The sequence below is a fragment of the Grampus griseus genome (assembly GCF_964374135.1).
Source record: "Grampus griseus genome assembly, chromosome: 13".
Classification (NCBI taxonomy): Eukaryota; Metazoa; Chordata; class Mammalia; order Artiodactyla; family Delphinidae; genus Grampus; species Grampus griseus.
This window is the reverse complement of record NC_139007.1, coordinates 18,683,851-18,972,208: the sequence shown is the minus strand read 5'-3', so window position 1 is coordinate 18,972,208 and position 288,358 is coordinate 18,683,851. Positions and strand designations below refer to the sequence as shown.

At 39.9% G+C, this 288,358-nt stretch overlaps 1 protein-coding gene and 2 long non-coding RNA genes across 3 annotated transcripts; 1 reads left to right on the top strand and 2 right to left on the bottom strand.

The window, feature by feature from the left end:
• Positions 1-28,492: 28,492 nt before the first annotated feature.
• On the bottom strand, positions 28,493-32,913 carry LOC309831399. Its single transcript, XR_014297583.1, has 3 exons — positions 32,817-32,913; positions 31,691-31,727; positions 28,493-28,589 (listed from the first exon to the last, which is right to left on the bottom strand). It is a non-coding gene; the product is annotated as an uncharacterized lncRNA (long non-coding RNA).
• Positions 32,914-52,018: 19,105 nt separating this feature from the next.
• LOC309831398 lies at positions 52,019-167,149 on the bottom strand. Its single transcript, XR_014297582.1, has 5 exons — positions 167,019-167,149; positions 81,521-81,664; positions 74,978-75,043; positions 68,499-68,596; positions 52,019-54,446 (listed from the first exon to the last, which is right to left on the bottom strand). It is a non-coding gene; the product is annotated as an uncharacterized lncRNA (long non-coding RNA).
• Positions 167,150-185,691: 18,542 nt separating this feature from the next.
• Positions 185,692-213,346, top strand: TBX18 (T-box transcription factor 18; the record flags this gene model as incomplete). The annotated part of the gene is made up of 8 exons (XM_082669195.1): positions 185,692-185,998; positions 187,213-187,417; positions 189,598-189,699; positions 192,721-192,892; positions 201,396-201,563; positions 204,805-204,869; positions 210,458-210,552; positions 212,622-213,346. 8 exons carry the CDS (start codon positions 185,692-185,694, stop codon positions 213,344-213,346), a joined length of 1,839 nt encoding a protein of 612 aa, XP_082525321.1.
• Positions 213,347-288,358: the final 75,012 nt, after the last annotated feature.

The window sequence follows — 288,358 nt, the reverse complement described above, 5'->3', positions numbered from 1 at the left end:
CTCCTAAATTCTATCAGTTTGCATTTGGCTTACGTTAGGATTATATTATGTATGAGGTAAGCGGAGACTTATTTTAGTCTGGGCTTTCTATAGCTGATGGCTGGGCTACACTGCATGTTGGATCCTGGTGGGTGAGTTTGGAAACATCAAAGGCTCTTGTGTCTTAAAAAGGTCATACCGCGGGAGCATGATGGGAACTCTCCCAAAGAGTGGGAGCCGGAACAACTGTTAGCGTAGGTTGGGGCAACTGTTCTGCTGCGGTTGAGGTGAGACCTGGTGCCATGTCTGTTGACACCCCAGCATTCCTGCTTTTCATCTAACATGAGTTCAGAAAAGGGAAAACAAGCCCTGAATTGGAGGAAGTTTCAGAAGCTTCAGGGAATTCTGTTTCCCATGGGTTTAAATCGTCTACGTGCTGACAAGAATGTTTTATCAAGACAAGAGTTCTCTTTCAGTTCTGAGTGTCGATCCAACTTACAGAGATTCTGGAGTGGAATTGTTTTAGCATTGGCAAGGGAGAAAAGGCGAAGGAAAGGACTTCTAAAGCCTTCTTGGACATCAAATGGCTATTTCACAACAACTTTGTGATGAGTTAAGTGTAAATGAATCAGAAACATACGGACGAAATTTCCTTTGAAATTCACATGGGTGTAAGATTAAGGCAAAAAAGTTCTTGGCAAAGAGTATTTTGGGATTTGCCAAATTCAAGCCATTTGAGAAAGAGTCGGAGATGCTCTTCGCGGACCCCAGAATGCTGCCGGGCTCCATCTCTGTTTGTTTGTTTGTTTTTGGGTTTTTTTTGCGGTACGCGGGCCTCTTACTGCTGTGGCCTTTCCCGTTGCGGAGCACAGGCTCCGGACGCGCAGGCTCAGTGGCCATGGCTCACGGGCCCAGCCGCTCCGCGGCATGTGGGATCCTCCCGGACCGGGGCATGAACCCGTGTCCCCTGCATCGGCAGGCGGACTCCCAACCACTGCGCCACCAGGGAAGCCCTGGGCTCCATCTCTGTTCGTTCCTCTTCACCACCCATCAGTCGAGGTGTCCCGCAGCCTGGAAAGCTTCAGGTTGGCTGGAAGTCGGGCATACAGGAAGTCCTCTGGTGCTTTCGTGGTCTGCTAGGGAGTGTCAGCACCATGCTTTAGAGCCAGCAGTGGAGAGCAGTGCTTGACTTTGCAGTCAAAGGGTCCAGCAGTTCGGATCCTGTCCACGTGGGTGCTGCTTCGCATCAGGGCTGCATCCGAAAATTGCATAGTTGGCGAGAGATTTTTCAACTCTTTTAGGAAGGATTTGGCTACTCAGTGGGGAGTGTCTACTCTGGAGGCAGGTAGAAATGTTGGGCAGAAGAACTGACTTCTTTCTCTAGACTTGGTCTTGTTGCTTCTGCTAAAGAGGGAGCATCTCTAGGGCAGAGACCCAGGGGTGGTGTTATTTGTTTTTTGCACACAGACTTTCCTATGAGAGATGTCTGCAATGCTTGTTGTACCGAATTGAGAATGAATTACAGAGGAAGCGGTTTGCAAAACTGCAAAGCAAATTTTCAGTGAGAATCAGAAAATATCATCAGAGGAAAGGGTTATTTTAGCAATATTTGGGGATTTGGACATCACTTACTTGTTGTGAAGAGGTTTTCACTGCAGTGGAATGTGTTCAAATGGAATTTAACTTAGAAAGTGGGGAAAGGGACTGGAGAGTGGTGCTTTTTTGTAAGAGGAACGGCGTGTAGGTGTGTGATGATGTACAATATCCAGCAGGGGAGGGGCAGTTAAGGGGGGAACAACGAAGAGAGAAGCTGGAAGTCCATGATTCAGAAAGGTTAGAGGACCAAGCTGTCCTGTTCCTTGAACCACAGTGAGGGTCCCGTCTGCTTGCCAGCATCACTCACTATGCAAGGAGAGCTGATGCCCTCTTGGTGTCCCAGGCCCAGCACATTCTCCCAGAGGTGGTACCTGAATTCAGATGAGCCGATTCCCTCCTCAAAGCCATGAATGCGGTACCTGGCCCATCCTGGACACTCAATAAAATGTTATCAAATGAATGAAGGCTGTGTTTTGTGGATGGCTGTTAGCTAATGCTAAAGGAGGAAAAGGCAAAGAAGACTGAGGACGAATGAGCTCAGAGGGAGGCAACAGAACCCCAAAGAGTTAGAGACCCCTAAAACAATGTAGGAAGGCCATCGTGTAGATCCAAGAGACGCAAGAGGAGGACAGGAGATGAGAAGCTGTTCGGTTTAGCTGTCTGGGACTGTCTTCTAACTTTTCCAAGGGAGATTTCAGAAGAGAGAGAGAGAGAAATAAAAAACCCAGGAGGTGAGAGTTTATGGGGGGGGAGTAGAGGCAGTGGATGTAGATGTTGCTGTGAGCTTTCCACTTGTCTGTCATCCATTGACTCATCCGGCAGCCGTGTGATGAGCACCCCCTGGGAGCCAGGCCCCGGGGTAAGCACACACATGAATGCTGCCACCTCCAGGAGGTACGTGGTCTTTTAAGAGAGAAAGGACCACAAACAAAAGCTCACAAACAATGAACACAAGCTGATTAAGAGAAACTCTAGAAGGAAAGCACAAATTGCTCAAGTTTGAGAAAAAAGCAGTTTCCTCTGGCCAGCCCGCAGAAGAAGGTGATGTCCAAGGTACACTCCCTGTCCTGCCTCGTTACACTCTGGAGAGAGCTGTCAGCCTCCCAGCCTTTACATGCCTCAGCTTCCCAGCCCGGCTGTGCAGCACCTGCCAGAATTCAGCCTGCCTCAAAATTCAAAGAGTTTCCCTTCCAATCCCAAGGCAGATGCTAACTAAGTAAAGCCAAACTGAAACCTGGGGCCAGGACCACATGAGCCCTCGTCTAAGGGAGCACTGCTTCTCAGAGAAGAAAAAGGACTTGTGAGGTGGAGGGTCCCAGGCTGTGCGTGCCCACCTGCCTCTCGCCCCACCTTCCCTGATGCCATAGCAGCCCTCAGGGGTTTCTGGACATCTGTGTCTAACATGAACGTACGCAAGCTGTTTGCATTTCCTTAGAGAAGGCCATAAGATACCAGTTTTCATTAGTTCAGGTGTTTACCTCCTCCAACTGCTTATTTTTGAAGACAAAGACAATCTGCTGTATATTTTCTTGACTGCTTTGAGGTCATTGGTTTCCAAGGGTCCAGGGCTCTTTTTTTTTTCTTTTGTTTCTGTCCAGTACTAAGCGCTCTGAGATGGCCTCATCTCTCTCTGACCTCTCTCTGTTCCTTTCCTAGTTCTTTTCCACTCAACCGTCCATCCTCCATCCAATTCTAAAGGATTGGGGCATCAAGACCCATCCTAGGAGTTGAGGGAAGCCACAGAACAGGTATATGACAAACCTCCCCTCAAGAAACATCAGGGCTTCTCAGAATTCTGCTTAGTCTCCTTGACTTTTACTGACCCCTTGGACCCCTGCCATTCACGACTGCTTGCTTTTTCCATATGTGATGCTGTAGGAAAGAATAGAATTTCTGTAAAAAGAATTAAGCTGGGAAAGAAAAGACATTTTGGCAAAATCTGAAACATAGGCAATATTTATATTTTAGGAATGTTTTCCAGAGCTAAAGTCACTTTAGTACTTGGAGAACATTAAAATATGTGATGCAGTCAACAACTTGTTTTGCTCATAGAATGATTCTATTTGATATTCAGTATAAAATATAATTTATTCAGGAGTAATTGAAACTAGCTAGTTTGAACTTACTTCTAAATGTTTTACATTTTTTTACAAAATAAATTTTGAGTCCACGAGCTCTGTGGACTCTAACATCTCTACTTTTTGCCAGTGTATGAGCTGGCAAAAAAAGTGGAGGACGACACCCCAGACAGGCTAAACTTATTCTGGGGAATTGTAAAAACAACAACAACAAAAGCAAGCCTGCTTCTTCTTCCACGTTTTCTCTTGGGACCTTCTTTTCTCCGGTGCTTTCCTCGGGCGTTGGGGGATGTCTAATGAGTCTCTCTGAACTTCGTGTTGTGTCGGCCCCTGATGGGCAGGTAGTTCTCTGTCATCCTGGATCTGACTGCTGGCTTCGTAGTTCTTCCCCGACCCTTTGCTCTCTCTAGTTCTCTTTCCACATGGCTGATTTGAAGCATTTGAAGAAAGAAGTGTAGGCGTGCATTGTTTCCATTTTGCAGCTGTTCTCCGTGGTTTTTTGAGTTACTCCATGGTTGTCTTACTCTGCGTGTAGATGGACATCCATATGAGTAACTTGGGAAGTACAGCTGTGATCTGTTGGCAGGGAGGCCTCTCTGGGGTCAGCCTGTGGTCCTTCCTCTGTCGTGATTCCCACTGACTAAGGAAGGGTGTGGTTAAGGGGTCTTGATGGTTGGTTGTTAGGATTGGTCCTCCATGACTAGATGACGGAGCCCCTGAGCACAGATCTGTTTTTTTAAAAAAATATCTTTATTGGAGTATAATTTCTTCACAATGTTGTGTTAGTTTCTGCTGTACACCAAAGTGAATCAGCCATATGTATACATACATCCCCATATCCCCTCCCTCTTGAGCCTCCCTCCCACCCTCCCTATCCCACCCTCTAGGTGGTCACAAAGCATCAAGCTCAGAGGGCAGATCTGTTTTACTCACCTCTGTCTCTCAGTGTTTTAACTGTGTACCCAGCACCGTAGTTGGTGCACAATATTTAATGTTGCTTAAATGAATGAACAAAGAGTTTAAATCTAAAGTGCCTTTAGTAATAGAGTCCTTAAATGTATATGTATGTTATCTTGGATTTTTAAAATATTGCTATGAGGTACTTAAGCCAATTCTATAGTTATAAGCCCAGTAAAATGTTACCATTGTATCTAAAAAGAAATGATAGAAATAATGATAGAAAGTATTTAGTACCTGTTATAATTAAAAGTAATCTAAGAGGAGAACTTGAACTTTTTGGAGATTAATGTGGACATAAAACATGATCTTGAAGCTGTGCTTACTTAGCACAAGCTTAGTGTTGCCAAAAAGACTTTTAAATCAAGAAATTCCATGAGTTCAATTGTTTTTTACAAAATATTATGTTTTGTTCATCCAGGTCCTCTAAAAGGAAGGCATAAAAATAGAATTAAACATGCAAGGATTTTATTAAGGGAAGTGGTCTGTGTGAGAGAAAATAGAGAAAAGAGGGAGAGGGCTGGGAGACCGTGGTCAAGGCTGATCCCTGATCCCGAGTGAAGACAGGAGGAAGGTTGGGCGAAGCATCTTGGACTGCTCTGCCGTCTAAGAAGTTTCAGCAAAACTGTCCAGAGTCTTTGAGCCAAAATCAGCTGTCAGAGGTGCCCTGGGTATCTCAGGAATGAAACTGTCTTTGCAATTCTGCCCCAGCCCTCGTTGGCTGGGAGCAGCTGCGGAAGGTGTGGCATGTGGTCAATTTACAGAGGCTCCCCGTGATGGGAGGGCTGCAAGTGCATTCTCATGGTGGTCACATCTATATTGGCTTCATCTGAAACACCCAAGAATAGTGTTATGTGAGGAAACATCCTTCACTTTACACTTGAAGTCAGATTCATTGGAAATATCAGGAAACTGCCTTATGTTATAGAATAAGGTATACACTTCTACATATAATGTCTCAAGTGAACATTTTAGCAATGATGTTGACAGGACAGTATAGCAGCCTGGCACTGATTTCCAAATCCTATCCCCTCCTTTTCCCTTTTAATATAACTCCTGACTTGCAGCTAAGACCATGACATTCTAGAATAAATATCGATTTCCCAGTCTGCCTTTTAGTAGATGTGAATGTAACAAACTTCTGACCGACAAAAATAGAAGTGTTGTGCGCAACTCACAGGAAGTGTATGAATGGGAAGTGGTACACCCTTCTTCTTGTTGGCTGGAATACAGATGTGATGGTTGGAGTTTGAGCAACTATATTGAGCCCTGAGGTAGAAATCTCATGCTGAAAAATGACAGAGCAACAACGTAGAAGGAGCTTGGAGCCCTGATTCATGGGGTTACCCTGGATTGCCCACCTCCAGATGTCTTTTATGAGTAAAGGAAATAGACTTCTATTTTTTTAAAGTCACTCTTATTATTGGTTTCCTAGCACTCAGAACTAAACCTAATTTTACAAATATAGGCAGCTCTTTCTGAAATTGGGTCCAGAGAGACTGAAAGTAACATGCTTCTTATGACATAGCTAATAAGTGGTGAAGTTGGACTTTACCCAGTTCTCCTGACTTTTAGGTTGAATGCCCTTGGAATTAAATTTGAACTGTAACTAAATTAAATTTCACTGTGCTACCGTTATCTAGGCATTGCTGAACACATCAAGAGAGGTCTTCTCTCTCAGCCTGAGCTTCTTTATAAAATGGAGAGAAACATTTTTGTTACCAAGATTATAGGGTTTCTGAATTATTTTGATGAGATAATAATGACTATGTATCTATCTACTTTGTAAAACCCAAGTCCTCAGAATGAAGAGTCATTTTATCATCATCAATTTACTGACTTCAGGTTTGAACAATAGGAACAAAAAGCTTATGCTCCTTCGTACAAGCTGGGACTGACCCCAAGAAGCTTCAGGCAAAGTCCTAACCAGATTATTAAGCGTAGACCAGAGCATGAGGGAAAAGAAGAAGAATTTATCACTTCAGTAGATGATATATGATATTTTCCACTAATTGTTTCCCTGACTTATCATCCCTATGGCATCATAAACTTCTTAGAATCCAGAGCCATGTCTCACATTTCTGAGTGTCCTGTATTTACTGTGTGTGGTGAATATTTGTTGGTTAATTGGTTGGGTGCTTGATAGTTACTGTGAATATTATTCCTTGCAGCCAAAAACAACTGTGAGAATCTATGAATGCTACCATTTTTAAAAGATGATGTTCTTCTAAATTCTTGACCTCACTTTTATCTTTCCTGACTTAAAAAAAGCTAAATAGATACTGATTGCTTAAATTACCAAATTTTTTGTTCATTTCTTTAGGTTTTTTTGAGCCAAACTCCCCTCTTTTTTAACTCTTAATCTTGATTCTGCCTCTAAAACATGAGGAAAATGATAAAACATATTTTTCTGAAATTGATTCAGAATAAATTATGTAGCTTGTTTTTATAATTTTTAGCTCAGAACCATGTTTATGTGAATCCATTTGATGATAATGATAAAACATAATGAAGTAATGGCAATTTTGTTGTGGAATATTTGGTGGTATTACAACTCTAATGGAATGAATTAATAAGCAAGAATTCATAGGGTCACAATCTCCCTACGGCTTGAACAAATGATGCTGAATCTCAGATCGCTCTCTGAAGTAAGAGACTTACTTCAAAAGACGGGGGTTTAAGCTCTCCTCTTTATATATTTATATAAAGTAAAGATAACCCTGCCCTGCCTGTTGCAAATGAGATCATATTGCGTGAATTTGTTTGTTATATTACATTCCATTCCACAAGGTAATAGCAAATATAAAATTGTTCCAGAGACATAAAAAGAGAATCACATAGATGAGCTAATTCATGTGAAAGTCCCTTTAAATGTAGTAGCCACACGAGTTATCATTAAGTATTTGAACAATAAATCTCAGGAACTGTGTATAGGCAGGGATGATAGCTATGGTGCTAAGGTATTTAATAATGTAGAGAAACATTTTAGATTTCTGAAGCCTGCACTTTTTTAGATGTTTAGAAGGAAGCATTTAAGCATTTAAGCATTAAAAAGCCAAATTATTGACTTGGGCTGACACTATTTTGGGCAGCTCTAAAGATGTTCATAGTCACAAAGTGCCCTTGACTGCAACATCATAATGTAACCTAAATTTCCAGGTTCTGGAGGAAGAGGCAGCATGGAGTGGTGGCAGTAGCCGTAAGTCATGGGTTCAAGCCTCAGCTTAGCCACTAGCTAGGAATGGGACTCTGCACAGGTCTCTCAACTGTCTTGAACTGCACGTCAGTTTCATTCTTGGTAAAATTAAAGGTTTAGTTTTGCCTTTCCAAATCGACATTCGCCTTTCAACTGGAATAGTCTACATTCTGCTGCAGTGTATGCGCCACACAATTAACTGTAAGACGTAAGGCTCCAGTGCTCATGGAGCTGAAAATTTCCTGTATTTGTATTGAGGAAACACTACATGGGAAACATTGGAGAAGCTGATATCACATTTGGGCTGGGGGCTGACTTGTAAAACAGGAATGGTGGGTGCAGAGATTATGTTCCTTAACTGTGAAAGTTTGGAGTCACAAATTCTGTGTGCACATGATTCAGACGAAATCTGAAACAATTATTAGATATTTTCTAACTACCCAGGGGTTTGTAATTGTGTTTGATAGACCACATGGTTGACATCACATTTTTCAATTTTTATCCAGATGTTAGGCATCACATGAGCCCAGTCAAAGGCGGTCCATACTTCACAAAGGCAATTGCAAGTGATGAAAAAAATTAGTTCTTTTAGTTGCCACAGAGAACATTAAAAAGCCAGATTATTGACTTGGGCTTGACTTTAGCATGGTTGAGTTCAGCCAAACTGAACTAACTGGGTGATTATTGGTTAGGATCCTTCCCTTTGCTGTTTATGCTATCAGTCTGCTTTTTATTTTTTAAAAATATGCCCCACCCCCTTCACTTTCAGCAGACAGCTTCATTCTATGGTTTAGGACTCTTTTCAGCAAATGAGAGAAAACCCAGCTCAAGCTGGCCTAAGCAAAAGTGGAATTGACTGGTTAAACTAATTGAAAAGTCCAGGAAAAGATGTAGCTTCAAATGAAGCTCAGAGCAGAGCCTTGAGCTCTATCACCAAGACCTGATTTTTCTCACTCTCTCTCAGCTCCATTCCTTCTGGTTTAACTCTATTCTCAGAGCGTCTTTTCCCACCACAGAAACAAGGTAACTCAGATCATCTCTGCTTGAAGCCCTGTGGGAAAGTTTACCTGCCTCTTAACCAGAAGCCTCAGCCAATGTCCCATCACATCCTGTTAGCTCCAATTGTAACCCATGCCTAGACCAGTCACTATAGACAGAAAATGTGGTGCCCTGATTGGCTGAGGATGCGATCATGTGCTCCACTCCAGAGTTACAGGGTGGAGAATGGAAAGGGGTGGTTCTCCAAGAGAAGTCGGGCTTTGGTTACCAAAAGAAGGGGGCGTGGAGGCTGGGCAGCCAAACCGATGTGTCCTCTGCACTGGGAACCTACTTCATCAAGACAAGTGGACCCTTTTCAACTTCCCAGTTCACATCCTCTTTCTTGCCATGGTCTTAGAAGAATAGATTCCCCCTCCTCCTGTTCATGGCCAGCCTATCCACCAGTAGCCCTGACTCCTTCCATCTGGTCCAGGATCTGACTTTATCAGTCATGGTTACTATTTCATGTGTCTTCACCTTCTTCCTTTCTACTCGCTCCTGCCTTAGTGTATAAACCTGCTCAGGTCTATCTCATAACACACACACATACACACACACACACACACACACACACACACACACACACACACTCCAGTATTTTGCCCCATCTCCCCTTTCAGCTGCTGTCTAATATGTTGCCTCTCCTTCTCATAAGGGTTTTCCCCCTAAAAGTTTGTCTATGCTCCCTGTCTCTACTTTTTTCATGTATCACTCACTCTCAACCTGCTGTCATTACACCTCTATGACACCATACTTTCTATATTAATAAAGGTTTGTTTGTGAAGACAGACCCTATTGTATTTTAAGGAAGAGATTTTTTTTTCTTATGGTTTTTTTTTAACATCTTTATTGGAGTATAATTGCTTTACAATGGTGTGTGAGTTTCTGCTTTATAACAAAGTGAATCAGCTATTCGTATACATGTGTTCCCATATCTCCTCCCTCTTGCGTCTCCCTCCCTCCCACCCTCCCTATCCCACCCCTCTAGGTGGTCACAAAGCACCGAGCTGATCTCCCTATGCTATGCGGCTGCTTCCCACTAGCTATCTATTTCATGTTTGGTAGTGTATATATGTCCATGCCACAGCACTGTGTAAATTTAAGGTGTCCAGCATAATGATTTGATTTACATTCACCATGAAGTGATTATCACAATAATTTCAGTGAACATCCATCATCTCATATAGGAACAAAATTAAAGAAATAGAAAAAATTTTTTCCTGTGATGAGAACTCTTAGGGTTTACTCTCTTAACATTAACTTTCATATATAACCTACAGCAGTGTTATCCTTATCGTGTACATTACATCCTTAGTACTTAAAACTGGAAGTTTGTACCTTTTGACTGCTGTCATCCAATTCCCTTCCCTTCCTCCCCCACCCCCAGCCTCTGATAAACACAGATCTGACCTCTTTTTTCCATGAGTTTGTTTGAAATATAATTGACCTACAACATAGTTAGTTCCTGTTACACAACATAGCAATTGCATGTTTCTATGCGTTAAAATGATCACCATGGTATGTCTACTTATGATATGTCACCATACAAAGGTGCTACGTAGTCATGGACTGTATTCCCCACACTGTACATTTCATACCGTGACTCATTTATTTTGCAGCGGGAAATGTGTACCTCTTAATCTCCCTCACCTGTTTCTCTCCTCTCCCACACCCTCCCCTCTGGCAGTCACCAGTTTGTTTTCTGTATCTATGACTCTTTCTGTTTTGCTATGTTTGTTCACTTGTTGTTTTGGGTTTTGGTTTGTTTGCTGTTGTTTCAGAGGAAACACAGTGAGGATTTATTGAGTGGGAGTTTGCTCTCGGGAGGCAGTGGGCTGATGCAGGTGAGCAGCTGCCTTGTTTTGTTTTATAGGTTCCACATAGAAGGGAGCTCTTATGGTGTTTATCTTTCTCTGTGTGACTTGTTTCGTTTAGCAGAATACCCTCTAGGTCTATCCATGTTGTCACAAATGGCAACATTTCATATTTTTTATGGCTGAGTAGAATTCCATTCTGTGTGTGTGTGTGTGTGTGTGTCTGTGTGTGTGTGTGTATAGTATATATATCCCAGTGTGGTGTGTGAGTGTGTATGTGTGTGTGTGTGTATATATATATATATACACACACACACACACACCCCATTTTCTTTATCCATTCATCTACTGATGGGCACTTAGGTTGCTTACATATCTTGGCTATTGTAAATAATGCTGCAATGAACATAAGGGTGCATATATCTTTCCTAATTAGTGTTTTTGTTTTCTTCTGATAAATATCCAGGAGTGGTATTTCTAGATCATATGCCAGTGCTATTTTTAATTTTTTGAGGAACCTCTGTACTGTCTTCCATAGCGGCTTCACCAATTTACATTCTGACCAATAGTGCACGAGGGTTCTCTTTGCTCCACACTCTTGCCAACACTTGTTATGTGTTGTCTTTTTGATAACGGCCACTCTGACAGGCGTGAGGTGATATCTCATTGTGGTTTTGATTTGCATTTCTTTGATGATTAGTGATGTTGAGCATCTCTTCATGTGCCTGTTGGCCATCTGTATGTCTTCCTTGGAAAAATGTCTATTCAGATCCTCTGCCCATTTTTTAATTGGGTTGTTTGTTTTTTTGATGTTGAGCTGTATGTGGTCTTTGTATATTTTGGATATTAACTCCTTATCAGATATATCATTTGCAGATATCGTCTCCCATTCAGTAGGTGGCCTTTTTGTTTTGCTGATAGTTTCCTTTGCTGTGCAAAAGGCTTTTAGTTTGATGTAGTCCCATTTGTTTATTTTTGCTTTTGTTTCTCTTGCCTGAGGAGACATATCCAAAAAAATATTATGAAGACCAATGTCAAAGAGCATACTGTCTGTGTTTTCTTCAAGAAGTTTTATGGTTTCAGTTCTTACATTTAAGTCTTTAATAAATTTTGAATTTATTTTTATGCATGGTATGAGAGAGTAGTCAAGTTTGATTCTTTTGCATGTAGCTGTCCAGTTTTCCCAACACTGTTTGTTTGAAGAGACTTTCTTTTCCCCATTTATATTCTTGGCCCCTTTATTGTAGATTAATCACCCATATAACTGTGGGTAAGAAGAGATTGAAAATGGGAAATTAGAAGCTTTTGCTTCAGGGAGCAAAGTTTAAGGAAGCTGCTGTTACCTCCACAAAATCATAGTAAAATACAGCCCAAAACTCTGCTGCTTGCGGCACTGAAGTGGATGATTTCAGGAAGATGCCCAGAAGCTTCTGTTAAACATTCAAGGCCACCAAGCTGAAGCACAAGCCTTCAGAGAGTCACATCTTCTTCTCTCCTGCCTTCGAATTCTCAGGTAAGAACCTTCTATTTACAGAGTTGAATGGAAACATTCCTGTCAAGGGAGTCGGAGAGATATATTTTCTAGGCTTTCAGCCCCTGCCGTACAAGGAAGAGCTCAGAAGGGTGAGACTAGTCTTGAATGTGAATACACGGTCTTCAGCACATTATCAGGCATAGGCACTTTGTTCTCTTCCCGTTAAGTCTTTTTGCTAAGAGTTCTGTCCTTGCGCTAATACTTGCTTACACTGCAAACTCCCCTTGAGTTATCACAACTACTCTCATCATTCCAGTCACCTGCAGGCTGCTGATGCCTTAGTCTATAACTCCAGGGATTTCTCCATGAATTTCATGTTTGTATAGCTCTCTACTGGACCTTTTCATCTGATTCATACACAAGGACTGCAAACTCAACTTGTTTGAGAATGAAATGTTTATTTCTGCTCCCAAACCGGCTCTTCCTCCAAATTCCCTGTCTCTTTTAAGCACATATTCAACCACTCAATCTAATTTTTTAAATCTTTCCTGGCTTCCCCATCCCTACTTTACTGTCCTGGCTCAGTGACTCAACACCTTCTACCTGGGCCACCACAGCCTGTTAACTGGCCTTCCTGTTCCCAACCTTACCCACCTTGAATCTGTTCTTCAGAGCTGAAGAGATTGATCTCAAACACGAATCTGCAATGATTCGCTTTTGCCCAGAACCCTTGATTGGCTATAAGACTAGAAAAAGGAAGCAGTAATTCTTCAGATAGTTCTCAATAATTCATCAAAGAAAGTACAAGAATGCTACAAGTATTCATTCATGAAAGATCAAATGAAGATGAGAACTGGAACAAGGAAAGAAAAAATTGTATTCCACATGCTCTGATTCTTATTTCTCAGAATGAATGTGCCACTGTATCGGGTAAGCTTTCAGAAGGGGAAAATCTGATGAAGAATCCAATCTTTATGCTCTGGTTTTTAATATGGAGTTTATTGGACAGTCTGGTTGCGTTTGCAGGCTCTGTTGATTCCTCATGTATTCTTAGTTTATTTCTTATTTTCAGTGTGTGCACTACAACGTGTAGACTCTTTAGATACCAGATAGAATGTGATGCGTGGGAAGAAGATAGTCAGAAAAAGACAGAGAGATGAAGCGGAAATAGAACTCTGCTACATAAAACAGAATCAAGGGGAAGAATCCCCTGGGAAGCAATAACAGCCACCTGCCTGCTGCTACCCCAGAATGCATTTGATTCACCTGAATCACAGCTCTCGTTGATAGTGCTGCTCTGGGTGCTGCCTTCTTCTGAGTCAGCTTGGGTCTGTGAGGAGGAAAGGTACAAGCAATATTGTCTAAATTCCTCCTGGAGAAGGGCAGAGGGAAAAAATACCGGTAAAGTAACCTTCTCTCTTTTATTTTTTTAATTAATTAATTAATTAATTTTTATTTTTGGCTGTGTTGGGTGTTCGTTTCTGTGCAAGGGCTTTCTCTAGTTGCGGCAAGCAGGGGCCACTCTTCATCGCGGTGCACAGGCTTCTCACTGTCGCGGCCTCTCTTGTTGCGGAGCTCAGGCTCCAGACGCGCAGGCTCAGCGGCCATGGCTCACGGGCTTAGTTGCTCCGCGGCATGTGGGATCTTCCCAGACCAGGGCTTGAACCCGTGTCCCCTGCATTGGCAGGCAGATTCTCAAGCACTGCGCCACCAGGGAAGCTCTAACCTTCTCTCTTGAAAGTAGATGTACTTCCACAAAAATGTAACATCTGGATGCCAAAACTGGGCAGCGATTTCTGTGGCCATCAATCCTGCCTCGTTTCCTAGAGAGGAGACTTCCTTCAGTGTTGGAAGCTTGGCGTGGACCTCGAGCTGCTTCCCTACTCTATCTCTGTATGGCTTTCCACATCCTTGCTGTCTCCCTACCTTCTCTTTCTATCACATCAAAATTCAAAATTTATTAAAGACTTAAATGTAAGAACTGAAACCATAAAACTTCTTGAAGAAAACACAGACAGTATGCTCTTTGACATTGGTCTTCATAATATTTTTTTGGATATGTCTCCTCAGGCAAGAGAAACAAAAGCAAAAATAAACAAATGGGACTACATCAAACTAAAAGCCTTTTGCACAGCAAAGGAAACTATCAGCAAAACAAAAAGGCCACCTACTGAATGGGAGACGATATCTGCAAATGATATATCTGATAAGGAGTTAATATCCAAAATATACAAAGACCACATACAGCTCAACATCAAAAAAACAAACAACCCAATTAAAAAATGGGCAGAGGATCTGAATAGACATTTTTCCAAGGAAGACATACAGATGGCCAACAGGCACATGAAGAGATGCTCAACATCACTAATCATCAAAGAAATGCAAATCAAAACCACAATGAGATATCACCTCACGCCTGTCAGAGTGGCCGTTATCAAAAAGACAACACATAACAAGTGTTGGCAAGAGTGTGGAGCAAAGAGAACCCTCGTGCACTATTGGTCAGAATGTAAATTGGTGAAGCCGCTATGGAAGACAGTATAGAGGTTCCTCAAAAAATTAAAAATAGCACTGGCATATGATCTAGAAATACCACTCCTGGATATTTATCAGAAGAAAACAAAAACACTAATTAGGAAAGATATATGCACCCTTATGTTCATTGCAGCATTATTTACAATAGCCAAGATATGTAAGCAACCTAAGTGCCCATCAGTAGATGAATGGATAAAGAAGATGGGGTACCCAATTTTTTCCAATTCATGTTCCCAGTCTTGAATAAATGGTTGCAATTATATGTGCTCAAGTTTTTCCTTTCTTTCGTTCTTCCTTCCTTCCCTCCCTCCCTCCTTCCCTTTCTCCTTCCTTTCTTTCTTTTTTTTTTTTTTGGTTTGGCCTTCCTTCTTATTTTATCCCAAATGACTTACCTCTTCAAAATAATAATGATAATTTATGCACAGTTGGGTTTACAAGGTACTCAGGGGAGCATGATGCTACATGTTATATTCAAGGATTAACAATCAGGCCATAGGTTGGGGATTTAGACATACCCACACTCCCATTCTTGGCCACATAAATCCCTTTGGCTTCAGTGCTGTATAATCTGCAACTGGCCATAATTGACATGCTTGTATTTTGCCTTTCTTGCTCTGTACTCAGTAGGAAAGCTCCATATTCCTTTAGGCCTCTCATGGCTAAGTTGTTTCCCTCTTTTGCCACTAGTATCTGCTCCTCTGTGAGAGATAAAGTCTGTAAGTTTCAGGGAAAAGGGCTAAATCTGTCATTTATGGTGTGTTGACCCTATAGTAGGTGCTTTATATAAATTATCTTCGAATTCAGCTTTATTGTTTCTATCTCCCTTAATCATCTACCTTATATTTGACATAACGTTGAGGGGTGAAGTGGTGGCATGAGTTAGAGTTTTTTACAAGCTATTAAATAATTGGTGTCAAAGGGTCGTATGCTGGTGGGTCCAGGGTTTCCTTATTACATTCTCTCCATGTTAGCTTGACTATTGATGATGTTCATTTAATATGACTTTCAATTAACACGTTATTATTCTGACTATAGAATCAATATATTTTTTTGAAGAAAATTTGGAAAGTCACCCAAAGTAAAGAGAAGTAAATAATATCACTCATAATCTCATAGATAATACCCTTGAACATTTTGGTGTTTTTCCTTTGAACGTTTCTTTCATACACCCCACGCTCGCAACCAAATTGGAGTCTCTCACTTACGTATGGCTCTGTCTCCTGTTTTTGTTCAGTTAGCATTATACGGTGAGAATTTGGTGATATAAAATACTCGTCAAAGACACGATTTTTAAGGCTACACATGTCCTGCCTTCAGGTTTGCACTATCAACCCGCAGTGATTCCGAGTCTCACTCTAGGTGACAACTCTGGGATAAAATTCTGTCCTTGTCTGACCTTCTGCCTTAGCTTGGAAAGAAGCCGCTTGGATGGTCAAACAGAGTAAAAAGCAGTTCCAAAGCATGGTATGTGTTGGTGCTTCACACTGCTTTACCCCAAGGACCTTGCAGTCCGAACATGGAAGGATCCTGGTTTGTCCCAGTGATGAGGCTTCTGCTTCAATCTTTTGGTTCCAGGCTCCCAACGAATAAAATCGTACAAAGCCCGCATCCCGAGACTTCCCCAGCTGTCCCCGCGCATCTCCCTGCGGCTTCCCCCTGCATCGCTTTGCCTGCCCTCCCTGGCCTCACTCCTGCACTGTGTCCTCTTCATGACCTGCTCCCCTCCTTCCTCTTTTTTTCCCTTCTATTTATTCTTCAGGTTTCCAGATCTCTTCCTTAATGTTTCCCCCTGTTCTCCACACAATCAGTGGATACTTCCTCTGTCCTTGTAGACACTGGTTCTTCTCTCTTAGTAATTTGGGGAGTTATTTTATTTGTTCATATTTCTAGTTCCCTCACCATGAAAGTGAAGGTGCTTGATTCACCTTTGTAATTTCAGCATGGACTCCGTGCTCCACCCACTGTAGATATTCAATAAATGTTGAATGGTTGGAAGATGGATAAAAAAGATTAAATAAATACATGGTCCACTATAATGTTACAGGAACAGAATTATGCTATGTTTGCTCTGCAAAGTATTATAAAATTAGGATTTCTACTTTAATGGAAAAACCATTTTTTGTGTTTTTAAAAATCCACAATAAATATTTGAGGTAAGCTAAATACATCCACAAAGATATTCAGTACTGTCCACCTCTCCAGCCTCATTTTCCATCTTCTCAGTATTTCCGTGCCAGCTTGCTCTGGTTCTTCCTCCATGCCATGCTTCCGCCGAGCATGTGAACCTTCTGGTCCCCCATGTAGAAGTCTCATCCCTTTCTTCCTTACTATTTTAACTCCCACTAATCCTAAGAACCCCCAGCCAGGACTCATTTCCCCAGGGAAGGCTTTTCTGACCCCCTTTACTAATAGTAATGAAAATAACAGTGAGTGGCAATCATAATAGCTAGCATTTACTGAGAGCATCCTATAGGACAGGCACTGTTATCAATACTTACATTGATCATCTCATATAATCCCCCATAACAACCCTCTGAGACAGGGACCATCATTAACCTCGTTTAAAAATAAGAAAAAGTAACACAACATTGTAAATCAACTATACTTCAATTAAAAAAAATAAGTAAAAGATTCATCTGTCAATGGACACTTAATGTTGCTTCCATGTCTTCGCTGTTGCAGTTAGTGCTGCTATGATCATTGAGGTGCATGTATCTTCAAATTAGAGTTCTCCAGATATATGCCCAGGAGTGGGATTGCTGGATCATATGGTAACTCTATTTTTAGGTTTTAAAGGAACCTCCATACTGTTCTCCTAAATGTCCATCAACAGATGAATGGATAAAGAAGATGTGGTATGTATATATATGTACACAGTGTGTATATATATATATATACACACACATATATATATACACACACACACACACAATAGAATATTACTCAGCCATAAAAAAGAATGAAATAATGCCATTTGCAGCAATATGGATGGACCTAGAGATTATCATACTAAGTAAGTCAGACAAAGACAAATATCATTTGATATCACTTATATGTGGAACCTAAAAAAATGGTACAAATGAACTTATTTACAAAACAGAAATAGACTCACAGACATAGAAAATAAATTTATAATTACCAAAGGGGGAAGGGCAGGGAGGGATAAATTAGGAGTTTAGGATTAATAGATACACAGAACTGTATATAAAATATATAATCAACAAGGACTTACTGTATAGTACAGGGACCTATATTCAGCATCTTGTAAGAGCCTATAATGGAAAAGACTCTGAAAAATATATATATAACTGAATCACTTTGCTGTATACCTGAAACATTGTAAATCAACTATACTTCAATTAAAACATGGAAAAAAATAAGAAAAAGAAGCTCAGGGAAATTAGGCAGTGTATCCAAGCTAACACAGCTGAAGTACACTAAGTTATCAACCATGCATCCTCTTCAGACTTCTTATTTTCTTATCCCAGGTGCAGTTCGATGTTCATTTGCATGAGTTGTTGATTAATGTGCCTGTAATCCAGCAGATTGTAAACTCAGTAAGATCACTATATCTGTACTCCTGATACAGAGCCAGATGCAGTTTAGATAATCAGTAAGCACTTGTTGAATGAATGCATTGCTTTGTTTGATCCAATATTTCAGGCTGGTATTGGTCCAGGCAGTGTTACTATTTCTCTGTAACTGTCAGAAGGTAGCTTTAATAGCACGTGTTAGCTTGTACCCTTTTCATTCGAGTTCTATTTCTCACTGTACCCTCTACAACGATAGAGTTTATGTATGCTGATGTCCAGACAACTGATCTCAGAGACATCCCTGTTAACTACACACCCCCTCTGGCCACGAAGGATGTTATTTCAGTCCCAGCAGCCTGATATCTGGTTAGTGATATAGTGCCGTTTCTGCATATAATCCTGAAACAATATACTTTGTCATTTGAAAAAAAGTTCCACAGCACGTTTGCCTTTTGGCCCAGTGGCAATGTTATGTCAGTCTTCAGGAATGTGTCTTTTGTATCCAAAAGCAAATTTAGCTTAGAGAAATGTTATCGGCAGTTCACCAAGAGGTTTAATTGTATGCTTTGAATGGCAGAAGAGGGGAAACCCTAAAAATTCAGGTTAAATCTATTAAGCTGAACATCCTGGGTTTGGTTGGCTGCCAAAATACATCATGATAAGAGTTTCAAAAGCTAATAACGGAGGAGATTAAATTGGTGTCCATTACAGATTTGTGGAAAGCTATTTCTTTGCATTAAGACTTAACAGCTGAACTGAATAAAGTATTCACCCTTCAATTTTTGTGTTTCATTTAGCTATAATTGCTGTTTTGGCCCATGGACCCAATTTTCTTTATGGTGTTTTGGCACTCTTCCTTCATCAAAAATGTGAAAATTCCATGTAGCAGACCCTACGTGAGATCCTACCCTTCAATATGGGAGTTATGGACGGGGAAAATGGGACACCAAATAAACTGTGTTTGAAGTTATAAATTATTTGTGGGTGGTAATTTTAGTTGAAAGTGCGATGTTGTTGCTATTTCTCAAGTACTCATTGACAAATCTCTTTGGGGCTGTGTTTCTACCTATCTACTGGTCTAAGTTCTGTGGCCAACCAAGTGCATAGTGGTCTAGATATACACGTTTTCCTGCAATATACAATTAGTTCGATGAGTTTTGTCTCTCTTGGCACTTTACTATTTATCTTTAAACACCTAGAGTATAATACATGCTCATCTAATTGCAGAAGTGTTAGAAATTTAACCACATTCTCAGAACTTCAAATAATTTTCTAGAAAGCAGGCGTTCCACGCACACGTTGATTGAATTAGCGTGTCCTAGAAGTTATCATGGGCTTGGAATCAGAAGATCTGGGGTCTATTCCTTAGGCTGGCAACTATTTGAGGTAATCTTGAGTTAATCACTTTCATCTCCTGTTTTCAAAGTATGATGTATAATTTCTAAAATGCCTTCCTGTCAGTGTTGAGTTGAAGCAGTGGGTCAATAGTATTCAATTTTTTGCCACTGTAAAGTTATTTTATTAGCTCCTCCCTTGATATCACCAGTGCTATCGCCCCTACCCTATACACTATTTTATAAACTAATAGTTTTCCCATTTAAATGAGTTGAAAGCCTATTTCACCGTAATTTCAGTAAAAACACAAAGGACTTTGTTGCTTGAATTAGCCTGTGCCATATTTCTCAAGTAAAGGTATGATTTCCATTTAATCTGATTCAATACTTTATTTTATTTATTTTTATTTTTGGCCACACCGCAGGGCTTTCGGTATCTTAGTTCCCCAACCAGGAATCGAGCCCGTGTCCTCAGCAGTGAAAGTGCAGAGTTCTAACCACTGGACCACCAGGGAATTCCCCTGATTAAATATTTTAATAACTCTCAAAGAATAACATTCAGATAACTAAACAGCTTATAGATGCCCCTATTTTCAGGGGCTCCAAATTGAGAATGGCTGAGCTAGGTAGAAAAGTGTGAGCCTATGTCAATGAGTGCAGAGTTTCTTTAAAGTCTCAGTTCCGAAAATAAGTGCATTTTGAGTTACCTCTATCCTAGAGGTGAGGAGAAAATGTTACTTGGATGTAAGTTCCTCTCTGGGGGAGACCATTTACCATGGAAACCAAGGGCCCTGAAGAGTAGCTGGTGTGGAGTAGACTCTTTTGCAATATGAGAAATAAATGTTGAGGAGTAAGAGGGGTGGGATGCGGTGACAAGGTGGGCAGGACACTGGGTGGAATAGTCGGGGGATCGTCAGAAGCCTCAGTGCTCTCTGCTTTCCATTGACATCTGTTGTCACGACAGCAGCACCCTGGGGCCAGCCATGAAGTTATCAGGTCTTTCTGTCAAGAATATAGTGTCAGAGCCTTTTTTTCAGCATTCTGATATCATTCTGGCACAGGATTAAGTTCTGATCTCATCAGTTACCAGTTATGTGAATGTGAATGAGTTCTATAAGCTCTCTCTACCTCAGTCTCCCAGCTGTAAAATGGGACTAACTATCTGGTAGATTTAAAGTCAAATAATCCATGCTGAAAGTCTGTCACATCAGAGACACGTCACAAATATTGGGCCCTTCCCCCATTCTTAGCAATAAATTACATGGAACAGACCAGGCGATTGGTCACAAATCCTTCTTTCTAGGCTCTAAGCTAAGACCAATACCTTCAAAGGAGATGATGAAGGTTTTGCCATCCCACCTGGAGTAGCTGTAAATGACTAAGTCTCCAAAATAGTTAAAATAAGTTCATTGAATAATCAAGCTGATTTTTGCTTTTTTTTTAAAAAAACTCCTCGGACTACAGTTCAATCAAAACTTTGGCAAGTGTTCAGATGTTTTATACCTCAGAAGAGCCAATGACAATCACCATCTCTTGCACACTAGCAGTAAGCGACCATCTTCCACCAATGCTACATTTATTCTTCTTCAAGATAGAGAGAGAAGTTGGCCACATGCTGGGCTAAGCCAGGTCCAGTACCATTCTTAGAACAGTTCTCCACCGAGGGACCGAGGAATAGAGAGGAGGCCCCTCTTACACAAGTCTTCCATTCACAAAGCTAAGAGACAGACGTTTTACTACAATGCTGGTGAGATGCCAAAAACAAACAGAAACAAGAATAAACACAAGGGTTCTTAGGCAAACAAGCCCTGTCTGGTTAGCATATGGCTCGACACAGAAACAACTGTCCTCCCTCCCCGACCCATCTATGGCGGGAGCAGCTTCAGTGCCATAGCTCTGTGGAAGCCTCACTGACTCAGAAAAGGGAAAAATGTGGCCAGCGAAGAACACATTTTCTACAAGCTGAGCAAACATGGCTTTGACGTCAGGGAGGGAGCCTGTACACGGGTAACAAAGGAGACGTGCACACATGGGGATTTTGTGGTACCTGGGTGGCTGCCCAGAGCACTAAATCCTGGAGCTGAGAATCCCTTTGAAGACCCTTCACAACGCTTGGGAATTTCAAAGACTATCATCATAACTCAGAAAACCCTCCAAGTGTCATTTTACCTTTTTCTTCTGCCTCCCCGTTGAGCTGGCTGTCCCCAGTGAGGGACTGCAGCCCAGCCATGGCCCGGGGGAGGGGGCAGCTGCAGCAGATGTGCACATCTGGATCACCTGCGGCCAGCCCATCGGCTCCCAGGTCTCCTGTGGCTTTAGCTTCCACATGACAGGACAAGAGGGTGGCTTCCTCTCCACAGTAACTGAATCTTTCAGCATGAGAGTTTTAACTATTGAGTAAAATATTCTGTACTGTTCAGGTTGACCCGCAAACTACACATACTCCTCTTTGGTCGATGGAATCGTCCTCATTTCCTTGTATGTGAATAAGTGGCTCTTGGATTGTAGTCCTTATAAAGTATTTTTAAATGAAAAATACATAGCAGGGGGTGTTGGGAGAACTAAAGACATCTTTTGGGTTCTCTTGTTATACGAGTAACTTCGGCAAAAGGCGGCTTTGACTCTCACTCTAATTCTACCTTCCCTCTGTGGGTTTTCAGCACAGTTCCTCTGAATTCAGAGGGAAACCCAATATCTACATGGTGACTTTCAACCCTGTCCTGCCCTATGCAGTTCCCTTGTTTTTAATCATTAAGTGGTGAGTATACAATGACACTGCACATCTGTTTCTGGTCTGAGAAGATCAGTAAGGACGAGGGTGATTGAGAGCTACGTTAGGTGAAGCAATTACAGAGAAATGTTAAAAAGTGGAAGTGTACCATTTCCCCATTTTGTCTAATACATCCAACATCTAATACCATTTCCAACATTTTATCTAATACATCCAACATCTGGGAAAGGAGGATGTGAAGCTCGGTGGATGTGGTACAGTGGGGGTGGTGACTTTGGGTGATGCATTAAATTTGAGAAAATGTCACACTAATGCTGCAATAACCTCACTGCAAACATTGCCTGCCAGGAGATGTATCTATAAGTGATGGCAAAACCCATTGGCATTTGATGGTGGAGTTTGTCCCCATGTGACTTTGAATATGTGATTGCTTCTTATGTTTTGTCTTTTAAAACAGTCTGGTACTTAACTACAATTTGGCATTCCCCTTTGATGACATTTCTTCTATGTGGGATTCCAGCTATCTAAAAAGCTCTAGGTAATTTTTTAAAACTGCCAGACTTGTTTCTAACAAGTAGCTTAAGCGCTGGCAGAAACTGGCATATTAATATTAAACCCAATGGAAATGCAATTTTTAGTTTGAAGAATAAACATATGTTGGGAATTGCAAAAGTCAGAGTCCTCCAAGCAAGGTTAAGTTGCTCTTTAATGCATTGAGTGTACGTATTTAGAAGTCTGGGGATTTACAATCGGCCAGAGCACTGTAACTTTCTCTTTTTCTGATTTGGTGTGTGTAAATTTGTAGCGCAAGTGGTTCATTTCTCTAGATATTTGCATTTAATTTGCTGCTGATTGTTATGTGAAAAAAAAATTTAAAGTTAAGGAAATCATGCTCCAGAATGAATGCATTATGCTTTGAGGATGACGCTAACGTTTTCTGTTGCATGTTGTAATGATACCGTAATCTGATGGAAGTGTGGGCAAAACTCCTCTCAGAGCACCTATTTTTTTTTTTTTCAAAACGAACAACTTTTTATCGAAGCATAGTTGATTTACAATGTTGTGTTATTTTCAGGTGTACAGCAAAGTGATTCAGTTTTACATATATATATATGTTCCTTTTCAGATTCTTTTCCATTATAGGTTATTACAACAGAGCATCTATTTTGACCTAAAAAGTATTTCCAAAGATTCCAAGTAGTCAAAGAGCCCAATTCTGCCTTATAAAATAATAGTTTATCTTGATTTGTGTCTTATTTCATTACTTAAAAGGACTATCACTTTCAACCCTGATTGTCACAGTCCTGTTCTAGGTCACTGCTGGTTTCCCTGTGTGATGCGAGTGACAGCATGCATGCTTTTTCCTTTAGTTTCTCACTCATCTCTTTCCTGGATGTTTTCCTTTTTTTTTTTTTTTTTTAACTTGCCACTTTCAGGAACTTAAAATCAAAAAGGGAGGGAAAGCAAATAATTAGAAGAAAGTAGTCTAATGCTGCAGTGACATTTAGACTTAGAAACATTTACAGTTTGTCTGCCTTTGGGAGAATTTGGGAATTATTATACATTGGAGATTTGACTCCATAAGGAGATTTTTTTCAGCTATTAGGACCAGTCTCTTGGAGATGGGTCTGGCAGCCACCCAGAGAGCAGAAGTCGTTGAACTTGAGGCATCTTCTCTAGTTTAAGGGCGCAAACACGGTGGAAATATGGGATTAAGTCTATCAGGCAGAATGAGTGCACCGGCCCTTGATGGACCTGCTCTGGGCTCCACAAATGCCAGCAGGCGTCCCCCAGACATGCCGTATGCAGACAGTCTATCATGGGGTGAGGATAAAAATAGAGAGAAAAAGGACACATTTTTGTTGTTGCTGTTTACAGAACCCAACTCTTTGGTCTTCAAAGGTCTTAGCCTCATGGAGCTGTAGGTTGTTGTCTTTCACTGATTTCCCCCGAAGGAATGTGACGGGGTGGGAATATTACAAACATCCCCTGCTTTGGCATTGTTTGATTTTTTAAAAAATTAATAAAAACAGCTCCTAGCAGCTGGTTGAAACAATTCTGCTCTTCACAAAAGCCTTTGCAGTTGACACTGAATGTTAAGAAAATAATTCTTTCAATTAGTGTGTGGCCAGTGCACCTGTGAACTGGGATCATCCAAGAAAACATATCTGTGAATGTCGTGAATGTCAGGGAGAACAATTCAGGAATTCATCCACTCTGCCTTTTTCTTTTGCCACATTTGCACAGATGTTAATCCCGGGGTGCAAACACTGGAAGGGCCGCCTGCCTATAATCCCAGGAGCATGAGAAACAGGAGTTCAGATCAGGAAAACTATTAATTCCCAACTGTCTGCCATCAGTGTCATTCCTCCTTGTTTTTAGGTATGCTTCTGTCTTATATTATTTCTCAAACTGTGATACATAATTCACTGGTCCTGGTATAGAGTTGGCTGTCAGGTACACGGACAACTTACCAAGCCCTTATTCCTCAAAATCATTTATTGATCACTCTATGTGCACAGCATTGTGTTTGGTATAAGGGATACAAATGTGAATAAGACCTAACCCCTGCCTTGGAAATGCTTATGATTTCTGTTAGAACCAGTTTTCCTTCTCTGCTGGTATTTTATAATGTATCATCATCCTGTGTTTTTCAGTGTTCCATTTTTTTTTTTACTTCTTTATTAGAGTATAATTGCTTTACAATGGTGTGTTAGTTTCTGCTTTATAACAAAGTGAATCAGTTATATATATACATATGTTCCCATATGTCTTCCCTCTTGCGTCTCCCTCCCTCCCACCCTCCCTATCCCTCCCCTCCATCAGCGTTCCATTTTTGTCCATGGGAGTAAACAGGGGTTTCACCTTGTGTATCAATTATTGAATTGCTATGTAGTGGAGCACCTCAAAATAATGGCTTAAAACCGCTACCATTTTTTAATGCTCACCCAGCTCACAAGCTGGGTCGTTCTGCTAAACTGGGCCAGTTCAAGTGACCCAGGAAGCAGGGCTTACTCAGTCATCTGTGGTCAGCTGGTACCTCAGTGGGGATTGGCTCAGTCTAGGATGGTCTCATTTATATGTCCAGTGATTGGCTGGCTCTTGGTTGGAGTGATGGGGGTGACCGGGCTGCCTTATCTTTCATCACCCAGAAGGCTAGCCCAGGGTCATTTGAAGAGTGATGACAGGTTTCCAAGGAAGCCAGCGATGGCATGCAAGGTTTTTTTTAAAGCCTAGGCTTGTAAATGGTACAAGGTCCCTTCTCCTCTGTTTAATTGGCCAGAGCAAGTCATAAAGCCATTCCAGTCTCCAAAGGTGGGGAAGTAGACTCTACCCTTTAAATAGGAGGAGCTGGAAAGTCACACTGTAAAGAGTTTGGATTCAGGGCAGAGTGAAGAATTGGGGCTATTTTTGCAAACACATCCTTCTTATTCTTTAGAAATGGTCCCGAGAGTAACCTGTCACATCCTTATACCTTATTGAATTTTATGAACCTTGCCAGAGAATCAGGATTTCTCTGAGAATCACCTGGATCTACCTTAATATGTACGGATCGTCATCTCTCAGCGACATTATGGCTTAGGAAAAAATATGGTAAGAGAAGGGGGGCGGGTGTTGCAGAATTTCTCCAATCCTTCGATACGTTAGTGTGCCTGTGAGTGGCTGTTGCATGTCCTAGTCTTATTTGATCTTTTTTCAAGGGATCACCTGTGTTTCAAGGAACAGTTTGTGGAAAATCGTGCTTCAGGATGTGTTTCCAGTCTTGGACATTCACTTATGGAATGCCAGTTGTGGTAAGAACCGACCTCTAGACCAAAGGGAGAGAGTGACAGAAGTGAAAGGACAAACGTGAGGGAGGGGCCTTTGGGTGCTTGGAGCCCGTTCAGCCTTTCCTTGTGAGGGAGGAAATGCCTCTATGCATGTCATAGCATCCTTAGCGCTGCGAGGGTCCTGGGAGAGCACCTGACGAGAAGTCTCAGACCCTTCCCTCCCACGTGGCTTGCCCAGTGGCACACTGCTAGTAAACGGCACAACTCCGGTAGCACAGCTTCAGCAGATGCTCAGAGTGCTTGCAGTGGTAGGACTGCCTCATTCGTGCCCTCATGAAGTTTATGGTCAATGTCAGTGTCCACATTCACGTTGACTACTCACCCAAACAATTTGCTCAAAGCCATTTAATAAGAGATAAAAAAGAATTTGATTATAAAAACTATGCTTCTTCCACTAAGTTTTTGCAGTTATTCTAACACACATATGTGGGACAGGTATATACTTACATGAGACTATATATTCCCTTGTCTGGGCTTCTGTAGTCCTCTGATCATTTTGCCATTTATGGTGCTTTTGTTACTATGCCAATATTTCTGTGTGCATCTGTTCCTAAAGCAGGCTGTGAGCATCTCAAGGGCAAGAGCCATGTGTAGCGCACCTCCTTTTCCTTTCCCAGCTTCGCCTGGTACTGAGAGTTGCTCAGGGCACCTAGAATGACTGGTTCCCCTTGCTGATCAATATGATCATTTATTTTATAGATTATTCATTACAAAATTATACATTTACAAATGAAAGACATGGTTATTATTAGTGTGCTGTTTCTTTAATAACAAGAAGTCCCCTTATTAACTGTTTTGCAACTGGAGTTCTTTCTTTCTCTGTTATGTGCCAAAGCAGATAATCCTGGGCTAAGTAGCTAAGGTTTGTTTCTTAGAAAATTAGAATCAGCTCCAAATAATGCTGGCTACTGATGTCTAATATTTGAGAGGGGGGAAAATAATAGACGTAGAGATTTGGGGCAAATCAATGTTTTAAGGACATGCTGTACTTACTGACTTTATGACATTCTTGTCCCGTTGTTTATTTTTATTTATTTATTTACTTGCTCCCACCAAAAATGGAAGCCCTCAAATTGCACTGAAGAACCTCATGGGTCAGGCAGGTTCTTTGGATGGGAAGTTCCTTTCTGAGCTCCTTCTACAGTCAGGGGTAAACTCTGCCCTTTCTGGCTGAGAACGCAGCCCACAGGCTACAACCTGGTGGGCATTGGAGGGGTGGTTTTCCTTTGGAGGAAGCGTATTTTGCCTGTGCCTTGTCCATGTTAGAGAGGAACGGGGCATGCAGGGGTGTGTTTGTCTGCCTGACACATTTCACAGCGGAGGATGGTTCTTACAGCTCTCCACTCACCTGAGTGTCAGAGCTGGGACTGATTCCAGGTTTTCCACTGGCTTCGCTACGGGGCTGACCTGGAGCCTTGCGATCAGTGTGCTGAGAAAATCAGCCGGCACGTCTCAGTGTGTGTATGTGCTCGCATGTGTTTCTGTGTGTTGAAGATGGGGGCTCTGTATCATCGCCAGAGCATCCGGCACAACACAAACATCTCCATGAAAAACTGTATCTCATCATTAAAGTTTTCTTCATTGTTCACAAGACCTATGTGGGAGCTCACTAATTCTTCACATATGAAGTTTGGGCAGTGGTCCTGGGGTCTTCTTGTTAGTAATCCACACTGGAAATGTCATTATAAACTGAAGACAGATGATACCACCCGCAACGCCATGTGTCTCTCATTTAGCTTCTTGCCATCCCATCGCAATTACAATCCATGGCCCCAGCTCCTTCTGGGAGTTGCCAGAGGGAGCGCCAGACCTGGCCTCATGGGGGCGAGAGGAGCATCCTTGCCTTGGGAGCAGGGCACAAAATGAATGACAAGCAGTTTTCAACGGGAATAGAAATCACCTCTCTCAGACCAAATCACCGAGCTCCAATCAAGGACCTTGATGACAAGTGAAATTAAATAAAACATGAGTGATGAAACACTGTAATATGTTTACCGTGAGCTAGTAGAGACAGCTGATAATTAACTGTTGCCCAAACAGTAACTTGGCAGTACATGATTGTAACCAGGACACAGAGCAGTAGTTAACTGCAAGTATTACTAAAGATCTTTGCATCTGTGAAGAAGCACGTGACCTTCAACAGGGAAAGGATACAGGCAAGCCATGGACCCTTCCAGGGCATCAACTGACCGTTGATCTGGATTCTGACTTGTGCTGGGTTTTGGCTTGCACATTCCTGTCCACCGTGGTAATGCTCTTTATGTGGTACAGTCCCCAAGCAAATGTCTCCGTGTGTTTTTTCCTGGGCTACCACCCACGGAATGTACAAAATCTGAGAACAAATAAATGCAGATGCGCACAATTTAAATGAGTTAAAAAACATGTTTTTATTATCTGCCCAGATTCTTACACTTAAAATAGTTTTGGTTTGAATCCTCTTCAGCTCCCTGGTTTTGTTTGTTTGTTTGTTTGTTTTTCTGAATTTGGAGCAACCCTGCAGCGAGGAAAGATAGTATTTAGAAAAGGAAACAAATTCCTCAAATGAATTTAAGCAAAATTCACATATAAAGAGAAACCAAGAAACTGAAAGGAGGTCTTGAAGATTCCCTGACTGCTTGTAGTCTCAGTTTCCTTATCTGTGAAATGAAGATCGGACCAGATGACCCGGTGGTCCCCTCAGCTCTCCTGCTTCCTGAACTATTATCAGAATCGTATTCAAAGAATGTGAGGAAGCTAAGGCCAAACACATGTGATTTAAACGTGATTCAGAAGTAGAAGAAATGATCATAAAATATTACCTCTAATCCAAATTTCTCCCGTGGTTCCCGGGACGCTTACACAGAGGCGGTGGAGCTACGCCCCAGAGGACCAGAATTTGGTTGATCAGATTCTTCAGCTGGTGCCACACTAATAAGTACCGAATCGTGTGTGCCCTTCTCTTTTTTTGGATTATATTATTTTCTGTCCTCATCCTATTCCCCTCCAACCTCATAAGCACCCATTCTTGTGTATGTCCTTGCAAATTCCATTTATTTCTGTAAAATGTGTATCCTTGAACAACACAGTGTGATTATGTTTTTAAAAATTTACATAAAGAATATTTGCTACAAATCTCATTCAGTTTTACTTCTTTCACTTACGTCTTTGAGATCTGTTTATCTTCAGTATCTCAAAGATATCTACATCTTTGCATTGCTCCTCAGAGCAACTCTTGTGGCATTTGAAAAGAGTTCTTCAGATGAAAAACCATCCCTTTGAGGTGGTGGCCGTGGATGCCAGGAGAAAAAGGGCGCCTACAATCTGGGTCAGTTGCACTGACAGTGGTCATCTCCCCAGCTTGCCATCTTTAATATGCACGTCTTCTCTCTTGTGACATTTATTTTCTTCCCCACCCCCAGGGTGTGGTCTTCAAGCTGTCCACTTCTGGAATTTGCAGGTTTCACAATGTGGTACTACTTCTTTTGGCCTGTAGGTTATTTCTCCATATGAATGTGAAGAAAAGCAATATGTGACTGGCTCTTGTTGTTTTCTATAGTGCAAAATAAAAAGAGTAAAAGGAAAATTTATATTTATCAGTGCTTCTGATCACTGCATAGTATTCTGTTGATTGAAAACATGCTCCACTTTATTCATTTCCTTATTGATGGAGTTTTTGATTGCCATGATTTTCATCCGTAACTCTGCAGAGAACATCTTTATACAAGTCTTCATGGGCATCTGAGTGAAAGTTATCACAGGGCATGTGCTCAAGAATAGAATCGCTGGGTCCTAGGATACGTGTGTATTCACATGCACTTATTGCTCTGAGAGTCTCTGCCGGAATGAGTGCGGACATCCACCCGTGGTCTGTGATGGTTCCTATTTTCATTCACCTTTGTATCATTTGACTCTCTAATTCTTGACAATCTGATAAGAGGAAATGGTTTCTTGCTGTTGTCTGGCTGTGCATCCTCTGATTACGCTTGAGGTCGAGGAGCTATTACATACTTGACCGAGACCATGCTGTGTCCGCTACACAGTTCCTTTTCTAGACATAGGGGAAGGTTGCAGTTAACAGCTTCCATTGCAGTTAGGTTGTATTCCCACGAATGAGTCCTGGCCAACTGAATGTGGGTGGCAGTGTGATTACTATTAACATGTATTATTTTCTGAGGGAGTCTCAAACTTGTTATTCTCACTCTGCCCTTTTCTCTTTCCTCCTTACACAACCAGGAGGGGTATGTTTGGGGGCAGTGGAAATCCATTCTCATTCTTGACTTAAGGAATGTGCTATTAGCAAACATCACAATCATTGCAACTCAGAGGTTGAGGGACCTGATAAAGTAACACCATGGAGCCCTTGCCTTATGAAGTCCCAGCCAAAACTTGACACATGAAGTATACGGGAAAATGTCTTATTTATGAAGGTTTCATCCAGCTAAGGAAGTCTTCATGGAATTGTACAAAGATTCAGAGCTAAACAGAAGTAGTGAATTTCTGCTTTCAGGAAAGCGCTATACTGTAACTATCTGAAGTTGTCACTCTGGGTCCTCAGAGTAGTGGTTTTCAGCCTTCCATAGAAGCCAACAAGTAGAAGGAATCTGACTTGAACTTTAATAAAAACATTATATTTATAATGCTCTATCTTAGCAGTGTACTCTTTAGAGAGACAGTATCTTTATTCTAATATGAATCAAGATATTAGGAGTAAGGAGGTGTGTGGTCACAGGTGAGAAGTCGTCCAGCCTATTATCTGAGTGGTTATGTAAACTGGAAGGTGTCTGAATGTTTCACTATATTAAGAAATATAATTTTTCCCACTTTTGAGAGGAGGGAATGACAGTCTTTCCCTTAAAATAACACAGTCCATTTTCTTTATGTTCTTGGATACACTTCATCATCGTTATCCAACATCAGGCACATTTTTTGGCTTCGGGATCTATGATGGATCACATAGCCACTGACTGCCTCGTTGTGTGCAGCTAGCAATTATTGTTTTGTTCCTTTTGGAAGAGTTTTCATTGTCTTCAGTCTAAAGCTGGCATCACAGAATTACTGGAATGATTTAATAGTACATTCTTAAAGATTTAAAAATATATAAGGGCATAATTTTAGGTTTCCCCCCCCCAAAATCCACCCCACCCTGCCTCACATTTACATTAAATCGAAAGTAAAAAAAAATGGGTCCAACTCTTGAGTTTTTTTCAACTCCTCAAATGTTTACATATTAGATTAATTCAGTCGTTTAGATGGTAGTCTCCAAATTCGGATGTAACATGCCAGTGGGTTAAATAAACAATCCAGAGGGCGCAGGAAGAAAGGGTTAGGACCGCTACTCATCTGTTGTTTTAATCTAAAAATGAGGAAAGTAATTAAGTACTGTTAGTGTTTAGTGCATGTATTGGCATTGCTTCCATGCTCAGTCTGCCATGCTGCTGTGAGCAGGGTTTCCTAGGAAAGGCAGGTGTGCACTTTTATTATAAAGTTTGAACCCAACCAATTCTCACAAAATGGTCAAGAGGCTGAAAAAGATTCTTGGGAAGAAACGGTAAGATGAATGCAATCATAATGCAATATGCAAGCAGACCACAAGAAGACAGCAGAGCTGTCCCTTACCCCATGCTTAGCACCCTGCTCCAGTTCTGCATCAGTCCTTTCAGGAAGGAAAGCAAAGAACGAATTAGCTAATCAGATCTGACAGGAAGGTGAAGAAATGTAAAATTACCATCTGAAACGTGGGTTTATAGGCGTTCACATTAATGATGATCCCTGCCACGAGCGTATATTGTGTCTTGAGATATTAGCTTAAAGTATGAAGCCATCATGATTATCAAGATATTTTAATGTTTTAATTGTTTATTATTTTCTTCATGCTATATTAACCCCTATGTCTTTCATCTCTCTGTGTCATGCACACTCACACACATATATGATAAACAAGTAAATATTTATATATGAAGCCTGTGCTCAGAAATTGCCTTAGGATGCCTGCTCAAAAAGGTGAAGAAGGGCTTCCCTGGTGGCGCAGTGGTTGGGAGTCCGCCTGCCGATGCAGGGGGCACGGGTTCGTGCCCCGGTCCGGGAAGATCCCACATGCCGCGGAGCGGCTGGGCCCGTGAGCCATGGCCGCTGAGCCTGCGCGTCTGGAGCCTGTGCTCCGCAATGCGAGAGGCCACAGCAGTGAGAGGCCCGGGTACCGCAAAAAAAAAAAGGTGAAGAAGTGGCTGGAGGATGGTGTGAATGGGAACGAGGCTTGGTTATGCTTCTCCCTACACCAGGTTCACTTTCCCCCCTGAGCATTTTTGTCTTCATGACTCCCGTCTATTGACGAAGAGCTAGTCTTACCAGGGGAGCCCTTCAAGCCTCCTCTAGGACGTGCTCCCGAGCGCTCCTGACTAGAGCAGGTGTAGGACTTACACTTGTTTCTGTCTGTTTGTTTTCCTCGGTGCTTACTTTGTTCTCTAGCCAAGAGTAGTATCCTCTGGAGCCTGAATGGCTCAGCTCCAGCATTCCCTGGCCAGGTAGCTGGTGGCAGGCTGCTTTTGCGTTCTTTGCTGGAGGCTATCGAGACCTGGCAGTGAGGGGATTCATAACTCTGGTCACAAGTTAGCTTTGTTGATCATGAAAATGGAGGATTACAGCCACATACTTCAGGAAGAAAGACAATGGCCAAGATCTAGTGAAAGGTCTTGCTCTAGTGAAAATAAGAGTGGCTCCTTGATTAAAACACAGAGTGAGGTACCTTGGAAGGAAGCCCAAGTGTCGTATCAAACGTTGGCCAGGTCACCGCAGGATCTGGTGCCCGCAGAGTATCTATGGTCGACCGAGTGAAACTGGAAGAAAGAAGTGAAGGTAGGGTAACCCAGAGGCCAGGGGCCAAGAGGCTGGAGCCTACAAAGAGAATACTAAGAGGGTAGCTATCCAGGATCTGATTATTTTTCCTGACAACACACATTCTTTTTATTTTTACCATCTGAGTCCTCTGTTTTTCACTCTTCCTTGTTCATAGTTGGTTCCCGAGGAGCAACCAGACCCTCAGACCCATGTAAGTCCTTTGGTAGCCGACTTCTTGGTTGGACTCAGACCCGTTGCCTTCCTTTGCTTTCCTCACCTGTCCACCTGCCTGGCCAGGCATCAGAGTTGTACTGCGTGGGACCTAGATGCCACCTGGGCACAAGCTGGCATGTAAACTAAGGAAAAGAATGTAGTTTTCTTTCTACACCTTCATTCTATGACTTAGAGGGAATCCGCAAGGCCTTCCCCAGGATTGTTGAGACTATGTAAGAGACTTTTGTTTTCATGCTCACTCTTGACTCTGAGCTCTTGGTTCCACAGAATCAATTCAGGTTAGGGGTTTTCCTTCATACTATTAGGTACTAGGTTTTCTTAACTATGGAAACCAGACAGTGTTTTGTTTTCTTTTCCGTACCACACACATCCCCTTTATGAGATCGTTGTGTGCGTAGCAGGTGGTACAGAGAGTGTGGACAAATGGAGCTGGTATTCTTGTTCTCCAAATCCTCTTAGCTGCCGCATCACTAGGACTTTCCCACTGACTGTGCCACCTCACAGAATACCTCTGTCTCCTCTCTACCTTCTCTCTGATTCCTCTTGGAAATAACCAAATTTCTATGTTTTTGGTTGATACCAATTAGGCTCTCCTTAGCATTTAAACCCCACCTCCAAACTTGGCTCCTTTGAGATATCCAAACTGTGGAAGCTTTTAAGAACTGCTTGAAAGATCGGATCAGAAATCTTAAGTCAAGGAGCCAACTTCACCTTCGGATTGTAACTTAGGCATGGAGCTGGGTAAAGGTTTCTCAGGTTTCAAGGACACATCCAAATTCTGCATTTGGAATTGTGTGGAATAAAATACACTTACTGAGCCAAGGTCATTTCTAGGCAAGGAGGCTGAGTATAGATGTCCATGAATCACTATTGCACTCCCCCAACTAGAAAAGCAACTCCAAGTTCATGATGGATGATAGCATCATCTTAAACATGAAGGTCTGGCACAAGATCTTATTCAAAGGGCAGCATATCCTTAGGGGAAAAATGCAGAGTTATGCAAACACACCCAAACTGTCTGCAAAGGGAAGCTTTATTCATCCCCAAATGCTGTATTTCACTGATTCTGAGATGCAAACTTTTCACCTTTTTAAGTGGGTTACACCTTACAATTGCTGTTAATCAGGCCGTGGTTTTGACATAATTGCTCAGCCTGTGCGTGTTCATACTTGGTCATAGCTGTTCATGTTGCTATCATTTCCTGGAGTTATGTGTATGGGTGATGCTAAAAAAGGTTGAGTTTAGTTGTTTTTTAAAATGTCTTCAAAAAAATTACACCATGAATCGGCACTGAAGTTTTAGTATGCACATAGAAAGACACAGGAACAGAAAAATATGATATATAATGAAATCTATACCTCAGATGAGTCTCAAAATAGTTTTCAATAATATACAAATGTTAAATGATTAGAAAATAGTGTGTCAGTTTAATTGATGGTATTTTTTCTCTTTAGTGGAACATAGAATAATGATTTAACTTAAATTTAATGGAATATAGCAGTAATGCTACATGTGCCTTTCCACTAACCTTTTAGGTGAAGGAAGTAGACAACAAAAATCTATACCTTATTTATCACAGAAATTGGCTTGAAGTCCTTGAAAACTTTGATGGAAAAAGTAACCTCAACATCCCGTTACTGTTTCTTTCAGATCACAGTACTGGATTTTGTATAGCCCATAAAAATACCCTCTCTCACCAGGTAGCTCTAGGTCTCCCCTTCCCACCCCCATCGTGGTGTGTCATACAACATACCCACCTCCAGACCACCACCCCTTTCCTCCTGGATTAAGACTGTTCCATTTTTAAGTGGGTGAGCATAAGTAAGAACATCCGATTTAGTGGGGTGATTAGTGGTGTCATAAAAAGCTGGGTAGCAGTTAGTTTGAGGAATTAAAATGTTACCGCTTCTTTTCATGGTTCAAGGCCAAGGCTGAACAGCTTCGTTGATTAGCATCTACTAGATGTCTCCCACCTGGAGCTTATACTGGAAAGCAGCACAGCCAACACACCAACGCTTACCATACAGAGACTACACCTACGTACTTTCATTACACTTTAGTGTTACTTCCTTTTCTACCCCTAAGCGTGGACAAAAGCACCAATTTTGAGATGATGTCTGATTTTTCACCCCCTGCCTCCCTACTGCTTTTTCCTGCCATGAGTCGTTAATGAAATGGCTGAACACCTTTACTTTCCTGGTTCAAACCTGTCTCATTTTTTTCCCTGAACAAGTTTTCCCATAAGCCAGATGTCTTTCTAGCTAGTCCTAGAGAGGAGTTCTGTGTACCTGAACTACTTAGGCTGTTTCGGTCACCTAGCAAGATCACATGTTGATATCTCTGCATGGCAAACATGTCTCCTCTCCTTGGCTTAAAGGTGGAAGCAAACTAACAGCAAGAACTCTGTCACCAAGTGTGTCAGAGTAATTGATTCAGATGGTAATTTAGTTCTTTTCCTACATATATTCTTCCTCCCCCAGCCCTTTGTCCAAAGAAAGTTTGGTGGCTAAGAGAAACTATGCCTACAGTCTTGGGCTCTCCCTGTCTTTTGTAAACACCTGAACTCATAGAAGAAACGGAATATTTCTAGAAGGCAAGGGAGGGATGTGCCCAAGGATAGGAAGACAGGAAAGAGGAAGATATCATTCCCCAGCTTGGGAAAGGTAGAAAGGTGTGCAGATACTTCAACTAGTGGGCGTATTTGACCCTGATCAGTCTCTGGGGAAGTGGCAGAAGCTCAGAGGGAAAGGCCAGGCACACCTAGGGAGGCTGGATCCCCTGCGTGGACCAAGGAACAGCCTTGGCAGACATTCCTGTGCTCTACACGTAGCCCATCAGCAAATTTTCCCTGGACGGCGGGGGAGCGTACAGGCATGGACGGCTGAGGATATCCATGATGACAATAGAGTAAAGACTAGGCAACCTCCCCTATCTGCTGGGTACCACTTAAGCCTCCAGATTCTCATGAGGCTATCAAGGAAAAGGAAGGAGCCCCAACAGTGACCAAGACTTAACTTCCCACTAGCTTATATTCCCAAATATAACATCAAAATACATTACAATGGTGATAAACTGGAAAAGGAGTGCCAAGTCCCTGAAATTAACTGGATGTGAAAGAGAATCAGTGTAGAAGAAAAAGGGAGTGAGAGATTGAAAGCAAGAATCTTTAAGAGTACAGATTTTATTTTTTGGAAATAGAGGATTTTTTAATTGGAGTATAATTGCTTTACAATGTTATGTTGGTTGCTGCTGTACAATGAACTGAATCAGCTCTATGTATACATATATCCCCTCCCTCTTGAGCCTCCCTCCCACCCACCCCCATCCCACCCATCTAGGTGGTCACAGAGCACCGAGCTGAGCTCCCTGTGCTATACAGATTATAAATGAAAAATGGGCCAGATGGGGACCTCATATTAGTTAATTTTTTAAAAAATAGAGAAATACAACATTTCTCAGTCACACTTGTGTTGCTATAATAATATTCTCCCTGCTATATAGGAATTTTTGTAGTTAGATAAATTTCTAGAAGGTGGGCTTTGAATCCTAGAAACATTACCAGTGGAATACACGCATTGGGCAGGTGTTTATTTTTAAAGGGCACAACACTAATTTCCTAGTCTCCTCTCCAAATAGAAAATTGCATGCCATAGCTAAGAATTAGCCCGATCGATATTCCCTGAAGAAGAATTTTTGTCATTCGCTTGGATGGTGAAATTGTGTGTGTACTGTTAAAGTGGCAGATGATGTAAAAAATATAACACCAGAATATAACACAACTGTGAGAAACTGCAAAAGGAGTGCCAAGGCCCTGAAACTAACTGGATGTGAGAGAGAATCAGTGCAGAAGGAAAAGGGAGTGAGAGATTGAAAGCAAGAATTGTTAAGAGTACACATTGTAAGCAGAAAATGGGCAACACTTGACTCCATATAGTTAGGGCAGAAAACAATTTGTCACGACAAATTCACAACGAGTAACTACTGTGATCAAAGCAGGTACAGTATTATGAACAATTTATCAAAGGATGACCTATCCATGCCTTCGTGTATTTATTCACTCAGAGAGGGATTACATAGAGGGTGGTCCTGCACACAGACAGCTCTCTCTCTCTCTCTCTCTCTCTCTGTTTTTTTGCATGTATACTTTTCTAATATTCCATCTTATAAACTCATTTTGATACCAAAAATGCTATAATTACAAAATGTAATGATAAACAAGTCGTACCTATTATTTAATTGGTACAGCAGGTAGCTGCTTTGTCTATTTTTCTGTGTCTGATGTTGGTCATAGTAAAGTTGACTCTGGCCTCATCTATATCAGGGTTTGAAACAACAAAGCTAAGTGCTTACAGATGATTGCATATGTCAAAATCAGTAATTTAAAAAATTAAGTAATATGTAAATTATACACTTGGTGCACAACGCATGCAAGGAAACATAATATACTTAAAGAACTTATACGCTGCTCTGTTGTCTGCAACTTCCTTATTTTAAAGTTTGAATCCTGGCTCAGGTATTTATAACTTGTGTGACCTTTGGCTGATTTCTTAACCTCTCTGCACCTTGATTTCCTCATTTGTGGAATGGAGATGAAAATAATATTTATGTCATTGAGTTGTTATAAGGTTTAATGGAGTTAATATTTGTAAAGCACCCAGTGAGCGCTATACAACCAGTGCTCAATTAAATACGTACACTCCACATATATTTGTTTCTCCAAGGTTTAAACCACTTCTTTGTGCACCATAAGGATGCCAGAATAGTCCCTGTCCCCAAGGAGGCTTTACAGAGAAAAAACTGGAACTGTATACAAGTCTGAAATCACTACTTCAGGAGAGCTTGGAAAGTAGCTCAGCAGACACAAAAAGACCATAGAACGATAAGCATACTGTAGCTCTTCTAGGGTGACAATGTAAAAGGACTTCTGGGTTAGTCTAGAATGTAGGAATATAGAAGCTTTCCTTCATGACTAGCTGTTCTCCATTGCCGTAGAAGTTGGAAATAAAACCAGGTGAACTGATGTTATTTCAAGAGGATTTTAAGCTGGTGAAGAAAAGTTTCCTGGCAGAGATGATAGTCACATGTAAGAATGTGTGACATTCGTGGGGGGGGGGGGTCTTAGTATAACCAGGCTGCCTCTCACAGCCCTGCTCAGTCAGCAATAAAAGTGGAAAATGCATAATACATCCATTTTCATATAACACCTGTGAACTTATTGCTATCAGTTCATTTATGAGTCTCAGTAATCTTACCCGCTACAAAAATTGGAGCAGAGTACAAGTTTTGGTAATTCCAACTTCAGATGTACTTTCTTAACTATCAGGTAGCATTTAAATGTCATTTTTATACAATTATTTTTACTGTGAATACTTAAGTAATGCATGCTTGGGAAACATCACCTCCCCATTTTCTCTCTGGATGGACTGAATTAATCACTATAGGAGAACAATTACAGCATCCTCCAATTTAGATCAAATAATGTTCATGCCATTTCTCACAGAGGGAAAGAGATTTACCTTTTGCCTCTCTATAATCCACTTAAAAAAAATCAACAGAAAAAGTTGTTAGGATAAAACCTTTATGCTGGGTTCATATACTGTTAGATTTCATGCAGAGCAGCAGGGCAGGAAAGGGTCTTAGAGAGAAGCAGAGAGAAGAGAATTTGGAGGCAAACACATTAGGAAAACACCACCACTGTAAGTGATTTCCACCCGAGTAAAGATAATGATAAAGAAATAAGTAGGACTTCCCTGGTGGCGCAGTGGTTGAGAGTCCGCCTGCCGATGCAGGGGACACGGGTTCGTGCCCCAGTCCGGGAAGATCCCACATGCCGCGGAACAGCTGGGTCCGTGGGCCATGGCCGCTGAGCCTGCGTGTCCGGAGCTTGTGCTCCCGTTGAAAAAGAAATAAGTAAACCAAAGCCTCACAACAGCCAAAGAAATTACAGTAGGAAAAGTTTAAAAACAAAAATGATGATGAAATAAAGAAGAGAAATTTTATAAGGACAAAACTATTTGTGAGATGTGTTTTTAATGAAACAGAAATTGCCAAAATGCCTCTCTTTTCTGAAATATCAATAATCATTGAGAGATGACCACACGGGAGGGGAGACATACAGGAATGTCTGGATCCTGCTTGGCACAGGGTATCAGTTCTCTAAGGCAGAAATGCCAGTACAGTACTGTTTTCATGAAGAATCTGAACACTGGATTTGTTTTCCTGGGAAGCCTGGTGCCCATTCCAGCAGCCAAGGAGTTCAACTATCACCTGCCTTACAGAAAATTACTCTGCTTGTGCATTTCGGAGTTTTATGAGTGGAGCCACCTAGAACTAGATACATCCTTATGGGTTGCTTCTCCACTGCCTTTGTATCACCAGAGCAGAGTCCAGCCAGCACTGGTGGGTGTGTGCTGTCACCACCCACAGAACACGGGCATCCCAGCCTCTGTGCAGCCTCTCCTAACTATGGCCCTCAATGTCAAACATATCCCCTAAATTCACATCCTGAAATATGCATGAAATCCAGAACAGTACAGGCTGGAAAATTTTAAGAGTTGTTACTCTGTTTTTAAAAATTGAAATCCCTTGGCTGTTGAGAAGGTAGGATTGGGGTGTTAGTGTGAGCTGACATGCTGAATTAATGGAAACTAAGTCTGGGAGTTTGAAAGTTGTGACGAGTTGGTGGTTGGGCCATCTATCCCTGGGAGCCAGTTTCTTGGATTTCACTTTGTAATGCCCAATCCATATCCCCACATCTCTTTAGAGCCTACTATGGACTGAATGTTTATGTCCCTTCCAGGTGCCTGTATGGGAGCTCTAGCCCATAATGTGATTGTATTTGGAGATAGAGCTTTCTAAGAAGTAATTAAGGGTAAATGAAGTCATAAATTGGGGTTCTAATCTGATAGGATTGGTAGCCTTATAAGAAGAGGAATATGAGAGCTCCAGTGGTGGCGCAGTGGTTAAGAATCCGCCTGCCAATGCAGGGGACCCGGGTTTGAGCCCTGGTCTGGGAAGATCCAACATGCCGTTGAGCAACTAAGCCCATGCGCCGCAACTACTGAGCCTGTGCCCTAGAGCCTGCGAGCCACAGCTACAGAAGCCCGAGTGCCTGGAGCCTGTGCTCTGCAACAGGAGAAGCCACCAGAATGAGAAGCCCACGCACCACAACGAAGAGTAGCCCCCGCTCGCTGCAACTAGAGAAAAGCCCACGCGCAGCAATGAAGACCCAATGCAGCCAAAAATAAATAAATAAATAAAATAGGAACATGAGGACACAGAGAGAAGGGGGTTGTCTGTAAGCCAAAGAGAGAGATCTCAACAGCACCCTACCATGCTGATACCTTATTCTTAGACTTCCAGCCTCCAGAACTGTGAGATAATAAATTTCTGTTGTTTACACTATGCAGCCTGTGGTATTTTGTTAAGGTAACCTGGTCTGACGAAGACAGAGCCAGGTTTACCTAAATCTAAATTCTAGTCCTGAAACAGGCTAGCTGTGTGACACTAGGCAAGTTGCTTCCCCTCTCTGATCCTTAGTTTTTTCATCTGCAAAGTGAGAGTAATATGAATCTTTTACAGGAATGTTGTAAAGATTAAATAAACTGATATACTTACTGTGACTGACACATAGTGATCAGTAGTCAACAATTATCGTTGTCATTTATTATCTGAAAATGTTACAAAAGACTTTTTTCCTCCTCCAAAAAAATCTGAAACCATAAATTGTTTCTTTAATTTTAATAGAATCTGCCTTGGCAAATAAAAAATTAAATCCTTTCATTTTAATAGAATCCTGATTTGGCGAATACCAAAAGCCTAGGGAAAAAAAAAAGGCCTGATGTGTGTTAAAGAGACTGTGTTTACTGATTTCCTGACTTATTCACTCAATAAGCATTTAATGAGGCCTGCTAGATGCTTTGGGAGATGGAAAGGATTATGGTTAACTAGTAGTCTCCGACTTATACCCATGAAACTTTAAAAGTTATACATAGCAATGGAAATTTACATGCTAACAGGAAAGGTACTGATGGGAATGGATGAAGAAACCCAGAGGAAGAGGGGGAGTCAGGGAGGGAATGCTGGGCTTCTGGGGGCTCCCTCCCAAGAGGGGCGAGCCAGGGACTGCAGGTCTTGGGAGTGAGCAGGCAGAGAGCCATGAGAGACAGAGGGACCCCGGCTGTGAGCACCAGCCTGTTTGGGCCTGGAGTGGGATGTTTAGCACAGGCATGGTGTCCTTGAGTTGTCTGCAGAATGTGTTCCTGGTTCTTGGTCTAAGATGAACTGGAGAAGATGAAGAGACGAAAGAGAAGGAATGAGCCATTGACCAGCAACTGTGTGAGGCACCCTCTGCCCCTCTGCCCGTGGGATAAGTAATTGACATTCAGGTGACCCTGGGAGGAATGGAAAGTAGGTGGCCATGCCCCGCATGAAGGGAAAATGCGGGGCAGTGGGTGCCGGGAGATTTTTTTAGGCAGAATGCATGGGGCTTGGGGCTTGGCACTTGGGTAGAATGTCAAAAGCGAAGGAGAAGAGGGACCAAAGATGACTAACTGGTTTCCACTTGGGATACTGGGAAATGTGGTTCTGATGAAAGAGAATGGAGAAATGGAAAAAAACAAAAACCAAAACCCTGGTTTTGGAGGGGAAGTTGATGAATTCGGTTTTGGTTTCATAAGACCTGTATTTCTGGAAAGAACCAAGAAATTCTTTCAGATAATAAGTTATTGATATACTGATTTCCAAAGGCAATTCCTCACATTCTTTTTCATTCTTTCTGTGTCTTGACTTTTCCCCTCTTATATTTTCCTTAATTGTTATGACCTTGTTTTCATGACTTATAAATCTCCAAGAACCTATTTTTATTTTTTTCTTAACACACTCTTCTCCTCATGTTTGTTAGCAGCAGAAGCCATTGTGGTTAGAAGACACAAAACCATTCCACAGGAAAAAGTTTAAAACTTCATTGTTAAACAAAGATGGATAGTTTTTCTTCCAGTCACTATTCTCCAAAATGTCCCATTATAAATAGAGTTGTTTTTTAAACATGTAAACACTGTGTCTGTCAAGAATGTCATTCTCCAATCAATTTTTTAAAATGATCAGTGTCAACTTTTCTCCTTTATTTTGGGAAAGGAGAACATAAAACTATCTTTATTTGCAGATGACATAATGGTCCATATAGAAAATGCTTAGGAATCCATAAATATTCTAGAATTAAATGAGTTTATCAAAGCCACAGGATAACAGGTCAACATGCACAATCAATTGTATTTGTATGTATTAGCAATAAATAATTGAAAATTGAGATTTACAAAATACCAATTATAACAGCATCGACAATATTAAATACTTAGGGATATATTTAACAAAACATGCCCAAGACCTGCACCATACTGGTGGGTCAGAAGGTTCATTATTGTAAAACTATCACTTAAATTGGTGATACTTCCAATAAAAAGCCCCAGCAGGAGTTCTTACAGAAACTGATGTTATTTCTAAAATTTGTATGAAAAGCAAAAAACCTAGGATATGCAAAATACTTCTCAAAAAGAGAAAATTTAGTGACTTATTCTATGTGATTTTATTTTAAACAGAAAAATTATGAATAACTAGGATTAACAGAATGATGAGTCACAACATTTTAGAGAGACAGACCTTTCCATTTACCTAATGAGTATTTATTATAGCTGATTTTTTTCAGACAGACTCAAGGCATTTTAATGAAAGTGAACAGTCTACCCAGTTATTGCTGATTTTTTAATGTCATCTTTTCTTATATGTATTATTGGCCCTTGTAGTAAAAACATTGTTAATCTGTTGCCATGTTATTTTCTGTACTGTTAACACTAAGATAGACATTCAGACCATGGTCAGAAATACTGAATCATTTTAGAAAATAAATACACCTGATTACATACAGGTAAAAGGTTAAGATGGGGTGGCAATTAGATGCATTAATTTAGAAATTGGCATTAGAAGAGAGTGGGGAATTGAGAAGCAAATTCATTCGTTAAGAAAGAGTAATGGTGAATTAAACGCGGCACGGCATTCCCATATTCTTTCTGCCAGGAGAAAATCAGACTGTTTAGTTTTCCAAACTATGATTTAACAATAGTGTCTCTCCTTAGACAGTTGTGTCTAAGAAGAGAAAGAATAGTTACCTCACATGGTCATTCTATTTTTGCATTTCAGGTCAGTTCTGTTCTTTTTGCATATGTGTCATTTCATTGATCATCTTTCTTCTTTGTCAGTTTCTGTGGATTTCTCCCCCACCATTCATATATTTTATTCTTGCTCTCCAGGTGTATGTAACAGTGTCCCTCCTTCAAGCCATCTGATCCCACTGATTCATCAAATGCTCAATGGCCTCTGCGGTGTTCCGTCTCTTCAAAGTGTGAGTCAGCCTCTCTAACTCTGGATTACTGTCTAATTTGATCTGGTCAGTTCTGAAGGTATTAGGTAATATTAGACCCATCTCCGGTCCCATGGAATTACATATAATATCTCTCCCCTATTTTCTGCCATGCCAAAAATCAATGTATAAGAAAGATGAATAAATCATTTTTCCAACTGTAATAAGATCATTGCATTTTAATTACTGAGCCAGGAGAATCTTTCCTCGGAGCAGATGTTGAACCCAGGTCATCTGGGAGAACACCAGGCAAACTCACCAATATAAGATGACCGAAAAGCAGCCTGTGAGGAAAGATCCTTTTACAAGATTTTAAGCAGAGGTCTTGTAATTAAAAGGTAATTACTATTGTTCATGTATTTATTTTTTCATTCATTAGTATTTAAGGATGCTTTATAATTTTCAAACTTAAGAAATGAATGGGAGTTATCTGAATTATTTCTGATTTAAGTTCTTTTTGTGCCATGATTGTCCTCAGTCATTGTTAAGATTTGGTTCTTAGACGTATGCAGTTATACATGGGCTCATTTCCAACTCTGAATTACTCAGTCATGGAGCTGGGTAAGGAACTGTGATTATGGAACAAAGGAAAACATTTTGTGCCTAATGGTATAGACAGGATAAACCTTTATAAATATTTAAGACATCAATCCTTAAGGCGCACACACAGTCATTTTTATTACTGTACTCTGACTAATAAAACAAATTTCTTTTGTTAAAAAGCAGTACTCTTAAATAATATACATTAACCAAATTCACTCAAAAGTCTAGAGCTCAGAAAAAATTAATTTTTTAAGTAATACTATGCTTAAATATCTAGATTTTTCTTGTATAGAAAGTAGCAAGTAACTTTACTCAATGCTACCATGGTAATTTTATAGTTGTCTCAAAATAGTTGATAAACATTTCTGTGATGTTCAAAACATAATCTTAACATGTGTTTATTACACTTGAAATAGGTCCAAATGAAACTCAGAAAGCAATCCCGTTCCTCCTTAACTATTTGTACAATGGATCTGGAATAAGTTTTAGAATGTTTTAGGAAAATTGAAACATTTCACACATACAGTACTGATTCAGGATACTTTTATATAGGAAACATATGTACATAACTTGTATTTATTAAACGGGCATTAGAAACGAAACTCTCTGATTAACGTCCCCAGGGAGAGAATAAGCAAAGCATTTCTCCTTCTATGAACACATTCTTTGGTGTCTCCCTCAATCTCTTCTCCCCTTTTCTCCACCCCTACCCCAAGTAATTCTAAATGCATGTGTGCACGCGCGCACACACACACGCACGCACTCACACTCAGTCACATATCCTTCATTGCTGTGTGGAAAGGGCAGTGAAACAAAGAGGTCATGTTGAAACAGGACAAAAAAGGAGGAGATAAAAAATGAAGAAAGGGTTAAAAATGGTCTAATTGAACAGCATTCAAGAAGGAAGGAATACAGATAGAAACAAGATGAAAAGGAATGCAGGGGGAGAGGTAGAGGTTCCGGAAAGAAGTTTAAAAAGAATAAAGAGAAAATATGAATGAGATATAAGAAAATGTTGAGGAAGGAAAGTGATGCACACAAATGGATTATAGAAGTAGATGAGAGAGAGAGAGAGAGAGAGAGAGAGAGAGAGAGAGAGAGAGAGAGAGAGAGAGAACCAAGGGGATTAAAGATCAAATGCAGGGGGAAAAATCAGAAAAATTAAAAGGCTGAAGATACCAAGAGTATTAGGAGACAGAGAAAAATGTTGAAGAAAAAAGATATCTGGGGGAAAAGGGGGCTTAGAAATACAAACTCAGAAATATAAATGTATCTTAAAAATTAAACACATCATGTTTTGTAATAGGAGTAAAAGAGAGCTTTTACTCCTATTCTGGTGTTGTTTAAAAAGTAAAAAATAGAAATTGGCAAAGCATTGGGCCTTCAAGCTGTAACTCTGACATGAATAAGTTCTGTGGCCACCACAGGACAGTGCTTGGTGGCTTGGTTTCCTTGTTCACAGAGTGGAAGAGGACATCAGTTGTCCTCTTAGCGTCCTTTCCACACCAAAATTCAACGAAATAAAACAGAGCCACACAGTGAAGTAGAAACGAATTTTTAAATTAAAATTAATGTTTGGAGTTTGTTAGTTTATCTTTCTCTTATTGAAATTTATATAACTGCACTTCTAGCAGTTGCTGACAGGTGCCCTTGGCACACTGCGTGGCCAGCGTGGTGCTACAGGGGACAGGCTGACAGATTTGTACATAGGATTCAACTTTTCTGGCACTGTTGTCTCATTCTACTATGGATATTCCAATCTCTAGAAAGCCACTTTCTCTCATCGGTTGTATGTGGAGTATCAGGATCAACTTTGGGTCATTTCTAAGGTCAGAGCTGGGGTTGGGGAGTGTGGCATATGGAAGTGCATCGTTTCTTAGCTGGGGATAAAACCACCGCAAACTGGGAGTGGATAAAGATTGATAAGGAGCCAGGAGGAACAAGGAGAGAGCCAAGTAGGAGTCAGAGCCACTCCTAGGTGTGTAGGTGTAAGTCTTCCAAGAACTTGACTAGCTCCTAAAATCATGGACCTCTTCTTCAATTAAAAAATAGCTTTTTCTTTTTTTCTTTATCATTATCAATGCCTTTAGAATCAATTGCCCTTAAAACACGGTTTAAGGTAGACTTGGCAGGAAATGTCAGCAGCGTTACCTAAGCAGCATACCCTGATTCGTAACAAGCTCACTTTGGATTTCTTTAGAAATAGAAGCTCAATGTTATGTCATCATCGGCGGAAGACATTTCAGTTTCAAGCTCTAAGAGGGAGAATCTGGGAGAACAACAACTTTTAAGAAATGCATAGGAGGGAGCCTCTCTCATACCTTTACGGGGTTTCCTGGGAGCTGGAAAAGGGAGCCTTTACATCATCTTGCTGGGCTAAAACTTCCTCTTGCTTCATTTACATTTTTCTTTTAAGGCACAGGTCTTTTTTGTGGTCCACAGAAGGAAACCCAGGCTCCTTTGCGTTTTAAGCCTTCATTCGGCATCCCAGTCCAGTGAGAAGGAAGAGAATCAGCCTCAAACCCTGGACAGGGTCTCCTTGGCTGCCTTTGAAGTGGGTGATGCCTTCAAGCCTTTAGGAATGGATGTAGTGTGGGCTTTCTTAGTCTTTTACCCAAGTTTCTGACATCCACAGCAGAGCCATGAAAACCTTCCTAGTTTTATTCCATAGCCTGATTTTGGACCTGCGAAATGGAGGCTTTGAACAGCAGGCACAGAGCGCTGTTCTGCCTTGGAGGGTGGGAGGTGGAGAGAGCCATTCCTTGTCTTTGGGAGTTGGAGAAGGGCTGCCAGCACCCAGCTGGGGCGAAGTGGGTTTGTCAGAGTTCTTACTCATTTGCTCTCCTCCAGTAGCTTTAATAGGAAATACGAATCTAAGCCCAAACACGTAATTCAAGCTGAAAAAATGTGTTGTGCCGACACCGACTTGGGCCTCCTGGGGGCCTTCTAAGACCTGAGCATGTGTGATGTTTTAGCTCAATGATGGGCCTCCACTCATCAAAATGAGAGGTGGGAATCAAGCCATTCAATCATTTTGACCAAGATTTGACCTACGTAAAATGCATTTTAAAATATGTGCTTACTTCAAGGGAATAGAAACAATATTGTTTACTGAGGCCTTTGCCAATTGTCTGGAAAAATAAAAGCCTAGTGGTTGATAATTTGAATTGCTCGGTTTTAACCTGGACCCAAAAGGAAAAGGAACTTCCAAGGGTTTGCTGGGCAAGGGGTGGGAGGAGGGGGCAGGAGGAAGGCCCAGATAATTATGGTGGTTTTTGAAGAAACCTATTTTGTAATTTGTTAAGAAAAATCTTTTAATAGAAAATCCCAAGAGATCTTTTAAGCATTCTTTTTCTTTCATTATAGTTCAGTTCATGTCGAGCAGCTACCTGATTGGGCTCTGTCTCCAGCCCTGCCTCCTGTGAGTACTTGAAGACATGGAAGACACGTCTATCGATGTCAACCATAGAAGACATGGTTGACAACCTTGGGGAATTTACAATCCCATATAAGAAAACAGCCAACAAAAGGACCAAGATGTTTGGATGTTTGCAAGGTGACTTCAGGATCATTTATTATTCTGTAACCCGGCAAGGATCATATCAGGGCCTACTTCATGCGCGAGGTGGTGGCACGAGGGTTAAAATGAAATCATACGAAAAGAACTTAGCACCATGCCAGGCACACTATACGTACTTAAAAATATTATCTGTGACATCGTGAATATTATAGTTATTATGCTACATGACAGGTCTTTTTTCTTGGCTTCATCAGCCTGAGACTGAAATAGTCATAACAACAGAAATGAAGAAAATATTTCCCTACGTTGATCTGAAGAACTGGGGACCCTCCTAGACCTGGTAAGTCCCTACTTTCCCATTCAAGCTGCCTTGACTTTCTCAAAGGTTGACTCTCACACTCCAGCCCACCCCGCCTTCACCAGTGGTCTCCAGCATATCTAACCCTCTCTTCACATGGACTTTTCTGTTTCTCCCTCTAGGGGTGAGTCAATCTGCTTAGAGCAGGACCATCCAGCCACCTGGGTCCCCCACTGGAATAGCTCTATTTCTTCCATAGTTAAGAACGAAGTATGTTTGCAGATGGCAAAGACCATCATCATTCACTTTTAGCTGTATTTCATCACTTTAGTACTAATATTGAATTCGTTTCTTGCCTAATCTATGCAGACTTCCTGGGGACAATAGTCTCCTAAATGAGTTTTGAATTTAATCTGACTATTCCTGGCATAAAAATCTATAAAAGAAAGGAAGCCAGGAGATTTATGAAGAAACAAATGCAGAGGGTAATATACGGGCTCCCCACCCTCAGGGGCATCCAGTGGGGCTCAGAGCCTTCATGTGTGTGTTTACCAAGCAGCCCAGGTGATCATTCTCAGTGAACTTTGAGACACATTGGGAGGGAGCTGTCAAGACAGGACAGGAGGCGGAGAGTGGGTCCAGGACTTTGAAGACAAGAGCTCGGAATTTGAATTTGCTGTGGTGGGCAATAGGGAAACACTTAATTATAACCAGAAGGATCATGAAATCCACTGACTGTCATACTTCCTGCTTGTCAACTCACATGGTAGGCAGAAGGAGTCTGTTTTAAAATATTTTATAGAAATACAAATGCAAACAATAAGGGCCAGTCCTTTGCAAACTTTGAGGAGTTATAATACTCACTGCTGGCAAAGATGACTTTCTGCATTACATTTACAATATAAATTAGTACAACACTTTTGGAAAGCAATTTATTAATACACAGAGCTATTAAAATTTCTTGCTCTTTGACCCAGTAATTCCACTTCCAGCAATCTAATCCAAAATGTAAAACAAGCCATACAGTTGAAGATTCATCACAGCACTGTTTATAACAGTGAAGGGTTATGCAACCTTTAATATGTTAAATATGTTGACACAGAAAAACACTTAATATATAACACTAAGTGAAAAAAGCAGGGTCTAAACCTGTATGTTTGCAACTATTTAAAAGCATCTTTAGGAAATAAAGGACCAGAAAAAATATATAAAAATTATAACCATTGTATTTAAGGAGGAGGATTTTATTTTATTTTTTTCTCTTTTCTCCAAACTTTAGGTCATAAGATTACCTTACTTCCTGATTAAAAATAAAATTATAAAGTCAGTTTGCTTTAAAATTAGCTTATATCATAACTCATTTACTAACTATAAATTCAATTTATATTCTAAAACTTCTATGAACCAGTGCCATACTTTTCATGATTTCCTGGAAATGGAAATAAAACGAGAGAAATGTGAAAGCTTTGGTAACTTTGTTATGGAGACAAATTAGTGGACAGAAATCAGCTTTATTTTAGTTTTATCTGGATCTAAACTTTCTCATAAAATAACTCAATATTGCTGAAATGAAGACAATTGAGTACTTTGGAGAGACAACTCAGTTATATTCATAGAGTAAACTTTCTTTCCTGGACCTACAGCTTATTACATTCCTGGTGCTTTGGTGTTTTTTCTTTTCTTCCTTTTAATTTTTTTTTAATAACATTCTATTAGGAAAATTTTTAAAACATACAGAAAAGTTGAAGAATTATGGAATGAATCACATACACACACCACATAGGTCCAAACTTAGCTTTAATTTCTCACCAACTGATTAGTTTATTAGAAGAAAAAATCATATATATACAATATATATATTTGTTTCTAAAATCTAAAATATAGTTCATGTTTTATCATTAATGTGGTAGAAATTGAATGCTAGGCACTTGCAGCTTCACTACTAAAACAAAAAATGTCAGATATTTGTCAAGTGGAAGAAAAAGATATAGAAGGTTTGTCTGAGCTACCACCTTGGAAGCAAATTTTCCCTCAGAATTTTCTCCAACAGGGCAGCATTCTTTCCTTCCTTACCTCAAGGGGCTCCTCTCTACTTGTGGAATCCAGCACTGTCTTCTGTATAGTATTTGCATTATGGAATCCTGTGGTTAATATTTTATTACAGAGGTTAACATTTTACCTTCAGTGTATGATTTCTGTGCAGCCAAATACTATGTTTAAAGTGAATTTTCCTCCCATGGAAGACACATCTTTTAAATTATAACATAAACAAGAAGGGAAATAATTCAGTTTGCAAAGTTGGATTTCTGTCAGTGTTTTCAAGAATACATATCGATGTTCAAGAAAATTTTTTTTTTTTTTTTTTTTTTGCGGTATGCGGGCCTCTCACTGTTGTGGCCTCTCCCGTTGCGGAGCACAGGCTCCGGACGCACAGGCTCAGCGGCCATGGCTCACGGGCCCAGCTGCTCTGCGGCATGTGGGATCTTCCCGGACCGGGGCACGAACCCATGTCCCCTGCATTGGCAGGTGGACTCTCAACCACTGCGCCACCAGGGGAGCCCTCAAGAAAAAATTTTAAAGTGATATTTGCCTGAAAACCTGAACATCTGGTGAGGCAGTCTTTAATAGTGCAAAGAATTTGTACTTCAGCACCCCACAGCTCTGAGTTCAAAGCCCCATTCTGCCATTTCCTAGCTGTGTGAGCCTGGAAAAGTTACCCCACTTCTCTGGACCTTCCTTAAATTGAGTTAATAAAATCTACATTGCAATCTTTTTATGCAAAGTAAATGTTTAGTACAATGTTTTGCACACGGTAAATGTTTTAGAAAGACCATTTTTATTACTATTATTGTTTTATTATTATATAATTACTTGACTTTCTAATTCTCCCTTCATTTATGTAATGGAAGCAGTCACATCTAATTAACAAGAGTATTATGAGCATGAAATGAGGCGTGTAATGTTCTTTGCAAATTTCTAAAGATCCATGTCATTAATTTAAGATGATTGTTTCTATTATTATAATGGGATGATCCCCAACTTATCAACTGCAAGTGATCCTATCAAGGTCGCTGATGTCATCATTGCTAAATCCAAAGGTGACTTTGCAGTTATGATCTTTTGTGACCCCGTGGCTGTTGAGCCCCCTTGGCTCCTTCAGCTGTGGCCTTTCTTTTGCTTCTAGGGCCCTGTACTCTCCTTATTTTCCTCTTGTCCCCTCTGGATGTTCCTTCTCAGTCCATCTGTGACTTCTCTTCCACTAGAGCTCCTCAAACATTGGGCTTCCTTAGGATGTTGTCTTCTCTTCAAATTCTACTTGTTCTGATTGATGAGCTCACCTACATCTTTGTCTTCCATTGCCTCCTTGATGCTGACGACCCCTGTGCCTTATCTTCAGCCCAAACCCATCCTGAGCTTCAAAGCCAAACATCCAACCACCCACTGGCCCTTTCCACCTGGACATCCCACAGACATCTCAAGCCCAGTGTATTCAAATGGGCCCTGGTCCATTTGGGCATTGAAAGGCATCACCATTCACAGATTTGCTCAAGCCAGAAACCTCAGGACTGTTTTCGAATTCTCCCTTTCCCTCACCTCCCATGTCCAATTAGTCATTAAGACTTGTCAACTCTTCCTCTGAAATAGCTCTCAAAATACACATGTATATGTAAATCTATATTCCTAAATATAAATTAAACTTAGAAATGTAGGACTCTGTGCTATAAGAGAAGCTTGTCTCCCCCTTTAAATGGAAATGTTGGTAGTATTAAAAATAGAGCAGCAAGCACTCATTATGAAAAGATCTTGTGGTTACCAGGGGTTGGGAGAGCAGAGAGAGGAGGTATTAGTCAAAAAGCAGCAAGTTTCAGTTATACAAGATGAATAAGGTCCTAGAGATCTACTGCACAGCACAGAGTGTATACATATACATATACAATATAGTATAACAGTACCATATTGTATACTAGAAAATTTGCTAAGAGAGTAGATCTTATGTTAATTGTCTTATCACTAAATAATAATAATTAATAAAGAGGACAGGAGTAAACTTTTGGAGGTGACATGTATAGCATAGATTGTGGTGCTGGTTTCATGGGTGTATACTTATTTCCAAACTCATCAGGTTGTACACATTAAGTATGTATAACTTATTTTTTTTGGAGAGTTAGAATACCACATAGGTTATTTTATTTATTTTTTAAATTAATTTTTATTGGAGTATAGTTGATTTACAGTGTTGTATTAGTTTCTGCTAACACAACAGCTGATTTTGTTAACACACAACTGATTCACAGCTAAGTGAATCAGTTATACATAAACATATACCCACTCTTTTTTAGATTCTTTTCCCATATAGGTCATTACAGAGTACTGAGTAGAGTTCACCCTGCTATACAGTAGGTTCTTATTAGTTATCTATTTTATATACAGTAGTGTATATATGTCAATCCCAATCTCCCAATTTATCCCTCCCCCCCACTTCCCCCTTGGTAACCATAAGTTTATTTTGTACATCTATGGCTCTATTTCTGTTTTGTAAATAAGTTCATTTGTACAACTTTTCATGTCAATCATACTTCAACAAAGTATAAGAAAAGAAATGATCCAGACTGTTGGGAGATACTAAATAATTCTGAAGATAAAACGGTCAAATACTGTCATTTGTATCTATAAGGATAAGAAAAGCTATGCCGTGTGGCAGGTTATAATGTGTGAATTGAATGTGGTAGTGACATATATAAGTAAAATGGCAGAGATCTAATCTGAAAAAACTGGGTGTGAATCAAAGGGGCTGCAGAATCCAAATGGGAAATGCAGCAGATGCCTTTTGCTGTCACTTTAGAGCTGCGGTGGCTTAGCACGCGCTTTCTTATTCCACTTGGCCACCGCCTGCCAAATGAGAATAACACACTTCACATCAGAAGGGAAGTGCCAAAATATTGAGAACTTCTTTATGACATCAACCCTAAGCTCATGGTCTCCATCATTCAGCCTTTTATTGTTCCTTGCGAAGAGATTTTATCCAGAGTACATCAGCTATAAATGCAAAGGGCATGCGGCTTCAGCTTGGAAAAGTTACGTACGAAGTGTCCTAATTGACTTAGATCCTTAAGACTGTCCACATTAGTGGCTAATTAACTTTAAAAAAAAAAAAGAGAGAAGGAAATAAAACTACTTTTGGCTTAAAAAAAAAACAAACCCGGAGTTTACACTTTATGTTCAGTCTAAGATCAAGTATGCACTTTTAACCTTTCACCTTCTGACTCTGCTGTGTAAGGGCCAGGTCAGCCTCCAAACAGGACCTCTTCCAAGTGACTGGTATTTTTTATTGGTTTTCAGTATACGACGTTGAAGCACTTTATTGTCCAAAAGTAATTATATTTATTTAAGACTGTTACTGGAGGAGGGAAAATAAATATCCAGTGGGCCTTTATAAAGTTTTAATATAACTTTCTGTAAAGTATTAAAAAGCATACATACTTATTTCCACTTTTCATACTCTTTTTTGCTTACTAATCACATAAGAAATATTTATCCTTTCTATTTATGTGCACTAAAAATCCTTAAGGAACTAAGACAACACCACTACCACAATTGTTTTACTTTAAATGACACTATTTTCAAAGATTTTTTTTAAAAAAACCTCTCTCTTCCTTTAATCACCAATTACTCTTTCTTGCTCTCCTCTGAGTATATCAGTCCTGGACAGCTAGACCAGACTTTTTAAAATAGTTGCTTTAAGAAAACAAAAAATGGGGAGATTGGGATTGACATATATACACTAATACGTATAAAATGGGTAACTAATAAGAACCTGCTGTATAAAAAAAATAAAATTCAAAAAAAAAAGAAAACAAAAAATGATTTAATAAAAAGAAAAAATATATACTATTTCCTTAGAACCTGTGCAGTATTATCATCTTATATAGTAATCTCTCTGTGCCTCAGTTTTTCCATCTACAAAATAGGAATAATAATAGTGCCTATGTTCCAGGGTTGCTGGGAAGATTGAACGTGCTAATGTATAAAGACTTAGAACACTGCCTGGCATGTGGAAAGCACCCTGTGTATAGGCTATCGTTATTATTTTCCCCAAAGGAACCAATTACCTTGCATTCTATGGAACAGCAATACTGAACTTATAGATCCCCATAGGTACCACACTGCTTGATGGCTTCATTCATGCTGTTCCCTCTGCCTGGAATGACTTTCCTTACTTTGCTTGTCTATTTCCAAGTCTGATTCATCTTGAGAAACCCCTGTTCAGCTCTAATAGCACCTCTTCTGGGAAGGCTTCCTTGAAAACCTTCTCCCATCCCACGTGAAGATTCCAGATCTCTTCCCCCTGGGCTGTCTCTTTACTTTGAGTATGCTTCCACTATTGTTGTTATGATACTGAATTATAATTTATTTGCTTACATTTCTGTCTGTGTTCTTAAAGTCAGGGACTATGTAGGACTGCCTGATGCCTAGGAGGTTTTCAGTTCATGCTCCTGGAATTGAAGTATTATTCAGTAGCATCATGTTTCTGTGAAGGAAAGAGAAGCAAATTAGATGCCATACATTTTACAAAGAATTAGGATTTCAGAAAGCCTACAATTACTAGTCAGGACAAGGAAAGCCAGCAATATGCAAATCACCTCACTCATCTTTAAAGTCAATTTGTTTCTTCAACACTATTTATTGACCACTTTCTCTGGGCCTAGTCCTGCCCTTGAAAAAAAAAAAAAAAGGCAATCTCTACTCTCATGGAGCTATTGTTCTAGCAGGAGGGAGTCAGACAACAAACAATACATGCAAATAAAAAGTAAATTATGGGGCTTCCCTGGTGGTGCAGTGGTTGAGAGTCCGCCTGCCGATGCAGGGGATACGGGTTCGTGCCCTGGTCCGGGAAGATCCCACATGCCGCGGAGCGGCTAGGCCCATGAGCCATGGCCGCTGAGCCTGCGCGTCCAGAGCCTGTGCTCCGCAACGGGAGAGGCCACAACAGTGAGAGGCCCGCGTACCACAAAAAAAAAAAAAAAAAAAAAAAGAGGAAAAAGCCACACATAAATTTGAGGCTTTCACAGTCATACTTCAAAATGAGCCAGGCCAGGAAAAATATCTAAGAGCTTGGAGACAATTCTGAGTTTCATCCCAGGCCTCTCAGTAGTTTGTACAATGCAACAGCATTTGGACAAGAGTGATGGGAAATGATTCCTCTGTAACTTTGGGGTATATTTATATTGTGGAGACTTGGGCAACTCTAATAATATCTTGCAATGAATCATTTCATTCATTCATTCAACAATATTTATTAAGTGCTTACTATGTGTCAGGCACTGTTCTAGACCCTAGGGAGATAGCAGTGAATAAACAGCCCAAAATCTTCCTCTTTATGGAGTCAATTGAAGAATATACAAAAATATATGTCAGATGGTGGCAAGGGCTCTGGAGAAAAATAAAGCAGGGTTAGGACAAGTGTCAAAAGCAGTGGAGTCAGGAAGATCACTATTTTATACAAAGCAGCCAGAGAAGTGCTCTCTGATGAAATGACAGTTGGAAGACACTTGAAGAAAGGAAGGGTACAACCATTAGGATATAAGAGGATTCCAGGCAGAGAAACCGCTAGTGCAAAGGGCCTGAGGCAGGAGTGTATGGGAATAAATAATGCGTCATGGTTTATGGATCACTTTCACATTCTTTCTTTTATTTCATCCTCATCAGATCCTTGGAAAATAGAAAAGACAAGTTATTATTTTTTCCCTTTTACCAATGAACAGACGGAGGGCACAGTAGTGGTTTGGTGAAGAAATGCAAATAAGTGGTTTCTGGAGAACTTGAACCCAAGTCAACCCAAGTTAATGCTTGTCCACCCACTACCCCCTAGATACCTTGAGGAAGCCAGACATGCTGCAGGACCTCTCACAGACCTTCAGGAATAAGCAAAGCAGCAAGTGACTTAGGTGTTCACCGTGTGCAGTTTGTGGGCAGGAGCCCTGGAATTGAGCATCCGTCAGAATCACAGAATGTTCACTATTGCTTCTGACCCAGCATGAACAACACTGACAGACACAGAGGGGACCCATCTCGGTCTGCAAGGAATATGCTGTTTAAGACTTTTCTGAGTCCCTATTTCCTGACCCAGGATCCGACTCTTCCCACGATGCCTGGGAGCGCAAACACCCCTCCCTTCAGGGGAAATCTGACCTCTCACCCACAAGAGTGCGGTCTCAGCTCCGACCCCATTCCCCACCAGGGCGATCGCTGCAGAGCACAATATCCCAACAGCAGTACCGTTCCCAGCCCTGGGGGATTCAGCCTTAAATAATACCACATGTCTGACATTCCCGGACAGTCCTGCTTCCAGCTTTGCCCAGCCCGGCCCAATTTCTTTTTTTTTATGGTGGTTTTCCTGCTTGAAGTAAAGGTTATGCCTGCACAGCCCTCCTGCAGCTTTATCAGTCTCAGTTCCCCAGCTCCTGTCAGCAACTGCTCAAACAAGAACACACACACACCCCTCCAAAAGAAAACGCAAAAGTATACAGGCTCCTTCACAGCTGTCACAGAACACTGTTAATTTCAGGTAACATACAGGTGAAGTATCATTGTAGTTTCTCTCTCAAATATATGAGTATATATACATGCACATATATACATATGGACTGTATACACATATACAAATGCATACACATGCATATACACACGTACTTAAATGGCTAAACAAATCATTTATTTAGTTTTGTTTAACATTTATCATGTTCTCAGGATTGGCATGGCAAGTTACTGATTTGTGTGAAGGACTGTTTTAGATTACAAAAACAGTCTTAGAAAAATAATTCTTGGACAACTTGCAGTTAACCAGGGAATAAGGATATCAAAAATAGCAAAACCTCCCCACAGCGGACACTGGCAGCCAGGCTTCCGGCCCTCCTCTTGCGCTGGGGTTGTTTGACTCCTTAGATTGATTTATAAATCAGTTTTGCAACAGTGATTCCTATAATCCCCCTGGTGAGATTTTTGGCTGCTTCTTCTTCATGTCTTTTAAATTTATATATAAGTGAAAGCTGTATATATAAATTAGAGTCTTTGGTGTTGGGGGATAAGTCCTACAACCTGATCAGCAGAACATCAAGATGTTCTCAGACCTCTGTTTCTAAGAGTAGATCAGAATATTTTTCTTTGTGTTCTTCCAGTCCTTTGCTTCTGTTTTTACTGATATACAGTTACTTTGACCCAAGTAATTTTATACAGCGCAAAGAAGAGTTGTAATTGTGAGACTATCCAGTTAGGTAGGTGAATATAAATGGCCCAGGTGATGTATGACCACCAAGTCTTCAGTGGACCCACCCTCAGCATTAACCCCCATCTCCTCCACTTTTCGTCTTCAGGTTATCTGTTTGGACTCTGAATATCCAACCTAGACTCTAGACACAGCCATAAAACTGAGTTTCAGACATTGAAGTCTGCTGTCAGAGCAACCAGTGCTTTGATGTCCTGTAACGACGTGAGATCAAAAGAGTTTATAATTTTTTCAAGTTTATTATTTGAGCATTATTAATGAAATGTGCTGATCATGTAACTTTACTTTTTGTGCTTCCTTAAGTATTGAGGAAGGCATTTATTTTCATAGAGAGCATTAAAAAATGTGATGATTCTAATTCCCTCTGTAACCCACGGTACCTTCTTCTAAAATTTTAGACCCCTTCCTTCTCTGTGTTATGTAGTGATTTTTCCTGGACATTTAGGAGATAATGCGATGTTTTGGCAGAGATGTTTATTTCCAGGCACTACTGCATTTACTACTCTGTTTGACCTCCAAGTCTGGGGTCATGGATGTTGAATGAAGAAATCCCAAAGTGACCAGATGTGAATTAAATGTGCTGGATAGGAGATGATTCGAGGAATGGCTAGCTGGAAGATGGAACACAGGGCACTGATGGTTTCCTAAGGGCAACATTTATTGGGCAACAGTCTGCCAGCTGGTAAAGGGAGGCACTTGTTCAGTCCTGGTGCTTTATTCTAGCCAAGAGGAAAGGAAAGCCTAAAAGATCAAGTATACAAATGAAAAACAAACATGGAAAGCTGCAAAGTTAAGAACACCAAGAGGGGGAAGCCACAAGGGAACCAGATTATATTTCAGAGTTAAAAAAAAAAAAAAGCACAAAAAACCTATAATCTGTCTTGTAAATTAATTCCACACTTAATTTTTGAAATTCCTTCCTATTTCTCCAGACTTGAGACAATGTGAGGGAAATGAAATGTTATAGGGAAGTGGCAGCCAGGCATTTAGTGGTAAACTAGTTTACTTTCACAGTTTCCTTTCATATGTAGATTCAGCCTTGCCTTTTCCTTTGTCATTGCTTACAAAGATCTAAGCTTCCTTCCTAAGGCATCATCTTTTATTAATCAGCTTATCCACAACAGAGTCTAAGAGACTGGAGCTGGGTTCAGACAGATGTTGATAAATGTCTTAAGTTTCTTATAAACGAAATCAAGGCCAGCCATGTTTTATTAATCAGTTATCCTTCATACATATTTTGTCCTCCGTATATTGGCTCACACTTTATATGCCATCCTGTTTACACTGTCCTGATTTAATTCAAGACTGTTAGCCTCTACTTGGAAAGACAGGTAGTCCTGTATGAGTCTTTACATATACTTAAGGGCTAATATAAACAGTCATTTATAGATGTATATTTGGCAAAACAACATTAGGTGTTAGGAAAATGACAATCATGCATTTATGAAGTATGTTTACTTTATTGACAAAGGTAAGAATATAAAAATGGTCAAAAATCTGCTGGTGGAAATGTTTAGGAACTTACCTTTCAGTATCCTTATGCCTCTGCTCAGAAAGTTAAAAACATATTGAACAAACATACTGCTACTAACAGAGCCTCACATGGTCTGATTTTGTCCTATATTCTCATTTAAGGGATTCTGACTCGGGGCTCCAAAATAGTAAATGCAAATTACTATCAAAGCAGGTCATCTTCCTGATTGTTGCTATAGTGGTTATATTAGTTCAAGGCATATTACAAGGATAAGAAAATAATAAAGCAAGAGAATGATGTTCCACCTATGGAATAAATTATGTATAGTAACAAATAATCTTCAGGTGTAAACTATGGTGTTAGTCTGGTGTTAATGACCAATTGGTCTATGAAAACCTAGGGTAAAGTTCTTAGAAGCAAATTTCCTGTCTGCCCTAATTTATACCTTTGCATTCTTCGATTGTCCCACCTTTGGGTCTTCTATATGTGCTGTGCACCTGTGTATCCCACTCCGGTCCATTCTGTGCTCCATCTGGTAGCAGAATTGTTTCTGATTGTACAGAAAGTCTCTTGGACTGCAATTTCTTCATGTTCAGGGTTTAAAGAATAGGCCTTCTACCACAAATACACAGGGTTCTGCTCTGCAGTTTTGTCGTTTTTATTTTGGGGCCCAGTTACTATCACTGAGTACAGGCAATGGATCCAGTGCAGGCGTTATGAGCATCCCATCACCCTCTCCCCTGTGCTCTGTGAAATGATCTTTCATCTGCACTGTGTCAGGAGGAGTTTCCTGTACCTCTTTGATTCTGGATGGAATTAGGATACATTCTGGATTAGGAAGCACCTGAAAAACTCTGTCCCATTACCTCAAGGCCTATTCCTCTTTGGCTGTTACTCTTTTCTTGTTACAAAAATACGTGTAACAAAGAAACTCTCTGCCCTGGATTGACACTGGGCCTGTCAGGGAGGAACCAGTATTTTGCTTATGTTCACACTTAGGATTTGCAAACTGACAAGACAGATTCCTTCAAAGTAAAAACAGGTGATTCTCACAGCATAAAAAATATCTCCTGAGTACGCAAGCTGATACAAAGCTAGATACCAAAAAATAAACCCTCCCTTAATTTTTTTGTATTTATAATATATCAGTGGGCAGTCAGCAGTTACATGTTCCTGGATTTTGGATATAAGAAAAAAAATAATTTTAGCAAATAACTTCTTAGAATTTTAGAAAATAGGCATTTATGTGTTATGTTTAACCTGCTTTGATCCTATGCTGTATGTTAACATGAGATAAAATATTTTAAAGATGTTTTAAGATTGATGATTTTTTATGAGCATATTTTTTTTAATTTGAAGTATAGTTGATTTACAATATTGTGTTAGTTTCAGCTGTACGACATAGTGATTCAGCTTTTTTTTTTTTGCATATTATATTCCATTATAGGTTATTATAAGATACTGAGTATAATTTCCTGTGCTATACAGTAAATCTTTATTGCTTATCTATTTTATGTATAATAGTTTGTATCTGTTAATTCCATACTCCTAATTTGTCCCTCTCACTCCCTTTCCACCTTGGCAACCGTAAGTTTGTTTTCTATGTCTGTCAGTCTGTTTCTGTTTTTTATATACATTCATTTGTATAATTATAAGTGATATCACATAGTATTTGTCTTTCTCTGTCTGAATTATTTCACTAAGCATAATGTTCTCTGAGTCCATCCATGTTGCTGCAAATGGCAAATTTCATTCTTTTTTCTGGCTGAGTAATATTCCATTGTATATACATATACCACATCTTCTCTATCCATTCATCTGTTCATGGGCACTTGGGCTGCCTCCGTGTCTTTGATACTATAAATAGTGCTGCTATGAACATTGGGGTGCATGCATCTTTTCAAATTAAGAGTTTTCATTTTTTTCCAGATATATACCCCGGAGTGGAATTGCTGGATCATATTGTAGCTCTATTTTTAGTTTTTTAAGGAACCTCCATACTGTTTTCCATAGCAGCTGTACCAGTTTTCATTCTCAGTGGCAGTGTACAAGGGTTCCCTTTTCTCCACACCCTCTCTAGCATTTATTATTTGTAGAATTTTTGTAGACAGCCATTCTGACAGGTGTGACGTGATACCTCATTGTGGTTTTGATTTGCATTTCTCTAATAATTAGCAGTGTTGAGCATCTTTTCATGTGCCTGTTGGTCATCTGTATGTCTTCTTTGGAGATATGTTATTTACGTTTTCTGCCCATTTTATGATCAGGTTGTTTGTTTTTTTGACATTGATTTGTATGAGATGTTTTTATATTTTGGATATTACCCCCTTGTTATTTGTATTTTTTTCAAATACTTTCTCCCATTCTGTATAATGTCTTTTCATTTTATTGGTGGTTTCCTTTGCTGTGCAAAAGCTTTTAAGTTTGATTGTCTCATTTGTTTATTTTTGCTTTTATTTCTTTTGTCTTGGGAGACTGATCTAAGATAATATTGCTGTGATTTATGTCCAAGAACATTTTGCCTATGTTCTCATCTAGGAGTTTCATGGTGTCATGTCTTACATTTAGGTCTTTAATCCATTTTGAGTTTATTTTGTACATGGTGTGATGAAAGGTTCTAATTTTGTTTATTTATTTTTACAGGTAGCTGCCCAGCTTTCCCAACACCATTTCTTGAAGAGACTGTGTTTTCTCCATTGTATAGTCTTACCTCCCTTGTTGTAGATTAATTGACCATAGGTGCATGGGTTCATTTCTGAACTCTCTATTCTGTTTCCCTGATCTATATGTCTGTTTTTGTGCCAATACCATGCTGTTTTGATTACTGTAGCTATATGTATAGTCTGAGGTCTGGGAGGGTTATACCTCCGCTTTCTTCTTTTTTCTCAGGATTGCTCTCTTAATTTCCCTTTCTGATAGTTCATTATTAAAGAAAAGCAACAGATTTCTGTACATTAATCTTGTATCCTGCAACTTTATTGAATTCATTAGTTCTACTAGTTTTTGTGTGGAGACTTTAGCGTTCTCTTTATAGAGTATCATGTCATCTGCAAATAGTGAGAGTTTTACCACTTGCCTTCCAATTTGGATACCTTTTATTTCTTTTTATTGTCTGATTGCTGTGGCTAAGACTTCCAATGATTAGAAGTGGTGAGAGTGGGCATACTTGTCTTGTTCCTGAATTTAGAAGGAAGCTTTTCACTGTTGAGTATTATGTTGGCTGTGGGTTTGTTGTACACAGCTTTTATTATGTTGAGATATATTCCCTCTATACCCACTTTGGTGGGAGTATTTTATCATGAATGGGTGTTGAATTTTGTCAAATGCTTTTTCTGCATCTGTTGAGATGATCATGTGGTTTTTGTCTTTCCTTTTGTTAATGTGGTGTGTCACATTGATTTGCATATGTTGAATTATCATTGTGACCCTGGAATAAATCCAACTTGATCATGGTGTATGATCCTTTTTATATATTGTTGGATTCAGTTTGCTAATATTTTGTTGAGGACTTTTGCATCTATATTCACCAAAGATATAGGTTTGTAATTTTCTTTTTTTGTAGTGTCTTTGTCTGGTTTTGGTATCAGGGTGATGGTGACCTCATAGAATGAATTTTGGAGTGGTCTCTCCTCTTCAAATTTTTGGAGTAGTTTGAGAAGCAAGGTATAATTTCTTCTTTATATGTTAGATAGAATTCCCCAGTGAAGCCATCTGGCCCTGGACTTCTGTTTGCAGAGAGGTTTTTTTTTTTTGTGGTACGCAGGCCTCTCACTGTCGTGGCCCCTCCCGTTGCGGAGCACAGGCTCTGGACGCACAGGCCCAGCGGCCATGGCCCATGGGCCCAGCTGCCCCGTGGCATGCAGGATCCTCCCGGACCGGGGCATGAACTCGCGTCCCCTGCATTGGCAGGTGGACCCCCAACCACTGCGCCACCAGGGAAGCCCTGCAGAGAGTTTTTAAAATTACATATTCTATTTCCTGTCTATTGATCAGTTTGTTCAAATTATCTGTTTCTTTTTGACTCAGTCTTGGCAGGCTGTATGTTTTTAGAAACTTGTCCATTTCTTCCAGGTTGTCCAATCTGTTGGCATATAACTGTTCATAATATTCTCTTATAATTTTTTGTATTTATATGGTATTGGTTATTATTTCTCCTCTTTGATTTCTTAGTTTGTTTATTTGGGTCCTCTCTCTTTTCTTCTTGGTGAGCCTGGCTGGAGGTCTGCCAATTTTACCTTTTCAAAAAAACACATCTTGATTTCATTGATCTTTTCTATTGTTTTTTATCTCTATTAAATTACTTCCTTTCTTACCTTCATTATTTCCTTCCTTCTGTTGACTTTGGGCTTTGTTTCTTCTTCATTTTCTAATTCTTTTAGGTGGTAGGTTAGGTTGTTTATTTCAATTTTTTTTAATTTCTTGAGGAAGGCCTGTATCGCTATGAACTTCTCTCTTAGAACTGCTTTTGCTGCCTCCCACAGACATCTGTGAAGTTGTCTTAAGGTATTTTTTGATTTCTTCTTTGATTGCATCAGTGACCCACTGGTTTTTCTTAGTAGCATGTTGTTTAGTCTCCATATGTTCTTTTTTCCCCCATTTTTCTTTTTGTAGTTGATTTCTAGTTTCATACTGTTATGGTCAGAAGAGATGCACAAAATAATTTCTATCCTCTTAAATTTGTTGAGGCTTGGTTTGTGACCTAGTATGTGGTCTAACCTAGAGAATGTTCCATGTGCCTTTGAAAAGAATGTGCGTTCTGGGTTTTTTTTGGATATAGTGTCCTGTAGATATCAATTTAGTCTAACTGGTTTACTATGTTATTTAGGACCTCTGTTGCCTTACTGATTTTCTATCTAGATAGTCTATCCATTGATGTCAGTGGGGTGTTAAAGTCTCCTACTACTATTGTATTATTATCAATTTCTCCTTTTATGTCTGTTAGTATTTGCTTGATATATTTAGGTGCTCCAATATTGGGTGTGTATATGTTAATAAGTGTAATATCCTCTTCTTCTATTGATCCCTTTATCATTATATAATGCTGTTCTTTGTTTTTCTTTATGGCCTCTATTTTAAAGTCTACTTTTTCTCATATGAGTATTGCTACCCCCACTTTCTCGTCATTTCCATTTGCCTGAAATATCTTTTTCCATCTCCTTACTTTCAGTCTGTGTGTGTCTCTCACCCTAAGGTGAGTCTCTGAGCACTTATTTTTTAGAATTAGGCATAATTTACGTACAATAAAATGTAGGGAATTTGTTTCCAGTTTGAAGACAATTGGACAGCTGTATCCACCTGTGTAACCACCACCCAAAACAAGTTATAGAACATTCCCAGTACCCTATAAAACATTCCCATGTGGCCCATTCCAGTAAATTTCCACCTCAAGCAACCACTTTGCAATTGCTAACAGTTTAGATTAGTTTTGCCCAGTTTGGGCTTCATATAAATGGAATCATACAGTATTCATTCCTTTTTGTCTGGCTCCTTTCACTAAACAGTGTTTGATAGCTTCATCCATGTTATAGTTACTAAGTCTGATTGCTTTCTATTTTCAAAAATATTATGAGGTACATGCTGGATCAAAAATACTGAGAAATTAGAAAGTATGAAATAATAAGTTTTTTAATGATAAAAATTACCTTGAAGATCCTTCTGCCCTAATTTGCAGCCCAGCTTGTGAGCCTCCCATATGATGCTTGTGCTACCTGGAGCTCTGGCCTTTGTAGGAACATCTCCAGTACAGGAACACATCACTTCACGAGGCATCTAAAGTACCATGAGTCCATACTTTAAAAAAGATGTAAGAATACTATGTAACTGGGCTTCCCTGGTGGTGCAGTGGTTGAGAATCCGCCTGCCGATGCAGGGGACACGGGTTCGTGCCCCGGTCCGGGAAGATCCCACAGGCCGCGGAGCGGCTGGGCCCGTGAGCCATGGCCGCTGAGCCTGCGCGTCCGGAGCCTGTTGCTCCGCAACGGGAGAGGCCACGACAGTGAGAGGCCCGCGTACCGCAAAAAAAACAAAAACAAAACCAACAGAATATTATGTAAGTTTCCCAGATTATTAGAAATGATCCTTCATAGTTTTAATGTGTGGAAAGGGCTCTAGTGAAGAAGGGAGAAAATTTCCTCAAATAATATTTTGCTAAAGTTTCAGTTTTGTTTCTGAGTCGGAATATCTGCAGTCCTAAAAGAAGGACTCTGTTTCAAATTGCTTTCCTCCTGTAAAGAATTTGCAAGTCATAATCATATTTTTTTCAGTAATAGATTTCTGTATTTCTAAGGAAGCCTACATAAAAAATCATTAATTTTACATATTTCCTAGCTCCTTTATTATTTTACACAGTTGAATAAATTCCCTTCAAGCCTGATCAATGTCCTGGTCAGTGCTTGGGTTGTGCTTAATCTTTCATGAAATCAATCAGATACTCTATGTTTTATTTCCTCAAGTAGGGACAGAATCAGGATTATCAACAATACCAATAGATGACACTCAACTTTCTGGTTTCCTCAGCATAAGTTAAGCCCTTAAAAAGAAACTCTATATAACATTTTATTCTGGTTTTCCTATTGTTTATGATTATATTTCCATTTGAATAACTACATAGTAAACAACACCAATGCAAGTGATAATGGCAGGGATAAATTAATCACTGAAATTTGTCAGCCAAAGATTATCTAAGCACTTACTTTAAACTGATTTATGAAATTGGAAGAATATCTGAAAGACAGAGACTTTAAAAAATAATGTCACATTTTACTATATATATCAGAATATAGGGCATCAAATCCAGACAGTTATATACATCATGTGTTTCTTGAGAACAAGGACTTCTTCATCTCCCTTTTCTTCCCCTCTCTCCATATGTTTCTTTTTTTTTTAAACATCTTTATTGGAGTATAATTGCTTTACAATGGTGTGTTAGTTTCTGCTTTATAACAAAGTGAATCAGCTATACATATACATATGTTCCCATATCTCTTCCCTCTTGCATCTCCCTCCCTCCCACCTGCCCTATCCCACCCCCTAGGTGGTCACAAAGCACCGAGCTGATCTCCCTGTGCTATGTGGCTGCTTCCCACTAGCTATCTATTTTACATTTGGTAGTGTATACATGTCCACGCCACACTCTCACTTCGTCCCAGCTTACCCTTGAGCCCTTCTGCATTCTAGCTTGGTACTCAAGTGTAAGTTCCATGTCTGTCTGTTCTCTGAGTAAGATTTCTTACCTAAGTAAACAGAGTTTATGATGATAGACATAGGAGGAAGCTTGGCTTCTGTCTCGATCTCTCTCTCCACATAACCAAGTCAACTACATTTTGGCTGCTAAGGCTGTTGCCTCTTCCCCAGCTCCACCACCCCTGTTTTATTCTAGACTCTAAATGAATTTGTACAATTTGTTCCTAAACTGGTCTCTACAACCTGACTCCTAACAATACGTCCTCCACATGGTCCCCAGAAGAGCTTTTTATAACTCAGACCTGACCATGTCACCTTCCTGCTTGAACCAGGCAATGGTCCCCCATGATCGCAGGTGAAAAACTAAAATCTTGGCTTAGCCTACAAGGCCCTGCAAAACCTTACCGTTTTCCAGCTCTCCACCTGCATTTTCCACCTGCTCACTGTAGCAACTCAAGGCTGCTCAGGTACATGAGAGTCTAGTCTCTGAATGTATTTGTGCCTGCCTTTTTGTTGCTGTTGCTTGTTTTCATCCTGAAAGCCCATCACCATGTCTGCACCTGGCTGATCACTATTACATTACCTTGGACTTCCAGGAACTCCCCTCCAGCCCTCATCTTTGGTTGGGTTAGGCCCACACAGTAACCTTGGCCCTCGTCTACCTCACCCCTAACCATTAATATTATCTGTATCTCCATAGATGACATTAGCACCTGATTCTCAGTCTTCTGCTGCCCCTAGCCCAGACTGTCCTTTTATCACAATGACTCTGTGTGGTTGATCAATTCAATAACTTAGCTTCAAAATTCACTGACCTCTTCCACTCTGTTTTAGCAGCTCATTCCAAAGGTTTTTTTTTTTTTTAATATAATCATTGCCTGGACCTCAGCCCACTCTGAAATCTTAAACTTTATTATATCAGTCTCCAAGTAAAACCTTCAATGCCTTTGCCCCTTTCACTCGCTTCTTCTCATTACATCTTCATGACCGCTCTTACTTTGGCTGCAACTTTTCTAACAGTCTACCCACATTCTGACTTTGCATGCTCCTCCACCAAAGAATATTTTACACTCATTCAATCTACTCCAACACAACACAAATTCATCAGTTTGCAATTAAGACTAGGCCCCCGTAGTCTTTTAATGAAGACTAAATTCATTCACTAAAATCATGGAGCAAAGATCACTAATCCCCTCTTGATTAACAAATCCAATGGACTCATGTCAATCCTAGTATTTCTTCATCTTTCCATGGCATTTGCCTCCACTTATTCCTTCCTTGGTTTCTTTGTCACTGTCATCCCCTGGTCTACCTGGTTTGTCTTCCCAGTCTTCTTTATGCACTTATTGTTCCAGGGGGCAGTCTTCCCTCCTCTCTTGCAGGCCATTTCCACACTCCCATGGCTTCAACTATGATTCATATACTGATGACCCCAAACTCTCTGCCTTTAGCTCAGCTTTCTCTCCTATATACCAGTGCCCCATGAACTTCATCACAAGAAACTCAAGCCCAAGAAATCCAAAACTGAGCCTGTTGTCACTGCCCTAAAATGTTATCTTCCTCTTGCATTTTTGTTGTTATTAATAAACTCAATTTCTCTCCACTCACTAACTCAAGCCAAAAATGCAAGAGTCTTCACAAATCTCTTGGTTTTCTCATTCCCCACATTAAAATAGGAATCAAGTTCTTTCTCTCCTACCTTATTCATGTCTCATATTGTCCCTTATCCATTCCCATCACTGTGTGTTGTTCACACCCCACCATCTCTTACAATAGTCCCTCCAAGCTGACCTCTCTACCCCCAGCCTCACGGTCTTCCAGCCCATTTTTCTCATTGCAGTCAGAGGGAGCTTCCTAAACACAAATCTCATCTCATTAGGCTCCTAGATCTCAACTTTCTATAGCTGTGGCTTCTACATGTGGTTGCACGTTAACATCGCCTAGTGAGATATTTTTAAAATGTCACTCCTACAGATTCAGAGAGAACCGGTTGTGAACAGGATTGGGATGATGGCATTTTTTAAAAGTCCCAAGTGATTCCACTATAAAACCGAAGAGCAGTGATCCTACAGAATAAACCCCAAAGCCCTACTTCTTGCTCCATTTTCATATTTTCTGCCTCTATTCATTCTATACACAGCTGTATAGAGTGACCCTTCTCCACTGTCTCTGCTATCTTGGCTTCCTCTGCCTAAAACTCCTTTTCATAGCAAGTCAAGACTCTAGTTATGTTATGGGCTGAATTGTGTCCCCCAAATTTATATGTTGAAGGCCTAATTCCCAGTATTTCAGAATGTGACTGCATTTGGAGACAGGACCATTAAGGAGGTTGAAATGAGGCCCTCGGGGGGGGGGGGGCTCTAATCCAATCTGACGGGTGTCTTTAAAAGAAGAGGAAATTTGTACACACAGAGAGACATCAGGGATACACACACACACACACACACGGAAGACCATGTGAGGACACGACTGAGAAGGCAGCCATCTGCAAGCCAGGAGAGAGGCCTCGGCTGAAGGAGCCACCTCCATGTGGGGCAGTGCAGTCATTGTGACAGAAGCAAACGAGGGAATGGCAAACAGTAGGCTGACTCTGAAAACTTCTGCTTAGAAGTGACAGTTAGAATAACAACAGTTAGTCTCACCTCTGACTTGACCTTCCCCAAATAGGAATACAGTCTCGACCCATGTACCTGGAAATCAGACTTCCAGCAGCCTCAATATTAGGTATTTACCTGTGAACCTGAAAATAATTTTAAAAACCATGTGAGAAGCTTTGGAGTACCAAGGAAAAGAGTTACTATCAAGCACGTGCCTTTTATTCATTGATGGAGTGTAGCACCTTACATGAAGCCTTAGCTAAGGCCCACTAGCAGAAAAGAGTGTCTAAAATATTTAATGTAGAGACAAATATTACAGGCATACCTTAGAGATACTGCAGGTTCAGTTCCAGACCACTGCAATAAAGTGAACCTCGCAATAAAGCGAGTCACATGAATTTTTTGGTTTCCCAGTGTGTATAAAAGTTACATTTATGCTATCCTGTAGTCTATCAAGTGTGCAATAGCATTACGTCTAAAAAACGTTCGTATCTTAATTAAAACATACGGTATTGCTAAAAAGTGTCAAAATAGTAACATCAGAGATCACTGATCACAGATTACAATAACAAATACAATAATAATGAAAAGGTTTGAAATATTGCAGGAATTATCAAAATGTGACACAGAGACATGAAGTGCGCATATGCTGTTGGAAAAATGGAAGCAGGGTTGCCACAAACCTTCAATTTGTGGAAAACACAGAATGTGCGAAGCACAAGGAAGTGAGGTCTGCCTGTATAGTGCAATTAGGTAGCAGATGTTCAGAATTAGAAAATTTAGATGAAGAAATTTTAAAGATAATCTTCTCCTGTGCTTTTATTTACAAATACATATATATACATAACATTAAGAACCAGAGTGGTAAAAGACCTCCAGATCACCTTTCTGTGAACCAAGACTGGATCTCTGGTTGTCCTGACCCTGTGTTCCAGAGGCCTTTCCATACACACTTCTGGCATCTCATATCCTAATTCTGGATTGGAATATTTAAGAAGCCAAGGATCTGAGTCATTCCGTTTAAATAAATCTCCACTGGAGAGGTTGCAATTAAAGAAAAATCTGTTCCTGTTGTGAGGCTTGCAGTATCTGGGGAACTGACTTCTCTGGAACAATGTGTTCCCTGATGCTGATGAATAAATGAGGCCTCATTGTTCACAGTTTATTTACAAATGAATCTATAGAAGCATAAAATTTAGAACTGTTCTCGATTAGTTATTCTTTCATGTTTACTCACTCAAGTATTAAATCTTCCACAATCATGAATTTCCTTTGGGAACAAATCTTCTGGTTTTGATAGTTCCCACTATTGAAAAGTTTTTTATTGATATTTGACCTATTTTTTTCCCATACTTTTATCCCACTTATCCTACTTATCCTGTTTAGATCAGGCCACATCATCTTCCCCAAGTGCTTATGCTTTTCATATATGTTATGACTCATCCAAATTATCATTTAGTCGGGCTCTCCATGTGCATTGCTTTAGTGTTGTTATGGACCTTACTCTCTTTACTAGAATAAATCTCTCGTAATGAGATACAAAGCCCCGGGAATATCACCATACTTGTAGAGAGAGGGGCTAACTGTCCTTGTGTCTTTGTTATTAAGTGTAATATGAGGCGCCTATGCTAAAAAAAAAAAAAAAAAAGAGTTTTTCCTTTCACATCACCTAGTACACTTCTGTCAATGTTTAGCCCACTAATTTCTATGTGTTTTTTCCTATAAATTAGATTCCAACTAGTAATAGGTTTTATTCTTCAGATCACATTTAACCAAAGAAATAAGTCAACGTATCCATCAGTATTCCTATTTAATGGCTTCTGTTATTCTTAATTTCCTCACCTGTTAATTGGAGAGAAGAGCCTGGTGCCCTACTTTGCACAAAGTAGATATGTAATTATTAGCTTTCTTTTCCTCCCATCATTCCCAGTTCTACTTCCCACCAGTGCCTTTTTCTTCCCTAGATACCCCATGAGCTACCTATGCTCTGCCCTTATCCCTAAGGCTTCTGTTGATTGATGCTACAGCTTTCATTAGCACCTTCCCTGGATCATGTCATTATTTCCTTTTGTTTACAGAGTTTCAGCCCGTTTTCCAGCTAAGTGCAGCTTCTCTGTTCCTAACAGAAAATAAATTCTTTTTGTCAGTAAATCTCAGGAGACCATATTGTGTCCTTTACTAAAATTCCAATATAACATCTGCTGAATCTTACAGTGCAAGCCAAAAAGAAGTTATTAAGCTTGTATAGTTTGATTTGCTTTTTGTAAATGCTGGTTATATACTGCTAATCACTTGTATTCTAATAGGTGTTCAGTTTACCATCATATAATCTATTCCTTCTAGAACATGGATGCAAGTCTATTTTAAAATAACATGACGTTTTTAATTATAAAAGTGGTACTAGCTCATTGTACAAACTTTGAAAAGTCAGGTGAAGTACAAAGAAAAAAGAAAAAGAATGCCTGCAGTTATGATACATTGCAGAGATAACTCTCTTAACATTTTAGTGTATTTTGCTCACATACATTTTACCCAAGTTGAATATATGAAACTATGCGCCTATTTCTTTTCTTATAAAACAATACAGTAAACTTTAATGAGTACTATATTGTTTTCATTTTTTCTTTCCTCAACTTTCCACAATTAAATTTCTTCCATATAAGTCAACAAATATTAACCTCCTAAATACAGCATAAATTTAAATCATAACTCAACAGCCAATGTAAGCACATACTGTAGCTCAGTGGACTTCAAAAGAAGTCATTACAGATTTTAAACAAATATGATTTGGGTTTTTTTATTTTCTAAAATTTCTGCTTTTCATTAGGGGCTGACTTTGAAACTCATCATTACATTCTAATGATTCTCAATTTCTCCATTGCCTTTCTCTTGTTATAAATCACCAAGTGGTAATAAATAATAGAAAATCCAAAATTGGCTGACATAAGGGACAATTTTGTTTTCACTGTCTTTCCGTGGACAAACTTGCACTAATTTTCTTTACTTCTAATACAAAGATCCTCTTAATCTTGTAGCAATCTATCCATATTTTGGTTTGGCTTTAATCTTCACCTTCCTTTCTTATTCCCATCCCCCCCCAGTTCCTTTGTAATGAGTTTTTATTATGTTGAGCATGATTGTTCATCATTGATAGAAAGTTTTCCTAGTATTTTCAGACTTCCAGTGAATTCCAACTAGGTTGACTGAATACAGATGCTGCTTCTTTTTTATGACTCACCAAATTGGCCTATGAGTAAATCCGAGACATTCTTGAGAGGTTATATTTTAGCTTTGGAATGATTAGCAAGCTCATAGACAGATGGGTAGTTCTAATTTGCCAGGAGTGCCTACATTTTTGCAAGATTTAGTATGTCTACTTGCAGGGGAAGAAGGCTGTTCCACTTTTCCTCGGGTTGTAGTTTCTGAGACAGATGCTCATTCAGACACTTCATTGTTGGGCATTTGAGGAGTTCACTGCTGCAACCCTCCCTATCCTACAGTGCTGCACCTACACTCCTTAACGCTCTCACTCCAGCTGGGAGGAGATTCATGAACACAGTGACTGGATTTGGTTCTTTTCTGAATCTCCAGTGTCTGATCCAATGCTTGGCACCTAATTGACATTTGAGTTGAAATGATCAATCAGATATGGTAAAGCTCATTCCATATCAATCTCCTTTATTCTGTACAAATCATGTCAAATGACTAACCTAAACATCATTACACAAAAGTCAACAATACAGTGTTGTGATTAAACTAGTGGGCTTGGGAAGTAGTCTGTCTAGATTGGATTCCCAGCTCTACCACTGACTTGCTCTGTGAACTTGAACAGACGACTAAATTGCCTCAAATCTTCTGTTTACAAAATGGGAATGATCCTAATACCAAAATGACAGGACTGCAATTAGATGCGCATTTTTCAGGACAGTGCCTTTCACGTAGTACTTGTTCAATGCATACTAACAGCAATTATTGGTATGGAAGGTCTGTGATGGAACACAAGGGAGCACTCATTTGCACTGGACTGTATTAGTGTAAATCAGTATAGTCTAAATGTGATGGAAATGAAAAGAGGAACACAAGCACCTAAAAAATACTTCTGGGCATATAAATTTTGATCTAAGAGGAAATGCTGATGGAGTTCCTTTCTGGATAAGAAAGCACAGGGAGATCGCACACAATAAAACAGTGTCATCAGCACTTGTCTGATTAAATTCCATCTCTGGAATCCTCTTTCATTGTATCTCAAGCCTAAGTCCAGTCTCCCCAACAAGAGTGTAAGTTCCTTGGGTGTCAAGTCTGGGTCATAAATTTCTGGGTGACACAAAAAGTGGGTTGGGTTAATAAATAAAAAAACAAATGGATTACTCTTACAACTTTGTTAGATTGTTTCCATATATCAGTCCTATTAACTTGGAAAATAAAAAGTGAATTGAAAGATTAACTTTATTATCAGTTTAGCCCCAATGTTTCCTTTCAACCTTGTATGAACTCACTGGCCATCCTCCTCCTCCAGCAATGCACTAACCCCCTATTTGTAGACTCTTCTGACCCTTTGGTTTCAGTTCCCACTTTCTTTACCTGGAAGTTAAAGAAACCAACAGCTACTGTTGTGTTTTTAAAATCTTCAAAAGCAGGCGAGAACGCCAGCTCATTGAGAACAGAAGGGGTGGTCTGCTCTTTGAGCACCAATGTTTAAGCTTAGGTGCCCCAGAATTTGTGATATCTGAGACCAGTGAGTAGCCTCCTTGAATGAATGTGCTTGGTTCAATAAATCACTGTGGAAGAAATAAACTAATTTCCTAGTTTAAGGAGGCCATTGTCTCCTGAAATACTATTGTTCTTGTAAAACTGGGAACTAAGACAATATGTTTTTAGACAAATGTCTGATTTGGTGGTTCTGGGTAAGATGTGTTGTCACTAAAGGTTTGGTGAAGCAGCAGTTCTGTCTTCATTAAGAATGGCAAGATAAAAGATAGCAGAGGAGGTGGGTTTGGATATATTGGCTTGGCCAAACAGTTCGTTCGGGTTTTTCATACCATCTTATGGAAGAACCCAAACGAACTTTTTGGCCAACCCAATAATAAATTAAACTTAAACCGTAAGGTTTAAAAACCCAATAATAAATTAAACCGTAAGGTTTAAAGCAGATTTCTGAGGTGACCAGGGTAGCCTCTCTCCTCTGGAGACCTTTAGTGGGCTCAGTCAGGGGCTTTTGAAACGGTTTTCCTTTGATTCAACAAAGATGTTTGGTTGTTTTGGACAATAATTTCTTACCCATCCCCCTTTCCCCTTTAATTTGTCTATTGTCAAATAAAGTCATCTTTTTTTGATAGCTGGAATTCAGGAGGCATTGACATCTTGTGATGTGAGTTAAACTCTTCTGTGGCCACTGCCCCCGTTACCTGGCCTAAAGCCAGCCTGAAGTCCCCTCTGATGTATGAATCTCCTTTGCTAATCTGGCATTTATTTGGCCCCTTTCTGTACGTCATGAATCTCCCTAACTTGTGAATCCATGCTCTCCTTAGTAGTCATTCATCAGAAGGATCTATTTTATCTCCTCAAAGAAATCAGATTCATATTTTTCTGTTGTAAAAAACAGTCATCCAGATGAAAGGGCCATTGATCGTTAAACACTGAAGCACCTGCCAAGGGAAGGTATGGCTTTTGCTCCAGAGAAAGTCCTCAGGTCCCAGAGCCATACGTGGGGTGACTTACAGAGTCCTGTCACAAGGCAGGGTTAGGCAGGGCCTTCGTGAGCAGTGGTGTCCAAGCTTCAGGGCCTCAGAGCTCACTCTAGAGATGAGTAACTTCAGGGCTAGAAAGGGACCATGAGTATGAAGGCAAGACTTCACTTAGAATTCTACAAAGCTTTGCAATAGTAAGTCCAGGAACACTGGGTGAGATTAAACCCGAGCTGAGTCAAACAAATTGACTCCATTGGACAAAGATGCTGAAACATCATGCTCTCCTTGTTCTACGTTGTCCCTGCCTCTTCCCCATGGCTCCCCAATGTGGATTGGTGGCTTTTCAGTTAGTACACATTCCTTGAAATTTGAACACTGATCTTTATAAATTCTGCCTAAATATATGCACATGTGTTTTTCTAGCTATAACATTTACATAATATTGAAGAAGCAAAATAATATTACCCATTCACTTTTGTTTCTCAATTTTCAGAAAGTTTGTATTTCTTCCCTCTAAGTTTGGACTACGTGAACAGGTCATTCCCAGAGTAAAGCATTCAGGCAGATGTTTCCTTCAGGGGCAGACAGCGTAGGAGGAAATCTCTTTGATTCTTTTCTCTCTCTTTCTCTCTCTTACCCTCTTCTGCTTCTTTCATACCCTCTCCTGTTTCTTCTCACCTTTTCTTCACAGAGTATGGGAAATGAGGACTCAGCAGTCACCCTTTAATGTAGACAATATAAAATCTAAACAAGATAACCCAGGCCCTACAGAGGAAACAAAAGTGAGCTCTATAAAACATGAAGAAATGGAATATGCAACATAAACACAGAACAAACCTTGTTTCTCCGGAAACTGGTCTTCTTTAGCTATGAGCGGTAAGTCTTGCTTCCTGGAAATGACCACTGTAAAATGGATAAAAACACACCCATGAAACAGAGATAATCAAGTTAATCTTTTGACCCTACTCCTATTATTTTAATCTTTAAAAAAGAAAAAAAAAGCTATTCATTATTGTTACGTCAGAAAACATTCTAGTGTGATTCACGTTTTATCCCACTTTCTCTTTCTAAGAGGCCAAACAGCAATAATTAAGAACATACAAGTGCCAAATAGGGCAAAGAATAAGGAATCCTTTCTGCAGAACTGGAAAAACCTGTATTTGATTTACATAAGGACCCTTTCTTTTTTCTTCATTTTAGTTAAATATACCAGTTTCAGAAAGCGTTCCCCATGACATCGATTTTGCCACTCCAAAAGAAAAGTAGAATTAAAGGTACTCTGTTGGGTATTTATTGTTCTAATAATTAATAATAATTATTATATGAAGGTTTGGTTCTTAGGAAACAAGACGATTATCAAGGCTCTTTTCCAAAGACCTTGATTTTGAGGCGTAAGGAAGATTGCTGAACATCTTGTCTTTCTATCTTTCATATAGACTGCTCCATTGTTTATTAGTACAATGCAGAAAGATGCATCCTTCCTACTTTGTTTGCCTAAGAAGAATTCAATTGTACTATAAATCTTATAAAATAGTAGAATCACTTAGTATATATTTCTTCTATATTTGATTATATGTGTGAAAAATGTCTCTATAAACATTTAAGAGATTAACTTTGACTCTCCCATTTGGCTTCAAGTCCCCTGAAATTAAAAATGTGCTATTTATTTGGATGGAATAGGACATAAAATTGGTAAGCCTTCTCCGTTTGTCACTCACAATTGTCTTTTTTTCTCTCCTAAATTTATGAGGTCTTTATATCCACTCTGTTTTCTTTCCTTTTTCCTTATAGTTCCTCTTCCAACAGTGTTTGCTTTTTACCAGTCCCTGAAGAGCTTCTGTTGTCATCATTTAACATTTGAATGGCAATAATATTTTACAAAATGCTTTACAATTGCTTTTTACAAGTTCTCATGCCTTCAATAACTCTTAGGTTATTATTCGCAGCCCAGAGTTTTGCTGTTATTTGTAAGCACACAGGCATTCCTCCTGACACAGCCTTTTCCAGTAGGTTTGGAAACCTTTCACTGGAAATCATGTTCAGTTTTTTTTTATTTTTTTATGTTCAGTCTTAAGCTGCACAGGTTTTGAATATATTAGTTGTAGGAGCCTTAAAACTTTCTTGTGGTTTTTTGTTCTTAAATAGGAAATGCCATTTTAGATCAAAAGGAAAGTATTTTATTTTGTCTCTTCAGACTCTCTGAAAAATACAAGAATATGGGGTAATTTGATGCACACAATATTGAACCTGGAAAATCCTCAAATAACAGATGAGATAAAAAGTACAGAAGTCCTAAGAAATACGAGTTATTGGAATACATATTTAAAACTTCAGACCTATTCCTGGATGGGATTTTAAAATAGCGTATTTTTTAAAAGATTCTTTGTGTCTCCACAGTTAACAGAACTTCTGATCTGTATCACCACTCAGTTAAAGAATTTAGTATGAATGTTGATTTATTGATGTACGTTATTTTAAGAGTATATTCATGCTTCTTCCCTTCCTGTTCCCAGATAGTCGCCAGAAGAGTGAAGCTTTGAAGCGATTTTCCCAAATACCAAACTCTCTCAAGTTCTGTAAGATTCAGTCATTGACTACAACTTCAGACAACTTCTATACGTGGTCTTTATAAGAAACCACAACTAATGCCCATACAGGTTTCCACCATTAGTGCACTGGGAGCCCCATTAGGGAAATGTGGCAGAGGATGGGCGTGCTGCTTTCTGGAGTGTCTTTACACTCCGATGTCTGAGGAGAGCACACGCTCCTTTAAATCTCCTAAGAAACAACTTGAGCTAAAGTCACATTTGAGCTAATGTCAAGTCACACTTTTCTCCTTGGTAATATTTTTGACTTTTGGGTTATCTTGGGCTTTTCATTGCTCTACTGTACTTTGCCTAACAATCAGTTAAATTCATTCCCCTAGGGCAGTTATTCCCAAGCTTTTTCATACCAAGTCACATATAAAACGATTGTATTTGTACAGCACATCAGAGTAAACTGGGGAGGATTTTGGAGGTTTCTACATAGCACTTGGCACTTGGCACTTACATACAAAAAAAAATACGGTATTTTCTTTACCTTATATAGATATGCTAAGAAAAGCAAACCACAAATGCTAGGGAGAATATTACATGCTGAGTTTGTATACAATTTCCAAATAAAATCTTTTCACATTTTAAAATGAGAAATTGGAGCTTGCTTTAGCATAATAGCATTTTATGATAGTTTTATGGCTTGCTGGCCACACATACATCCTAATCAAGATTTCTTTAATGATGGTCTCTTCACATTCTTGATAGAAATCACGTGTGAGAAACTTTGCTCACAGGAGTAGGAGGTAGCAAATAGCAAAAACATATTTATTACTTTTTTTGACAGACTCCTTCATACCATTGAGCACAATTCGAACAATGCAAACTCTTTAAACACCAATAGTATATCAATGTTTTAAATATAACAACTCTTCTTTTTCCTTCATTGATAAATATAATATTTGAATTTCTTGTTATACAAAAACAAATTTCAAATCCAATTGGTATTTTTAAAAATCAAGTATTTCAAATACTGATGAAGATTTTCCTCAACAATACACAAATGTTACTTTATCTTAATAAGTTTTTGTAAATACTCAAATTATTGTATTGACTACACATCCCCTGCCAATTATTTTAATCTCAATTTACTAAAGTTGAAATTTTGGCCTTGTCATTACATATGAATACATTTTCCATAATCTTTGCAAATTTCCATCAAATAAGCTATTTTGAAGCCAAAACCTATACTTCAGCAAATCTGCAAAGTGAAAAATGTCCAATTTTTTTCAATTTCTCTTTTAGTTTATAAACTGTTGACAAAACTTTTCCTTTGAACAGCCAATGCAAATAAATATGAACCAGCAGAAAGTGGTATTCTGATAGTATTTTTTGCAAAAATCTGAAAATAGGACTGTGGATGCTTGGATTTTATTAGATTATCATTTTGATAATATGTGTAATTCACATCTATAGACTGACATTTATATCTGAGAGCACCTGTATAAATAAGACAATATATTACTTAGTCTCTGGACGTTCAGAAGGAATTCTTGATGTAAAGCCTTCTTGCGGTGCTACCATAATATATTCTTTTTTTAAATATAGATTTATTTTATTTATTTGTTTGTTTGTTTTTTGGCTGTGTTGGGTGTTCGTTGCTGTGCGCGGGCTTTCTCTAGTTGCGGTGAGCGGGGGCTACTCTTCGTTGCGGTGTATAGGTTTTCATTGCGGCCATTCAAATCTTATTGTTGCAGAGCACGGGCTCTAGGCACATGGGCTTCAGTAGTTGTGGCTTGCGGGCTCTAGAGCGCAGGCTCAGTAGTTGTGGCGCACGGGCTTAGTTGCTCCGCGGCATGTGGGATCTTCCCGCAACAGGGCTCGAACCTGTGTCCCCTGCATTGGCAGGCGGATTCTTAACCACTGCGCCTCCAGGGAAGCCCATATTACTTATTTCTAATGACTGTTGCAACTCTAGTAATTTGTTAGGAAATTTTCTGGCAGAGTAAATATGGTTCTCCCAAGTATTTTTCTTCAGGGCTCTGACAAGCATTATTACTATTAGTATTACTCAGCAATGAAAACGTTTTTTGATTTATAACCTTCTGGGTCAATATTTTCTCTGTCACCTGACATGTTATCAATGAATCTACAAATATTATTATTTAAAAATAGGCCCGTTTGGATTCCTTTTCCAGCTAGCTCCACCTGATGTACGAATATGTCTCATGCAGTGTGGTGAAAAGAAAAATTCTGTGATAATGTGAGAAAGCTGACTTTGGTTGTTAATTATGCCACCTTGGAAGGAGGTTTTTTGAGTTCAACATGCTGCCATTTTTAGAATTAATCTCTTTGTAAAAATCATGTTTCTTATTTTGTACCTTAAAAAGTTCAAATTGTTTTCTGTGTCCAATGACTCTTTTATTGTGAGATGTCAGTGTTTTGTTTTATTGACATCATTATTTCATTTGATAATTTTTCTATGTAAGTAAGATATTTAGGCTGAGAAAGAGAAAACTTACGAAAGCATATGAATCTGTATCTGAAATAATCATTTTATTATTGATTTTGTAACTTACACTTTTTATTTGGACTACTGGGGTTGTCTTGTATATATATGAAGGTATATGTACTTTGTTGTGTATTTGCTATAAAATAAATACCTGTAAAATGTAATTCTATTTAAATATAAAGTTCTTGACTGTAGGCCTTTATGATTCATGTTTAATTTTTTTCCAAATGCATTTTTAGGTTGTCTACATTTTCAGGAAATTTTAAAAATAACCCATGAAAACTGAGTCAATTTCAAGTAGTGAGACACTCATTTCTATTTAATTCAATAATTAAAATTCTAAAAACTAAAAAGTACAAATATCACTTACTCTAATATGACAAAATATTTTTTAGTTTGATTTTCTGAAGCTGTAAATTTTAGAGTCCCCTTAAAAATTGATTTGAATTACTTTTAACGATTATTTTTTTAAACATTGTTTTTTTTTTCTAAATTTCTAAAAGCAGAAAATAATTCATTGTGAAATCCATTTAAAAATCAGGTCTCAGCCAATTGTTAACACCAAAAGCTAATGAAAATATTTTTAAAAAGAATTAAGAAAATTAACAAAATTACTTTATCCCTTCCTTGACCTTCTGCTTAGTTACCCTGAGCTACAGAGAATTTTGTTGGTTCTATTTTTCATAAGTAGAAAATTCTAAAATCCCTTTTGGGAACCATCATGGTATTAAATAATTGAGAATAATTTCTTACATAATTGCGATTACCAATTTTCTCCTTGTTTGTTTCTTTAACCACTCCACTTCCTTCCCTCTTCTCACTGCCATCACCCAGGGTCAAGTATTCAAAAACTTCCACGTTGTTGTTTCTGAATCCAAGGACACTCCCTGGGCCAAGCCGTCCTATGCACAGCTAGCAGTTTGGTGTGAAATCTGATTATGGGGCAACTCTGCCCAGAAGGTTGAATGGCTTCTGGTTGTCCCTAGAGCCAGCTCCACACTCAGTGTGGCATTCAGGACCCTCCACAGCGTGGGTCCAGTTTGCCTTTCTAATCTGGCTTCTTGTTGTTCCTCCACTTCTGCATTCTACACAGTTAAGCTCAGTGGCCTTTGTTAGAATCCTTGTAGGAAGAGTGCAACCAATAACTAGCAAGTGATATGGGGAACTAGTTCTAAGTGGAGGCACTAACACCAGGAGAACTTGGGCCAATTTCAGTGTTTCTAACATGTCCTTACCTAGCCAGTCTGGAGCCACTTGGAATACTTTGTCCCCATAGCAATCTCTGAAGGGATGTACTAACAGTTAATTTCAAATAACTTCTTCCAGGTAGTCCCATCTGATCAACCACCCAGGCATCATACTTTTTCTTTGCTTCAAAGAACAATGTATTCTGCCATTTATTGAACTCTGCTATAGCTGTTTTGGTTTTCTTGGTTTATCTCCAACTATATATTTTTGCTATACCAAGGTAGAACCCTTAATGTATTGCTTTATGTATGTCACATGGTCCCTGAAATAATCTTTTTCATAAAAGGAGCTTTACCAATACTTACTGAATCAAAACAAATGTGTTTATAAAACCTATTCAAATGTTGGTATATTTTATTAATACAACTCATCTGAGGCAGTTTATCTGTCAGGAAGATGGTATTTAAAGTGACTGGGGTTTCTTAGAAGCCATAAGAGGGTAAAGTCACCACCTCCTTCTTTTTTGGAGAAAATATCTGGTATTCCATAAGTTTAATAACAATAACGATAATATTTAGAGAGAGAACAGCAACTCCTTTAATCTCAAAATAAGAGTGTGAATATATTTAATGACTGATAATTCTCTACTACAAAATTCAAAAAGAGATCAGAGTTTGCAGGCAAACCAGTTTTATATGGATCAAGTGCAGGAAAACATGTGTGAAGTAGTCAGTTATCAAAGGTACATTCTGAATCATAATAAAAATGCTCAACAATCTTCTATGAAGAAGGTAAAAAAGTGCACTCTGGATTTTACTAGAAATTAATAATTGTTTTATTCCTGCTATTTAATACTGATTTTGAATACATATAAATACAATGGTTGCAAATAACATTTTTGACTTGCACAATCATATCTAATTAGTTGCTTATCATAAGGAGTAGGAAAGCCAAGTAGATGGAGCAAGTTTGTATTGTTTTGCAGTAATGATGCTATATTTATGGTTTCAATTGTTTTTACTTTATTAGGATGTTTATAAATGAGTTAACCACTTAATATTGTACTTTGTTCTATCATATGAGCCCCCTGGAAAATAAAATAAAATAAAAGTAAAATAAGACAAGATAAAATAAACACACACTTACCTTCGGAGAAACTTTGTTTCCCTTCCTGCAGTCAAAAGTACTAGCATATAGGCTTCCTAAAATAATCTCCAAGAATATTTGTATGATCAGACTTGTTGAGAAGTTTTGTGGCAAATCAGGCTGTAATCCTTTGATATCACTGGACTGAAAAAAAGGTTTGTCTTATTGAAGAAGGGAAATAAAAATCATTTTTAAGGATAGTTTGTAAAAGATTTAGATTCACAGACCATGAAAGCTGGAAAGGACCTAGGTAGCATAACTCCTCATTTCTTTCAGAGAAGGAAATGAGGCACAAAGAAGTTTCACCAAATGACTATTTTAACGACAAGCCTCATGCATGAGAGAGAGAGATGTAAGAATGTAGGTGTCTTGAGTCCTGGTGCAGTGTTCTCCCTACTGTTCTCACTTTACTTCTGCTAATGACATTCTAGTTTTATCTGTAAGTCTTGGGAGCATGAGTATGCCACACTGTCTTTTACAAAACTAAGAAAACTTCAGCCAGATGAACACCTCTCCAGTTAGCTGCTCTTATATCTTTAATGAGGAGGGGAAAGCAGCTGGGGAAGGAGGGGCAAAGATAATTGCAGGAGAACTATCTGAGAAGGAGACTGTGGGAGGTTTTCAGAGGATTGTGGTTGCAACTCAGGTTACAGAGTAAAATGCTCCTACTGTCTAGCTCTCCTATCTGACCACGAAGGTACTTTGTTCCAAATGGTCACTAGTTTTGCTCCTAATGAGTTGGAATAGGGTCAGGTTGGTGACAAGGTCAGATGGGGATTTGGAATCACTTGACATAGAATCCAGTTTATAAAAGAGAACTCCCTCCGCAAAGGATCGTATTTCTATCGCCGCTGGGTTCCGTCACTTGCAGAAGCACAACTCAGGTTATTCTTCCTCAGTCCCTTCATCAAAACCTCAGACACTACCCATGTTATTTTTTCAAATATGGGAACAAAATCATTCTATTCATGGAAGAAATCCCCCTCTAACTTATAAATTAAATCTGAAGAAAACTTCCCCATTTCTCAGGAATGTTTATAAAGAAAAAAAAAATCATTTTTCATGACTGAGAAAAGCTTTCCTGTTGACTGGTTGATAAAGGGCTTTGGCCCAAAGGTCTGATTCGACCTAAAGAAAAACCATCACACTGGAACAGTCTGGGAAACGTTTCCATTTTCAGAGTATGGGTGAGAATAAACTTACACTTTTCCAGAAGAAATAATTTCTGCAAGTTAATCATATCCTTATGTTTCAAGATAGAATTTGGAGCCAAATTGGCAAAGAAACATGGCACAACTAACTTTTAAAATCCATAGTCTATCTTGTTTCTCTCTGCAATTGTTTAAAATTTAAACCAGCTTCCCTCAGATGTATCTATGTGTTTCCCAAACTCATCCTTTCAATAATCAATGGCAATTATATTTGGTATAATATTTGTTGAAAAATTATATCATTTGTTGCAAAGACAATAATCAAAAGCTTTTTGTTATTTATTGAGTATGATCATCCCCACTATTTCTTCCGTTAGTTAAGACAGTCAAGAAAGAGTTGTCTTTAAAGCCATGAAGCAAAGCCTGGTTAGAACTTGGAGATTTTGATTCGTGCTGCCCCTTAAATTCTCCTGAGGTAAGTCATACAGGAAGAACACGAAGCATATTTCTTCCTGAACCCATTTCTCTCCACACACAAGAACATTTTAGGAAAAGGTCTCTTAAATCTATCAATAAACACCGATAAAATTCTGTGCAATTATACATATTTTAAATGTTTCACTTTTACACCTATTACTTGAAATTTAAAAAATTAAGCTGCTAGCTGTCACCTTGATGAAACAAGTTTAATGCAGTCCTTTAAAAAAGAAATTGCAAAAGATGGTTTAAAAAGTAAATTAACAGAACTCTATAACATTATTAAACTCTATAACATTATTATTTAGCCTCTTGCTGAAGCTACGGTGAAAAGAAAAGGACATTATCATAAATCCCTGTTGGAAATGCATATTTTTAGAAAATCCAGAAGAATTTCTAAGCGACCCATAGCAACCGTTGGTGCTGCAGGCTAAGAAAACCCCCTTAAATACGTACAACCCACTTTAGCCTCAAACTCTTTTCTGCAGCTTGTTTTATGAACAGACTTCTTTAAATAACAAAAAATAGTATATATATTTTTTTAATTAAAAAAACACTACAATAAAAGTAACCTGTATTCCCAGCACCCAGAGAATTACTATTACACTGGTTACATATTAATGTATCTCTAATTTATTTTCTGTATACGCTTACTAAAATATGAAATGTATTCCATATAGTGTTTGTAACCTACTCTGTATCTTAGTGTACAGGACATACTTCCATATCACTAATATTATTTAATAAGTTATTAATTTTAAACTTTAATTATTTAATCTTCTGTTATTGGATCTTTGCATCATTTCCAAGTTTTTATCTTAAACAATGCTGTAATCCTTCTTATCTTTAAGCCTTTGAACACATCCATAATTATTCTCTTAAGAATATGTCCTACAAATAGAATTTCTGGGTCAAAGATTAGTATATATTTTAAGACTTTTAATACATATTGCCAAAGTGCCTTCCAAAATCGATACAATTTATCCTCCCAGGATCTGTGAACAAATGTTTCCACCTCTCAATCTTTAACAACCTCAAGTGTTATAATTTTTAATCATTCTTTGGCAATTAGGTTGGTAAAAATTGCATTCCTTTATGGGCTTAGCTTGAATGGCTTTAACTGAACCTTTTTTTTTAAAGGAGCTTCAAATAAGTTAGTAATAGGTGATGTCAAAGAATGCAACCCAGTGTTTTCGTAATTCACAAGCCCTATGGTGCAAATTTCTCCATTGCACCTCCATTTAGCAGGCCCCATCACTGGTCTTAAAGAATGGCTTTTACCCCAAAACTAAACCAATAATCTATTAAAATTATATTATCATACGTATTTTTTAAAGATCTCCTAGAAATACTTTCACATATATTCTTGTATACCTTCTGTATTTTAGTATCATTCTAGGAAAGACCACCGGCTATACCACCAGTATAGCTTCTCTATTTTAGTATCATTCTAGGAATTCCCCACAATTCACTGGGCAAGCAGTGGAGGCATCCAGGGAAACCCAACTTTGTATGTGTTCTTACTGACTGAGAGCAAGCTGGGTCAACTCAAAGGCTCTGATTCAACTATTTTGACTGAATTTACCCATCACTTAAGGAAGTCACTTACTCTGAATAGAACTTTGACTAGTAATTTGTCAGAACAGAAATCACTTCATTTAAAATGGCTCAGTGATTTTCATACATAAACTTAGCCTCCACAAAATATTCAAGAAAGGAAAAATGGAATCATTTGGCCATGGAATGCAAGGGAGGAAACACATCTGTAATCAATGAACAAGTAATTGTTCAAGGCTTTTTACCTGCAGAGCATGGTGCTAGAAGTACGAAAATTATGAAAGAAATATAGAAAAGTGTTTCTGTCCTCAAATTGTTTACAATCTGGTTGAGAATTCATGAATGATTACAAGAATTATCCTAGGAGCAATACAGGACAGTAAGTCCATCCATGCCAAATGACGCAGTACCGCGTATTTTACGGGAGTGAGCTCAATTCAGGGTTTTGGAAGGACAGAACTGTGATGGGAAGAGAAGACAGCAGTGGCTGAGAGCAGCCGTGCAGGAACTGGCCTCACTCCCGGCTGCCTGTGTTTGTTTCCTTTTTCTCCCTCAACCTGAATAGTCTTCTCCCTCTGAACAGATTACTAGCTTTGACTTTTATCATTTATTTTAAAATTTTGTTTAGGGAAAAAAAAAAGACAAAATTAAAGGCAGATTATGAAACTGGGAAAAAGATTTGCCACATCTTTGACAAAGGGTTAATATTCTAAGAGCAATTACCAATCAGTAAGGTCAGACAAACACACCAACAGAAAAAACCAAACATGAGCTAAAGACCATAAGCAGGCAACAGTTAAAAGCGATACGGGGCTTCCCTGGTGGCACAGTGGTTGGGAGTCTGCCTGCCGATGCAGGGGAAGTGGGTTTGTGCCCCGGTCCGGGAAGATCCCACATGCCGCGGAGCGGCGGGGCCCGTGAGCCGTGGCCGCTGAGCCTGTGTGTCCGGAGCCTGTGCTCCGCAACGGGAGAGGCCACAACAGTGAGAGGCCCGCGTACCGCAAAAAAAAAAAAAAAAAAAAACAACTTTACCAAAAAAATAGAAGAGATACGACTGGCCAATTACAATATGAAAAAATATTCTATTGACAAAGACAATTGAAATCTATGTACCATCCGGTAAGATTTGTGTGTGTACTAAAACATATACACAATAGTACATGCCTCACCACGTAAGACTGTTGAAGGATTTGCCACTGAAGGAAAATAAGCTGCCACCACTTTTGAAATGTGACAGACGTGGCCTTAAAAAGTGAATATTAATTTGCAAATATGCTATTCACTGGGCAAGGGCCCGTTTTCTGCTATGCCTTTGATGACTGATCAACATATTTAAAAGGTCTAACATATTAGACTTAAAAATAGAGAAATTTCTAATATTTAACAGAAGACTGAACTTTCCTAATCCGGAATTTGAAACTGACTTAGTGTGCGGGTTAGAGTATAAGCAGTAGTAGGTCTTTGAAGCTTAAAGTTTAATCCCTTTTAGATCATCAAGAACTTGAGTATGTTCATGTCTGTTTCTCATAAATGCACATTATAAACACTGTCATCATCCCATGAAGTGTGGTACAGTTGATAGTTTTAGTGAGCAAGAAATCACTTTGGGGCAAAAGTCAGTTTTTAAGACTAATGATGGGGTCTGCTAAATAGAGGTGCAATGGAGAAATATGCACCAGAGGGCTTATGAATTACGTAAACACTGAGCTGAATTCTTTGAGGCCACCTATTATTAACTTATTATTTGGAATTGTTCTTTTTCTTAAAAAAAAAAAAAAAGGTAGTTCCTATTACCACCCAGTAAAAAATGTACTCTGCAATCTTTTCTTGTTTTGCATATGATTGGTAGCATACCTTTTAACTGCTGTAAGTAATAAAAAAAATATATGTGCAAGTTGGCTATAAGAAATGCCCAAGTTTCACCTAATAAAATTTTGGTATGCCTCAGTTTTGAAAGTAAATTTGATTTATTTGAGCCACCAGCCATCTGATGACAGCCCTGTGTTTTTTATATGAGTCATGTCCCAAGGGGTCTAGAATATGCCAATGGTGTACCTTGGAATGCGTCCAGTGTCCGCAAACAGGTTTTCATTAGACTTTGATGCCAGTCACATTTGGAGGAGAGAGGCTGCTGAAAACCAGCTTTACTTTGGGATCACTTCTTTCTTTTAGAAAAAACAACAAAGATCTTTTTTAGCAAAGCTTTGTGCGTCCACATTGTAGGTGTATGGTAATATTTTAGAGAGCAGTAATCTGTTATTGCAGGTGGTCGGGCTTCAAGCACTTCCGTATTTTGAGAATAGATCAGACGAAGTGCAACAACTTTTATTGAAAAATTGCCGAATTTGAAAATTAGAAACACATTTTCTGTGGCTAAGATTAAGTTAGCATGTATTACAGTCACTTGGACTTTTCTGTAGCACTAAGGGGAATATAATTACATAGGTTATTCCACATGTCATGAGATTGGAACCTTAATCACAGTTAGAAACCTTTATCATGCTGATGTAGACCCTTACAGTTTAATCTCTAGTAATTGAGGGGCTTTTCTATTTTTTTTATTAAGAATATGGAGTATGCAAGTCAATGAGAAATAAAACAAACCCACCTTTTATTTTTATGCATCAGAAGCAAGTTTTATTCCTGATTTTTTTTTTAAATTGTGTATCCTTTCATGGTCTTAGAGAAGGTTATATGTGAGGATGGAGTCCAAGATTATCCTTTAAAATTTATTTTTTAGACATACATATATATCCATGAGAATATATGTATGTGTGTGTGTACATACATATATACAAAACATTTTTATGGAACTTAATTTAAAAATGAGATTTGGAGCCTTATTGCATCTACAAAATGTAAATGTATATTGTTTACCTCGTGGCAGTAAGGTCTAAGAGTTTTATCGAATGAAAATTGTTACCACCAGAATAACCAGATCAAAAGAAAAATGAAGGGACAAAAAAAAAAGAAAGCCCAAGAGAATCCCAGGGGGCCTAGGTCAACAGAAATATTGCCAAAGATTCAGAGCATAAACATGACATTAGCTGTTATCCAAGAATATAATTACATTGTCTTCTGACTTTGAAAATCTGTCCTGTGTCATTCTAAATGAGGAGGAAGTATTTTATTGCTCTTCCCGTGATACAGACTAGGGTACAGCATCTTTTTTGAAAGAAAAAGGCATTTTGAACCGCCCGGTTTGGATCAAAGTCAGTAATATCATAAACTACTTCAATCAACCAACCAAACAAGTACAGAATTGACCAGACTTTTCCCTATTTTATCAAATAAAATAGAAAGAAAACACTACAGAGTAAACTATTATATAATTAATGATCAATGATAAGAGGTAGGCTATTGGTTTTCAGTCATTTGTGCTTGGGTAACCCTTACATTTTTTTATTAGCTAGGAGCTCCCTTCTCTTATTCTTAGGTTGATATCTGAAAATGTTTATTATAGTTTTATATAGATACATCAGATACAATCTCCAGTGCATTGTAAATATCAACATTTTCACTCTTTTAAATGTTTTCAGTGAAATCTAAATAACATAGCTATTTGATACCCATTGTTTTCTATTTTTAGAATATGCAGATTGACTGCCAGTGGGCTCAAGGGTATTTCTGGGATAATGGAGATGGTCCCAAGTGGGAATGTGGGAATGCTGCACTACTGTATACATTTACTAAAAACCGTGCAGTTGCACTGTTACAAGGGGTACATTTTACGATATGCAAATTATACCTCAAAAAAGTTGTAAAAAATACACAAACAAGTTGGAAATTTTACATTGTTTTTTTCCCCCTCCTTTGACCTGTATTTCCATCCTACTTCCCCTGTAGAATCCCATCCTACTGGAGTATATTTTCAGGATTAAGTGTCTTCTGTTGAGGATCCGATATTTCTTTGCAACAAAAATGTGTATATAAATTTAAATTTAAATATTTTTTTATTATATGACATAAGGCTCTAAATATTAAACCATGTATTCTATATTGGATTATTATTATAATTAGCACACGGCTGATCAAAAGCAACGTTAATATACACTCAATGTTTTATAAACGTAAAAATGAACATTTATTAGACATGCATCATTTAATGAAACACATGGAACTCTTTTTTTCATTTAGTTGTTCCTTTTCAATTAGTCATTGCCAAATTAGATAAAATTCAACATCAATTTTATTCCAAGGTTTTGGTTTTATAGATTTAAGCACCAAGAAACACTTTTCTGCATAAATCATGAGACGAAGAAGCAAGGAGCTTATGTAAACAATATGGCCATGGTTTTTTAAAAAAAATTTTCTTTCAGTATTATACATCCAGAGTGATCTAGTATTAAAATGCTTTAATGATCTAAACTCAATTAGTACCTGGAATTCATTCATTCACTCATTTATTAAGTCCCAGCTAGACCATGTGCTAGGCTTTGGGTGGCCTTATGGAACTCTTTTCAGCCCATACTCCAAAATCCAGACTACTCATCACACCGGACTACCCAGAACTCTGCTGCTGAAGTGATGCTGGATACAGGATACTAAAAATATGCGCTGGTGTGAGGGGCATCCACAAATACCCTTGGTGCCGTGTCCTGCTTTGGGGGCCCTCCCTGGTCTGTATTTCCTATGCACCTACTCTACACATTACCTAAATTACCTAGATGGAATAAAAGGTTGCAGACTGCTGACTGTAGCTGGCGTCAGCACTGTAAATTGTTTTCTAAGCATAAACAGATATAGACACAGTCTGTATCCAAGTTTATTCACCTCCAGTTGGTGAAATAAGCCACATCCAAAATATAAATTTCCCGGAAGAATTTCCTTTCAAATGCATTTCTGTCAGAAATAGTCCCCAAGTTGTTTGTGGCTACTGATCTTATATTTAGGGTGAACCATTCTTAGGTTAACCCAAAGGCTTTTCATTCCCTTTAGAAAAATGACAAAAATGAAAGGGACACCTTAAACCTCGAAGGAATGTGAGTCCAGGTTCCTCTGTATGCTGTACTCAACTTCCACTCTATAAGCTTGAGTTGCTTCTTCCCTAACTTCCGTTCTATGACTTGGCATCTTTGAACACAGCCTCCCTGCATTAGGACCATCCCCTTGGCTGTTCTCTCCAGAATCCCCGCTCCAGCATCCAGCACTAGGTCACCCCATTTTCCTGATTCCACCCCCCGGCCAGGGTGCCCTCTGTCCTTCCCGTACCCTGAACCAGGGGTCCCCAAGCCCCGGCCTGCAGACGGGGCCACACAGCAGGAGGTGAGTGGCTGGCGACGGAGCCTGTTACATTGTTGTAGCCACCTTACATTGTTGCTCATTTTGAATCCCCGGCACTTAGGAAGGTTCTTGACACTGTGACTGTTGCTCAGTACATGTTTGTTGAATGAATGAGCAGACTAATAAGGCCCTAGTACTCACTATGTACCTAAAGAAGAAAAATAGCCTAACAGCAACCCTGGGTTCCAATTTTATTCCTTAGGATTCGCCAGTCATCGTGGGTCTATGACACTTAAAGTGAAGGATTTGGGGTTTTGTTTGTTTGTTTGCGTTGTTTTTGCCTTGCAGCAGCAAATGTGTATATGTGTGTGTGTGTATAAATATGTGTTTGTAGCCTTCACCGTCACCTACAAATCCTAGAGTTAAGTCTTATTTTTCTGCCTTTATTCTACCCCCTCACAATTTTCTATTCTCTTACCATATCCATTTGCTGCCACACACACACGGACACACACACACACACACCCCTCAGGTCTCTCCTACGGGAGATAAAATACAGAAATATGGAAACATCAGGATCTCCACCCCGCCACTTTTCGGCGACTCATCCAGCCAACTCAAAGTGAGATTTGCCATTTTAATTGCCTCACCAGTAAGTCTCTTTTGGGGGTAGTTTGTGGGTTTGGGGTGTTGGACATTAAAAGTAGCAATGTTGGAAGTAGAAACTAAGCTGGATAAACATGAAGGACCCTCAGGGTCCTTGGGCATGTGGAGATCCTCTGGTGGAAAATGAATCGGCATGTCTAAAATTCCTGCTGATGTAGGGAAAGGGCTAAGTAATGACCCAGCTTATGAAATCAGCCTTCTGGGGCTGGCATAGAGTCATACACCAGGCCAATTAAATTCTTAGAGGAAAATATAATCGTGTCAACTTCAAATGTTGAGTTGAACTGTTCAACAGTGAGCTGTTCTTTTAACTGCCCAGCGTCTGAGCCCACCTCTTCCTATGTTATGCCAACAGCTAAGGGCAGCTCCAGGCTTAGGTGTCTGGGTGCTAGGAGTAATAAAGCCTTTTGCCCAGAATTTCAACAACCCAAAAGGCAAAACTGAAGTGATAGTGACGAGACAAATGAGAATTGGGGACTTAGAGTTGATTCGTGAATGGGTTAAGACTTTTGGGCTGGGATGAACGTATCTGCATGTGAGAACTACGTGATTTATGGCAAACAAGAGGGTGGTGGGTTACGGGCTGAACTGTCTCCCCCCAAATTTCATATGTTGAAGTCCTAACCCTGAGCACCTCAGAATGTGACTGTATTTAGAGATAGGGCCTTTCAGAGGTAATGAAGGTAAAACGAGGTCATTTGGTGGGCTCTCACCTGATATGACTGGCGTCTCCTTGTAAGAGGAGATTAAGACACAGACTTGCGCACACGTAGAGGAAAGACCACATGAGGACATGCAACAAATTTTAAAATTGCAAAGGGCTGATAAAGACACAATCATGCGATCGTGTGGCAGGACTCTCCCCAGTGATGTGCAGGGCGGGGCCCCGAGGCTCACGCTAGGTTAGCTGTGTGGTGAACTGCCTGTTTGAAATGATGGGAAGAGACTGGATACCTCAAGGGTTAGATTTTCGGTCTTCCCATCCTCTTGTTAGCTCCGTGACAGTAGATTTGTAGAGAGGGTTTCTTTCTCATGAGCCTCCACCAGGCTCTTACGTTTATGTTTTCAGTCCAGCCAAATAATCTTCTTGTACAAATGTGCCTCCTGGAAGAATCTTTGCAAATACCCTGCCCTGTGTGGTAATTAATCATGGTCAGTTACTCTTTTCAGCAGCATTTGATGGAGATCTCTGGACTTGGGCTTTCTGGGCCCTGTCAGCTGCAGGTGATAGAGCAAAGGGGTTGGGGGTAGGGTCCCTGGATGCAAAGGAAAGCTATTCTGCAGTTGCACTGAAAATTGGAGGATTTTGGTGAAATTTTTCAGTTTCAGAATTTGTTGGATCTCCAATCAGGCTGCCAGTGCTGAGGTCATTTGCATGACCCTTTTACCATTTTCAAAGGCAAAGCTTCCCTCTTGCTGAAGACAAAAACTCATAAAACGGTGCCAGAGAAATATGATTTTTTTCACACTCCACAAAGCTGTCAAAAACTAGGTTTGCTAGGTTTGCTTTTAATGTGTAAAACCTTTCACATGGCTCCAGGCACAACCCGGCATCTGGTGGCCAACCTGTTGGATTTCCTTCCAAAGGAAACAGTAGAAGCACTGTTGGAGAAGAGGATGGCATTGGCTTCAGCTGGAGCTGGAAGGGATGTTGCCCACCCTCAAAAGTGTGGAAGCACTGGCTTCTACAGGGACAACCTCTATTTTAGAAGTAGGTTTAAGAGCACACATGCATAGTGTGTGTGTGTATTTGTGTGTGTTTGTGTGTGGTATTTAGGCTCTAGCTGGGAACTCTGATCTGTGGCTCTACCTATTCATGGGAGGACAGATCCAGATGACCCAGAATGCTATCTTGGAAACAACTGAGGCCTTGAGTCAACTGCTCTGGATTCGAGTCCTGGCTGTGCTAGACCACAAGCTGTGACCATGGGCAAGTTACTTAACCTCTCCAAACTTCAGTTTCAACATTAGTATAATGGAGACAATAATTCATGAGCTCCTTGTGAGGTTATATTGGGATTGTGTATTTAGAAGTTTTAGTACGGTGCTTGCTAAAAGGGTGATGAATGTAATTAACATTCTTGTTACCTACCTGATAGGGTTATTGGGAGAGGGAGAGATGATGAAAATAAAACTCCAGGCACATCATGGGCCCTCAAGAAATGGCAGTTACTTTTAATTTCTATTAATAAATGCAATCATGTTCAGGAGTACTAGCCGTGATGTTTTCTCCCTAGGAGAGTCAGTTGGGCAGAGGTTGACAGAGCCAGAATCTGGGGGGAAGGATTATGGAACGACTGGGGTCCCTGCATTTGATTATACTAAAAGTAGTTCATTGAGTACTGAGAGATATGCCATGGATTTCATCACTTGAATGTTAACCTTTTCAACATTTGAAACACTGAGTTTTGGAGAAAAGAGTTGGTGAATGGTCACAGGATATGGAAAACAAAAGACATTTCATGGACACCAAAGGGTTTTTACGTACTTTGCTAAAAGGGATACAACCAGAAAAAACAAAAAACAAAAACCTAATGAGATTCAAACTGAATTTGTCACCTCTACTTTGCTTTAATCACACTAGGGATTTGTTGCATGCACTTGGCTAGCTGTGTGTTCTTAACTGTGGAGCCCAGTCACAGACTGTCTGTCTAAGGGGACTCCAGCAATCCTACCCCATCTGCACCTTGGGCTCCGGGTGCAGACTCATCATCTAGGGATTGTGTTCATATGCTTTCTTAGTTTTGGTAAAGTTTTACTGAAAGTCAAATCCAAGTTGCACATATAGAATGTAAGAGTAGCTCTGGGGTACAAAGATTTATAAAAATAGAACTTATCTATTATAGAGTTAATTTGTTTCCCAGCCAATTTATTTTTCTTTAGAAAAAAAACCCCACACATTTTATAAGACTGGAGTATTTTGAGTTTTGAAAAAAAAATTTAGTAAAGGATGAACATATAAAGCCCCCTATAATCTCTAGAGAGGTGAGGCAGGAAACACCAGCTTGAAACTTACAAAAATGGTAATGACCAAATCTCCTAAGAAAGTAATCTTATAACATTTTATGGTCATCAGTCCATTTTACACATGAGTAAACAGTGATAAAATGAGGTGATATATAAGCAAGTTTGGAACCAGCTGTGCCTTTTATGACTATATAGATGCCCTAACTCTTTATAGAACAGGAGTTAATTTCTTTAGTTGAGGGTGACAATCACTACATTTATTCATGTAATTCTCTTGCAAGGGAATAATCCTGTGTTAATTAGCGAGTTAACACATGTATTGTTTATATTTTTATTTTTTGTATATTATGATGTTTTGACACCTGAAAAACCTGGCTGGGGAGAGACTTCCCTTCTGGGGCTAGCCTCAATTCTTAGAAATAGCTAAGCGCCCAGCTGGGAGCGCGCACTTCACATACAAACTAACCAATCCAGAGCCGCACCTCCTTTATGTGGCCCAAGCACCCTTGGAGGCAATATTCCTCTGCCTTTATCATCCCAGGGTTAGGTGCCAGGCAACCAGGGACCATGCCCATCGCTTAGGGTCTGCCAAAATAATTCGAACTAGCCAATCCTAAACTGATTGCCTTGTCCTTCTCAAAGAAACTCCCCTCACCTCGGTCCATGTAACCTCCTGACGACACTGGTGCTTCCACATGTGCTGCTGTCTGGCCTGCCTCCTGTCTCTAGGGCCTGTGAGTATAATACATTTTGTTTTCCTGACCCTCTCCTTGTTTCCTCTCATGGCCACACGTGAATGACCATCATCCAAAAGAACACATAACTATATGTGGCAATATGGGTGACATCAGGTTTCTGCTACTAGATGCCATGCTACCCTTTCCAGATGGGCAGAAGAACAAGCGTAGAGCCAGGCCACTGGAATTGAGAACACATCTGAACAGAGCTGAGCACGCTTTTGCCCTCCTTGCCCCCACATGGTTCCCAGTTTCCCTCTCTTTGTCAGTCCTTTAAGCCTACTTTCAGCTTAATGGTTCTTGTACATTTCTTGCTCAGACCTGGCTACTCACCTGCTGACATGTGGTTCTTGACCCTTGACCTCTTCTTCCTCTACCTGAACCCAAGGGTAATGCTGCCCAGTTCCTCTCCAACCACCCCTATCCCTCTCACCTGGCAGCTCACTTTAGTCCGTGCCACACTACATCCTACTTGCTGAGCCCCTCGCCCAACACACACACGCTCACACATACAGTAAGAGGTGACATTTGCCATAGCTACCTAAAATAGGCAGTTAGTTCAAAACACTAAATAAATAGAAGTTTAATTAGTAAATGTGTTAATACTTTCTCCTATTTTAAGATATTTAGGAGTTATGTAAATTCACCTCAAATTATGTATGCATGCGAGTACACTGCCTGTTACACTGTAGGAATATAATTACCATGTCACTAATTAACAAATAAAAGAAAGCTGTTTTCTATTACTGAAAAAATGGTTTAAAGAATTTCTCCCTGTTGACACTAACCGATATTTACTGCTGTCTCCGTTTTAGTGAATAAAAATTTCATTTATCTGTTTCTATACGATCGCTGTGCTAAAGTAAGCAAATCAGTAGCACTATGTTCTCTTCAAGCTAAACAAGCCCCTTGAAATATTTTTTTAGACCATTAAATAGTTTGCTAAATATTTACTTAGGAGTGGTATAAAGACCAACTTAAACCTGGATGAAATAAGCACAAACAGAATTAATAAGCAAGTCTTGTGATACTGTTTGCTGAATCTTATATATGACACAAAGATAAACTTGGATCAAAAAAACACAAATAGAAATAATAAGCAAAAGTTGCAATATATATTCGCATACACAAACCTGCAAACAGTTTTTAAAAACACCCTTGGGTGGCATTCACCACTACCCGTTTACCCTCCAAAGGAAACTCACCTTCTCACGCCCTCCTACGAGTAGTAAGTGGTGACGTCTCATATCTATGAAAACCTCACTACGTTCCAGACGCTGTTCTGGGTGTGATACATGTGTTACTTAATCCTCCAAACTACATGCAGTAGGCGAGAAAAGTAACTCACCCCAAATCCCTAACAAGTGGTCAGTGACGAATCCAACCCATTCTTCCTCCAGGGCCTCCGGAGTCAAAGCCCCTGTGCTCCACCACCGCCCCATCTCACCAGAGATCAGAATCCCTCCACGGAGACGAACTGGAGAGAGGCCGCAGAAAACGTTGCGGGACCACCATCTAACTTCACTCCTTCCCTCAGCCCCAGTGAAAACACCAGTGAAAGCGATTTCTTTTAAAGACAAATTCAGACAGACGGGAAAACAGGAGGTGAGATGGCGGCAACAACATTTAGAAAGCTGGAAAAGCTGAAGGATGAGGAAGGACTAAGTAGCTCATCCAAGAAAACTGGGTCCTAAGTTCCCAGCGGGGAGCCTAATTGTAACTAATTAACACCCTCCCCCAGCCCCCATCACCACCCCGCCAATGGACCAAAGTCCAATTCTCAGGAACAGTGGAGCCAGGAATCTCTGGCCTGGGAGTGAGGGAGAGAAGTGTGGGTGAAATCCTTGAGCAACAGACTCTTGGATCCCACGCCGCCCCAGAACGTGTCCTCCCACCCTCTATTTCCCTAAACCTGTAAGGGTTCCTCCTGTGCTTGGTAGTTTACCAGTGAAACCGTCTGAGTTCGGAGTTTTAAAGATTTAATTACAATTTTAATTCCTTTAATAAGTACCACTTCATGCTCATGAGAATGGTTAAAATATTTTTAAAAGACTGGCAAAACCAAATATTGCTGAGGGTATTGTATAACCAGAACTCCCATCTGCGGCTGGTGGAGACGTAAAGTAGCATGACCACTTTGGAGAAGGACTGGAAGGTTACATTTCCGTTTATCCTGTCACCTACCAACTTCGCTCCTAGGCGTTTATTCAGTACACTGTGTCTCTTTCCGTACCTGCTGCCTGTTTTACTGGGCACAGGCATATGTAACCGTTTGCAATCACGGTTTCAAAAGATTGTTTCTGTTAACACTTTATTTCTGGCACAGTTAGCATATACGCTTGATAATGTTTCAGTCTCTTGCACTTGTCTTAAAGACATTTGAAGGATGAAATTATCCTTGCCCTCCTTTTCTTCAAAGCCAATTTGTTTAGTATGAAGTTATAACACAAACAAACCACACTTAAGCATTTGCCACACTGATCAATGTTTTGAGTATTCTACATAATTCCACTTAATCCTCACAAAAATTATTGGAAGGGACTGTTATTATAATATAAAATCAAGGCCCCATTTATAAATATTTTACAAAAATGAAACAGAGTGAAAGAAACACCGTAAGTGTAGGAGCCAGGATTTGCAATCAGCCATCCTACCCCAAAACCTTCCTTACGCTGCTATGTGCCATCCCCTTAACCGCCCTCTCAGCAACTTGGAATCACTGATCAACAAGACTTGACAGCATTTAGTTGTGCACATGCAGGTGTGTGTGTGTGTGTGTGTGTGTGTGTGTGAGAGACAGAGAGACAGAGACAGAGACAGAGACAGAGAGAGACAGAGGGAGAGAGAGACAAGAAATGAGCATAGATGGTAAGAATTTTTGTTGGGGGTGGGTAGAAGATTGTAAACAAGGGGAAATTTTCTTTTAAATGTCACTTGCTAAAATGCAAAACGAAAATGTCATTTTTGAACATCTAGTTCATGGTCTGAGGCTGTTAGAAATTTTAAATGGATGAACAAACAAAGGCTGAGTTCTAAGAATGGGAAAAAAGTTGAATAAAGTTAGCATCAGATAACAGTAAATTTCTAGGCTGAAAATTTCTTCTCTCATTTAAGGAAGAAAGTTAGAGACCCATTAGACATAGAAAATGAGACTTTATGTAGTAAGAATGTTGCAAGGAAAATTATTTCTTGTCTAAAAATAATGACTCCTTAAATGAAGAGGAATGATCACAAGACAGATATTAGCAACTCACTAAATGTATCTAACATAATATGAGCAATTTTTTTTCTGTAATTCAGTTTCTGATAGGTATAAGATTGTTGCATGGAATGAGACTTAACCAAGACGTACAAGCAGAGTATTATATATAATAACCTTACATATAATAAATACTATTAATTTATTGTATCATGTAATAATAATGATATAAAAGGGCACAACAGGAAAACCTGAGTTTATTTTATTTTCTAAAATGGTAGTAAATGGTAGATTAACCGAACCAGGTAGATTGAGCACTTCAAATTGGAACAATGTTATAGAAATAATGTTTCTCAGTTTTTGATCTCTCTTTGAGTTGTTTTGAACTATTGCACCATGCTGCTTCTAGATGAGGATTTCTGAAACCATGAGTATGCAGGATTAGTCCTGGACAACAGCAAATACAGTCAAGGAACCGAGAGGTAGGATTGGAAGAAGAAGAAGCGGGTGTTGGCTAGCCAAAGTCAATATTGAAAAGTCATGAGGACATGTTAGAGCTAAGCTAGAAAAGTGGAGGATGCAAGCACTGCAAGTAGTTTCCAGAGCAATCCACGTGTCTTTATAATGGTTGAAAATATACATATTTGCTTTTGCCACATGGCATCTTAAATATTCTCTTACTTGACCCATGGTAGAGTTGTTGAGACATTTAACTTTCTGAAATTCATCAGTATCATTTATGTTGAAAAAGTAATCATGTTCTGCATACATTCCTAATTAGACAACTAGGACTGAGCTAGAAATATCAGCATGAGAAAAATTAACTGTATTAAACCTACAGCCATACTTAATGGTGAAGTAGTAGTGTGCCTCCAAAGTCACACTCCGACAATCTCCAAACAGATAAGATCCTGCTCACTATTACTATTAGTACAACTGGTTTTCAGGTTTTGGTTAACAAAGTAAGACGATACAGAGAAACATCACGCATGCCTAAAGAGAAGAGAAAAATTATTATGTGGATGTGAGATTCTTTCAGAACTAAAAAGACACAACTAAAAATTCTTAAAATAAGAAAGACACTTCAGCATGATGATGAAGTTCAAGATAAATATCCAAAATAACTCTTCTTTATATAAACAATAGCCAGTTAGAGAATTCCAGTCACAATAGTAAAACCTAAAACATAAAATAACTAGACAAAATACTAACAAGAAAGTGTGACTTTTGTTTGAAGTGAGCCACAGAAGTAACTTTTCTGAAGTAAACCATAACAGTAATTCAAAAGATATGCAAGAAGAGAAAGAAATGTCATGTTTCTGAATGACACTAAATATTAAAGATAAATTACTCATTTACTAATCAAAATTTATTTTTTAAATTTTAGCTTATTGAAATGATTCTAACACTGAACTAGCTCATAAAAGTGGAGGTATGAGAATGGCTTATAAAATCTAGAACAAAGGAAATATTGAAGTCAGACTCACACTACCACAGAATAAAATGTAACATGGAACTCTGGTGATTAAAACCACATGGTATTGGCAAAGAATTGACAGATCAATGAGACGGAATGGATAACTTTAAAACAGACTCTAGTATGTAGAAGACATATTATGTAATAAAGGAAATGTCACAAACTGATGGGGAAGGCTTTTTCATCTAACGAACAAGATTGAGAACACTAACAAACTTCAGAGAAAAGCAAGATCCTCAGAGAAAAAGAAACACAAACGGTGAATAAACACATAAAAATGCTCAATCTTGCTAGTAATTCAGGAGATGCAAATTAAGACCACATTGATTTATCTTTTATACTCACTAGATTGGCCAAAGTTAGCCAAGATACCGAAACTGGAGAAAAGGTAGATCAAGGCAAAATCTTACATGTTGATGGTAAGAATACAAATTGGTACAGTCATACTGAAATTCGCATTATCTTTTAAACTTAAGGCTCACATCCCCTACAACCTAGCAATTTTAATTCTATATGTACACTTCACAGAAATTCTTGCATATGTGCACTAGTAGACTTGTACAAAACGTTCTTAGAAGCATTGTTCGTATTAGCAAAAAAAAAAAAAACCCAGAACAAAAGAACAGTAAACAAACAAAATATTCATTGACAATGGAATAAAAATTACACTGGGGTATACTCACACAATGAAATAATATACACCAGTAAAAATAAATGGACAAAATGATAAATGACTACTAAAACAAACTATTGAGAAAAAAAGGAGGTCACAGAATACTGCATGCAGGATGATAATATTTTTATAGAATTCCAAAACCAGCAAAAGGAAATTACATATTATCTAGGAGATCATATGTATGATGAAACTATTGTTTTAAGCACAGTCACGATAAGTCAAACACACAGAATAGAAGAGAGTTTCTCAACCTTGGCACTACTGGCAATGGAAGCAGATAACCCTTGGTGGCGGGAGACTGTCCTATGCATTATTGGATGTTTAGCAGCATCCCTGGTCCCTATCCACTAGAGGCCAGTTGCAACCTCCATCCCAGTTGTGACCACCAAAAATGTGTCCAGACATTGTGGAATGTCCCACAGGAGATAAAGCTGCCCCCAAATGAGAATCCCTGGAATAGAGGTTGCCTCTGGGTTGGGACTAGAGAGCAAAGCAGGGAGACTGTAGAGGAGGAACCCAAGGGAAGGTGCAAGTTACTGATAATGTGCTAGTTCCTAGTTTGAGTTGTAACTCAGGGGTGTCATTTTATAACTGTGCCTCGTGGCTTATACGTTTTTTGTATATATCAGATAGTACATGATTTTCAAATTAACTATATATGGTAATACACAGTGAAAATGCCAGAATAAAATATCTCCACATTAGCAGTATATATTATAGGTGAAGATTATTGATGGTTTCTAGTTTCTTCTCTGTATCATGTTTTCAAAAGAAAAAAGGAACATGTATTAGTTGTACAAAAATTGTTTTAAAAACCTTTACACACGAGATGACATGACACTGCTTAATTATCAAGGTAGAGTGTGACACAAGCAGAATCCTTTCAGAACTCTTGAAAAAGTTCATTCCTTATTTGTTGTTTATATTTATTGTACATTTAATTTTGAGAAACAGCATTTGATCTGGCATGATATGGGTTCTTCCCTTGATTGTCTGTGTCTCAGAGAATGCTTATGAATCTAGTGTGTATCCAGCTTTATTTTTGTAAAGGATAATAAGAAAAAGGATTTGAAATTATTTAAGGGTTTGCTGTATTCGAAACTGCTGGCTTGGGTAGTCCCAGGCCTGTGATAAACCCTGGCGTTTGTTTAATCTGTTCTCTACTGGCAGCTGACGCACAGCATGCTCTGCTCTTTATATTTCTAATTTTTGTGACCCCTTTGATCAAAATCTGATGATGTAAAAAACAAAACAATAGGATCAGTGGCAGTGGCAGCTAAATGAGTTCAAGAAGTTGTTTAAAGCATTGTCACAGTTGAGAAAATCATTCCTTTCCTTCGAACTAGATCCAAATTCTGGATGTTAAAGGAGAGAGAATTAAAGATTATTTTATTTATTCCTGGTGCGAACGGGCTGCTGTAGCCCCACTGATAAATATCCAATATGAACGCCATGGAGCCCCCAATTCAGAGGTCGTCTTAGCCAACATGTACTGGAATTTCTCCCTGTATCACAGGGAAGGAGACACTTAATCTTTCTCCGTTTATGGGATGCATAACTAGATATTTTTATGGTATAAGCATATGCCACCTGTCACTATTTAACCTTTGTTTTTAAAAGAAGTCTGAGCAACAGAAACCCTGGATTTGATACGAACACTTCTTGTATAATCTAGGAAAAAATCACGTCAACTCTCTGAAATTTAGTTTCCTCAACCATGAAATGAGAGTAACCAGAACCCTTGACCATTTTACCTTACAGGTAGTTGAGAGAATTGCTTAAGGGTCTGTCTGAGAAAAGTGTTTTGGGAACTATTTGCCTCTGTTTACCTATACCTGTATGTAAGAGTGTACCTATAGCTCTACAGAGATGTAGTGTGTAATAATTAAATTCATGGGCTCATTATGATCAGAATGTTTCCACTCTGAGGCAAGCTATTCATTTTCATGGGGGTCACAAAGGGCAAGTGAAACAGTTTGTGGAGTGTGTGTTTGCTTGTTTGTTTTGTAGGTGGCCCCATTTATACAGCTCACAACTCCTGTCTCTTTTCCCAACGGTCAAGCATTCTGACCACCAGCCCCACGGCTTGGAACACTCTTGCTTAAGCTAAAGGCCAGTGTCTGGGCACTCATCTCAAAAACTCCACGCACAGATTTGTCTAACTCAGATGTTCTCAGCCAGGGCCAGTTTTGCTCCCCTTGTTCCAGGGACAAATAACAATGTCTGGAGATATTTTTGGTTGTTACAAGTCGGGTGGAGGCACTACTGTCATCTAGTGGGAAGAGGCCAGGGATGCTGCTAAACATCCTGTGATGCACAGGACAGCCATTCTCCCCCAACGATAAAGAATTATCTAGCCCTGGATGTCAATAATACCAAGACTGAGAAACCCGCATCTAAGTAAACAGTGGACAATTGAGAAATGGTCCAAGTGCTCGTGCATCCAGAGTAACTAACTGATTTGAAAGGACTTCAAATGGTCCTACTTGCTTTGGCTCACTTACATTATTGTATCAAGAGGTTTGAATACGTGTGTGTCCGTCTCTCTCTTTACAATTCATTAGACAGACTCTGGGGAATTGAGCCAACTGAATACCTTGATATTGGATTCAAATGCAGTCAAGTAGAATTCTTCTTGGTCTAATCAGTATCTCTGATTTTCTCTACATTGGGTCTCTGCAATTGGTTCCTCTCTTTGGAACCAATTCTGGGTCATTTGCTCTGAGTTTAGGTAGAGAAGCTCCTACTTAGCATTGAACGATTCTACTATATCTTAAAGACATTCAATCAGGCACGTCCTCCATTATATTGGAAGGAATTCTAGTCAGCCAGAGGGCAGGAAACAAAGCAGCGAGTAAGGGATGGCAGATGGTTTTCCAGGCAAACGAGGAGGCAGCTGCAATGCTGACTGGCAAGAGCAAACAGTCGGGAGCCTGGGGACACCTCTATCAGTTTAACACCGTAGACAAGAACCCTGGAGGATTATCACTTCTCAGTATATTTGGATAAAAATGTCTCCCTGCAATCATCAACACACAATATAGAATAATAAAACCGTTAACTGGGTCAAAGTTATACAGCCAATAAGACACTATCCAAAGTATCCTTCATTGTATTCTTATTTATCATTACATGCTAATGTTTTTATTAAGCTGCTAATATAGTACTACAAATTGACCTGTTGGAAATGTTGTTACATATTTTTTAATAGCTCTCTTAGATTCCACTGGAATTTGGGAAACAATTTTGAAGAAATGCTTCCAAAGAGAAATCATTACTGAGTCTCATATGAAGATAATATGTTTTTTTCCTTTTTCTTTTCTATCTCCTAGACATTGACAGTGTGACTAATGTGTTTGGTGGTATGAGAAATCCACAAGGCAATGACATCACAATATGTAATTTTTCCCTTGTGTATTGGGGAAAGTCACAGTTCTCTTGTACACTTAAAGAATCAAAAGGCCTAACTTGAAATTGAAATAGTATCCAAAATAAACAAGTTGTAATGTTCTCTTTCTCCCTAAACCCAACCTTTTCCCCTGTAGTTTTAAAGTTTGGAATTAGGCTGTCATAATAGTCTGACTTTCATTTTTAATTAGTCAATGATTTAAAAAAGAAAGAATGAAAGAAGAACTTTGCTGTGCATTAAAATCATTGATGTGTAGTTTTCTTTGGGTTCTGGTGTTTGAAGTGCCTTACACTGATTTTTTTGTTGCCAGCAACTGAAATACCTACTAATGCTTTCTGGCTCTAAAAGAATTGCACATCATTGGCTACATATGTTTACCATTATCCACAGAACTGTCAGACCCTTTATTCCAGTGGAGGCATGCATGGAAATAGGCCAGAACGCGAGGGAACACAGTTCCGGTAGTGAAATTAGCAACTGGACAACATTCCCAGGGAAGTGGCTGAGTTCAGTTCTGGCAGAAGTCCCATTGCTGCTGGTACAAAAGAAAAAAAAAAAAAGGAAAGAAAGAAAAGAAAAAGAAATAACAAAGGATAAAATTTATCTAGGGAATCAAAAGGAGGTAAATGCATGTGACCTGCACAACCTATCAAAAAATAACCCTGATCATTCTTTCCATTTATTCTAAAGTTTTGGTTATTGGGTGACTTCTGATTCTGAAATGGCACATGCTTTTACGAACCTGGATTATGAATGAAGATTGAACACTTAAGACTGTCAACCTTTTGAACTTTGAAGAGAATTTTAAGAGTTTATCCCACTGTTATGGTCACAGGGTTTGAAAGCCATCATTATGGTTGAATTCAATTGTAGCCATTATTATTATTATTATTATTACTTTTTTTTTTTTTTTTTGCGGTACACGGGCCTCTCACTGTTGTGGCCTCTCCCGTTGCGGAGCACAGGCTCCGGACGCGCAGGCTCAGCGGCCATGGCTCACGGACCTAGCCGCTCCACGGCATGTGGGATCTTCCCGGACCAGGGCACAAACCCGTGTCCCCTGCATCGGCAGGCAGACTCTCAACCACTGCACCACCAGGGAAGCCCCATTATTTTTATTTCCACCACATTGTATCAATTCACCAAACTAAATATGGTGAAATGGAAAAAAAAATCTATTTTTTCAGTGTAATCTGCAAAATTTTGGTAGAAGTAACTTAAAACATGGATAATCATTAGATGAGATGTTACCAATTTACTGTTTTTATTTCATGTTCAATTAGGTTGCTAGGTAACATGAGTGTATTTGTAAAATATTGCTGAAAATTCAAAATATCAAGGAGGGCATTTTAACATCACAAAACTTGCTAGGGACCAGGCAAAATCTAAAATTATACAAATCTGTATAACCATAAAACAAAATATATCTTGGCCTTTCGGATTCAACTAACAATACTATGTGTTTATCATTGTATATTTATTATTCCCTTTATGCTTAACAACAATTGCTGAAATCAGCTTTATTATCCCTTAAAAGGCAAGGAAATTGAGACATGAAAACTCACATAAGAATTCTTTGTAGAACTAGAATTTGAACCCAGATCTGCCTGACGCTAAACACACATTGTGGGCTCACTAAATTCATTTCCTCTTCTTCCTGGACCCCTTGTAGTCGCTTGTAGTTAGATTTGGTCATGTGACCAAGTTCCACATACTGGATGTAAATAGAAATGATGTGTACCATTTCAGGACTGGCCCATAAAATCCTTCATGCAGAACGCTACTTTATGCTATTTTTCCTTCCATGGGCTTGAGGCAAATATGCATAGACACCTTGGATATGGTAAATATGACGGGAGCACAGGAAGGAAGGTGCTGGGTCTCTGCTTTGCTGCTTGACAAAAGAGTCATCTGCTAATCAGACACATCTATTTTGGAATTTACGTGAATGAGAAATAAACTTCTATTGTATTTGAACCATTATACATTTGGGGCTTTGTTACAGCAGCTGGCATTGCTTTGCCTACATATTACCTGTATATTATAACACAGGTCTTTCTTCATACTGAAAAGACCTGGAGGAGCTTATACAGAAGGGCAAGATAGCTATTGATATATATACTGGCAAATGTTTATTAATAAAAGTTAGTTAAATAATTTTTAAATAGGAATCTGGAAAGATCTGAACAAATGAGACTCTTCTAAGAGTCATCAACTTTTTCAAAAAAAAATCATCATTTAGAAAGGGCATCTCTTATTTTTCTAAGTTATCAACAATGTCTCAAGAACCTGGTTTAGAATCATAAAGATATAAAATCCATCCACTAATGGATATTCGAAAAACAGATATACTGTAGACCAGTACTATGTACACAGAAATGTTCAGTAATCATTTTTATCTGATAGATTTTATTCGAAAAACTCAGAAGGCAAGAGGAAAGAAAAGCAAGAAGACTCAGTATACCTAAATGGGATAATTCAGTTCAGAGCAAACAAGAGTCACTTACAAGTCTGTAGAATTTTCAAACTCTTAGGGATATTAAATTTCACTTCTGTAAATTCTAGTGATTGAGAATGAAATGGGACTCCTTTAAGAATCAACATTCATGTGATGAGGTTTCAGGGTAGTTATGTTTGTATGAAAAAACATCCCTAAAAGCCTACATTTTTGGGCATGTGTTTTCTCATATGAGAAAAAATATTTAAAGAAGCCTTTGAGATGAGGCTAAAGCTTTGTAGGATTGTCATAAAAAATTTATAACTAACTCTTAATGTATGCAAGGAGAGTAAGGCGGTTCTGGGTGGAGTTGGGACAGTAGAGCAAAGGCTGCCCCTTCCACAGTTGTCCAAATCCATGTCCAATCTGGTCTGGCATTGATATCTGAGTGTCCTGTGTGGTGGCATCTCTGGAAGACGGGGTCTTTAAGGATGGTGGATGAATAGTGTCAAAGTTCCAGAGACGAGGGGTTGGAAGTTCATAAATTCTGGAATCAGAGGCACCTGCCTTTTCTACTTTGTAGTTGTTTAGCTGTAGTTAAGGCATTAGATATCTCTAATTCTGAGTTGTGGTTTATCTGCAAAAGAGGACAGTGTTATCTACCTTGAATGGTTTTGGTGAGAATTTCCAGTAATATACAATGAGCCCCTGGCAGACACAGATAACAAGTAGAGTGATGGCTGTTGTCGGAGCACAGTTCAGCCAGCGAGCAGAGTTCAGTCTCCATGGAGGTAAGTTGACAAGACTTGGCTAGAAGGCTCCCAACTATGGTCTAAGGGTCAGAATAGCGTTCCAGTTCCAGAGAGGAAAGAACTGGGACACAGACACATGGAAAACAGATGCTCAGTCATGAGGATGGAGAGAAGATTTCAGGGAGCATAGGGAGCCACTCCAGGATCACTAGGTACTAGGCTTATGACAGCATAGCTGCATCCAGAGCTCGGTCGCTGAGGGGATGGAGCTCCTAATACACGGACAGACATGGTAGGATTGTCTCAAGAACTGGATAAGGCTGAACCTTCAGGCTGTAGGTATATAATGTATGTGTCTGTGTGAGGCAGGCAGGGACTGAATACTGTTATGGAAAGTGAGCTAGAGTTCTCATTTCTTTTGCTTTTATTTTTATATCACATTCAACTATCAACCCTTCCCAAACTTATTTGCAATCATGAGAAAGAATCCTTCACATGTATAGGCTAATATCATGAGATTTACACCTCTATATCTTCTAAATTATTTATGATTCTCACTATATTTCTCCTTGAATGAACTGGACCTGTCCCCCACACCAGGACTGAAATGGGGGGAGAAGATAGGAGAAAGGTAAAGGGTAGGTCTGCAGGAACAAGCAGAACATATTGACACATTTATCTTTCTAAAAATCTTTTATAGATACTGAACATACAGTTACTGAATTGAATATTGTGCTTTATCAGTTTATAAAGACAAGAACAAAACAAAAAAAACCCCACCAAATTGGATTGCCAACATTGTCTTTTCATTAAACCTCTTTTTGTAAATCCCATATCCTACTCCCCTGTTTCCTTCCTTCCTTTCTTTCTTTTGCTTTTTTTTTCTCTCTCTCTCTTTCTTTCTGCTCTCTCTCCCCTTCCTCCCTTCCTTCTTTCCTCCAACTGAAATTCAGTCTCATGGGGCTCAGAGATGTAAGGTGATGCTGTTCACTATGATGAGGGCTATAAAAGGAGGTACAGAGATATGCACAAAGGGCTATGAGAACAGAGAAGAGCACTTTCAAGTCTTCCACAGTGAATCAGGAAGGTTGAGGCAGGAGATGTTCTTGAAAAATATTCCAGGTCTGTCTGACAGAATGAGAAGCAGGAGGACTGCTCAGATGCTGGCCAACCATGAAGAATTTCCCGCTGCTTCCCTAACCCTCGTGTTCAGTCATGGGCTCTGTAAGCGGGGTGTAGGGGTGGCCCCTAGAGATAGCTGCTCCTAAGGCCCCCTGGCTCTAGTGAGAGGGAGGGAGTTTCTAACTGGGGTGAGCATTTCTAACTGGAGGAACCCCGACTCCAGAAGTCGGCTTTCACCGCAGGCCTCCTAAGGTTGGATATGGATATGATTAGGGTCTGCAATAAGTGACATCTGTTTGCTCTGACCTTTGGGTAATGTGGCGTTTCTTTCTCTGGGGCAGATGCTAGAAAGGTGTTTATTGTGAGTTGACAGGGGTCTTGGTGGGTGGTGAGGTGTAAGTCAAAATTCGACTATGCATTTTGGCATTTTGTCTACAGATGTTTCTCAGATGTTTGTGGGCGGGCATGTCTTTAAATAAAGAAATACTAAATGTGTGTGTTTTTTGCATGGGGGGGAAAGGAAAAAAGTCGCACTTGAAAACTTGGCCTTTTTATGCCTTCCATGACACTCTTGTTTCAGGGCCAGATTGGAATTAGTTGTTGCATGTACTTTCTGAAGAGAAAATTCGCTCATTTAAAGAAAAATCATCTGTTAGTTTGAAATTAACATGCTGATGAAGAAGCTGAATATGGCAGCGGGGGAAGAATGGAAAATTTCAGGAGGTACCAGGTAGTAGTTTTATGTAGTCCAGCCTTGCTTCATTCTCCCAAGGTACCATCTCCCCCTACCCAGGCCAGGACACAAGAAACCTTTGGTAAAGCTCATTCTTAACTCAAAATTGTCACTGCAGTGAGAGTTAGGGGTGTCTTCAGAATTCACAATCTACACCCATGTGTTACACCATGGAAGTCATACCTTCTATTCCAGGTGCCAAGATGCTGACTTGATAATATAGGAGAGAGAGGGAGAGAGAGAGAGAGGTGATCTTGAAGGACATTCAACTTTTAATTCCTTTAGAATCACCTTAAAATATACTTAAGAAAAGAACTGCAAAGAAATGAGGAAAATCAAACCACATTTTTGAAACTATCTTCTAAAAAACGAAGAAGTCCAGTTTGGTTTTGATTTCCAGAAATCTTCTGAAGTTCTAAAGAAATCCTCTAGCTTTAGTTTAGTTTGAGAAGATCTACTTGAAAAACTTCACAAATGGATGGAAGAAACTCCTTACAGAGTTGATTAATCTGATTAGCGAATAAACAGAAAAATAGTGATGATGGGATGTGCCTGGAAACCAAGAGCTTAAACATTACATAGAGTTTTCCTGCTTTGTATCAAAACTTCTTGAAATAATGTTTTCAACAGATGCTCACTTTGACCTCCACTTGTTAGCAGTTACATGGAATTTACCACCCCCCCCAAAAAAATTTATTTTCAAAAGAAGTTTGTTGTGCATGGTTAAAGAGACCAACTTTTTCGGCTTGGCTCACTTAAAATTCTAAACCTTAATGACTATCTTGACAGGAAGGAAATGTTTTATCTAATGTTGCTTTTTGAAAAAGATAGCTGATGAATGATTATAAGCATAGTTCATTGCAAACAAAATAGTAAGACTTGTTGTTACGTTTGTTATGACTTTTTTCTGAATATGAAACTTGCTTTTTAACTTAGCCGCCATCTAGATCTACCCTCTAGGTCATCTACAGAAACAACACAGAGAAACATGAAATGTGGAAACCCCTTAAAATTTGCTCACAGTCTTGATTTCCTTTTCCTGAGTTAGGGTAGTTTGTTCCAGCAAACCTAGAGAACAGAGCACCTTAAGTACTTAAAGTACACAGTTTCTTCACTTCAACTCATTGGTACACTAATGACGGACTGTGGTCATCAAAGTCTTGCGGAAAGCGGGCCTGTCTCCACCGACATTTGGGGCACTCACAAAGCTTAGTTGTAGCCACTCAGTAATTGTTGCTCAGTCAGAAAATCACAGGCTGTTTCCTGTTTTCCTTATCTTCTCAGTCTTACGCTACTTCCTCCATCCCTTTCCCCACTCCTCAGTTACATGGAGGGAAAAGTGGTGGTAAATAATGTTTCTTGCCCAAAAAATGTTCAGCCAAATGCCCCAGGAACAGATCGCCCGGCTTTCCTCGCTATTGTAGCAGGACGGCAACCGGTGTTTATGAAGCTCAGTACTACATGCTGCTCCAGGATGTTCAAGGCAAACGTGTCAGTCAGGATAAGTCAGGTTATGTTGAGCAAACAAACTACCCAACACTCTCAGAGACTGAAAGCAATAAAGGTGTATACCTTGCTTACACTATACACCCAAAGCAGATGGGTGGAAGGCTCTGCTCCCTAGACCCAGGCTGACAGGTGATCCCCATCATGGGAAACTCCCTTCTCTTTTAAAAAAAAATGTTTATTTATTTATTTATTTTGCCTGTGCCGGGTCTTTGTTGCGGCATGTGGGATCTTTAGTTGTGGCACGTGGACTCTTAGTTGCAGCGTGCCTGCGGGATCTAGTTCCCCGACCAGGGATCGAACCCGGGCCCCATGTATTGGGAGCGCGGAGTTTTACCACCTGGACCACTGGGGAAGTCCCAAGGGAAACTCCCTTCTTATCCAGAGCTTCAGGGTTTGCTGCAAGAGGGAAAAAGAATAGGGAGAACTGGGGAGCCATTGTCCTGGAAGAGACATATGCCACTTCCCTCCATTTCATTGGTCAGAATAAGGGACATAGTCATGCTTACCTTCAAGAAGATAAGGATTGGAATTCTCTATGTTCCCACAGGTAAGGAGAAATACTAATGTTACCACAAGTCTACAGATTTTTTTTTTAAACTAACCGTCCTAGACACAGGCACAAAATAAAGCATCTCTGAAATAAAAACTACTGTCTTTCATGTAATGAGCACTCAATAAATATTTATGAGTGGCAGTTCATTATTTGTCTATCGCTGCATAGCAAACTATCACAAATTTGTTAACTTAAAACCACACCATTTATTATGTCACGGTTCTGCAGTTTGAAAGTTCAGCATGGTGTGACCAGGTTCTCTGTTCATAGTATCTCAAGGCTAACATCATCATTAGCCAGCCTGAGTTCTCATCTAGAGGCTCTGGAGAAGAATTTGCCTCCAAGCTCATTTAGGCTATTGGCCAAATTCAGTTTCTTGCAGTTCTAAGGCTGAAGTTCCCATTTTCTTGATGGCTGTCAGCAGGGTCACCCCCAGCTCCCAGAGGCTGCAGGGAGTCCTTGCCACGGAGGCCTCCCAAAGTTCAAAGCCAGCAACAGAGAATCGCCCTCGCATTGAATCCTTCGTATGCTTTGAATCTCTCTGACTTCCTCCATCTCTGACCTCTAGACCCATATTTTAAGGGCTCCTATGGTTAGGTCAGCCACACCCAGGCAATCGCCTTATCTTAAGGTCAACTGATCTGGGGCCTTAATTACACTTGCAAAATTCCTTTTGTATATAAAGTGATGTGATCAAGGAGATGTCTCATTATATTTACAGGTTTCACCAACACTTTGGAAGAGGAGATTATTTAGGTCATTAGGCATCATGTTAGAGTTCAGTCTCCCACAGGCAGCTGGGGCAGAGTGAAAAAAGCAGTACTGAATTGAGCCAGATGACTTGGGTTCAAGTCACAGGCTCTACTAGTTAATAACTGGATAATGTGAAACAAGCCATGAAGCTTTTCTTCTCTCAGTCTCAGTTTCCACAACTGTAAAATGGGAGTATTATTCCCTGCCTTGCTAGCCCCATAGAGTAGTTGTAAGAATCAAATGAGACTATATAAAAACATTTTGTGAACTTAAAAGACCAATACAAATGCAAGTTATTGAGTTTGAGCATTATTTTACTTCTGAGGACCTGTGAGACCAGATCTTTTAAAGACAAGGCTGGAAGAGGAGGCAGGCATAGGGGCAGAGGAAGGGTCCTGAGAGACGCAGGCTTTTTGGCTTTCTGTCCCCACAGATGCAAATCTGATGAGCTAATCATAAAATACATGAAAGCGTTTGCTACATATTCCTTTTTTAATGCATGAAATAGGTGTAAAATTTTAGAGAATCACTTTGGCAAGAGGCTTTTGGCCTCTGTTCTGTATAATGATAATAGTATATTACCATATATTTATGTGGTGTTTTCTGAGGGAACTAAAACACTTTACAGACAGTACTGTTCCTCCTCTGACTATGCCAATGAGGTAGCAGCAGATGTGAAGCATTTATCCATGTATAATGTAAGCATATAGACCAGGCCACTCCAGAACACAGGACCCCAATGCCACACATAAGTATTTTTCCCCCCGATTTATGTTATTTCCAGTTAAAGAAAAAGTTAAAGGAAGTTAAAGTTAGTTAAAGTTCGGTACTTTTACGTACCCCAAGCCCACCCTGCTAGCACATGCTTACTCCATATTTCTTTTATAGCGGGGGGTTGAGCATGAGAGTAATCGCATGTTTTCAGCTGGACATTCTCATTTTGTTATTGGTATTAAATACATAAAAGTTCATATTGATTGAATGGATTCTTTGAAGGTATCACTTAATGCACAGCCTTCGAAGTAGCTGGCTTATACACAAGTACACAAAGTGATAGACCCACTTAGGTCTTGAGACATAGGACTAAAGGATTCAGATCAAGATGGTGTTGGAGGACGTGTAGCTCATCTCTCCCCTTGAACACATCAAAAATATACCTACATGTGGAGATTCTCACTGAAAACTAACTAGAGACGGGCAGAAAGACACTTGTACAAGCAAGCCTGTAAGAAAGATCCACATGTAATCAGGTAGGAAGGGAAGAGAAGTGAGCAGGTCAGGACTTTTATATACACAAACATAAACTCAAAATGGATTAAAGACCTAAATGGAAGGTCAGACACTATAAAGCTCTTAGAGGAAAACATAGGCAGAACACTCTATGACATAAATCACAGCAAGATCCTTTTTGACCCACCTTTTAGAGAAATGGAAATAAAAACAAAAATTTAAAAAATGGGACCTAATGAAACTTAAAAGCTTTTGCACAGCAAAGGAAACCATAAACAAGACGAAAAGACAACCCTCAGAATGGGAGAAAATATTTGCAAATGAAGCAACTGACAAAGTATTGATCTCCAAAATATACAAGTTGCTCATGCAGCTCAATATCAAAAAAACAAACAACCCAATCAAAAAATGGGCAGAAGACCTAAATAGACATTTCTCCAAAGAAGACATACAGATTGCCAGCAAACGTATGAAAGGATGCTCAACATCACTAATCATTAGAGAAAGGCAAATCAAAACTACAGTGAGGTATCACCTCACACCGGGCAGAATGGCCATCATCAAAAAATCTACAAACAATAAATGCTCGAGAGGGTGTGGAGAAAAGGGAACCCTCTTGCACTGTTGGTGGGAATGTAAATTGATACAGCCATTATGGAGAACAGTATGGAGGTTCCTTAAAAAACTAAAAACAGAACTACCATACGACCCAGCAATCCCACTACTGGGCATATACCCTGAGAAAACCATAATTCAAAAAGTGTCATGTACCCCAATGTTCATTGCAGCACTATTTACAATAGCCAGGACGTGGTAGCAACCTAAGTGTCCATCGACAGATGAATGGATAAAGAAGATGTGGCACGTATATATACAACGGAATATTACTCAGCCATAAAAAGAAATGAAATTGAATTACTTGTACTGAGGTAGATGGACCTAGAGTCTGTCATACAGAGTGAAGTAAGTCAGAAAGAGAAAAACAAATACCATATGCTAGCACATATATATGGACTCTAAAAAAAAAATGTTTCTGATAAACCTAGGGGCAGGACAGAAATAAAGATGCAGACATAGAGAATGGACTTGAGGACACAGGGGAGGGGGAAAGGTAAGCTGGGACGAAGTGAGAGAGCAGCATCAACATATATATACTACCAAATGTAAAACAGATAGATAGTTGCATAGCACAGGGAGATCAGCTCGTTGCTTTGTGACCATCTAGGTGGGTGGGTTAGGGAAGGTGGAAGGGAGACGCAAGAGGGAGGGGATATGAGGATATATGCATACATATAGCTGATTCACTTTGTTATACAGAAGAAACTAAAACAACATTGTAAAGCAATCATACTCCAATAAAGATGTTAATACAATAAATTAAAAATAATACTTACATATCAAAGTGATACCCACATACAATTCTGAATTTTTTTAAAGATTGCTTGTTTACCTCTTGGTTAAAATAAAATCAACAACAGAAAAACAGAAATTTGGGAAATTGCTCATGGAGCTGTACAATATTCAGTGACGTAAAGATATTATATATAGGGCACAAATCAAGTTCTCTAGATTGTAATTTCAAGCTAACATAAGAAAGTAAAATAGTGTAGAAAATATGGAGTGCTGATGTATTTAATAGGATACACAGCAATAAAAAATTAGTATACTCTTAAATCTTACTCTTAAATAAAATACACTGCCAGCCCCATACATACTCACACACAAACACACTCCTTTCTGACACGCAGAGACTAGGCTTCCCACCCCACGAAGGTATTGAAGAAGAAGCTGAGAAGTTTGGCATGGTCCAGAAAATCTGAAGCGTCCACCTCTGAAATCCTCCCCTGCCATCCTGGACATCACCTGTAAGGTGCTTCTCACATAAAAAGATGAATGAAGAGTCCGGTTTGACCATCTTCGTGGCTCCTAGCTATGCTGTACATTTTATTTTTGTGAAATCTCTTTGGTGCCTCCACATGAGTACCCGGCAGATTTAAGAATCTTCTGGTTCCTGCATGGTTCCATACTTTGTGAACATGCTTGAAGGTGATCTAAAAAGTGTTATTGCTTTATTGCATTTCCTTTAGCCAAGGCTGGGTGAGGCAGGAGGACAGCAGGACAAATTCTGAATCTGTATTGTTCACAGGGAAAGGCCAATGAGACGAGCTTGTGAGCTGTTCTCACATGTGAAGTGCTCGCATAAGCAACCTTGCAGGTGGATTCGGTATGAGCATCAGCTCCACTTCACAAGCGGGAAATGCTTATAAGGTGCCTGGACTCCACAGGGTATTTTTGCATATTTAATTCTATGAAGAATTGTATGTGGTGTATTATCATCCCCATTTTACAGAAATGGTAACTAGGATTCAGAGAAAATAAGAAACTTGCCCACTGTAAGCTGTGACTCAAATGTCAGTCTGACAGACTAGGAAGTCGATATCCTTTAGTTTACTCATTTCCTTCCAACTCCTTAAAGAGGCAATTATAACATTTTTCTTTTATCATCCAGTACTATTTGAATGCCTAGTTATACATCCAGTAGGACTTCTATAAGCTTCATTAGGAAGTCTTTATGGCAGGAACTAGAAAACTCTGGGGTGATATGTTTCCAAAGGAAGGGTTAAGTGAATTAGCTGCAACAACTTAGACTTGTCTTTTCTCAAAACTCTATCTAAGCCTTAAAAACCTGGGATAGGATGACTCACAGAACCCAGAGGCTCTCACTGACTTAAAGGGGAGCTGCAGTGTGTCAGGGGCAATTCTGTTTCGTGCAGACTGTTCTATGACGGATCCAAATTCTGACTGAATGGTCCTTTCTAAAATTTCTGGAAGTAATGCTACCCTCCTAGACTGCACTCTTCTGTGGCACCAACATGATATTATGGGTCTAATGTGTGGACAACAACCAGAGTGACATGAGAATGTGAATTCTTCAGGACATACACTTTTGGTGGTTTTGGCACAGTGGTTTCTATTGAGTCTTGTATGTTTATGGGAAATATTAAATAATCATTTGATTGGTGATTGGAGATAACAGATTGAGGAGCTGGGGAATATAAAGGGTGAGGTCAGAGAGATTTTCTTGACTATAGAAGGAGTTATAATTTGTGGGAAGCTTTTATGAGATAGAGCAGTCTCTATGCAGAGATTCTAGGCTGGGTGTGTGGGCATGAAGAAATTAAGTCTACAGACTAATAAAAATATATTTCCAAGAAATTTTAAAGGTGTGGAGAATTGGGGAAGACAAATGGAAGAGGAGAGGGGGCAAGCTGACCTGACAGACTTGCTGGCAGAGTAACTGAAAGTTCTTGACCAAAAGTGCTAAATGAATAGAGTCATGCATATTTCCTCAACAACGAGAACACTGCAGAAACGCCACCAAATTCCAGAGAGGCAAAAATCACCACTTGTTTTATGTGAAAGACACAAAGCTTCAGGAAAAAATCCAGATGGCTTCATAACAATTCTGGCCGTGACTGAGGCAGGGACAGAGATATTCAGGTTACTTTACACCTCGACCAGAAATCTTAGCCCAAAGCTTTTGTGTTGAGCTATTGAGTGACCCTATAAAATAAGCACCCTCAGATTTACAATGGAACTTGAGGCCAAAATGTGGAAGAGTGATGTGATTTTGCATCATGGTGGATTCAGAAAACATACAAAACAGGAAAGGACTCTTTATTTCATTTATCAACTCTGCAATAGTATCTCACTAAACCTTGAGTCTGGACCCTCAAGGGGCAACTTTCATTGTGTGGTTATCTTGCTGTTTATCAACAATGAGTCAGTTTTACTCTTAGTGTAAAAACACTTGTGAAGAAGAGTCCTAGACAGGCTAGAGGAGCTGGTCTGAGAGGCAGCAAGAGGCCACAATGCCACACTTTGGGAAGAACAAACAGGAAGCTGTCAGTCCTCCGAGGTACAGGCAGGAACACCAAATGGAACTTAGGGAAGGAAATCAGATCCTAAGGTGGGGTGGTGGTATGACCCTAGTTTGAGAATCCTTGGAAAATAGTACCAGAAACCAGAAAGAAACTTGCCTGAAGAGGTTAAGGAAGATGCCAGTTATAGGAGCAGGGCATTAAGACAATAACTCTGAACAGGCATCCAGGCATAGGGGAGGTGGTACCAGGAGGAGGAGACCCTGAAGATGGGTGAGCTCTGACTCAAGGCCACACAGAGAAGGTTATCATGAGTAGAGAAGGCCCACCATCAGACTCGGCAAGTAGTTCCAGAACCCCACACTGGGCCCTGACCTCTGCTGCATAGGAATACTTGGCCCCAAATGGCTGCTGGGAGTTGTTCTGAGATGGAAGGGGGATTGGGGCAGTGTAGGTTCTGGCTCAGACAGGATGGCGTGGAGAACTCTGATGGGCATTATCATTCAGGCAAGGCCATTACAGACCTGATGGCGAAGTACCAGGGAAGACAGGGGAGATTGAGTGAGACCAAAGGATGCCCAGAGAAGGCAATGAAGTTCTCTGGTTTATCATTTCCAAATTCGTCATGTCCAGTCCAAGCCATCATCAGCACCAAAGGAACCAATAAATCTTATATAATGGATTCTTTACTTATTCCAGTGTGAGTCTTACAGTTCCTGCCTGGATTGTTGGAAGAGCCTCCTAATTGTTTTTTCTTAACCGTGGCTGATAGACTGGAAGGTAGCTTCCATGCTCCCCCACCTTCTGGTACCCATACCTTTGTGTAATCTTCTCCCTCCCTTGAGTGTAGCTGGGGCCCATGACTCACTTGTAACCAATGCATTTTGGCAAAGTACTGGGATGTCACTCCACAATCCTGTTCTGTTATATAAGACTCTATATTGCTAACAGACTTGCTCTACAGTCTGGATCTCTCCCTTTCTCTCTCTCACAATCTTTCTCTCCCCCTTTTTTCTCACCATGGCTAGTTTTTAAGAAGACATCTATATGAATCCTACAGCTGCAAAGGAATGAACTCTGTCAACAACCTGAGGGAGCTTGCAAGTGGACCCTTCCCCAATCGAGCCTCCAGATGAGGCCTCAGCCCTGGCTGATATCATGACTCCTGCCTGCAGGGGACCCAGCTAAGCTGTGCCCACACCCCTGACTCAAAGAAACTGTGAGATCAGAAATACATGTTTTTTAAGCTGCTAACTTTGTGGTAATATGTTACACAGCATAGAAAATGAATACACGAATATTAGCAGCTCTTCCCAATAATATCTATTCTCAACACCACAGCCAGAGAATCGTTTTAATTTGGAAGTACTTTCTCTATTTAAAACCCTCCAGTGTCTTGTTCGATACAGAGCAAAAGCCAAAGTTTATACCACGGCTCACAGGGCCATTTGTGCCCACTGCCTCTCTCTCCTATTACTCTCTCACTGCTCTCTTTGTCCATGCTTGTTGCCCTGCCAACTCTCCAACATGCCTGGCACCCTCTCTGGGCCTTGGGGTTTGTCCCTCTATCTGGAATACCCTTCCCTCCAATATCCACATGGCCACTCCTCCAGCTTTTGCATGTCTTTGCTCAAATGTCACTCTCTCAGTGAAGCCTTCCCTGATCGCCCTATTAAAAACTGTAATATCCTTCCCACCCCATCACCCCTCACCAGCCTTTGCTGTTTTACTTTTCTCCCTAGTATTTATACCAACTGATATATGTTCTACTTATTTGTTTATTGTCCGTCTTCCTGCAGCAAGACATAATCTCCATGAGCACAGGGACTTTTATCAGCTTTGTTCACTGCTTTATCTCCAGCACCTACAACAGGTCTGACACATAGTACATGCTCAATAAATGTCTGTTGAAATAAAGTTCAAGAGGCATCATGAAATCTGCTTTTAGGTTATATTTCCAAACTTAAAGTAAAATCTTCCATTTAAGCATGACATAAGCATCATCAAAAATTCTCAAGCCTCTTCTCCAGGTTATTTGCTCTATGACCAGAAGTGTGGGCCATTTTAGGAAATCCATTTTGTGCCTGGGAGAAGGCCAAGATCAACCCGACTCAGTGAAATGCTCCACTTATCCAAATTTTCCTTAGAATTTACAGATCTGGAGCCCAACTCTCTACCATAAGAGCAGACTGCCCAATAGGGAACTGACAGAAAACTAAAGCACCAAAATCAAGATGCTCTCCTTATGACACAGGAGTTCTCAAACTAAAATTCTACCAACTAACTTTCTCTATGGTTGCAAAGTGAGAAAACTTGTTTCTTTAAGCAACTTTAAAAATAAATTTTGTTAACACCTATTTATCACTAGCTGGCAGAACCAGATAGGTAAGGCCTTGCAGCTAGAATCTTTATCAATTCTGCTGAGCAACAAGCGTCCCGGCTTGGTCCTCTGACTGGGTCCCCATGCTGAACAGGACTGTGGGGCGGGGCGGTGGCAAGATACCTCCAGAGCTGCTGTGCAGCAAGCAGAAGTGTAATAATTACACACATATTGGAGAACACCTGCTTGAAAAGAGGGAGCCTTGGTGTATGGAAAGAGAGTGAATCTTGGAACCAGAAAAACCTTCTTAGTTTAAATCCCAGCTCTGCTCCTAATGCCCTGACCTTAGGGAAGTTACGAATTTTCAGTCCTTCATTTCTTCATCTATAAAATGGGAATATAGTTCCTTCATCATGGAATTGTTATAATAAATTAATGTGATAATATGTGTAAATTCCTGGTAATGATGGCTGGCACATAGCAGGAGTTTGGTCAACTGTAGCTACTATTAATAATAGACACATTAAAGAACAACTTCAAGCAATACATTATTGGTGTGGACTAAAAGCAAACACTAAAGAACAGTTTGAGCAGTGCATCGTTGGTTTGGCAAGAAAAACAGCAAGGCTAGGTTTGAATAAAGAGAGGTATATCCCCAGGAGAGAGCACAGAACTGTCCTCACATATATACCTTGTAGGCATTTGCTTATGTATAGATTTGACCTTTTGGTGACCCATGTGGATGATGACTGAATAGAAAGATTTCCTGACATCTTACACACACACACACACACACACACACATGCACACACACATACACACACACATACACCACACACACCGGTTTGATGATTCATGTTTCTGTATAACTGGAGAACCAATATTCTGCCTGGTTTTGTTTATTTATTTGTGGTTTAGTGTACTTCTGGTACTGGCAGAATGAAGTAGATGGCTTCCAAATTCCCCTCAAGCCCTGACTCTAGGAAAAGCTTCACCCAGAATACCTTTACTCTCTTAGGGTACATTTCTGGAGCATACAATTGAGACCAATTGAGACAACTCAACTTACATACTCACACCATCATGCCTGTCAAGAATACATTGCCCCAATGTTAGGTGAGGGGTGTAGCAGCACGAGAGACGCTGCTTCCCAGAGCCTGTGTTCTATTGCTACTATCATAGGGAGCAGGGGAGTCCCATGGGGACCTTACAAGCTGATCCAAACAATAACCAGACTTTCCGGCTGGGGCGAGGGCTCTCAGCTTGGCGTGGTTTCTGGAAACAGATTCCTGGATTGCAGCCATATTTTCTCAGAATGTGCTGCTTCAGGAAGGTTTGCTTTCTTATGGTGAGGGAGGTGTATTTGCTATGGGGGTGGCGATAGCACCAATGAAATAACACCCCACTGTGGTGTCATGAGAGCCACAATGCCTCTCCTTGGCCCTTTTGTTCCTGTGGTCAGTGACTTTGTGGACAGCTCTGTGGTCATGTCAATCTCACCTGCCTATGCAGTCCCTCACTGTGCTGACCCCTCAGGAAATGCAGTGGTTCAGACAGGGCTCCTTAAGCCAGCCCACACTATCCCCTTCTATCAGGCTTATGTGCGACACAGGAGCAGATATGGCGAACAAAAAGGAGAGTCCACTGGTTCCCAGGTGCTGGAATTTCAAAACAAGTAAAGTTTTCCAAATTAAAAGCATTGACAAAAAGTAACTGCAGGGGCTTCCCTGGTGGCGCAGTGGTTGAGAGTCCGCCTGCTGATGCAGGGGACGAGGGTTCGTGCCCCGGTCCGGGAGGATCCCGCATGCCGCGGAGCGGCTGGGCCCGTGAGCCACGGCCGCTGAGCCTGCGCGTCCAGAGCCTGTGCTCCGCAACGGGAGAGGCCACAACAGTGAGAGGCCTGCATACCTACAAAAAAAAAAAAAAAAAAGTAACTGCAATCTAATATCAGAAAACAAAGTTTAGGGGGAGGAGCTTCAAGATGGTGGAAGAGTAAGACACGGAGATCACCTTCCTCCCTCCTTCCTACATCAGAAATACATCTATATGTGGAACAACTCCTACAGAACACCTACTGAACGCTGGCAGAAGACCTCAGACCTCCCAAAAGGGTCTTGGTGCTACAGCCAGATGTCAGGGCTGTGCCACTGAGGTGGGAGAGCCAAGTTCAGGACACTGGTCCACAAGAGGCCTTCCAGCTCCACGTAATATCAAACGGTGAAAATCTCCCAGAGATTTCCATCTCAACGCCAAGCCCCCCTCCACTCAACGACCAGCAAGCTACAGTGCAGGACACCCTATGCCAAACAACTAGTAAGACAGGAACACAACCCCATCCATTAGCAGAGAGGCTGCCTAAAATCATAATAAGGCCACAGACACTCCAAAACACACCACCAGAAGACGACCTGCCCACCAGAAAGACAAGATCCAGCCTCATCCACCAGAACACAGGCACTAGTCCCCTCCACCAGGAAGCCTACACAACCCACTGAACCAACCTTAGCCACTGGGGACAGACACCAAAAACAATGGAAACTACAAACATGCAGCCTGAGAAAAGAAGACCCGAAACACAGTAAGTTAAGCAAAATGAGAAGACAGAGAAACACACAGCAGATAAAGGAGCAAGGCAAAAACCCACCAGACCTAACAAATGAAGAGGAAATAGGCAGTCTACCTGAAAAAGAATTCAGAATAATGATAGTAAGGATGATCCAAAATCTTGGAAATAGAATGGAGAAAATACAAGAAACGTTTAACAAGGACCTAGAAGAACTAAAGAGCAAACAAACAGAGATGAACAACACAATAAATGAAATTTAAAATTCCCTAGAAGGGATCAATAGCAGAATAACTGAGGAAGAAGAACAGATAAGTGACCTGGAAGATAAAATAGTGGAAACAACTACCACAGAGCAGAATAAAGAAAAAAGAATGAAAAGAATTGAAGACAGTCTTAGAGACCTCTGGGACAACATTAAATGCACCAACATTCGAACTATAGGGGTCCCAGAAGAAGAAGAGAAAAAGAAACGCACTGTGAAAATATTTGAAGAGATTATAGTTGAAAACTTCCTTAATATGGGAAAGGAAATAGTTAATCAAGTTCAGGAAGCACAGAGAGTCCCATACAGGATAAATCCAAGGAGAAACACACAAAGACACATATTAATCAAACTATCAAAAATTAAATACAAAGAAAACATATTAAAAGCAGCAAGGGAATTTGGTAAAGTAGCAGGATACAAAATTAATGCACAGAAATCTCTTGCATTCCTATATACTAATGATGAAAAATTTGAAAGCAAAATTAAGAAAACACTCCCATTTACCATTACAACAAAAAGAATAAAATATCTAGGAATAAACCTACCTAAGGAGACAAAAGACCTGTATGCAGAAAACTATAAGACACTGATGAAAGAAATTAAAGACAATACAAACAGATGGAGAAATATACCATGTTCTTGGATTGGAAGAATCAACATTGTAAAACTGACTACATTACCCAAAGCAATCTACAGATTCAATGCAATCCCTATCAAACTACCACTGGCATTTTTCACAGAACTACAACAAAAAACTTCACAATTTGTATGGAAACACAAAAGACCCCGAATAGCCAAAGCAATCTTGAGAAAGAAAAACGGAGCTGGAGGAATCAGGCTCCCTGACTTCAGACTATACTACAAAGCTATAGTAATCAAGACAGTATGGTACTGGCACAAAAACAGAAATATAGATAAGTGGAACAGGACAGAAAGCCCATAGATAAACCCATGCACATATGGTTACCTTATCTTTGATAAAGGAGCCAAGAATATACAGTGGAGAAAAGACAGCCTCTTCAATAAGTGCTGCTGGGAAAACTGGACAGTTACATGTAAAAGGATGAAATTAGAACACTCCCTAACACCATACACAAAAATAAACTCAAAATGGATTAAAGACCTAAATGTAAGGTCAGACACTATAAAACTCTTAGAGGAAAACATAGGCAGAACACTCTATGACATAAATCACAGCAAGATCCTTTTTGACACCTTTTAGAGAAATGGAAATAAAACCAAAAATAAACAAATGGGACCTAATGAAACTTAAAAGCTTTTGAACAGCAAAGGAAACCATAAACAAGACAAAAAGACAACCCTCAGAATGGTAGAAAATATTTGCAAATGAAGCAACTAACAAAGGATTAATCTCCAAAACATACAAGGAACTCATGCAGCTTAATATCAAAAAAAAAAAAACCCAATCAAAAAATGGGCAGAAGACCTAAATAGACATTTCTCCAAAGAAGATATACATATTGCCAACAAACACATGAAAGAATGCTCAACATCATTAATCATTAGAGAAATGCAAATCAAAACGACAATGAGATATCATCTCACACCAGTCAGAATGGCCATCACCAAAAAATCTACAAACAATAAGTGCTGGAGAGGGTGTGGAGAAAAGGGAACCCTCTTGCACTGTTAGTGGTAATGTAAATCGATACAGCCACTGTGGAGAACAGTATGGAGGTTCCTTAAAAAACTACAAATATAAGTACCATATGACCCAGCAATCCCACTACTGGGCATATACCCTGAGAAAACCATAATTCAAAAAGAGTCATGTTCCAAAATGTTCATTGCAGCTCTATTTACAACAGCCAGGACATGGAAGCAACCTAAGTGTCCATCGACAGATGAATGGATAAAGAAGATGTGGCACATATATACAATGGAATATTACTCAGCCATAAAAAGAAACGAAATTGAGTTATTTGTAGTGAGGTGGATGGACATAGAATCTGTCATAAAGAGTGAAGTAAGTCAGAAAGAGAAAAACAAATACTGTATGCTAACACATATATATGGAATCTAAGGAAAAAAAAAAAAGATCATGAAGAACCTAGGGGCAAGATGGTAATAAAGACACAGACCTACTAGAGCATGGACTTGAAGATATGGGGAGGGGGAAGGGTAAGCTGGGACGAAGTGAGAGAGTGGCATGGACATATATACACTACCAAACGTAAAACAGATAGCTAGTGGGAAGCAGCTGCATAGCACAGGAAGATCAGCTCGGTGCTTTGTGACCACCTAGAGGGGTGGGATAGGGCGGGTGGGAGGGAGGGAGATGCAAGAGGGAAGAGATATGGGAACGTATGTATATGTATAGTTGATTCACTTTGTTATAAAGCAGAAACTAACACACCATTGTAAAGCTTATACTCCAATAAAGATGTTAAAAAAAAAAAAGAAAACAAAGTTTAGGCTGTAGAGTCAGACTATCTACTTGGTATCCAGACCTTGAAAAAGATGCTTAACTACTCTGTGCCTCAGTTTTAGTCTCTTTACAATGGTGATGACAGCTGTACTCACTTCCTAGGCTTCTCCTGAGAATTACACATAAATTACCCGCTAAATGCAGACAAAGCACCTAGCACCATGCCTGGCACATGCTGTTATTATTCTCATTATTTTAATTTCAAAAGAAAGATTATTTTAATACAAAAAGGTTGAAAGTATCTCAGGGTAAAGGAAAATCATTTCTGAGAAAACTCAGCTGGCGAAATAAATACATACGTATTATATATATTTGCGTGTGTGCGTGTGTGTGTACACAAAAATGATCACTTAAAGTTTCATTTTATAAATGACAAAATACAATGTTTTTTTGAGACCTTCTGGTCAGTTTGCAGATATATTCAACAATGTAATTGAAATGAAAGTCAAATTCAGCTCAGTTCCGTACTTTGTTATTTAAAATGGAGAGTGTTGAAAATACAGTTTCTCTTAGGCTTCTTTTGGAAAATGGAAGTAGCACAGGCTAATACACCTAATCCAAATATTTTGAGCTAATTAGGAGAGCTCAAATATGAATAGCCCCAAGGAACCAGAATGGTGATCAGCTCAGTTTCAGCTTCAGGAAGGTGGCAGGGAGAGGGCTACTGGGTGATCCTAGCTCAGATCCCCTATACCAGGGCCCAATCTATAGGAGCACTGTCACACTTGTCTGCCATGGACCTGAGACTACTCCTCTAAATACCTGGTCAGGGACTTCCAGCTCTGTCTTGAGTTATGATGCTTTTGTTACGCTGTCCTTGCCCATCACCCTATTCCTGTCCACCACTTGGAAGAAGAATGACATGAGAATGTATACATTGTTCTGTGTGCTGAGTGATTTCCATACTATTGGAAAATTTATCATGGGCTTATACTACCATACTTAAACTCTCCCTACATGAAGGGGATGAAAGGCACAGTGGTGTAGATTCCTATCTGTCCTTCTGTTTCACACTTGAAGCAAGACAATAAATTAGTTGACCTCCCAAGGTGACCTCCTAGCCACCATAACCAATTACCACATGTCACAGCATTAGCTGATGGAAATTATATTGGAAAGAAATAGAAGCAGGACAATGGATAGTATACTGAAAAACAGAAAATTCAAAACCTAGACCTGAAAATTTTCGAAACACTTGATAACTACAACAATGACACCATAATCATTAGTTACTATTATCCTCATCACACCTAACACAAAAGCAGTGTTTTGGTCAGGGTGTCAGCCGAAGACAAAATACACTTGGGGAGACACCCAGTTGCTGACAGACAGGCAGTGCTGAAATAGCTAGGGAGGGAGGAAGAAATACCTCAAACCCACTTTTTCTTGCCACCCTGTCGTCTCTGGCCAGTGTCTCCTATTGGGCTCCTGGGTGAACTCAACTGGCAGCCAGCCAGCAAGAAGGACATGGTGATGCCACTTGCAGGGGCCAGTCTTGCAGGCACCAGGCAGAGCAGGATGGAGAATGGATGTGGGGCAAACAGAGCATAACTAGAGCGAGCACTTATGCCAGACCCTGGGCTGGGTGCCTTTACATGGACGATTTTATCTAATTGTCAAAAAGCTTCTATTATCCTTGTTTTACAGGCATGAAGATGGAAGCTTACAGCGGTTAAATAACATGCTCAACAGAGCACACTGCCTGCAAATAGTAAAGTCAGACGGTTTGACTCTACTAAATAGTCAGAAAAAAAATAGGAAATAAAATTTGAGATGTTACACTAATCAGGGTGTCAGAAAACCAGACCCTTGGGCCAAAATCCAGCTTACCACCTGTTTTTGTAAATAAAGCTTTATTGGAACACAGCCATTCCCATTTGATTATATTTTGCTGCTTTCACACTAAGGCAGAATTGAGTAGTTGCATCAGTGGCCAAATGTCCCACAAAGCTTAAAATATTTACTAGCTGGCCTTTTACACAAAAGTTTGGTAATAGAAGAAGAGATTTTACTTGGAGCCACTTCCTGACTTCTCTGCTTCTTAAAAGACCACCTGATACCACCACAAAATACACAGAATGAACTTCCTCTAATTTGGGCTCAGCCTATGCCTGCCTGATGCCATCTAGGCATGGGAAGACATGGATGTCAGCATCGCACTGGGCTCCAGATGGAGGCACTGATTAAAAATAAATTATTAATTGCAAGTATTAAAATTATTAACATTCACTGCACAGAATTTGGAAAATACAAAAAGTGTGAGGGGGACTTCCCTGGCCGTGCAGTGGTTAAGACCTCGCCTTCTAATACAGGAGGGGCAGGTTCCATACCTGGTCAGGGAGCAAGAATCCCACATGCCTCGCGGCCAAAAAAACAAAACATAAAACAGAAGCGATATTGTAACAAATTCACTAAAGACTTTAAAAATGGTCCACATCAAAAAAAGAAACGTGAGGAAGAAGATAAAAATTATGCCACTCAACAATATGTTAATTATACACAGACATATGTAATTTTAACTTTTCACAAAAATGAGTTTATACCATGTATATTGCTATGTAACCTACCTACTGAACTGCCTTCTAACCTAAATATTCTATGACATTATATATTTTTCCTCAAGGATATTTTAATGGCTATTGAAATAATGATTCACATTTAGGTAATTATTTATTTGAATCGCATTAGTCTTACCCAAAATTGATTGAACATCTTTTATATGCCAACACTCCACTAGGTGCTGGGGATTAATCAGTGAGTAAGAGGCATTTTATATGCCTTCAGGGAACTTATATTCTGGAAAGGAAGGCACAGAACAAGTTAACAGGAAAATAAATAAAAGAATTACAAATTGTGATCAGTGTTATAAGAGAAAGAAAAGAGTAAGAGTGACAGAGAGAACTTACGTGGAGGTGCTTTATATAGCCTAGTCAGAGAAGGTTTCTCTGGGGGGTGGAATTTTAGCTGAGACCTAAAACGATGAGAAGAAACCAGCCATGCAAAGAATGAAGGAAGTGCATTCCCTACAGAGGGAACACCAGATGCAAGGACCCTGAGGATTCAAAAGAAGCTTGTCCAAGGAACCAATCAAAGATCAGTGTGGCTCGAGTTTAGTGAGTACAGAGAAGAGTATCATAAAATGTAGTTAAAGGTAGGCAGGAGATTAATACCTGGGGTATACAATGAACTACTACTAGCAATAAAACAGAATCCTGTTATGGGCAACAACATAGATGATCTAAAAAAATCACTGTGTGTAGTAAAAGGAACCAGACACAGAAGAGATGATACCATGTATTTCCATTTATATCAAATCCTGGAACAGGATTTCATCAAAAAACTCATTTTTGATGATAGAAATCGTAACAATAGTCCCTAAGTTAGGGAGTAGGGCAGGGATTAACTGAGAAGGGTATTTTTCTGGGGTGATGGAAATGTTTTCTATCCTGATAGGGGTGTGTGTTACATGGGTAAATACATTTATCAAAACTCATCACGTTATACACTTATATCTTATAAATTATAATTCAATATAAAACACACCACAAAGGACGCATACACACAAACAAGAGTAGCTGGGGCCATTTCATGCAGGGACTCTGAAGTGGTGGTATGGGGTTTAGATTTTATTTCAAGCACAGTGGAAAGCCCTTGGATGGTTTGCAGCAGTGGAATGACATGATCTGATTTATAGTTTAAGATCAGTGTTGCTCCTGTTGAAGAATGTATTGGAGGAGGACAAGTGTGAAGATCTCAAGACCAGCTAGGATATATTGCAGTAGTTCGGTTAAGAGATGATGGTGACATAAAGTGGGGAGTATCTTGGGTCTAAGGTGGAGGCAGTGGGCTGGTATTCAGCATGTAAAGGTACCAGGATAGGCCAAATCAGCCGCTTATTAAGTGACATTTGTTCTGTTCCCTTTTTGTATTATTTCCATTATAAGCCATCCTACACCCTTATAGATCAATGTTTGAGCACATCTATGGTTATATTCTTGGACTAAATAAATTCTTAGAAGCAGAACTGCTAAAAGAAAGGGAATAAACATTTTCATTTAGATACAGGTCATCAACTTATCCAGAAATCAGCAAGTTTGAACACCCATGTCCCTGAATCTCAATTCAAACTGGCTGTTAATAATAATAATGATGATGATGATAATAATATTAAACTAAATAATAGCTTCTTGTTATTTTTTATTACTACAAAATTTGATTTTTTTTTTATATTGTTTAGGCATTTGAATTTAGTTTTTGAGTTATCTATTTATTTCTTTGGAAGGTGGTTGTTCTTTAATAACTCTCCATGGTATTGATATTAAGCTTTAAGCTAAAATACATCATTATTTCCAAGACTTGCAATTGGATTTCATGAGTTTCTTCCAACAAAAAAAGACAGAATTGCACATTATAGGTGCATTGGATAGCCAGGTTCCATTTGCCCATGTGGGACTCGATTTAGCATACTACCTTGGGTGAGCTATTTGAGCTCCCAGTGAATTAACCTTCTAGCTGGGTCAGCATCCTTCTAGCAGTATCTGCGTGACTGTTTTCTGTTTCTCTCTTCTCACTGTCATACTGAGATAGCACCAGAGAGATCAGACGGCAACTTTGCATGAGATACCAGAAGGCCTCTATCTGTCTTCTTGTTTTCTACGCCTTAAGAGCAATTAGTAGAATGAAGTTTGTTTTAATGGTTGAACCTATTGAGTGTACTCCTCCAGAAGCTCTTGTTTCTCCACAGTTGATGTCATTAGAATCTGTGAGCTGAACTGGGATCCAGTTTTCTCTTGTGTTTCCCAACGTCCTTCTCTCCAAAATCCTTTCAGTATCTATGCATTCTCATTGGTCAAAGCCATCTGTCAATAAAGATTTAACATACATTCCTCTCATGCAGACTTACAGTAAGATTAATTGTGACAAGACTATTGTCTGCATTTCCTACTTGACTTTTATTAAAACAAAAATTCATGGATGTTTAACAACTACTTCAATACAAAGGATTTCCATTCTTATATGAAGGCTTCTAGTATAATATTCACCCTAGCCCTCCATTCTTATCATACGCTTCCCACATTCTTCCTAGTAATGTTCAGTATACATCTTGTGTAGTCATCATCTATAGTAGAGAAATTAAATTCCTATAGACTAATGGTTCTGTTCGGAAGGTTGTTGGACTTTTCCCTTCAAAGGTGCTTTGCTTTTTTCAAAATGGTTTCAGAATCTTCCTAGTCTTTTCCACACCATTTGACTTTGTTAAGTTGGTTATTTGAATTCCTGACACACATGGCACAGGTAATGGCTGTACCACCAACTGGCAGTTGTTATCATAGTGATTTATGACTTTGTAGACTTGTAAGTTCCTTAAGGACCAAGACCATGTCTTGTATATCTTTAGTTGCCTTTAACCAATTTTTTTTTTTTGCCAAGTGCCAACCAACATTGTCAACACTTGACATAAGTTTGTGGACAACCTAATGAAGGAATGAATGAATGATGGGTGAATGGTGAATTAAGAAAACAAAAATATAGTCTGTGGCTGTGGAACAGTCTATGAAGGGATGCTGTGTATTTTCTCTCCTTAATACCATAGTATAGCCAGTCACACTCTCAGAACACTGTAAAGCTTAAATTATAATATATTTAATTCAAGTCCTTATCAAGCACCTTAATATAAAATAGGCTTATTTATTTAAAGAATTTTATTAGAAGTCTGAAATCCTGGATATTTTTCTCCTATGCCTAGTTTGACATTGTGCAAGGAATTTAAACACGCTGAGCCCTTTGTTACCTGTCTATAAAACTCTTGAGGAACTCATAGTTAAGATTTATGAAAAAATACTGGGAGGTTGCTTTGAAACTACTGAATTTATATAACTGTACCATAAAAGTACACACCAACAATCATAATCATCGTTAAAAATAAGTGAATGTTTTGGGTTTCCTTTAAAAATATATTTAGTTCTGAAAAGCATGAAAAAAAGATATATACAATTCAGTCAACAAAGTATGTACACAAATTAAGTTTTTTAAAATAGAAAATTTATATGCTAATAAATGCCTAACCCTGGGAAAACTGCTGTAAGCTAAAGTTCAATAAATATGACTGAGCAGGAATGAGAGCGAATGCTAGGAATGGTGAGAAACTTCATTACTGCCTATTTCCTGGAAATAAAACCTGACTTCTGGGTGAAAATGCTCTAAGTCTGTGAATTTCAAGTATGATTCCAGGATATGGATGACACATAAGGATCCTCAAAATGGTGCAGGCTAGCTTTTTGTAGTGCTGCAGTAATACAGACAATAAGGAAATGCCTCTAGTTTCTACCATGAATTTGTATTTATTTGCCATATTTAATACAAGGACGTGCTTGTGCAATGTCCTTGCTCTTGGAGGGTTTACATTCTCTTTGAGAAGAGAAAATGAAATAAAAACTAATGCCTAATCCAGTTAAAATAGTGTGAACAATGCTTGTCAAACTGTAGGTCATAATCTGTCATGGGTTACGATATCAACAATGAAAATATCAGAGGGCATCACATGGAATAAGGCAAAATGTTATTTTGTGAAAATATTTAAGAGCTGTGTGTTAGTGTTTAGGTATGTATCAAATGTATTCTTGTGTTTTACTGTGGGTTGTGTCTCCAAATGTTTGAAAGCCCCTGAATTAGCAGGCCAGTGCAGATATGCTATATAAACTAAAATAATAAAAATGAAGAGCTGCAGCCCAGCTTGGTGGCCGGGCCATTTCTGCAGAGCAGGTGAGCTGCCTCCTGAGCTTCCATCAGCTGTCAGGAGTGGTACAGCTGCATCTGCATGTAAGGAGCTGGGGCTGGAGAATTCAGCCTTGCCTTCACGACAACAGCAGCAGATGGCCCTGTTGGGAACTCTCGCTGGCCATTCATTCACTGGCCAGCGTTCACACAGAGAGAGCAAGTGACAGAGCTTAGGGGCAGAGTGTTGTAAGCTTTAAGAGACTCTGGAGACCATGAAGCCCAGCCCCTCATATTATATCCTAGCCAAGAAGGATGTGTGAAAACCTCCTGGTGTCCAGGGATGGCTCCAGAGCTTCTCTCCCTTCCCCCTACCTCCACTCCTCCACCAGATAATCCCGCCTGACATGAGGGATTTGATAGAAGTATGTTGGCATCTTCAAAATTGGGACCTCTCCATTTTACATAAAGCTAATCAACACGAGGCTTTCCCAAGTTGAAACTTGCCCATGATTACCAAATGATGTACGGTTGTTTGTGATACAGATAACATTCCAATAGGGACCTCACTAAATATCCTCTAAAAACTCCTATTAAACAAGACCTCTGGCTGAACTTCAACCTTCTGCTAAGGAGTGAAAAAGAGTCGTGCTGTATCTGTTAACACGCGTCTCCCCAGCTCTATTCCAAATCCTGGAACTGTTAGGCAAATTACCCTATTTACCTTGTAAAATTTTGCACAAAGTGAGGCATCAACCTCCAGAATAGTGTAATTAATTAAAGATAACTGGACTGATTGAATTTAACATTCAACTCTGGAGTGCCTATAAAAAGGACAAGGTGACCATCTATTATTAAGTTCTTAGCAGCTTTTGGCTTTCTTTATAACAGACGTTTTCCTGTGTTGGTCAATAGTATACTATGGGTTATAAAATAAAGAAAGAAGTCTGAACAATTGATTGGCAAATTTCCCAAACTTAGGTCGGCCTCAAGTATATGAGAAATGATGCTACACTGAGGGCAAATACCAAAACAAATCAATCTGATTCTACAAAATCTCTTTTAGTTTGGCTGGATGCTCCCTGAACTCCCACTGCAGAGAATGGCAAGCAGACAGTGCCTGTTTCCAGAAATCAATATCAAAGATGTGTTTGTGTGATAGTACTACACAATCTCTTTAGATTTGTTATGTAGGTTGCTATTAATCTAAGAGAGTTGTTCTGTGTTTGTCATTGGTATTTTCCCTTAGAGTGCAGGGTAATATGAATATACTCTAATTGCAAGGTTATTTGTAAAAATGAGAAGATTAAAAATCCATCCTGATCAACACTGACCAAATATTAAGTGTGATTGAAAAAGTATTTAGACTTTCTAAAAACCAGACATGCCAGAATTTATACATCTCAATAAAGCCATCTGAAAGGTTGCAAACATCATCTATTTTCCTTGTTCAGAATTAGAGCAATTAGAACTCATTCTTTGGCTACTTAGAATTGAATTACCTTGGACAAGCGTTTTAAACTCTCAGAGCCTCCAAGTCTTCATCAATAAAATGGGGATTTTTTCCATAGACATCTATCAACAGAATACAAATGCAGCAAAACTGCAAAACTATTTTTGAGGATTAAGTAAAATAACATATGCAAAGTTTCAAACAGCAACTAGTGCACAGTAGGCTCTTAATACATGGAAGATGTCATTATCTTTTATTTATATACAACTCCTTCCACAAGACATAAATCTCATTCTTTCTTCTGAAACAATATCCTCAGAAACAAAATAAATAAATAAATGATGGTACAAAGGTCATCATTCTGCCCAACCATCACTGTTTCTGTCCATTCACTGTATTACAAACACCTCTGTTCAGGGGAAAAAAATCCATTTAATATCTCTATTTAAGGACTTCTTCAACATATTGCCCATTTAGACTTCTTAACAATCTGGCCCCTGCCTACTTTTCATTATAACCTCCACACTGAATCCCATCACTAGTGCACAATACCATGCCTTTTGTGGTCTGAAAACAATTTCCCTCTGCTTGCAATGTCTGTCCTTCATTCTTTATCCAGCAGCCCCAATATAATAACATCTTTTTTTCTCACTTCTGCAGCACAAGTTATTCTCTCCCTCTGCTGTGCTCCAGTATTACACTGTACATTCTTTTTTGTTGTTGTTGTTTGTTTGCTGTTTTTTAGGTTTTTGGAGGGTTTCTGGACACACCATGTGGCATATGGGATCTTAGTTCCCCAACCAGGGACTGAACCCGTGCCCCCTGCAGTGGAAGTGCAGAGTCTTAACCACTGGACTTCCAGGGAAGTCCCACATTGTACATTCTTGATGCATTCAAATTACTTGCTTGATTTGAACAATCTAGATGAACACAGAATAATTTGAACACAGATGCAAAAAGACGCAACAAAATATTAGCAAACTGAATTCAACAATACATTAAAAGTATCATATACCATGATCAAGTGGGATTTATTCCAGGGATGCAGGGATGGCTCAACATCCACAAATCAGTCAATGTGATACACCACATTAACAAAATGAAAGATAAAAATCATATGATCATCTCAATAGATGCAGAAAAAGTACCTGACCAAATTCAACATTCACTTATGAAATCGAGGGAACATACTTCAACATAATAAAGGCCATATATGATAAGCCCATAGCTAACATAATACTCAAAGTGAAAAGCTGAAAGCTTCTCCTCTAAGATCAGGAAAAAGACAAAGATGTCCACTCTCACCACTTTTATTCAACATAGTATTGGAAGTCCTAGCCAGAGCAATTAGGCAAGAAAAATAAATAAATAACATCCAAATTAGAAGGGAAGAAGTAAAAATTGTCACTATTTGCAGATGACATGATATTACACGCAGAAAACCCTAAAGACTCCACTAAAAATATAAATTGGTACAACCACAGTGGAAAACAGTATGGAGGTTGCTCAAAAAATTAAAATTAGAACTACCATATGATCTAGCAATTCCACTTCTGGGTATTTATCTGAAGAAAACAAAAACACTAATTCAAAAAGATATGCTCATGCCCATGTTCATTGCAGAATTATTTACAGTAGCCAAGATATGGAAACAACCTAAGTGTCCATCAATGGATGAATGGATAAGGACATTTTAGGTATATATCCAGAAAAAAAATGAAAACACTAATTCGAAAAGATACATGCACCCCAGTGTTCATAGCAGCATTATTTACAATTGCCAAGAAATGGAAGCAACCTAAATGTCTATCAACAGATGAATGGATAAGGAAGATGTTGTATGTATATATACACAATGGAATACATATATCTATATCTATATAAAATGGAATACTACTCAGCCATAAAAATGAATGAAATTTTGCCATTTGCAATAACATTGATAGACTTGGAGGGCATAACACTAAGTGAAGTCAGACAGAGAAAGACAAATACTGTATACCAGTTATATGTGGCATCTATAAAATAAAACAAACTAGTGAATATAACAAGAAACAGATATAGAGAAAAGACTAGTGGTTACCTGTGGGCAGTGGGAAGCGGGGAGAGGCAATATAGGGGTAGGGAATTAAGAGGTACAAACTATTATGTATAAAAGAAGCCACATAAGCTACGAGGTTACATAGTACAACAACAACAACAACAACAGGGAATATAGCCAATATTTTACAATAATAATTATAAATGGAGTATAATATTTAAAAATTGTGAATTACTATATTGTACACCTGTAATATATAATACTGTATATCAACTATACTTCAATAAAAACGATGCACAAATAAAAGGAATTTTAGTTTAACTATACTATTATTCAACCATAAAAAGTTGAATAACTTTTGTCGTGAATGGTGAAATCTCACCATTCACGGCAATGTGACTGGACCTTGAGGACGTCATGCTAAATGAAAAAAGTAGACAGAGAAAAATGAATACCATATGATTATATGCGCTCTCTTATATGTGGAATCTAAAAACAAAACAAAACAAAAAGCTCATAGATATGGAGAACAGGTTGGCAGTTGCAAGAAGTGAAGGGTAGGGGGTGGGAGAAATAGGTGACCTGGTTACGTTTTAGTTTAAATAAATTGAATAAAAATGTTAATAACAAAACAAACAAACAAAAACCGAAATTACTTGCTAGCACATTTGTACCCTCCAATAGAGCTTTTATTAGTATCCTAGAGTAAAGACGATGGAAGACATTGTGCGGAGGTTAAGAGCACACATTCTAGAGTAGAACCAAGCAGGGCTCTGCCCTTTACCAGCTTGGGTGGGTGACTTGACCACTGTGAACCTCAGTTTGCTCATGTAGCAAACAAGGATCCTATTAATACCTGCTTTATAGGATGATTGTGAGGATTAAATGAAATGATGGGTAATCAAGACTTCACACCATTTCATGACATCTAATAACTGTTAGCTGCTTTGGTTTATGTATTTGTTTGTGGGTTTTTTTGCTTATTTATTCCTTGAGGCTTTACTGCAGCTGTAGCCTAGAACACAGTAAGTCTTCGATTAAAGTTGAATGAGTGAATGGTGACTTAAAAAATATCTCAGAGATCTACCTCCTTACATGTAAGAAGTATTTAAAAATGAGATTCTTTGATTCACTTGAATAACATACTGAAGTAGCTTACAATTCATACAGTGAGAGATGTGACAGAAGAGACGTGATGAAAGAAAGATGATTCTCTCAAACATGTACTCTTGTTAGAATTTTTATGTTGTTATGATTTAGATGCAACTCAACAAAAGTGCTACTTTTTGGAAAAGTCGCTCCTATGTGAATCATGAAATAGATGAATTATTCACCCTGACTTCACAAAGAGAGACCTTTCCCATGGAAAAATGTTATTGCAAAAGTACACTAAAAGGGGCAACAATCTCCATCTTTGAGCTTGGAACTACAAGAACCGTCTTCAGACTAATCGGTCTTTTTGTTGCCACAGTGTTCCCCAGGGTTTCAAAGGTTGTGGGTATGGTTGCCTGCCTTAATGGAAAGCGAGGTCCCTGCCTAACAAGTTCCTGACCTGGAATGGTACCTGAAAAGCCTGGTCCAAGGTTCGCATTGGTGGTTTCACTCCTATCACAGGAGCGATAGGTTTCACTCCTATCACAGGAGCGACAGGAAGACAGGAAGGTAGAGAAGTCCCGGATTCTTCTACTGTCTTTCATTATGTCAGGAGTTTTGCTAAAGATAAGAAAATATGAATCTACTTCTATTTTATGCTTTGCTATAAAATGCTTTTCATGGGATTTATCTGTATCATTACTATTATTATTATTCATACCTTTTAAACAAAACCTCACCCTATAAATTTAAATGCATTATATATTTGACTTCCTATAAAACTTTTCAGGACTTTTAAAAGAGCAGTTTTACATTTACAGGAAAATTAAGAGGAAGGTACAGAGATTTCTCATCCACCCCCCTGCCCCTACATGTGCACAGCCTCCCCTATTACCAAATTCACCACCAGGATGGTACATTTGTTACAACTGATGAATCTACATTGACACATCATATTCACCAAAGTCCGCAGTTTACGTTAGGATTCACTCTTGGCGTTCTATGGTCTTGGACAAATGTATAATGATGTGTATCCATCATTGTAGTATCATACAGAATATTTTCACTGCCCTAAAAATACTCTATGTTTTGCTTTTTCATCCGTTCTCTTACCAAACCCGCTTTAAAATTTTTACTCTATCCCTGTAGCTCCTCCCATTCTATTGATACTATCTCTTAAGCGTGTATAAAGTACTTGTTTCTTCACTGGCAGATAGTAGGTGGTGTAACCTTTGTTTTATATATGCAGGAGGTGAAGTTTTCATTATGTTAAAGATTTGTGCTCTGCACCTTTCCCCAGCAATATATTTCAGGAGGAAATCTGCATTCTTTATGAGTCTGGCCCTAAAACTCCATAGATTTCAATTATCCTCTGAGTTTAGTTATGCATCAAAAGATCTCTTTTTTTTTTTCCCCAAAAATATGGTGCCTAAAATGAAAAGCTGCTAGGTTGTTCATACACTGTGCTTTGAGGAACAGCTTTTCACAGATGGAAAGGCATAAAAATGATGGGCTGTTATCTTGTAGCCTGAAACTCCAGGCTCTGAACATATGAAATATTGATATTAAATCAAGCTGTACCTGGTTTCTCCCATATGAATCCTTCCAAGTTCTTGACCTCTCTTCTGTTGCTGTTTCATTTTAGGCAGAATTCCAGAGGCAGGGGGTGGAAAGAGGGGATATGTGGCCTCAGTGAAAGACAAAATGAAATTGGACTAGCCTGTTTGTGTATTAGTAAATTCAGGGATGGCAGAAAACAGTAAAAATAAGGGTAGTGACAATATGGTCAAACAGAGGAACATTTATTCAATGTGAACTCTTTCATTCATGTGCAATGGCATCATTAAAAGCTGACAACAGCACTTCTAATATTCATAAGTAATAGACTGTGAAAGAAAATAAATTCTATATAAGATTCTAATTACACAGATTATTAGTTAAGGTAATGCTTGCTGCTGTAAAAACAAATCCAAAGCTTGTAACGGTTCAAACACATATTTCTCACTCATAGATGGCCAGATGAGTGTTCCTGATTTGATGGGGCTCACCTCCAGCCACTGATTCAGGGTACTTCCCTCCTCCCATCTGTGGCTCTATCAGCTTTAACACAAAGCTGTTGCCACATTCCTCGGCATCAATTCACGTGAAGGAAAACAGCCTAGAGAATCTATCAGGGGAGGTTTTTATACACCAGGATCAGAAATGCTACACATCACGTCTAACTCATTCCATCAGTCACCTGGCTACATCTAAGTATAATACAGTCTTATAAAATGTTATCTGGCTGCATGGCCTGGAAAAGGAAGAAAAGCTTTCGTTGATCATCTAGAAGTCTTTTCCATAGCTGGCATATTTTCAATAGGAGCACCTTCAAAACTTTTCTTCATAGATAATTGGACAAGATCATGAAACAAATGGGTTATTGGGATAAAGAGTGGTTTTCACAAAAAAGGGGGGAAAAAAGATATCTCATATTTTTAATACATCCTGAAAATGTAGTTTGCCTTTTCAGTCCCTGTAATTGTCTTACCATTCTGTCTGAAAGCAATATAGTAAAAGAAAGTCATACACAACTGGATTTTCAAAATTCACAAAGATATGAAGGCAGACATAGCAATTAAACTCAGTTCTGTCAGTTGTCAAAGCCCAAACCATCAAACACTAGAAGATTCTGCCTTTCATTGGCTACCCTGGGTCTAGTCCAAACCTTGGTTCTTAATATCTGGTAGAACAGCTACAGAATCATGACGACATGGAATGAAATCAAGAAGAAAAATTTCTGGAGTGTTAGTCATAAAAACTTACAGTGTCAGTAACAGGTAATTACTGCTCTTTCCAGGGACTCCTATATAGGTAACAGTTATTCCAAGTTCTTTGTAGTAACTCCCATCTAATCGCAGAGTACTTATAACCATCCTGGGGATAAATTGTACACTTTTTGGAGGTTAACTGTTTCAAGACCTGACATATAATTTAGATTAAGAATTCACTAGTTGGCTCCCAGGGGGCCCAACCACCAACAGGAAAACTAATTTCCAAGATCATCTTTGCAACCAAATTCTATTCATATAAATTTTATTTCTAGCTTTAAAACCTTGCATTTCAAAATCAATTTTGTAAATATTCTTTGAGGTATACTAGCAAAATAGAAGAGTGACAATGTTATGCTGAAATTCATTGACAGTTTACCATCCCAATCCCTGATACTGGCTTTTATCCAGAAGCTTTGCCCTCTTCTGTGCTCTGTTGTGTTAGTTTATCAGTCTTAAAAATCACTTGGAAAACCAGAAAATTTTTCCAATGTCACATATATATAATCAATAATTTCTTTGCTAAACACATGGCTTCTGTGACTCACGAATTAAGAATATGTTTCTTAGAGAAAAGAAATATGTCGTGGATTAAATACATATATTCAGTTTCCACACATTTATGAGCATTTTTTTGAATATCCACTAGATGAAGACATCATAACACATTGAACATAAAAAGAAAAAATGGACATGTTTTGCCCCCTATGAGGCAAAGGTGGAGAGGTAATATATTTACCCAATATGAACCAATGATATTCACTAAACAATAAATAATAAATCCTCTCATAAGGAACAATAAGTCAACAAATGAAAAATCCTCTCCTAGGATGGCAGGCTAAAGAAGTATTTGCTTTCAGGCTAGATCATGGAATTCTAGAAATGAATTATTTAACTGAAATTAATATGCCCTTGATGTGCTGTTAAACAAAATAGTAAATAAAGCTAAAGAGTAATCTAATAATCTGGTTTAATATTTAGGATTCATAAGAATGAGTAAATAAGGTAATGTGAAAATATAAGAATTAGTTCCACAAATGCAAGGGTTAACAAAGAAGAGACCCCGTTAATGAGAATTATTGCCTTTCTGAGTATAGATCCTTAAAAATGTCTTTTAAAATACCTCTGATTTAGCAAGGTGGGTGGAAAACTCCTGGTAACTTCAGTTTCTTATGTTCACTATTGTTCTTGCATGAGAAAAGAATAGCTAATTTCTGATCCCAATGCTCTTTTATGATCTTTCAGAGATAAGGTGTTTTTAAGATATAATCCACAAAAGAAGACCTGGGGAAGTATATATTGATCCCAGGAAAGCATAACCTTAAGGAAAATATTTTAGCAGGAAACTTCACACAGTGATACTATAGCATGGTTTGATATCATTAGCCCATACTGATAAACATTCCACTTTAAACCAAAGTGGAAAATATAGATTACACTTCAGGTAAAAAATTATTTCACCAAACTAATAAGGGAAACCTAGGCCTAAGTTACACAGCAATCAGGATACGCTAAAAACAGAAAGTGGTGAGCCAAGTAAAGTTGGAAAGCAAACGTATTCTTGGCCTAAAATCCTTTTCGAAATGTAACTGCACCAAGTTGACAGAAAATCAGTTTGTTTTGATTCCAGGGGTTTTGACTGTGCAATTAATAATTTGCACTCTGAATTTAAAATTGTTGGAAGCAATATGGTGAAGATGACACACATCTGGACCCAGAGCCCACATGCACCATCTACGGGTTCCCAGCCTTGTGACCTTGGGCAAGTCCCTTCAACCCTCTATGTCTTGCCCTGACACCGTATGTACTGGAGTGTCCTCCATCCTGCCTGCTGCCTCCTGCTGTCCACCATGCTGCTCTCAGCATTCTGACCAGCGAACAACCCCAAGCTGCTGGCTGACTGTGGTAGGGTGAGTTTGGAAGATGGGTGGTCACACCGGAGAGCTCTGGAGGGAAAACCATGCTGGATGAGGTCTTTGAGGGTCTTTAGAAAAGACAGCTCATGCATTTCCAGAGTCATAAATTGTCACACAAAGCCAATGATCTCATTTTAGTGATATTTGTTGTTGAAAGAAGTATGGTGACAACTTGTCTTAAAATCATTTCATGACGTTGTGGTAAATAATGTCAGCCCAGCCCCGAGCACAGGCATCTCACGCCGCCTTTAAAGGCGAATAAACCAACAAAAAAGAAACTTCTTGATCCTCCTCCAACCAAAAGAGGCGGAAGTGCAAAATCATCATACCTATTTGAAAATATAGAGTATACCTCCATTTCTGTCGTGAAGTACAGTGCCGTATTTGCAAGATTATTTTTATTTTGTATGTACCCTGTAGTGCTCAACATTTTAATTGCGACTTCCTCAATAAAGTTATTGGAAATCTTCCATCCTGCCATTAGCGCTTGCAAAATAACTGTTAACAATAGGTTATCCAGACACAGAAACTTTATAATTAATGTTGGAATAGTCTTCAAAGCCTAGTGACTAAAATATATCCTATAAAAATTACTGGACTTCATTCAATGCTGTTCTGCTGTTTTAAAGTTCAATAAATGTGTTGAGGGGGAGATATTTGGCAACCTAAGTTGGGCAGTCTGGCAGTGAGACCTGAGACGCTGGAGGGTTTGATTTCTGTTTTGTGGTAAACGCACCAAAGGCCTCCAGTTTCAGCGCAAGCCCTGAAAGGCTGAAGGAGAACTGACCAAATACAACCCCCGGTGGGAATCTGAACAGTCATCTGGGGCTGTATTCCCACCTTGACAGCTGATGAGGCACTGGGACAGGTTCCATTTAAGCAATAAAACACAACAGGCCATGTATATATCTGGGTGATTATAGCATAACTCAGATTGTGTTATAAGTCATGAGGCTGAAGGCCAAGTGTCTTAACTCCATGAGAAGTGCAATATTGGCCCTGAAACACACTGCCTGAAGTGTCTTACTGCTGTCAAGAAATGGAATTTCTATAGTACATTAAGAAAAGGAAAACACTTAGCACAGTGGATTTAAAATAACCACGGCTATGACATCACTGACAGCTAATCAAAACTCTAATTGCAACCAGAGTTCTGAGGCTATTGTATGAAAGGTCTTAACAGACCCAGTCATGGATACAAGGAAGAACAATGCCGATGCCATGAGCAAAAACTTCAGTAGCACAGGACCTGAAGCAAGAATGGGGTAGGCTGGCAGATTTCAGACAATCTCATTAGCAGTGAGTTGGTAACATTGCAGTGAACTCACCTTGAGCAGGTTAGCCAAGAAAAAGCAGTGTAAACACCCCCTGAATACTCTTTCTCCTTCAGTAGCAACCTTCATTTTCATACAATTAAATATTTCTTTAAATGATTAAAAGATAAGGCAGCATAAACGGAAAAAAACATCCAGTTCACATGCTCTAGAAGAAATGAAAGATTATAATGAACTTAGAGGAGCTTGGGGGTCACATGTTACTCGTGATCCGTGCAAGTTATTTCCAGTGATATTAAGTTGAAGTTGCCCAAAAGGACTGAAGTCAGTATGTGGTCATAAGGACCCAGTTCAGATTTTACATCTGAATCTGTGTAGCACCACAAAGTGGAACGTGCCTTTCAAGGTCCAGGTAACAGCCTCAATTAATTTAGTCACGCCAAAGCACACACTGAGAAGTATATTCAGAAGGCATGTATCAGGGAAGCATATAACATCATAAGTGAGAGCAAAAAGAGGGCTTGTCTCAGGAGCCAGAGGATCTGAGCCTAATGATTTTCTGGGCCACCATGGATAAGTATTTAATTTTCGTGGGCTTTAGTTTAACTCCAGTGAGCTCTCTTGGACTCTGGTTATAGATGTTGCTTCCTCAGCCTCAAAATGGAGTTACTCTGCCATTTCCTGAAAGTTTATTGACAATGCCATAAAAAGGTAGATTATAATTTAGAAAGGCTACCTTTCACACATCGTGGGACATACATGTACATTTGGAAATAAAAGTTACGTACAAACTTTACATCAGTTTCAGCAAAGATAGCCTTAGAGATAAGCCATTACTAAGGATCTCCAATTAATGGTACTGGAACAAAAAATTATTCATGTTCTTGTGGGAAAAAACAAGGAGGAGTTTGTCCTATTAGAATCCATTCAAGTTCTGGAATGAACACAGCACAAAAACATGTTTCTTTCTTCTCAATTTATAGAAAAATTTTACCTATATCATATCCGTCAGCCATAATTATACTAATATACAGGTAATAATTGTACCCTACCTGTGATAAAATATTTTTAATAGTTTTATTTTTATATATTTCTAATAATCTTTATTTATATCGGCTTGGGTTCTTTTGGAACTATAAAAATGTTAAATGGGTAACCAAATGACTAAAATTGGATATAAGTAAAATTATTATTCCTTAAAAATATTAAACTCTTATTCTTAAGAAATAGATCAAACAATTATTTTATCATATCAAAATTGTATATATCTGGATTTTAAAATTCTTCTTTTTTTAGCCAATCCATTAAAAGGGTTTTAATGGCATCTGAATGGTTTTAATATATATTTTGGTTTAACTTGAAATAAGCCACATTTCCAAATTCGTTTTTAACTAATGATCCTGCAATAGACCGTTCATAGACTAGATCCTTCATAATTATAATACCTTTCTCTATGATAAGGCAAAGAACTAGAGTCCAATATATTTACAGTTAATGACTTAGGATCTAAAATATTTCCACAACCTCAAAGCTAGTCACTGAATAGTTTAATAAAAAATATTCCAATAACACCACTATTCCTAGAGTGTTGTGTCCTGTAAAACTGAAGTATTATACAGAAATCCAAGCTCTAGGGTCTAATGACCAGCTAATAACACATTAGTCAGAGCCACTATGAAATGATATTCTCTTTCGTTGTACATCAACGCCATGAATAAGTGCAAAACTGCTGTCGAAGTACATGCTTCATACTTCTTGTAACAATCTAACATAGTTTCACCTCTGAACTGACCTGCCTAGGACGTACTACGGGCTCCCACAATGGGGACAATTCCTAATTATTTGAACTAATGAATGGCCTGAATAAGTTAAGCCAGCAAATAAACCCAGTTCTCTTATTGTAGACATTGCTTGTAACATACTTGTTAGAACTGTTGCTGGGATGTTGACATATTTGGCTAAACGATCCAAAAAATACATATTCTGCTCTAACAATCACCTCTCCTCAGAGGTTCCTGCTGTGCCGCGTGCGCACACACACGTAAAGGGAAGCAAAGTGCAAAGTGCTGGGGTTGTTTCTTGGATTTTATTGGCTTAGCCCTGCCCAATTATCTCCAGTGCAAAATGAAGGTGAAAACTCGATTGGGCTGTGTATGCAGCATAGTCTAAACTACAAAGTGGAGCCACTTCTTACCCCTCCCTACTCCTAACCCATATTAGGCTCTTACCACCTCTGGCCAGTCATATGACACAGAAATCAGAGCGATGACCAACAAGTGCAGGCATACTTTGAGGGGAGCAACAAGACAGCTTCAGGCTTTCTCACTGCACCAGCAGCACCATGGAGGGGCACGGAAGAAAGCCCCTGGGTGCACGAGCAGGAATACAGTAACCTGATCATCAGACCACCAGTCAATATTCCTGGACTCTAAACAGCTTAGCAACTCTTCTGACTTGGGGAAGGGTGAGGAAGAGGCTTGAGCAGAGAGGGCTTGGAAAGGCAGAAGATCTCTCCCTTCCCATGTTTCCTCTCTGCCCAACAATCCTTAAATTCTACAGGTTTCATTACTGTAAACATACATCTGCTGGGAAATGGGAGAGAATTGTGGGATTCTTTCAAGTAATATAATTGTTTGTCAGGGGTGTTTTCTAGGGAGTAGCTTCAGAAAAGAGAGCATGAGGAAGGAAGACGTTGTAGAGTGGGCAACAGAGAACGCGATTATCTGGCAGGCATTTTATTAGAGTCTATGGACTGTAAAACACCATACAGAGAAGCCTGCCGATGGCTCATTATTCACCGAAATCTCCTTCCCCCACCAACCAATAATCCTCCAGGTAGCAAAGGGACAGTGGAAATATGAATACACACCCCATGAGGGGGAGGGAGGGGGATGAGACAAGCCCTTGCCCCACAAACAGAGCCTGTCTGCTGTGTGATCACCAAAATGATGTAACTTAAATCTTTCTCTGCTGGATAAGCCAATCAAATTTTTTTTAAAAAGAAAGAAAAATGTCTAAAAAGATGTGAATCAAGTATCAAAGGAGAAGAAGAAAAAAGACAAGCCTAAAAGAGCCACAAAGCGATGAACCAACCCTTGAGTAGTTACAATGGATTGAATAATGTTCTCCCCAAATTCATGTCCCCCCAAAACCTGTGAATATGACCTTATTTGGAAATAGGGTCTTTGCAGATATAATCAAGTGAAAATGAAGTCAAACTGGATTAGAGTGGGGCCCATGTCCGATATGACTGGTATTCTTACAAAAAGAAGGAAATCTGGACACAGGCACAGAGAGAAGATGGTCACGTGAAGATGGAGACAGAGACTGGAGTTGATGCTCACACAAGCCAAGGAAAGCCGGGGATTGCCAGCACCCACTGTAAGCTAGGAGGAGGCAAGGAAGGATCCTCCCCTAGAGACCTCAGGGAGAGTACAGCCCTGCTGACACTTTGATTTTGGGTTTCTAGCCTCCAAATCTATGGGAGAATAAATTTCTGTTTTACGCCAACCAGTTTGTGGTAATTTGTTATGGCAGCTCAAGGAAACTAATACAGACACTAAGGGTGTATTACTAAAACTTGTATATTAGTTACATTGTTCTTTCTTTACATGACAATTTATTCTATTCACATACCAAAAAATTATACTTTTCCATAGGAAAATAATATGATTTACCCGCTCCCAGAGAAACATGGGCTTGGAGTTTTCTTCCACTTCTACAAATTAATAGGTACCAAACCCTCTCCCACTTCCTCTCCATTCCTCTTGTGATCATCATCATGCATTTACAAACTGGAATATCAGACTATGAGTACAGTTTTCAATCATGGAGTAAAATATTCCTCTGTGCTATGAGGACTACATGGAGATAAAATCTGCAACCCAGCCTCATTAAGACTATTATCTCCTCGATGACAAAATATACTAACTGATCTAAGCCACAATGAGACCATTAGAATGACTACACAGATAATGTGGATAAATTACAGCATTTCTTTTAGGTATTGGTTTCTTTTCATTGTAATATGTATTCAGGAATTGTAAAGCATTTAGGATGAAATAAGTCTTGCTTCTCTAAGTTGTAGTAATGTCTTTTGAGGTGCTTAGAGGGTTTTTTCCTCTACCTCATGCTACTGATTGAGAATTCCTTCTCTAAATTAATTTAATTTGCAGCAAGGGAAATATAAATGGTAATGGCACTAACCTTCGGCCTTTAAATGCACTCAGAAATAATGATCAGAACTATCCCACTGTGAGTTGTATGTTGGCAAAGTGGATTTATCATGCAATGGGGTCTAATGGGACCCAAGTATCCTGACTTAAGTGGAGGTTTTGGATGAAAGCCCAATTCTCAGCATTCTTATCTCGGTCCCAATGTCCAGGACCTGAATAAAAATTATAATCATAATGATAACAGTACCAAGAGCGACAGCTAACATTCATTGAACATTTACTATGTTATAGACACCATGCTAAGAATTTTACCTCATTTAACCATCCCCAAAATTCTATGATATAGGTGCCATTATTATCCCCATTCTATAAGTGAGGGAACAGATTTAGAGATGAAAAACAATTGTACCTGTTGAGATCCACCCCAGCAGGGAAGAGATGCCACCCCAAAAGGGGTAAATAAAGAGAGTTAAATGAAGTGACTATTTACAAAGTTGTGGGTAAAATTAGGGGAAACCAGCAAGCAATGGTGAGAGGATAACCCCATCAGGAAGTTCTTACTATCGCAGGTTGGAACACTATAAGACCAGCCAACAGCTTTTTTTTTTTTTTTTTTTTTTTTTTTTTTTTTTTTTTTTTTGCGGTACGCGGGCCTCTCACTGTTGTGGCCTCTCCTGTTGCAGAGCACAGGCTCCGGACGCGCAGGCTCAGCGGCCATGGCTCACGGGCCCAGCCGCTCCGCGGCATGTGGGATCTTCCCGGACCGGGGCACGAACCCGTGTCCCCTGCATCGGCAGGTGGACTCTCAACCACTGCGCCACCAGGGAAGCCCAGCCAACAGCTTTTGATAGAAGGACACAGCCACTGCCAAACTGTGACCTGGCAGGCAGATGGCCAGGAGAATAAATATCCTGACCTCTGTCTCCCCTCTCTCTGATCTCCTGAACCATATCACATTGGCTGACTCAACTAGAAACCACAGGACAGGGGAACTTGGTGATGCAGTCTCTAAAGGCCAGCCTCCCAAATACAGAGCAAGGAGGAGAAGAGTGGAGAACAGATCTGGAGAGGCAAATGGCAGCACGATAACACACCCAGGACATACAACTACTCAATGTTGAGTAAAGGCAAAATGTTAATATGGGTAGAGCTCCTGCACTTAACCACTATACTGTCTAAAGAGGAGCAAGAAAATCGTGATACAGAAACCAGTGGAGGATGTGAGAGGATTTTTCTCTCCTTTACCCTTCTTGAAATCCACCTATAGCCCCCTTCTCCAGCTGAACTCTTAGTCTTTGCAGAGAGCTCCTCTGATGCATACAGAGAGGGTTTCTGCAGAAACGAGGGTACACACAGCCTTCTCCCACTGAAACGTAAGCTCTATTAACACAGAGATTTTAGTCAGCTTGTTCACTGCTATATCCTTATAAATTCAATCACTGGGTTCCAAGAACTCTTTTGGAACAAGAGGTGCTGAGCTGCCCACTTCAAAAAGAAACCTGCTAGCAACAGAATGTGATCAATGAAACATTCTGACCGCCCTGCTTATCTTTCTTGTATCCACTTCCCTGTTTCTTTCACTTGTGTGGTTGTGAAATGGTGCTAGTCTTTGATTAACTAATATTTTTTACAGTGGAAATCTAATGAGTGCAACATGTCCTGTTTGGTGCTAAGAGCTTTATGCAGATTTTCCTACTTGACCCTCATCGTCACATTCCTCTGAGATCAACACTATTATTATCCCAATTTTACTAGGAAGCAGACTGAGACTCAAACACAGGTATATCTTATTTCAAACACTGAACTTTAAACTACTTACCCCATTCTGCCTTTCTGACTATTTCTCTATCACTGTTTAAAAGTAACAACTCCGTTGGTGAGGCCCAGACCTTGATGGTACTAGGCCCTCACACCCACCTTTGATGGCTCACGAACCACCACTAAAGTCTGAGGCAGGGGGAGGAACTTCAGGATGGCGGAAGAGTAAGACGTGGAGATCACCTTCCTCCCCACAAACACATCAGAAATACATCTACACGTGGCACAACTCCTACAGAACACCTACTGAATGCTGGCAGAAGACCTCAGACCTCCCAAAAGGCAAGAAACTCCCCACGTACCTGGGTAGGGCAAAAGAAAAAACAGACAAAAGAAAAGGGACAGGATCTGCACTAGTGGGAGGGAGCTGTGAAGGAGAAAAGGTTTTCACACACTGGGAAGCCCCTTCGCGGGCGGAGACTGCGGGTGGCGGAGGGGGGAAGCTTCGGAACCGCGGAGGAGAGCGCAGCCAGAGGGGTGCGGAGGGCAAAGCGGAGAGATTCCCACACAGAGGATCGGTGCCGACCGGCACTCACCGGCCCGAGAGGCTTATCTGCTCACCCGCCGGGGCGGGCGGGGTTGGGAGCTGAGGCTCGGGCTTCGGTCGGAGCGCAGGGAGAGGACTGGGGTTCGCGGCGTGAACACAGCCTGAAGGGGTTAGTGCGCCACGGCTAGCCGTGAGGGAGTCCGGGGAAAAGTCTGGACCTGCCGAAGTGGCAAGAGACTTTTTCTTCCCTCTTTGTTTCCTGGTGCGCGAGAAAAGGGCATGAGACGCTAAGGCTGCTGCTGCCGCCACCAAGAAGCCTGTGTGCGAGCACAGGTCACTGTCCACACCCCCCTTCCAGGGAGCCTGTGCAGCCCGCCACTGCCAGGGTCCCGGGATCCAGACACAACTTCCCCGGGAGAATGCACGGCGCGCCACAGGCTGGTGCAACGTCCTGCCGGCCTCTGCCGCCGCAGGCTTGCCCCACATCCGTACCCCTCTCTCCCCCCAGGCCTGAGTGAGCCAGAGCCCCCAAATCAGCGGCTTCTTTAACGCCATCCTGTCTGACCGCAGAACAGATGCCCTCCGGCGACCTACACGTAGAGGCGGGGCCAAATCCAAAGCTGAACCCCGGGAGCTGTGCGAACAAAGAAGAGAAAGGAAATCTCTGCCAGCAGCCTCAGGAGCAGCGGATTAAATCCCCACAATCAACTTAATGTACCCTGCATCTGTGGAATACCTGAATAGACAACGAATCAGTCCAAATTGAGGAGGTGTACTTTGGGAGCAACGATATACATATTTTTTTCCCTTTTTCTCTTCTTGTGAGTGTGTACGTGTATGCTTCTGTGTGTGATTTTGTCTGTATAGCTTTGCTTTTACCATTTGTCCTAGAGTTCTGTCTGTCCGTTTTTTTTGTTTGTTTGTTTTGTTTTTTTAGTATAGTATTTAGCACTTGTTATCATTTGTGGATTTGTTTTTTGGTTTGGTTGCTCTCTTCTTTTTTTTATTACTTAAAAGAATTTTCTTAATACTTATTTTTTATTTTAATAACTTTATTTTATTTCATTTTATCTCTCGCTCTCTTTTCCTTCCTTCCTTCCTTCCTTTCTTTCTTTCTTTCTTTCTCCTTCTTTCTTTCGTTCTCCTTCTTTGTTTTCTCCCTTTTCTGAGCCTTATTCTGAGCCGTGTGGATTACAGGCTCTTGGTGCTCCAGCCAGGCATCAGGGCTGTGCCTCTGAGGTGGGAGAGCCAAGTTCAGGACACTGGTCTACAAGAGACCTCCCAGCTCCACATAATATCAAATGGTGAAAATCTCCCAGAGATCTCCATCACAACTCAAAGACCCACCTCCACTCAACAATCAGCAAGCTACAGTGCTGGATACCCTATGCCAAACAACTAGCAAGACAGGAACACAACCCTAACCATTAGCAGAGAGGCGGCCTAAAATCATAATAAGGCCACAGACACCCCAAAACATACCACCAGACGTGGACCTACCCACCAGAAAGACAACATCCAGCCTCATCCACCAGAACAGAGGCACTAGTCCCCTCCACCAGGAAGCCTACACAACCCACTGAACCAACCTTAGCCACTGGGGACAGACACCAAAAAAAACCGGGAACTACGAACCTGCAGCCTACAAAAAGGAGACCCCAAACACAGTAAGTCAAGCAAAATGAGCACACAGAAAAACACACAGCAGATGAAAGAGAAAGGCAAAAACTCACCAGATCTAACAAATGAAGAGGAAATAGGCAGTCTACCTGAAAAAGAATTCAGAATAATGATAGTAAAGATGATCCAAAATCTTGGAAATAGAATGGAGAAAATACAAGAAACGTTTAACAAGGACCTAGAAGAACTAAAGAGCAAACAAACGATGATGAACAACACAATAAATGAAATTTAAAATTCTCTAGAAGGGATCAATAGCAGAATAACTGAGGCAGAAGAACGGATAAGTGACCTGGAAGAAAAAATAGTAGAAATAACTACCACAGAGCAGAAAAAAGAAAAAAGAATGAAAAGAATTGAAGACAGTCTCAGGGACCTCTGGGACAACATTAAACACACCAACATTCGAATTATAGGGGTCCCAGAAGAAGAAGAGAAAAAGAAAGGCACTGCGAACATATTTGAAGAGATTATAGTTGAAAACTTCCTTAATATGGGAAAGGAAATAATCAAGTCCAGGAAGCACAGACAGTCCTATACAGGATAAATCCAAGGAGAAACACGCCAAGACACATATTAATCAAACTATCAAAAATTAAATACAAAGAAAAATATTAAAAGCAGCGAGGGAATTTGGTAAAGTAGCAGGATACAAACTTAACGCACAGAAATCTCTGGCATTCCTATACACTAATGATGAAAAATCTGAAAGTGAAATTAAGAAAACATTCCCATTTACCACTGCAACAAAATGAATCACATATCTAGGAATAAACCTACCTAAGGAGACAAAAGACCTGTGTGTAGAAAATTTTAAGACACTGATGAAAGAAATTAAAGATGATACAAATAGATGGAGAGATATACCATATTCTTGGATTGGATGAATCAATCCTGTGAAAATGACTCTACTACCCAAAGCAATCTACAGATTCAATGCAATCCCTATCAAACTACCACTGGCATTTTTCACAGAACTAGAACAAAAAAGTTCACAATTTGTATGGAAACACAAAAGACCCCGAATAGCCAAAGCAATCTTGAGAAAGAAAAACGGAGCTGGAGGAATCAGGCTCCCTGACTTCAGACTATACTACAAAGCTACAGTAATCAAGACAGTATGGTACTGGCAAAAAAACAGAGATATAGATCAATGGAACAGGATAGGAAGCCCAGAAATAAATCCACGCACATATGGTCAACTTATCTTTGATAAAGGAGGCAAGAATATACAGTGGAGAAAAGGCACCCTCTTCAATAAGTGGTGCTGGGAAAACTGGACAGCTCTATGTAAAAGAATTAAATTAGAACACTCCCTAACACCATATACAAAAATAAACTCAAAATGGATTAAAGACCTAAATGTAAGGCCAGACACTATTAAACTCTTAGAGGAAAACATAGGCAGAACACTCTATGACATAAGTCACAGCAAGATTCTTTTTGATCCACCTCCTAGAGAAATGGAAATAAAACCAAAAATAAACAAATGGGACCTAATGAAACTTCAAAGGTTTTGCACAGCAAAGGAAACCATAAACAAGACAAAAATACAACCCTCAGAATGCAAGAAAATATTTGCAAATGAAGCAACTGACAAAGGATTAATCTCCAAAATTTACATGCAGCTCAATATCAAAAAAACAACCCAATCCAAAAATGGGCAGAAGACTTAAATAGACATTTCTCCAAAGAAGACATACAGATTGCCAACGAACGCATGAAAGAATGCTCAACATCATTAATCATTAGAGAAATGCAAATCAAAACTACAATGAGATATCATCTGACACCGGTCAGAATGGCCATCATCAAAAAATCTACAAACAATAAATGCCGGAGAGGGTGTGGAGAGGGAACCCTCTTGCACTGTTGGTGGGAATGTAAATTGAAGCAGCCACTATGGAGAACAGTATGGAGGTTCCTTAAAAAACTAAAAACAGAACTACCATACGACCCAGCAATCCCACTACTGGGCATATACCCTGAGAAAACCATAATTCAAAAAGTGTCATGTTCCAAAATGTTCATTGCAGCTCTATTTACAACAGTCAGGACATGGAAGCAACCTAAGTGTCCATCGACAGATGAATGGATAAAGAAGATGTAGCATATATATACAATGGAATATTACTCAGCCATAAAAAGAAACAAATTGAGTTATTTGTAGTGAGGTGGATGGACCTAGAGTCTGTCATACAGAGTGAATTAACTCAGAAAGAGAGAAACAAATACCGTATGCTACACATATATATGGAATCTAAAACAAAATAAAACAAAACAAAACAAAAAAACAAAATGGTCATAAAGAACCTAGGGGCAAGACGGTAATAAAGACACAGACCTACTAGAGAATGGACTTGAGGATATGGGGAGGGGGAAGGGTAAGCTGGGAGAAAGTGAGAGAGTGGCATGGACATATATACACTACCAAACGTAAAACAGATAGCTAGTGGGAAGCAGCTGCATAGCACAGGGAGATCAGCTCGGTGCTTTGTGACCACCTAGAGCGGTGGGATAGGGAGGGTGGTAGGGAGACGCCAGAGAGAGGAGATATGGGGACATATGTATATGTATAGCTGATTCACTTTGTTATAAAGCAGAAACTAACACACCATTGTAAAGCAATTATACTCCAATAAATAAAGAGTTTAAAAAAAGAAAAAAGTCTGAGGCAGCTCATGGCCTGGCTCTAGGTCTGCTGGGGTGAGTCAGGATACCATCAGCCCTTGACCCTGCCAAGCCTCAGTCCCTTCTCTATTATGCCTCCTACTCAGGCTACTTCTAACGCAAACAGCTGCTGTCTCCTGAAGCTCTCAGTGCCCTGATCCATCAACCGCCCCCTTGATGAGTGCTGGAAAGTTTGCTTTGTGGTGCAGACTCCCCAAGCAAGCAATGAAAATGCCTGTTCAACTTTACTGATTGGGGGAGAATAATTGACTATTGCCTCTCCTCCCCCTGCTGCCACTCTGGACTATTTTCACACCAAGTGCACATTTCCCACTGGCCACTCCCAGGCAATGCCTGAGCATGGCAGAGGCGCTCTGCCAAGATGTGGGGATTCTCTAATACGTGGTGCTGTTTGCGGACTCATTAGCCTGGATGAACCTTTCTTGAAATCACATCACAGTACAAAACTAGACTCCTCTTTCCCATCCACCTTCTTTCTCTCTCATATTCCACAGATGTCAGACCTACGTGTGGCCGGAAGCCTCTCCCCACCTCCTCCAGCTCCTTCTCCCAATAAATCTCCTACATGTCTAATTCCATCTTGGCATCTGCTTCTCAGTAGGCATGAACTAATGCAAGTCATACTGGAGGTGGTCTGAGAAACAGGTGGTAAGATAGGAACATGAGACTGGCTTACTTGTCACAGAAAGGCAAAAAGGATGCTATCCTGAATGGTAAGTGGAGCATAGATAGTTCCCGACACAAGTTGGCAGCTCAGTTGCTAGAGATTTCACTAGTGGTTACCTGGGAAAATGTCTGAGTGGGAGGAAATATCTTTGCAGTTTAAACAATCCAGACATTTGAAAGATGTGAAGTAACAATAAGAACAGTGGAAGTGACTACTTATTTCTAAGTTGTTTTGATTTCCTACAGAGGGATGATGAGAAACTGAGCCATTAACAGGCAGTTAAGAGCTGAGTGTGAGAGCCAGAGCATATCTTTGGTAGCTCACTAAGAGGTCCTTAACCCCTGAATGGAAGAGCAGACACAGCAGAGCAACATCCTAGAGATCTAGAGATCTGACAGCTGAGTGTCGGAGCTCCAGAGATGCTTGAATGCTCACTCTGTTAGGCTAAGAACCCTGGCTGGGAAAAACTGAGCCCCTGAAATATGGCACGAGGCCATCTGGATGGATGCCCCTAAAGACGCTGGTTCTGCAGAGCCCCTTCAGACTGTTGGAACTGTGTGTCTTCTCATTTGGGGGAAGGGTGAGAATTTCTTTACTTGTGAGGAAGATAGCTCTATCTCATTAGGAAGAAATAGGGAGTGGTACGGTTGTTGCATGGGAGTTCTCACGGGTGTACAAGAGTGTATATGGAGCTGAACAGCTTCCACTGGTGACCCCACAGCCGTTGCCTGGGCCTGGTGACCACCTCGCTGCAGTTGCCCTATCATCAACACTGGTGCACTCCAGGACTTGCACTGGAAGTGGCATCCCAACTCCTTCTTCGTGCCTACCCACCAGCTTCAGCTTACCTACACTCCAAAGAGTTACGTCCTACTGCCTGACAATGGCAGACCAACTCTGACCCAAGAAACCCAGCAAACATCTCAACCATCAATTGTAACCACACCTACCACAGTGAGGTCTGAAGCCTGGCCTTGGGGACGGAGCCTCCGTTCCAAGCTCTTCCTTCCACGGGTATGCTTCCTTAGTCCGAGGGGTTCCTTTAGGGTTCTTTTTGCACCCCTATAGTTATTGCATCCCTTATATGGTTTAATCATTATTTATATTAAAAATCCCTTGTTCATATTACACTGTAGTTTCTGTTTCCTGACTAGACCTAGACTGATACAAGTATCCAGAATGTACATCAAATAATCCAGAATGTAAGATTAAATGAGCAAAAACATTTATTGTCCAAGCCAGTATATTTACATTTAATATCATGGTAAGGATCCCAGGTGATGCAACAAACTCTCTGCTAGAGTAGCTCTTAGAGGCTTCTAAAAAACTACGGCCAATGCTGAGAGAAATGGAAATGCTTGGGTTGCCTTGGCTGATGGTAGAGGAAGAAATAAAGAGGCTGAGGGAAGTGGACATGGTGGAATGAATATATTAAAAGGCCAGAAGATTATGTTCCCCAGTGAGGTCGAGAGAACAGAACGTATCACTCACTAAGGCCATTAAAATGGCAATGGTGGGAGGGGCGTGAGCAACAGTAAATATTCATGGTGGCCCTTCTCTGTAGGCTGGGCTCACTGTAGGGGAAGCAACCAGAGAGCTGAGCTCAATAACATTCAGCCCCAAAGTACTAGAGGCCTCATGGGGGTCCTTACCTACCAGAGGCCAGTTACCATAATTATTACATGCAAGACCAGAGGGGTAGCCAAGAGGTCTTGACGCACAGGGAATTGCAGAGATGGTTAACATAACATGGTGGCGTCTGTAGGGGCAAAATAGACCACTGAGCGACAAGGATGCTGCTTTACTTCTACAATCAGAAAAGAAGTACCAATCCCTTGCTCAGTTTTCAGATCCAGAATCCCTTGACTTGAAAGGGTCCCTTGAAAGAACACTACAACACTGCTATAAGGACATATTGTAATGATTTTCCCTGTTCTTCCCCAATGGGATCTATAGGCATATACTTGGGTGACTGGATATACTGGGGAAAGGGGAATACCCAGACATATTGAGGCTACTGGATTCAGAGTCTGAATTGACAGTGAATCCCAGAGGCCCAAAGCATCATCATGGTACCCCTGCTAGATTGGGGGCTTATAGACGACAGGTAATAAATGCAGTTATGGCTAAAGTCTGGCTTACAAGTTTTAGAGACCTACCCAGTGGTCATTTCCTTAATTCTCTACCTTATAATTGGAATTGACATGTTAAGCAATTAAAGTAACCCCCATATTGGGTCCTCAGCTTATGGAGTAAGACCTATCATAGTAGGGAAGACCAAATAGAAACCTTTGAAACTGCTCTTGTCTCTAAAGACCAAGACAGTAAATCAAAAACAATATCACATACCAGGAGGGATGGTGGAGATTAGTGCCACTATTAAAACCTAAAAGATACAGGGATGGTGTTCCCAGTTATATTTCTGTTGAATTTGGCAGTCTGGTCCTTGCAGAAACTAGATGTCTCCCACTAAGCCTTGGGCATCTTTACACAGAAACAGAGCACATGTTGTTATTTTGCTGTAATGATTATTGGGCACTCAAATTTCATCATTTGAACTCTAATTTATCACTCAAGTTATTGAAACCTATAGATCAAAACAAATTAGAACTAGAGAGAGCAATATGGGTATGATTTTAGATAAAGAAGATTACCTTCTGGACATATTATAATCATCCTAACTGTGCTCCATCAGCAATACACTCCGCAACATTCTCCAAAGAGGCACATTGCTGCTTGGTGCTTTACTGCTCCAAGCTCCTCTACACGGACTATTATTCACCCTATATTTTGCCAGGTATACTATAGCATCTATTTTAAGACTCAACACAAGAGCTACCTTTTCCAGGAAGTCTCCCTGAAACCCCATCCACACACCAGGCTAGTTTAGAGGTCCTTTCTCGCTGCTCCAGTAATATCTCCTGCAGTTTTATACTTGCCAATTATCTCTCACCTTGTTTTATCATTTCCCATTATTATATCTGTCTCCCCACTACGCTGTGAGTTCCTCAAGGGCAGGGATTGTATCTCATTCATCTTTGAGCCTCTGTAATTTAGAATAGTGCTTGGCACACGGTTGGCAGCCCATAAATACTTGATGAATGAAAGAATAAATAATTTAATAAATTTAAATATTCTGTGTTGATGTTTGGATTGAGTACCAGTTCCTCAGAATGCAGCACTCTATGAGCGATTTCTTCCAGAACACATTAGACTGTTTCATGAATGTGTATGTAGGCACATTTCCAATTTATCCTTTTGAACTGGAACAATACCCTGCTCCAGACCACCCAGCAAGAACCAGTCTGTGCAGTCACTGCTCTGTAACCAGACTGAAACATCAGCTTTCAGTCTATTCTGGATGGAATCCTCGGCACAGTCATCTCCACAGAAGGTCAGATGACCTATCAAAAGCAGAACTATTGACTGTGGGTACGGCCGGAGCCTGGCACCTGGCTCACTTTCCACAGAGGGGCCAAGTCTGCCAAAAGTCCCTTTAGGTAACACGGTTCTTTACTCTCCGCTCAAAGCATCACTTTAGCAGGTTCCACAGAATTATGTCTACCATGTGCCAGAGAGAAGAAGGCTCTAACATGGCAGTGTGGTCAGCTGTAGCTCAACCTCAGAAACTACCTTAGGTCAGATCTTGTACTACTTCTCAAGCCACACAAGCCTGGTCTTGCCATCTGGAAGGAGCTGCTGCAATCAAAGCTACAGCCAGGATCCAAGTGTCCTGCTTATAGAAAGCCATGCATTACAGCACAATTAATATAAGTGATTGAACCTTCAAACATCTCTACACAGCAACGAATATGGTGGTTACCCTTTTGTACCTGCTTCCACTGTCTGATTTAGTCTGCCCAGGTTCGAAGTGTAAAAATATGAGACATCAATAAATCCAGATGTATGTCTTAACCAGTGCAGAAAGGATCCAACTATACATTAGGACCAAACAACAGCACCATCATTGTTCCATCCTTCATCATTGTTCAGGGGTGGGAGGGAAAGAAGGAGGAAGGTGGCCGTTGAACTATACTAACTTGTATTCTCATCCAGGCTCTACCACTTCACAGCAGTGTGACTATGGACAAGTCACCTCATCTTATGAATCCTGTTTCACTGCCCATAAAATGGGACAGTCTGTTTAACTGCAAAACTTGAGCTCCTTTCATCATATCATGCTGCTTCCCATTACAAGACATGATCTTTGCCCTTGGATAGCTAAAAACAGAAAAACAAATAATTAAAATACAATCTAAACACCTCATGGAAGGCTTGGCCCAGGTTTCCAGGGAAACATCACTGGTTTAAGATTTAGAAACAACATAAACCAATGTCTACCTCAGTCTCTGATACAGAACAGATACTATGGAATAACAATATCCTGACCACTTAAGTTCAGCTGGATCAAAGCTGCCCACTTAGTCACCCTTCTGGGAGCCCCTACAGATACCAAAATCCACAGATGCTCAAATCCCTTATATAAAGTGACCATAGCACAATGAATACGGTTGGCCCTCCAGACATCTCAGCATAGATGATGCGAAAATAAATCGTAACTCCACTACTCACTAGTTACTTGACTGCAGCTACTCATCTACACAGTTGAGTTTAAAATACATACCTCACAGGGTCAGAGTGAGAATAAAATATGATAGTGTATCCATTCAAAAACATTCCACAAATAATTATCAGGTAACCATTCTTAAGGAGTCTTAAGTGAATGCTCATAGCAGAGGCCTGACACAATATACTGCTCTATAAATAGCAGTCAATAGAAATAGAATTCTGATAGCCAGAAGGATGCTCAACTGTAGAAAATCACAAGGGAGGCATTCTGAACCCCTTGTCTACAACAAAATGCTGTGCCTATGGTCCCTTATAGTCTTTATTACACAATTTTGTGGCCACGGGCACTCTCATAAATATTATTTCAAAGTATGTTAGTTCTAGAGGACTCCAAGGATAATTTATATCAACCCATAATAAAAAGCTCCCACTGATATATATACTTTTAATGCCTCCTATGTAAATCATTTTTTTAAACTTAAGAAAAAAGAATAGCATTTAGTTCCAAAACATATTCCCCCAAGTTGGATGATACTACTTATTACCTATGCATGGTTTTAGGCATATCAACCTAAACTGCATTTTACAGAATTTCTTCTGGCTGAGCGTCTGTTTTTCTCATTCCACACTGAGTAAGTTATCAGGTCTAATTTTGAAACATGAGAGCTATTATCCAAAATGCACCGGTATTTCCAGGTGCGCTTTATGGAAGTGTAGAACTACTTCTCAGAAGCATAAAACAGTTGTTGAAAAATGCTTTAAAGTGCCAACAAGTTAGAAGTCTTATGAGTTGAGCAGGGTCAGGCTCAGAGGAGTTGAACCCCGAGGTCCATTTGCCCCAGCCCTACAGTCATGATGGGCCTCATGTTCAGACCTCTGACAGCTTACAGTCAAAAGGGAACATAATACATTCTATTTTGAGGGTTAAAAGCTCTACTTTACTTCATGTAAACATTTAAAATATACCACACGATTTTAACTCCATTTGGCACTTTATTGGTTTATACACTGCAAGTCTCAAAAGTAGCCCAGGCTCCCTCAAATTCAGAGAAGACCTGGAGGAGAAGAAAGAGCTTCAGGCAGCCTTTACATTCTAATACATTTGATCAGCAAAGCTTCAAGGGGAAACATCAGTGATCTTCTCTAGTGATCAGACTTTTGGAAAACTCATATAACTGTAAGTCATGAGACTGATTTATGGCAAAATCCTAATTCAGTGATTTACTATTAGAAGTACAGTATACTGCTTATGCACAGGTAATCAGTGCATTTATACAAAGGACAGGAAAGATGTTAGGAAAGCCTACTTAGGGAACCCGTCATGAGGAGAAAGCAGTTTGCTGATTCTGTAGCTTTTATTTCTTTAACCAGCATTTACTGAATACCTAAAATGTTCTGGGTTACATGCCAGGTGCTGTTCAGAAAAAATAAAATAAGACAATTGTTTTGATTCATGGAGCATTTATACTATGTCAAATATTTTGCAAAAATCATCTCATTATCTCATTTAATTATTACAAAAATGTGAAATGTTACAAGGCCCCCTTTAGCAAATGAGAAAGTTGAGGCTCAGAGAAATAAACCTGCACAATTACACAGCAGTAAGTAGCAGGACTAGGAATCAAATCCAGATCTATTTTTCTGCCAAACTCTATCTCTTTCCATCACATCATGCTGCTTTTATTTTATTTATTTTTATTTTTTTGCGGTACGCGGGCCTCTCACTGTTGTGGCCTCTCCCGCCACGGAGCACAGGCTCCAGATGCGCAGGCTCAGCGGCCATGGCTCACGGGCCCAGCCGCTCCGCGGCATGTGGAATCTTCCTGGACTGGGGCACGAACCCATGTCCCCTGCATCGGCAGGCGGACTCTCAACCACTGCGCCACCAGGGAAGCCCCATCCATCTCTCTTCTGATATTACCCATCTAATCATGCATATTGTCTACCTTTTCCATTAGATCCTTTGATGTATTAGCAATAGATATTTTAAATCTCCTGTCTGATAGTTCCAATACCTGTGTTATATCTGAGTCTAGTCTATTAATTTCTTTGTCTCTTGAAATTGTGTTATATTTTTTCTTGCTTCCTTGTATGCCTTACATCTTGTGCAGTAGAGACCAAGGTAAATAGATTCTATGTATGAAAATATTCATACCACTTCTTCTGTTAGGACTTTAGTGTGGGGGAGGGGAGTTTGACTCAATCTAGTCAGAAATTTAAATGGGTCGGGGGATGCTGATGCTAAGGTTATTCTCAGTGCACCATACGTTTCAAATTCCCATAGAATTACTTTGTGCTTATTGTAGTGGTTGGTTTGTCAGAGGGTTTTCCTCAGTATCTGAGGAAAAAAAAGTTTTCCTCAGTATCTGAGGAAAAAAAAGTTTTCCTCAGCTTTAGGTCTTTGTTCCTATGCCTCAGACAGGTGTCCCTGCACTGTCCAGCCCCTCTTCCAGCAGTAGACTGCTATCAGCTATTGCTTAAAGATTCTTAGTCTCTGTTTTGGGAAGAGGACGTGGGATGTTTACTGTGTTGCTCTGATTAAGCTTTAGTTTTAAGCAGGAATTATGTCCCTGGGTTGTACTGGTGGGGCCCTCTTGTGATCCTGCCCTGTCCCCAGCTGTAGAAGACCTCTAATGGTCTAGGACCAGGAGTGTTCTTGTACCTCCCTCAGAGGTAGAGAAGATTTCTCGGTTCCCTGCCGCCAGCTTCCATGTGTCTTCACCAATACCCTAAGTGCCACAGGGGTCACTGCCCTTCCCCCAGTAGCTTAGGACTTTTGTCTCTTAGGGATAAAATAGGAGAGAAGGACACAGGCTGGTCTTCTTGACCTTCTTACTGTGGATGCTCTCCCCCTCTCCCAGATCCTAGGATGGCTTTCTTGGTACTCTCATCCTACCTTCACTGTTCTTGGTGAGCACCCCTTGAGATCTGCGGAGAAGAGCCTGAAAATGGCGCTATTTCTCCTTGTGTCTGCCACTCGCAGGCATTCTATATTTTCATGCTGGCCCCTATTTGGCCTTAAGCAATTTGTGAAAGTTTTTAGCAGAATTTTTCCTACCAGTTTGTGTGGCGTCTGGTAGCACCAGCCCCAGGTAAGCCCTAATTGCTCCTGTTTTGTCTCTCCTTGGAGGTACCTGTGCTTCCTAAGATTTTGGATGAGTTGGTTGCCCTGTGATCTCAACTTTCTGATGGTTTCATGAAAAATCATGATTTTTCAGATTATCTGGCTTTTTGTTATTGCCATTGTTTCTGTTGTAAGTTTGAGAGTGATGCTCTTTCCAGTTTTCTACACACTAAGTAGCATGAAAATTTTAAAAATCATCTCAGAGTACTATGAAACATCAGGATGTCTGTTTCTGGCGCTCTTGCACTTACTCTTACTTCTGGTTCCATATCCAACTTTGGCACCTTTGGTTTTACAGTCTGTTGGTCCCATCTCCCAGCTTGATGGGCTCAGCATTCATGCATGGGTTTATTCACTTCCTTGGTTTCTATGTACCATCTTCCTCTGGTCTTATGTGAGAACTCCTGATTTCAGCACTTAGTTCTCACGGGTCCACCTCTGGGGACACAGTGGCAGGATGGCATCTCCTACAGCAATTCCTTTCCCAAACTTGGGGCAAGGAGTTGAACAATAAGGTAAAACCTTCCTAAAGTGCCTTGAACATTTTTTACAAAAGTTTTAATTTAAACTAATATTTGATAAACTGTATCAGACATCTCTAATGATTCACCTAATATCTTAACTCTTATTTTACTTCACCCATTGCCATAGCAGTCAGCTTTGGTAAGTGCAACTGACAGCACTTTTTCTCCACTGCACCATATATCTCCTATTTTTTGCCCATTATATTGATAAAAATGGAAAGAAAATAAAAATATTTACCTACAGTTCCTCTCTTCCAACAAATCAAACTTTCAATTTTTCTGTGTCTCCACCTAACGCTTGATCATATATATACAATGATTGTAGGCAGTTGATTTAAGTTTGCATTCTGGTAGGGATTTTGTTTCTGAAGTTTACTTATTTGTTTTGCTTAATATGACATTATAATAATCTGTTCATGTTGCTAAATAGTCATTGTACTTTTCATTTAACAGGTGAATACTATTCTATGATAATTGTGTACCCTAATTTAACTACATGCCTCCATTTAAGGTTTTTCTCAGAAATTTCAGTAATAAATATTGCCCTTGCAACCACCAATCTAGTCTTTGTTTCTATGAGTTTGGCTTAGATTCCACATACAAGTGAGATCATACAGTATTTGTCCTTCTCTGACTTATTTCTCTTAGCATAAGCCCTCAAGGCATACACACATTGTCACAAATGACAGGATTTCCTTTTTTTATAGGCTGAATAATATTCCAGTATGTGCATGTATGTGTGTGTGTATATGTATGTGATATGTATATATATATCACATCCTCTTTATCCTTTCCTCTGCTGACACTTCATGTCTTGGCTATTATGAATATCCTGCAATGAACACGGAAGTGCAAATCTCTCTTTGAGGTACTGATTTCATTTCCCTTGGATATACCCTCAGAAGTGGGATTGTTGTATCATATGGTAGTTCTATTTTTAATTTTTTGAGGAACCTCCATATTGTTTTCCACAGTGGCTGCATCAATTTATATTCCCAAAAATGGTGCACAAGGGTTCCCTTTTCTCCATATCCCCTCCAACACTTAACTTTCTGATAAGAGCCATTCTAATAGATGTGAGGCGATATCTCATTGTGATTTTGATTTGCATTTCCCTGATGATTAGTGATGTTGAGCACCTTTTCAGGTACTTGTTAGACATTTGTATTCTTTGGGGAAATGTCTGTTTAGGTCCTTTGTCCATTTTTATTTGGATTATTTGGAGGTTTTTTTGGTATTGAATTGTATGAGTTCCTTATATGTTCTGTATATTAATCCCTTATTATTTATATGGTTCGTAAATATTTTCTACCATTACATAGGTTGCCTTTTCATTTTGTTGACTGTTTCTTTTGCTATGCAGAAACTTTTTAGTTTGATGTAGTGCCACTCATTTTTGCTGTTGTTGCTTGTGCTTTTTGTGTCATATCCAAAAAATCATTGCCAAGATCAATGTCGAGGAATTTTTCCAATGTTTTTTTCTAGTAGTTTTATGGTTTCAGGTATTGCATTTAAGCCTTTAATTCGAGTTATTTTTTGTGAGTAGTGTAAGATAGGGGTCCAATTTCATTTCATTTTTTTTTTTTTTTGCAAGTGAATATCCAGTTTTCTCAACACCATTTGCTAAAGAGACTAATTTCTCCATTGGATATTCTTGGCTCTCTTGTCAAATATTAGTTGACTGTTTATGTGAGGGTTTATTTCTGGGCTCTTGATTTTGTCTGTATGCCTGTTTTTGCCACTACTATACTGTTTTGAATACTATAGCTCTGTAATATAGTTTGAAATCAGGAAATGTGATGCCTCCAGCTATGTTCTTCTTTCTCAAGATTGCTTTGGCTCTTTGGGGTCTTTTATGGTTCCATACAAATTTTAGGATAGTTTTTTTCTATTTCTCTGAAAAATGCCATTGGAATTTTGATGGAGATTGCATTGAATCTATAGATGGCTTTGGGTATTGTGGACATTTTAGCAATATTAATTCTTCCAATCCATAAACATGGGATATCTTTCCATTTACTTGTGTCTTCTTCAATTTCTTTCATCACAGTCTTATAGTTTTCAGCACACGGATCTTTCACCTCCTTTGTTAAATTTATTCTTAAGTATTTTCTTGTTTTTTATGCTATGCAAGTGAGATAGTTTTCATTACTTCTTTTTCAGACAGTTTGTTGTTACCATACAGAAATGCCATTGATTTTTGTATGGCTTCTTTCACTTGGCATAATGTTTTTAAGGTTCATTCATGTTGTAGCATATATCAATACTTCATTACTTTTTATGGCCAAATAACATTCCATTATATGGATATACCACATTTTATTTATCTATTCATCAGTTGATGAATATTTGGGTTGTTTTCACCTTTTGGCTATTATCAATAATGCTGCTACAAACATTTATATGCAAGTTTCTGGATGGGCACATGTTTTCATTTCTCTTGGGTATATATCTAGGAGTGGAATTGCTGGGTCATGTGGTAACTCTATGTTTACTCATTTAAGGAACTGCCAGACTATTTTCCAAAATGGCTGCATACTATTTTACATTCCCACTAGCAGTGTATGAGTGTATCTGACTTCTTTATTCTAGCCATCCTAGTAGGTGTGAAATGGTATCTCGTGTTTTTGATTTGCATTTCCCTCATGGCCAATGATATCCAGCACTGTTTCTTGTGCTTATTGGCCATTTATATAACTTCTTTGGAGAAATGTCTATTCAGATTATTTGCTCAGTTTTTAATTGGGTTATTTGTCTTTTTGTTACTGAGTAGTAAGAGTTCTTTACCTATTCTAGATACAAGCCCCTTATCAGAGATGTGATTTGCTAAACGTGTATAGCATTTTATTTGCATGTTTTGGTAACTCTCTACATGATCACAGTCTTCTTTTAGACACATTTCCTGCATTCCAGTTAACGTCAACATGCTTTATAATTAAATCCTTCAAATTAAATGCATTGGATACACATTCAGTATCATGCCTTCCCTCATCAACATTTCTATCAGATTCACAATACTATATGCACCAACACATGGAGGTGTTGTATAGTAGTGGTTTTGCAGGGGAGAGGGAGAGCTCTAGAGGTAGAGAGCCTGGGTTCTAACACTGCCTCCACCACTTACTAGCTGTGGTACTTGGGATATTACTGCCTCACTAAGGTTTAATTTCCTCATCTGTAAAATGAGGCTAATGATAATATATACTACATAATAATGTAACAGTGATTAAACTAGGCTAATGTGGTAACAACTTGACCATAATTTCAGACAAAAATAGTGGTAGCTATTATGTATATTATTGCTGTTATTATTGTGTTTAATCTATTCCAAGTAATCTAAAGATTTTATGTATATCATTTAATTTAATGCTCAGAACAATTATATGAAGTTGATATTATCATAAATATTTTCCTTTTCTTAATATACAGATACAATCTTAAAATATTATTATTATATAGCCATAAAACACCACACTTGGTAACTATTGCCTACCTAAGTATAATTACTGGATTAGAATATTTGTAAGACAAATTTAAATTTTAATTCTCAAAGTCCCGGTTTGTTTACCTAGTCTTGTGGATTCATTATTTAAATATAGTGTGACTTAAAGGAATACTTCACTTGTTTAATAAAGAATATTGACAGAGTTTGTTTTGGCTTCCTATTAAATTCTTTAGCAAACATTCACATCTTTATTTGAATAGATTTTTGTAGTCTTTCCTCAAACATGTTTTAATGATTTACATTCACTCATCACATTAATGAAAGAAATGTTGAATGGTTAATTTAAATGTTTATTTTTAAAAGTGACCAGAGGAAAAAATTTCGGGAGATGGAAATTTTGGAACAGCACATATTTAAAGAGAAAGAAGGAAAAAGCTTTGTGGTATTAAATTCCACTGTCCCTGAAAACAGTCATCAAGCCTTTTATATTTGCTCAATTTATAATTTATAGATGGCACTGGAGTGCCAATTATAAAAAAATATTTTGGAGGACTGCTGGAAGTTTGTAGAGGCAGTTTTTATTGTTAACAGATGCATTTATGTATAGGCTTTTTGGCCTTTGATAAACAGTGTATATGCTCAGATTCAACATTTATTTGAGCACTAAACATAGGTGAATGCTATCACAACACTGATACTTCATTTATTCCTAAGAACAATGCATAGAGGTAGGTTTTATTATTACTCCTATTTATACAGAATAGGAAACAGAAGTTCAAAGAGGTTGCATGTCTTGACAAAAGTTCTTCAGCTTTAAATATTTAAGAAAAATCTATTCTATTGCTTTTCCACCAGGAGGTGATAAAGTCTTAATTAGTGAGGAGAGTGGCCTTTTTTTTTTTTTTTTCCATCTTTCCAGGAATTCTTCCTTTAGGAAAGTCTCTTTCATCCCCAAATAATCTGATCATTTTCTCTCTTAGGTACTATAGCAGTAGTTCTTCAAGCATGATCCTGGATCAGCAACAGTGTAGAATTACCTGGCAACTTGTTAAAAATGCAAATATCCCAGACCTACCAAACAAGCCCTCCTGATGATTCGGATGCACACTGAAGTTTGAGAATCGTCACTCTACAGAAATTGCTCTCTAAATGGTCTCTGTCATTCTTAATTCCAAATCTACCAGTGAGCTTAGTCCTCATGAAACTTTACTCTGTGGTGGCATTTAACAGAATTCACCACTGTCTCAATCTTAAAACTGTATTGTTTTCTAGAACATGTTGTTATCTGATCACCCATTCTGATACATCCTCACTATCTCTCCTCTTTATTCCTATATGAGATTTCCTAAGGTTCCTATATTCTCTTTTCACCCCTCTTTAAGCTTTTGATTGTTCATTTCTTCAATTCCCACAGACCCAAACATCACACATATACTGCTGACTTCCAAATACCTATCTATTCCCTAGACCTTTCCATTAGTTGAATTATTTAGTCATTATCTCAATATATATTTGATACTGTGCAGTGGTCATAGTCAAACACCGTTTGTTGGGGACACCACAGGAAAAGAGATAAACACAGCCCTTGCCCTAGGGAGCAGATAATTAAAATTTGTAAATGATGTAAAACTTGATGTTCTTTAGATTTTATCTCAACACAATCTGATTGATTAAAATCACCTTCCTCGTCTCATCGCAGTTAAAAGTGTCGTCAGTCTCACTGAAACTGTAACTGACTCCCTTTCCTTATCCCACATACATAGATACAACCAACCTTCCCCCAGCAAGTCTTTTGCTTCTTTAAAAACGTGTCTCACAAGCATCCCCCTTCCTCGTAGCCAGTGTCTTGGGTCCTGTTCTGATCTATAATGTAATAGATCGTAGTATAAATTATACTGCAGTAGATTCCTACCTTTTTTTCCTATTCTTTTTCCCATTCAATTTTTCTTTCACAGAGTTGTCTGACATTATTTCCCTAAGATTAGATATTTTGTCACATCCTTGCCCTGCTTAAAAACAGACAAATAGGGCTTCCCTGGTGGCACAGTGGTTAAGAATCCGCTTGCCAATGTAGAGGACATGGGTTCGAGCCCTGGTCTGGGAAGATCCCACATGCTGCAGAGCAACTAGCCCCGTGAGTCAAAATTACTGAGCCTGTGCGTCTGGAGCCTGTGCTCTGCAACAAGAGAGGCCGAAATAGTGAGAGGCCCGCGCACCGCGATGAGGAGTGGCCCCCACTTGCCGCAACTAGAGAAAAGCCCTCGCACAGAAACGAAGACCCAACACAGCCAAAAATAAATAAATAAATAAATAAATAATTAAAAAAAAAAAACACACAAATAACAAACAACACACTTCAATGGCTCCCAATTGCCCACAAAGACCAAACTCTTAAATAAACCATTCAAAATCCAACTAAATGTGCCTTCAACTTCCCTTTCCAACTACATGCCTCCACCTCCTTGGGCTACTTCACCAATGTGGCATCCACTGTCACTCTGCTATGGCTCTCCTGAGCTATGTCCCTATGTGGAGTGACTTTATCAACAACTTCTTCCTCGGGTAACATCCCACATCAGCACCCAGCTCCAATGTTACCTTTTCTGGGCACATCTCCCACCCCTCCTAACAACCTTGCTCCCAAACCAGACAAAAGTAATAGCTTCCTCTTTAATGCTCCTAGAATACTTTGTTGATGGCACTCATAATGCCCCACTGGATTTTAAACAACTTGAGACTGAGGATTATATTAGTTCATATGTGGATGCCCGGCATCCAGTTCAGTGCTTGGCACGTAAGTAGGTGTTTAATAAATAGAGGTGGAATTGATCTAACCCAACTTTAATACTTTTGGTTTCCATGTTGCAGCCATCTGGAAGCAGAAAAAATTTAAAGGAATATAGTCCTACCTTGTAGATGCAGGCACACTGAAAGTAAGAAGTGGCAGAGCTGACGAGGAAAACAATCTTATAAGCACAGTCCTCATAAGCAAGTAGTTGTGGTCTCCTGGATGATGGCATATATAATCATAGCCCTGTATCGTGATGCCTGTTAATCATAAAGAGATTAAATCACATTTTGAACTGTTTAAGGATTAGGGAAATAAACTGTGTTTTGTTAAATAAATATTTTAATACAAATATCAGGATTTTAAAATTATACTTATATCATTAAGGACTGGGTTCAGCAAATAAATAAAACACCACTGAAAACTATGGAATCTAATTTCCTTGTCTCACATCCGTCTGACACTGCAGCTGGGGCTGATGTGCCACACTGAGTCCACGGAGAGAGGGGCTGAGGCTCCATCTGTCCTGTTGCTGTGCTTTACAGGGCCTGCACTCCCAAAGCAGCCAAGCATAGCAGTGTTGGAGCCCCAGCAATTATGTCCACATTCCAGGGCTTTCCCTTTCAGGCTTCCCAGAAGTGGCCACACCACCTCTGCTTACATGCTACTGTCCAGCATTTAGCAAATGACCACACCTTGCTACAAGGAAGCTGAGAAATGTAGTTTTTATTCCAAGGGTCATGAGTCCAACCAAAGATTATGGGTTCTAATACTAAGGAGAAGAAAAAATGGAGGTCGCAAAACAACCAGTCTCCTTTTAACCAGTATTTTAAGCTTCTATTTTCTGAAGCATTCACCTATATTAAGTTTCACATTCTCATTCTCCAATAATGACCCATAAAGGAAGCAGCACTGTATTTGAAAGATTAGTGCCCCTCCCACATCTGCATTTACAAAGTGTCAAAATAGACAACTTGGAGACCATGCACTCCACTGAAAGTCTGTTATCAGTTCACAAAAATAAGATCAAAAACAAAATAAACACTTAAAAACTTACAGTAATTTGATATTTCTGTGACATGCAAGCCCACGATCAGTAGTATACTCATCTCATTGAACAGAGTGTAAACCAGTTTGGGTGTCATCTAATTCACCTGGTAAGTCACATGTGGCACAAGCTGAGTGCATGTCATGTACACCAGGACCATGTCAATCCAAAATGGGTTGACATTCAAAAAAATAATCCTGCACAAAGAGTCTGAAACACTGGGGCCAGAACTTGGGGTTCCTGACCTCTGGCTCAGCACTGGCTGCTTTGGTCCTTTGTTGCTCTCAGATGCTGACACTGATGTTACCAGCCCACATCTCTGACCACCTGAAGGGCTCCAGAGCCATTCCCTAACCACAGCTCTAAACCAACTGTAGGTGCTTCTGAAATCTGATTGGCTTCTTTGTGTCTGAACTCCAGTGTTCATGGGACGGGCCCTGTACACATGGGTTCCAAGAGCCGTTTCACCCCCAGCATTTGCCTCCGCTCCTACCTTACCCTCAATACTATTCTGGATCCTGCTCCGAACTGAATAAACTATAGAAAACTATGAGTCTATCTCTCATCGAGCTCTGAAAATCTCCATTACCTAAATGCCACTACTGCAGTGCTCCCCCCTTCCTCAAAACACACACACACACACACACACACACACACACACACACACGCACACGCACACGCACACGGATACGGAAAGCAATTTAGATCCAACCCACTCTCATTTGAATCAGTGATCAATGGTCACCCCTTACTGGTCTGACAAAGTTTCTGAATGACCGATTCACTGAGTTATTGTTGAATTTTTTCAAAAGCTGAGTTTTGGTGATTGTTCGCACCAGTAGTTTTCACAAATGACTGGAGAGGGCGGCTCAGTTATCAATTTCCCATGCAATTCACATTTCCGATGCTGAAGCAATTCTCCAGCACTCAGCATTGAAGATGTGGATGGACGGGCTTTCCTTTAAACACACTTTGCAGCCTTTTCTATTTCTGCAGGTGTATGCCCTGGCCCTGCCTCTACTTCTGCTGGTGAAAAGGTTCTTTACAAACCTTCTCCACCCTGGGAAAAGATACATACCTGACGGTTTCCAGCAATTGGTAATTTGGCAAATTGATTGTCAAAGAATTGATCTGGAGCCATCACCAAGTGCCACATACTACCGTACTTATGTTTCCATTCACGTAGCAAATGATTTTAGCAGCTGGAAGTGAACTTTGGGGGAAAAAATGGTCTCTACCAACATTACTGTTTTTACATGTACTTATGGTGCCAAACAACATACCAAAAAAACGATCACCTCCACCCAGAAATGCTGTTTCCTGTGGGATTCTTTCCTTGTGCCGCAATGAAGAGCCACGACAGTTTGTGTGTGGATGTGGGGTTGGGAAGCTACCTGCACAGCACTTTACCATTTTAAAGCACTTTCAAATATACTGTCTCATCTGATCCACAATCAGTTAATGTGTTTGCCAGGGTCCACATTACTCTATTTCTTGGATGAGGAAACAGAGGCGCCTAAAAGTTAAAGAACTTCCCTCAAAGTCATATAGGCAGTAAGTTAAAGGATCTGCACCAGAAACAACCTCTCAACTCTTATTCCTTCACTTGACCCTGACTCCTATTTGGGCATTTTTAAAAATATTTCTGCATGAAAGAATACCAGCCAAATATTTTCACCTTCATTTCCTTTAGGTATTATCATTGGTTTGCCTCTGACCATGCTTTTCCTGCCCTATTAATACAGTTAATTTATTTTTGATTTTTCACACAGTTCATTTAGCTATAAACTACTGAAGGTAAAGGCCAGGTCTTCTCCACGATCAGTATAGTTCATGACTTATGTCTCCTAGCACTCAAGGGATCCCCATTTAGCTTCTCTCTTTGGCCAGAGCCTTCCTTAGGTGCTTTGAATCTGTCCAGTGAGTATTAACCAAGTGGCTTCTAAAGTTCTGGCAGGACTTCTAAGACCTCCTCACACATAAGTTCAGGAATGAAAATAATAAGTCAGGCTATTTTAAACAATAAATGCAACTATTCTAAGAACAGACAGCACAAAGGTTTTTCTAGTCTCTTCGAAGACCAGAACCACAGATCAATGTGTGATGTCCATCATCTCTCTTAAAAAAGAGGACATTTAGAGTTTTCTTCTCTTAACTATACTTCTCATCTGGAAAATTTGAGCGTACTGGTGTTGAACCAACTATCCTAAATGGTATTACAATATACTGTTCAGTGAGAAAGTAAAATGCAAGAGTGTGTTGGGAAAAGAACTTAACAAGAAGGCTGCAACCACTTTAGAAGTGTAAAACTCTGTCCAAAGGGGAGTTGGGACACTAAAACTTCCATCAAAGCACATGAAAATGACATCAGTGGTCTGTTATCCCCTCATAAACGAACCGGCCCCGGGCAAGGACGTTCAAGCACAACCCTTGTCAAACCCCTAACAAAGTTTGACATCTGTTAAATCATTAAAGGTACAAATAAAATGTTAACCAAGACAGAGAAGGAAGGGAGAGTGCTGATAGCATCTATTAGGACTAAAAGTAAAAGGCCAGAAAAGACATGATTAATTCCTGGATTTTGGAATATCACTATAGCTTGTTGGCTAAACCTTCCCAAGTTCCAAGTCACTGGAAACTACTCTGGCAATAAAAACACTATGGAGATCTGTAATAGATGGATTTAGGGCTTTTAACACTGATACAGCTGTTTCCACAATAAGTGGAGATCCTTTGGCTCGTCACATCCTCATTTTCCTCCAGACACCTTGTTTCAATTCCATGGAATGTAATTCTCCCTGACCTCAAAGAGAACTTTGTCCTTGAATCAGCTCCGTAAAAGCAAAAACCAAATATTGGCCTATAGTACTCATCTTAGTTTTTATACCTGATTAAACAGTGCATTCTATTTTCTCTGTCCTTTCGAGTCTGGAGCATACTAGCCTTGGACATTCCCTTATACAGAAAAGAGTGGGGTTTCCCTTCAAAACTTGTAACAGAGAAAAATCAAATTTACTTCTATTTTCCTGGGGAAAAAATACTATATTCTCCAGATTCCTTTGCAGGTACAAGGGGCTTTGGGATTGCCTTCCGGTGTGAACAGAGGTCATAAGTGTCACTTCAAAGCTGAGGTCATTAAGAATAGGTGTGCTTCCCCCATACATTCTTCTGTTTCCACGGCAAACTTGGAAGTCAAGTTCCAAATAGCATAGCTACAAGGAGTCAGCCTGGGTGCCTGAGTCACCAACTGGAGGAAAGATGCCACCTGACCCACGTGGGCCTCTTAAGTAAGTGAAAAGTAAACTAGTATTGGGTTATTCCACTGTTATTCAAGGATTGTATGATATAGCAGTTAGCATTACTTTCCATGACTAATACGTAACTTCTACAATGTTGAAATTTTCTAAAATAAATAAGCCTGAAACTTATATGATAAATGCACCACAAACGGATGGGGATGAATGTGCGTTCAAGTGAACTCAAGGAAACCTAACTGGCCTGAAGGGGACCAGCAACCAGCCTTCACATGTGGGTACATGGGTACTTCCTGCAGCTACAAGGAGAGGTGCACAGGAAGTACCATTCCATACCTTTGGGCCTGCCAGTCAAAGAGGGGACCTTTAGAAGGAATGGCCAGAGTGCAGTAGCTCACTTTTACGGCTGTGTGGGTGAAGGCAGCGAAGGAAGAACCAGAAGAATCCACAGCAGGAAGAAAAGACAAGTGATCTGGACCATCCCAGCCCAACCCGACACAGGCAAGAAGGAAGCACTTTAGCAGGGCCTCCAACATCTAACACCCAAGCATGTATGCAGGCCCAGCGATGGGAAGCTGGGGTGACTGTGGAGATAGTATCAGTAACCAAGGCAACAGGCAAGTTTAGCAACTTGGTGGCTGCAAGCAATAGTAGCAGAAGCTCTAGAAGCACCAGTTTTCCAGGGAGGAAATGCAGGAGTGCTGTACCAGCTGGCCCAGGCTGAGGCTCTGGGTGGGCCACAGCATGAAGGGCTGCTTGGAGGAGCTCCAGTTAAAGGTAAGCATAGAGGACGGAGGGATGGGCTGGGCTGTAGACTCAAAGACCCAATTGATAGAGGAAGCAAGGAAATGCCTTATTGTGAGAATTTACTGTATCCTTCTCTCACAGCATTGTTCTAGAAAACAGTCTACTGGTTCTGCCTTCAGCCTTAATTCTGGAATCCATTAAAACCAGCAGAGGAATTCAGATTCATATACTTTAACAGAGTATAGCTGTCTTCTCACTCCTTCTTTCCCTTCCCCTGAGAGAGCTTCAGAGAGTGGGCAAACGTGGCCACGAAATCCATGCCACAGGAACAGGTAGGCCTCTCTAAACCCCTTCCCAGGGCCAGGTGGACCCCACTACTGGCTACACACCACACTGCTCGATACCCACTATGCACCTACTTAGCTGGGAAAAAATCCAAAAAGCCATCATAAGGCTGCTTCCCTTCTGCCATATTCTGTGCATTTGCTAAGGACAGAAGCTGGAGATTTATTCTGGATCATTTGGCCTGTACTCCACAAACAACAAGCACAAGTGTGCTTCTTGGCATCTTAGTCTTGGGGCCACCTCAACCTGAAACAAATGATCTGCTGTTCCAAATCCAGTCAATGCACAAACACCATGACGTTTTTGACCTTGGGAGGCTTACAATCTTGTAGAACAGGTCACACATGCACATATACACCTTCATTCTTTTCTAAGATACAACTAACTTGGAAAATACAAAGACTTAGATACACTAGATTGATATTTAACCCGTTATCAACCTGCAAGCTTTAGCAGGAGAAAGGTGAGAGTTTCCAACTGCCTGGATAGTCTTAGGTGGTGGATCCAGGACAGAGAACCTGTCTCCATAAAACCTAGAGCCACTACTGGATTCCTCGCAAGTACTCAGTTTAGAAGCTCTACACAGTAAGAGGCAGGGTGAGGGAGGATGGGGGAAAGGGGAGGCTCACCTTGTATTTCGCTCCTGCACCAAATCCTCAATACTTACGAGATTACTGACTTTCTATAGTCGCCTGCACAACTGTAGTGCTCCTTTTCCCTCCAAAAAAATACTCAAGAGATCTACCTGCCTTCTCCTGGAACTCATTCATGGAATGACTCACCTCATTATCAAGGTCATCCAGACAGTTGCCATCCCCACTGGTGACTAGGAGTGCAGCTGCTGTATAGAACCCACCTGCAGCCGCAGGGACTGACGCCCTTTTACACTTGCTGGTTTAAGACAAGGTCCATCTTACCAATACCCCCTTCTCTCCCCAGAAAAATACTACAGGTAAGTAGGGAGAGTAAAGGACCTCAGGGACCTTGCTCATATAACTGTACTGACAGGTCTTCAAGTCTAAAGCCTGGCATTCTCATTTGCTCTGAGGCCCAAAAGTAGAAGTGACATTGAATGCTGTGTAGCTGTGGAAAAGGAGAAAGGAAACTAACATTTGTGTTATGTGAAGGAAAATAAAAACAGCAACAGCCTCACACCAAGAGTTTCTTAGTGTCAGGATGTAGAAAACTATCTCCTATAAGCCGATGGGATAAACTGTCTCCACTTTATAAAGAAAACTGGGTCTCAGAGAGAGAGATTAAATGCCTTGCCAAGGGTTACAGCAGAACCCTAAGTGCAAAAGCCAGTACTGAATTCAGCTGTCTCTGACTCCAAAGTTCCTTCCAGATGCTAAACTGCCTCTATGCAGAGAAGCAGCTTTTAGCCTGTAACAAAGTAAAAACAACCCAAGAAGAGTATCTGAATGTGTTGGGAGGCAGGGAGGGGAAGGGCAGTTGATCTCCCAAATGGAACAGCTGCTGCTGCTAGCATCGTTACTATCATCATCATTATCATTTTAGGGAACTATTGCTTACTATAAGGAACTGATTAGATTTCTCCCTGTGCACTATAAGGATCTTGTTTTGCTCTTTACTCTTGCTGCTAGGAAGCTTGGAGACAAATCCAAAGTTCCTGTTTAATAACTGTGTAGTACTCCACATGCATATCAGAGTTATTGTCTTCTTATCTTGATTCTGGATTGTGATTTCTATTTTACTTGGTTCTAATCTTTACTTGCCATTTATATATTTACTCATATATATTCTCATGAGACTCCTCAAAACTTTAGTGGAATAACATTTAGTAGGCATGACATTAATTTAAAAAATAATTTACCTGGGTACAGCTTTCATCTGTAGCATCACACACATTCTTTAGTCCTTTGAATTATATTGCTAAAATATCTGAAAAAAAATCTAGATACCATCTGGTGCCTTTGGAAAGACAGAGGTAATCAGGTCTTTGATCTGCTCTGCACATGGACTGGGAGAGGGAAAGAGGACCAAATCTCCCTGACACAGACAATCATTTGCTTTATTAAACAAGTGTCTTATATTACACACAGAGTAGTGCACTATTTGGATGCACAAGAAAAAATTATGAAAAGTAGATACTGAGCGTACTGAGCACTTTGGGTTTTGAAACATTAACATCACAGCTGTTTCTAATAATTTTTCTCTAACTGCAAGCTTATTTCCACAACATGTACTAATGTAACTGTAACCGCCCCAAAATGTTTTTCATTTTTTCAAATGAAGTCTTCTTAGAAATAACTATGCAACTGAAAGCCCATAGCCATCTTAGCTCACTACCCCCATATACAGGTTATTTTGTATTCATTTTTTCCTCTGCTATATGATTCAAGATGGGACAGTTTGCAACAGTTGACCTACTTACAAACTTGTGAAATGTGCCTTTCTAAACAACAAAACAAACAGCAACAAAAAACCCAAGAGAACCTCACTAATGAGAAAAGTCAAGAAAGTTCATCAGTATTGTGCCCTGCAGTTATAAATGGAAATGACAACGAGAAGTTCATTCCTCGCCCTCTTATCTGGCGCACTGATAATGGTAACAGGTCACGGGAACTGGCCTGGCAACTACGCGCTAGCAGGCCCAGGGCCTGGGGAAATTTAAGTCCTTTTTTGTTTGAGGGTTAACCTGAACTCAGGTGCAAACAAAATGTACATTAATATTCCTTTCAAGTTTCTCCTTCTATTTACCTTTTAATTCTCAACTGTTTCCCTCAATCCATATGGACGCTTACTTTTTTTAGATGGTTTTATAGTTTTGTGAAGAGTTGGTCGGACTTCCTTCTTTGATACTCTCCGCGGAGGTCTGACCATCAGAGGCCAATGTCTTCTCTGGGGTTGGTTTCCCTGCAAGACTCAGGGTCGCCTCCACTGCGTCCGCAGATCAGGACAACCTACAGGGCTTCCCTTTCTGCCTGGGTTCAGTCGGGGACGCTCAGCTCCTGCTCTGGCCAGAAGTTCCGGAGTCTCCTACGGCTGCTGCCCTCGGCGAGACGGTGGGGTCCGCGCAGAGCCGAGTACAGGGTGCCGAGAAGGCTGCTCCGCCCCAGGCCGAGCTCGGGACAGTGAGGCCGAAGGTCCCCAAGGGCGCCACGTGCCCCAGCCGGAAGCGTGGCGGGCTCTGCGCAACCTAAACGACCACGAGCCCCTTTCTTCCGGGAGGTCGCAGGCCGGGGGCTGAACTACCCCCGCCCTCCACCCTCCAATCTGGGAGGGCTGTGAACGGCCACCCAGCGGAATAGTCGACAGTCTTTGCCAACCCTCCTCAGTCCTCCACCGGAATATATTATCCAGCCACCACCTGGCGGGCGAGCCAGCAAGGTTTATTATCCCCGTTGTAACGCTGAGGAGGTTAAGGCCGGGACACGGCCAGGGTCCCGAAACAGATGCGTGCGGAATCCCGTCAGGAGGGGAGCTCAGCCCGCCTCCCCATCGCCCAGAATCCTCAGAGCCGGGCGGTCCGCCGGCCAAGGCGCAGGCCGAGGCCCGAGGCCAGAGTGGATTCGGGTTTACGCCCTCGGGGGAGGAAGCGGTGGGCGGCTCGGCTACAGAGGTCAGGGGCCCGGGATTGCCGAGCCGAGCGCGAGAGGAGGCCTGCGCTGTGGAGTCCAGGAGCCACGAAGAGGCCCAGGTGCCCCGGGATGCGGCCGCCCGACCTCAGCAGCAGACGCGGTGGGCGCCCAACTCCCGTGCGCTAACCCCCGGAGAAACGGGGCCCGCGCAGCCCCGGAACTAGAGCTTCCTGCGGAGGGAGGGGGGCGCTTAGGTTTTCACTCACTTTGTTCTTTAACCCATTTTTAAAAGGAGAGTCTTGATTCGAAGCTATAGAAGACAAAAATGGCCTCCTGCCCCCTCCTCCAGACACTGCCCGTCTCCCGCGGCTACTGGGACTGACGGCCCGCGGCGAATCCGCACGCACACGCACGCTCACGCATGCACACATGCGCACACGCCGCGCACGCTGTGTCCGGGCTCTGCGGTGCACCTCAGGCTCCCCAGGCAGGGTGGGGCGAGGCCTGGGACGTCGTCAGCGTGGTTGTGCGGTCTCCTGGTTCTGGGGACGTCTCTGAGGGTTTTGATGAGCCTTATTTTTAGTTCCCCTCGGAGGAGCTAGCGCCGCGCCAGACGAGTGGTGCGCTGTGGCCGGGGCAGCGCGCCCTTCTCAGCCAGCGAGCAGAGGCGCAGGCGCAGGCGCAGGCGCGGCGCGGCGCGGGCGCCGGCTCTAATCAATAACCCTCAGCGGGCTCTGAACTGCAGGGGGCTGAGAGGCCTTTCCGAGAGAGCAGCCCCGGGAGATGATGTATTTATTCTTCGCACTTACTGTGCACTTAGCACCGAAAGGGCTGTTCTTTGCTCTTAGCAACAGAAACCCGCGGCTCGTCAGCCTTGACTCCCTGTGGCTGCTGAGTGCGAGTCCGCCCGGGGGCGCGGGATCTTAGGCTTGGTCTCTCCAACAGGTGGCGAGGGCCGGCGGCAACCGACCCGAACACCTTCCGCCCTGCCTGACCCATGTCTCCTGGGTGTCGCGGCCAGCCACCTCGCTATGGAGAAGGGGGCGAGGACTCGGCGTGTGCACTGGGGAGTGAATATGCAGGCGGGCTCCGGACTCCAAGCAGTAACAGCGCTAACGCAGAGAGCTTTCCAGGCGCCTTCCTTGATTTTCCGTAAAATAGGTTTAATTAATAGCTGAGACGAATCTCCTTTTCAAGTGACTTGAGCAATCAAAGACGCTCCTCTGGGATCCAGAGGAAGTTGGGGGTTGTTACTCCCTGCTCAACCCCCCACCCCCGAGTTTGCCTTCCTAGTCCTTTTGACTTCACTCGCACACAACCCACTGGAGAAGTCTCAGTGATAAATTATGGAGTCGCTTAGGCGTGGCCATGCCTTTCTCCCCTAACATGTCCCTTCCTCGGATGACTCTGAACTCGGAGTGGAATCCGATTCCCTCTCGGATCCCCGTGGCCGAGCCTCGCTCACTCAAGCCAGGCGAGCCGAGCGGCTGCTGGAAAATCGCGGCTGCAGCGGGCGCGCGGCTTCAAGCGCGCTGCTTCCCGAAGCTGCCAGGATACTGATTTATGCTCCAGCCGCTCGCGAGAACCCCAACGCTTTGGCTGAGTTAATTTTTGTCAATTGTTCCTCATCACACTGAGATAGTTTGCAGCTTGAGGCGTGTTTTATTTATCACCTTGCACATTTGAAATACAGTCAGACATAAAAATAACTGACTCTGGGACTCTGGCGCAATATTGGAGCCGTCGGGGAATAATTTGGCTAACTGACTTGGACGTTTCACCTTCTAAACAGAAATGCAACTCTCAGTCAAACTGTAAATCAGATTGTCTTTGCAAATGGGGGGAAAAAAAAAAGCACGAAACCCAGGAGGGAACGGAAACAAAATGAAAGAAAACGCAGGTATTGACCAAAGCAAAACGAGCTTCAGACACCCAGACTGGATTTTAATTTTAGGCGTGGAACCTCATCGAGAATGTGAATTCATAAATGTTTTACCAGTCGGATCTGCCTTGGGGTTTCTAGGGTACCCTGGAAACTGGACTGATTTCTTTATTTCTTTTTACCGTTACTGCTGTTTTTGTTATTAAATAATATATGCTATCTTGGGGGGGTCCCCTTGAAGAGCTCCAATTGTAAAAGTTAACGAGAACCGTCTGGGCAGGACAGGGTGGGAGCTCTGGAAACGACCTACGACTTGGAGAAGGAAACCAGAAATTTCTTGGCACTTTCCATGTCCCCAAATTTCTGTGAATAAGCAGAAAAGAATCTGATAGTCTTTTCTGCGCCTCAGGCATTCTTCTCCTCCACCTGTCTGGAAGCCCCTAATAATGAAAGCTCGATATCTTACCGCCGCACATAGATCGAATGGTCTAAAGCCTGGGCAGGACTGGCCTTCAGTAAGGCAGGATCTGGAAAAGAGAAAACCCATTCAGGCGACCACTCAACAATTGATCACTTAGGGGAATTCAAAACGCAACCAAATAAAAGTTCTGCCAGGGTGGAGAGCATCTGCTATTATTTTGGCATTATTTCACACAACCCGCACCCCAGCAAGTAAATTTCATTCTAACACAGCAAAACGGAGATCAGGCAGGAGCGTTTCCCTAGCTTCCACAAGGGGAATCTGAAGACGGTTTTCTTGACGTGAAACCACAGCGACCTTAAATGTAGGCACCTGCCCCAGTCTTAGGGTATTAAACAAGTATATATTTGTTTAAACTTCTTTTTGACCAAGACCATTCACACAACATGCTTCTAACATTTCTCCAAATAAAATGGAACAGGAGACTGTGACTCTTAAGATCCACAAATTAAAATTAAATTTAAAGATACCAAAGGGGGCTTCAGGTAGAAAGTTGGAGGGATTATTTTCAAATAACTTTGAAGGTTTAAGAGAAGATATCTTGGTAGTTGATAGTGCTTGGTATCCATACCGAATATATAATATTAAATTATGACTTCAAAAAAACGTTTCAAAGGCATTAAATAAAATTAAATCTAATATTTTGATGGGGAAAAAGATCAGCAAGTAGTTGGAAATTTTTCTCAAAAACAAATTATATTGGTGTGGTTTTGACATTTGTGTGATCCAATTCTTAATCTGGTGTTTTTTATATCGACCCCAAACTGGTTTTGCTCAGGTTGACATCTCTGCTTCTTCAGAGCTGGAACTCAGTAAATGCAGCGTGCTCTGCTGACGGGCAACTCCTGTGTTGTGAGTAATCCTTTGCCAATAGATGGTCTGATGTCCTTTTCACTGTAACCAACTGGGAAATTAAAAGAAAAATGTTTGCCTCTCCACATATTTATTTTTATTTGTTGTTTTTTCTTTATTTCTAACACATCAAGATGAGTTCTTTCTCTTAGAATCCCAAGCCACAAATTTCTCCTAAAAACGTGTATTTCAAAAATTAAATCTACAGGTGTAATACATACTGTGAACCCTATAAAATGCATTTACAATGTGGACTTAAAGAAAGAAATTTATAACTTTCATATGTACCTTCCTTTTGCAATAGGCAACTGCCATATGTTTCCGACTTCCATAATTCAGTTTTTCCTGGACATCTGTAGCAGGTAGTGAGTGCTTCTTAAAGTACATTTTATGTAATTTGAGAAGGAACCTGCACCAAAGAGTAAAGGTTAACAGAAAAAAGCACAAGTCTTTCTAGAAATGCTAGTTATTCAAAATTTACATCACCTATCGTGCTTGGCCTGGATAGCTTTTTTCCTCTCTTTCTTCTTGAGACTGAATTTGGAAATGCAGTGTTATATATGCTGAGAATTCTTTACAAGCAACACTTCCAAAATTTCTAAATGTTTTGGTAAAGATCCTCTTGTTATTACTGTTCTTTTGCTTGAAGATTCTAATTTGGCTTTTCCTGAAAACCCAGGTTGGAAGTGTATTCCAGTAAGATTATTTTGTTTGAGAAAAATTTTAATATTTTTATATCAAAAACGGGGAAAACCTTAAACTCGTTCATTTTTTCAGCTATCTTAATTGTTCATCTTACACTCGTTAAAGGATGGAGAAGTTTACACAATTAAAAGTGAAAACAAAGCAAAACCAAATGTAGAAAAGTCAGAACTTGTTCTCAAATTTTTTGCCCATGTGTTCAAATTCAGGGATCATTCTTAATAGAATTTTTCAATAGCTCACTTCTTTTTGTGCAGTTCCAGTGCTAGCCTTAAATTAATCTGTTAAAATCTTTTCATTCAGCTGAAACTGAAATGCCTCATCTGTCAGTACAAAAATATGAATAAATTTCAGCCACATTCTTTATTGTTCGTACTTTCAGCAGATTATATAAATGCCCACAGAATTTTCACTGTTTAATAACTGTGGGTATCTACAGATGTGAAATAGGAGAACAGGGCCCAATTTACAGCCAATTAGAGGGTGTAATAATTTGTATAAAAAGCTAAACATCCTACCTAGTTATTGGAGCCTAAACAGGCACTCAGTTCCCTTTTCAATTCATTTAATTAAACCAGCAGACTCAAGAAAATCTTTGTTTATGGGGAAAAATAGCATTAAATATTTAATTCAAAGAATATGAAGCTGCATATCTTAAATATCAATTTAAACATCATTTTATAAAGCATAAACTATTAAAATGCCCATTAACTATTTAGAGAATATTAATTTCTCCATTCATTGTCTCAGTTTGATTTATGTCCAAATTGACCTGTTGCAATTCAGCAATGTCCATCTACCCATCTTTGGGTATCCATTTACATCTAGGTGTTAATTTCATTACCTCCTTGAAGCCAGCTTGTATTTGGATCAGGTATTAGTGATAGAGACAAGTGTTTCCTTCTTGGACATTTCTGTTACTAACCCCTTACTGTAGTAGTGTCGTCAGAGGAGTGTAGGTCAATGAATGAGGAAGTGAAGGGGGCGGTTTTTCATGCACAGGGTGAAAAATAATTCCAGCATCATCTGGAGGTAGAGCAGATACTGCTGGAAATTGGACATGAGTGGCGAAGCTCATTCGTCCAGCCGAGTGAGTTTTCTTCCGGATACATTACAGGTTTATTACGTCCTCACAGCCCCTCGACTTGGTGGGTCACGGGCCTCACTTCTCCCTTCCTTTACCTTTCCCTGGAGAACTGGAAGTGGAGGGAGGGAGGGAGTAATGACGACAAGCTTACCATTAGCGTACACGCCTTTTGCTCTCTCCAAACAGCGCACCTCCCCTAAACCTCACCGAGAATTGAGCATTGATTGAAAAACCAGCACTAAAAGGAATCTCTCCGGACCCCAAACTGAGTTTGGGCGCTCGGGAGCCCCGAAGAGCACTTCGGTGGGCTGCGCGATTTCTTTGCTATCGAGACTCGGTCTCAGCTGATGAGAATACTTAAGAGACTTGTTGGAGGAGGAGAATGGTAAACAATCGCCAACATGTGGGATAGTGCTGTGTGTGTGTGTGTGTGTGCAAATCCACGACAGAAGCAAGCCGCGAGGAATCGCGGTTCGGGATCGCTTTCTCCACGGGGCCTGGGTTTGCAGCTGCAGCCGGAGACCCGGCAGGAAGGAAGCCCTCGAGAGCGCAGCGGTCCAGCCCCTGGCCGACTGAATTTACTCCCGTAAATTACTCTTTGTAAACTTATACAGGTTATAATTTATTGTTTTTATTAACCCAGATCAGAGGGAGAGGCGAGAAGAATAGCAGGGCAGATAACGAAGAGAGTGGAAGATGGTAAGGGAAGGAAGGGAGGAGAGAGGGAGCCCCAGCCAGCGAGTAAGGTGCTGCCTGGTGACTCGGCGGCTCTGACGTCCACGGCCCCAATTAGGATGTACCTTCTTTCCAAACTGTTACAAATTAAGGCAGCCAAATAAGTACCCCCCTTGGTGCTAGGATTGGGCCCTTGCTCACCCCCACTCTCCCGTCTATTTCTGTACTTCTCGCTAGGTTAATCTTCTAGCTAATAATAAAGTTTTTTTAAATTTTTATTTTTTAGCGCATGGGAAGGAAGTCCGGATCATGCCTGTTCGGAAACTTGGGGACCACCTGAAGCAACTCCCACTCAAGGGCCAAGAACAGACTGTCTTGTGTGCCAAGGCTCACCTCCTGTGTCATGTCTTGAGTGTGGGAAATTAATCGTAAGGGTTAGAAACTCTTATAGCCACCGTCAAGTGTAAAAGAAAAAAGAAGTCTATCTAGAGAATGAAATCCTAATGCATAGAATTTTTAAATTCAGAATTTAAAAATAAGTAACTGTTTATAAATACAAGTAGCTACATCAGGTAAGTGGAAATAGCAAGCTCTCTCCAAACATATATATGTTACACTATATATAGTGTGAACAGGCTCTAGGCTGAGAAAGCACAGCGGAAACCGACAGAATGCGTTTTAAAAAAATCTTTTGGAACTGTTTAATTTTAAAATGCACAGAGAAAAATAAGGAAGAGGAACTGACTACGCTTTTCAACGCCCACCCCCCTCCCGCGATAGTTTTGCTAACTGGCTGAACACAGATTCCACTAGGTACCATTCGCAAGGCTCTTGTGTCCTTCCCTCTCTCTCCGCCCAAGTTCCTGAGAGAAGCCCACTCTGATAACGTTCTTCCCTGGATGACTTTTATTTGAAATAGAGCCGTGCTAGTCATGCCAGAGGCCTGACAGTTTAATTCAGTTTTAATCGTTTCCTTAACATAGCTCATACTGGGAACAGACAGTTTCTCTCTTAAAGTGACGAGAGGCACACGCTCCCCGGCACACATGCCCACCCATGTTTACACCCTCGCAGGTGCACACACGCGCATCCACGCACATACAGGCACGTGCACGGGCGCACCCTGTCGAGTTTTTCTCCCGCCAGTTTGCGCCCTGTCCCCGCTTCCTTTGCTCTCTTGACTGGCAAAGTGCAAGGCCCTGACTCTACTCTGGCACGCGCGTGCCATGCTTTTGAGAAAACGCCCGATTAGTGTGGTGGCTTCGCCAACGCTTCGAAGGCCGAGACTCCGCCAGCCTGCCAAACCCGCCTTCCTTCCCTCAGGCTCCTGGAGAAGCTCGGCTTCCCCTCTCGGGAGCGAAAGTCGGGGGTGAGCTGAGGTCTGCGACCTTCTGCTTCGTGGGGTCGGGGGCAGCTGGTCCCGCTGGGTCCCGGAGTCTGAGCTGGATTCCATGCGAGCCCAAGGTGGAGAGCGGCGGTGCGGCTCTGTCGCTGTGGTTCCCAAAGCCCAGCCTGGATTTGGACTAAGGAGACCAGAGTTGGTCCTGTCCCGGGCGCCCAGGGCACATCTGGATTATTTTTAAGGGCCACGTTCTATCTGACTTAGTGGATGTGTGTGAGGCCCGGCTTTCCAGCTTGTCTGTATGGTGCAAGTCCCCGGCGTCCCGAGGGCTGAGCCCCTCGCTGCCTGGGGTAAAGGAGAAAGAAGCGGTGTAGGGATATCGGAGGCCTTGGGGCCCTGCAGGCCCGTGTAGTCCCTTCTAAATCAGTTTTGAGCAGCGGGGCCTGTAAATGGACAAGAACCCGTCTACAAAGCAGGCTTCGCGTCTGGAAAACCGCGGTCGTCCCTGGCGGCCTGGGGTTTCTCCAGAGGAGCCGTTCTCCCGGAGTAGGCCTCAGGGCCCCGGCGACTCCACCCTTGGGCCTCAGCGCCTCCACCTCTCCAAGTCCGCAAGGGCAGCTCAGAGGAGCCTCGGGTCGCTCCTCCTTGGGGCCACTGAAAGCCTGGGCGTGGAGCGGGGCGCTCGGTCCCCGCAGGCTGCGGATGGATGCTGGCTTCAGATGCCCCGGACGCGCGGAGCTCGGTGGGCAGCCTCCTGCCAGGTCTGCGGCCCTCCCTCCAGCGCATGCCTCCCCACTCCCTGCCCCAGCCCTCCAGGTGGCCTCTTCGCTCTGCCGGGCTTGCGCCCGTCTTCGGGCAGGCTTCAGAAACCAGGTTTGCGTTTACTTTTAAGGCTGTACTACCCGCCTAGGTCGCCGCAGACTCTGGAGGTCCACCGAGGTCCGGACGCTCCAGACCGTTCGCAAAGCCATTTTTTGCAAATGCAAAACACCTCCTCCTAGTTGAGTCTGGTTCTCAATCTTTTAAAAGAGGCCTCCTCTTCAGGTAGTTAGGGAGTCGTGTTTGACCCTGAGGCTGCTGGGCCCGCCGGGCGGCGCGTGCGGAGACGCCTCTGAGCACCGCCCGCTCTGGTTCCCGCTCTTCTGGTTTCCTTGGAGGAACCGCGAGTTCCCCCTGGAGCTACGGTAAAAAGATCGCAGTGGCGAAGCTACTGCCTGAATCACTGTACTGGAAACTAAGAGAGAAGTAAGAGATAATGGGGCAGCCAACAGTGTGGAGGTTAAACAGAGCGAGGGAGAGAAAACAAAAAACAAACAAAAAACCCTCAATCCTTTGTCGTGTATTTTATACCAGAGATTTAAGAGTAATATCCATGATGAGTTTTATTCTACAAAGAGACTTGCTCTATTTACATCACATCCATTATTTTTGTTAATCCAGAGCAAAAGTCGAGTTGAAACTACAAAACAAACTGTACAGATACATGTTAAGTGTTATTCAATTAAAAAGAGGTTTTAAAAAATTGTTTTAAAGAAACATGTTGGCTCTTTAAAAGCCTGAGAAAAGAAGTAGCTACCTGGCAAAAACAGGGCAAACATGAAATTACGTTAAATCACAGAGAAATTTTCTAAAACTGCAATGGAAATTTTATTGCATCTTAAAACTTATTTCACTCTGCGAAGTGTTTAGGGGTCTTAAAGCTAAGTCCTTATCATTAAAGACATAAAAATTAAAATACAAGGTTTAAATTAGCGATCATTGTTCGAAAGAAATGGGAGACTCCGGAAAGAGCGTGCTTTTTCTGACAGGTTCATATAAAGGACTGAGCAATAATGGGGTAAAATTTTGCTCTCCTAAATATAAAGGATTTAAACGTATCTTGAATTCCCCCTCCCTCCCCAAGAAAAATCCACGGAGTAAAACAAATAAGTCTAGTGCCACGCCCGGCGCAGAGTGGGTGTTACTAAATGCAGAATGTGTCCAAGAGAAAAGACGGGCCTGGTGGACGTGAATTCTCCCCACTCCTCAAAATGTTCTGAGTTGTAGCAATATTAAGTGATAAGGGAATGGGACTGGAACTTAAGGTTTCTTGAAAAATTCTTGATATTCTGATGTGGTGATCATTTCGGTTTAAAGCCAGGAGCCTCAGCCTTTCCAGGTCCCGGTGGGGAAAGCTGGAGACTCCCGGACTGGACTGGCTGTGGGAGGCAGGGAGACTGACCCGGTTCAGGGCCCGGGCTGGCACTTCCAAGCCAGACGGCGGCGCTTTCCACTCTAGGTTTTTTGCGACCTTGTAAGGAAGTGGGCGCGGGCGGAGCGGAGTCGGCGCCTCCTGATTGGCTGGCCGTCTCGGTGATTGACAGGGCCCCGGACTCCGCCCCCGCCCCTTTATTGACACTAATGAGCAAGTTCTTCCCACCGCTCTCCTGCCTGGAAGTGCTGACAGATCAAGGCAACAAATTTCAATTACAATCCCTAATTTGTGTCCGCAGAGTGTTTTTTACCCATGTTAGTCCTCTCTGGCGCATCAGTCGAGGCAGATCTTGGAGCTGCAGGAAGAGGTGGAGAGGGTGGGAGCGAAAGAGTCCATCACTGAGAGAGCGCGCGAGAGACCGAGGGAAGGAAACTTGGCGGGCGCGTCGCTGGTTCCTGGGATCCCAACACAAGCACGAGAGAGGAAACGCCAAATTTGTTTTTGCCCGGGCGGGGAAGAGGGCAGATCTGGGCCTGCGGGAGGCCCCGAGAGTCGTTCAGATTTTGGTAGGGGAAGGAGAGCGAGTGTGTGCGTGTGCCTGCGCTTGTGTATATGAGCGAGGGGCGGGCGCCGGGCGGCGGGGATGGCCGAGAAACGGAGGGGCTCGCCGTGCAGCATGCTAAGCCTTAAGGCGCACGCCTTCTCCGTGGAGGCACTGATCGGCGCCGAGAAGCAGCAACAGCTTCAGAAGAAGAGGCGAAAGCTGGGCGCAGAGGAGGCGGCCGGGGCCTTAGATGACGGAGGCTGCAGCCGCGGCGGCGCCGCCGGAGAAAAGGGCTCCTCTGAGGGAGACGAAGGCACTGCGCTCTCCCCGCCGGCTGGGGCGGCATCCGGGCCCATCCGGAGCTGTGCAGACCTGGAGCGGAGCTGCGGTTCCCGCGGAGCCGCGGGTGAGTCAGCCCCTTCCCGCCTAACTTCTTCCTTAGACGTCCTCTCCCGGTCCCACGGGCCAGTACCGCCGCGGAGAACCTGAACTACTGCGAGCTGTGGGCGTGCGCGCGCGCGGTGTCCCTGTGCGCCCGGGGCAACTCAGTCATCAGAGCGCTAGCCTGGGTGTCAGGGCGCAGAGCTCGCGCTGCCCTGGACGCTCTCGCCGCGCAACTCGGGTCACCCTCCAGACAGTAAAATGCCGCTTTCAGCCTGGTTTCTCAGGCTGCTGCTGCCGCCACCGCCCACTCACACCGCGCCCTCAGCAGCTGCAGTTTGCGGCGCTCGGCGGTGCACATCTGTGCTTTCCGCATCTGCCTCCCTTGGGCTTCCAGCCCCTGGGTGCTCTTTTTTCTTTCCTAACTTTTAAAAGCATGGGAGTGGGGGGAGCGACGGCATACCCACACCCCCGAAACCGAAACGAATGCCTAAACGGTTTGGGCAAACCAGGAAGAGGGCGGCATATTTGCAAACGTGGTTTCCCGAGGAGTAGCTGAGCGGTTCCCTTGCCTTCCTCTCTTGATTCCCGCTGCCAAGGCCGACGGCGATCGTGGGCTTGTTTTTCGTGCTCTTCTCTTCCCGCTGCTGCTTTGCTAAGAAGCTCCGGGCGGCCGGGGAGTTTGGCGAGAGCGGTGTTTGAAGAGCTTTCTAGAGGATGCCTCCGGCCGGGCCCGAAGCAAGGCGCCTCGGACGCCTATTACGAAGGGAGGCCCAAGGGCTTGGGACCAGGAGCCGGGGCGCCAGGCGCTTTTGCTCCGTGCTCTCCATGGCGTGGGGTGTGTCGGGGCCTGCACTGCGGATCTGGACTCGGGAACCCATCTCAGGCTCCGTTGGGCATGCATCCCAGACTCCGGCTGCGGCACAAAACTTATTTTGGGGCCTTGACCGGGCGGAAGCAGGGAGGGTGGGGTGGACGCTGGCCGCACGCCTCTGCGGGACTTGAGACTTGGGGACCGAGAGGGCTCTACTTGAAAGTCGAGTGTCCGTCCCTTTGGCTGGCGGAGCGCGTATTTACCCACCCATGGGCCTGTTTGTTGTAAGGGCCGGATGGCAAGAAAGCTTCCTCTTTCCTCGCGGTCCTTTTCCTCTCCCCAGCCGCCCTCGGGGGTTCATCTCCCCACCAGGTTTCCCATTTCGAGCCCTCACCGGTTACCCCTCTCTGCCCTTTGCTGCCCAGGCGGCTGTGAGGACGGCTTCCTGCAGGGCGCTTCCCCACTGGCATCCCCAGGAGACTCCCCGAAGGGGTCCCCGGTGCCCGCCCTGGCCCGGCCCGTGACCCCGCTGCCCTCGCCGCAGGCCCCGCGGGTGGATCTGCAGGGAGCTGAGCTCTGGAAGCGCTTTCACGAGATCGGCACGGAGATGATCATCACCAAGGCCGGCAGGTAAAGGGCACGCTGGCGCGAACGGCCCCGGCTCTGGCCTCACCGCACCTCTTGGTGGGTTGGGAAGAAGGACCTGCCAGAGCGGTGGGGTCTCTCGTTAGCAGTTTCTGCAGACAAGGCCCCGGGTAGTGGTTCATTTTTGAGACTGGCTTTGCCTACCTAACCTGGAGTGCAGTCGGCCGGCGAGGGACACAGCCCGGCTGTCCTCTCGTTGGATGCTAAGGAGAAAATCGCTGTCGCCGCGGAGGCGGTAACGGTTACTGTTGATAATCCGCATGCAGGGTAGTTATAGATTCGTGATCATACTTCATATCTGTTCAGGCATTTATTTAGGCTTTAGTTATGTTTCTGAAATTAAGGAACAGATTATCCACCCCTCCCCCCGTTTTTAAAAAAACGCAGTTTACTCTTTAGCAAACTATTGTTTGCTTTTTTAGATTCGAAACTTCTAGTTGGATCTTTATCAAAAGATTTGCAGGCAGTATGAGAACGTGATGTGTTATGCTATTTTGATATTAGATTAGGATGAAAATTAGTGGAATCACCAGTAATACATGCTTAATCCCTGCAAAAACAATTGCCCCGATTTTTAAAAACCATTCTTTTTATAGATTCACAGTTACGTGATTACTTTTTTTTCTAAATGAAATCCAACAAATTAGCCTAAATTTGCTGAGGAACACCAAAAAAATTTGTAAGATATATCTATTTTTTGAAAGTGTGAAATGTGCACATCCGTCAGTTAGTAAAATAAATTGATTTGTTGCACAAATCATGTTAATGTGAGGGAGGGACAGAAATATTTGCGTTTTAGAGTTTTCAGTTCATTTAGTGCAGTGAAATCGGTGAATACTATCTTCCTTAAAAGAAACTTTAAAAAGCACACACAACTCTTTCAGGGAGTACCCATGGCAAAAACCTGGATAGCATAAAAGTATCCAAACTTATTAGAAATTACAAAAACATATTTTATTGAATCCATATGCTACCTTCTACATTTTCACAGAGCTTTTTATTAATGATCCAAATTCAGTCTTCAACAACACAAAGCAACAGTTGTCTTATAAAGGATGTAGTTAAAGACCTTTACTCTTTATCTTACAGGTGCACTGAAATAACACTAAAACAGCCAGCGTATTAAACTGTTCTCATGCCTAGTTAGGAATAATGGACTTTCTTTTCTCTGGAAGTGGTCTTTAATGGCTTTATTGTTATAGGAAACATTTCTGGTAAATAACAGTACTAAAATTTGTGTTAGAAGGTTAAATTAGCAAAAATTAGATTAACCGGAAGGATCCTAGACATAAATCATTCGATGAAAGTTGTTTTTTTTAAGAGAACTGCTTTATTTGTTTTTTAATATACAATAATTTGCTGCTGTATTCCTTGCTGCTGTGCCCTTTTTAAAAGATAGGTGCGTTTATTTTAGCATCTCCTTTTATATGCATCTCTGGGAAGCCAAGAGAAATGTGGATTTTCATTTATTTTAATTAGCAAATTTTGAGTAAGTGTGGTTAAATAAGAAAGTGTTTTCAGGGTATGGTGGGGGAAGGAATGATTTGGCAAATATACATTGTGTTTAGTTTTTGCTTTCAATAAAGAAGTTTTACTATACCTTTCAAATTTAGAGCAACTTTTGCACTTCACCTTTACCATGCTGCAGACAGGAAGTCCTGTCTCAATAAAGAACATATTGTTTGGTTATGGCGTGGCACATTGGCTCCTTGTGCTTTTTTTTTTTATAACCCTTTTAAAGTTTCACATTATAATATATTTTATCACTTTTAGAAATTCAAAATTTCTATTTCTACCATTTGGGACACTTTATTGTTTGTATTATTAAAGTTAATCTGCTTACCAAATTTTGTTTAAAAAATAAAGTGCTTTCTGTGCCATTATTTCTTCAGTGTACAATTTTTTTTTTTTTTTTTTGGCTTTTAGCTATACTGACATTTCAGTAAACATGGAATGCAAGTACAGGGACAAATGACATTTAAATGATTCAGTTTTGATACGTCCTGTGTTCAGATTCTTTGAATTACATTACCAAAGTGAATGTTATAAGTTTTTCCATGTGAAAAATACAGATTCGAGAGTTTTCTTTGCTTATTCATTCTCCAAGTGTAATCGTAAACAAAAACAGAACCCAAACCATCTTTCCTCCCCTCCCTTGTACATAGGCGCATGTTTCCAGCAATGAGAGTGAAGATATCAGGATTAGATCCTCACCAGCAATATTACATTGCCATGGATATTGTGCCAGTGGACAACAAAAGATACAGGTACAGTGATCAGATGGATACAGAGGATAAGAAAACGCTGGGATTTTACAGGATACGCCTATTTAATCTGTGCTGATTATGATATTTGTTTCCAGAAGCCTGTAGAATTATCAGATCCATAATCCAAACCCTGTCACTTCCAGTAGTCTAGATGGTGCCTTCTCTTACAATAAATGTGAAAAAAAAAATTTGTTTTGCTTTTAGTAGATACAGAAATGTCTTTAAGTGTTGAGGAATTTTAATAAGGGGTCAGTTTAGTGTTGCTAAACTAAATGTGACTTTAATGTTAATTTACATTTTGATTAGGATTTTGAGACAAAATGTTGAGTCAAGTTTGTAGATATACATAATAGTTAACAAATTGTTTCATTTTCTTCGTGATTTTTTGGACATTTAAATAATTTCCCTTTATTGTGTTACATACAAAAATCATAGGCTTCTTCACAGGCTTTTTTCCCTTTAATTTGAGAAAATTATTGAAGATATTTTACAATTTAGAAAAAAAATTCTCAATTCATTACTATATTAAGACATCTTTAAGCTGGCAATGAATTTGTTACCTCACTGTTGTTTTTTTGGCTGGTAGTTAACACAGTAATTTTAAAAAAGTTTTGTAGTGTTTGGATTTTGAGAGAATATATTTATCTAGATATCAAGTAAAGTTGGAAAAGATACTTTCTTCGGTATCAAACCAACCTTTGCTTTTCCTTCTGCAAGTAAGCAAATCAACAGTCGTCAATGGCAATTCTTTTTATTTTACTGAGGAGCTGAACTGATTCACTTTGTTATAAAGCAGAAACTAACACACCATTGTAAAGCAATTATACTCCAATAAAGATGTTAAAAAAAATGCTAACATTTAGAAAAGGAAATTCTGAGTGGAAAATCGGAAGATGCTGCTTTAAATTTCTTTGTTTCTGTCTTTTAAATAAACAGCTAGAGCATTTAGTAAGTTTTTAAATGAAATCAGATTTGGTTTTTATTACTCTTTAAAGTTGTATCCCTTATTTTAATTAAATAATTCATTAGGGAGCTTTGCTAAAATTATCTACTACATGATAGAAGCTAGAAGGCATTGAAGTTTATTCTTTAAGTTTACTTGGTTTAAAATCCATATTCTAATTTGGGTTTTGCCCTTAGGAAGACAATGTAATTCTAATGAGCTTAGAAATTATTCTTTTTTCTTCTAAGTTTGTCTTCTATTTCTTCCTCCAGATCTCTTCCATATATTTTGGATGCTTTATTTTACTTAACTGATCCTTATTATTCACACATAAAGCAAGAAAAATTTCAAGTATTAAGATGCCATATTATAAAAGGTCAAATTATAAAACATAAATTTGCTTTCACTTATATTGCTTCTCAAGAAAAAAATTGTTTTTAGCATTTGTGTTGAGAATGTTTCACAAAGAATATGTAACATGTAGCATTTATTCTCCTAGTGGGTGTGGATTTTTGAACTATTCAATATGCATACTTTTTCAAGGTTTTGACAGAGCATATCACTCTATTTATTTTGGCAATAGCTCTATATTCATTGTGCTGCTTTTCTTGCATTTCTAAGATTTGCATTTTATTTTCCAACTTTTTCAACAATGGTAGAAACAAATATTTTTGGCTTATTCTCTGCTATCAAAGAATGGTATTTGGTGAAATGAAAAGTGATTGTGATTTATTAGAATGTAAAATTAATATTCACAAAAGGCCATGCACTTAGGAGCTTATTTATTGAAATTGCACTATATCAATTAAGAGGAATTGTTTTTATTATTATTCTTTATTTTGTGATAATGTATTTTTTCCCAAGAAAAGGAATTAAAGAATAGAAGGCATATTGAACTCAAAAGAGAATGAAATGTGTGACCATATTGAAACAGTGAGCCTCATCAGAGATATTATGAAACTGTTTCATGCTATTTTAAAAAGAAATTTGCATATATACTGGTAGAATTCTCTGAGACTATTTGTAAATTGTTGCTTTAAATTGTATGCCATATTTTAAAACAAATGGAAGAAAAACATCGAAGTATATAATTTCATTTTCTACCCTTTTCTAAGTCAATCATCCATATACTAGTTTCTAGTTTTTGAATTAGTGTATTTTAAATTAACATTAATAAATTATGGTCTGAATATAAGATTAAACATTACTGTCTTATATACTACTTGAAACATTGTTATTTAAATGATTATTTTTATAGAGTCAATATAGTTGACATACACAAATAGAATAAGATGTTTTGTCTCTTAGTTAGAAAGGTAATGTTAATTAGATATATCATAATTTTTAAAGTTTGACGTGTATTTTAATTAGTGGTATAAAAAATTTAAAGAATTTTCTTACAATAGTCAAAACAAAGAGAAATATAGGAGATAAAGGCCTATGTTTTATGATTTTACAAACTTTTAAAATTAAACAGAATATCCTCAGTTTATAGTGTAATAGAGTTAGAAAAAATAACTATAAATGATAATGGATAGAACTTTTTTCCCTATGAAAATAAATTTACTGAAAGTTCTGACAATTTCCCCTTGCCTTTCTACCATCTATCTCATCAGTTTGAACATAAGTGTAAAACGGGAAGTGATAAAGAAAGTGGGACACTTTAAGGTATAACTCTCAAGTATTTTTGAGATTTCGTTAAAGGAGAGATTGAGAACTTAGTTTCTTCATGTCAATTGAACATCCAGATGAAAAATGGAAAACATCAGAATACAGACAGAATGTCTAATGTGTTTAAGTGTGATTCATCCAAATTAAAACACTTGCATTTATGGTGGGAATAGTGTGCATATTTTTCACTAAATCCTTAACATACCACTTTGAGTGGTCAGTAGGTTATCACTGCTTCAGAGAGTTTTTAAAAAGTGCTTGAATTCTTATTTTATATGCATTGAATGTAAAGAGCAAATCGTCAAATTTTAGACTTTTTAAAGGGTGCAGATTTTGTCTGAGTCTACTGAGTTGGAAATTCCAAGAAAGCAACAGTTCACAAACTGAGCCTTGTCATTGCCTTCTAGGTATGTTTACCACAGCTCTAAATGGATGGTGGCGGGCAACGCTGATTCCCCTGTGCCACCCCGGGTGTACATTCATCCAGACTCGCCTGCCTCAGGGGAGACTTGGATGAGACAAGTGATCAGTTTCGACAAGCTGAAGCTCACCAACAACGAACTGGATGACCAAGGCCATGTAAGTACATGGCCTCCCTAATTTGCCTCCATTGGATGGCGTGGGCTGTATCTGTACTGTTCCTGCCTGAAGGAAATGAACTTTTATAAGATCATGAAATTCCTCTCCTGGTTGACTAGCCTGTGCACAGTCTGCGCAAAATCTAGGTTATAGTTGCATCAGAGATTATGCCTGTGGCCGGAGTATTCTATGAAGCATTTAATAGGGAAAACTAGATATTGCATTTGTATTGGAATGAAAGAACCTCAGGCAGCCATTTTTAGCCAAAACATTTGTTTGAAATCCCGTGAGGTGCCAATTATTATACTCTGAATATGAATTCTTGGCACTTGGGTGAACAGTGATAATGATTTATTGTGTCCTGCCTGCATCCAGTTCTTTCTCCAGTGAAGCTCATGCTTCTCAATAACAGCCCAGGCTTATGCTGTTTGCGTGTTCCACCTGCAAGCTCCCAATTGTTTTGTAACGACATCTAAGGTGTCAAATACGTTGTAATAATTCCTTTTCATCTTAAAACTGCTGAAAAATGATATATATGCTAAAGCCAGCCATTTCAATAATATAGTCATTTTTAACACTTTATTAATTTGTACACAGTATTGTTCCTAGGCAAGACTACCCTTATTATTTTAATAAATAAGTAACTCTGGATACATGCTGATTTCCACTCAATGCTAGCATTTCTATTAGGTTTCTGTTATTTGAGAGGGTTTTGACTGAAGCAGGATTGAAATGCCTTTTTAAGAGCATATACGGTACGTAAAAGGAATACCAACTAGTTCATTTCTCAAAGGGGTGACATGAAGATAGCATATTTATGGGCCAGTCTTTTCAAACAAAAATGCAAACTGTCATAAGCTAGTAATACAGCGATGACAGGATGTGATTTGTAAGTTGCTAGATAATATCTTAAGCAAATTGACCTTAATGAAGACATTCAAGTACAAATTTCACTGTGGTACAGATGCAGCACCTGAATTTTTAAGACTCATCTCTCTCAAACTGCCAGTACTTTTGTTTATTTGTTGCCTTTCATATTCTAAACCAGAATCAGAAAAGTAACAGTGTACAGTTTATTTCTGAATCCCACTTCATGCCCTGTACTTTAGTGCATTACTTTGCTTCTCTTCTATTTTGTCTGTATATACACAGTCAGGTTGTAACAGTTATTTTTCATTTGATTTCAATGAAAGAACACTAGTTTCTTCTGTCTCATTGGGGGAGCCAACTGTGAAATTTTGCCAGTGCATCCGCTGAGGAGTCTTTAATATTTTTTACAGTAAAAATTTTTAAAATAAATGGCACTAAGTGTTACCTGTTTTCAAAGCTTAAACATACCCTGCTTTTCTGAGTTCTATAGTTTGAGAATATATCTTTTAAAGAGATAAGTGGGTCTAAAAGCTATACACTGTCATATATAAGGGACAAACTCCTTTAAATAATTTAAATAAATATAGTCATTCTATAATTCAAATTCTTTCAGATCAAATTACTGGCTTTATATCTAATATCTACCATATCTACAAAATTAGATATAGATCTAGTAATTTATCCATCTGATTTTAACTTCATAATTTCACTAGACTTTATTTAAAACAGCATTCTCTAGAGAAACAGAACCCACAGAATGTATAGATATAGTTATAGGTATATAGATAGATATAGATAGAAATAGAGATAGAGATAGAGGAGGAATTTGTTTTAGGGAACTGGCTCACACAATTGTGGTGGCTGGTAGGTGTGAAATTTGCAGGGTGGGTGGGCAGGCTGAAGACCCAGGGAAGAGCTGATGTTGCAGCTTGAGCCTCGAGGCAGTTTGGAAGCAGAATCTCCTCTTCCTCAGGGGACCTCCACCTTTTTTCTCTTAAGTCTTTCAACTGATTGGGTAAGGCCCACCCACATTATGGAGGGTATCTGATTTACTCTACTGATTTAAATGTTAATCTCAACTGAAAAGTACCTTCACAACGACATCAAGACTGGTGTTTGGCCAAACATCTAGGTACCGTGGTCTAGCCAAGTTGACACATAGCGTTAGTTATCACACAGCATTTGTTTTAAATACAAAAGAATAGATTGCAACTTGAGCCACAATTGTTTATACCTAAATAATTATAACATTTCACTCTTAAAAAAATAAAAACATAGCAGAAAACAGACACAATCTATAGAAGTGTGTCATTTTCCAGTAAAATTCTTTTAAGGTTGTGACAGGATGTAATACTTTAATAAAGGAAAGTAATTAGTGTGTGCAGGGAATAGGGAGAGAATAATATGTACCTGTGCATTTTGGAAGCGAGGAAATCGCCTTTGCAAATAGTAAAAATGTACATATCGCTTGATACTAGAGGAGAAGGTAGGAGGGAAAATGCTCTTTTCTGTTCTTTATTTAAAAACAAAGTTTTGAAGACTTTGTAAAATGTAGTAAGAGATAAGAAGCCATAGTCTCTGCCTTCAGTGATCTTCTAGCCTAGATGGGGAGAGAGGACAGGCACACAGGTGATCGTGATGTCAGCGCACAGCAGTGCAGTTACCATATTGTTCCAGCCAGGAGACATTGGGAAGGCCCTGTGAAGAAGGTGTCTGCTGTGTTTCTTTGCTCAGTTTGGTGACCCTAAATAAGGTTAGATTAGAGATTAGGAAGTCATTTCTTATTCTATTGCTGATGTGATCCAGCGTCTGAGAAGTCAGCAGTACCATTGTGATGGGACTAACTCAGCAGTCCCTTTCCTGATGCAGAGACCTCTCAGGGACTCTCACCTCTCTGCCCTCATACAGTTGAGCCTCCCCACCCCCCAATTCTAAAGGAAGTGACACTAATCTCTAACCAATCAAGCTGTAGATTCAAATGCGAGGTCATTTGTTTTCTAAATTGGTTTCCTACTTTTTGTCCTCTCAGTTCCCAGTTTTATTCGGCTAAAGATGTACAAGTGTTCAACATGGTGACTTGAGAACTCCATGTAGACCTGGGACTTTTATTAAACACAGAGAGATTGGAGGAAACAAATTGTCACAGGGCTGTGAGTGGACCTAGGGCTGCACATGAGATTATGTGCCATTGTGATTTTCCCCAAAGTGATTTTTCATCTTTCCAAACACCAAGAATTGTTTAGAGAGGAATACTGGTGAGAATCTAGAGATGTAGAAATGTCCCACCACTCCACAGCTAATCTGTTTTTTTTTCCTGTTTAGCGTGTCAACTTTTTATTAAAGAAAAATTAATCTTATAATTTTTAGGACTACACATGTATGTCTTTTTTTAACATCTTTATTGGAGTATAATTGCTTTACAATGTGTTAGTTTGTGCTTTATGACAAAGTGAATCAGTTATACATATACATGTATCCCCATATCTCCTCCCTCTTGCATCTCCCTCCCACCCTCCTTATCCCACCCCTCTAGGTGGTCACAAAGCACCGAACTGATCTCCCTGTGCTATGTGGCTGCTTCCCACTAGCTATCTGTCTTACGCTTGGTAGTGTATATATACCCATGACACTCTCTCACTTCGTCCCAGTTTACGCTTCCCCCTCCCTGTGTCCTCAAGTCCATTCTCTACGTCTGTGTCTTTATTCCTGTCCTGCCCCTAGGTTCTTCAGACCTTTTTTTTTTTTTAGATTCCATATATATATGTGTTAACATACGGTATTTGTTTTTCTCTTTCTGACCTACTTCAATCTCCACAGCTAATCTTGAATGTTGTGAAGACTTTATAATCCCTACTTGTCCTTTGGGGAGACTGTAGTCAGCTTTGTCTTGGATTGTATACAAACCAAGACTGACTCTTGGATTACCTGGGAGCAGATGGTCAGCATGCTTGGGTGGGGTATTTCCTTCTCATTATGTGCATGTTCCACTTGGAATTTGCTGTCTGGAGGGAAACATTCAGGTGAACATTTCCCTGCAGAATTAGATAATTCTATATCTAAGGTAATTCTATATCTAAGGTAATGGTGCACCTTTAACCAGGGCAGGACTTGTACCCACAGTGCTGGTGTACTTTGGAAGGAAGCACAGTCAGGCATCTACAGCCAGGAAACTTGTCGGAGGGTCTGTTCTTCCAGCTGCTGAGGATTCACTGATACAGTCACCCTAGCTCTGAGTTTGTCCTCACCCTCTTCCCATTTCTGCTCGAGAATCAGATGGGGAAGCAAGAGGTCACAGGGGAGATTGCTAGATCTCCCTGATGGAAGGAACTTGCCATGGCTTAGAGGGCTAAGGTTCATAAGCAAAAAAACTTTGACTCTCTGGGCCTTGGTTCTCTCATGGGTTATATCGGAACCAGAGAATTTTGAGTGACTCAAATGAGCTGATGAATTTGAAAGTCCATATTTGTAAGGGCACAGCATCACACCTGAAACAAAACCCAGGCCACTTTGATACGGAGCTTGCAACCCTGTGTACCTACCCTGACCCCTACCATTGAAAGCAAGTCTGCATCTGGTATCACCAAAAATGCAGGGAGCCAGGTTTTTGTTATCTGCTCCTTCTTGGTCCTTTGCTTGACTTGTTCCAACACTGGCATTTAGGTCATGTAGAAAAGTTCCAGAGTCAGCAGGTAGTGTTTCCCTGTTGAGCTGTTTTGTGAGGGACAGGTGGTGTATCTGTCAAACTACAGGCACTTAAGGCCCATCAGATCAGAAACACGTAACATCGTGCTTCTTTTGACTCAAACCTAGTATCTTTAATGTGGGAAAAAACTGTATTAACCTTCACATGGGAAAGCACCCCGTGTTTATGGACAGAGGTCCATGTGACTATCTATGCTCCTAGGTAATGTCCCAAAGAAAAAACAGCCTCCATCTGAACAGAACAGAGAGCACGGAACATGCAGATCAGTTATAATTATCTGAGTTTCAGAAATGGGCACTATCATTGTGGTCTCCTTGTTTATAAGGCCAGTGGTTCTCCTTGTTCTACTTGTTCTATTAAATAAGCAAAATATTCTTGATGAATGGATAAAGAAGATGTGGCACATATATACAATGGAATATTACTCAGCCATTAAAAGAAACAAAACTGAGTTATTTGTAGTGAGGTGGATGGATCTGGAGTCTGTCATACAGAGTGAAGTAAGTCAGAAAGAAAAACAAATACCGTATGCTAACACATATATATGGAATCTAAGAAAAAAAATGTCATGAAGAACCTAGGGGTAAGATGGGAATAAAGATACAGACCTACTAGAGCATGGACTTGAGGATATGGGGAGGGGGAAGGGTAAGCTGTGACAAAGCGAGAGAGGCATGGACATATATACACTACCAAACGTAAGGTAGATAGCTAGTGGGAAGCAGCCACATAGCACAGGGAGATCAGCTAGGTGGTTTGTGACCACTTAGAGGGGTGGGATGGGGGTGTGGGAGGGAGGGAGATGCAAGAGGGAAGAGATATGGGAACATATGTATATGTATAACTGATTCATTTTGTTATAAAGCAGAAACTAACACACCACTGTAAATCAATTATACTCCAATAAAGATGTTAAAAAAATATTCTTGAACACTTGTCATTATAACTTTGATAGTTCATTAAAAAGCAAATAATGGAAAAAAAAAAGCAAATCATGCTATTTTATGAGAATAACTAAGGCTCGTTTAGCATTCTCTTAAAATTTCCAGGGATATACTATATTCCTATAGATCATATTGAAAGTATATTATTTTCCTTGAATAATTTTCAGGTTGCTATTGGCAGTTACCCTTTAATGTGCAAACATAGGCATGCCTCATCTATTTCTGTACCCTACCCCAGTATACCCCACCTTAAGTCATTTTGGAGATTTCGTAAGGATATAAACAAATAAATGAAATTAAAGTGTATATAGCTATACAGAGAAATCTGCTTGAAAGAACAAAGACTTTATAAAACAAGAACCCACTTTTCATTGACTAGTAAACAGAAACCCAAATGAATTTTTGTTTCCTTCACTACAAGCCAGTTCACTCTCGTCTTCTTGGCCATGCACTGTATTTTTGTTTGTTTAATGTAAAGTGGCTTTTTCCAATTTTTAGTCTGCTCTGGAATTTGCTAATCATTGGAATTAAATCTTGCTTTTTCATACTTTTTACCTGACTCACAGCCAGACATACATTTCATGTTAGACTTAGTGCACACACACACACACACACACACACACACACAGAAAGCAGACAGTGTTTTGGAAAACAGTATCTATTCTTACTACAAGCAGCACACTCTATTTTTCTGCTTTATTTGCTAATTTTACTTATTTTTAAAATTTCCAGTTGCAACACTTTAAACTGATTTTGTGAGCCATGAATGAGTTAGTTGAAATTCTGTCCTTTTCTAAACCTGGAAACAGACTTTTCCAGAGCTTGCTGATTTGCGTTGTGTGTCCCTGGGTGATGATGAAGGCTATTGTCCCCTCTTGTCCTTTCCTCAGACTCATGCTATTGTTCCATCAGGAAGGTCTGGTGGGTCCCATCATTAGATCTGCTATCCAGGCATTTCCTCCACTGATAGAAAGAAAATTTTAGGGTTAAAAAAACCCCAAAACTGTTGGTTAATAACAGAGTGTAAAGACATCCTTTGGGGGCAGCAAACACACTCTACAGGTAGAGGGCTATTTGTGTTTGGGCTGACCAGTGATTCTGAATGTGGCTTATTTAAACTGAGCACATCCTGAAAAACATGAGGCAGGTCAACCAACCACTGTGTTTTTCCCAGACCTTTGTTTAAGCATTTCTCCAAACTCCTAACTCCTCAAAACCGGAATTCAAATTGTATAGCTCAGGAAACATATAGATTCATTAACTAAACTCATTAGTGAATATATTAATTTGGATTCCTGGCAGCAAATAGAAAATCCCATTGGATAGGGCTGTTTCTTTTTTTTTTTAATCATTGACATATACAATTTTTTTTTTTTTTGCGGTACGCGGGCCTCTCACTGTTGTGGCCTCTCCCGTTGCGGAGCACAGGCTCCGGACGCGCAAGCTCAGCGGCCATGGCTCACGGGCGGGCCGAGCCACTCCGCAGCATGTGGGATCCTCCCGGACCGGGGCACAAACCCGTGTCCCCTGCATCGGCAGGCGGACCCTCAACCACTGTGCCACCAGGGAAGCCCGACATATACTATTTTTAATACACAGTCCATATTCAAAAATTTCCAGCTGTCACAATAATATCTTTTGAGTACTGTTTTTTCCTGTCTGGGTTCCAATCCAGAATCACACATTGCATTTATTTATTTATTTATTAACGTCTCTATTGGAGTATAATGGCTTTACAATGTTGTGTTACTTTCTGCTGTATAACAAAGTGAATCAGCTAAATGTATACATATATCCCCATATCCCCTCCCTCTTGCGTCTCCCTCCACCTGGTCCCTATCACACCCCTCTAGGTGGTCACAAAGCACCGTGCTGATCTCCAGAAAGTAGGCATAGAAGGTTAGGGCTATTTCTTTACCCCACCTCCTCAACCTTGACAGTATAAAACGTATAAAGAAGAAGAAAACATTCACGCACAATTCCATCATCCAGAGCTGTGACCACTCTTCATATCTTTGTATGGGTCCTTTTTACTGTCTACTTTTATGTAGTTATGATAAGTTGAAAAACAACTTGGATCCTTTATTCTAATTTAAGATTTAAAAAGAAGCGTTTCATTATGTGGTTAAAGATGTCCTAAAAGCGTTAGTAATGGCTGAATAATGTTGTATCCCACTGTGTGGACTTTCATTTACCTAACCAGTCTACTCATGTCAGTGGTTTATAGTTTTTCCACTGTTGTAAATGGTGCGCTGCACATCTTTGTATATGAAACGCTTTTCTGGATTTGGAATATTTCCTTAGGATAAATTCTCAGAAGTGGAGTCTTTGGGCAGAAGGCAGTTGAACCGTATCATCAGATTCCCCTAGCTGAGTCTGAGAGCTTTTGCATCGCCAGGCATCTGGGTTTTGGAAGCCTTGTTAGGATGGGAGCACGGACGCTGGGCTCTCCAGGCAAACCAGAGACTTTGTGAGCCACGCATAAGTCACACCCTGGGGTATCCTTAAAATCCCTTTGCCCTTGAATAGACATGTTGTGGTCACCAACAAGGGAAAAAATGTTTCTGAAGAAAACCTTGGTGTGCAAATACTGATTTTTAGGGGATGGGTGTGGTAGAATTCAAATAATCATTTCAGTCTCACTCTTAGTTTTATTGTCTTGGACTCTGTGTTCCATTAGGATCATTATAAATAAAAGGCTTATGAATTTATTCTTGTGTTTTCAGAAACAGAAAATTTGATGTTACATTCGTATGGTTATACACAGGGTTCCGCCAAAATAGTGATTACTTTTTTCGTTTGTATTTTTATGCACACTTTGCAAACAGCTTCCTAGCAGTCTCAGTCCAATTTTGATATACTTTATTAAATTGGCACTTTCAGAGCCTTGGATATTTTTATTTCCAACTGGGATTCATTTTGCACGTTAAAGATTTAGTCAAGGCAGAAGTTGCTGACAAATTTGGCTTCTCTTTCCTTGACATAGATTATTCTTCATTCTATGCACAAATACCAACCGCGAGTCCATGTCATCCGTAAAGACTGTGGGGATGATCTTTCTCCCATCAAGCCTGTTCCATGTGGGGAGGGAGTGAAGGCATTCTCCTTTCCAGAAACTGTTTTCACCACTGTCACCGCCTATCAGAACCAGCAGGTACTGTTCTCAGAATTGGGATCTTTCTAGCCGTTTAATTTCATGTGCAGATTGAAAGCTAGCTCTTCTTTTCTCTGTATCTAAATGTTATGAATTGTCATAAAGCATTTGCCATCCAGAATATATATGTATTGTAATAACAATTATTTATCCATTATTCCTCATGTAAAGCTACTCTAGTGAGGATTTCTTCAGACCAGAGTGTGTCTCATGACTGGCCGTGTAGGTTTACTTTCCATTTTGAGACATTGAATCCTGATGTCATAATTAAAATTAGAAAGCATGTGTATTGACTAGGAAATAGACATGTAGGATATGAAAGTGAGTTACGTCACAGGGCATGGGATTTGACAGCTCACTTTATTTTAAAGCTACCATCCATATATTATGGGAAATATTTCAGAAGCATTTATCCTATGCAGTCATTTTAGTATATATATACAAAAGGGCTATTTCTTTCAAGATATGCTTTAATTGTGATAGAGGGTGATGCATATGCTTATATAGTCTGAGAGATGAGCGATTGTGGAGTAATCCTTTCATAAAATTGGAAATAATTTGAAAAGTGAAAAACTTCTTTTCTATATGAGTAAGTATATGTACTTCTTTAAGGCTGTGTCAAGCAGGTGGATAACTGAATTGAGGCAATTATTTGATCCATGCAATTCTGGACAGTTTTCATAAGAAATAGCGATGGAGTTGAGGCTGATGTGGTCTGTGGTAGATTTTTTTAAAATTTCAACGGTCAGCAGAATTATTTTAGGTTTCCACTTCTCTTTACATTTATATACATCTCAGTTAACAATTTTAGGCTTTATAAACTCTCTGTTGTGTTTTCTGTTGTTTTAAAGCTTCTTAGGAGATTTGGACCCTGTCCTGTGCGTCCTCCTTTAGGGCTGAGAGGCTTATCTGTTCTCGTCCATGTGGCGACACCTGTCCCACAGCCCAGGCTGTCCTGTCCTCTCATACTCACGTTGTCACACTTCTATGCAGGTTTTTGGGAGGGAACATGAAATTAACCTTTAAAAGGGCTGGAGAGGGCTTCCCTGGTGGCGCAGTGGTTGAGAGTCCGCCTGCCGATGCAGGGGACACAGGTTTGTACCCCGGTCCGGGGAGATCCCACATTCCGCGGAGCAGCTGGGCCCGTGAGCCATGGCCGCTGAGCCTGCACGTCTGGAGGCTGGGCTCCGCAGCGGGAGAGGCTGCAACAGTGACAGGCCTGCAAGGGCTGGAGATAATTAGGAAGATATTCTTAAAATATGTCAGGTGTAGAAAATGTTTTTTATTAAAGGAAAAATATAATGCATGGAGAGAAAAGAGCAGAGGCATTTGTTACCCAGTTCATCTTTTTTCTCTGTCTGTCTGTCTGTCTGTCAGTCTCTCTCCAACGTACCCAATTAACTGTGTTAAAAGTGTATTTTCTACTAGCCTCTGTGATACAATAAACGAGCTGCAGTGGACTTTTGGTACATGTTGGTGACTAACACCAATTCACAAATGTTGACAAATCAATTAAGAGGATGGAAAAATTAGAAGAAAAGAAAATTGATGATGAAAAACCATGTTCATTTTTTTAAACTTCCTGGCTGCCATTTTGAAGAACTTTTGGAAAATTGGTAAGCAGCCCATGCTTGGTGGCTACCAGCGTGGGCTCTAAAGCCTGGGGTGCTAGCCCAGTTCTACGGCCAGTTAACCTTATGATCATAGGAAACTTAACCCAGTGTAAAAGAAACATAAAATTGGGATAATAACTACATCTAAGTTGCTATGAGAATTCAATAAAATAATATGCACAAAACTCATATTACAGCATACATGGTATGCACTCAACAGATGTGATGTCAGCAATAAAAAATCATTATAATAGTAATTGTGAAAAACCTATATTTAGACAAGGCACCATTATATAAATATGTACTCTTTTTTAAAATACTATTTTAAATGAACACTTAAGTTATTAAATGTTCTTTAAACATGATTTAAATGAACAGATAATTGAGCTATAATGAATTATAAAGAATTCTTTCAATGGCAGAGTGGCAGACATGGTGAATTACTTAGCAGACTCTTACATTATCTCATTTATAATGTAGTTTTATCCACACACTAAGACAGTAGCATATGGAGTACACCTACCTCAGGTGTTGCATGGCTGATTGGCAGATGGTTGAGAGCATACACAGCATAATATAGGGGGATTGCGGATGACTTTCCAAGGGTGCCTTTCTTTGCCTTAATGTCGTCCAGCAGTGTTCGTTTGTCCTTGGCCAAAATGGCACAATAAGAAAGAAGGATGTTCATTAACTTTGGAGATTCCACTAAACCAGGGAACACAGAAAACAAAGCACGATGTGCTTCTTAGAAAATAGGCTGTTAACTCCTTTGGGCAAAGTGGAGATCTGGTAAGAAACAAATGGGACGTTGTTTACTAGTGTCAATTTCAGGATGGTATGACTACAAAAAGTTGTTTTTAATGGAGACGATTAGACCACTTGCAAAAATGTTTCCCTCAAATCTTGGGGCCTTCCTGGGCAAAAATCTGGTTGTGAGTCAACAAATTACAACTGTAGTTAAAATGAAGCCATTATTTATTTCTCCTACATATATAAGATTGAATCCCATTAGAACCTTCAAGTCATGGTTACCTCTGGTTAGACATTCACTGTAGTGCTCTGACCAGGTCACGAATCCATAGATAAAAGAGGAGATGAGAGCCATAAAGATGATTCAAGGAGAGACAAAGTTAAAGGAATGTATATTGCCTATTTCTGAAGAAGGTTAACAACATTCAAGCGTATAAATGTCTGTTAAATAGAAGCTGGATATTAGCTGCTCCGCATCACCACTACTGCAAGAGAAACAGACACATGTCACAGCGTTAATAAAGGGAAGAATTTTAGTTTAGAGAGGTTGTCAAACAAAGGGCAAATTATCAACAGATGATTCAGAATCTCCTTCTCCAGGGATATTAAAAGCAAAGCAAACTTTATCTATTACAGGGCTTGAACAGAGGCGGGGGAATGTCCTTTTCATAGCAAATGAATGTCTAGATGATTTCTGAAATTTTCATGTAGCTTTGCTACTAATATAATAAAATACCTGAGAAACAGGGAAGAACACAGTACATCCTCTGACAGTTAATTTTGGAGTTACTTATAGTTCTTCCATCATTTCCATTTTTAATAACCTTCCTTGGCATTTATAATAAGACTTGATGTGATTTTTTTTTTCTGCTCTGCAGATTACTCGCCTGAAGATAGATAGGAATCCCTTTGCCAAAGGCTTCCGAGACTCTGGGCGTAACAGGTGAGCCTTAGTGAAAAACATTCTGGCTGTGATAAATATATTTGATTTTTTATTGTGAACTTTCCATTACAAAGTAAACAATTAAATTTACTGACATGGTTTTGAAATCACTTCTGATGAGGATTTAAATTTACTAATATCATTGAGCCTTGGATGTAACTTATTTTGGGTGTGGCATTTTGCCCATTTCTAAGATTAATATTGATGTGAAATGCTGGGGTGAAAACAGAAGTTCTCAGGGTGTACAGTGCATGCTGCCTCTGAAGGGGCCTTGTGGAAACCTGCCCCTCAAGATCCAGGGGCTTTAATATCCCAAATCAAAATACTCTCTGCATCTGCTCTTGGTTTAGAATTTGCTTAGTGATGTCACAATTATGTATTGATCTGTCTTCAAAATAGGACAGACTCTTGTTCACTCAGATTTCCAACTAGAATATGAGACTACTCCTCACTGCCAAGACAGCTGATGTTCTTTGGTTTCCAAATTTGTCTTGGCTCTACTGACAGCCACACACTTGTTTATTTTTTCTGTGTCGTGTTTTATGGTGTTTGTACTAAGTGGGAGAGCTACAATAATGAATTCCACTCTATTACTTTTTATCAAAAAGCAGACCACCCTAGTCTGTGTGCCAAGAGTTTTTGAATTTATTGATATGATTCTATCCCAATACAGTTCAGTGCAACGTTTTCTAAAATAACTGTTGATAGTAATAATAGACTAACGTTCTCCAGATGCCCTTTCAGGGTAAGACTTTGACTTAAATGTTTTTAAAAGCACTTTGTTTTTAAAAAGTATTTGAGACATTTTTTATCACTTTACTCCAGAAATACTTCTTGAAAACTTGGTATTGGTAGGCGGTGTCTACATGAGGTCAAAATCCCCGATTATCTTATTTTAGGAACAATTTCACTTTAAATTGTAGAGAGAAAACAATCAAGCAGTAGTGCAGACTTTTAGTTCTTTCAGCTGATTAGCTGGGCAAGGTAGTGTAGACAGAGACCTTTTCTCAGAATAAACTCAAATGCTTGCAGAAAGACTTGATTTCATCTTCATATGCAATGATTCATTTAAACACCTGCCCTAAGCCTTAAACTTAGCGCAGGCAGATCAACAAGACTGACTAATAACAGGGCTTCACTCTGTAGGAAGATTTGCAGGTATTCCTACTATACATTGTCTGCTGTATTGAGATGATTCTGTCATTTTAGATGTCTCTTTCCATGTGCAGAAAAACTTTGCTTGGCTTTTGTTATGTTGCATTAGCTCATGGTTAACTTTGCTTTTCAGAGGAGTTTCTGAAAGTTGAATGATCTAGTAACTGGGGTGGTCACTGGTAAGGTGACTGAAGGAAGCCCCTGGGATGACTCCTTTTCTACCTTGCCAAATACTTTGATGGAATCTTCTTGTGGTTTTGGTTATAGCCGAAGAGTATGTATCTATTTATGACCCTTGCATTTCTTTCAGTTCTTTTTTTTTTTTAAAGCAGAGAATAAATTTATTAAAACTCACTGAAACTCCAGGAGGGCAGCATTTAGGCTTGAGATCATACATCCAGGAACTAAGTCCAGGCTCTCCTGTAGGATGGCTCTAGCAAAGACCTCACTGCTGTTGACATTGGGGGGGTCACATGGCTTGTACGCAGTCTTTTTTTTTTCTTCCACTTTTATTGAGATGCAATTGACATACAGCATGCCTAAGTTTAAGGTGTACTGCATAATGATTTGACTTACATACATCATGAAATTATGACCTCAATAAGTTTAGTGAACATCCATCATCTCATATAGATACAAAATTAAAGAAATAGAAAAACAATTTTTTTTCCTTGTGATGAGAACTCTTAAGATTTCCTCTCTTAATAACTTTCCTCTATAATATACAGCAGTGTTCATTATATTTATCATGTTGCACATTACTGTCAGTTTGTTTTTGAAGCAATAACTTTAAACATATTTTTAAAGGTGTATTTTGGGTAGTAGTCATAGTGGATAAGCCTATAAGTAGAAGTGAGATGATAAGATACATATTACAAGGTTTCAGGAAGAATTCTAGATAAGTCAGCACAATGAAAAGACGTTAGTTTTTAAAAATTTGATCAGTGAAAAAAACTCAGAGGCATTGGTGAAAATAAACCACTAAGTCTCTTGTTTGGTACCATGAGGTCAAATGCTAGGTTTGATAGAAATTTTTTCTTCCCTTTGGCTGTTTCAGGAGTATATAAGCATGGCATCCATGGTGCTTGCTGTTTATTGCCTGACTCTAAACCTTTTAAAGTTTTTAATCGACACGCAAAAAATAATAAATTATGTTTTAACACTTTTTAAAGGTTGTTAAAATTTTAAATTTTTATTTTACTCCAAATCTTTAAACAATATCATAGTATAGGAAAAACATGTTGAACTTATACATAGCTTTCTTGTTAGTGAAATGAATAGTTTCACTTTTTTTCTCATTTAAATGACTTCTGCTTATCACAGAAAAGCTCTTCAGTGCCCATTTTGGAATGCTAAATATCTATGGACCAGTATTCCCAGTTTTAAAAAAATCTGATTTTAACATTTTCCACTGATAAATGCAAAAGACACTTATAATGAAAAGAGAGAATTTGGTCAGCTTTAAAGATTTCTAACTTATGTATTATTTTCCTTTAAAAAGAAAGTTATCTATAAGACCAGGAAGGTGCGTTGGTGCTGAGGACTTGGGGGAGGGATGATATGTTTTCATATATTGATAGAGAAAAAAGCCCATGAGAAAAAATTCAAAATATTTCTTTAATACCCCCAGTTTTCTTGCACTGTTGTTACTGCTTTTTAATACACATTCTGTTTTTATTTTTCCCTAGACATGAAATAAACAAATTATGCAGGACAAGAAAGAAACTTGGACTTGTGATTTTTTTAAACTTTATAAAACAATTGAATTAAAAATTATACCCTCCTGGCTATTTATGGTTCTGCAGCCTATTTTATAGGAATCAGTAGCTTCAGCCCTTAAAAGCTCTCCTGCAAGACATTTGTTACGTGAAGGAGAATTTATGTGCTGAGAATAGTTTCATTCTTCAGTTAGGCCTTACGGTTGACCCTATAAAATGTTTTACTCAGGAAGGTACAAAAATTTCTTCTCTTTAAATACTTCAGGAAAAACATAACCATTTTACTAAATAAACTTGGCCATTTGATAGCATAAATTAGCGAGGTGATAAAGTGTGGAAATTGTTCAAAAGCATCTTGTATAAATTACCGTCTTGGCTACACTCCTGCAGGAGGTGTCTTTTATCTTTTCTTTAACTAGATGGGAAAAAGTCTCCATTACTGGAGAAAATGAAGGCTTTTTTTAAAAAAAAAAGTCCAGATTCAGCTAATAAATATTTTATAACTGTTTCCTGCAAAATATCTGAAATCCTTTCTAGAACTTGCAGTGTGAAACAACAGCTTCAAGAAAAATATCAATAGGTCCAAATCAGATCACATGTAGATCTGTCACCTTCAGAGCATCCCTTTACAGCTTAGGGTTATATATTTGTGAGGATCAATAACTTCTCCCTAAAAATTTGGTCTGTGGGTTTTTATTTGAAGCATCATACAGTTTACACTGCTAAAGCAAATAAGGCACTGATGGTCATCTCCACAGCTAATAAATTTCTAGGTCCCATCGATGCTCAGGACTTACCTCTTTGTAAATTCCCCTTGAGATCACTCCAGGACTACTCTGGTATCCTGAATATTTAAAACTACAATTACGAAAACTCATCTATGCGGTTTCACAAAGCAGTTTATACAAAACTGTGTCCTAACTTCTTTAGCTTAAAAAAGCTTCTTTCTAGAAAGTCATAAAAATTGAGTATTAGTACAAGCTAAAAATAGAGCAATCAGCTCAACAGCACCCAGCGTTCATAAGTTGAGTATTAAATGAAACCTGCAGGTCATGTGGGGCTTTGGGACTGACCAGGCTGCCAACCTTCTCCCCAATCAATACTTTAATGTACATAAAATATTGCTGAGTAGAGTGGTCTTGGATCTGGTTTGTAGCCAGCCACAGATAGCATGTCTCGTTTGGAAAAAAAATCACTTCGTGGTAAAGAACTTTAGAGCTAGGAGAGGGTTTAAAGCTTTGTATTCCAATCCTCACTTTGTGGGAAACTGCAGTCCAGGGAGCTTCAAACATTTACTCAAGGTTAGTGGGTTGTAGTTACAACCCAGTTCTCCTGATCTCCAATCCAGTGTCCTTACCACAAAATAGTCCTCTCTCTGGGGCACACTGATTCCATCCGAAGACAGACTCTGTCCTTCATGCTCAGGGCAGCCCAGGGCAAGCGGCGGAAGATGGTTTTAGCTGCACGCACAGGTCACTTACCATGGGTCTTCAGAGAGCTCTCGCCATGTTGTACAGGGGGTGTGACTCTGTGAGGCGGTTTTCTCTAGTCTTAGTTCATAGCTCATGACTTGGGGATGGAGGGAAAGTAACACGTGGAGTCTAAGCTATTAAAGATAGACCCTGTCTTTAATATCAGCATTAAATACAGATTATCTGTATTAAATAGAACTGTATCTGACAATCACAAGAGGTGTTCGTGTGCTGTTTGACACTCAGGAATCAGACATTTCCTACAGTGGAGCTATATATTTCATGAAAAGCACAATGTTACCTAGATTAACAAATTGCTTAGCACTGAGATGATTGAGGAAATAGTTGGTGAGGCCTTGAGAATGTGCCAGTTGAGTGAAGGCCCTCATTTCTATGACCTAGAGGACTTAGTTATCTGATGTACGGAAGTGATATCTGAATCACTTACAGTAGGAGGTACATACATTTATTATGTGTTTAGAGTAGTCACCCTTGTTTTAAAACATGCATGTATCCACGTAAGTAGCCCATAATGAAGTTATCCTGTCTCTCTAAGTGTCCATTCATTAAGTGTGTGTAGGGGCTTTAAAATAATGTCTGGTGCTGATACTAGCTCCATATACCGTGGCACCCTGTGAGATCACCTTCCTGGGATCATCCTCCAGGCTGGGCTGAGAAGCCAGGGCTGCCCCCTCTTCCCCAGAGCCCACCCTGGCTGCCCTGCGTGTGGTGATCACGCCTCTGAGAGAGAAGTCAGTTTTCTTAGGATGAGTGCTCTTCTCAGCTGGCTGCCGAGGCACCGGATGCTGGATAGAAATGCCTCTACAGGGCGTGCTTTTGTGGCAGAGCTCTCCGCATCAGAGGGAGAGTGGTGTAACAGGGAGAGAGTCTGAGCTCCAGATTACAGCAAAGCCGTGGACTCACGGCAGCTAGGATGGACTCTCTCCACCCCAACTTCCTGGTACAAGGGTACAGCTTTTTATCCCCTGAGATCAGCTAAGTTTTCTGAGAATGTTAACAGGACATCCTGGGTGGATTCCATCCTCTTGTGCTCCTGGTGACAGAATGGTAGCTCATCTCCGAACCATTTCTTTTTCTGTCTGTGCCAAGCTCCTCACCTGCCAATGTGGGGGGCCACTGTCAACACCAGCGGTGTTTTCTGAGCTGCTTATTATGGCTGCAAACTCCAACTGCTCCTAACTGAGCTTCTTGTGTTCACCCCCATCCTGACCCTTCCATTTAGAATGGGTTTGGAAGCCCTTGTGGAGTCATATGCATTCTGGAGACCTTCACTACGGACCCTCACCTTTGAAGATATCCCTGGAATTCCCAAGCAAGGTAAATCACAAAGTCTCTTGGGTCAGGGACTTCCCTGGTGGTCCAGTGGTTAAGACTTCACCTTCCAATGCAGGGGGTGCAGGTTCGATCCCTGGTCTGGGAGCTAAGATCCCACATGCCTCCCGGCCAAAAAACCAAAACATAAAACAGAAGCAATAGTGTAACAAATTCAATAAAGACTTTAAAAATGGTCCACATCAAAAAAAAAAGACTTAAAAACGAAAAAAAAAAGAAGTCTCCTGGCTCATGTATACAGCCAGGTCCTGCCTAGATGCTCAGGCACTGAAAACTGCACAAGTCATTGCTTGTCCTCTATAATGGCGACCTCATTACCAACATCCTCCCATTACAGGATCCCTCTCTTTTCTGTCTGGTATGGGGATGGGCCAGGAAAATGGCCGTTGTGGTCAAAGGTTAAGTCTTGGATGTTTTAGGCTGTTTATATATTTCATAACCTTTACTTTACCCTAAATCTCTTCTTAAAATTAGAGGTAGACTAGTTGGCCTTGGTACCAGGTGTACTTCACAGATAATTGCCCATGCTGGTCCCGGTTTACCCTTTCTTGCCAGCTTCCTCTTCCTTCAGCAGAATTGCCTCTAGGCAGGGTTCTCTTGTATTTATGATGAGAAGGTCAGGCACACTGAGGCAACCTTCCCTGAGCTCCCCTTTGAGTATTTCCTGCGAGCCCAGGGCTGGTGTTTCCTCAGAGGGAGCAGCATGGAAAGGGATGACACTTCCTTCTCTACTTGGTAGGTAGGACTCGCGGCTCACTCCTGCACTCAAGCATTTTACGTCTGATCCTGCCCAGCACCTCGTTGAGAATTTAGCATTGCTGGGTTTTAGATAATTATCATTGGGCAGATTGGGCTTTTAGATTATTTTAAGAAGCTGTATAAAACACTGTCACTAGAGCAATGAAGGTTTTACAACCTATCCAGCCCATTGGAATTCTCTTCTCTCCCTAAGTTCCGTCAAGTTGCAAACATCAATCTGTCAGCAAATCCAGAGGGGGGAGTCAGCCGCCACCACTGTTATTGATTGGATGCAGGGTTAACCCCCCTCTCTATTTCACAGAGCTGTTTACTTGCTGGATCTCTGCTCTTGTGTTAGCATGTGATTCACCAAATCATTTTCTGTTTGGAAATGAGATATGTATACATGTAGCTGATTCACTTCGTTGTACAGCAGAAACTAACACAACATTGTAAAGCAACTATACTCCAATTAAAAAGAAAATAAAGTTCTAGACGGTTGCCTTATTTCAGTAGCCCTGAGTGGTACAGTCATTGATGCACACAAGCTTGCAGTGGGAAGTTGCAAGTTTGTTTGAGGCAGGATGTGTCTTTGACCAATTTGGCTCTTTTCTTTGAATTCCTTCTTTTTTGGCAAGAAAATATATTGCTCCAGAGGAAGCTCTGCCGAAAGAAAGAGTAAAAGTTGGGTAGGGGCTTCCCTGGTGGTGCAGTGGTTGAGAGTCCGCCTGCCGATGCAGGGGACACGGGTTCGTGCCCCGGTCCGGGGAGATCCCACATGTCGCGGAGCGGCTGAGTCCGTGAGCCATGGCCGCTGAGCCTGTGCGTCCAGAGCCTGTGTTCCACAACGGGAGAGGCCACAACAGTGAGAGGCCCGCATACAGCCAAAAAAAAAAAAAAAAAAAAAGTTGGGTAGAAGTGAGGTGATGGAACTTTTGGAACAAGATACAGGGTAAGATGAAATTTATATTTTCTAAAGTTGCCAGGAAAGTCAGTATTTGTAGTGTTTATTATTAAAAAATGAGAAAACTTTGAGAAAGCTAATTGAGGGAGAAAATGTGAAAATTCTATGTGATAGTGTCCTAATATCTTCTGGAAAAAAAAATAGTCACTCCTTGGGGAGATAATTTCCTTGAAAATATTGAGAGGATCTATGTTTAAAATATTTCAGTCTGAATTCAATTAAATTACAGTTCCTGAGAGCGGAGACCATCTCCTTTTCGTCTTTGTACCCGCCCCTTGTAACAAGTCCGTCTAGCACATGTGTACACAGTTGAAAGGAAAAGATGCTCTTTACATTTCAATTTCTTTTGTAGGAAATGCAGGTTCCTCCACCTTACTGCAAGGTTCTGGGAATGGCGTTGCGGCCACCCACCCTCATCTTCTGTCCGGCTCCCCTTGCTCGTCTCCAGCCTTCCACCTGGGACCCAACACCAGCCAGCTGTGTAGTCTGGCCCCGGCTGACTACTCCGCATGCGCCCGCTCTAGCCTAACCCTCAACCGATACAGCACGTCCTTGGCCGAGACCTACAACAGGCTCACCAATCAGACGGGCGAGACCTTCGCCCCGCCCAGGACTCCCTCCTACGTGGGCGTGAGCGGCAGCGCCTCGGTGAACATGTCCATGGGCGGCACGGATGGGGACACCTTCAGCTGCCCACAGACCAGCTTGTCCATGCAGATTTCCGGGATGTCCCCCCAGCTCCAGTACATCATGCCTTCACCCCCCAGCAACGCCTTTGCTGCTAACCAGACACACCAGGGTTCCTATAACACGTTCAGGTTACACAGCCCCTGTGCCTTGTACGGATATAACTTCTCCACATCCCCCAAACTGGCTGCCAGTCCTGAGAAAATTGTTTCTTCCCAAGGAAGTTTCTTGGGGTCCTCACCGAGTGGGACCATGACGGATCGGCAGATGTTGCCCCCCGTGGAAGGAGTGCACCTGCTTAGCAGTGGGGGTCAGCAGAGTTTCTTTGATTCTAGGACCCTAGGAAGCTTAACTCTCTCATCATCTCAAGTGTCTGCACATATGGTCTGATGAAGCCTTTAAGTTAAACTACATTGGAATCTGGCTAATGTATATTCTTTCTTCGTTTTCCTTGTCTTTTCTTTTTGGAAAGCAATATGAAAAGAAACTTATCAGTAGCTTGTAAAATGTACATATAATAGAAAATGAAGGCTCACTGAGTTTTTTTGACTTTCTCATGGTGAGATTGTAATTATCTTTGGTACATATGTATACTGTATATGGCATGTGGGGTTTTGCAGCCTACAAAACCACATCCTCCCTCTATTTTTCCCCCCAGTTACACAGAGTATTGGCATAAATGTAGTATGTTTAACCAAAGTTCTCATACTTTTTAAAAAACCAAACAGCAAACTTAAAACTTGGCAATGACACTAACCAGACTAAGACATATAACTTAATTTATCAGGAAAATGCTCTACACAGTTTCCTACTTGAGGCTTGATAACCAGCAGTAACCAGCACACAGAGTCTTGTGAATTCTGTTATTCTTGGGCACAATGTGAGAACCTAAGTCAGTAGAAGTCTTAGTAATAGTACTGAGGTATCTGTAATCATGAAGGATTAGCTTTTGTGTTCCTACTTGCTCTTATTTATCACAGGTATTAGGTGACTTTGGTCCTATAAAAATTCATAATCCATAGTAACTACTTTCTTAAGGAAAATGGAAAAGCTTGTGATCTTTTTCACTTTCTATTGGACATGTAAGAGGTATTTATTCATCTGCAGAGAATAAATTTCCAGTATTTTGGATTTTTTGCTCATTTTATTTAGTATCAAGTAGACTATTAAAGAATGTCCTATAGACATTTTTAAATTCCAGTTTTTACCAGGGAAGGAATATATGATATGACTGGAATGGCAAAAAGAAAATAAATCCACCTCAAATTCTTTGATTCCAATGAGAAATATCTAGCTTTTTAAATCAAGAAGAATGATATTGTTAGCTATCCCTTAGGTTTTTATAGTGTTTTGGTTTTTTTTAATTCAGGATTTTTTTCCACCTTGCTTTGAGATTCCTGACCCATGGTCTATAAGTAAGGGAAAAAGGCATTTATGCTACTTATTTATATCTCATAACTCCTACAAATTGAAACCTTCCCCCTCCTGAACCTTGTCCCTTTGTCTGAAGTCTTTCTCAAAACAGATAGATTCTAGGCCTTCATGGTGTTAAATAACGCCGTAAGGAATTTCAGGGGGTTATCTCCAGCAATCTGTCTTTTGGGGGTTGCAGTGCAAAGGCCAAAGCCCATTACTATAAAGTTCCTCTTGGAAGACTAAGGAGGAAGATACCAATTATGATAAAGGAGCTGTAAAACTTTTAACCTCAACATCATTTTTAACCTCAAAACTGAAAAAAAGAAAATGAAAGCAGTATTATTTTTTAAAAATCCCTAAAACAATGTATACAGGGTTTCGAAGCATGTAGTAACTTTGATAGCACATAATGAGATGAATAGGAAAGGCTAAGATTGCAAGTGAAGAGGATTACCGTATGTCTATTGAGGATAAAATCATGTGTCTGTTCATTGACTCGCTACATTTCATATATTTGCCAAGCAAAAGCAGTGTGTTTCAGTGCTAAACAGAATGACTTTAACCGATCCCTAGGTTAGATGGGGCTAGGGCGAAGCTCCTGGTTTGCTTCTTTACTTTAAAACAGCATGGCTGTTACATATTGAGGGAGATTACTATTTAAACAGTATTTGCACAGAATGTGACTCTGTTTATATATACTGATAAATTTCCTCATGGGTTCTCTAACAGTTTGTCCAATTAGTATTGATCTTTAAATTTAAAATTAGCATGAAGGCACATGACATATATCCAATAGGTAGATCTACATAAGATGTTTGTGTATGGTATTAATAACTTGACAAAGATTTGGGAAACGTCCTTATTATGAGTACATCCCAGCCTCAGTGCTTGGTATAATTTAAGGAGAACAAGAGAGTTTTCCATCTGGAGAAAACATAGAAAGTAATGATCTATACCTATATGCATTAATACGATGAGAATTTTCCTTTCTGCTCTTTGTGATTTGAGATGACACCACAATACAAGTAGCATTTTTAATTAATCTTTTCTTTTCGATTTAGCAATATTGTACAAATGCTGTTTCCTTTAGACTTTACTGTAAATATTAATCATCATGTCACTTCAAAGACTAGCCTTTTATCATTATATTAAATGACATACAGGCATTGATAATTATAATTATATATCTGTATTTTATTAAAAAATGCTTAAGAAATTATATATTAAAGTGTGTTACTAAACCCTTTCATGGCTTTGGAGGGGAATCATTTGAAGTGTCTATAAATGTTGTTCCAAGAACAGGCCCACACACGCATGCTCCAAACACAAATTTTGTGGCTTATGAGTACAAGGCACGGGGAAACGGGCCTGGTATTCACTTTTGATGTGTTCGATATAATTTCTTGGTGCCTTGACCATTTCATTGAAGGTGAAGACCTGACAAATGTTGAACACATGAAAATTCACATGTGAGAAGAGGAGGGCAGAGTGGGATGTTTTGTTTCGGGTCCGAGGTGGGGGGGAAGGGCAAGGATATAAGAATGAGCTGCTTGTACCACTGACCAGTGATGACAGATCACTTTTAGACCCCTTACTCAGAAAACATTCCAAGGGACATTGTGATGAGGTGAGGTTGCTGCTATCACAACCAGTCACATTTTGAAAATTAACACTTGCTTCCATACAAGCTCCCTCCCAGAGGTCACCAGCTTTTCACAAGCAGGGCACCCACTTGCTGACCCCTGATTTCTGGAATGTAGGGCGTCAGGAGACTTTGGTGGCCCCCAGAGAAGGTTGGGGCACAGTGTTGCTGATATAGCAAAGGATCACACTCACTCTTTATATTAGTGGAGTTTTGAGCAAAATGCACCTCACTTTTAAAATGTGAATTCCTCTTGAGACCTCACTCCCTAGATTTAAACCTATTAGCAACTCACACCTTAGTATGAAATAGATAAACAGACGTTTTAGAGATAGCTGGAGGTTTGATTAAGAGAAAGGAGTAATTTTTGGAGTAGGGAAGTTCTGGGAAAATATGAATGCGAAGAAGAAGGTGCAAGAAAAGTTATCACTAACCAAGCCTGGTGTAAAGCCATTATACCAGCCATTATTTAATTTCATGAATTTCTTTCAGGGGTCATGGTAGAGTTGGTGGATGCTATGCGAATGCTGTCTTTAATTAGACAGGTTTGTAAAGAATCCTTTATTTCAAAGTGTAACTCTGCTGGGTTTCCTCATGGGGAGTTTATTGACTCATCTGCATGGAGATTTTCTTAAGCCTTCCGTTGGTAATTAAGTCATTTTATTAAATTATTACCATATTGTGTTTTAATCTCATTGATCACCATTCCTTAAAATATGTGCTCAGATAAACAGTAGGTGAGGTTGAACATGTGAACAGTTAAGTAGACATATGTGATTACAGCCTTCTAGGAGCTTAAAACTTGAAAACAGTATCAGTGATGGAAATGAACAAATATATAAATGTATATATATTTTTCAAGTATAGAAACGTCCAACAGATGTTTATAACCTTAGTATCCATCTGCATGCTGATAGATTTTCAAATGGTGAATTTTCTGTTTTTGGAATTTTGCTATGGTGAGATCATCACTTCCTTGAGAATAGGGAACTTGGTTTCAAACAATGGGTTTCCCAATCAGGATTTTGGACAAAAGGTAACCACTTTAGAGCTCAGTTTTTTTATATGTGAAGGAAGTGTCTGGGATGAGAATCTGTACTATTCCTTTCAGTTTCAAATTCATATGACCTTAGTACATAAAAAATATTCAGCTTGATAGTAGGAAAATAGCTTTATAAAAATATATCTTTGGGAGAGATGTACATATATTTGGATATATATATTTCCAAAAGGTATGTTTTTATAAAACTATTTTAGATATATATCTATCTTTATAAAGGACATTATGCCACCAGGATTATTTAAAATTTATTGGATTACTTAGAGTTTTTAAAAAATGGAACTGTGCTTTATTTAGTTATAATATATAAGACATACTTTTGTATATTAGTATTTGAAGGAAGCTGCACTTAATTATGTATTTGCTACTTTATAGTGAATAGAAAAAGATGTTAATAAAATTTCCTTTTCATGATGCTCTTAGTGGCATGGCGTAAAATTGTTTCACTTTGGAAATAAGTGAAATAATTATGGAACCTAGTAAAATATTTAGAGATCATTCCAAGCCATTCAAAATTCATTTAAATCTTCACTGAGAAAAAAACATGAATTTGTCTTTTTGAAGGGTTTTATTCATGCTGAGACTCAGATACAAAATATAAAAAAGTTGATTACTCTGCAATTCATTGAGTTTGCACAAGGCTGGATCAACATACCAATCCTTTGTTCATTTAAAAAATTATATTAATTTTAAAATAATATTTTAAAACTATATTCATTTTAAAATATTTGATAATTTTAAAATTATATTAATCAGGTCACTAGAATAACTTAATAATAAAGCAAAGACATTTTTCTAAATAACAGCTCTATTGAGATATAATTCACAAACTGTACAATTCACCTGTTTAAAGTGAACAATTCAGTGGTTTTTCGTGTAATAAGAATTGTGTAACCATCACCACAATCAATTTTAGAGCATTTTCATTACCCTGCAGAAAACTCCATGCCCATTAAGTCACCCCTTTTCCCTCTACTCTTTCTTTACCCCAAAGTCCTAAGCAACCACTAATCTACTTTCTGTCTATAGATTTGCCTATTTTGTGTTTCTCATGTAAGTGGAATCATACAATATGTGGTCATTTGTGACTGGCTTCTTTCGCTTAGCATAATGCTTTCAAGGTTCATTCATGTTGTAGCCCGTATCGGTATTTAATTTCATTTTCTTTCTGAATAATAGTCCATTGTAGGTATACACTACATTTTATTTATCCACTCATTGATGGACATTTGGATTGTTTTCATTTTTTGGTTGTTAGGAATAATGCTGGTAAAAACACTGGTGTACATGTTTTTGTGTGGACATATGTTTTCATTTCTGTTGAGTATATGCCTAGGAACGAAATTACTGGATCCTGTCGTAATATTTTGTGGAACTTCCAGACTGTCTTCCCAAGTCATTGCACCATTACACATTTTTACCAGCAATGTGTGAAGGTTCTGATTTTTCCATATCCTTACTAACAGTTGTTATTATCAGTCTTTTGGGGTATAGCCATCCTAGTGGGTGTGAGTGATATCTCACTGTGGTTTTGATTTTCATTTCCCTGATGACTGAAGATGTTGAGTATCTTTTCCTGTATATCTTCTTTACAGAAATGTCTGTTCAGATCCGTCGCCCATCTTTAATTGGGTTGTCCTTTAATTATTGAGGTGTAAGAGTTCTTTATATATTCTGGATACAAGTCTCATCAGATATATTTCTTGCAAATATTTTCTCCCATTTGGTGGGCTGTGTTTTAACTTTATTGTTCATATCCTTTGCCTCACAAAATTTGTTAATTTTGAAGAGACTCAATTTATCTATTTCTTTCTTTTGTTGCTTGTACTTTCATTATGTGGGCCAAGACATTTTGATGAACTTTTAAGATCTGCCTTTTCACATTCTTAGTAGAAGTAGTAGTAACAGAAGTGCATTTTAGCGTGCTTTTTGGTTGTATAAACTTAATAGTACTTGATAAATTACACCTCCTCCCAACACACCTGAAATGTTGTCGTTGGGTAAATAATTTTACATCCTTAAGTGCCTTAAAAGGAGAGTGAAAATATCCCAAAGCATCATGAAGTTTTTATTACCATAGAAAAAGGTTGGCACTTTCAGTATTTATTCAATCAATAAATATTTATTGAGCATCTACATTGGCATTATCTTAGACATTTGAGGTATTGCAGTGAAAAAAAATTTTGGTGTCTTCAAATGCCCTGTAAAAGTTGAAATGCTGGTTTCCTACGGAAGAAAACTTCATACTGTAACATATCACAGTTGGCAGGAAAAAAATGTTGCCTCTTGGCTTCTCTGTGAGCTGGTGCCCTCGCCCTTACCATGATATTACATATCCCAGATGGTCACTGCAAAATGCTTGCTCCTATGCCAAGGTACAACAGGGATGCATTATCGCCTTAATTCTGAGTGTGTTCCGTGGTTTTCTTTGGAAACCCTAACATCATTTAAATGCAATTGTTTCAGTTTGGCTCTGTTGACAGAACTGTAGTAAATATTTCCCTATTAATAACAGGAAGGGGAAACCTTACTTGTTTAGCGTTTTGGAAAACTCCTGCATATTGTTCTTAAAGGTGTTTGGTGAAATGGATTGCAGAGATTTGCAGATTTCTTTTTCTTAATTTGCCTAAATGAATTTCAAGGGAAAATTAGTTGAACCGTATGTTTTTCAAAGAGAATAGAAGCTCTCACTCATCAATGATAAAGACAATTTTAAAAGTCATTTCTATCAAGGAATGTTACAAAGTTCCAGTAGTCCCTGGCTTTAGGGACTAAGGAATGAATGAACATCATGGCAGGTCCCTTGTAGCTTCTGCTCATTTTTTTTTTTTTTTTCTGAATTTGATGACCTTGGTGTGTGGAGAAGAGAGGAAATAGCAATTGCCTGTGTTTAAATGTCTGCTGTCCACTCAATTTTACCTTGGGAGGGCAGAATGGGGAGACAGAAATATAAAAATTAGAGCTAGAAGAGCCTGAGTGGTCAAGTAAGAGAGTTGTATGTGGAGAAGCAACTGACCTTCAGAGGTAACAATGTTGACCATCTACAAGCTTCAGACAAGATATTCAGAAAATTTCAGTGATAGCCTCCATCAATGACATTAAACCCTTTCAAGCTTCCTTGTCTTTCTTCATGGTTTTCCCTCAGCCCTGAATGTCCTTCAAGCCTACATGCTCATTTTTTAAGGAATTACTTACTCTTTCTTCCGTGAAGCCTTTCCCAATTACCATTCTTTCCATATTCCTTTCCCCAGGAGAAATAAACTCGCCCTCTAGAATGTTACCACAGCACTCCATGCATACCTCTCTCAAAAGAAAATAACTCAATATATGCTCTTCATGTAGGCCAACCAGCCCAGCTACAATGGGAGATCCATAAGGGAGAGAGCTGTATCTCGTTTGTTTTTGCCACAGCGTACAGTGAAGATAAAAAAGTGATTAATGAAGGAGCGGATACATGAGTAAATGTGTGAATAAATTAATAAAAAATTGAATAAATTTTGCAGGCCTACAAAGGAACCTAAAATTTGATAGGTCTGCAGGTTTTGCTTGGTGAGCTGCCAATTTGCCATTATCAGCAGAGACACAGAGGTCAGTAGTTCCTCACAAAAGGACAGGAAAGGAAAGACTTTCTCTCTTCTTTCCTTCCTTCATTCCTTCCTTTGTTTCTTCCTTCGTTTCTTCGTTCCTTCCTTTGTTCTTCCTTCCTTCCTTCGTTCCTTTGTTCCTTCCTTCCTGTTAGCATTGTGGCTGACACCTACATAAGATACTCCTCCCCATATTCTATGTATTTTATCATGACTGTCTTCAAAAGCTATTAGGATACTATATGAATTCAAAGGGGAAATACTCCTAAGGGGAGAATGTATTATATGCAGCATGGAGATCATTCATTCTAGGGAGCTTCAGCAGGCAAAGCTATAGTTTCAGGAATTGACTGTTTCTGTTGTAGTCATCCCTAGAGTCTAGTCTAGCAATAAGAGGAGGAAAGTGGGGCTTTCTACATCCTAGGACACCCAGCTGGACACAGATGTGTTGTTGATTGAAGTGAGATGGGTAGAGAAGTCCAGGCTTCACAGGTGATGGATGTATTGTATCCTGGGAGCTATGGGCCCAGTGGCTCTAAAGGGATTGCCATATGAGGTTATTAACATAGTTACTTGTAGGTTATTAGTTGTACATCTGTGCAAGTGAGTTGATGTTACAATAAATATCATTTCATCTAGAAAAAGCACCTATTTTGTAAGATTAAAAAATAAAATTACAGAAGAGTACCTAGAGATCTCTCCAACTCACATGGATTAGGGGGTGCTCTGTCAGGATAAAAATGTTTTCTCTGTTGGTGGAGACCCAAGACACCTTGGAGAAAAACTTCTTTGCTGTGAGGAAACCTGTAACAATGACTGTTGACCTAATAGCACTGCATGTCGGGGCACACATGCCCCTTCTTGCTCTCTGCCCGTTCCTTTTTTCTGGTATACAGGAGAGAACTTGGCTTGGTATTTCTTCTGATTCTAGTAGTAAGATCTACCTAAGAGGTTGACATAAGCAGAGACTAGGGGAAGGGAACATCCATAAAGCAGGCAGCCCCACTGTGTCCACAAAGTAACTTCTACCATAGCTGTGCTTTGGGGGTACCAGCTATCTGCCCAGATTGATAAAATTGTACTTTGTTTCTGTGTTTTTTCTAATTTCCTGTGTGTGTGTGATGCATCTGTCAGAACCCCAGGGAGAAGGCTGTGAATGACACCCTGCCCTCCTAATACATGTGTTTGCTTATTTACATGTGGTTCAATCATTAATTCATCCCTGCATTTAGTGTTTGTTGAACACCTGCCACATGCCAGATTCTGTGGCTGGAGATGTGATTAGCAAGAAGAATTTGCTCTTTGGGGGGATGCTCAGAGCCTCATCAGAGGGTCCCACGTGTTAAACACAGAGTCCTGACACAATGTGGTAAATGTTAAAATAGACATAGTACCAAGAGCTGTGGGAACATTGGAGGGTGTGACTAAGGTTATACAGGGCACAAGGAAGGGATCAAGAAAAGCCGTGAAGACGAGGCACTATTTGATAAAGGCCAGGGAAGGGTGGTGGAAGTGAGGAGTGAGTATTCTGGAACAGAATACTCCAATAGTCCAAAAGAACTTTCTGCAACAGTGACAATATTCTCTGGCTGCACCAACCAATACAGTAGCCACCTGTGGCTACTGAGTACTTCAAAATGAGGTTAGTGTGATTCAGGGAATGAATTTTTAACTTTATTGAATATTAGTTATTTAGAATTTAAATTAAAAAAAAAAACACGTGGCTAGTGGCTATCACGTTGAACAGCAAAGCTCTAGAAAACTCTGTGAAACAGAAAGCAATGCACGTCCTAAGAGAAGTGTGGATATTGGGCAATGGAGAGGATAAATCTTCCTCAATACGCAGTTCACCCCACTGTGTGGATGATACTTCTGGAGGGTTACTACCAGTAGGTGGTGACTGTACCATCACTGAAAACTGAGTAGGCTACAAGACTCTGCCTGGCAACCCATCCATGATGTACATGTTTATTGAGCACCTATACAGTTCTCCTCTGTCCTCCACATGGCTGAGCTGGTTGCACAGTCATTTGGTGACGACCCAGGCCTCAGGTCATTTCCCTTCTATCAGGAAGAAGCCAAGAGAGTCCTTTCGGGGGTATTTACACATTGTAATTCTCTTTGACAAGGCTTGTTTTGGGAAGAGCGGTTATTAATTCTGAAGCAGGAAAGACAGTTTCTGGTATCGGTGGTTCTCTTCCTGGCTGAGGAGACTTGGATGCCCTGGCCCTTTTCTCCTTGCTCTGCTCTTTACTCTCTCTGTGCAGTACCCACTGGTGAATTACAGGATGAAAGGTTGTCATCCTCTTCCCTTGATTAAAGCCCAGATAATCATTTATTAGTGAATGTGATTCTTTCTCTCGCCTTACCCCCATTAAATGAATTAAGAAGACAATTCCTCCTAGCGGAAGATGGGGAAAAATTAATGCAAAATGTTCCTCATAGGAGATATTAAAAAATGACTAGCATTTGCATAGCATTTTATAGAACATACTGCATAATCACATACATTATTCCATTTAGTCTTTACAACACTCCTGTGAGATGTTTCGATCCTCAATTTATAAGTGAGGAAACTGGAGCTCACAAAAATTAAGGACTTGCCCACAATCACTGGGCCATCAGGTGACAAACTGGGGTTCAGCCTGTTTGCTGTTGCCTAAAGAGCGTCTGACAGCGTGGAAGGAAGGAGATTGGGGCAAAAATAATGACTGAGGGGAAAGCCTGACTGGGAGGGAAGGGAAGAGAAAAAAGCGAAAGAAAGTGCTCCTTGCTGATTCCGCATGACCGAAACTCCTGCCAGGGGAAGCAATTGGTTGGCAGGAATAATCCCCAAAACAAACCCTTCACCACAGCTTTCCTCCCTCTTTTCACCAGCTTCCCGGGAGCAGCCCCTACCTTGGATGGGTAGCTAAGGGATTCAGAGCTGGCTCGAAGCCAGAGGGAAAGTCTTGGTTAAATTTAGAGTTGTTAAAAGATAAACTGAGGCATATTAAGTGTCTTAAGAGTTTATCTGAGCGAAAATCAGTTCTAACCTGGCAGTGCTAAACCGAAGTGTTTAGGAGAACTCCACAGACAGGACCTCGGGGTCAGACTTTTATAAACTCCAAAGCAAAGTAAAGGGAGGGAATTATGGCTTGACTATTAGCTCACAGCCCAGCCTAGTCAGCTGTTTGATTGGCTGTCCCTAGGAGTTTGATTTTGGAACCTTGAAGACTTTGCAGGCTTAGATTTGGGTTTGCTTACATAGGTGAACTTAGAGCCACAGCAGTCTAATGGCCTCATTGTGTAATTAATTTAAGTTTACTTCAATTCAAGGGATTGAAAAGAGGAAAAATGAAATGATCAGCTTTTCCTCTTATGATCCCCCTGGAAATATGTGTACAAAATGTCAGAATACTATGGGACATTATTTCTGAAGCCAAGCCTTCATCTGAGAAAAGTCTTTTCTCTACATCTCTTAAAAAAGGGAGCAAATATGTGGAGATAGTGAAGATAGAGTGGAGGAGAATTGTATCAATTTGTTTCTTGATGGAAAAGTTGACCTCATGCCAAAGTTCACTGATCTTGCTGTAATTGGCTCAAGGAAAACTGCACCAGCTTCAAATTTAAATATTATGATGGTTGGTGTCATTGCCTGAAAATCTTTTAACATGAGTTGTGATCCCAAAGCTCCTGTACGTGTTTTAATTTTTAAAATCCTAACAAGGGGCTTCCCTGGTGGCGCAGTGGTTGAGAGTCCGCCTGCCGATGCAGGGGACACGGGTTCGTGCCCCGGTCCGGGAAGATCCCACATGCCGCAGAGCAGCTGGGCCCGTGAGCCATGGCCGCTGAGCCTGTGCGTCCAGAGCCTGTGCTCCGCAACGGGAGAGGCCACAACGGTGAGAGGCCCGCATACCGCAAAAAAAACAACAAAAAAAATCCTAACAAGTATTATTTAGTACAATTTTATAAATAAGCAAACTGAAGCAAAATAAGGGTCTCACCTAGTCAGGGCCACCCAGCTGGAAAGGAACAAAATCAGGATTTGAACTCAAATTCATCTGATCCCAGATTTGTTTTCGCAGTAATCCCTGTGTTACAAAACATAATGCGAGGCAACAAAAAGGCAATAGCCTTTTGTTTCAACACAGTATCCTTACGTAGTCTTCTTAGAGACATTTTATTTTGCAGTTAAACTCAGCCCTTGTTGTACCAACAGTGCAAAGAACTCAAAGGGGGACTTCTCTGGTGGTCCAGTCAGTGGTTAAGACTCTGTGCTTCCAATGCCGGGGGCCTGGGTTCGATCCCTGGACAGGGAACTAGATCCCACATGCCAGAACTAACAGCCTGCATGCTGCAACTGCAAGATCCCGTGGGCCACAACGAAGCATCTCACATGCCGCAACAAAGACCTGGTGCAGCCAAATAAATAAATGAATATTTAAAAAAATAATTCTTAAAAAAAAAGAACTCAAAGAAAGTGATTAAAATAAGACCAGTATGACTGAACGGGCCCACGGCGTGCAGGCAACAATGATTTCATCGTAGCTGCTGCCTGACTACAGCGACTATAAGATGCCATCAATTCGAAGAAGTATTTCTGTTTGGAAGATGTTCAAAATGTGAAAAAAGTTACATATCCTCAGATCTTTGAAATATGATCCACTATAAGTTACTTAAAACACGTTATAGAATCTCTATGGAAAGTCTTATATCCGACTGGAAGTTCAATGGAAGTGAAATTAAATGTGTTACCTGATCTCAATTGACTTGTCCCCCTATGTTCCACCTCCACTTTGTCTCTCAATCTGTCCAAGACTTTTCTCTCCTTCTAGGAAAGCAGAGGCTTTGCAGATACCCTTGAGGTGTTGTCATGAACTTAAACCTGCTGCCGATTTTTGACTAATCTCAGTGAGAGAGGCCCCTACAGCAAAGGCTGAACAGCTTTTCTTCCTGCTCTGTGAACACTTGGCAGAAGCGTTGATGACAGTTGCAAGAACGTGATGCACAGCAGTATTCTTTACAGCAGTTTAATCTGTGTCATCAAATCCCCAGAAACCATGATTAATAGCAGCTCTTGAGTTTGTTCTCAAGTTGTATATTTGGCAGTGGTGAACTTTGATCTACGGTTTCACTTTAAAGAATCGTTATGACACAAACTTTTCCTGTAATCCTTCCATCTAATCAAGCTCCACACAGATACCCTGTAGGGAAACATTTCATGCCATTACTGTAAGCTGTGTGTTTATTATACCATTTGAAGCACTTTGATAAGAGGAGGGGACATGTCATGTCCAGGCATTTAGTCAGTGTCACACAGAACAATCTCACCACTCAGAAGTGGCCAGTGAAGGGTTTTGGTTAGGAACATGGAATGGAAAATTAACCCTACAGGGAATTATGAGCCAGTGGTGTTGTCTCAAATAAAATTACTTTCCTTTCATAAAGTTAGATGGGCTAAATGAATAGTTACTCATTTTTCCCTCCTCTATCTTTCTCCCCTTACATTTCAGTGTAGAAACTACTCTTTCAATTCTCTTTATAATCCTTTTCCAGAGCACCACTACCCAATAGAAATATAAAACGAGCCACATGTGGATATTTAAATTTTCTAGCGAACACATTAAAAAAATCAACAGGTGAAATTAATTTTAATTAAGTATTCTATTTAGCCCAATATATTCTAAATATTATCATTTAAAATGGAATTAATATAAAAACAAGTAATGGGATAGTTTACATTCTGGTTTTTTTGGACTAAGTCTTTGAACGCCAGTATCTATTTCACACTAACAGTGCATCTCAATTTGGATGCTAAATTTTCAGGGCAGCCCTTTCAAAACTAAATTTTTGTTTAATGGAAAAATATTTTACATTGCTTCTGTTTTGAAATTGAAGTTTAAATTAATTAAGATTGAGTCAAATTTAAAATCTAGTTCTGTAATTACATGAGCAGTATTTCAAGTGCTCAACAGTCACCAGTGTTTAGTGGCTACCATATTGGACAGCATAATCCTCAAGCTTCAGTGAGAGCCAGATCTCTGTGATTTGGGAATTTAATTTCATTCTATTAAACACTTGAACATATGCAGTCTTATACCCAAGTTATTGGAAAAATGAGAAGTATGGGCATTGTGATCCCCAGGAGGGCTTGAATGGGACTTGGAGCTAAAGGGCATCTTTTCTTTAGGAAGTAAAGGCTGAGAAGAGAAACTCATAGAAGCAGACAACAGGATCACTGCAAGTGATGTCTAAAAAAGCAGTAGCCGGGCTTCCCTGGTGGCGCAGTGGTTGAGAGTCCGCCTGTAGATGCAGGGAACACGGGTTCGTGCCCCGGTCCAGGAAGATCCCACATGCCGCGGAGTGGCTGGGCCCGTGAGCCATGGCCGCTGAGCCTGCGCGTCCGGAGCCTGTGCTGCGCAATGGGAGAAGCCACAACAGTGAGAGGCCCACGTACCGCAAAAAAAAAAAAAAAAAAAAAAAAAAAAGGCAGTAGCCATTACTGTGAATTTGTTAGCCTTATATAAATAGTATGAATGTGAGATCCTTAAAGTCACAGAATGGGACTGACACATAATAGGTACTTACTAAGTGTTAATACCCTTTACTTCTTTTCTCATATCCATTGTAGTAGCCATGCATAACTTAATCAGTAAAAGGATAGAAACAAGCTTATTTATCCCAATGGGTGACTAATGGCTGTGACTCAGGATAGATTCTCGTAAAGACAACCATTGGAAGATTGTTGCAGAAAAGAGGAATTTCTTTTATACTCCATGAAAATGATTATTGGCTTATGACAAGTGTTAGGTATACCTGGTATGCTAAAGTGGTATGTATTTTGGAAAGAAGACATAGTTGAAACTGGATTTTGGATTTATTTGCCACTATAATAGAAGTGGAGGGGGTCACGATGGGGCAGCTGGTATGGAAGCAAGTAAAATTGCTCAGAGAAATGTGGAAATTTGTGGGCTGGCCAGTGGAGCTGTTTTGAGTGTGGTTGATTCTGATTCCCTATTGTTTGGACAGTAGAGGTTTGTTCCCAGCCTGAATCTTCCCAGGATAGCCCATCTTTGGCTTCTCTCTCTGCCACATGGTTTTAGATGTAATCCAGGCTTTCTGAGAGGGCACCATGCCAAGACAAGGCTGGAGGACAAGATGATAACTTTTGATGGAAATGTGTCCAGCCTGCACGATGCAGAGAGTTAATTAATGATGTTTAAAGTACTAAAATACCCTCAGCTGTAACAGTTACAGGAGTTGAGTCTCCATGAAGAGCGCTGAAGTAATGGAAATCCAATAAAAAGTAGAGTTGGCATTAGATAAGGGGGGAAAGGCAGCTATCATAGAGGAAGCTGGACTTTATGTCTGTTTAGCTGACCCATCATAAACTTCAAGAAAAATCTGCTGGGTCTCAACACCATCTTTCCTCCTGAAGTGAAAATAGGTTGGATAAGAAGGATTATCACTGTAGCTTCTAGAGACTATGATCTCTTTCTGCTGTTGCTGCATTTGTAGGAAGAAGAGAAAAATGTGCTGTTCCCAAAGTGACTCATTTATGGGCTTCCACAGTGGGAGGATTCTGTAAGTCCTTGAAGCGTGTGAAGCTGAACCATTCAACCCTGATGAGTGTCACTTTTTGAGAATGGAACAAATGCAATAGCTCGTGAAGATTATGATCCTATTAAAGTCATTCTTGAATTCCCCCAGCTCTGCCGCTCTATTGGCTATTTGGCTTAGGTTTTTGCTTGCTTGTTTGTTTCAGGCACAGAGAACTGAGGTCACTGGCCTTTACAAAACAAGATTTTCTTCCTAAGTTCTTTGGAATTTGGTCTTCATGTTGATTCTATTAAAGGTAAGTCTCTTTTCCTGAGCAAACAGCCTGGGGTTTCTCCTTAGCCCATTTCTTTTCTATCAAGCATGAGGAGAAGGCTTTTTCAGATGCTTAACAGTATCTGAAAGGAAGAAAGGCAGAGACCTGGGAGGTTTCCTTTCTCTTCCTTCTTCCTGGTGGAGGCAATTCCTACCCTACACTCCTCCCTGACTAAGGGGTAGCCGGTGGCAATAGTCATAGCTGCTCTTAATTGTATACTTTCTATGTTTCAGATACTCTCTTAAGTCCTTCCACTACTTTATATCATATAACCTATGTAACTGTGCTAGGAGGGAGGAAATATCATTACCCTCATTTTACAGATGAGGAAACTAAGACTCAACCAGATTAAAAAATTTACCAAGGTTACACAGCTAGTGACTATTCAAGACAAGACTCATACCAGGTCTGATTCTTTCCAAAGCCCACTTTATCAAGGGTTCTTAAATGTAGGAGGGAATAGTAAGTGAGAGTCTTAAACTTCAGTCTCCTTGGCCCCAGCCCCTTCCTCTACCTACTGCCTTCTCTCCAGGCTCCTGTGCTTCCTTTTCCATCTCTAATTTATACGTACAACCAGCCCTTTGGGTTCTGCTCCTGCTTGTGTTTTGGGAATGGAAAGCTTCCAAAATTTATAATGCATAAAAAGTTGGCAAAGGAAGCTTACATTGATTAAAAGACACACACACAAAGTTGTAAAAACAAGGGAATCAGGAAATCCAGGACAGAATTTGGCCAAGTGAGGGGTGAAAAGAGAAGGATGCAGAAACAAGAAAGGGAAGTTTTGATGTTCTCATCTGATGGCTTCAGCTCTGAAATAACACCTTTCTTGTGTGTGTGTGTGTGTATATGTGTGTGTGCACACAGGAGCGTGCAGATGTGTGTTTTAAAGGAGCAATCACTTATATGAGGCTTTCTACGTGCCAAGTAAAATTCTAAATGCATCATATGTATTAACACATTTGGTCATAAGAATAAAGCTCTGTAATAGGTTACTGTTATTACTATCACTATGACCCTCATCTTATAGATGTGCACTGAGTATCAAGGAGAGATCAAATACTGTTCCCAAGGTCACACAACCTGTAGGTTTTGCACCCAAGGACTCTGGCTCCAGAAATGATGCTTTTTTTTTTTTTTTTTTTTTTGCGTTACGCGGACCTCTCACTGTTGTGGCCTCTCCCGTTGCGGAGCACAGACTCCGGACGCGCAGGCTCAGCGGCCATGGCTCACGGACCTAGCCGCTCCGTGGCATGTGGGATCTTCCCGGACCGGGGCACGAACCTGTGTCCCCTGCATTGGCAGGGCGACTCTCAACCACTGCGCCACCGGGGAAGCCGAGAAATGATGCTTTTCATCACCGTGCTATCCCACCACCTGTGCTGTGTTAGCGACCGTCAGGGTTTCCAAAGCATCTAAGCAGTGACTGAGGCTCACAGAGCGGGGGGGGGAGGGGGGGGCGGGGGGCTGCAAGGCTGCGATTCAGTCCCAGGTCTTGTCCCTGTCCAGGACTCTGTGTACTTTATGTCACACTGGGTTGTTTTCACAGTAATATGTGTTGAATAAATGAATATTCTAGAAAGGAGGCAGGGAAAAAGTTTTTTTTGACCATTGTGATGCTGGGAATAGATACAGGTATACTGTGGGAATGGATGGCTATTCTTAATTCCCAGCTGCAGGACACGGTCCTCATTCCCTCACTACACACACACGGACAATACCCTATTTCGTTGCCAACTGGCGCACTACCCCAAACCAGCTATAGGTGTCAAGTTCCTGCACAAATGCATCCCTTGAGCAGTTTCTTGCTGAGAAAGAATAAGTGTAATTTTCATGGATTGGCAAGAGGTATTTCTTATTTTATACCCTTTGCAGGGATCACTTGCCCAGGCCCAGGCATAGACCCGCAGAGCAAGCAGAGTGGACAGAGAACGACGGTCCAAGCCCGTCCCTGATTCCCCAGCGGACTGGCCTGTCCCAGCGTCCGAGGACAAACGTGTGAGCCAAAACACACGAGCTCTTGAACGCAGCCTGTTTCTTTGCTGGCAGCTCTGTAAAATCAAAGTTTGAGGCACCACAGGAGCTCTTTTAAAACGTCCTGGCCGGCGTGCTGCAGCCCAGATGTTGTTCCAGCCCCGCCACAAGCTCCAATCAGCGCACTAGTTGCTCCCCCCCGGCTGCAGCCCCGTTCGCCTCCGCTGGCGCTGCGCCCTAGATGTTACAGATGCCACAACTCATTTCTTTGAAGTCAGTGTGTTTTTTTAAAAAACACCCTTTTCCTCAGATTTGGCCCAACTTCTCATTATATAAGCTGATCTGTTGGAACATCTGTCACCATTGCGGCTTCAGCTCCCATCCTCCATTCAAGTATCATAACTTGACATTAATAAATAATGAGGCGGTGCTGGGTTTAACGCACATATTAGGAGGCATGGAGGCTAAAATGGCAGGCTTTCATCTTTCGGGAAGAGCGGAAGCCCAGATTAAGCAAACAGGGGAAACGCAGCTAGGGCCCGGATGAAGACTTCCAACTACTCGCTTAAAAAAAGAATGATAGCGTACCTCGTGTAATTGACTGTCTCTTGCTAAGACAGATGGACCCAAGGTTAATGGGAAGGACTGGAGCTTCGTAGCTGGAGACTTACTAACATAGCAACAACCATTCTGCACCCTCTTGGTTTCCACTCCCCTAAATGCCCACTTCTGCCCAGAGACAGTATTTTCTTAGCAGAAACGGCTGTTATAGTTCAGTCTCATGTTGACCTCTATCATACAGAATGATGCCCTTGTGGTCATATGCACTTAGGTGCCACCAACACGTGAGAAATCTCGTTGGTGCTGTGAATGTCTGTCCTTATTCTTCTGTGAGGGTCACCTTGCGAACTTGCTATGTGAATACCTTCTGGGAACATCTTTGGGAATGCCCTTTGGGCAAATAGAAAAGGAGGCAGAATCTGGTTATGCTCTCCTGTGAACTCCAGGGCTTTGGAAATTCAAATATATTTCCATATATTAATGGTCAAAGATAACCTAAAATCAAGGCAAGCACATGGAGTTAGAAAGATGGCCAATGAGACGCAGCTAAAGGTATTGTTCTTTAGTGCACAAGCATGCGCACGTGCGCGCGCACACACACACACACACACACAAATCTGCACACTCCTGCCCTGTACTTAAGTGCTCAGATTCCGCCTGTGTTTTGCATCACGAAAGCTTTTTAAAGCCAGGGACGGGGTCTGTCTGGTATAGCCTGTACAGCTCCAACTTTGTGTCACGCATGTGGAGGCTTAATAAATATTTAATGACAAAGGAAACAGCGCTGTAAGTGAGGACGGCTGCTATTATTCCCACTGCAAAGATGAGTGAATGGAAGGAAAGAGATGAATTGCCTGAAGCCCGCACGGTGAGTCAGTCGCAAAGTGCAGCTTGGAAGCTGAGTCCCTGGGCTGTGCCTGCGTTTCTTCAGATCTGAGCATTGAACACTTATCTTTGGGGTTGGCTTAGAAGCTTGCTGAAATGAAAACAAAGCAAAAAACCCTGACATCTGGGAGCTTATATTTTAAAGAGAAGATAGTGCAGAGGCCAAAATAAGAGTACCAGCAAGAAAACCCAGCCCACATTAGCAGATACTGGTGACAGAATGGAAGAAGGATGGGAAGGTTTCCTGCTGTTGCCACACCCAGGAAAGACTTCTTCAGAGTTCCTTTAAGGAATGCTTATGCATAGTTCAAGGTGATCATGAAAAAACTCCATTGTTTTTTTCCCTCCAGGTCACATTTCAGCATCGTCTACCAGAGTTCTTAGAGAATGTGACTCACTTGAGCTTGCAGGCCAGATCACAAAAACAATTGCTTCTGCCCATCGTCATATCTAGGGTTGACCTATCTGAAAGCGATGGAGGATACTTTTTTTTAATACCACACTTGCATTTATTTTCCATTTTAATGCAAATTCTCATATAGAAACTGATTTATTGTCGTTCTGATTCTTTTCCTTCAGACTGTTGCTATGTAAATATACAATTTTTGCTTGACTCAATGCAAAAATATCCATCACCTCAATGTGCCTGAGCTCAAGCAGTTTGCTACAATGCTGAGTGATTTTGACATTCATTTTTATTCCTGGACTAGGTTTCTTTTAATTAGGAAGAACAGTTGAGTAGTCAATGTTCTGGTAACTTAGCTCATTGGGTATACCACCTTCTGTTTCTTAGCAATTCATGATTTGGTCTCAGAATTCAGAAAAGAGAACAAAAAGATTGTAAAAATATTTATATCTGGATGTAATAATTTTTTTTACATCCCATCTGTCTAGAGTTGACTGGTTATAACAAAATCCTATGTCACTTCGCAGGCTGCTATGCAGAGCTTATCCCTGCTTGATTGATGTATTTGTCTAATTTCTGTTACCAAAATATATTCTAACCTCTCTGCACTATTGGCTTTGGACTCTTTGGGAGACACTGCAAGTTGCCTACCCAGTAACCATTCTGTCTTTCTTCCTCATTATCAGAACTTCAGTTTTCGTTTGGGAATTATTTGCTTTGCCAGACTCCTTTGCAGCTGTTACTGACTATGTGAAGACTTTAGGCCAGTAAGATATAAACTGATGTGCTTGAAAAAACTTGAAAAAGTTTTGCTTTCCTTTGTGCCACAAGTGCCACCTTTGATTTCTTATTCCCTTCCACTTTTATTCTTCCGCTCACTTAAAACACAGATATAATCACAGAGGTAGAAGAGACATTTTGTGAACATCAAAATCAAGGCATACTAAAAATAAGTTTAAAATGGAAGATCTGAGCAAGAGGCAGAGGTCTTGTATGTCAGACCATGAACTGCGGACATTTCCCGGGGGCCAGACAGAACCACTGACAGCTTTAAGCATAAGAGTCGTAAGGGTAAAGTGGCGTGTAGGGTCAACTATAGAGAGGGGAGATGCTACAGAATTGCAGGTCGGAGGTAGGAACGTGAGGAGGCTGGGCTTTAATCAAAAGACTCTAAACTAGGATCCTGAACCATATTACGGTGAACGCCTGAATCACTAACTAAAACTGGGTTGGGGTGCCCTTGATGTAAAATTGATTGTTAATAGAATCTGGAACCTGACTTTTAGGTAGAGATGAACAATTTAGCTGAATAGTCACTATATATGAAAGTCCTGTTTTTCCTTCTTGTGTTCCCCCTCCTTCTCTGTCTCCCTCCCTACTTCCTCTTTACCCTCCTTATTTGTAGCTTTATTCAAATCCAGGAATGATCACTTTGGGGAACTTAGAGATTTCATTGCATGCACGTGTGTGTGTGTGTGTGTGTGTGTGTGTGTGTGTGTGTATTCACATGCGTACATTTAGCCATGGAACTAGGGTAAAAATCGATTGATAGGACACACCGAAGAGATACTATCCAAGGCCATTAGTGGTTTATGTTATGTTATGTTCATTAACATCAATTTACAGTCCCCAAATCTTCCTTCTTTGGCACCATGATGTTCGGAACTTCACTGTTAGCTGGAAGCATAACCTCATGACCCCACGGTGGTGAAAGCTTGGCAAGCTAACTGGTAGATCTCGTGCTCTACTTTCAAATACTGCTCTTTGGTCTGGAGTGAATTTTTGATGGGAAATAGCCTACATGTGCATAAATTAAACTGAATACTACTTCCTGCCCTCACCCATTTCCCTCCAGATTAAGGAAAATCACTGTTTTCTGGATTTTTTTTTTGGCCTGCTGCATATTTGGAAGGCATTCATCCCCTTCATGGTGAGCATTTAGTTGATTGCTATTTGGGGGTGGGCTTGGAAAGTGAGAACATTTTTGTTGCCCTTTCTGTAGACAGTCAGAAACAAACAAACCAAGAAAATCTATAGGCTCCTAACAGATGGGCTTTAAAAAGTAGGTCATGTTTTGAGCCCACCAACTTTGATGACATCCCTGTAAGAGAAACTGGATTCCTAAGTGTCAGGATAATACAAATGAGGTTCTAAAATGGTCTCTGGATCTGTTACTGCTTCCAAGTACAGCTGGGAAAAAGTTGTGGAGGGAAGTCTCTGTGGATTCAGGAAAATAAAAACCATGCTGGGAAGCCCTGAATCCACTGCTCTGTCTCCCCTCCGCCCCCCCCCACCCCCCCACCCCCCCACCCCATAGAAGACGCTGGGATTGACGAGGTCCTGAAGGGATTAAGATGATATGGAGATTTCAGGAAAGGAAGTGTGCGTGTGTGCACGTGTGTGTGTGTGTGTGTGTGTGTGTGTGTTTGTGTGTGTGTTGGGAGGGCTGAGGACCATTTTTCTCCTTTTCAGTGAGAAGCTTTCTCAAACAAAGCCTATGGAGGGTAAATAACTAGGCAAAGAGATTGTTCCTGCTTTGCTTTACGGTGGTTTGTTTCTGGCACCTGAAAAGTTAGAAGGATAAGGTGTGTGGCATTTGACGAGGGAAGAAATTCACTCATCTTCTTCCTGGCCCAGGATGTGTGTATGAGGGAGCCCACTTGATAATGAAATTACATACAGGTCAAGTTAATAACCCTGAAGCTCAGAGGAAGAGAGCTATAGGTCTATGAGAACTCGCAGGACTAAGGTAAAGCACCCTTGTGTATTTTCCACTCTACAGCCCTGGAGAAGGGAAATAAAATACCTTCTTAGATCCAAATATGTGTGGTTTCCCAGGCTTCATGCCTCACTGCTGAGTGAGAACAACAGTTGGAAGCCAGGAGACACTTTATACATCAACACAGTTTTGCCTCCAATGGAATGAAGGACAAAGTGGCCTCCCCGGATTACGTCTTGTTGATTGTTTGGCTGACCCAAATGCTTGTCCATCAGAAACCCAGTTCCCACCTCAATTCCCTCAAAATATTGTTAAGCTAGAAATACTTTTTCATTCCTTTTTGTCTTGTCTAAAGAGTGTTTGCCCTTCCTCTCTCCCTCATGATCAATCTGTGGCTGAGATCCAAAAACATGTTTTCTTTTATAGCTTTGTCATCTTGAATATACACTTTGACTGATACAGAAATTCAACATCACAGGCTGTTTACCAGACATTGTCACCCATGTTGCCTCTAAGGTGATTTTTGTACTCATATTCCAACAATGATGCTTCTACAGAATAGGTCCACACTTGTGAAGATGAGTGATTTTGTGCCATCAGTCTAGCCTTTCCTTTCCAGCCAATCCTCTTGGTGGCAAGGATTTCATGTTCACATTGGGTGAGGAAAGAAGGGGGCAAGACAGTATAACATTAGCAATAATAATGATAATATTTGGCTAAAAAATATGTATGTGTATATATATATATATATATATATATATATATATATATATATATATATATATATAGAACATATCTTGATGGTATTTGAATTGCTCTTAAGCATCCCCTCCCTGCCTCTTTCCTCTTGCATAAAACTATTGTGGGACAGAGGTTTACCTGGTATGTGGAAGCTATTGTCCAATTGTATGGAGATACATTGTTTCATCTCTGAAAATCCTAAAGTATACCTACAATTAGGTTAATGGCTCCTGAACGACTCTATGCTATTCACATGCAATTATTCAGGACCCATTCTGAAATAGCTCTGTGGGAAGAATAACGATGATATAAGATACCTGATTTCACCCCAACTTTCAACAAGGAATGTGTATTTTGTTTTTAATTTTGTATGGATACTTTCAGCTTTCCTATTCTTATAAATAGAGAATGGAAGACCCCGTAAGAGAAAGAAAATCAAGGAAAGTTGATAGTCCACATAACTTAAATTCTCCTGAGCTTTGACTTCCTTACCTGTTTTTAAAATGACCTCAATTATCATGTTTTTCATCTGACATTCTTGGATAGTTCTTTGGGTTCTATAGGTACAGAAAAAATCATTTGGTTTCTGTATCACATTCTTATGAAAGGGACTTTGTGCTAAATTTGCAAGTGCATGTTCAGATCCTTACACTTTCTACCTTTGAGACCTTGCACAGGTTCCATAACTCCTCTGAGTTTCTTTATCTGTAAAAAAGGAGATAGGGGCTTCCCTGGTTGTAGTGGTTGAGAATCCGCCTGCCAATGCAGAGGACACGGGTTCCATCCCTGGTCCAGGAAGATCCCACATGCCGTGGGGCAACTAAGCCCGTGCTCCACAACTACTGAGCCTGTGCTCTAGAGTCCACGAGCCACAACTACTGAGCCCGAGTGCCCCAACTACTGAAGCCCATGCACCTAGAGCCTGTGCTCCATAACAAGAGAAGCCACCACAATAAGAAGCCCGTGCACCGCAACAAAGAGTAACCCCTGCTCACCACAACTAGAGAAAGCCCGCACGCAACAACGAAGACCCAATGCAACCAAAACTAAATACATAAATAAATAAATTTATTTAAAAAAGAGGATAATGATAGTGTCTACTTCACTGAGATGTTGTGAGGTTAAATCATCTCATATATGTAAAGCAGTTAGAACAGTGCCTGTACGAAATCAGCATTATGTAAACACAGCATCACTAACTTAAGTACATTTACCAACTAACAGAATTTCTATAAAGAAGTTTGGATGCCATTAGACATGAAAAATGACTATCAAGTTTTCTAGGCTATTTTTTAAATTAATTTTTACTAGAGTATGGTTGCTTTACAATGTTGTGTTAATTTCTGCTGTATCTAGGCTGTTTTTGACCAACTAGAGTTGGTCAGGGGAAAAGTTGACATTATATCAACTATACAATATACAGTATGGAAACTATTATGTTTGAGACCATTGTATCTTCATTGTAAAGGGGTATTCCTTTGCATATAAATTTTCTTTTGGGCCTTTATTTATATTAAAATTTTTTTGGTAGTATAGTTGATTTACAATGTTGTGTTAATTTCTGCTGTACAGCAAAGTGAATCAGTTATACATATATCCACTCTTTTTCAGATTCCTTTCCCATATAGGTCATTATAGAGTATTGAGTAGAGTTCCCTGTGCTATACAGTAGGTCCTTATTAGTTATCTATTTTACATATTGTAGTGTGTATATGTCAATCTCAATCTCCCAAAGGGCCTTTAAAATATGGAGTGTGCATAAATATTACCCAGGATAGCTTAGATTTTGAACATAGGCAGCTCTCAAAGTTGGGAGGTGGAGACATACACACAGGTAGCCATCTCTCTTACATGTCCCATAGTCAGATTTTCTTGGGGTCCTACAGGTATATTGTGAAAAAAACCTCCACAGATCAATCTGATAAGCCCCTCCCTCATCATCTCCTACCCCCTCCCCTTGGATCCAGTTGAGAATCCCCAGGAAAGGTGACCTGTCACCATTTATCACTCTGCTCCCCACTATATAACATCAAATTGGAAACTGTGTTTTCAAAATAGAAAATCAATGAATTGAAAAAATGTTTGGCAGTTGCTTCCCAAATGGATTTGTATTTGAATGTTCTGTTGTGTTTGCTGACATTAGTATACAGTCTAAGATGGCTTCAGTTTTTATTTCAAAATTTATTTGACCACCTTACTTATTTTTAAAAATGGGATCAATAATAATGAAATTAAGTTTCCTCTGCTCAATGAGTTGGACATTTCAGTGTAGAAAGGGTTACACATATTTTAAAGAAATACACCCAGACAAAGTCATGAACCATGCTTATCAAGATGTTGAAATCAAATACAGAGTCTTTGCAGTATCACAAATCGAAATCCATCACTATAGGATGTGATAGACAATACTTGGAGAGTCCTGTATATTAGGTTCAGCTTTTAATGGCTTTTAATAGAATGCATAGGTTAAATTGTTCCATTCAGTTGCTCAAAAAAATCAATATGAAAGAAGATGAATAAGATGAATAATAATTAATTCAGTAAACATTTATTGAGGTACATTCTGGGAAAAACGACAGCCTTCCCTATTCCCTCCATCCGAAAAAAGCATTCAATTAAGAAAATTGGCAACAAATAAATTAAAGGAAGATTTAGCAAAGCAAGTGAAATACTATAAATTCTGAGCTTTAGAATTCCTTTTCATCTTCTTGGAACTTGACCAGTCACTGTTAGGTTCATCTCACAAGTTCTGATAGTTGGCAGCATATAGTTACTTTTATAATAAATAATTAAGTGAATTGTGATCTTCAAGAGGGAAAATCTGGGTGAAGAGAAACCAGCTTTCTCTTCCTTGGATGCTCTCTTTTGTAAAATCTATGAACTATACACAGGATCACGACTCTAAGCTTCATGATCATCATTTCACAATAGTCCAAAGACCTTTTATACATAAGCAATTACTTAACATTAATACATGCACCCAAATTTATGTCATAAACAGAGTGTACAAAATGTATACTATTTTCTTACAGAGTTAGTATACTTTATTTAGACAGAAAGGGATCATTCTGGACATAATTCATTCATTACTTTAATCATATTAAGAGAGAAATAAATACTAAACATTCTACTATGTGCTGGGAATAGAGGTAAATGGTGACTGCCTCCAAGAAATTTATAATTTAGTATTTTAGGAAACAAATACAGAAATTAAAGGTTGAAGGTGCTATGATTAAAATACATGTGGGATCCAGTAGAGTCACAAGAGAGTAGGTGATGATTCTATCCAAAACAATTTGGTAGGAAATAAATTAAGGGTATATTTAGTAAAATAATGAATTGGTCAGAAGTTAAGATTCCCAATTACTTCTTTTTATGTTATTGGTAATTTTGTTGCATATGGGAGCAGTTTTTCAAATTTGTTATTAATCTTAGGCATAGTTGCCCATAATTTTGTGAGCATTTCCTCTTTTAAAACAAATTAAAAATTAAACAAACAGACAAACAAAAACAGAAAGGATACCTCCTGGGAGCAAGGAAGGATTCAGTCCTAAATCCTACTGGGATAGGTAGGGGAACAAATAGAATATGGTCATCAAAGTCTTTCTAAAAGTGAAGTTTAAGCTGAGTTTTGAAAGCTTCCAAGTAGATGAGAGTCAGGCATGGAGCTGGGGCAGGAGACCATTTCAGGCAGAGGGAGTTGCCCTTTGCCCAATTGAGTGCATTTTATTTGTATGCTACTTTCTCTGCCTTCCCTGAAACATGTGGCATGAGCATCCCTGATCTTGGTTCAAGGCAGCCAGAAGACTTGGTGAGCTGGGCTGAGCATGGGTGACTGAGACCAACACTGCAGAGGTGGGGACTTGGGCCAAAGCAATAGGGGCATTGGAACAACAGCGTGTCATAGTAGTAGGGAGTATACCAGATCCTGCAAGTAGCTTGGAGGGAAGAATCCCTATACCTTTGAGGCTGTGTTACTACAGCAACTCTGTAATGAGGAACACTGGAATAGTAGTGAGGAGAAGTTGAACTGGATCTCTGGCTCTGAGCTAAAACTGTTTAGAAAGGCTGAAGTAGTTCCAGGCCATAGGTACTCATTGATGACCAGTTGAGGCAGAACCAAACTTTCTCTGAAGGAATGTTTCCCCAAATTAGGGCTTTAGGAGTTCCACAGAATACAATCAAGCCATAAAGTCACATGCAAGGATTACCAAACACACTAGAAGGAAGACCACGATGAAGCAGAGGTGGTAGAAAGAACAAACAATAGATTTGGACCTCCATGGAATACTAAACTTTAAATGTTTTCTTTTAAAAAAGGAAGCAATTATAAAGATGAGCATACAACAAAAAACAGTCAAAACTTTTTAAAGAACACAATACATAGTGAGAACTATATTTAACAACACACACACAACCAAATAACTGAAACAAAAGTCTAATGAAACAATATGTGATACAGTATAATTTTTTTTATCCTATCCTATCCCTTTCTTCCTAAAAATTGCCTGTTGCAATCCACTAAACTGATTTCATGTCCCACTAATGGCTACAACTCACAGCTTGAAAAATACTATTTTAGAACAACTCCTCTGTTTACTAGAAGAGAACACTGAAGCTCAGAGACAAGAAAAGAGTTGTCTGAAGTCACTGTTATTGCAGAGCTGGGGTCAGAGCTCAGCTCTCTTGGTCCAGAGGGTCATGTTCTCTTAGGACAATTTGCGGCTCACTTTGAATCCCTTGAAACAGGGATGAGTGTAAGGACACATACACTTACGGCTCTGCCCTGCCTTCTCTCTCCCGCCTCCCCTGGCAGAGGTTGCCAGGGAATCTTGGGCTCTTCCCCTGAAGGTAAGTGGCTCCTTGTGAGATCCTCCGCTCCAGGAATGCAGGGACGTGAGGACAGACTGTATGTTTCCTAAGCTAGGCCACTTGGTCTCAAGGCGAACCAAACTGTAGTACAAAACATGAGGTGAGCTTGCCTAGCCCCTTCATCATTTATCCTCCTTTAATCAAACAGACAGAACGTTTTCATGGGAAAGAGGAGGTTGTTATCCTTGGCTTTCTTGTGTCTCCAGCAGTATTTTTCTTAGGAATGTGTTAATAGCTGCAAAAATTTTAACGCATCTTCAAGTGCCTCTCATGTTAGGAGATTCTTCTCAGTTATGGGAAAAGTGGTTGTCGGTTTGCCTGGTGTTTAAACAAAATCAAAGTGTTTCTGACAGGTAGATTATGCTCTTACTTCAAATGTCCCATCTTTAGTGAATGTGCAGCTGGAAGTAGCAGAGAAGAGACATTTTTCTTGCCAACTCTGATTCCTTCAGTCCTCATTCCTCCCGAAGCAGCTGGGTCCAAAAAATGGTTAACTCCAGGGCCAGTGGAGGAAAAGACTTGGAAGTTTCCGATTTCAAGACTGTGTGTTTTGGGCCCTTTTGCAGAGAGCAACTTTGCCCTGCTGATCAAACTCCTTTACTTTTACATTTTGTTTGAAGAAACAAGAACATTTAAGTAACAAATAGGAAGTATATTGTGCAGAAGGCAGTTCCAAAGGAAGTTGAGAGCCAAATGCACACAAAAAAGAGAGGAGATTCCTAAAAATAGCTATTAAAGTTTTTGTTACCCTTTCAAAATATATTTATTTAGTGGAATCAAAAACTAGGGTGGAGTGAATCTGGAATTCATCCAAGGTGACAAATTCCTGCATATTCCATTGAAAGAGAGATCTTCCTCTGTGGACATAACAGAAAACAATTGGCCTTCTGTGTCCATATAACACTTCCCAACTCTTATTGCCTCAGCAATGAATGCTTTAGGGAAGATACATAAATGCTTCCAAATGGATTTTTTTTTTTTTTTTTTTTTTTTTTTTGTGGTACGCGGGCCTCTCACTGTTGTGGCCTCTCCCGTTGCGAAGCACAGGCTCCGGACGCGCAGGCTCAGCGGCCATGGCTCACAGGCCCAGCCGCTCCGCGGCATGTGGGATCTTCCCGGACCGGGGCACAAACCCGTGTCCCCTGCATCAGCAGGCGGACTCTCAACCACTGCGCCACCAGGGAAGCCCCAAATGGATTTTTAAAAATTTTCTGTGGGTCAGCTTGACAGCTTTTCTGATCTGGGTAGCATAACTAATCTCGGCTCAACTCACTCCTGCCTCTGAAGTCAGCTGGTAGATATAGGACGGTCTCCTGCCCACGTGTGACACTTGGCTCTCTGTTGGTTGAGGCAACAGTAGTGATTGGATCATGTTTTCCTGATCATCCAGCAGGCTAGCTCAGGCTTCTTCTTATGGGTTCTAAGAGCAAGAAGAAAAGGCAAACCCTTTTGCCTTTTGGGCAAAAGTCCCTACTTGCATCACAATTGCTATTATGTTTAGACTATCTCAATGAGAGCAAGCCAACACTATGAAAAGAATAAATCACAGGGTAGTGGTCTGAATGTAGGTGTCAGAGTGGTGCGTCCAAGGCAGTCACTGTTAGTATAATAGTTCATCATTTTTTCACATGTAAGCTCTTTCTTTTCGTCCAAACTGGAATTCTCTCTATTGTCTTTTGTCTTGAGCTCTTTTTTCCTTTTCTTTACCCCTGCCCCTCATTTCCTCTTTAACTTCATTACTTTCTACTTCCTTTCTCTTGATTTTTCTCCTTCTTTCTCATCCACTGGCTAAGACCCATCATTTTTACCCAGAGACCTACTTCAGCTCCAAGGAAGTGGTTTATAGAGTTAAAAAGTTTGCTGAGTACTGAGGTACCTGGAGCATGGATGCCCAGAGATTTGTCTCTTAAAGTGTGATCATTTTGCCCTGAGAGGAGAAAAATTCAGCAAAGCCATTCTTCCCCTTTATGACTTGTTGAATGGAGTTTTCTCTATGCTATTCCCTATTCTGGTGTCAACACGCTTCCCTTATAACACCTCCCCTCTATTCTAGTTCTATAAAGGCGGGCAGGGAATAGGATGGAATGAATGAAATCCTTCCCCTGAGCAAGCTTCTCTCACTGATTGAAGGGTTTCAGTTTTATATACCCTTTGGAAACCAAGCAAATTATTAACTAAAAAGTGTGCTTCAGAGGGCAGTCCTGGAGGGAAGTGAGGACATTGTTCACAAGCTCAGCAAGAATAAAATTTAGGCTTTTGGCCACTAGACAGTAAGTTCTTTGAGCTCAATTTTCATCTTCCTTGTATCCCCAAAACCGACAAAGTATACGGTACCTGGTAAATAAATGTTTGAATAAAAAATGAAAACCTTTGAATTGATATGGATAATGGATGGGTTTATCTGGAGCTGTTTAAACAGATGGCTTAGAAATGAATTTCCAGTGTGGTCATTTCATCACTTTAGTCAGGAGGCAGTCTACACCTAGACATGCACATCTTATTTCAAGACCAGAGTTGGGTCCAAAGGCAGAAAAACATCTCTGAATCAAGTGTTTGCCTCCTAATCAAGAGACGGAGTGTATGGGCTCTTGGCTCATTCTGTATCCCTGAGTGATATAGAGAGAAACAAAAGAAAATGGGTATTTTTTAAAGGCTTTCATGTATCTACTAGTTCCCTTGCAAACTGGCTCCAGAGCCTATTACAGCAAGTTCTGTGGCCTTAGGCAGGCTAGAAAATAGTTTTAATTTGCTCAGCGCCCTAAATTATAGACTGTGTATTTGCAACTGTTTTGAACTAGTCAGCAAAGTCATAGTTTTCAACATGTTTTAAAGAGGCACTTCAGCTCACAGGTCATAGTGTTTTAGATTATTTTGTTGCAAAATAAAGCAAATTTAGGCTTTTCTTTCCCCCGAGGAGTGGGAAAATTGAGCAGTATCCAAGAAAAATGAATAATACTCATCCTGTATTAAATTACTCATCAGAACACGTAATTGTTTTTCTCTTAGTTTTACTTTTTTTTTTTTTTTGGCAACTTTCAGTTGCAACAGGTACTCAAACTGGCCCAATACAATCGGGGGTAGACAAGTGATCTTCGTGAGATGTATATTGGGCTGAATTTGTCTCACAGGAACTGGAATCCTGTTGTAAGACATATGGTTTTAATTAGAATGCTGATAGATGTGCAACCAGAGTAAACATTCATTAGACTGTAGCATTTTAAATTCAATAACTGAGTGTTATATATGCTAGGTACTTCACAGTTGCATTTAAACTTTGCTAACCAGTATATGATGTAGTTTTAAACTTTTAAAAACTTTGTTGCCACTGACATTCATCATTATGCTCTAATATCTCATTTTTTTTTAGTATCTAATAATTGTTTGTTGAACACAGGAAAGGACATCTGGGTTTCCTTTACGTACTGGAGAGGTTTGCATTTCTGAAAACTATTCCTGCAATTTCAGGCATTTCCACCAGGTGGACAAAGGAGCTGCTGCAGTTTGGTTAAGACAACTAAGAAGGGAAATAAAAATATGAATGAACCCTGTTATTTTTTAGAAAAATTAACTGCTCGTTTCTATGTTCTTACAAATTAGATAAGTTGGTAAGAGATGAAATAAACACAAAGGAAGTGTACAACAAGGTTTTTTTTTAGATATAGTATTTAGGCATAATGTGTTCACTCTTACTCAGTTTGCACAATAACCACTAACTTTTTTCTGGTTTCCTCCTTTATTCTCAAGACATCTTACAAAACAAGTACGAACTTTGGCTTATCTACAAACAGGTTACTCTTAGATTATTCATAAGCTGTTTTGCAAGCTTTAAAATTAAAATTCCCTCAGCAATTTTCCCCTGCTTGTTATGAGATCTATTGCTTCCCAATTACTTATTTAAGGAAATTCCCCCACTCAGCCTCTGTTTTCAGATTTTGTTACTTTCTCTCTATTCATTCTCTCCTAAGGGAAACACCAGAGTTTTTGTTTTCAATAATACTCTAAACTTTCAAAACACTGTTAAAAATGATATCCTTCGTTTGTTAAGCCTGGGAACTATGTGTTCCAAATACATTTTAAAGAGGAAAAAGAAATCTCTGAATAAACATTACTGTTTCCTTGTATAATTCCCAAAGTGATTTCATTAAAGAATATTAATAGAGCCTCTAGCATTATCTACTTGCTGTTTGATTGTAGATTATCCAAATCAGTTTTGGATGGAATAAATAAGATGGTCTTACTTTCTTTAGGAAGTAAAGGCTATAGACCATAATATTATTCTGTACTCTGATATATCAATAAAAAAGCTCTTCCCATGGGTCCCAGGTTGAGCAAGTCATGATATCTCTGAGCCTTAATTTTTACTTATTTTTGTTTAATGGAAGTGCCCACAATGTCTCAGGTAGAATAGTAGATTCTGGGGGTACAGTGATACACAGGACAAAGTCCAGGCTCCCAAGGAGCTTACAATCTAGTGGAAAGTGAATAATAGAAAAATGGGAATAATAATATGAACCTCACAGTGAAGTTTGCGGGATTAAAATGAAATAATTTATATGAAACTGCTCTGTAAACTCTATAACATTAATTAAGTACTAGATCTATTAAATTGCATGGTACTTTTAAGAATCCAGTGAGAGGGAATATGAATATATACATTATATGCTTATTTTAAAGATGAAACAGCCTTAGAGAAATGACGTGGCTTACTTCAGATCAGGTCATAAGCTCTATGATTTAATTAAACATTATACATTGTGTTAAATTGCTTTATGTTTTTAAAAAAATCTCTAGTGAATGATCCACTAGTGAATGACTAGTGTAAGTGTGTGTATTATACATGTATTTTAAAGATGAAACTGAACTTGTGACAGATGATGTGGTCTGCTCCAGGTCACACTGTTTGAAGTCATACCGTTGGTTTGAGGCTAGGTGTTTCAACTCCTATTTTCATTCTCTAAACATTTAGGACTCTCTAGCCCATTCTGTTTATCTTTCCTGGTTCATTAGAGTATGCATGTATTCCTTTCTTATTTATGTCCATATACATTGTGGAATTGACAAAGCAGTCCTTCCAGGCACCATCTTCCAGAAGCAGGCTGGACTCTGTCTGTGCCCATTGGATCTTCAGTGTGCGGTTTGTCAAGTGGATACAATAGTTCTGTAGTCCGAATCAGGTTCATGTAGTAAAAATCAGCTGCAGCTCTTCATGCTTCAAAATGTTAAAGAGCGTTTTCGGAGTATCTGCTGTGTGTAGAACTCTGGGTTAAGTGCTTTAATAGAGGATACAAAATAAATGATAAGGCTGGGCCTCTGTTTCAAAGAGCACAGAGGCAGGGTCTTTCCGGGCTCCATGCAGTGAAGTGCCTCCTCAGAGAACAACTTCTCACCATTTATCCCGGGTAGACCACGCTCCAGACTCAGACTTGCATGACACCATTCACATTAAGATCTAGATTAAGCTCCTTTCGAGAAAACAAACAAATGCCAAAGCAACAGTAATAACAAGCAAACAAAAAATTGGGCAGTGGGGCATAGAGGGGTGGGTGTGTGTGTGTGTGTGTGTGTGTGCATGTAGTTAATCCCACCATGTCTAGTAAGGAGATATCTCAAAGATAATTTGATCCACATTGTCTCCTATTCCCTAAATCTCCCAGGGGACAGAAAAGTGATTCAAACATCACAGATTCCAATGTTCAACAGACTGAGTTCTTTCAGTGTCTGTAATTACATATCCCATAAAGCATTTCAGGTGCATTTCTTTTTGTTCTGTTTACTCATTCCTCAATATTTATAGATGACCTATTATGTGCCAGTCATTGTGCTAGTAGCAGTTACAAAGAGTCATAGAAAATAGCCATGGTCCCTGCTTTCATGGGACTTCTTAAGAATGACTTTCTGAATCACCAATATTTTTTAAAAGACTATTTTCTAGATATTGCTTTCCCAAATTAACACATTAACTGAAGAAAAATAGTGAGGACTATTACTTTTAGTTGCTCTACTCATTCATATGATGTTCACTAGTGCAGAATAGAAAAGATTTTATTTATTTGGACTTCAGATGCAGAGAAAACTGAGCTAACCTTACTCCTTAGTTCATGGCACACTGTTGCTATTGGTCTGTGTACAGCTTTTCTCTTGTTTAATTTTATTATCTTAGCCTACCCCATCATTCATGAAATCCACTCTTAGTCCCATCTTTCTACTTGACAGATGCCTTAGCATATATATCCTTGGATATGCAAGCAACCTTGAAAAATATATAATGCTGTTTTCTGGAAGTATATCATTTTAATTAATACATGATGTTATTCTACATATTTTTCCTCTCCTTTTCGTAATCAAGGCTATGTTTTTAATATCTACCCATGTTGTTGTATATATATGGAATTCAGTGCTCCTAACCACTACATCATATTTCATAGTATGCATTTTACTTATTAATTCACCTACTGATGAATGCGGAGGTTGTTCCCACTGACTTGTTAGCACAAACAACAGTATAATATGTACATCCTCATAAATGTCTTCTTATGCATCTGTGAGAGTTTCTTAGGAGTATATCCAGGAATGAGATTGTTGAGTCACTGGACATTTGCAGAGATAATTTCATTGAGAACTGAATGGCTGTTCTAGTTTACATTTCACCATAACGTAAGGTTTCTTGGTACCCCATACTCTTGCCAACAATAGGTATTGACTTTCGGACTTTTGCAAATCTGCTGGGTATGAAGAAATAAATTTTGTTGTTTCTGATGTGAATTTCTCTGATTGAATATGAGGTTCTTATATTTGTTAGCCAGTTAGATGAGACTTCTTCTGCCATTTTAAAATAATTTCTTGCTTTCTTATTAACTGGTAGATGTTTCTTGTATATTACAAATCAATCCTAGTGGATTTTAGAAGGTACAAGTATCTTCTCTCAGTCTGTTAAAGATTTGTTACCTTTGTTTTAAATTTGATGTAAAGTACATTGATTTTTCCTCCAATGACATGTTTTCAAAGGTTTTGTCTTAAGAGACCTTCTTCTTACCAAAGTAAGCATTCTTCTATGTTTTTTCCATTACCTTCATAGCTTTTAAATTTTACATTTATTTTTTGATTTGGTTGGAGCTCATCATTAATAACTAGAGATTTGATTTTACTTTCCTCCGTCTAGCTTTCATAAGAGTATCTATACTGAGTCATCCACTTTTCGTGATGCTACATCCATCAATCCACAAGTTGAATTACATATTTATAAGTTGTTTATTGAGTTTAATTTTGTATTAATCTGTTCTTGTGCCAGTAGTATATTGTACTTATTACCATGACTTCAGAAGGTGTCTTAATAATCTGGCTGAATGAATCTCTTCTTTTTCTTCAAAAATTTCCCGTGAATTTTAGAATCACTTTGTCACGTTCCCCTGGGGGGGGAAAAATCTAGCTATGATGTCTTATTTTACAGTTTTATTGAGATATGATTGATCTACAATATCTGCACATATTTTAAGTACACAATTTGATAATTTTGCCATTTTTATAAATCATCATCCCAATCAAAATAAATGCATCCATCATTCCCCCAAGTTTCCTTGTGCCCCATTATAATCACTCTCTCCCACTGCTTCCTGCTACCCCTCCAACTCCCAGGTGATAATTGATTTGTCTTCTATCACTATTGGTTAGTTTGTGTTTTCTAGAGTTTTATAAAAATGGAAAAGAAGTCCAATATCTACTCTTTTTTTTTTTTGAAGTGTTCAATCACTGAGCATGTTTTTGGATTCCTTCATTTTGTTGTGTGTATCAGTAGCTCATTCCTTTTTTACTGCTGGGTAGTATTCATTTGTGTAGATTAAAAACAAGCACCTGTTGAAAGACACCTGAGTTGTTTCAGTTTTTGGTTTTTACAAATAAAAGTCTTTGTATAGACATATGTTTTATTTCGTTTGGGTAAATAACTAGAAGTGGAGTGGCCAGGTCATATGGTAGATGTATGTGTAACTTTTTGAAACTGCCAAACTAATGGAAAAGGGGTTGCACCATTTTACAATGACATCAGCAGTGTATGAGAGTGACTTTGAATTCTTTACTCTTGGAGTTCTTTTACATCCTGAATAGACTTAACACTTTTTACTATAAATAAAGCATCTTAAATTCCCTAGATATAAAAGTAAATTTTTGTAAATTGATCTTATATCTGACAACATTACTGAAATCTAATGTCTGTTGATTTTATTTGGAGCCCTGGGTAGAGTTAATAGCTACACATCTGCAAATAACTACTATTCCTTTTCTAATTATATTATGTGAGGACTTCTGTTGTTTCTATGTTTTATAGAAAATAATAATGGCTATTCTTATCTTATTCTTAACTTTAATGAAAATATTTCTAAAACATCCTTATTACTTATGTTGTTTGATCTACTTTTTTGGGTAGATTGGCTTTGTCTTGTTAAAAACATTCCTTTCTATTCCTATTTTTATTTTTTTAAAAAAACTATAAATGTATGCTAAGCTTTATTGAATATTTTTCTCTGTTAAAATAATATGACTTCCTCATTTTTTCCAGTAATGTGCCAACTATCTTGATAAATTTTCTCATGTTAAACCTTGGATTCTTAGAATTATTTTTAACATCCTATTAGGTTTAGTTACCTAATATTCTATTTAGAATTCTTACGCCTAAGTTCAAAAAGGAAATTTGGCCTATATTTTCTCTTCTTCATTTCTTTTCATCTTGTTTTGGAATAAAGATTTAGTTTTGGAATACATTTCATACTAGTTTCATAAGACAAATCAGGCAGATTTCCTTTTTCTTCCCCCCACAATAACTTGTATAAAATAGGGATTTTCTGTTTCTTAAAAGTTTAATAGAAATCACATTTTAAACTAACTGGGCTTGGCTCTACAGGACATGGCAATGGAAATTAATTTTTAAACATTTTATGTCTGTAGAGATTGTTTATTGATCTACTCAATTTTTAAAATTTCTTCTTGTGCAAATTATGACATTTTATATTTTTTCATAAATGTGTCCCATTTTGCCTGGGCTCTCATATTTATTAACATATGGTCATTTATAACATTCTTTTGTGATGGTAAAAAAACTCTATTTATAGTTATCTCCCATTTTTATTATGCATTGGTTTATTTAATTTTTAAAACACTTTTTAGTGCTTTTATTGGTCAGCCTTATCAGATGTTTATCATACTGATCTTTGTGAGAACCAGTTTTAGTTTGATTAATATTTTGCTGTTGCTTATGTCAGTGATTTGTATTATTTCCTTTTTATGTTCTTCCTTCTAGTTTTTTGGTGGGGAGATAATGGCTTTTGGGGGGGGTGGTTGCCTCTATTCTTTTCCTAGCTTTTGTGTTGAAGGTTGAGCTTACTGTTTTCAAGCTTATTTTAGGATGAAAACATTTGAATGTTTAAATTTTCTGTTTATCACAAATTTTGATATGCAGTGCTTTCTTTTCTTTCAGTTCCCTGTATTTCATGTTTTCCTTGAAATGTCCTTTCTAACCTAAGATTTTTTTCTATTCTTTTGCTGCTGCCTCTTGTTGTTGTCTGAAGATTCTTTTTTTGTTATTGTTTTTTGGTACTCGGGCCTCTCACTGTGTGGTCTCTCCCGATGCGGAGCACAGGCTCCGGACGCGCAGACTCAGCGGCCATGGCTCACGGGCCCAGCCGCTCCGCGGCACGTGGGATCTTCCCGGACCGGGGCATGAACCCGCGTCCCCTGCATCGGCAGGTGGACTCTCAACCACTGCGCCACCAGGGAAGCCCCTAGTCATCTGTTTTTAAAAGCTTATAACAGGCGATGGTTTTTCCTTTAATAACACGTCACTGGAAGATAGAGTAATTTAACAATATATTCACGCAGCATGCCCCAAACTGAACTATCTTACTCCTCAAACCTGTGCACCCTGTCTCAGATCTCTGCATCTTCAGTTGCCCTGAAGGTGACTCTGCCCCTCCCCCATCACTCTCTCACCCACCAACCACTCGGACCTGTTGATTTTCTTGGATTATCTCAAATGTCTCTTAAATGTCAAATGTTGCCTGAGGGGGATGTGGCGCCATGGGGATGGGACTCTGTCTAAGGAAGAGAGCAAGGGCTCTTTGCTGCCAGGTGGAGTGCTGTGGTGTGGACGTGACTCAGTACTGCAGATTTGAATTTCTTTTTTTTTTTTTCTGTCTCTCTACAGATTTTGAATTTCTAAGGAGGAGTTGGAAATTTCGATTTTATGTGAAATCAGTCTCAGGATTTTAAAATCTTGGCAACGAATTCAGGCAAAACAAGCTTACATTGCGTGTAGTTCAAACAAAACATTACGACAAGGTTGAATTTGCAAGCTGTTTGTGATGTTTTTTCTAACCCTATTCTTTTTTTTTAGTTTTTTTTTTAAATCGAAGTATAGTTAATTAGCAATGTTGTGTTAGTTTTAAATGTAGAGCATAGTGATTCAGTTATATATATATATATATATATATATGTATGTATGTATATATACTTTTTCAGATTCTTTTTCATTATAGGTTATTACAAGATATTGTGTATAGTTCCCTATGCTATACAGAGATAAATTAGGAATTGGGGATTAAGAGATACACACTACTATATATAAAATAGGTAAACAACAAGGACCTACTGTAGCACAGGGAACTATAACCCTATTCTTGTTCTCCATTCTCACTGCTCCTGTACCATCTTCTGTCAGCAGCGTCCTCACTGTTCTTGACTTCTGTCATGTTCCCACTAATCATGCTTCATCCTGGCTCTTGAGTGAAGATTTAAAAACACACAGTTGATCATATTACTCCACTGTTAAAAAGACAAAACAGAACAAAGCATGTTTGATGATTGCTGTGGCCCTCAGGCTAATCCTAGACTCTCTGACCTGGCTGGACCTTCCAGGTCCAACATGATGTGGACCCTCCCAACCTAGGCTCTGTCCCTGTGGTTTCCTTAACCATAGCCTTAGTTTCAGCATACTGAACCACTCATGAATCTCAGAAGAATGTGTAACTTCTTTTTAGATGTTGGTTCTTTAGCAGGGAATATCTCTCTCAAGTTCTGCTTATGCTGCAAAACTCAAATATAATTTCCCCTATGAAATGCAGGGTATAGTATGCACTCAAAAAATCATTGTTGAGTGAATGACCAGCTAATAATTTCTCTAAGCCTGCTCCATAGCAACCATTACCACTCTAGTCAAAATTAGTTTCTTCATGTTTGTTTATACCAGTAGTTTTGCACCTGTCACTCTGATCGTGGTTAGAGGTACAGTGTGCCTATATTTCCTGTATTGAATTGTGACCTTCCCCTTTTCACAGATTCTAGCACAATGCTTGACATATGATAATCAGCAAAGAAATACTGGGGAGTTTCAAGGTCTGGCTTATACTCTAAGAGTTCTCTTGGCCTCTAGGTGAAGGATGGACTATAGGGGGCAAGGGTGGAGACACAAGACTGGGTACAAAGATTTGTGGTGACAGATAGGAGTAATTTGGGCAAAAGTGGTAGCAATGAAAAGGGCAAGAGTGGTCAGATTCAAACTATATGTTATCAAAAATAAGGGGACCTTTTGTGCATGGGTTTAGCTCTGGGCTTTCTATCCTGTTCCATTGATCTATATTTCTGTTTTTGTGCAAGTACCATACTGTCTTGATTACTGTAGCTTTGTTGTATAGTCTAAAGTAAGGGAGCCTGATTCCTCCAGCTCCATTTTTCTTTCTCCAGATTGCTTTGGCTATTCGGGGTCTTTTGGGTTTCCATACAAATTGTGGAAGTTTTTGTTCTAGTTCTGTGAAAAATGCCATTGGTAGTTTGATAGGGATTGCATTGAATCTGTAGATTGCTTTGGGTAGTAGAGTCATTTTCACAATGTTGATTCTTCCAATCCAAGAACATGGTATACCTCTCCATCTTTTTGTATCATCTTTAATTTCTTTCATCAGTGTCTTATAGTTTTCTGCATACAGGTCTTTTGTCTCCTTAGGTAGGTTTATTCCTAGGTGTTTTATTCTTTTTGTTGCAATGGTAAATGGGAATGGTTCCTTAATTTCTTTTTCAGATTTTTCATCATTAGTGTGTAGGAATTCAAGAGATTTCTGTGCATTAATTTTGTATCCTGCAACTTTACCAAATTCATTGATTAGCTCTAATAATTTTCTGGTAGAGATTTTAGGATTCTCTATGTATAGTATTATGTCATCTGCAAACAGTGACAGCTTCACTTCTTCTTTTCTGATTTGGATTCCTTTTATTTCTTTTTCTTCTCTGACTGTTGTGGCTAAATATTCCAAAACTATGTTGAAAAATAGTGGTGAGAGTGTACAACCTTTTCTTGTTCCTGATCTTAGAGGAAATGGTTTCAGTTTTTCACCATTGAGAATGATGTTGGCTGTGGGTTTGTCATATACGGTCTTTTTTACATTGAAGTAAGTTCCCTCTATGCCTACTTTCTAGAGGTTTTTTTTTTTTTATCATAAATGGGTGTTGAATTTCATCAAAAGCTTTTTCTGCATCTATTGGGATGATCATATGGTTTTTCTCCTTCAGTTTGTTAATATGGTGTATCATATTGATTGATTTGCATATATTGAAGAATTCTTGCATTCCTGGGATAAACCCCACTTGATCATGGTGTATGGTCCTTTTAATGTGCTGTTGGATTCTGTTTGCTAGTATTTTGTTGAGGATTTTTGCATCTATGTTCATCAGTGATATTGGCCTGTAGTTTTCTTTTTGACTGATTTTGGTAGCAGGGTGATGGTGGCCTTGTAGAATGAGTTATGGAGTGTTCCTCCCTCTGCTATATTTTGGGAAGAGTTTGAGAAAGATAGGTTTTAGTTCTTCTCTAAATTTTTGATAGTATTCGCCTGTGAAGCCATCTGGTCCTGGGCTTTATTTGGTTGGAAGATTTTTAATCACAGTCTCAATTTCAGTGCTTGTGATTGGTCTGTTTATATTTTCTATTTCTTCCTGGTCCAGTCTCAGAATGTTGTGCTTTTCTAAGGTTTTGTCGATTTCTTCCAGATTGTCCATTTTATGGAATATAGTTGCTTGTAGTAATCTCATGATGCTTTGTATTTCTGCAGTGTCAGTTGTTACTTCTCCTTTTTCATTTCTAATTCTATTGATTTGAGTCTTCTCCCTTTTTTCCTTGATGAGTCTGGCTCACTCAGGCCAGGGGAAGGGAGGGGTATGGAATGTGGGGCGAGCCTGCGGCAGAGGGCGGCGTGACATTGCACCAGCCTGAGGTGCTCTGTGTGTTCTCCCGGGGAAGTTTTCCCTGGATCACGGGACCCTGGCAGTGGCAGGCTGCACACGCTCCCTGGAGGGGAGGTGTGGACAGTGACCTGTGCTCGCACAGAGGCTTCTTCGTGGCTGCAGCAGCATCCTTAGCATTTCATGCCTTTCTCTGGTGTCCGCACTGATAGCTGGGGCTTCTGCCCTTCTCTGAAGCTCGTTTAGGTGGTGCTCTGAATCCCCTCTCCTCGCGGACCCCGAAACAATGGTCTCTTGCCTCTTCAGCAGGTCCAGACCTTTTCCCGGAGTCCCTCTCAGCTAGCTGTGGTGCACTAACCCCCTGCAGGCTGTGTTCACGCCGCCAACCCCAGTCCTCTCCCTGCGCTCCGACCGAAGCCCGAGCCTCAGCTCCCAGCCCCGCCCGTCCCGACCCGCAGACAAACCTCTCGGGCTGGTGAGTGCTGGTCGGCACCGATCCTCTGTGCGGGAATCTCTCCGCTTTGCCCTCCGCACCCCTGTTGCTGTGCTCTCCTCCGTGGCTCCAAAGCTTTCCCCCTCCGCCATGCCCTGTCTCTGCCCGCGAAGGGGCTTCTAGTGTGTGGAAACCTTTCCTCCTTCACAGCTCCCTCCCACTGGTGCAGGTCCCGTCCCTATCCTTTTGTCTCTGTTTTTTCTTTTTTCTTTTGCCCTACCCAGGTACGTGGGGAGTTTCCTGGATTTGGGGAAGTCTGAAGTCTTCTGCCAGCGTTCAGTAGGTGTTCTGTAGGAGTTGTTCCACATGTAGATGTATTTCTGGTGTGTTTGTGGGGAGGAAGGTGATCTCCATGTCTTCTCCGCCTTCTTGAAGGTCTCCATATACACATCTTCTTTATGCATTCATCTGTTGATGGACACTTAGGTTGCTTCCCTGTCTTGGGTATTTATAAATAGTGCTGCTAAGAACATTGGAATGCATGTAGAGATACTATTAAAAGGCATGGATTAGGTGAGAACACCCAGGGAAAATTACAGAGAAGAAGGAAGAGAGTAGATCCCTGAGGCATTCCCAGATTAAGAGTTATAAGAAAGGAGAAAAATCCTGCAAAAAAGTCCCAAAAGGAGGGCCAGTGAGGTAGAAGGAAAAGCCAGCAATTGCAGTGTTATGGAAGACTATAGCACAGAATAGTTCAAGTAGGGTGGAGCCATGACTATAGTCAATACTATCTAGAGGCTAAAGAAAGATAAGTGATGTAGACTTTGGCATGGTGTAGTATATTTGTGACCTTGATCAATGCAGTTTCAGTGACAAGTTAAGAATAAAAGTCCAAATGGAGTGGGTTAAGGAAAAGACAGGAGATGAGGAAGCTGGGCTTTGCTGAGAAAAGAAAAAGAACTTTTTGTTTTTTGAAAAATATTAAGTAAGTATAAAACACATTCATAAACTCTGTCCCACCTACTGTCAAAACATCTTTCTCTTCACACAAATCTGTATGTAAGAGTTTGTCATTATTTATTTCAAACATGATTTACTCAGTATTTTACTTCTACAAAACTTGGATGTTGGTAGATCCAGCCTTGTAGATTACACATCTTAGATCATTTCCAAAAGAACTGACAACAAAAGCTTAAGACACAAACATAATTATAAGACATTCTTAATTATTCTGCTCAGAACAATACATGAGGACTTATTAGTACATAAGCTTTAGAAAAACAGTTTTATTAAATATGTCTCAAACTTAAACTTAAGCAATGAACTTTTTGGTCATTCTGGTATTCTTTTCCAGTTTATCTTTATTCTGGTTTCTCTGCTCGTTTCTTGGAAACATTGTTTATATAATAAGATACAGACACAGCATGATCTTTGGCCCTCCAACCAGATAGTTGCCATTTTGATCTGCCAGTCAAACTCAAGTGTCTGCCCTGAAAGTTGAGACAATCGATCATAGTTTGGACACTTGAGCAGTGTCAACTAATTTTAGTCTCCAAGTCTGGAATGATGTGAGCGGTGACTGGCAAGGCACTTGTTCCAAATCCCAGCAAGGGTTACGACCGTCCTTATGGTTAACAACTGCACAAATAGAAACAGGCTGAGTATGAGGCTACCTCCTATCTCTATTTATTATTCCAGCTCTTGGCATAACGTAGATGAAAAACTCTGTTTACTTTAAGCTTTCCCATTAAAGGATCAGTGATGTTTCACTTCCCTACTCTGTGTGTACATAACCAACCATATGCCTAGTTCAAGACACTACCTAAACAAAACCCCAAACAACCCTCCACCCACACCCGAATATGAGGTCTGTATGAAGAGCAAGTCTCCTTGGCTTTACCTTTCTTCCTTCATAAATTTTTGGGGGATAGGGAAGAAATGAGCAAAACCCTACCTTGAAACTGGAATAAATACATTAAAAAACAAATACAGGAAGTGAAAGTTTTAGAGTCTTGGCAAGTCTTCACCCTCCCCTGTGATATGTTTCTTTCATGAAGGAGCCCACCCAGAACTTCAGACAATATAGTGGGAGTGTGTGTCTAGGAGTCTCTGTGAAAGGTTCTGGATAGGAATAAAAAAGTCTGTTTGCTACTTTTCAGTTGCCTTATGTGTTGGACACTGATAACAGAAGATGACATACAAAGATATCTATTCAGGTTTTATGGCCCTTTAAGGTTGGCGTGCTCTCACATGACTGCCATTGGCTTGGAAGCTGGGGAAACGTTGAGCTGTCAAAATTTTATTGGGTCCCTAGCTATCCATAAAGCAGCTTCCCAGCTTTCCAGGTTTTGTGCCCAGAGTTCCAGTAGTTTAGCCACAACCCACAACTTTCAGAGTCTCTAAGTGACTGGTGTCTCTGATGACAGTGATGTCCCTTAATCTATTCCCAGCCAAAATCGACTTACTTTTATACTTGACTGAAGCAATGTTTTTTATCTAAGGTGTTAACACTCAAGGTGTTGAAACACAAAACCTAAGAATTTAGACTCAATCTTTTAAAAATTAATTGTTGGTGACATTTTAAATACATTTAAAATCTTTAATTTTTAATTACAAAGTAACAAATACTCATTGCAAAGCTTTAGAAAATGCAACAGCATGTAAAATAAAAAATTCTCTTCTTCCCAATCGACTGCTAGAACCTTAGAGTTTATCCTGGCAAAGATTTTATTCTATGTATATAATTCTATATATTTGTAATTATACACATACACATATTCTTTTTAAAATTGCAATTTTTTACTTAAATTTGTCAGAAAAATTTGTCCATGACACATATAACATGTCAGAGATAGATAAAAGCTATTTGTCCAGTCTTTCAATAACAGTACTATATAAATGTACAAATGAATGTATATTGGAACATTCATTTATTCACTTACAAACATTTATGGAGTCTTTAATATATTCTAGGCAGAGATGAACCACGTTTGTTTTTCAGTTTGTGAGTTTTTCAGTTTGCGAGATTATGCATTCACTTTGTACTGTGAAAGATGAGAAGTTTACCGCGAAAGATGTGAAATATGAGAACTAGAGTAACTCTCTAGTTACTCCCAACGCACACCATATACCCGCACCACACACACACACACACACACACACACACACACACACAGACTCACACTTCTTCATACATCTCAAAATAGTTATGTAGCTTTTGTTAAACAAGTATTCAAGTTTTTCATTATTATGACCATGTGACTTTATTCACAGCTGAGCCACACGGTATACTTCGATTGCCTCTAATTTCTCTCTCCAGTGTTCCTGAGGGAAAGTGTAGCAGGACAGTAAGAACAGCAACTTTGAGACCAGGCTGCTGAAATCCATACCCCTTCTTGTCCATTTACTAACTGGGGTGACCATAGACAAGATTGTCAACCTCTTCGTGCCTCAACTTCTTCATAAGAGTTATGACTTCACAGAAATTCTGCAAGGAGTGAGTGAGTTACTATATATCAAATGCTTAGAACACTGCCTGGCACACACTGAATATTATGTAAGGTTTGTTATTTTTGTTATTACAGTCTCCCAAAAAGGACATAAGTGAGGTCATTTTATCAACCTTGTGTCTTTATTCTATACCCTCACTTGATTAACAGTCCTGTGTATAGGAACTAGGTTGAAAATCATTTTCCCCCCTCAGAATTTGAAAGCGTTTCTCTATTGCCTTCTCATGAGTGGAGTCTCTTTTTTTTTATGAATTCTAATGTTATTTCATGTCTTTTTTGGGTATGTTTGTTGATATTTGTTTTCACTGGCTAGTTTTGCTTTGTTTTGTTTCTCTGGGATTTTTACTGACCTCTCCCAATACCTAGATGATGCAATATTTCATGATGACATGCTTGATTATGGATCTTTCTCATAATTGTTTGGGATATACGCTGGATCCTTTTAAATCTGGACATCACATCATTCAGTTTGGAGAAGTTTTCTTGTATTATTTTTTTATTATTTACTTTCCTCTAGTTGTTCTGTTTGTTCTTCCTGGAACTCTTACTAGTTACATATTGACCCCTCCCCGGAATAAAACATATAATTTTCATATCTTTTGCTCCCTTCTTTCCATCTCTTTGTCCTTCTGTTTTAAATTTAGGGTATTTCCTCAACTTTGCTTTCCAACTCGTCTATTGAAATCTTTATTTTAATATGTTTTAGATTTCAGTGAGTTTATTCTTCCCTGAATAGCCATTATCATTTTTCAATAACATTCTGTTGTTTCATGGCTGCAATATTTTACCTTATCAACAAATATTGGTCTTTTACAACCATCTCAGCTCTGTCCATTGCTATGTCTCCTCCGATTGCAATTCCTTTTGTTTGTTTAGATCTCTGTCTTCCAAGTGAAAGCCTTCTCCAGAGAGTATACTTCCACTTTCCTGGACCAGGGAGAGGACTTGGGAGGGCCTCAATACAGACTTTCAACCGATCGTCCTGCTTTCATTTTTGCACCCCACCTTGGCTTCCATAAATACCTTGAACCCCCAACTCCTGGGCCTGGCTCAGTTCAGTAGCGTGAACTGTTTATGACCTGATGTCTTCCTCCCCTATAAGCATGTATGTTTCTGAGTTCTCTACTGTGAAATCAATTTTCAGTCTTTCTTTAGATTTCTTTCTTCAATTTCCTTTGATGTATTTGTTTGCTTTCATTTTCCCTGATGTGTCTTTGTCCCTGTGGTCTATATCTTATTTTATTTATTTATTTTTTTGCTGTCTTCTCCTTGAATGGAGTTTCAGGAGGAAATGGGATAAACAGAGTTGTTCCGTCTGTCTTGTTTAACCTGAAGTCTACAATACTTTTTAATAAACATTTTTTTAAAATTCAGGACTTTTACTAAATGCCTACTGTGTGCCAAACTCTTCTTTGGGAGCTGCTTCTTGGACTTTTAGTGTTTACACTGTGCTTCAGTCTTCATTAAAACAAATCCCCTAAGTATTTCTGCTGAACAATCAATATATTAAACAAATGACTTCTTTTGGATTGTTGAAGTTACTAAATGTGTTTGAAAAGAAAAAGTTAAATGGTATTATGTTATAAAACTGGCATAAATCAGGTCATTTTTCTTCCAACTAGTGTAATACAGAGAGCCTTCCCCTTTAGGTCTTCATGCTTGTGATTGTACATGTATGTGTGCAAGTATATGTATGTGTGTGAGTGAATGTGTAGTGTGTGAGTGTATATATGTGTGTGAGTGTGTGAGTGTAAGTATGGATATTTCCATGTGAAAGTGTATGTGTATGTCTGTGAGCATATGTGTGTGCCAATGTGTGTGTTTGTGACTGTGTGAGAGTATATCTGTGTGTATATACGTGTGTGTGTGTTTATGGCACCGATAGAAAACAACTCTGCTGGTGACTCTAGCACCAAGGTCCTTGTAATCCTTCTGTGCTCCTGTTTCTCCACTTAAAACACTGGAATTACCATTCATCTTGTAGATATAGAAATACATCATATTATAAAACACTTGGAAATACCCCTATTAGACATAAAATAAACTGCTGCCTATAAAACTGAGATTAATGAAACATTAGAAGCAAAGGTGTTTTCACACACAAGGTTTATGTTCCACTCACGCAGGATTATTGGGTCTGGAATTGTTCTTGCTTCCTGGAATTATACTGCTTTTCGTCTGAGAACCCAGTAGCCAGTTAAAGACGAATGTTGATGAGCAACCACAGGGTTGCCTTTGTTCTTTGCCCAGAGGGCTGGGGGCAAAATGGAAAGAGGAAGAAGTTGGAAAGCAGCTCATCACTAGTACTAAAGGCTCTCCAGGGAGAGCATTATAAAATTTAAATAAAACTGAGTAAATACAACTTCCTTTCAAACCTTGCTGTGCAACACCAGGAATGTTCACATAACTAACCAGCTATCTAGTCTGCATTCAGAGATATAAATAAAAGACTTCTTTCAACGTGATATCATAGGGTTTTAGATAGCAAATATGCCATCCTTCAGTCTGAAGTAAAGAAACACTTACTTCATTCAACAGTTAAGTGAGCTGCTATCTGGCCCTCATTATATCTGTGATTTACAAGGACTATGCAGGCCTGTGTTGCCCACGTCAGAGACCACCAATATAAAATGCAGCAAATGGGATTTTTATCTTTCAGCACGCCTCAGAGTTGTTGCACAAGATACACTTCTCAGTCTGCATATAATCAATCTAACGTAAACCATTATCTCTCCACAAAAGACTAAGCTGAAAGCCCCTGTGCTCAAGATCATACTTAAACATGCCTGACATTCACAGCTCCCTGGATTCCTTGCAAAACCCTGGGCCGTGCAAGATGTTCCATGCTGAGACCAAGCTGGGCTGAATGCGTGAGTGAAAAATACACTATCTCAAGAGGAGTTTGTTGACAAGCTGGGGAGTGAACATTTCACCAAAAATCAAAGGGTGATTTCTTCCCAAGCTTCCAAATTAACTGGTAAAAGCTGGCATATCAGGAGTGGGATTGTCCTTAATGTTCAAACTCAAGGTCGTTACTTTTTGTCTCTTGCCATTAAAAAGATGTACATGGGCACCTCGTATTGTCTTTGTTTGCTAGCAATATTATTTAGAGATTCTCAAAGATGATTGAATTTAAGCTTCTTTTAGAAATGACAAAAATGGTATTTTTTGGTAAAGGCCAGAAGAGTAGGTGACTTGCCCTACCATTTTGGCTTCGTATATTTTTACGTATTATTTTGCTTTACAGAGTCCTTATTAAACAACCATCTTCAGGGCGAATGTTCAAGACATATTCTCACCTTTCATTCTCAGTACTGATTTATGCCTTGAGTCCGGAGCTCATTTTCTCCTCAGGTAAGGAGTTTTGCTTCTTATATCATCAACGTCCATTGGGTGTTCACCAGCACTCACTTTGTAATGAATGAATAAACATCTTGATGTCAGCATAAATGACAAGTGAGGTCTGTGGTTCCAGCAGGGAGTCTGGGAGACCAGGCCACGTGTTAGATGCTCCCTCAGGCAATTAGCTTGTCCATAAACTGCTAGGACAGGTCCTCTAGTCTCACAAATATACCCTCCTAGACACAAAAGAACACAGAAAGCTGTGTGTGTGTGTGTGTGTATGAAACTTTATAAATTAAATTATCAATTTTTTTTTGTGAACTCAATATGTGCCTTATTTTGAGAGGAAGTGACAGCATATTACTTTTTTAAATGAATTAGTTCACATAAGACTGAAAATGGAAAGGAGAGATTGATGACTACCATAGTTTCTCTGTTTCATATATAGAATCTGAGTTAATGTTGACACTGTCAGCATTAAGAAAAGGATTGTTTTAAAGAAATAAAAGGGAGTAAATGAAATATATCAGGTTTCTACAGATATCTGGAATATTAACAAAGACTTCAACATAATTGAGATAATCAAATCGTTCAAGTAAAATTCTGAACACCTGTGAAGACATACTTTTCAGATCTCTAGTAATCTGAAAAAGTAATTTTTCAAATAACTTTCGGTAATTCTATGGCAATTCCATTGTCTCTGGGGCATCACAGGGAGAACAGACTCCACAGCCTGGACAAGACCTCTTTGGCATTTGTCTTCTGCAGCCTTGAAGAGTCTTCGCTGACCACTCTGGGTAAGTAAAAATGCCACAATGTTTATTCCCAAATAGTTAAACTGGTTTTGGCCAGCTTCTATTTTGGGAAATTGCACGTTGCCAACATAAAGAATTTCCCACATCATTTCTGTTATAAAGTATTCTTCATTTCCTGCTCTGTAGTGGAACAGTGCTTTCTTTTTTTTTTTTCCCCCATGAAACTGGCTGTCTTGTAGGAAGGAGGAGGAGGTGATTTCTTTATTTTGCGACCATTTTTCAGACAGTAAGCTGCCAGATCCATTTGAGTATTTTCCAAGAACCAGCATTCTTATACTTCACCTTGTAGCTGTTTAGGAGATATCCCAGAAACTTCACTTATTGGGTACCATAAAACTCAAGGCTTCGACATAATTCTTTTCCTATAAAAATAAAGACATGTGGTAAGGCAAGTCATACTAAGAACAGCAAATATGTGGATAACAGGCTCACAGAAACTTCTCCTTCCCTTTCCACCCCGTTACAGGCACCAGCAATGCCAACATTTGCTAGAAAACCATTATGGTTGTCATGCTTGTTGGGACCACAGCTTGGCTGTGAAAATTACAACTCACTTTTGTTTTATGGAAGTCCTGGTGTATATTGAGCTGAGGAAGCTAAGAATGAACAGTAATTTCTGCTCTAACTCAAAGTGACCAGCCACTGTGAAGCTGGGTTCTCCTTTGCTGAAACACAGTGGTCAGCCATCAAACTGAGGCAAAAGGCAGGGAGCCGTGATCCTGGGATCAGTACTTGCAAACCTGTTCACAGTGTTACGCTTGCCCCTAATGTTTCTGAGGTCCTAGCAAGACTACAAATAGAGGTCTAAATATTTATATATAAAGCTAAGAAACCAATGCACAATATATTCTGTCCTCCTACCTTGACAAGTACACCTTCATAGTGACATGGAAGTCTTAGACTTTGTGGAGTTAATTTATACTATAATGTGAATGGCAGATTTGAGAGAGTGCCTTTTTTTTTTTTTTTTTTTTGCGGTACATGGGCCTCTCACTGTTGCGGCCTCTTCCGTTGCGGAGCACAGGCTCCGGACGCGCAGGCTCAGCGGCTGCTGAGAGAGTGACTTTTAATGGAAGGGGTGGGGCTGTATTACAAAGTCTTGGTAAAAGATACAGAGAGAAGATATGGATATGCAGAGACAAATGTAATACTACTCTGTAACTTTGTCAACTACTGGATTTGCTGTGCTACTTAGAATAAACATATCAGACATGGAAAGACCTCTGTAGATCTTTTTCCAGAGGTCTCTTTTAGACCATGGTTTAAAATAGGCCTACAGGTATGTTTTATCTCAGTCTTTCTTTCCATTCACCTCTCTTACTGCTTTTTTTCCGGGTTGGGGACCCCGGGAAAATTAGATAGCTCCCACTTCACCAAGCTTATGTTGTTCCCATTACTGTATGGAGTTCTTCCTTACTCACTGCTTCTCTATGTCAGATCTTCCAACCTTCTCCCTGCACATCTTCTCCTATTCAGTTTAAATAGAAAGGGAGAAGTTTCCTCCTCCTCCCAGCTTTCCTTAAGCCCAGGGTTGACTTCTTTCTCTTTGCATCACCTAAACAACTTTCTATTTCTCTATACGGTCTTATCCCATTGGTCTGCTCAGACGTGTCTTAAATCTTACTAGACTGAGTGCTCTCAGTGATGGGCACCTTGGCACGATCATCCTCATATGTCCTATATCACCCTCTGTAGTTCCAGGAACATATTAATGTGCAGAGAACATGTTTTTAAAATTAAAGATGAATAAATAGCTAAAGTTAGCGTTTAATCTCAAGAACTCTACCTTCTAGTGGAGGAGAAAATCCTAAAACACGAGGCAGTATAGAATTATATCTTTGTTTCACCATCATTAGTGTTATCATGTGTGATTAAAACTGGGTGGTAATGCGTATGCTTGGGATTTGGGGAGAGAAGCTCTATGAGGGCTGCCGTGATGGGAGAGGCTTCATGGAGGAGACAGGACATGAACTTGACCTTGCAGGATAGAACACGGCACGCAGTAATAATACTAGCAGCTAACATTTACTGAAAACATATTTTGTGCCAGACACTGTATCAAGCCCTTAACGTGCCTGATTTCATTTAATTCCCATAATATTCCTCTATGGACACTCTTTTTATCCCCGTTTAATTATTAGGAAAGAGAAGCTTTTGCTGTAGAGTCATTAACTATCTCAAGTTTGGGGCAAAGACGGAATTTGAACCACACTTCCATATAGCTTTCAGGAGTAAGTGCTGATAAATTGGAGGATGGGAACAGTTTGCTGAATGACTAAGTAATCACATAATAGCTAAAAGAAGATGAGGCAGGGGTAGGCTATTCCGCTCAAAAACAACATGAGCATATGGGAAGACGGGCTTTTAACTCACAGAGGGTTTATTATGGGAAGGTTAGGGAGAGAAGGTTTTATTCCCAACACAAAAAGAAGGAAATTGTGGATTCTTACTCAACCCCAAACAGTGGGCCTCTCAGCCACTCGTCTTTCTCCAAGACTCAAGTCGCTCTTCCTGAGGGTTCAGGGATTTTAGGTGTTCGTTTCACTAAATTTTGAAATGCAGGGCCTCGTAAGTTCTAAAAGGATCCTGGTGGAGTGTTGTGTGGACAGCAGGCAACACAACTCCTTCTACTAACTGCTGACCCCAGCATCACCTCACTTTTACAGCGAACTTTCACAAGCATTAGCTACTCAACAAGTATTAATGATAGGGACAATGGCTATGAAGTTTCAAAAAGTACATTATATTTGTAATAAGTTTGTCATTTTAAAAGTTGCTTTTTTTTTCATTTTAATTATTGTTCAACTTTCTATCCTCCCTTGTGTGTTATGATTTCACCATGTTGTGTTCTTCTGGTAACTCTCCTCCTTGCCCAACAGTATGTGTTCATATAAAGTTATGTGTTGAAAAAATAATTTTTCACCACAAATCCACCGGGCAACACCATAAGCAAGAAAACATTATTTGTTACCATGGCAACAAAGAACCACTCTTCTTTCAAAAGTATATTTGTGGACTTACCAAGCAGTCCTTTTCCCTTCCTTTCTATCAATGCCTAAAAAGAAAAAAATAACTAGAATACTGTTAAGTTCCTTTGTCAACATTGAGGTTGTTATGGAATTTTTTCCTAGGATTCTTGCCATGTCTTTTGGAAAGTAATAATTGTACACAAGTGTGAGTAAAACTTCAGGTTACAAGCAGTATTTTATTACACAAAGAGAGAAAAGTATAGTTATTTCATTTTTCCATGTTTGCCCTGTGGCATCTTGTTACAGGGCATCTGGTTATTCCTGTCATTGCATTCCACATTTCTGATGGATGACTTAACACATGTCTACTTTGAACATTTCAGACTTGGAAAAGTAAACTCTTCAGTAAGTTTCCCACCACCTTCCCATCCATCACGGGGGTAAGCAGTTGTGTTTCACAGTATCATCTCCTTCAGAGCACTGCCAGACTCTGGAATATGGTGTGGAACTGGGGGAAAACAGATAACAAAGGTTTTGTATAAGGTGGCAATTGACAATTCACTTTAAATAATCTGGTTACTTTAATATGTCAAACTCTTGACAAATGTACAGATTTAGAGGAGGAATATGATGTGATTATTTTTTTAAAACAGGAAAAAAAAAGAAATATTGGCTCTGATTTGGGTTAAAGAATTGTGATACTTCACATGATTTGGTTTGGTGTGGATTTAATATTGGGGAATTCTTCTTTTGGGACGAAGAATAAGTAAAAATCATGACAGTCAAAAAATATCCATCCAGAATGTGAAGTTGAATGGAGAGTTAGGGGGTGATTATTGAAGAGTACACAGAAAAAACAACCATGAGAAATTAAATGGAAAATATTGGAAAGGAAAAATACACATGGCTTGAATTCTTTATCAATATTAACAAGTCATAAGATTTATTGAGGGTCAGGTACTGGTTTAAATGCTTTGCAAGTGATATTTTTTTATTTAATCCTCACAAAAATTCTTTAATTATCATCTCTTATAAAAATGCATAAGGGCATTACATGACTCAGCTCCACAGCCAACAAGTGATGGAGATGGGGGATGGACATGGTTGAACAATGGAGGTTCCACCCTCAACTACATGACACCACCTTCCTCTAATATTCCTTAGAGGAAAGTCAACTTCCTTAAAAGAAATGCTCTACTAGCGAAGTACTCCTCAGCTGCTTGAGTAGGATCATTTATACCACATATGGGGTAAATCCAAAAATCACTCTTCTCGGGCTGCACCTAATGTCTCAGGGTAGGACAAAGGATGGCTTCTGGATGGACAGCTAGTATCTCTGCTTCTGAAAGTGGCTATCAGAAGGGTGGAGTGGTTGTTGCCTATAACCTCCAAAGCTCTCAAAGGAAATACGTGTGTCACCCCCCAAGGACAGAGGCCACGTGGCATGTGGAAAAGACATAAGATCTCAAGCGATGCAAATTCTTTTTTAATAAAAAACAGTACTTTAGCAATCTTGAAGCCATAGAATTAAAATTTCTCATTTAAATAAAGAGGCAACTGCACACGTTTCCTAGCTTCTTAGGACCCCCCCCCTTGTTTGGATCATAATATAGCTGTGTATTTTCCATAGAGTCGGTCAAAAATGATAAAAGACTCTTGCTTCGAGATACATCTTACCTTTACCCTGAGGGATTTTTGCAGTTTGGAAGTGCGGAGACTGTATATACACACTCACAAATCCATGTTTAACCTTTCTTATAAAATTCTTGCTCAGGACAATCCTGTCAGGAATATTAACATATTAACCCTACCCCCATTTTTCTACTGCTTCCTCGTATCCCTTTCCATATATATATTTTAAAGGTAAGGAAGTGAAGCAATAAAATAAACTCCCAAGAATTTCTCATTGGCTTTGAAGTGAGGCAGACATCAGTTTGAATCTTAGCTCTGCCCTTCCTAGCTCTGAGATCATGGGAAATTTTCTGAACCTCATTTTGCTTATTTGCTAAATGGGGCTGAGGTGAGGAATAATTTAAGAAAATGTACAGAAAGCCTATACATGTGTGTGCTCTGCACAGAGAAAGTACTTAATGAATGATGGTCCATTATTTTAAGGAAGTTAGGGGCCAAAGCACATTTAAACCTCAACACCTCCACATAGGCAGGCTCCAGCTAAACCCCACGTGGCTTGTTTTCCTTAAAAAAAAAAAAGCAAGCAATGTCTTGGGGGAAATGGGTTAATGACAAGTGTTCTAACAGTGCTGTAGCGTTAAAATATCTTTCTTCCTACATCTTTTTCCATTTTGTCCCTGACAAGCACCGCCTCCCAAGTGATGAGTAGGTAATACATGATCTATGAACGAGCAGACTCATTTCTCTCACCAGCACGTTTCTCTGGAGGAGCTGAGAAAAACTGGTGTTTTTCAGGAAGAGACACTGCCACTGCTTCAATCACCTGCATATCAATCAACTTCTACGAGGCCAGAGTTCAATTAACTGATGACACCCTGGAGACACCCAAAGCAGTTAACAAGTCTCTAGAACTTTGTGAAAAAACAAGTTGCAAGATTCAATCTCCCAGAAATTCCCATTGTGGGGTTCCATCTCCTAATTTATCCTTGTACACCAAATACCCCCTCTGTTAAGAAATACTTTGCAAGAAGATAGCATAGAAGCCAAATATTGAAAGGTCACAGCATAACAAAATGAAATATTGGGACAATACCTTTTATCTATGACTGTGAAGGGATACCATTTTGTTTTAAATCCTATAACATAATCCATTTTTAAGAGAATGCATGGGGGGTTTCATAAAGTAACACCCCTCTCGCCAGCATGCATTTTAGTGTGTCAGCAAGTCAGTGTTCACGTTCTTAAATGTGATTGTCAAAAAGCTGAACCACAATGGGTCATGACTCTGCATGATGTCCTCAGTTATTACAGAGAGGTAGTAGCTTGGAGAAGATGTAGGGTTACAGTACTGATGCTTGGATGAGTTTTGTTAATATAATTAAACAAGGAGACCATTAGGCTGCGGTGGCTTTTGTTATCTATGAGGATACCTTGGTAACCTAGTAGACAAACCAAAAACCTAAGCCCGAGTCAGTGCACTGGAACCTTAGAAAATGAAACTTAAAAACAACCAATAAGAAACAACCAGCTAGGCTTTCCCAAATAAGGCAACTGTTTAAGTTGTAGCCAATCAAATAATTTCTAGGCTGTGCTTCCTTATCTTCTCCATAAAAAGCCTTGCTCCTAGTCTCTGTAGGAGGAGCACACCAAACCGCTTCCGGTTTGGGGCTGCCATACATGAATCACTTAAAAAAAAAATTATTTATTTATTTATTTATTTATTTTGGGCTGCGTTGGGTCTTTGTTGCTGTGCGCGGGCTTTCTCTAGTTGCGGCGGGTGGCGGCTTCTCTTGTTGCAGAGCATGGGCTCTAGGCAGGTGGGCTTCAGTAGTTTGGTACGCAGGCTCAGTAGTTGTGGCTCGCGGACTCTAGAGCACAGGCTCAGTAGTTGTGGCACACGGGCTTAGCTGCTCTGCAGCATTTGGGATCTCCCCGGACCAGGGCTTGAACCTGTGTCCCCTGCATTGGCAGGTGGATTCTTAACCACTGCACCACCAGGGAAGCTGTATGAATCACTTTTTTTTTTTTTTTTTTTTTTTTGCTGTATATGGGCCTCTCACTGTTGTGGCCTCTCCCGTTGCGGAGCACAGGCTCCGGCCGCGCAGGCCCAGCGGCCAAGGCTCTCGGGCCCAGCCACTCCGCGGCATGTGGGATCTTCCCGGACCGGGGCACGAACCCGTGTCCCCTGCATTGGCAGGAGGACTCTCAACCACTGCGCCACCAGGGAAGCCCTATGAATCACTTTTGAATGAAGTAAACTCTTCAGAATTTTAATGTGCCTCAGTTTATCTTTTAACAGTTCATTTATGCCACTTGGTAGGTGGAGGAAAACTGGGTAAACCAAGGCTGTTTTCTGGCCCTTGACTCAGAAGCTGAATCCAAAGCTCCTCAGCTGGGACCCCTTTTACAGCAGTCTCTCTGGGAACCTCCAAACAGTCTAGATGATAGCCATACCTACAACTGAGAGAATTTGAAGGTGGAAATTACGGAGGAAGAGGACTTATGGTCCAGGGACAAGATTAAATTGCTTTTTTTCTTTTTCATTATACCAGCTAGCACGTCCAGGTAGTAGCTTTCATAAGACCTACTACAGTAACCACACACATTTGATGGGATAATCTACATATATCTGTACCCAGGGGGGAAAACGGGGAGGCTTCTAATTCATCCCTTTCACTTTCCAATCTGCAGCACAGCCCTCAACCTGCTACTTTTCTGGTCTCATAACTATTTTGTTTATTGGCCCACATGATGTTTGCCTGTCTGACCCTCACCTATAATGCCAGTCCCTTGAGGTTAGGGTTAATGTCTTTTCTATTCTGGATTTAACCAAGTGCTCAGAGCCATAATTATGGGCTTACTATCCGTTTATCTCACAGCTCTTTTCAGGGTTTCTATATAGGTAGCATATTTTATTCTCCAACTTGTATTTTAATTCTATGCCTAGTTTAAGAAAGAAGACTCTTCATAGAAGCATTTGGTCTGTCATCAATTTTGGAGCCACACTGTCATGTAAACAAAACTAACGTTTCTAATCTCCAATAAAGGGAAGTACAAAAAAGTTCAATGCGCTTCAGTTTATAATGAAATATATAAATACTTCTGCATCTCATAAAAAAACAACACTAGACATATTGTAAGCCATTTGGATTTGGCATCACTCATTTTAGCATTAGTGTTTCATTTAGAGACAGATTCCTGAAAAATAGAACCGTGACGAGACACCTTTTATAAATCAAAGCCATGTTGTCACGAAACTATGAGGTCAATGGGAAGGGGTGAGCCATATGCCGACTTTCATAACATAATGAGGGTACCTAGGGTTCCATTCTATGTCCCTACCCGGGGCCCCACCAGAAAAATGCTTTAGGACCAAAGTGGAACCCATTAATTTCGTTTGTCATCCATAAAACATGCATTTTGTGTGAGTTTAATTGAAATAGAACTAATTTCTTACATTTTCTTTATTAGAAATCATGAAAATATTTAACATACCCAAACTCATCTCATATTTACAACTGCTAGTTAACCTTTTGCTAAAACAATTTCTGAAAGGTTATACTACTTTTCTACCTTGCAGTCACATTTTTTATCTCAATATAACAACTCTTTTACCCCAAAGCCCACTAAATAAACATGCTAGCAGAAGTCATGTATTGACATTGTGATTTCAGGCAAAGACCCATTACTTGACAACAGCAGTTTCTAATTGGAGAATATCATATGGAACAAATTTGAATTGTGTGCCCTGAGTGGATGAACCCAAGATGCTTTGCTTTGCAAATATATATCAAATGAAAGGGATAAAAAGGTAGTGTCTTCTATGGTTCTCCTTTCTATTGGGCATGTGAGCTCTTTCCATGTGCTTCAAAGCTCTCTTGTGCTCAGCATTTATTTTGTTCTAAAGACGTGTTTCTGTTCTCTAACTTTATACTGTGTGGTAGTTTGTTGCAGTAACGACATCCAGTTTGTTCAAACTTCTTTCCACCATTAGGTTTTCTTCTTTCACGATGACAGAACCCAGCCATATGACTTGCTTTAGCCAATGGGACAATGGCAAATGTAATGTAACAAGAGGTTTGGAAAGCACCTGTGCATTGGGGTTTGCCCTTTCCTGCTGCTCTTTGGACCCTGAAACCACCCAGAAAAAGCCCAGGGTAGCCTCCTGGAGAGTGAAAGATACATGGAGCAGAGATGAGCCATCCTAGCTAAGATGTTGTAGATCAGTGGTTCCCAAGATGTGGTCCCCAGGCCAACAGTAGTAGCATTACCTGTGAACTTGTTATAAATGCAAGTTCTCCAGCTTTACCCCAGTTCTACTAACTCAGAAACTCCGGAGGTGGGGGCCAGCGATTTGTGTTTTCATGCTCTAGGTTATCCTAAGACATGCTCAAGTTTGAGGACCATCCCCTAGACCAACCAACTTGCTAACTGCCAAACACATGAATGAGGCCATCCTACACCAGGGGTAAGCAAGGGACACAGCCACACCCATTTGTTTACATGTTGTTCTGGCTGTTTTCACACTACAATAGCAGAGTTGAGTAGTTACAACTGAGACAACAGAGCCTGCAAAGCCGAAAAATATTTACAGAACAAGTTTGTCCACTGCTGTCCTAAACCAACCAGTTCCAGCTGAGTCATTAGCTAACAACAGGGATCGGCCAAACTGGCTGGGACCAAAAAAACGGCCCCGTTAACCCCCAGAATAATGAGAAATAATAAATGTTTGTTAGTCTAAGCCATTCAAGTTTAGAGTGTTTTAGCTTGCATTAAAATATGCAAGATAACCAGGAGCTCAAAAAGGTTGCCTGTGTGAAAGTCGATCACTGACTCACCACCTTTTCCAGAAAATGACTTGCTTACACTTTGCCTCCAGGCTACCCACCTATAATCAAGGCTTTTCTTTTTTTTTTTTTTTCCCTTTGGTGAGTACAATAAACCTTCATTACATTGAATTTTATGATCAGACTGTATTTATTTACTTTTCAATGATTGCTATTTATAGAAACTGATTTCATCATTAATTTGATATATTTTTCTATCTGTACAAATCGTTTGATACCTTACATTGGGGTGGAACGTGTCACTTTTGCCATTAAAATTAATGGAAACAGTTTTGTAATTTAATGACTTTTCACTTAGCAGCAGGGTTTGCACAAATGAATGAAGTTATTAAAAAAATAAAATCTGGAAAGAAATAGATGTCAGTAGTTATGTGTGTTTAGTAGGATTATTTATGCTTTTTAACTTTTGTATGTGTGCACTTTCCTTTGTTTTCCCATTAAAAAAATCATGAATACATATTATATTAAAAGTGGGACTACTCTTTGTCCCTCACAACAGATATTATTCACTTGTTTTGTTTTTTTTTGAACTTAGATTCAGTTGTGTAGTGTGTTCCAAAATATTGAGTATATAATTTAAATGACTAATGCCTATGGGTTTTATCTTTACTACTTACTATTTATTGAACTTAGGGTGTGGTTGGAGGAGGTCTAATTTGAGACATGAAATGCACAAGTCCAAGTTAATTTCACCAGAGAAGACACTGCAAAGGACAGCTTCTCTGATTTGGCAATTATCTGTGGAAGTGAATGAGACCCACCCCAGCGAGAAAGTGAGAAGAAAATATGTCCACTGGTTGGTAGCGTTCTCCAGTTCTTAGGAACATGGAAAAAGGGGAAATGAGTTTTCCTGGGGATAGAAGGGTCATAGCGAAGGACATTTAATGGGGGAGTGAAGGGCAGATTCAAGAGCATTGCCAAGGTAGGGCTGAAAAATGTCCTTTTCTGCATCCCTTTCAACCTAGATTAGACTACCATCCACTTGGTACTGTTGAGATGAAGAGCCTGCCGGAGACAGAGGGGCGGATAAAATGACCTATTGAACTCTCCAACCTTGCGATTTTGTGAAAATAAACCAGGAATGTGAGTTTTCGCAAGTAAATGTTCTCCATTTGTTTCAAGTTACCCATAGTGACTCCTGATTATTCAAGGAAGTGCGTGAGCATCTGGAGCTGGGGTGGATTCCCACTCATGGACAGATTCCTGCACAGTGTTTAACAAAGCAGCTTCTATGTGCAAGCAATCCTGGGTAGATTGCTGATTGCATCAGCCAGCCTGGCTCGAAAGAGTCATGAATCTAATCAGACGGCACCAGCCTGTTTCAGAAAGTCCAGTTCGATTCTGGCAGAAGTAGATGTGATGTGTGAGGTTTAATGCTAGAGGTTATATGAAAACACATTCTCCACCACTTTCACAATGTGGAAAAGGAACCTTAAATTTTCAACTAAATTAGAAAAAAAGATGAGTAATTTGTTCAGAGACCTTTACAATAAGGTCAGCCTACTTCTGCTTCAGTAAAGTTATAAGATTTTTATGAAGCAGAAGATCTCATCAGTTTGCAAGTACCCCAGATGGGGATCCTTGGGCCTGATTCAGAGAGAAATGCCTGGAATGGGTCCAAATTCCAAGCTGGGGAAATAGCAGGGATTGCTTTCTCCTGACTATGTTCAGTGTTTTTAGTATAAATCACTTATCAGTCAGAGGTCCTTGTAACTTATGTACTAAGGTATTTTTCGTATGTGGAAAAAAAGTATCAGGGGAAAAATGAACTAATCTCTTTCATAAAACTCTGGTATTCAAAGCTCTTTTGGACACAACTGACAATGACTTTCACCACCCAAGATGAGGCGAACAAGCAAGTCTAATGGTCTTACGTCTTCAGAGATGAGATGACAGCTGCCACTCACATACAAAACCTTCTATTGCTACAATATCCCCTGAGTTATCACTGTGTATGAAAATAAACAAATTCCAAGCTGGAAGGGTTTTGCCTGATTAACAATAATATTTCAGGGCTTCATATGAGTGTGAAATTACCTGGGACTATTCCAAAACACTGGATATTCTTCTTCTCTTTCTGCAAATGATTTTTCTCAGGGTCTCTCTTTGGCAGGCACTTAGGCTAAGATTGCTTCGGGGCCCTTGGACCAGCGGGGGTCCATCTGTTGGTTGTTCTGATCTACAAACAACGTTTCTTCTCTCTGAAACTATTTCAACTCTTCCTAAGAATTCAGGCCCAATAGTAGAATGTCTTGTGATGAACTTTACAAATCTCATCAAACATACTAGAGGGGTGAGTAAATCAGTGCCAGCAGGTGCCTGGTTGACATAGCCAGATACTTCTCAGAAGCCAATTGCTGTGGTTTTATGTCTCTAACTGAAGACAGAATCAGACCTGCTAATTGGCCGAAAAAGACGGCAGGAAGCAGATGAGCACCTGACCTCCGTTGCACTGCTTTGAAGGGCTCAGCTGATCAGTCCTGGCAGGCTGTTAATCCACTCAGGCAAGACAAGCCCCAGGGCCAGCTCTCTTTGGCGCTGCATGCTGAGAAGTCTATTGTAGTAGATTTCTTCGTAGGAGAACTCTGTTCTGTGTGACCTAAAGACTATTAAGCATTATCTACAGAGGAATGACAAACAGAGGTCCTGAGAAAGTGGAAGTTTATGCGAATGGAAGAGCTAGTTCTACAAGGAACTCCAATTCCAGTGCTCTTGGTCTAATATCCATACTATCTTTATCGTGGGTGGAGAGCAGAACAATGACCTGGGTAGACATGAGCTCTCCATCATCACAGAAATTGTTTATTAGGTGCTTACCATATGCAAGGCACATTGTTAACAGAAAGTTGCAAGAACCAGTCCCAGGTCTCGGCAAGAAGGACTAGAAGGTGATGGCTAATAACAGTGGGAGTTTGAAGGGAAGATGGGTTTGGACAAGGCAGGAGAATCAGTGACCTCTTAATATGTGAAGATATGTTTCTCTCAAGCATAGAGTGGGCACTTGAGTTTAAATGTGCCCACAGAAGTTTTATGGTGTTGGATCTTTGTTTTAGTCTTGCCTTTAATTTTAAGAAAAATTTCCTCTGTAGGCTCTGATGATAGGGTGCTTATTGATCCATTTACTTGGTAACTCTCTGGGTTCGCCAATTCACAGTTGAGTGGCTTTAGAACAGGAAAATAGAACCGAGCTTAAATCACCCGACAATTTGCAGCAAATATATTATTAGAATATTCAAGTTAATTGGCTGATGCAATTAATTTCTTCTGCTTTTAATGGCTTAAAAATCCTTCAAATGCACTGTATTTTCTATTTGTTTTCCCAGTGACATGCTATACTCCACTGGATTGCTTTAAATCCCATCTGGCCTGAGTCAAGGATGGTTCCACATGAATGGATCAGTTATTTGCTACAAATTGAAAATGACTATTTTCTATAAAGAGGAACCTTTGCAATATTCTTCTCTGCCAGGGCTGCCATCTACAGCTCAACAAGGTACAGATTGGGCAGCTCCGCAAGCGTCACTGGGGATTGTGCAATGTTGCAGGCCTGTAAGTGATTCATAAAATTGAAATGGCTCTATTGACTCCTAATTAGCAAACACATCATGATAAACTGTAGTGTGGTCTTCCCAGATTGTCTAACTCCTGATTCTCTTCTGCATTAACCTATATGTGTTATACAGAATGACTGAGGCAGGACAAGGTGATGCCCTGTACAGGTATATCAGTTAGGATTTGATCAGGGAAGTAGGACAACTCTGAATGATACAGAATAAGGGATCTACTATAGAGATTAGATCTCACACAAGGATGGGAGGTGGTGAAGAAATCTATGGAAATCTATTGCCTCTATATCTGGTGTGGACCTGAAGTCATTGCAGGCCAACAGGACCAGCTGTTAAGATAGTAAACTAGACATGAAGTGGAGGAGAGCATGGTCATACTGGAACCTGTGAGGACAAACCAGAACCTACCTAGGCAAATTGGAACCTGCCTCTGTCTCTCACCATCTCCAACCTCAATGCCTTGGAGACTTGAAGAAGTAAGTACCTTTGCCATGAAGCTGTATATGCAATGGGCCCAGGGCTTGGAGAAATTGGAGGAAGAGATCCAGCAGGAGGCACTGTGGACCTGGCTGCTGCTCCATGAGCAAGCACCCCGGTGACAAGAGGTGTAAACTACCACAGAACCTGGTGCTTTTTTGATTTGTTTTTTAATTGAAGTATAGTTGATTTACAATGTTGCACCAATCTCTGCTTGCAGACAAAACATAGAAATGACCTAAATGTCCATCGATGGATGAATGGATAAAGAAGATGTGGTACATATATACAATGAAATACTACTCAACCATAAAAAAGAACAAAATAATGCCATTTGCAGCAACATGGATGCAACTAGAGATTATCATACTAAGGGAAGTAAGTCAGAAAGAGAAAGACAAATACCGTATGATATCAGCACCTGATGCTTTGTACCAATCTTCAGGTGCAATACCAACATCACTTTTGTCTTCTAAATCTTGTGCAAATTTTTCCTGTGGCCCTTCCTTAACTGGGGACCATAGAGGATGGGAATTTGGGGAAATGTTGTTCCAACTCGACTAAGTTGACCTAATATAAAACCAACATAGCAGATGTGTGGAAGACACAGTGACTCACTTTATATTTTTTGGTTGAGAGGGCAAAGCTAGGTGGCACACATATAAATATGTTAACTTGCTGTTCTCACTAAATGAGTCAGTCGCAGTGAAACAATAACTGATTTGAGTAGACATATATTAACGGTATAATTTTATTTTAAAAACTGCTATTCTATTCACTTCCAAAATGAGCCAGAGCTAATGTTCCTTAGATTCACAATTTTTTCTCAAAATCAAATTATTAAAGCGGCTTCAGAAATTCATCTTGGCCACTCCTTTATTACCTGCACTGAGCTAGATTACACTGCATTCATTTATTCAGCAAACACATATTGATCTACCATTGATCCACATTCTGAGGCTAAAAAGATGATCAAAATACAGTCAAAATACAGATCAAAATACAGCTGACTCAGGTCAGCTAGGCATTACAACACTGGTTGAGATGTCCTCAACCTGAAGGGCAGTACCAGGTGATATAGGGGTGTCTGGGAAAGCTTCTCTGGAGAGACAAATCTGCACTTAAACCCAGCCTTGGTTGAGAAACAGAATTTTTATTTTGAGAGGAACCTGAAAGACGAGTCAGTGAATGTGAATAAACTTGAAACGCGCACTCATTTTAACCTCTTCTTCCTGACCTCAGAATGACTTTCAGGAAGGGGAGCCATTCATCTCCTCCACTGGAAACAGCAAAGAAAATAAAAGAAAAGCGTTGTGCTTTCTACAGTCACTAATCACTAGAAAAGAAAGGAGGTTGATGTATCACCCTTTAGAAAGTCAAACTTGGTGTTCTGGGGCTTCCCTGGTGGCGCAGTGGTTGAGAGTCCGCCTGCCGATGCAGGGGACACGGGTTCGTGCCCGGTCTGGGAAGATCCCACATGCCGCGGAGCGGCTGGGCCCGTGAGCCATGGCCGCTGAGCCTGCGCGTCCGGAGCCTGCGCTCTGCAACGGGAGAGGCCACAGCAGTGAGAGGCCCACGTACCGCAGAAAAAAAACAAGCTTGGTGTTCTGAGTCAGATCATTCCTAAAAGTGAAAAACAGAAAAATTGCCTAATGGTGATAATAAAAATAGGTAAGACAGGTTGAACCTTTTAGGCCAAGACTCACAGGGTGTTGCAATATTTGGGGACCATCTCGGATTCTGAATCTGGTCCCCAGCACTGCAATTTGAAAGTCTTGGTTTTGCTATTTCTATCCCAATGATCAGGCTCTAAGGAATTGATTTATGTCCCAGAGACATAGAAGATTGATTCATAAACCCAATATTAAGTTATAAATCTAGAGTTTCTTAATGATCTTCAAATGAGAGTAATGTAGTTGGACATTCTTTAGAGATATTTGTATCAAGATTGATGGATTACACTTCTTTACTGTAGAAGCATTTGTTTTTATCTAAAAAATGTGATGGGCCATTTGAAACAGACTTCCCCCCTGCCCTTTCCCCGCAACCTCTCTCTTCAACTGGGAATCACAGAAGAAAATTGTGCTGTGTGCGGGCTTATCAGTTCATCCAGGAATGGTGATAGGGTTCTATCCTGCTTGCAGGCTCTAGTATGTAACAATAAACTGAATATGAAGAAATTTTTATCAGAGAAGCAGGAGGAAGTTGTGCAAATTTGAAGAGAGCAGAGAAGTTTTTAAATAGTCATTATGGAGAAGGGAGAGTGAACTGACCAGGGATAGCGATGGGAAAATGGCTGGGGAGGGCAGTGGTCTTAAACTTATCCATCTTCCTTAGGAACTAATCCATGTCTGTCCACAGGTGCCCAGAGAAGGCAGGTGTTTGGATTCACGCAGGATTGAGCTCTGCCCGGCAAGCAGGTACAAGGGGATGAAGGATCGTTGTATGCCCTGCTCCACATCCCAGATAAACTTTATCTGCCCAGCTCTGAGGACTTCATTATCCATATCTCAACAAACACTGAATTCAAAATGAAGCATCTTTTCTCTCTAACCACTGGACAAAATTTAAATGTTCTTTCCTAAATACAGAGGAATGGACAAGTAAATTTAGCCAAGCTTTCCTGCTGAGTTTTAAAATACTAATTTCCAAAACACTTGGATTTTGGAGAAAAGTGTTTTCACATACAAGGCTTTGTAGTACTTCTAGCTATTTTGTGTCTTGGACTTTATTTAAAATCTAAAGAAAATTGTAGCCATGTAAACATTTACAGAAATTTCCAAATGAGTTTAGTCATGAAGTCCAGGTTAAGGGCTCATTAGACATTTTATTAACATTAACTGGTATTTTTGCCTCCAAACATTTACTGCCCTTCCAGCAGCATGATGATTTCATTCTGAGGAATAGCTTCTCTCCCACTCTGGGTCCTCTCGGTTCGGAAGTAAAGCAAGATACTCTATCCTCTCATAACCAAGAGGTAGTCACAGGTCCAAGCTAGACCAATCACATGTTTTCCCTGTATGCTCAAACACTAGCCAAGTTACAAAGATGATCGGGTAGGAAGGTGGTAGGTAAGATGGCTGGAATGCATAAATTCATTTTGAACGATTAGAAAGAAAATTTACTTAATTAGCGTTAAGTAGTAAGAATTATGAGTCTGAAACAATCATCCATTTACTCATTCCACAAACAATTATTGAATGCCTACCCTGTACCAAGCAGTTCATCCAGGGCGGAACTGATGTGTAAGAAGTAAATGGACAGCTACAATACCACATAGTAAGTTGTACCAGGGGAGAGACAGGTGCCATGGGGGCTCAGAGAAGGGGCGGGACTAGGTGCTCATAACTAAGATATGAAAGACGCCATCAAGTAGTGGCTTTCTGAGCCCAGTTTATGGGAAAATGAAGGAATTAGGCACTACAAAGCTAAAAAAAAAAAAAAAATGAAGGTCGGGGACCAAGCCTCAAGGGGAACGCCCAGGGAGGGGGACAATGGATGGACGTTGAAGATGAAGAAATAGGTGAAGACAAAGAAGAGAAATGGCAGTTCTCAAGCTTTACTACACGGGAGAATCTGGGGAGCTCACTTAAAATGCAGCTTCCTGGATCCTACTCTCCCAAATTCTGATACAGAATGTTGGGGCAATGCCAATGAAGCTGCATTTCTAAGAAGCATCCCAAATGATTCTGATTCAGGTGGTGGCTTCTGACCTCACTTTGAAAAATACCTTGTGTTGTTAAAAGTCCCCATCACAATATGGTCTCCTCTGCTTTCCCACTTCACCTGGATCTTCCCCGTGATCACATTTACACATCTTTCTTGGCACTCAAGTGAACAGGTATTTTGTAAATTTCTTCTAAAAAGATGCTTTCTTTTAAAAAGTCTTCAACATTTTGGAAACACAATGCATTGGTGACTGAAGCTCTGCTAACACCCCTCTCTGTCTTTGCTGCCTTTTCCTGTCCTTGGGGAGCAGGGTCTAGACACCAGGTTCTGTGGAGCCCAGATGTGAGCTGCTCCCTGGGTAACGTGGATGCTATCGGCAGGATAGAAAATGTGACCTTTGTCCCAAGGAGTCTTTTTCTCAGCTCATATCCCCTCTTCCCCAGTACCTTCTGTGACCCCTCCGGAGCATGTGAGACTCTCTCTGTAAGCAAAGTAGGCTAGCATCCTGGCTTTGATTGAAAATTGGAGCAATGGAAGGCGTACTGTGAAGCAGTAGCTCCCCACAGCAAGGGTAGACCCTAAAGTATGATTTATAGTTACGCCACTCTCTTCTGTAGTTTACAGACCTCTTTCCCTGAGCAGGGAGTTAAACATGTCTTATTAACACTGGCAATTTTAGCACTTCCTTCCTCATGTCGTAATAGTAACTTCTCTAAGGTTTCTTGTTCGGGAACCAGCAGAAGTTATTGACAGACTGTAGAATCTTGCTGCGGGCCTTCCCAGGGCTGTCCGCTAATTAGCCTGGCTGAGTAAACTTGGTGAAGCCTAAAATTCAAACACACTTTAAAACATACGGCATTTTAAATGTGTTTTGAATGAATCAGATCTGTATTTCAAGAGACTTTATTATTTTTATTTTTTATGACCTTTTTAAAACACGCATGTATGTAATGAGAATTACCTAATAGACCCTCTGAGCTCCATTACCCCAAATCAAGGAATATCCTGATTTTTCCATCTTACTTCTGTTTTTTGGATTACTTTTTTTTTTAAACTGAAATATTTGAAAACAAATCCCATCCAGTGTTGCTTCATCCTTACATATGTTGAACATATTTCTTTAAAAATGGGCATTTTCTTATCTAACGACAGTGTCATTATCTCTTTTAACAACAATAATTCATTGATATCATCTGGTACCTGATCCATAATTAAAATTCCTGAAATGTCTCAAAATGTCTTTTTGCAATTGATTGGTTAAAATCGGTTTCATAATGAGGTCTACCTTTTAATGATTTCATTTTAGAGTTGGGTTTATGAAATCAGCCAATCTAATCATAAGGTGTTTTTTTCCTTTCTTTCTTTTGGTTTTGTTTTTTTTCTGAAACAAGCACAAGATACTGCATTGATTCTTTCTGCTACCCTCTTTCCTCCAGAAACTTTAGGATCAAGAAACGCAACCTCTTTTCTCATGCCATCTTGCATTTCCTGTCTGTGAGGCTTAACTTTAAGACAGGATTAATATGAAGTCACATTAAACTACCTTCAGACTCCCTGAGCCTCCCTTGCGGTTATTTATGATGAAAATAGGTGGGAAGTTTGTTGTCAGCTCTGTATCCTGTGAAGGAGCTTAGCAGTGTTTCTACATACCCCTCCCCCTGAACCACATTTCTGCAATACAAAGTGATGGGGCAATAGGAACCCGATGTTCTTTTTTTTAAGGCTACACTCTCCAGAACCCCCTGGGACCTGCCACCCTGTTCAGACATTTCTAGTTAAGGCCAGTGTCAGAATGACACGGTACAAGGTTTCAGCATCAGCTACCCTGATTCAAATACTCTGTCCTCACTAACTGTACCAGCAAATAACTAAATGTCTTCGAACTTCAATGTTCATATCTGTAAAATGGGTATAATGTTGCCTATATTAGAGGTGAATTTGTGAGGATAAAATGGGGTAACCTGACTCACCTTGAGGCATAACTGCATTGTGGGCACTTAAATGCGACTTCCTTCCTCTGCCTCCTTTCCTCTTAAACTACTAAAGAAATAGGAAGGCTTTGACAACTTCTTACAAAATGTGTCGTGTGGCCCTTAATCTGCTTTGAAGTACTTTCTTGGAGGGATTTCTCTTCACCTGGTAAAGTTACCCTAACTTGGCAAAACTGACATGCAAATGGGACGGCTGTTACTGGTTTGAGGAGATAATACATGTAGACGGTGGATGGCTTAGAGACAATTTACATGCTGGTTTAGCAGACAAGCCTCCCAAGGCCTCTTTATATCCACACTGGCCAACTGCAGCTTAATCTGACAAGGATAATGTGCAGAATGTAAATATTACCATTTGTTCCATGTCATCTCAGATCAGACACTAATTTGCAAATGTAATTTATCATGTGTAAAGAAAACCAAAATGACAGCTCTTACCAGTATTTGGTATTTTTGTGTTAACAATAGTTCATTTATGATTGTTATTGTTTCAGGCAGAAAATATGTCTCAATGTGTTCTGCTGACAATGTGGGCTTTTATATCTCAAACCTCTGCTAGCCTTTTCCATCTTCTCCCTTGTTGCACACTATTATCTAGGCTGGTCTTTTGCTTGTTCCTCTCCACTACACTTTTATGCAGCTGAAGGAAATGTTGTGCCAATATTCCAAGTTCTGGGATCTGTTTCGGATGCAGGCTAACATGAAGACTGAGGGTCACATTTGATCTAAAGTGCCTTTTGTCTGTTTTCACTAAGGGTCTCCATCACAAAGGAAATACATAGAGCAGCGAAATTATTGAAAAAAACTGGCTAAAGCCAAAATATAGATGAGTTCAGGCTGGCCAATTTGTGACACTCAACTTCAAGCACTAAACAGTGGGTTCACCGAGAAGCCACAGTATCCAAATCGACTAGGTCTTACGCACCACAGAATATTAAATCTGCCCCCAAGGCAAAACCATCTATCTGTGTGGAGGAAGAGGGTTCACTATGTTTTTTATATTAAGTGGGTTCCCATTAGTTCATAATTTGTTATTCTTTCTTCCTCCTCTTCATGTCTCTTTAAAAGTTGGCAGAAGATTCTATGTTGGCAAGTTGATAATCTCTTTTATCTTCGTAAGACCGCTGCCGTACCTTGCCCAGCAAGCTGTAGAAAGAGCAATGTGTCCTTATGTGACTGCTGGTGAGTTAGATGCCAGGAAAGAGGGAGGGCAGCGAATTGCCACTGGCCCTGGCAGTCCTTGTTTCAGAGTGGAGGCCTGCCAATCCCAGTAAAACACTCATGACATTTCAGAAGAACTACGGGATCTTTCTGCCTCATTTCTCACATGGAAAAATAGGAAGAATCAAGTATCCCCATCTGGAAGGAATATGTTTTTGTTTATCTTTAATTGAAAACAATGTTCCACCATAGAATTTATACCAGGTCCTGTGCTTCTCCCAGTGGTGAATGGCACAGGAGATAAGAATAGAAAGGGTCCGGGAGGGGCCCGAGACTGCAGATAACACTTTTGTCATCCTGATTGGAAAAGCTTGTACAGCTGCTTTGATTCAGTAAAGCTAAATTTCTAAGATTTCCTTGACCTTTACTTAAACTGCTTTTGAGACAGTCTATTTTTATTATCGCCTGATGAGCTAGATGGAGCTTATAAATTAATCTCAGTGTGAATAAATCATTTAAAAGTGCAAGGTAACTGACAAAGAGTTCTGAGCTGAGAATTATCACCTGGTTGATGGCAACAATGTAAACATTATTCAAGGAGCCAGAAGTTGGATTTTGTATATTTTGTGCTAGTTCCTTAATTGTTGCGGACAATGGTTGTTTCAGACATGCATTTGGGAAGACTCACTAGTATTAACATAACTTGTGTGAAGCTCTTGTGAGTCCTTGCATGAAAAGTCTTAGCTTTGGAGTGGGCTGAATTTTCTTCCAGAACATCAGTGTCCACAGGGGCTTTTCTTAGAGCTTTGCAGTGGTTTTTGAGATAAAGTAGATACCACCACCATCAACACCAACAATGACAACAACAACAGAAACAAAAAATCTCTACATAACTCCATAGGGCAAAGGATTAGGAACCTGGTAAAATGAAGATTACAGTGAAACAGAGAGCGATTACAACTCTACATTTCTGCCGAACATAACTAAAATTCAGTCTCTTTTTTAGCCTGGGGAGGGTAGCTTGTTGTAATGGATATAATCTGAAATCCACACAAGAGTATTTGGGACTTGTGCCATTGATTATTTATTCAACCTCACTTTATTATTAAAAGATGTATGTTGCATAGTCTTCTTGATTTGCTATTATTTGTTAAACATATACTACCCTCCATTATGTAAAAATAAAACAAACTCAAACCTCCCAAGCATGATTTTCTCTTAAAATAAACTACATTATAGTCTAATCATCAATCATTTTACAGATTCCAATCATTTTACATTTTATAGACTACTTTCATAGTTTCTTAATTCCTACAGCAAATAAATATTGAGTAGGATATGGCCAAGTTGCAGAGTAGGAAGAACTCAGGCTCACCTCCTCCCACGGGTCCACCAAAATTACGACTATTTACAGAACAACCATCTATGAGAACTATTTGAAAGCTGGCAGAAAACATTTCCCACAACTCATGATAAAAAGAAGGAACCACTATGAGATGGGTAAGAGGGACAGAGACACAATATAGTCAAGACCCACACGCACAGACAGATGACTCACAAACATATAACCACAACTGCAGATATTCTCCTCAAGGAGCAAGTGTTCCAAGACCTACACTGGCCTCCCCAGCCCAGGAGTCCTGCACTGCAAAGACAAGTACCCAGAGCGTCTGGCTTAATGCATGTCTGCCTTTGTGTACACCAGAAAGGCTTGCATATGGGAGAGCCAGAGAGCTGCAGGAAACAGAGGCTCCGCTCTTAAAGGGTGTGCCCCAGACTTCACATACTCCAAGGCCTCACACAGAGACAGTAATTTGAAAAGACCTTGGGTCAGCTGCACTTGCTGATCTTGGGGAGCCTCCTGGAGAAGCAGGAGGCAACCAGGACTCCTCCTGGGCACAGAGAAGCAGACAGCAGCAGTTTGTAGAAGCTCGCGTACCACAAGGACACTGGTGCTGGCAGGAGCCATTTTGGAGTCCTCCCTCAAGCCTACTAGTGCTGGGGGCTTACCCACCCTACCACAGGGCTGAAAGCAACCTCACGGCAAGCCAGGCCCCACAGCCAGCCGCACCAGAACATTGCTGCACTGCACAGCAGGCTAGCAGCCACTCCATGAGAAAAGGCCTGGCAACCAACGGGACCACGGGTCAGCCCTGCTGACAAGCACACCCACAGTAGCCATCCCATCACCACAGAAGGACCCATGCAGCCCACATAGGCTGCACCCCTAGACATAGAGCTCTGACAAAAAGAGGGGTGTGTACTGCCAAGATGCATAGGACATCTCCTGTATAAGGCCGCTTCTCCAAGATCAGGAGATATAACTGACCTACATAATACATAGAAATAAACACAAAGAATTTGGCAAAATGAGGAGACAGAGGAATATGTTCCAAACGAAGGAACAAGACAAACCCCTAGACGAAGAACGAAGTGAAGTGGAGATGAGCACTATAGCCAGCGTCACCCTGATACCAAAACCAGACAAGGTATCGCAGAAAAAGAAAATTACAGGCCACTATTACTGATGAACATAGATGAAAAAATCCTCGACAAAATGCTAGCAAACCAAATTAAACAATACATTAAAAGTATCATATACCATAATGAAGTGGGATTTATCCCAGGGAGGCAAGGATGTTTCAGTATCTGAAAATCAATCAATGTGACATACCACACTAACAGGCTGAAGATTAAAAATCCTATGAGTATCACAATAAATGCAGAAAAACATTTTGACAAAATTTAAAATCCACTTATGATAAAAACTTTCCACAAAGTGAGTATAGAGAGAATATACCTCTACATAGTAAAGGCCATAATGACAAAATCACAGCCAACATCATACTCAACAGAGAAAAGCTAAAAGCTTTTCCTCTAAGATCCGGAACAAGACAAGGATGCTCACTTTTATTCAACATAGTATTAGAAGTCCTAGCCACAGCAATTAGACAAAGCAAGAGAAATAAAAAGAATATACTTTGGAAGGGAAGAAGCAAAACTGTCACTGTTTGCAGATGATGTGATACTATATATAGAAAATTCTATAGATGCCACCAAAAAGCTATTAGAACTAATAAATGAATTTAGTAAAGTTGCAGCATACAAACTTAAAATATAGAAATATGTTGTGTTTCTATACACTAATAATGAACCAGCAGAAAGAGAAATTAAGAAAGCAATCCCATTTACGATTGCATCAAAAATAATATACCAAGGAATAAACGTAACCAAGAAGGTAAAAGACTTGTACTCAGAAAACTATAAGACATCGATGAAAGAAATTGAAGATGACACACATAAATGGAAAGATATATTGTGCTTGTGGACTGAAAGAATTAATAGTGTTAAAATGACCATGGTACCAAGGCAATCTACAGATTTAATGCAGTCCTAATTGAAATATCAATGGCCTTTTCAGAGAACTAGAACAAATAACTCTAAAATTTGTTTGGAAACACAAAAGACCCCCTAATAGCAAAAAGCAATCTTGAGTAGGAAGGACAATGCCTGATGTATCACACTCCCTGGTTTTATACTATACAAAGTTACAGTTATCAAAACAGTATGGTACTAGCACCAAAATAGACACATATATCAATGTAACAGAATAGATAACACAGAATTGAACCCACACTTATATGGTCAATTGATCTATGACAAAGGAGGTAAGACTATACAATGGGGAAAAGACAGACTCTTCAATAAATGATGTTGGGAAAACTGGACAGCTACATGCAAAAGAATCAAATTTGACAACTTTCTCACAACATATAGAAAGATAAACTCAAAATGGATTAAAGACTTAAATGTAAGACCTGAAACCATAAAACTCCCAGAAGAAAAGACAGGCAGTATGCTTTTCAACACTGGTCTTAGCAATATTTTTGGATATGTCTTCTCAGGCACGAGAAACAAAAGCAAAAATAAACAAGTTGGACTGCATCAAACTAAAAAGATTTTGTATAGTGAAGGAAACTATCAACAAAATGAAGAGGCAGCTTGCTGAATGGAAGAAGATTTTTGCAAATGATATATCCAATAAGGGATTAATATCCAAAATATGCAAAGAACTCATACAACTCAACATTGAAAAAACAAACAACTCAATTAAAGAATAGGCAGAGGATATGAATAGATATTTTTTCAAAGAAGAGATACATGTATCTGGGATATCAAAAAGATAACAACTAACAAACATTGGCTAGGTGTGGAGAAAAGGGAGTCCTTGTGCACTGTCGGTGGGATGTAAATTGGTGCAGCCACTATGGAAGACAGTATGGAGTTTCCTCAAAAAATTAAAAATAGAACTGGCATATAATCCAGTAATTTCACTTGTGGGTATTTATCCAAAGAAAACAAAACACTAATATGCACTCCAGTGTTCATTGCAACATTCTTTACAATAGCCACTATATGGAAGCCACCTAAGTGTCCACTGATAGAAGTATGGATAAAGAAAATGTTTTATACACACACACACACACACACACACACACACACACACACACACACACACGATGGAATGTTACTCAGCCATGGAAACATGAAATCTTTCTATTTGCAATGACATCAATGGATATAGAGGGTATTATGCCAAGTGAAATAAGTCAGACAGAGACAGACAGATGCCAGATTATCTCACTTGTATGTGGAATATAAAAGCAAAACAAATAAACAAGCAAAAGCAACTTGTAGATACAAAGAACAAACAGGTGGTTGCCAGAAGGGAGAGAGTGAAGGGGTGGGCAAAATAGATGAAGGAGATTAAGAGGTATAAATGTCGAGTTATATAATAATTAAGTCACAAGGATGTAATATACAGCATAAGGAATAGTAATAACTTGGTACAGGGAAGACAGTTACTAGCTGTATCATGGTGATCATTTCACAGTGTATGCAAATGTCAAATTATTATGTAGTGCACCTGAAAGGAACATAGTATTGTACATCAATGTGAACTGTATTTCTTTTTTTTTTTTTTAAAAAGCATATAAATAATTAGATATTGAGCTTCTGGGCCTTAGTTTCCTATCTGTAAGACAGAGACAAAACAATACCTACAAGTGCAGGATTGTTTTGACTTTGCATGAGATAAAATTTGTAGAGCACTTATAATAATTTTTATTTTTTATTTATTTATTTTTTAAGATTTGTATTGGAGTATAGTTGATTTACAATGTTGTGTTAGTTTCAGGTGTACAGCAAAATGAATCAGTTTTACATATTCGTGCATTCGCTCTTTTTTAGATTTTTTTCCCATATAGGTCATTACAGAGTGTTGAGTAGAGTTCCCTGTGCTATACAGTAGATTCTCATTAGTTACCTACTTTAAATATAGTAGTGAGTTTATGTCAATCGCAAACTCCCAATTTATGCCTCCCCACCCTTTCCCCCTCATAACTATAAGATTGTTTTCTATGTCTGTGACTCTATTTCTGTTTTGTAAATAAGTTCATTTGTACCATTTTTTTAGGTTCCACATATAAGTGATATCATATGATATTCGTCTTTGTCTGGCTTACTTCACTTAGTATGATAATCACTAGGTCCATCCATGTTGCTGCAAATGACATTATTTCATTCTTTTTTATGGCTGAGTAATATTCCATTGTATATATGTACCACATCTTCTTTATCCATTCCTCGGTTGATGAAAATTTAGGTTGCTTTCATGTCCTGGCTATTATAAATATTGATTTTTAGATCATTATTGTAAATAATGATTTTTAGATCATAGTAAACACTCTGTATGTTCGTGATTTTTCTCAACATTTATTCTGAACACAGAATTATTGCCAAGGTGGGGTGTGGTGCTGCAGATATTAAAAATCATAAATTGTGAATACTTTTCTCTGTGATCCAGCTAGGAAGGGATACCAACCAATGTGAAATAAGTAGGAATAAAGACCTGGAGCCAAATGATTATTATAACAAGATGAGGATCAACATCTGGGAGTGGGGAGTTAGTCTGAGTTGGTATATTTAGGAAAGTCCTATTAGAAGGGAGATATAAGACTCTTTCTGAGGGATAGGATGGATTGAAAAGAAAGGACAGGGA